Here is a 261,280-nt window from a genome sequence, read left to right on the forward strand (position 1 = left end):
ATCATTTACGAAAATACAAAATATATCCATGAAGTAGATAATTCTAATAAAAATAATAATAATCTGTTCAGTCATCTGTCATCTGCCTCACTCCAATCCAAGCACAATTCGACGAGTTATTTAATCTACAGTTACATGAATTGTGGTAAAGTCAAAACTGTCATGACTGTTTTTCAGTGAGTGTTTCTTCATACAGAAATTCAAGACTGGTCACAAAACCCATTTGTATGTGGTTCAAGTGTATGTAAATGTGTTTATTGCAAGAAGACTTGTGTACAGTGTCTTACTGATTTCTTTCCCAGAGTGCTGCAACAAGAACAGCAACTAAAATAAAAAAAGGATATCCAAACAATGCGCATTGACGATATGACGTTAATTAGTTATGAAATTAACATACAACTACTCTGAAAATATAATCGCATGTTAGATATTATTCCAACATCTGCGTCTGGTAGCACATCCCTTTGAAATATACAGAACAGTAACAACAGTGTTGTTGCGTTTGCAGCTTCGTATTCCATATTTCCTTTCGGCTCACCGCACCAACACAACACCACGACAAGTTTAGGATGTTTCCATCTTGCTGTTTATTTTTCAGTCACTCGACACAACATGTCTTCCCACAGCCAACATCCATAAAAGGCATTTCATCAAACGTAAAACGTCATCACGTAAACCACGCGAGATTTACGACAGTAACGAAAATATATGTGACATTCAACAAAATACACACATACCCAAATTTACATAATGACATATAATTAAATATATCATTACTTAAACTAAAGAATACCATGAGAGCATATAATTCAACAAGTGTGGTAAATACATTAAAACGAGTCACAGTTTCTTGAAAAAGCCATGCAAACTGAGCAGCATTTATATTGATTCTGGTACCAGAAAGGGGGGGGGGGGGGGGTGTCATTTCTGCTCGTTTTAACTTTGCAACAAAAAGTCCTTAGCCTGTCAGCAAAATTGCTCTTCTAAAAATCCTCGAGGCTAAGAATCAACGGCATCTCCCACGTGTGGCTTGAATACATGCTGAAAATAGCAATACTGTTGGGAAAAATATGATTCGGCTCATACATAAGCAGGAAAATGGCAACAAGCATTGTTCTATTCACAGCTCAAATGAAAGAAACGAGAATACAATATTTGGATCAGCCACGCACAATTAATAAGACGATAAAATGTTAGCGCCGTCAGTAACACATTCTGCATACGTGCTCGTTGCCATAAAAGATTTCCTTCTTAAACATAAACATCAAGTCATTTTCCAGATTCTATATTCGTTATACAGTGCATCATCATCATCACTTTCACGACAACCAAGGGCTGAATCTGGCCATGGACATGATCTTTGAATAAATTAATTCATAAATAAATTATGATCATGCCCTGCCAGTAAAACGTAAGCAATGCCGTTGGATTCTCTTCATGCTCTCAAAAACGTACGCACAAAGTCCAAAATCCCAAAATCCAAACCTCACACACACATACAAAAAAAATTGTGTTGGGACTTTTTTTTTTTTTTTAACAGTCTCGCCCAAAAGCTCCCCCACGTCGAGAGCATTTTTCACTCCAGTGCCTGCCAGTGACAGAATGACAACTAGCCAGTAAATAAAGTGTCAGTGCGAGATGCCACGTGCAGGCATGAACAAAAACACAATCTGAATTTGAACATTTGTACATATTTGGAAACTTCCCGTGTCAGTGCAAAGCGGGAGATGACAGCGTGCCATGTTGTCCGAAAAACACAAGAGGAAGGTTGAAACATTGCAGAGAGTTACAGTCGTGGCGAACCGAACCAGAATTCTGCGCTCATGTTAAAAATGTTCACCATTGGATCAGCTACAACCACTTTGAACGTATACAGAGAGAGGTGTTTGTTTTGTTTTTACAAAGTAATACTTCGATGACGTGGTTTTCTCCAAGGCTCGTTACGACGAACAATAAATAAATCCAGCTCAACGTCAAGTTCTATTTGACCGTCCGTCGGGCGGTTCCAGTAGCAGCTTCGCCAACCAAACATTTGACGCATTCAAAAGAAATTGGCAACAATCTCTGCGGCTGAGACCTTTTTGCAACTCGCCAGCGTCCTCTTTGGCTCGCATTGCACCAAAGATAAATCATTGATTGCGCAATCGTTCGCGCCCGGCTCGAAGTGAAGCCCCCTCGCTTCCCTTTGCCAGAGGAAAGGAAAAAGGACAAGCAAGGTCAGCGGATGTCCCGGCACATGGGGAGGTTGACAAAGATGAAGACGTTGAACTCGATGAGGATCGAGAAACAGAGGAAGATGGCGTACACGATGAGGCAGACCAAGCCCAATTTCCAGTCCAAAGTCCATTTGTTCAAATGGACCCCCAAGACCTGCACGTGACAAAGGCCAGGAATCAATCGACTCAATTGCAGAGCGCATCTTGAAAGAAATATCGATAAGATGCCCTCACTTTATTTGAATGTGTCGTAATCACGACATGACACAGGTCATGAACAGAAATGAATCCCAATGACACATGTCATTAATTTTAGAATTGATGTCACTTTTGATGCAAAGTTGACAATGTTGCAGATGTCTTTGTCATAAAATAGTCACATAAATTACAGAATGGCATTTAACGACATCTGTTATAAGGATGTCATGTCACGATTATGACAATCTAATGAATCCGCATTCAAATAAAAGTTATCAAACAATTTTCACATTTTCCTCTCGTACAATATTCCATAATCCAAAGCACATCAAGGAAAAAAAAAATAGTGCTGTCAAGCGATTAAATTTTTAAACTAATTAATCGCAAAAAATCCGTAATTAATTGCGATTAATCATTTTCAATGACAATCATTTTTGTGAAGCTTGTAACAGATATTTACTCGCATAATATCGTCAATATGAAGTATATTTTAATCCAAAGACTGCTCTAATCGCTTTCTTCTAAATGGAGTCATTTTTCTTCAAAACAATTCTCCAAACTTCCACAGAACATTTAGTTGCGCCCACAAGCTCGTCACTGCAGCCGAGTTGTTTTGCAAGACCCAGTTTTGATGTTTTGTTCTGAGATCAGCTAATATGGGACAGTATTTGAATTTGGCTTTGCAAAATATATAAATTATTTTTGAAGGAAACAAAACTGAGTTCACTGAGTAAAAATATTTAAAAAAATAAAATAAATCTTGACTTAACGCGATAATTTTCACGGCCCTAAAAAAATATATACATAAAATGACTTAAAAAAAAAAAAAAAAATTAATTTGCTTGATCTAAGATAAATCAACACAATTTCGCAGCATTTAATCTGAAATCAATACGCCCCACTCACCGTGAAGAAGACCGAGGCCAGTAAGAGTCCAACAGAGAATATGAGTCCTCTGCTGTTAAGATGGACCTGAAGAGACAAAAAGAAAACTGCCGTCATGCTCCTCAGATAACTGCAACATGCAAGGCTCTTCACATCATCCTAAATCCTCCAGGCTTTAAAATCCTGATGATAATATTCCCGAGCAATGCTCATAAAGAAAAAAACGGAATATTCTTGTAAAGCATAAACGTCACTGCTTTATAAACTTAGCTCGGTTCTATTCTGGTGTCAAGTCGGGCAGTCTCTCCTCTCGGTCTCGCAAGCACTCACAATGGAGCCGTAGTCGATGCAGAGTGTTTGCAGTGCCCACGGCAGGCCCAGGCCAACCAGGATGTCAAACACATTACTGCCGATGGAGTTGGAGATGGCCATATCGCCCAGACCTGTGGCAAGGACAACAACTCTGTCAAGTTCCGCCACCTTCTCAAGTCTTTTGCTTCCTTCTTACGTAGATGCACACGTAGATGGCGGTGAAATAAGATCAGTTCGTCATTTTCATTGACCTTGTCTGAAAAAGTATGAAGCTATTTCAAAGAAACATTTTTCATTGTTTGCAGTGTTGAAGACAGTCAAGACCTTCAAGTGCTTCTCTGCTGGCCTAACACAATCAAGAAATCATGATCATATTCTTCAATTTGATGTCATATTATATCCTAGTGATGTATTTATATCCAATCAGAATTCAGCTAGTTCGTGTTGCCGGGCAGATTCCATAAAACCAATCGCACGCAGGATTTGTCTGGGGCCTTCAGATACAATCGTGCGGGCGTCTGTTTTGTGTCTCTTGATAGACATTTGCAATAACCAATCAGATCACGAGTTGATGACAGTGAGGCCTTCTCGCTGGCCTTACGCTGAAGGTGAGGAACGCGTTGCGATTGGAAACGCACTCGTGAGGGGGCAGCGCTATGCGGAATCAACACCCCCGAAAGTCGTAACTGGCGACCATTCGAAAATCTAGTCAATTTTTGCTTTTTTAAACCACAATGGCCAAGGGAGAGAATTTCATTGCAGATTGACTTGCGAAGCCATTTTCAAGACGGACCTTTCAAGAAAAGCAAGATTGTCCAACACTCACTCTTCCTCTTTATTATCTGTCCAGCCGCGGTGTCAGAAATGACGCTATTATGAGTGGGATCGTTCAAGTAGGACGTCACCGAAGGCCTACGTGTGAAAGCGCGGCCCGCCACCGGTGCGTACATACCCTGCCTCGCAACGATAACACTGGCCATGCAGTCCGGAACGCTGGTGCCTGCCGCCAGAAAGGTGATTCCCATGATGACATCAGGGATGCCGAGCGTGAAGCCAATCACAGTCACCTGAGAACACGTTAGCAAATGCTGCACGCAGCCGTGTGCAAAGGTAGGGTGGGAAGAGAAGCGACACCAGACTGACCATCCAGACCATGATGTAGGAGAGGCCGGCGATCCAGACGGTAGCAGTGAAGAAAGTGACCATGAACCATTTCTCCCAACGCCGCTTGCCACAGTTGGGCACGGTGAAGAAGAGCAGCAAAGACAATGGCCACATGGTTAACCACTTGAGCTTGTTACACGCACCCGCTGCCAGAAGAGAGCAAGAGAGCTTCAGTCGAAGGATCACGATAAGCCATCAAACTAAATGAACGGCAAGCGTTTCGTTCCAAAACGTCACCTGGAGCTTTAAAAGGCACCGAGGGGCCGTCAGTGCCGTGGTCTCTCTCTCCTTCGCCGTCATTCTCGTTATTCTCATTATCCTCATTTTCATTCTCCATCGCAGACTCCGGCCGCTCGGGCGCGTAACTCCCGTTCTGGCCCTGCTCAACGACGCCGTTCTCCAAGCTCCGCCTTCCCTGGGCCCGGACTGCCGAATCAGAGTCGCCGTTGGTGATGCGGTTGACTCGAGTCTCGGTGGTGTTGATCATTCTTTGTCTCTGACGGTGGTGGGACATGACAATGAACCACCTTGAGCAGGAACGACGACCATATTTGGACTTCAAAGGTGCGTCGCTTTACAGAGCAGCCCATTTACAAACAAAAGTTTATTCATTTCTCAAACACGTATTCGTATGAAGTCAAATTAAAACCATTGTCAAGAGCGAAGCAATATCTTCTAGGGTGGGGTTCTTTCATGGATTTTTCTGCTTTGTTGGGATAAAATTGAAAAATGTTGCTGTGGAAAAATTTGTGAGTATTTGAATTTTCTTGTTAATAAAATGGTTTACAAAAAAAACAATAAAAGCTATAACTGTAATAATGCAAGGACACTAAAGAGGTTTTGTTCTTGCCGTCAAGCATAATTTTGTACTTGTGTAAATGTCTACATGAAAAAAAAATAATGTAAACTCCAAAATGTTTTATAATTTGTATTAATCTAAATGTTAAAGATTATATATATTTTTTTATTATATTGTCCCTTAAAAAAAAAATTAAAAAAAAGAAAGAATATTGGCTACGTTAGCGGTGGGAGATAACTTAGCTATGTGGGGTACAAAACGTTTCCAAGTCCAAAAAATGGTTTCCCGATTAGCGAGATGAGAGAAACTGGAACATGTACTCTCCAATTATCTAAAATTATCAATTGAACGGTGCATAAAGTGCAAAGAAAAAAATTATGAACGAAATCAATAAAAGACCTCATTGATAAGCATCCGAGAGGCCATTGTTAGGCGAGTTCTTGGGGAGAAATGACTGGTGATCATGATCCTCATGCCAGCTTCAGAGAAAGTCAGTTGGTGAGGGTATGCAGACAGCAACTCATCGACCATCAGGAGGCTCGCCGACGGTTTATATTGGAGCTTAGCTGGCAAGATAGGAAACAAAACCATTTGACAACTTGAGTCTTCAGCGGGAAATCCGGTACAAATCATTCATTTACGCTAATTATGCGTTTAAATATTACATGCGCCCAAGCAGTGATTCTCAAGTGTCCACAGGCGCCATCTAATGGTACGCAAAAGAATTACAGAATTTATAAACGCGATGCACACGTCCAGCATATTTATTTATGAAAGTAAATATTTTTGATGGCAACATTGACTCATTAAATTTACAGGCTTGTTTTAAAAAAATGATCGGTATTTTATTTTATTTTTTTTTAATTACTGTGGAAAAATTGGAATCACCGGCGGAGTTGGAAGGGGGGCCGCAGAGGCAATTCCTCCTCAACCGAAATATGATTCGACCCGCCAGGTGCCAGACCAGATAATTGACTTTTGGGTATTTTTATATTTTTTTTTCCGGGAATTTTTTTCCACATTTCCCCCGTCGCCTATGGGGAACATTTACTGAATTTTTTTATTAGCATTTCCAACAGAATATTTTGGGTTTTTAAACATCATTTTTGTTGTTGTGCAAGATATCTTTGCCATGGCGATACTGATACAAATTGTTACCTTTCTTGAGCAGGGCGGCGTAAGCGTCGCAATGAACATCTTCCAGATCGCTGCTTCCTGTTAACTCATTGACCAGATTTGCCGAGTTCTTCTTACGATGGATCAAGTAACTCTGGACCTTGTTATTAAACCTGATAGCGACAGACGGACAAAACACACTCGCATCGTACAGAACTTGACACCCTGGGCTCTTTGCACATAATCTGACGTCATTTGCATATTAAATAAAATTATTGCTATTTTATGTCATAGTGTCTGTAAAGTCCTTTGTTACAGCTCCAGCTTTTGTGCAACGCGTAATATCAATAAAGTTGTCGTTTGTGGTGCTATTTTGCTGAAGAAATTGGTGGTATGCTCTCTCTAAGAGACCTTTAAACTTGCATTCTATTAGTTCGCCACTAGATGGCACTAAACACGTTGTCCCTTAAACTCAAACCGCTTTTAATGTTGCACTTTTAATTACCATGAATACTTTGGAGGAGGAGTAGTTACAGATGGGATGGTCAATTTTGGGCAAGTTCTGTGTTGAATAAAATATATCATTCATTATTTTTTCCAAAGCGGAAAAGATAGAGCTGTATTTGTATTTCAGCAACACGGATACGTGCAAAGAGCCCCTTTTTCTATTCATTGGAAAGGTAACTCACTTCATGATGAGGATGTAGATTGCATACATCAGAACCAGGACAAGAGATTCCCACCTTGACATTCGCAAATACAACAAGTCAAATTATTCTCTCAGATGAACAACATGATTCAAAGTCAGTCAAATGTTTGTGTTGGTTTTTTTTTCCTCTCACCAGCACACCTTTTCATCATAGATGAACTAGAAAAGCACACAGAAAAATGTGACCTTTTATTTCATTATCGCTGACACAACAATGTGGGGTGTGATCATTTATGCTATAGTCAGAGATGTCTATTTTTTTGTACGCTTGGTTAGCAAAATCTATCAGGAATGAGTGGAGGATGGCGGGTGAAATTTCAAAAATTATTTGAACTTCTCAAGATTTACTTAATTTTCTCAACTTTTTAAAGTACATTTTCAATGGGTCAACATTTCTGTAATTTTTGCACACGTTGCTCTGATCTAGCAATAAGATGAACAGCAAAATTCACAAGTGTTGACTTGAAATGTCACCCCAAAAAACATATCAATACATTTTTTAGGGGGGGGTAGATTATGTAGCTTGCTTTGTTTGAAATGTTTTGCAAACATTTAGCCACCAGAGGGAAACGCAATTTGTTGAAACCAAATATTGATCATTCTGATGTTGCAGAGGTCTCGAAATCCAATGCATGAAATATGAAAGGCGCCAAAATGAGTCTCTTACCACAATAAGGGCTGTGATAGAAAAGGTATAGTAAACAGAATCTCGAAGGAGAGCCCAGTGAGAGAGTTTCACGGCCTGGAGGGTGACAGAGGAACACAATTGTATTGTAAAACGGACATTTTTTGATTTTTCTGTGTGAGTGAAACGTCATACCTGTCCCGCAAAAAAGCCACACACGCCGATAATGCAGAGTATGTTAAAGACGGCTGAGCCGACAATGGTGCCCACGCCCACGTCACCTTTGGTAACAAACACCCCTGGGGACAAAATGAGCCAAATTACACACAAAAAACACACACACGCATATTTACGGATAGACACCTCCAGTACTTTTGTGCCTTAGTGTATATAAATATATATATATATTATTTTATTTTATTTTTTTTCTGTAACTGATTGTCGTATGTCTTCATACCAATGACGGACGTGAAGAGCTCCGGAGCTGAGCTCCCCGCGGCCATGAAGGTTGCACCTGCCACGTCCTCACTGAGATGAAGATGCTGCAAAGCGCAGGATAAAAACCAAAAGATCCTTCTCATATCAGATTGAATCCAAGCAAAATTGAATACGTGTCTTCAAGGTCAAAGGTGATCATGTCAAGCCATGCGCAGACAAAGTTATGCAAGTTTCAGCAACAGTAAAGTAAGTCAACAGAAAGAGAATTGCTTCTCGGCCTATTTGTACCTCACATATCTTCTCCAGGGAGGGAACAAAGTAGTCATCGCAGACCACGGCGAGAGCACAAAACATGTAAATGGTCTGGGAAGAGAACGTGATACAATGAAACATTTGTGAGTGAAACGATGTTGTTAATTGGAATTTTGGTCTTCAGCGTCCAAGTTGAAAGATTTTGGCAGCGACCCAGTTCTTTGAGGTCACTGAACTGATATTTCCCATCTAAGTCTCCAAAAATCGAGCATATTGTCTGGTTGAAAATGCAAACGTGTTGAATTCTAAAGACGGACGCTTAACTTACACACAAGACATGCAAGGCCACCGCTCCTTCCGTTCTCTCTTTGTGTGTGAACAGGTCGGTGGGGAACTCGTGCAGAGCTGCAAAAGAAAGAAACATTCCACAGAGTGAAATGAAGGGGTGGCGTTTTTATATATATATTTTTTTTGAATGAACGTACTGCACAATCGCAAAAAGAGCCGCGACTTTGGGTCAGATTTTGTAATGGCCGTCCATGTGGTTGTCTAACTGAGCCCAGTGCGATTTGTCCTTTTGTGAACTTTTATTGCTCATGGTGGTGCTCTGCTGTGATTGGCTGGCAAGCGGCGCAAAGTACAGCCCACTTCTCAGCACTTCTGTGACATGAGGGGGGCAAATTCTGCCTCGGGTTTCCTCGTTGTAGCATCAGAGCTGTCTTACCGCCTCATCTCAATTTTGAAGGAGCCACCGCTTGGCACCAAGGGGCTCCGAATGGAAATGTTTGTCTTGTTTTGCCAGCGCCGGTGCGCCGTGGCACCTTTGCTTTGCCGTTCCGCTCTGCTGAACATGTTCAGGAGGACAAACTTGTCACGCGAGCTGATGTATTCGAGCGTTCGCGTCTTTGCTCCTCTTCCTTCCTCAAAGGTTTTTTCTGGGGCCTGCATCACAACAACAGGGCGAGAATAGCAACATCGCCGGCTCCGTCACTGAAAAAGCCACTTCAGGACACGAAGTGCAGCACTTCAGTGCCAAAAGCAGACTGGAGTGTGTTTTCTTTCCTTTCTGACAGCTACGCAAATGCAAGGAGCTGCAATTAGCATCAAGATGTAATGAGGATAGTTTCAATTGTTATTTTTTTTTCCATTTTGACAATGATTCTGAATCCAGTCCTTTAATTGGGGAAACAATTCCAATTTAACTCATTCACTAACAGCCAAGTTAAAAAAAAAAAAAAAAAAGGAACTTTGACGTCTTAAGCCGTCAATGGGAGTAAATGAGTTAAGTTGGCAGAACGTGTGGAGCTTTTCTTTTCATTGTCATTTTTGTGTCAGGGATACCTGCATCTTTGTTTTTTTAAAGAATGCACAAGGGAGACATTTTCAGTGTTTTAATTTTTTTTAACGCGACGTGCCAACTCTGTTCGACAAAATACAACAAAAACACACCAACTGTCATTTTTTTTCCTTTTCCTTCTGTCCACTTGACAAGGGCGCTGATCTATGATTGACAACTTCAAATCTGGATTCCAGACATCAGAACATGACATTAACAAAAGCAATTCACTTCAAGGACACAACTCCTCTTTTGTGTCATTCCTCCGTGAATCTTCCACCCTTCCAACATTCTCCGTAGTGATAAGGACATTGCGTAATTTGTATTCTCACCAAATTGTATGACACTGTACACTCGCTCAGTAGCATGCCGCACCCTTACGATGAAAAAATACCCCAAAAAATAACCCAAAACTAAACTATTGACTACAGACAATGGCGGGAAGTTAACAGAACTTGGCAGTGTTCCAAACAGAAGTCGAGGTTAAACCGTTAGCCGTTGAAAGAAGCCGCCGATGCTTTAATCATCTCAGGCCAACAACAGCAAGGAATAAGAACAATAACAGAAACAACTCAAGGGATGCTGGCATTCGGAGAAAAAAAAAAAGTTGATTAAAGTTGCATTGTTCACCCAAGGGAACGTGAACAAGCGCATCCCGTGTACATCTCATGCATAATGGGCGTGCACGTGGCGGGCTGGGGGGGCCTGTTCTGCACATGCTCAGTGGGCGATGATGATGCAGGCTGACACATCGCATGTCGCCAGTTTAGTTACCGTGCTGAGTAATGTGACATTTAAGGACTCTTGTCCCCCCCCCCCCACCCCCCCTTGCACAGTCCGTCGCACGCACACACCATGCCCAAAACAAACCGTATACAGAGAGATTAAAAAAAAAAAATCCGTTCACATGCACACTTTGCTGGGGAGAAATGCATCCTGAGAGACATCTTAAAAATGTTCACAACTCAAAAGTCTACAGCAGGCATGGCCAGCTGCGGGGCCTCGAGGGCCGCCGTCGCGCTTGTTTTCCATGTCGCCCTCCTGCAAACGCACCTGATTCAAATGATCAGCTCATTAGCAAGAAGCTGAAGAAGCCTGATTGAGACGCATAATTTGAATCAAGTGCGTTGGAGGAGGGAGACATGTAAAACAAGCAGAACAGCGGCCCTCAAGAACCGAGTATAAATAAGACAGAGTCAAATGGATCAAATTCACCCCTGAAAAGAGTGAAACGATTTAAGTTTTTGAAGCTCAGCTAGTTATGTTTTTTCCATCTTTGAATTTGAATTCTCTTACCCGGAGAAGTGCAATTTTTTTCTCTGCCCATTTCCACTCTGCTGCTGTTGTCATTTTCCTGCAGTAGCTTTCTTCCGTCCCATCGTTCTTGGTGATTGTTCCAGTGGTCGGGACCTGGGTGATGAAGAAAGAGATGTTTTAAGGTGCCAACAGCCTCGTGTCTACAAATGCATTCATAAAAATGAAACATTGTGAATAGACAATTGTATATTATATACAACAACGTAACAAATCAAAGAAATATGACACAATGTGGGATGGATTCAAAGTTTCTTTGGTCAGATTGCGAAGCAATAGTTTTCTTCCCCTATACAGCCAACGAAACAATTACATAGTTAGGAATAGCACGTTGGATTTGAATTATGGTTAGTTGGTTACAACAACCTCACACATACACACACACGCACACACACACGCACACATTGTACACACCAGGAGTGGAATGGTTTTTGAAAAACATTTACACAGCGCACTTCACGACTATTTCAGTTTGGTTTGCAAGTGTCCTGTCACTTCATATTACGTGCAACTCGTTTATCCCCCCCCCACAGCTGTGTAAAAATAATTCAAGTCCTGCACGGTTGTGCCGGCAACAGCTATACTCTTTCTGTAATATTTCATTTCATGTTTATGAACGGTGAACATTCTCCATGCCCGCAATTGCGTAAGTGCCAAGTGCTCAACGATTTGCCCCTTCCCTTTCTCCCGTCCTGTTTTGCTATCCTGCACACGGATAAAAGGAGTGTACAAATGATTCATGGGCCCCTGCGAGGCGGCACTGAGTGCCCTGCTTCCTGTTCCGCAACATCAAGCTCAATAAGGCTGAGACTCATTAAGCACATCATAAATAATCCATTTGAATTGATCTTGCAGAGAACTAATTAAGAGTTAACAAGAACACAATCGGGACAACAGAAACGCATTTAGCTGGTGCAACACCTCGTTTTACAGAAGCAGCAGGGGCATGCCAGGGATTTGGATGACACCACTTCAACGCTTCCGACTGAACTAAAGTTTTCCAAGACACCTTGTTGGCAATGGGCCGGTAGAATTGTCCTCATTTCTCTCATATTTTTAGAGTCCGGATCAGTTTTACAGCTTAAACTTGAAATTAACCATTGCACTTGCATGTACCAAGGTCGTGACAGTCAAGGTACAGAGATACATACTGAGGCTTTCAAATGTATTTAAGTTCAGCACTTGGTTTTGTGCTTACTGAAGGGGCTTGAAATTTGTTGTACAATTTTAATGTCATTTTTACAAGGTCAAATTTGACAATTTTCAGTTCTCCCCCGATTGTGAGGAAATGTACAATGTTGTATGTGAGGACTTCCGCGTTGGCTGTGTGTGTGTGTGTTTGTATACGGATGTGTGTATTCCGTCCCATGTCTCGTCAGTGACGGATGCCCATTTTGCGGACGACTGAAACACGTCCCTTCTATCCGAGGGGACTGTGATTGGAAAACGGGCCAGAAAGTCACTTTCCTTTGCTATGGCAACGCAAATCATTTGCATATAATTATTGCAATTATTTTTGCATATAAACCTTTATGGTGGTGGTTTTCTGATAAATCTTGGTGGAGTAAGATTTATTTACATGGGGCCCAAAATCCCTGTCAGAAACTGTTAACATGCATCAAGTTCGTGCGTCGATCGCGATTGTAGCGTGCATGTTCGTTACGTAACATTGCTCCTTTGAATCTTTGTTGCTTTGTAGTCAAGTTTGAAATCCCACAACGTCAAAGAGGCAGGTTGCGTGTAGTTATTTGTCCGTCAAGGCTGCAGTATTATCGGTTAGTTGATTTTGAAGAGTCCGACCCGATGCTGTCATATCACTCGATCTGCCAACAGAAACACTGCAGTAATCTAAATACAGTTTTAAGTTGCAATACAGTCATCTCGATCTGTACTTGTAGTCGATTACTAGGAGCGGATTCTGCCCGTGTTTTTAGTACAATTAAGAAAAGCCCATTCAATATTAATCAACTCCTCAAAGCTAATTTAGCATGTGAGCATCAGCATTTTTTAAATAATCCATTTTAGAATTGTCCACCCAATTCATCTTCTTTAAAAACATCATGCGAGTACAATGTGAATTATGGTTGACGGTGATAAAATCCATGGTCATGTGGCATCATAGGATTATACCTTGATGCCCAGTCGCAGCAGAAGAATAATTCTGATATGTAGACAACTTCTCTCGTTAGCCAACTGGCGTAGTTTATTTCAGCAACACACACGAACTGCTCTTCTCCAGAGCCAAAAGCAGAGAGAGAGAAATAAGGCTTGAACACCTGCCTAATATGGCATCGTCTGTTAGCGACAGCACCCCTTGTGGCAAATAAGCACATTACAGTAACAAACAGTCATACAATAACACTCAACACTCCCACTTATGAATGGCTTGTATACTGTACAACTTTCACGAAGACATAAAAAAAATAACATGACATTTGAATGTCAAATATTTACATGCCAAACAGGACCCCTGTAAATTTCTTCAATTTAGATTTGGTAACAGGCTTGGTCATAACATCTGCTGCCATGTCATTTGTGGGACAGTAAACAAGTATCATCTTCTCGTCTTTTATAATGGATCTAATAAAATGATATTTGATGTCCACATGTTTACACCTCTGCCTGTACACAGGGTTCCTCGCAAGTGCGATAGCCCCTTGATTGTCCTCATGAATGATAGTTTTCGTGTACACATAGTCATCAATACCTTTTAACAGTTGTTCCAAATAAATACACTCCTGTATTGTTAGGGCTAAAGCCATGTATTCTGCCTCACAGGTAGATAGTGCTACTGTTTGTTGTTTCTTGGTCCTCCAGGAGACCAGTGCACTGTCTTTACACATGCTCACACAATACCCTGTGGTACTGCGTCTGTCAGTGGCGTCCGACGCCCAATCTGCATCACTGTAAGCTCGAATACCAAGACCTTCGCTGCTCTTTCTAAAACAGAGCTGTCTGTCGGTTGTACCTCTGAGATAACGCAAGACATGTTTGACCGTGATCCAGTTCTTATCTGTGGGTTCAGAAAAATGCTGCGATAGTCGGCTCACCACAAAACATAAATCAGGGCGTGTGCAGGTGGCCAAATATATGAGACTGCCAACCGCTTCTCTGTACATTTTCACGTCAGTCATTCTAGGCGCATCTTCAGTGTAGTCTAGTTTTTGTTCGCAGGGTGTTTCCCTTGTTCTACACATTTGCATGTCAAATCGGGTAAGGATCTTTTCCACATACTTTGTTTGTGACATATATACACAGCCTTCCGACTGGCTGAAGACCATGCCAAGGAAATGTTTTAATCTGCCTAGATCCTTCATTTTAAACTTGATGGAGAGCATGCTCTTCACTTGTTCTAATCCACTTGTGTTATTGGCTGCAATAATAAGGTCATCCACCCAGATAACAATTATCACTTTCCCTTCTACTTTCGACTCCTTTGTGTATACACAGTGGTCTGCTGGGTTCTGGATGAATTTGTTCTCGGTTAGGTATTTGTGAAGTAATAAATTCCAATTACGTCCAGATTGCTTTAGGCCGTAAATGGACTTCTCCAGCTTACACACTAGCCCATCTCTTCCTTTCTCATAACCCTCAGGTTGTTCCATGTATATTTCTCTATCAATGGGGGCGTGCAAATATGCAGTTTTAACGTCCATTTGGTGTAAGATTAAGTCATCCTGGGCAGCCTTTTGCATTACTACCCGTACGCTAGTCAGATTCGCTGTCGGTGAGAATGTTTCACCATAGTCTATTCCTGCTCTCTGGCTATAGCCCTTAGCCACAAACCTGGCCTTGTACATCTCACGTCCATCACTGTTTTCCTTGATTGAATAGACCCACTTTCCTCCCACTGTCTCCCGGCCTTCTGGCAATTTAGTCAAAGTAAAAGTTTGAATGTCCTCTAAGGACTTCATCTCCTCATCCATTGCTTTCTTCCATCTTTCTGACTCAGTTGATGTCATGGCCTCTTTAAAGTTTTGGGGAATATTACACATTACTCTGTAGCAGTAGTCTATACTCACAAGTGTACTGTCCTCCTCCTCACTGCTGTCTTGACTATAATCTTTTAGATAACCCGGTGGTCTATGCTCTCGAGTAGGATATCTCCCACTGCTTGGGACCTGTGGTGTCCCTTTAGGGTGCTTGTCATCATCGTCCTTCTGTAGTTTTGAACCACCAGTTTGTATGTCTGTGCTCACACTTGATTGTGTGGTGTCTTTGACTTCACAACTCACTCTAGGTTCCAGTTCTAACTCATAAGTCTGCGTTTCGTCTTCACATGTTGTCCTGGTGACACACTTTACCAGTCTATGCTTTTGTACTTTTCTGTCGCTGGGATAATAAACTAGAAAGGCTGGACTGCCTTTGTCGTGCCCCACAAAATGTCCTTTTTCGCATCTAGAGTCTAGTTTACCCCTGTCTTGTTGATAGGCATAGCATATTGACCCGAATTTGTGCATCCTAGATAAGTTACACATTTTCCCTGTCAGTGCTGTGTATGGTGTGGTGCCAGTATGCTTATTAAAACACCTATTTCTTGTATATGCTGCCTCCTGAACAGCATAGTGCCAGAGGCTCTTTGGTAAGTTGCAGTCAATAAGCTTACATCTGGCCATCTCAAATAGAGTACGCCATTCCCTCTCTGCTACGCCATTCTGGTGTGGGGAATAAGGGCAGGAGGTTTCATGTCTAATCTTATTCTTTCGTAGCAGTGTCTTAAAGTCTCCATTTGTGAACTCTGTTCCATTGTCTGACCGTATGCACTTCACAGTGCCATAAGGTGCTACATCAGATAAGAACTTCTCTGTAGCTTGAAGAGCATCACTCTTTGCTTTCAAAAAATAAACAAATACAGCCCCTGTATACACATCTGTAAAAGATTGCACATACTTAAAACCATCAATGGATTTGTTGCTTATCGGACCAGCTAAATCTGTGTTCACCAGTTCTAGCGGTGTCTTTACCTTGTCAGTTGGAGTTCGGTTTCTCGTTTGGGTGAACTTCCCTTTTATGCATACATCACATTCTTTAACAGGCTTGTGTTTTGCACCACTAATGTGCATGCCAACTGTTACATTTTGCAATTTCAATATATCCTCATAGTTGCAGTGCCCCATTATCTCATGCCATGTTTGAATATCATGGCTGACTTTACACACATCGTTTTCATCACACGCTGTTTTCAAGTAGTACATTCTGTTATGCACATAAATGTCAAATGTTGTCCCATCAGGTGCCGTAAGAACGTCTTCACCTTCCTTGAAGAACACTTCGGCACCGTTAGCCGTAGCTGACTTCACAGAAAACAGTTCTTGAGGGAAGGATGGGATGTATAGGGCGTTCTTTAACGCGACTTTACACCGACGCCCCTTACTGTCGATTAAACATACCTGTGCATCTCCCTTGCCTCGTGCCAGCCCAAAAACACGTTTTCCATCTGCTAGTTCCATGCTGTGTTTCTCCGGCCTGAAATCACTCACAAAGTTCTTAAACCGTCTTTTGTCATTCATAATGTGGGACGATGCACCTGTGTCCACAATCAGTACCGTTCGTTGCAGTTGCTGTGTTGTCCAGCTGGTATCCTCAGTCTCCATCCTGAAGGAGTAATCCTCACCTCCAGTTGCTCTGCTGGCGTCATCATGTTGCATTTCATGGCTGCCACCGCCGTCATCATCTCCGCCATCTTGGACGCGTGCGTACCGGGCGCTCTGTCCCCGCTTCTTCCGGCATGCTTTGTCCGCGTGTCCCGTGTGTTTACAGAAACTACACCAAACAGTCTTTGAGCAGTCATCTTTACGGTGACCCCTTTCGCCGCATCGCCAACACGCCAGCCCCGTCGGCTGTCCGCTTTTCTTCTTTTGCGCCGCCCGTGCTTTCATCACTCTCTCTCCCGCCTCCTCGGCGAGCGATCCTGTGTCTTCCGCTGCCTCGAAGTTCCGTAATTTGGCCTTGAACTCCCCCAGCGAAACGTCCGTTGAGCCGTGCGTCACCATTAACGTGAACGGCTTATATTTTTCCGGTAGCCCTCTCATAATCATTGCCATCATCAACCCTTCGCTCGGCGCTTCACCCGCGCGTCTCAGCGCCGTGATAATCTGTTCAGCTCTGATGATATATTCAGTCACAGTCTCTGTGTCCGCTTTCTTCAGCGCCGTCATCGTAATGTATAGGGAGACGATGCGGGGCCTACCTTTGCCGATATAGTGTTCTCGCAACACTCTGAGACTTTCCCGGCCCTTGTCTTTTGTGTCTCTGAATATGAGTCCTAAACTTGTGTTGTCGAGGAGTGGTGCCAGCGCACAATATGCGTCGGCATTCAGCTTGTCGTCCTGGGCCCTGGCTTCCTCTGTCAGCGGGCCGGTCGGCTCTTTCAAAATCGTCTCTTTCAAACCCACTCCGTGCATACAGCACAACATCCTCTCTTCCCAGAGCTCGTACTCATCTGCTCTCCCATCGAAGGTGGGCCACTTGCTTTTGCTTCTGTTCGCCATGGCTGTGTGTTCGTAGCTCCGCTTTACTGTCCGTTAGCCTAGCTTTAGCTTCCCGCGGTACTCCCGCCGCTAAACTAGCTATACCTTGCAGCTAACTCGCTACCGTTGCTTCACCGTGCTAACGTGCACTTCGTTACTGCATTCAGAATCTATTCTCGCGACTCTGGGCCCATAACCTGATAAAATCCATGGTCATGTGGCATCATAGGATTATACCTTGATGCCCAGTCGCAGCAGAAGAATAATTCTGATATGTAGACAACTTCTCTCGTTAGCCAACTGGCGTAGTTTATTTCAGCAACACACACGAACTGCTCTTCTCCAGAGTAAAGGATTTTATAAGCTTGACTACAAGTGACATGTATTCAGTTTAATGCAATAAAGATATATACTGATTGGGCTTTAAATCAATGCATGAGAAAAGGTCAGGCCAGGCTGTGTGAAATGCATGGGTGGCAGATATTTTGTGCAGGATGAGCCGCACGTCGGAGAACGGAGTGTGCAGACGCGAAGGATACCGGACTTCGATCAAGGCCACCCGTCTGTTGTTGTGTGAGATGGTCACACGGTCGACCGTGAGAGCAGAATAACAGATCCAGTGGTTCATCGGCAGTGGAGCGCACAAACAACTGCCATGGCGCGCACCGTGGGAAGAGCCGACACGTCACCTTGCGGGCAGAAGACGTCCACTAAGAGAAAGCTAAAGTTAACTGCAGATGACACATAGCCAATAGGGGAAGAGTAGGAAGTCTTGGCTTTGTTTGCTGTAATGTATAAATGATCCTGGGCAACTTAGGGGGGCGTTGTCTTTTTTCCTGTTGGTTGCTGTAACCGGGCCTCTCAGACTTTGTATTAGATCTCCTGTTAAGAATAAATCCACTCCCGTGTGAAGTTGCCGGCATCCTGGTCATCTTTCTCTCAAAACGAGCGCGCATAATTGTTGGAAGAATGGAGGTTGTGTTTGGTTAACCATTAATGGAGTCAGATAATTAATTCGAACTATTTTGGTAAACTTTTGGTACATTTAAAGTTAAAAACTCCAACAATTTATGGTGACCCTGACGTGATCGGAGGGAGAGGACTACAAAAGAAATCCACAGACTTCGAATAAGAGAACCACAGGGTCTGGGACCCAGGGTCAGGGACCCGTATCCACACCAAGTGACGACTTGTTGAACGGAAAGGAAATCCCGACTTAGACCTGTTTTCCTCTGGTGGTACCACATCTAAAAGGTAAGCAGAATACCTGTTACTACATGTCTGAATTCTGCACAATTGGGGAAAAATAAATGTAACAGAGGAAAACGGGGATAATTGGGAAATTAAATATTAAAAGTGTGGATTGTGACACGGTGTAAAATCTGGGATTTACGTGTCACGGTGATACGGTGTAAAATCTGGGATTTACGTATCACGGTAATAAGGTGTAAAATCTGGGATTTACTTATTACTAAATTTGTGGTTCTGATACGGTGTAAAATCTGGGATTTACGTATCGCGAAGTCGTAATAAGGTGTAAAATCTGGGATTTACTTATTACAAAAATAGTCTGAGACTATATGTGGTATTGATACGGTGTAAAATCTGGGATTTACGTATCGCAAAGTCGTAATAAGGTGTAAAATCTGGGATTTACTTATTACAAAAATAGTCTGAGACTATATGTGGTATTGATACGGTGTAAAATCTGGGATTTACGTATCGCAATTTGTGTGCAAGTGTAAGCAGTGTGATTGGTGTGATATAATTTGGACTGTTTTGTTTGATATTTGGCTGGGACGCACGGGAGTGGATTGTTCAGGAGGAGTGGAGATAGAAGTGTGATATGGGGCTCGGTTGCGATGAACCGTATGAAAGTGATGGTGTGAGGCAAGAAATTGATGGACATTCTGTGAAGTTGGAGACGCAATTAACGAGTGGAATTGAGGAGAAAAAAGATAAACAAAAAAAAAAAGAGCAAAAGAGAGGTATCGGAAGGGGTTGTTGAAATTACAAATGGATGACCACATGGGATATGATTCAGTTGGCTAAGCAGTTGCAAAAGAAAGAGAGGAAAATACTGAAGGACCTCAAACAATTGAAAGAGGCAAAAGATAAAGCTATATGGATTCGGAATGGTAAAATGGAAAAAGAAAATGGCAAATGTTATTTCAGTTTTGTTATATCATTGATTGAGCTCACTTTGCTTTTGACTTGGTGCTCGGCTCGGCTGGTTAGCACGTGGCTGCGGCCATCCAGAGTGGAGTTGTTTTAGGAATACTGTTCGGAATATTACAGTTTGAAAACTGACAAGTTTAAAACTACTTATTTTGAGACTATTGTCATTGATATGGGCCTACTATTATTTTAGTAGTTTTCTAAATCTGGTCACGTAAAATGTTCCTGTTCTATTGGCAGATAATATTATTTATTTTACTTTTGATTTTTCCGAGTTAATATTTTTTCCCTTATGAATTCCAGACAAATAGGAGGGGAAAACACTGAGGCCCTGAGTGGCCCGCGGCCCCTATGTTTGTTTCCATACAACCCATCCCTTCACAGCCCAGTTTGTCTCTTTTCATGACACTCAGCTCCTCACTGTGTGTGTGGGGGGGTGTGTGTGTCTGTGTTCCCTTTGGCTGATAAACATAGCTGGTTGTTTGGTCTACGATAGTTTTGTTTACTTTCTTTACTGCCTACTCTCTGTAGGTTATTGTTAATTTGATTCTCCTTGCGATGTGGCATGAAGAAAATTTTTTAAGGATCCATTGGCATAAATAAAGAGGAATTTGTGTTCCCCATAAGAAAATATGAGCCTTGATAGGAGATTGGTTTACCAAATATAAAGTTGGATTAAAAAGTTCTGTAGATGATTTATTAACTGATGTGAATTAAATGTGACAAAGGTGGAAGACAGATGTTTTATGACTGTACGACGCGAACTCTGACATGACAACTTTTAAGGGACATGACAGCATTTCCATAAATGCCAGACTGCTAACATCCACATCTATGAGGTGTTTGACGTCACAGGTGCAGGATCGTCAGCCACGTCCGGGAGAAACAACATCACGGGGACTGAATGGTAAAATCAAGAGAACCACAGTTGTAAACTTCGGCATACGCTGGCTGAATTGAGGCAAAATTAAGGATCTGCCAGCACAAATCTTCGTGTAATCAAGGCGGACGCGCCAAGGGAGGGGTCTCGGTGTGGAATTGGAAAGTGGAAATTATCTTTTTGGGTAAGGAATTAGATACCTAGAGGGGAATGAAAGTGTGAAAGAAAAAGTGTTTGTATGTCTATGTGGTTTGAGTGAATGTTTAAGGGCGGCCTCAGGAAAGAAACCTGATTAAGTGCACCGACAAGCCCTTACAGCACGTAGGGTGCAATGGGCGGACAGGCCTGATCAACCTGAATCCCTATTGCACTCCCGAGTATTGATTTCCAAATTATTATTGGTGACAGATTGGAGTGTAATTAAATTCAAGCATCAAGTGAATGGTTGATTGACGTTATTACACAAAATGTATGCAAAACTGAAAGTTTCAGAATGGAGGTAATTTGGCCCTTCTCACTGGCAATTGCTACTCCTCCAGCTCTCTCCACAGGTTTGAAGTGACATGTGACCTGTGTGTCCAGAAGGCCGGAGAACGCTTCAAATAGCGCCTCATCACGCCCAGGTTCTCCTCAACAAAGAGGGAGAATAAGATAGTTGTTGATTTAGCCTGCTTTTGTGCCCAGCAGGTTTTATGATTCACATCGGGTGCACGACTAGATAACACACACCCAGTCCAGGATAGGGCAAAATTTTGTTGGATTGTTTAGACGTTTCCATGTAATATGGCACCACAGCAGTGATACTTGAAGTTAATGTCAGTTAAGTGGGGCAGTTGCGCTGTTTTCATGAAAAATTACTCACTTAATGCAAGTGTAGGTCCTCCGTAGGGGGATGCGAGAGTTACATTCGGGACAAAATTTACTTGTCAGGAACTGTCCTCACTTGAGGCCGAGGCCAGACTTACAGACCAGCATGATGGTCATCGGCTGAATGGGGACAGCTCAGGTGAGATTGGCCGTGCCGTGCATCAGAGTATTTCTGGCCCCGTTGGGGCCGATGTTGCTGTGTCTTTCAGATGGGGAGGGGAGGAGACAGGCCTGGTCTATGTGGCCAGGACGAGACGTGAATGGAGTGAGCCTTCCGGAAGTGACCCGTCCAATAATGTCGTCATGACACAGCTGTTCCAGTGGGCCGTCCTCATGGGCGTGCCCCTTCCGGGTGCAGACATCATGCGAAACAGTCCATCAATGAAAAAATGCTAAATCGGTCTAAGTAGAGCACATTTTGTACATAATTTTGCACAACATCAGAAAAGGAAAATATGGGAGTGGATTAAGGAGCGTTACTAAAAATTGTTGTACTTGCAGGTTAAGGAGGCCAAGAGAGATAAAAAAACAAAAAAAGGGGGAGCAGCGAAGGCAGCAGCCCATGGCTGCCATTGGAACTGCTCCTTCCACTTCTGCTGCTCGTAGGCAAGGTTCGGGTGACGCGGCGCCACAGCAGACCGGCTGTCCATAGCAGGGCGGTCAACGAGGTCGGGATTGCGGTAACAGAGGTAGGGGTGGTTATAGACAGGGGTTGTGAGTGGGGTGTGCTCGTGCTGCGGGGTGTGGGGTCACTGGGTGATGGGCTGTCCATGCTGAGCCACTTTCTGGAATGTGCCATCCTCTGGTCCGGTGCCATATCTATCGCAAGGAGCGCTCCACCAGCGCAGGGGGCGCCACCGTTACCCACTCCCAACGCACTATTGACACCAACCCGCTGGTACCCCATTCCATGACAGGGGGCCACGGAGCGTCAGCGTTCGAGGACTGGCAGGTCCCTGCATTCCGGGGACGGTGGATGGACAAGTTTTCGATGGTGCTGGATATTAGGGCGAGCTATGAGCTCCTTCCGCATCTCCCAGTGAGCCTTGTGGACTCTCGAGATTGCCTGAGTCACTGCCCTAGACTGAACGAACACTGGAATTCGAGTGGCATTTCTGGATGGGACTGAACTTGACTGTGCACATCCTTCGGAGGGAGCATATGTCGTGCTCTCTTCCTTCCCAGTGGCTGAACTAAACTGAAACATCTGAGGGCAGCTCTGAAACCTGGTTCTTCATCCTCCCGCGGTGGGTATGCCCTGTTCCTGCTCTGGTCTGAGTGGTGTAGCAACCTCCACCCATTCAATTCACCAATTGACATTACATTGTACATGTGGTCACACATGGTTTGGTTTATCAAAATGCATTCATCTAAATTTAGTCAGGAGTAGATCTTCCATTAGGATTATATATTTGTTATGTCTACCGGCGTTGCCTCGTACGCCTGCCTTGTCCCTGAGCAGCGGAAATGGTATGAATTGTTTACTTTCACCGAGCCACAAATCACATTGAATATCGATGCACATCATCATACAAAAGATCTAGGCCCCATAGTTGTTGAATACTCCGCGTCACTATCAGAATATCATATTTTAACACCCACTACAAATTCTTCGGTTTTGGCAACATCCAAAATTTCACAAGACGGGTCACTCGGAAGAGGTAATTCTGTGTGTGTATTGTTTTTACTGTCTCTACACCCTCCCCAGTTGACAGAAGCAGTGTGGGCACGGCCTGGAGGTGGATTGAAGCATTCGGGAGACAATGGGAGGTGAAGACTGCAGCGGTCTTGGAGCTGTCTATGTCTGGGAGAGCACCTATTCTTCCCGTTAAAAGAAAAAAAAAGGTTTAATTTGGTATCTGCGTTATTACAGTTTAAATGGTTACTATTTCATTTGGGTTGCTTTAAATATTTGTCAAAAAACAGTCAAAATTAGAGCGTTAGCTCGAGGCTTAAATTGTAATCTCTAAACACAATTAGATATTTGAACTCAGTGAACTAAATTTTATTTCATTCAGGAATGATTTGCCCATGTTGCGAAGCCAGATTCTAGTGTTGTGCCATATTAGCTGGATATCATTAGGACATTATTGCGAACCAACACTGCTTGTGGTGATTATCAGCAAAACTAAATTTATACGTTGGAGAATTGTTTCTGGGCTAATGCCTGTGAGGATGACACGGTCTAGATTATATTCGAAGAAAACTATTGCAACAGTCTGGGAATTGAAATAGATATAATATTTGGTGAGTTTACGTTAATTAAAATATATTATTCAAGTGACTGATACAAGCTTCACAAACAAATTGAAAAAGGTGATTGAATACAATTAATTAGGGTATTATTGCGATTATTTAGCATGCATTTTTTGAAGGATTGTATAACGATTGCTGGCATTATTGTAAACACGTACGGGACAGAAGGTCAAATATTTAATTTAGCAGGTTCATATTTACAAAATATGTTAAACATTAATTAAACAGAAAGCATTTATCAAATGAAAATACGGTGCAGTTAGATACAAAAGGTTGTAAGTGGTTCGAATAAACACAACTTCAACCCGCACCGGAGTTCTTTCCCCGATATGGTGAGCCTGAAGGTTGACCGCCCGGATGGGCAGGTCAAGAGAGGGGGAGATACTGACCAATTGAAACACATACAAATCAAACATAAAAATGGACACGGCTGTCCTTTTCCTTATTATTTCTGAATTATAGGCTTGCTTTCTACGCTTTTAGTATGTTTGCTTCTAATCTATGAGACTGTTTTTTAGACAGACGGAGGGGAGACAAAAATTGTGATGTTACAGTACCACTGCAACCAGACGGTCATGTACGAGGAACGGGAGGACAGCTCGGATAGGTTGACAGACGCACAGGTGATATTGTTTTATAAAATTTGTGACCAAGACCCCGAGGTTGGTATATATGCGAAATTATTCAATCACACAATTGATTTAGAGAATTTAAGTGATTGATAATAAGGTGGCCAAGCAAAATTTTACGTGTTTGAAGTTGAATGGAGCAGGACACACAATTGGACAAATACCGTGGGATTGGTGTGAAACGAATGTGTCTCGTCCAGCAGGACCCCCGCTTTCCCGTGCAGACGTCTGGTTGTGTTATGGTGGAAAATTGATACGACAGGCTGCCGACCAATGCCTCTGGCAGGTGTGCCCTGGTGACTTTAATTATGCCGGTGAGTGTGACACCTGTAGATTTGGACCAGTTAAATTGGGATCAATTAGAGGCGGTACATAAACAATTGTCAAAAACCTTATTAATAGTGTTTCAAAATAGGATTGCTTTAGATAGGTTATTGGCTGAGAAACAAGGAGGGTGCGGGATATTTCGGGATCAATGTTGTAGTATCATCCCAAACAACACGGCACCGGATGGGCGTCTCACCAAGGCATTGGAAGGTTTGCACACTTTGAACAAGGGGATGAAAGAACATTCAGGTGGAGATTCGGAAATGTGGTCAGGATGGTTGAATGTCTTTGCTAAATGGACAGGTCTGATTAGCTCTATATTAATCGTAGTGGCAGTATTTACAGCTATTATGGTGCTTTGCGGATGTTGTTGTATACCTGGTATCAGATCTCTTACAGTTAAAACCCTCGAGCGCACCTTGGGCCCGCTGCCACCGATTGGCAAGTGCATGATCCCCCTGTCGGACCCAGAGCGGTTCCTCTGGCAAACAGAAGGTCCATGGGGTCCAGAGGAGTAAGTGGTAATGGCCTCAGTTGTCTGAGGCCATGAGAGGGATTAAAATTTTATATATCATTCCACATCTTTTATTTTTTACTGTTATTATTTTTCTCTTATTATTTTGGCGGGGGTGATGGCCTCAGTTCGCTGAGGCCATGAGAGGGATTAAAGGATTTTATAAGCTTGACTACAAGTGACATGTATTCAGTTTAATGCAATAAAGATATATACTGATTGGGCTTTAAATCAATGCATGAGAAAAGGTCAGGCCAGGCTGTGTGAAATGCATGGGTGGCAGATATTTTGTGCAGGATGAGCCGCACGTCGGAGAACGGAGTGTGCAGACGCGAAGGATACCGGACTTCGATCAAGGCCACCCGTCTGTTGTTGTGTGAGATGGTCACACGGTCGACCGTGAGAGCAGAATAACAGATCCAGTGGTTCATCGGCAGTGGAGCGCACAAACAACTGCCATGGCGCGCACCGTGGGAAGAGCCGACACGTCACCTTGCGGGCAGAAGACGTCCACTAAGAGAAAGCTAAAGTTAACTGCAGATGACACATAGCCAATAGGGGAAGAGTAGGAAGTCTTGGCTTTGTTTGCTGTAATGTATAAATGATCCTGGGCAACTTAGGGGGGCGTTGTCTTTTTTCCTGTTGGTTGCTGTAACCGGGCCTCTCAGACTTTGTATTAGATCTCCTGTTAAGAATAAATCCACTCCCGTGTGAAGTTGCCGGCATCCTGGTCATCTTTCTCTCAAAACGAGCGCGCATAATTGTTGGAAGAATGGAGGTTGTGTTTGGTTAACCATTAATGGAGTCAGATAATTAATTCGAACTATTTTGGTAAACTTTTGGTACATTTAAAGTTAAAAACTCCAACAAGAGCCAAAAGCAGAGAGAGAGAAATAAGGCTTGAACACCTGCCTAATATGGCATCGTCTGTTAGCGACAGCACCCCTTGTGGCAAATAAGCACATTACAGTAACAAACAGTCATACAATAACACTCAACAGACGGGTCCGAACACACTTTCACACATGACACCAACTCAAGCACTTCTCTCATCACTCACTGCTCGAAAAAGAAACAGGAGGGGAAAGCCAACGATGCATTCTCACCTGAACCGTCAGCGAGGAAAGAGAATCCCTTCACGAGGAGAAGCAAACCTCCGAACAAACATATCTGGATGAGAAGCAACTCTTTCCGCTTTTTCCGCCTCGCTTTCGCCTTCTTCAGCTTGGCCATCACTTGCGCCGGACAATTCCGGAGTCGGATACCCGACGGGGACATCACTTCCTCGGCTGCGACGTCCATGCGTGTCACGAGGTGGGGGTCGGGGTCGGGGTGGAGCAGCCGCGACCCTCCTTCGCTTCCCGGCGGAACTGATTTCGCTCCTCGTGTCGTGAGCAGATAAAATGTTGCAGAAGACGAGCCTCGGGATCGCAAACAATCGTCAACTGCGACGTCGTGTTGCGTTGCGAGGGCTGCTCAGCGACAAAAGCACAACAAAGACGAGCGGTCGCTCGTTTCTTTCTTCTTGGCGTAATGTTCCACGCGGGCTGTTGGAGTCGGGTGGCACGGATGAGCGCGTGCATGCATGCATGCACCCTCCAAGGATGCTCCCCGTGGGAATATGAGCTCGCGAATTTGCCACGTGCAGTGGACGCACGCGCCATTCAGGAACCGCTATTAACATTTCAAGCCTGAAGTGGTTTGTATGTGTTTAAACAAAGATGAGGCAACCTCGGAATAACGACATGATTGACAAATGCAGCCTAAGCAAGTCTTTCGGAGTATTTACCCAATTATCTACTCGTATCAACTAGTCGACTAGACCGTCTACTAGTCGCTTTATCCAAATTAGCCATTTCAGCGCACTAGTAAGACGACTAAAGTGCAGCTGTCGTCAGTTATCTTTTTTCACTCTTGCCTTTCACTAGCTATAGTGTGACTTTTTCCGCTACTAGTGCTTACTCATGAGGGCAAAGAATGTACAAGTACAGTAGGAGGTTTTACAGGGTGGCAAGAGGGGGCAGCTGCCACCCTTAGCGTACTATTGAGGCACCCCTGGATGTTGGCAATGACTATCAATACTCAATTAAAAATGTTACCATATATTTTCCTTAGATTGTCTCCACAATGTGTATAAAAAGTGTTTACAATTTACTCCCCCTCTCCGTTCAAGAAAAAATGGTTGCGTCCTACGGCGCCACCAATTAACGCATTTACTGCTATGGATGGCTAAAGACGTCAAAGATCCATTTTTTTTTACACGGCTGGTCGTGAATGAGTAAAGGGGAAAAGGGTTTGTGCAAATGTGTGAAACCCTTTTTTAAGATAATCGTGGGCTTGTTGAGGTGCCGCGGCCGCTCGCTTACATTTTGTGCCTAGCTTTACAACATCTTCCAAAGTTCACGCGAGATGACAGTAAACTTGCATTTATTTTCAACACAGCACTCACGTGGAAAGTCTCAGCCCTCTAAATCCCCCCGCCCCCTCTCGCTCTGTCTCTATTTGCCACACATGCGAACGGTGGTGCGTATTTGTGACCAAGAAGACGGGCCAGGAAAGTACGAGATACGACATTCCGCATTTGAAAAAGATCAACCGGGTCACGAAAGACTCGCCGCGGAGACGACGCGTAAACTCCAGTGAGAATCCAAACAGATCTGCAGGCTTTCAACCTGCTGTGAACCTCGCAGAACTCAGACTGGTCATGGAAGTTCTGAAACAAGAGACTGTACGCAAACTCGCAGGCACAATGAAAGACAACAATGTAGGAGATGGGAGGAGGAGGAGGAGGGAGGGGCAACAAATTAAAGCCAGTTAAATTGTTTTTCCATAGCCAGCGGGCTTGGCAAACGACCCTCTTTCTCTCACAACATTTAAGAGAAGTCATCGAGACGCCAAACCAGACACAATGTAGCTTGGAAGCTTGGAATTTAACGCATGTGTACTGGACACTAACACTTTCTTACTGCACAAGAGAACATTTACCTTTTGTTTTTGACATATTTCACAATAGCATTTTAATAAATTCAAGGCCACACAATTTCATGTTGTTGTTTGACTTCATTCATGCCCGCTATTAGAATCATCGCGCAGTTACCGCAGTGGAAACTCTCCAGTTCCAACTCAATTCAAAGTGGTCCAACAAAGCCGAGATCACGACCAGACACATTTGGGTCATGTCGTCTTTTTCCGACAGTTCTAACGTCACGGCAAAAGCAACTTCGCTTCCTGTCCTCCTGCCGCTGCGGGAAAGCTCAGCTGAGCATCGCTTGGAAGTGAAAATGGGGGGGGAGGGTGTATCGAAGGTATAGTTGGGCAGGCGGATATAGCACACTCACCTAAAAAAAAAAAATAAAAAAATTTAAAAGGTAAAATGAGGACAATGCAGAAGGATTCGGTGATGTTGCTGTAATGACAAAGATCCACGTTGTGAAGCTCAATTAAAAAAAAAAAAAAAAAGACAACGGATGTGTATTCAGGTCCTTAAAATCTTTATTAAATAATAAAAACGTAAACCATTAAAACATTTTGGGAAATAATTGTGACAGCACTTCCGGGTCGACGATATTAAGCAAACTAGAGAAGTAAAACAAAACATTTTGTGTTAAGGTGAAATAAAAACAAAAATAAAAGTGATTAATGAAAGCGTTTATTTTAGTTTTCTTCAGCACAGTACATGTCCTTAAATTTATTGCTATGATTTCAGTCACGTCTACATAAAGAAAAAAAAAAAAAAATTGATGCCCAAGTAAAGCGGAATTTAACTTTTCTCTCTGCGTTCATCATCAGTCCATCAGTGACCGCCGTCCGCATTTCAGGCCGGCCCTCGTGGGCTTTTTTTTTTTTTTTTTAGCGTCCATTTTCGCACATAAAATAAAATCACAACTATCAAAACACAAGCATCACATATTTGACGAGGTTGTCGTCATGGTTACTGTGAGGAGACTGTGGGCGTCTCCGGATGTGACGGCGGACTAAACTTTGCTAAGTCGCGCTAATGCACCTTAAACCGATTATAAAACAGAACAAATCGCAAAGGAACAGCCGCCAATTGACGTTAGTGATAGAGCGATATGCTTTACCGATTGCGATTATTTGTAGACATGGAGGCCGATAACCGATATTTGAAGCCAATATTCATTTGTTGAGAGAAGAGTAAATAAAAACTCCAAAACTTGACTTGGTTCAAATGCCTTTGAGCACATGTTTATTCAACAATTTTCTTTTACATTTATTTTTTACATGATAGTTTTTTTTAGATCCGCAAATAGTTTTCTATTAGTTGTTTCGACAAACTCTGTTATAACTGCGGGGCAGATAGTGTCCGTACTACACCGGGCTGCCAGCAGTCCAGATCTGTCTCCGGTTGACATGACAACGGAAATCTTGCACCGTCGAACAACTGAAGCAAGAATGGGAAGGACTTCCGCCGACAAAGCTTTAACAATTCGCGTCATCAGTTTTAACTAGCTTAGTGTTGTGAAAAGCGAAGGTGATGTAACACAGCGGTAATGTTTCCCCTGGACCAGCTTTTTGAGAACGTAATACAGGCAACAATTGAAAATGAGTGAATATCTGCAACGCCCCCCCAAAAAAATATCAGTTTGAACATTAACTTTTGTTGTGTATTCAATTTAATATTGGTTGAAAAGGATGCAAACCGTTATGGTATATTTTTATTTGTGTCCCAACTTCATTGGAATTCGGATTTGTAAATGAATGTCTTGATGATGTCAGTGTTATAAATAGATATATAGAATGGCATGAAATTGTCACTGTCATGATGTAAGAATTAATCATTGTTTTGAATCAAAAGGGGAATCAGAAGCAAACGTTCAATGAAAATGTCTTTTATATCGCCATGCTACTAACAATGGCAACAATTGCCTAGCAGAACTGTCAATCAAACACATACTGGATTGATAAAAACAAAACAAGAATTATAAGAATTTTCCTTTTTGGGCCCGACAGTAACAATAAATTGATATTTGCCTACCACACTCCGTCAGGAGCTCTAGGGCTCCCTTTCTGAAGACACGTCACCCTCTGCTCCACTACTCGCATTCGCGTCCTGTCGGGAACGCAGGGCGCTCTTCTCCCGACTTGACTCAGAGGGTCCCTTGGAGCGTGTCTTTTCTTTCCTTTGTTGCTGCTTCTCTTGTTTGGACAACTGTGGGAAAACGTAAAAAAAAAAATAAAATAGGAGCGCTAAGTTTATTCATCTTTTAACTTTCCGCCACACTTTATTTTATTTTTTTTTAAATGTCTGTCTTATGGGTCAAACTTTGATCAAAGGCAAGAGAATCGTAAAGGAGCTAGAATTTGACTGAATGCAACGGGGCAGCCCAAAGAGCACAAAATTATTTGAGTGAACAATGATCATGAAACATTTGTTGAGTCAATTCAACAGCTAGAAGACAGCGTTATTGTGTCTGCAAAGTGTTTCAATCAAAGCGCATGACAATGAAGCGCAACATTGTTTTGTCTTTGTCTATAATTCTTCATCTGTAATTTCTTTGCCACAATGAGTCAAACGACACAGGATGCGTCCAGCTGTTTTCACAACAGTACTACGAAAATCAAGAAAGTGACAGCCATGTAAAAATGCATCAAAATGTTGTGACGTGTGAGACTGAAATGGATGAAATGATCTCTTAGCCATTGGATTTGTTTTTCCATCATGGCCAGAATCTTTCTGGCAAGATCATTTCATGGCAATTTCAACCGTGCCTTTTTTTAACAATGCATTAATGGCATTTACATTCATTCATGGGTAAGTTGATTTGAGATGAAAGCGTTTTGCGTGAACAACGTGTTTAAGGAAAAAGCCATCAGAGTTATTGCCGAGTGTTTTCCTTCTGAGCTATTCTTGGTTGTCGAAACATCACAATAATGGAGCGCATTGTTGTGACAGAGAGCATTGGTGCGACTCTGTGCATAGCGCTGACTCTTAACACTTTGCCGTTTGCGCACATTCAAGTTGAGGGATCTTCAATAGTCGTAAAAACAAACAAACAAAAACATTTTATTCAACACCATCGTTGTATGGCATCCCAGACTCACGGAAAGAAAGGCCAAAAACATGCAGAACAGCAAAACCTCAGATGTAATATGATAAGAGGGATGGCTTTTAGTTCCACTGCTCGATATTCCATGACACTAACTGCTCGGAGTTCCAACTTCATACATAAGTTCAGCAATTAAAAGATCCATGAAATGAGCAAAGTCCAATTTCACACCAATGCTACAATTGGTGCTCGGCGTTGGCAATTGTTTGTTCTTATTAGGTAGAGTGGCTTCAAAAAAAAAAAAAAAGTATCTATCACCACCTAGTGGTTCAAAGTGAGGAATGAAAAAGTGGTCGGCATGTTTATGTCAAGCAGGTAACTGCATCTTGGTCAGGTGTTTTGACCTATTAAAAAAAATAAAAAAGCAAATGTAAAACATTCCGTACCTGTCGGGGGTCTGAAGAAACAGGTGACGTCAGTTCAATGGTAACAGGACCATCATTTTCAATGTGCACGGCCATGGAAGCTCCAAACTTTCCATCTAAAACACAAGGCAAATACAGGATGCAAGCATGTGGGGGACATCAACATTAAAAAAAAAAGTAAGAAAACAAAATGCTATCTATAGGAATTTGCATGAGAAAGAAAATGTCGCAACAACCCATTTGAAATCTTCCTTATTTTGACAGCGGCTGTAACAATCTGGAAACAATCTGCAGCTGAATTCAAATGAGACCACTGCAACAAATTACTTTGCGTAACCCAAATGTTGACTTATCTTTCAAACTTAAGTCCAAATTGTAGAGCTCTGCGGGGGTTCAAACTTCAAGGTATCAGATAACGCTTTATAAAGATGTCATATAATAAATAGTAATAACAGTACAACATATCTATATGATAAGGTTGAGCCCGTTGGCATTTGGGGCAAGTAAGTATGCGGACAGCTATAAAGTGTGACGATAGCCAAAATGTTCTGCCAGTGGGTCAGAAAGATTAATGACCCTATCTGCTCACTTAGTCCATGCTAGAAGATTGCTTCATAATCATATTTCCTCTCTGGGGCTAATTAGAAGTCCTCACTCATATCTGGCTAGGCCAAAGTGTTCTCTCTGCTCCCAGGTGGTCAGACCCAGTTCAGTGTCACCATTAAAGTCCTTAACAATCCACACTTTGATTAGACTGTGTGCCGAATTTTGTGCCACTGAGCGCATTTGTAGATGTCCGGCAGTTAAAACTTTTGTGGCATAAATGATCTTTTACCATTTAGTATGTACGTAACGCCAAACTACATCAGAACATACCAGATGAAGGCGTCATTAGTCGACCCACCTTTAACCAGCTCATTTTGTGGTCAACACTTAAGCCAAAACCAATCTTTTTCCAAATATTATGTAATGTCAAAAACCGTATTAGAACATACCGTATGAAGGTGTCATTAGCTGACCCACCTTTAACCAGCTCAGGCTTGTAGGCACTCCTCATGTTCTCCAGGATGCTGGCAAAGAAAGGTTGCGCCAACTCTGCGGGCATCGCCGAGTGAAAGTCCGGCTTGTTGCCCTTCAGTATGCACTGTAGTGTAAACTGGCTCACGCACAGCACCTCAAAGTCCCGGTCCATGACACTTTTGCTCCATGTCCGACCATTCTCATCTTCAAACAGCCGCAGGTTCAGGATCTTGCGTACGCTGCAGGAAAAAGTCGGAAAAATTGATGAAATGCGCGCCACAAATGGACCCTGATCCGGTCCAGAAAATAATATCAACCAAGCTTGAAAGGACGCCACTGGACCACTAGAGTCGTCCATGGAAAATATGTTACCTCTAGATTTGATTTTACCTCCGCAGCAGTAAAATAAGAGCTTGAATGTGATGATTTTAGTCTGCCTCATAACAGCGTTTGTTTTCTTGGCTTTCTATTCTTTTCATTTATTTTTCACACATTCTGCTTCTTTTATCCAAAAAACATTGGTCACATGTCTTAGGTAAAAAAGTGTCAAATCAGGAATATTTTTGAGAGGCAAGGCTTGGCTTCGGAAAGAATCTGATGGGGACAACTGAGAACTTCGTGATGCTAGCTCATATTGTGTCATGTGACTTTTCCTCAGCGTTGCAACGTTTCATTGAAGTCAGAAAACATTGAAACTGCTCACTTGATGCGAAAGTTTGTTCTTTAAACAACTATCACGTCAAAGCTCCTGTCCCTCGTGCACTTACATGTACTCGGCATCTGTATGGGTGTCCTCCACCGATATACCGATCAGCACACACAAGCCCCGTCCTATTGAACTGATCTGCTCGCCTCCCACTGCAGGGAGAAAAAAAGCAGAAAAAGTTGATGAGAGGGTCAAGTGCAGCTTTCTGTGGACGAGCAAGCATGAAACGGGTTGCAGCCGTACAGCTTCTAAATGATTAATTCGTTCCGCAGTGATATTAGCATTTGGTGACCAAGCCCGAGGGTTGCTAACTTTAATTAGTAGAGATGACTTTTGCTTTATTTCAAGTACGGAAATGTGAGGTGGTTCCAATGCTAACCTAGCTACAGTTAGCTTAACGTGCATTCAAGACGCTATTGAATTGAATTGAATCGCTGTCACAGGCAAAGAATTAAGTAAAGCACACCGTCTTTCAAATGAAGGGAACTCGTTCACCTGTCACAGAAGCCTTGGAAACTCTTTGGATGATCGCTTTCATTGTTTCGGTTGTTTCTCAGCACACCGGCATATCTTGAGCAGACTCACACGGCATTAAGTGGAAGTGGAACTTTGTCGCCCTCTATCGGTTCCCCGTAGTTGCACTTTCACTCACGCCGCAGTAAAGCTGCACACAAAGCGACTGAACAAAAAGTCGTCTGGTGCCTTTTCAACCCTGGTATTCTTATACTGTGAATAGGCTACATCTTGACAATTTGTGCACTAAGAAAATACATTTTCACTTGTTGAATTTTATTTAATATCTTCTGTATAATAAACCTACTAAATATGGACCAACCTATTAGCCTGCGCGCCTGCTGATGACGTCATGCTTCATAATATATTTTTGTAATATATTTCTTCGCTTCCATGTTTATTAACCCTGTTTGTATATTCTGAGTTATTAATAATAATAAAGTACATTTACTGCTACTTTTGCAAAAATCATCCCGCGGTGGCCTGCGTGCCTGTCGAATACGTCACGTCAACGTTCCGTTGCTTCCGGAATCAGATCATAGTTAAAAAAATAAAATAAAAATAGAATCAGATCATGGTTAAGGGTCGGAGGGAGAACATGGAAATGTTTTATACAGACATTATATTCATACAATCAAGCAGCTCTTCATACAAACAGCCGTTTGAGCATGTTCAACATGAAAACATGCCCTTTTTAATTGATGCCAAGCACTGTACATTACTTACAATTATATTTGACAGCAATTTATTTTACAACTGTTGGTGCACAAGGATATGGAGAAAATATTCCTGCATGAGCCTAGCGTTTTTGTAATTATCATTATTTGCAGATGGTGTGACAACCCAAACGGAGATGGCAGCTTTCTTATAGTTGTACAGGACGCGCCATAGTTGATTTGAATTCATTCTCACACAAATATATTGATTCATACTGCATCATAGTGTGCCCCCCATACATGTCCACATTGCCCATTTTTCATTTCATCTGTCTCCAGGACCACCAGTGAATGACTGAAAGAAATTGTAGATCCTTGTTGTGTATGGGACAAAGTCTTCCTTCATGATGACGATGGTTTTGCTGTGAGCAGTCTGGTATACAAATTCATTTGGATTCTTCGGCACTTCTAATTGTTTCTCTTCATTTTGAGCCGAATCTGATGGGGGAGAAAGGTAGAGGAATTTAGCAATTGGAAAATAGGCTGACAGAGCCACAGAACATTTTAACAGAAAAATGCATTTTATTTTAATAGTCCAACAATCCATTTTAGCGTCACAGACCCTCAGATGTTTTGGGTAAAACCAGAAAATTACCCCTGCAAACTTTGAAGGCGCCCCATTAAACTAATAGCAATTTTAATTTGCAGCTATAAGAGGGAAAAAAAGCGTGAACTTTGTTAACCTACTCGCAGTTAAAACTGACTCCTCATCACGTTTACATACCTGTGCTGTTTTTCAAACGACCTGTGTAATATAAATATCCAAAGGAGCCGACCATAGTCCAGGCGCCCAGGGCGTAAACCGAAGACACAGCTCTGTTCCACTTTTTAATATCTTTCAAATTCATCCCTGTACTCGAAACAGCTGCGTTGTGGCGCTAGGGTTAGCAAACTATGCTTCGCTAGCTCGACCTAACGCGAACGCGAACTGGGCGCAGCCATGACAGTCCAGACCGGAAGTAAACACAGCCAACTACAGCAACGTCACGTGACGGCTAATCGTTTATAACATTTGAGATGTCGATTTTTTACGCTATGAAAATAAACAAACAGAACTCCCACTTTATGATATGTAGCTGAATATATATTTTTTTCATAATTTCCGCGGAAGGAGTGGCATCTCAAAGGTATGGGTGTGTGTCTACCAAACCAAGTGAATGGTGAATCAACACCATCTCACATGCACGTTAGTCATCAGTAGAATACTGGAATTGCTGTGCGGCACAATGAGGACAGGCAGACTCATCCTCATCCATCCAACAGGGAAGGGCAGGCCAGAGCCCCAACACACAGGACAACACCCATGCCAGCCCCACCAAAGCACCCCCGCCAGAATACAGAATACACGAGGATGCAGCCCCCCCCCCCCCCCACCGCATCAAAGCAAGAGGCCCCAAACACAGCGAGACAACAAAACACACCTGTCAGACACATTTGCAGATGTTTTTATGGTTCACATAACAAAAAATGATGTAATCAAACTGATGTTGTCGCCATCTAATTTGGGAATAGGCAATTTAAATGATAGAGGAGGCCACACACACTTCCCAACCTGATGTGTGAGAAAAATGTTTTAAATATGTCGGACAACTGATATGACTAAGCGTCACAGTAAAAATGGATACTGACCCTAAATATTGCCAAAGTAACTCAAGGTAAAGAAATGTAAATGTTTTATGACCTGCCAAGTCTCTTATACTGATTTTCAAAAACTTGATGTGATCTGATATTTAGTAATTATTTTTTAACAGCGGCTTTTTATGAGTCAGTAAAACATTTGCTCGCATTGTGGCTGTATCATTTTCTAGGAATCGATATATTCTTACAACTCCTTGAGGCCTTTTATCGAGAATGACAAGTTACTACAGAAGCATACGAGTTAAATCATCAAGACAACCTGTCATTTTTTTCCACTTGAGAATTTAAATAAAAAAATCTTCCCGCAAAAAAAAAAAAAAAAAGTTGAAAAGTCATAAATCCATGGACGGAGTGTTAAAGGGGATGTCACAGCACAGCAATTATTTAATTGTTTAAAATGCACCCGTTTCCACTGTTCAGCTAATAATCAATCATGGCTTGGCTTCCGAGAACAGTTGAGCCGTGATTGGTCGTTAACTGAACGCTGACCAAAATGGCCACCGCCTGCTGAGAGACCTCCAGCTCATTCTACGCATATTTGCGTCTGCTTTCATATCGACACACGCGCTATTTACTCTGGAGAATCAAACTGAATGTAATGGTTTAGCGATGCCATGTTCTGGCAACGATGAGTGACGACTCTGTTAATCTTTGTTTAAAGCACTGATCCTGATTTTGTAAAAGGTAAATAAGAAGTGCGGCCGTCTCTCTGCGGGGTGGCGCTGAGAGCCCAAGTCATGCCTCACTACCATTACAAGGCCCAAATAAACAAAACAAATCCCCCAATAGTGTAAGGTTTCACGAGGTGTAATATTTGGACGTGGCGCAAAATCCGCTTTGTGAACGGGATCGGTGAATCTTCTCCTCAGTTCATCGGAATGATGTAGCTGCATGATATAATATCCACTGCAAATCATTTAAATTTGAAACCTGTACGTGTAGTGTTGAATATGTAATCAGATGATCTTTACAACAGACACTCGAAAAGCCGAATTTTGTTAATTCCACACCTTTTTTTCCCCAGCTTTGCTTTTAAAGGCAGCATACTTTGAATTGTCCTGATTGACAAAGAATGCTCATCTATATTTGTTTTCAAAGCTCACATTTTTTTCTTTTTAAATGTTTACTCACTTTCACTATGTCTTGAAACGAGCATTTTAAGCTCAGTATTTCGGCCCGGGGCTATTTTTCCTGTGCTGTCAAAGTAAACGCCCCCTCTGCCCACTTTGTTCGAACTTGTCAGATGAAGGTATGAGTCACACAACTTATACATAAAATCACCAGACATTTGCAAGGAACAACACGGAATATTCTTTTAGCACCTGCACTTAATACCTGGGAGGAGATATCATTTGTTGGTAAAAAAATGATCTGAGAGGTAAGTGTAAGTCATTTCATTTTTTTTAATGGCTCAAGATTAAGTCTGATACATGTAAAGACATATTAGCACAATACGGTGTCTGCACTTCTGCTGCTGCAGCCAAAAATAAAATGAAAATGAATTTGACAAAACTGTCACTTGTATTTAAATCTACATTTCCAGAAGAGGTTTATCATACTGTATGAAGCGTGTCAGTTCAGATAATTGCCTGTTACACCTGTAATCTAAAAAAAGTGGCAAAAAAAGTATTTTCAGAATCACAATTTACGTTCCAAATGCAAGCAAATTCCTGAGCCTTTGCTACTATTTAAGTATTTTCTGATTTGTGTGCATTTGTGCATGGAAGTGACTTTGCTGTGGATTAAGTTGCTCTCCAACTGTTTTATAATTAACTCTTCAGAGAAATTTTGCAGCTTTTGCGTCATCGTATCACACATTTCATACTTTCTGGCAAATGTAAGCATGTTTAAATCAAAAAGAGGAAAAGAAGCCCTTGTGTGCTTATGTGTTTAAATGTTGCAAATGTTTCTGTTCCATTTAGTGCGTGTGCAATATTGCAGGTTTTGAGTTTTACTGGGATGTCACTGTAGCAAAAATAAAAATATTTAACACCGAAATATGAAGGGAAAACTAGTTTTGCTCTAAAAGCCTCTCATCAAATTAGCTTTAAAATGTAATAAAAAGCAATAACTTTTGAAAACAATCAAAACAAGGTGAAACAACGTAATGCATTGGCTCGTCGTGTTTTTTGCTCAGACAGAAACTTAAAACCTCAGACCTGTTTCAACAGTTTAGCTCATTAGAGTAGGATCGTGTTTAAAGTAAAAGACCTTTCTGAAGTGAACAAAAAAGCCGCACCCTTTTCCAGCTTGCGGTGAACACTTTTATTCAGTAGCATGTTAGGATCTGAAAAACCTTTGCCCTGCAGTCTCAAATATAAAAGAAGTATCGTGACACCTGTGTGGGAATTTTTCAAAACCTGAACGAGTTAAATGTTTGCCTCACATTATTCAGAGTTTAAAATTTGACATTTTTAGATTTACCGTATTTTGAATATAAAGGAACCATTTTTGGTTACAATCTGACTTGAAATGGGATGCCTGTCTTGATTTGTGCCCTGTCGAGTGGTCTAAAAGATGTTTCCAGGCATACTTGTGAAAAATGTTCATCGTGTTTGTGGTAGCACACAAAACAAGAGTGAACTGAATAATTCCCACAACAAAATCATGTCTGTGGAGAGGTTTTTCCATTTTACCTTCTTTTGCCTATTTTCGTTCTCGTATTTCACAAATTCACCCCACCCCCCATTACAAAAAATTTAAATCGTCAATGTATTTTGGCTCTCAATTGCTTCTTCACAGAGCCACGCATATTGCTCTTGCTCTCTCTCTCCCCTGAGAGCGAATATTTGAACCCACTTCTGGTTTTGCTGAGTCTTTTCCTTTTTTTAAAAAACTTCTTCTCCTCAAAATGGGATGGGAAATGCCCATCTCTGCTAGATTGTATCGTCATATCATATAAGGCATCAGATCTAGATGTAACTTTGTGTGTCTTTCGTTCCAGAACAAGTTGTCATCCGGATTTTGGGAATGAACGTTACACCATAATTGTAAATATTTGTCAATATTTAAGGGCGCTATGTAGCGTTTGCATGAAAACAACCTGGCAAAAGCAACGGCAATAGCAATAGCTCCTTTCTTCTCATCTTAAAAAAGGGAATGGCCGTATTTACGTGCACTTCACGCTGCCTACTTATGAGTCCCAAACATTTTGGGGTTCTGTTTCACCATGTCCGACAATACTGCGTCACCTCTTCATGACTTTTAGACTCAGACAATGCCAATAATGTCGGCGTCAATGTCATGAAAACTGAAGTGGATCCAAAAAAACTTTGAAAAAGGATTCAGGGTTTCACGCAGTCATTGGTGAAGCTTTTAGTGGTGCTCAAAGGAATTAGATTGATACTATATATAATTAACAAAGTGTTTCTTTTTTACTGTCCCGGTCCTTGTTAGAGAACAGCAAAATAATCTGATTTTGTTTGGGAATCAATTAATTAGCTCTTATTCTGGGCCGCAACCATGGTCGGTATTTTTGTGTTCGTACTCAAGCCTAAAATGGTGGAGACGTTAAATCCTTTCAACGAGCCAAACATGTTTCGGCACACCAGCCCGGAGAACCAAAAAAACAAAGAAAATGGTGTTGTTCTAAAACATGGCCATTAACTTTGTCAATGCTGGCTTGAACTTGAAATTGGCAAATAACTATATTATAAGTCATGCGAAGCCTTGGGCTATGTCTTGTCACTGGTGGAATTAAAGACTTAAAAATTATTAGAACATGATGGAACATTGGATATTCTTTCCCCTCTAGGTAATTGTTCGTCCTCTGCCAAAGCAAAACCAGTTCTGTTTGGATCAGCAAAGGCACCAGTGGCAAATTCATCCCCACTCAAGGACCGTTGTCGGCTGTCACACCAGGCGGAGGAAGTCCAGTCGCCTCAACCGCTACCATGAGTTCAGGGGCGGGGTTACGCTCTGGATTAGTGTCCTCTGGCATGTCGTCCGGTTTTGTGACTGTTGAGGATAAGAGAGAAGGGAGTCCAGGTACCGTCACCTTTACAAAGGTGACCAAAACCTACAGTGCCGATGCATTTGGACAACCAAGGAAAGGTTCGGCATCTGCACTTGCATCTTCTCCGATTTTGAAGGATCGGAAGCTCATGGCCACCCTGGCAACGACTCACTCTGATGTTTTTGACGGTTAGTCATATTTGGAGTTCTTTCCAAGATTTATTAGTTCTTACATCAGTTATTTAATTTAAGGAGAGATGATGAATGGACACAATTGATGTGTTGACATGTTACAGGGAGTTCAAGCACAGACTCGTCTCCGGAGTATTCCAGGAAGGAGTATGGTGAGTGAGTCACCGTGAATCACTTAATTAAAACTCGCAGGTTGATGCTCATGCACTGAAACAACCAATCTTTCTTTTTTTTAATCTCAGGTTCCTCAAAGACAACGTCAGGTTCCGCCACACGAGGGAGATCTCACAGTCGAGGTACACGTGCAGTTGTGAAAGCAGAAAAGTGGTAGACTGTGAAAAAAAAAACGCAATTGAAATCAACTGTTTGTATTTCATATGGAAAATTAAATACTGCGTGCCAACAGCGATGCTAAGCTATTTAGCGATGCTAACGTCCTCGCATTCCATTGCATTTGAAGGAACTCCCTTCATGTCCAACATTGCTTTTGGGAATGTTTCTTTTTTTTTTTGCCTGCGCTAGTCTACTGTACTGTGAGATGATGATAATATTCAAACAATTTTGGATGTTGTCATTTTTAGAGAGCGAGATTCGAGCCAGGCTTCAGAGCGCTTCCCCTTCAGCAAGTTGTGAGTACCGCTGTTTCCATGCGACGACGATAACCACCTTCACATTTGCTCTTCAAGTCTTTGTTTGCGCAACGCCAACTGTTAACGTGCACTTGACAGGGACTGAACTGGGTGACGTGAAGCGTCTGCTGAGAGGAAGTCAGTCTGAGAGCACCAGCACCATTCAGTCCCCGAACAACTCGTTGCCCATCCCCAAGAAGGCCAGTGTGGAAACCAGAACCATCTCTGAGAGCCGCAGCACCATTCAGTCCCAAAAAAATTCTTTGCCCATCCCCACGAAGGCCAGCGTGGAAACTCGAACCATGTCTGAGAGCACCAAGGTCATTCAGTCTCCTAACAACTCACTGATCATGCCCAAGAAGCCCAGTGTGGACACCAGGTTTGTGTCGGAGAGTACCGGCACTCTTCAGTCTCCTAACAACCCGCTGATGATCCCCAAGATCACCGGTGTGGAAACCAGGATCGGAACGCAGAACTTGAAACCAGGTTGAGTTTACTGTGACCAAGAAATTCTGCATTCCTTTCAGAATTATTTTTTTTTTCTGGGGTTGGGGAGAGGACAGTCAATGAGCTTGTCCACTTCCCCAGCTTGTTATCTTCTTGAACTAAAACAAAATATTGCCTTCGATAACAATTATGAGGCGTTCTCATGTGTCTCAACTCACATGTCCACGCTAGGTCTGTCCACTGCTCCAGATCACTATGGTGGTGTTTGGCCTGGGAGTGTTAACAGCAGCTACAGCTTCCACACAAACCCCAACAACCTGACTACGACATCGACCATTTACCACTCCGGTCAGTCAAATAACCGTACGGGATATCCTTACGGGCATCACGGTGCAGATCTTGTTAGCACCGCTGTCACACTCTAGAAATAGACTCAAACTTGTCTCGTTTTGAAATTTTGTTATCATTGTTATAAAAGGCTATATTTTTATGATTACTTTTTAGCAATAGAATTAACAAAAATAGTTACTGTACATTATATGGGCCTTCATTATAATCGCCAATTCCCATTGGATGCAATTTTTGTTATTAAAGGTGGGAAATGAAAATTTTGCTAGTCTATCATTCGTCATCCGTCCGTCATCGTCATTTTGTCAAGGTCAATCAAACTGTGGTCAGTCTGTTGGTTCGTCAACTTATTTCAACCGGGTTTTGTCACCCATCACTCTTTCAATCCTTTTGTGAGTTGTTCACAACGACCACCTCTGCAAGTTTTGCCTGTGAAAGGAAATTGTGATGATATTTTCACGCTGCTGTCGTTTGTATCACCTCAAATGAATATCCGTCATGTTTTTTTCTTACATATTTTGATCTGTGTTTGATGCTGCCACATAAAGGAGGAGCCCGAGGAGGAAGAGGAGGAGTAGTAGGAGGAGGAGGTGTTCAAAACAATATGGTTCTAAGCTCTCCCCCTGTGCACAGTGGACTATCCGTCAACAGCACCGGTGAGCCGTTCTTGTCAAAACTACGCCATGATTCGTCCTCCTCCGTCCAAGGACTGCAAATGATCAAGTGCAATTTCTTTTTGTCCATCAGTGCCAGTGTATGGTGTTCAGAATAATCTGATCAGTACCACTAGCCCTGCCATCGCTCCAGCTGGAACAAACACGGAAATAGGTAAAGTTAGCAAAACCGACTCACAGTTCAGAGATTTGCGGTTTGATTCCTGGCTCCGGCCTTCCTGTGCGGCGCTTGCGTGTTCCCCCCGTGCCAGCGTGGGTTTTCTCCGGGTACTCCGGTTTACTCCCACATTCCAAAAACATCGCATGGTAGGTTAATTGGCCACCCTAAATTGTCCCAACTTGTGATTGTGGGTGTGAATGATTGTTTTCCTGTGTGTGGCCTGCGATTGGCCCAAAGACGGTTGGGATAGGCTACAACACCCGCGCCATCCTTGTGAGGATAAGAGGCTGGGATAATGGATGGATATTATCAAGATGAATACCATGAAGCATGTGAAAAACATGATTAAGTTATATCTTCACTACTTCCCTTTTCCTACTGTTATTGTTTTGTTTTGTTCCCCTCAGTTTATGGCGTCCAGAAAAATGTCTCAACCCCTGCAATCAGCACAACCACAGGTAAAAAAAATCAATAAAAAAAATATATGTATATGTATATATATATATATATATATATATGTATATATATATATATATATGCATATATATATATATATACACACCCAAAAAAAGGTTTGCAATACCTGAACAAGACAACTTCTATTGTCAGTATCTTGGCAAGAAACGTGAAGTCAATTCCATAATTTTCTGTAGCACATAAAATGATGTGATGGACCACATCCGGCCCTCAGGCCTTGAGTTTGACACCGGTGGTCTAGAGTGTAACCTGGCTCTTGTCTAAAGTCAGCTTGGATGGGCTCTTGTTCATCTACGGCGCAAAATGAAGATAAGCAGTCTAGAAAATAGTGGTTGGGTTTTTATAAAGCCCTCTTCTTTCATGGATTTGTATCGTACCATTTATTGTCGTTTCTTCGTGGCGTCTTAGAACATATTGTAATTTTGCTTTGCATACCTATTTCATGCAGTGCGCCCAAGGAGTCCATCTATTGATGAGCCTTCGGGCAAAGAATACAAGTTCACAATGATAGAAAAGGACAACGCACCTGTCAAGAAGGAGACGGAGCGACTCGTCATGACCAAAGACACGGGCAAACAATTCATGACCGCTGCTCCGGCAACTTCGACAATGTCTTCCGGTACCTCTTGAGACGCACCGCAAGCATACTGTAGCGCTACAAAACAATCAACTATTTAGAAGAGAAACTCTCCGGACTGATGAGTTCTCTTTGGTGTCTTGCAGCTGCCTACTCTGACGATTCACTGATGAGAGAGAAACAGAAATTTGCAATGAGCACAATGAATGACGAAAGGGATGCGAAAGGTACACCAAACGTTGAGATGTGAAACTTTTGCATGACGGTATCTCATTGTTTGATTTCCCACAGCTGCACTCCTGAAATATGGCTCAAAAGATCAAGTTGGCTGCGCAGGTAAAGTAAATTGTCCCGTTACGTAATAATCTAATTTGGTTAAAAATTTCATATACATGTATACGTGCCCATGGATTACGACCCCTCGTTGATTGATCAATTAAAAAAATGGACTCCTTTCAATTTCTACTCATCAGACGTGTGCAATGACGGCTCGTGTTTCGGCTTGAGCCGCTGCTGCCGCTGCAGTTGGTGGAAGTGGCTGCTGGGCATCCTGCTCGGCCTGCTCCTTCTTCTCGGCCTCCTCTTCGGACTCATCGCTTTGAGTGAGAGAAGACTTGCGTCTTGATTTCATGGAAACGATGCCTGCATGTCTCACAAATGACTCTGGTCTCCCAGGTGAGGAAGTGAAACGTCTCAAGAAACGAGTTGAAGCCCTAGAAGCCATCACCGGCACTTCGTCAGCGAGGACAAGTCGTCTCTCTGGCGTCAACATTGTTGACCCGTTGGATTCCAAATATTCTGGTGGCACGTTGACTCACTCTGATAACGGAATTGGTGTTGGGACTGCAAGAGGATATGGATCGGGAGAGGACTTGCAGAAAACTGTCCAGCAGCTGGTCCGATCTGAACTGCGCTCTGATGCTTTTAGAGGTAAAAAAAAATAAAATAAATAAAAATGATGTGTTTATGCAGTGGCAGAGCTGGGCAGTGCGTCCCGGGGGCAGAACGGTCCGGTCCTTTGGCCCGGCCTGATGGCCGTTTTTGCCCGGGGGATGGGGGGGGGGGTGACAAATTTGGGCTGGGGATCGAGGCCCGACAATTTTTATGAATAAGGCCGGAGGGTCAAGGCTGGAAGGTTATCCAGATCGCGGGGGGACTGACGGGTAAAAAAGGGTCAAGTGCCCAGCTCTGTGCAGTGGATACTATTCATATATTCTGATCATTTGGTATGATGTGAATAAAACCTCATTCATTTGTAGACTCGCTGAAAGGAGCTAAAGGAGACACTGGGATGAAAGGTATGTTTGCAAAAATAAAGAAAAAAAAGAAATCCATCCAAAATTGTTCTTTTGATCATGAGTCACATTATTCCTTCACAGGTGATTCAGGTGTGCTTGGGCTTCAAGGTGAGACTTTAATCAGGCTAAAACATTTGTAGAGTCAATTTGGTTACAGAAAGAACCACATATATAAATATAAGGTATATGAATATAATTTATAATATATAAATGTCTAATTTCTTGTAGGTGATCCAGGATTTCCTGGCCTACCAGGTAAGAATTGGAGTCAGTTTCCTTCCCGAATTGAAATCACAGAATAAATAGGTCAGGCCTCTGCGTTCTCTGGTCCCCGAGTGGGCTTGTAAGAATATCAACATGCTGAAGTCGTCTGAATAAAGTGAACGGTGAGCGTGGATGTTCTTCCTCAGGTCCTCCTGGACGTGTGGGCAACCCAGGAACAGAAGGACCCAGGGGTCCAAAGGGAAGCACAGGTACATTTTTGGACATTCACAACTTGGTGTCCGCTTTTTAAATTTCCGGCGTTAAGAGAGAAAAAAACCCCACACTGTTGATACTTTGGATTTGAACGCAATTAACATACACCAATTAGGTTGACCGACAAAGTATATAAAATAACCTGTGTGAATAGGTGATCCAGGTCTGCAGGGACTACCGGGTCAGAAGGGCTTGGATGGGGCGATGGGCCCCCGTGGAGAGGCTGGACTACCTGGTTTTGCACAGAGAGGAGAGAAAGGTAAACAGGGGTGAAGTATCTTTTTTTATTTTTTTTTTAACATTTGTTCTTTAACATTGTAACCCAAATTGGACAGGATCTCGTGGCGACCCGGGACCAGTTGGTGCTCCTGGACAAGTGGGGCTGAAAGGTAAGTGTTACTGTAAATGTCTGGAGGTTGATTTGAAGTAATAAATAACCTAACTAATCTTGAAAAAAAAGTAAACACTTTTCTTTCCGAGTTGTAGCACACACCATCATTAAATTCGAGTACATAGGATGTTTGAACAGGAGGAGGAAAGACGGGCAGGAAGGCCTTCAGTTATCTGATGATAGTTTATTGATACTTCTGTTGAATATATAAAAAAAAAAAGTGTGATTCAGACAGAATATTTATGAGAATGATTGTCTGCAGGTGCTCTTGGTCCAAAGGGTTCCCAGGGTGGCAGTGGATATCCAGGACCAAAAGGTTCACTTTCAGAAATTATATTGCATTTGTATATTTCTTTTAGAACGGTACTTGATTACGGACTTACAGAAAATGTAGTTACTATCAACAATATTTGAGGAGCAAAGAGCAGTGTGTAGTGTAAAAAACAACGAAAGACAACTTTGTATTTTGTGAAATCACACATCAGGAACACCAGGCTCGCCAGGAACCAAAGGAGGCATGGGAGAGAGGGGACTTCGTGGCCCAGCAGGTATGTCTCTGAGAATCGTACGGAACTCAGTTTTTTTTTTTTTTTTTTTACGCTCAGTTTGAATGGCTTAGGGAGGTCTTGATGTCATTTTAGGCAAGGCCGTTTTATTGATATAGCACATTTCGTACCCAAGGCAACTCAACGTGCTTCACACGAGCAAAGACAGCACCGACAAGCATTTACAAACACAACAGTTCCAAATATTCACTTCTGTTGGCAACTTATTCTTTTTGTATGCAGCATGACGGCTAAGTGCGGCTTCACCAGGTTTACTTCATGTTTACTCCGCTAACTGAGCTGAACTTCATCAGGATCTAAAATCTTTTGAACGTGATTCAATATCTGACATTATGCTAATAACAATGATCACTCACATTTGGCTAAAGAAAACAACAACAAAAAAAAAACTTTTTTTTTGTTTGTTTGATAAAGGTGAACCTGGGAGAGATGGACAAAAGGGCTCCAAGGGAACTGCAGGTGAGCAAAAAAAAAAAAAAACAATCACTGTGCTATTTTCGATGAAGTCTTTTGTTAAACAGCCTCTGTATAAATTGCAGGCGATGTTGGTTCGACGGGAGCTCCGGGGGTGAGAGGATCGCCCGGTCGTAACGGAGATGACGGTCTTTCAGGTGCCCACACTGTCAAATCTAAAATAACCACATCTTGGCCCGTTGACCAAAATCACAATTTTATTCCATTGATTTGATTTTTTTTTCCAGGTCCTCCAGGAAATCAAGGGCCACCAGGTGTGAAAATGATCCGAATATGAATCTGTTAACTCCACTTTATAAATCCAATAAACATTATTTATTTGAATGATCCCTTTCCACAGGTATTCCTGGAATTCCAGGTCAGCCTGGTGCCAAAGGTAAAAGACAAAAGCGATCATTTCCTACGTCGTGTCGGTTAATTGTGACTGCGTTCGTTCTGTGACCAAAGAAAATACGGATACGGTTTTACTATAATTGTGTAATTCTACTTCTCATGTCCAATTGTACAAATGTCAAATATGCTCTGGATAAAAAAAATCACAATCTGTCCTTCAGGTGAAATGGGACCAGCTGGTCAAGTCATTTCTGCAGGTAAAACTTGACGACACTTCTTACGCTGCAAACAGTAAGAGAAATGAATTCTAAGAGTAAATATTGATTGCCTCTGGATTTGTTTCTAGCTGGCTCAGATACGGTGGCCATCCCGGGACCACCAGGACCGACTGGGCCTCCGGGTCCTGCTGGACTTCCTGGTTTGTCTGGTCCCAGTGGTCCAACTGGAAATCCTGGTAGGATATAATACGTCTTTGGAATATTTAGCCTGTCAAGTGGTTTTGAAAAATCACAGACGACGGGAAGATTGCGTTGTCACCCTTACAAAGCAGTATGATATAATCTTTAAGGTCTAAAAGGAGACAGAGGAGAAAAAGGGGACAGAGGCGAGAGAGGAGAAGCTGGCATCAGAGTCACAAGTTCAGAAACTGTCAGTGCAACACGAACTGGTAGTAAGTATTGCAACCGATTCCTTGGTTCTTGTACCACCCAAAACTTTAAACGAATATTCAATTGTTGCATTTATACGACTGAGCTTTGTGATTCTTTACAAACAGGTCTGTCTTCATCGGCTGGGATTGTGGGCCCACCAGGACCTCCTGGCGCTCCAGGTCTTCAAGGTCCACCTGGTATGTTCAGAAGCTCAAAGAAAGAACGCCTCAATAGTTGTAGCTGCAGTTTCAAGTTCGACAAACACATTTTGAATCCATCCATCTTTTTGGTTTGTCCATATTGGGGTCCTGGATTTTTTTTATTTTGTTTTCTTACTTATGTTTTGTAACTTCAGTTAGGATTGTGTTTATTTATTTTTGGAGCAGACTTATTATTGTTTTTATTTTTTTAAAAGGCTTTGTATTAGTGTAGCTTTTATTAGTTTTAGTATTTGTTTTATTTTTACATGGAATATTTGTCGAGTCCAAGATTTAAAAAAAAGTCTCTAAGTATGATATAATTTAAGTAAACTACAATTCAGATGCAATCAAATTTCTAATTTTGTTTTTATTGATTGATTGATTGAAATTATTTGGTGATAGCACAGAAGGCAGTAGAATAAAACATATTGTCACCATAGTATGTAAACTTCTATATTTACTTGTGAAATAATAGAAAGGTTCAATATTTTCTCACCTTCAACACCCCCCCCCCCCCTCCAAGTTATACGATGCAGACATTTTGAGCTCAATTAATTCAATTCTGCATTACTTTCTACCATCATGGTCAAACGCAGTCTGACTTTGGATGTTCTACTAAATCCAAAAGGATACTGTGAGTATTCACAAGCAATATAAAAGGAATACTGACGACGGTTCCTCTTTTTTGTTGTCACCACAGGTGAGGCAAGACAAGGTCTTCCTGGGCGTAGAGGCCCGCCTGGAGAGCCAGGTACAGAAACATGGACAATACTTTTATGTTGGATTAGTTGCTGACTTGAAATGGGCTGAACAGGTATTGGAGTACCTGGAGCCGCAGGGCCAAAGGGGGAGCCTGGTAACTTTGCACCTTCATCAGGTTGGTGAAGAATTTAAAAAAAAATGTATCGATTAAAAAAAAAAAAAAGAAACGTCACATTCAGATGTGATTGTTTAACACAACCCCACCTCCAACACAACCAATTTTTTTTCTTTGTCTCAGGAACTTTCTTTGCCGGACCACCGGGACCCCCGGGACCTCCTGGACCCCAGGGCCCACAGGGTACACTTGAAAAATTAAGCCATGTTCCTAACAAGCGGTACAGATTGGTTCCCGTTGTGTGTCTTGATGTAATACCTTGTCATTTTTAGGGATTCTTCCTATTTTAGTTCTGTTGTTACATATGAAGGAAAACTAACTGGCAACTGATTCGTGGACAGCATTGGAAACTAGCTCCATTCTGCCATCACTGTTTCCTGATGTATTTCAGTACTGCGCTTGGTAATCCAATGAATCGTTTCAAATCAATAGTTTTAACTCCTAAAACGCCCAAAAGTTGTCATTTAAAGTTTAAGATGGTTCACCTTCTCCAGTTTACTGCTCCGCGTTGTGGCCAGGGGTAAATAAAATCCAATCCAAGTATCACACTCCAACTTTTGCTTATATACGCTCCTGGCCCTTTTCTTGTCTTCTTCTTGGTTTATCGCAGGATTATAGCTCTTTAGTGCATATTGCCACCTAGTGTACGGGAAGCGCAAAGCGTTTCCATGTATCGTCAATCAACCCCGTGAGCAAACAAAAGAGACAGTGTTGTATAGAAATAATTTCCCTACGTTTAACATAAAACGACAAGCATAAAGGTTTATATGCAAATAAATACACGCACACGTAATACGAGACTTAAAAAAATAGTAGATTTTCGTTATCATAGTTAAGTGATGTGACGTCTTCTGGTTCCGCCTACTTTGCCAATCACAGGCGCCCTTTGCAGTCCCCGCAAAGATCGTATTGAACGTTAGAGGACTCACTATCACACGCACACAACTTTTAAATCCACACCAAACAGTACAACTTGTGGGAAATTAATTTTTGAGTCACCCGAATTGCTGACCAATAACATTTTCTCATTATGATTATTAGGTGAGCGAGGACTACGAGGTTACCAAGGTATGAAGATGAACGTGCCTTGTGTACCTACATATCAAGTTTACTTTGAAAATATGTTCCAATAACACAGCTTCCATTCCCTTGGACGTGTTACAGGAGAAGTGGGTCAGCCAGGTTTGGCAGGAATTCCAGGAGAACCAGGTACGAGCAGTTAGGTTTGTACAGTGATGCCTTGACATATGAGTGAGCCGACATTCGAGTTTTTCGGGATACGAGCATTCGGCAAATTATTTTTGCTATGACTTGAGATATGAGCGCTTTATGTTGTGCCGTAAACTCAGGTCAACTAACTTCACAACAAGGACAGTTTGACAGGTAGAGAACAATTCTTCAAAAAAATGTTGTGTATTTAAAACAAACACATATCTTAGAATTAAGCCCGCTCCCTAAAAGCAAACACATAATCTGAAACATATTTAATCATTAATAAACATCTAAACACCAATGGTGCAGCAACACATTGAGACATTTAATATTGCAGTACTCATTGTCGTATATTATTTAGGAGTTCTGTTCAATTCCATTTAATTATGTGATTATGTTTGTTTTTATAGAATATAATATTATTGCTGTATTTAACATTCAAAAAACATTTTTTGTTTGGAGGCTGTAGACAGATTAATGACGTTTCTATTTAGACACTGCACATGTCACAAAAATGCATTAATTAATAATGATAATAACAGCACATTTGTGAAGAACAATTCTGTTGCATTTTAATTTAAAATCAATACAGTTGCATTTCATACTAATTGATTTCCTATTTCGGTAGTAAGTGTTTTTTTTTGGGGGGGCTGGTAGTACCACTGCTATGTTGTATTATGTTTTCAAAGCACAACTAAAAGATCAAAACTAAAACATTTGTGCATTCTCACAGGTGATTCAGGATTCTCTGGAGTTTCTCTCGGTAAGATTATTTTAATTCATGTCCGATATGTCGACGCCGTAAACTAGCAATTAGTGCAATATGACAAAACACAAGTGTTGGATCTAAGATTGGCTGAGGAACGACTCCAACCTACCAGGAGCCTTTTTGGTCATTTGAGCCCAAATCGTTGTTTGTACAAGGTGGCACATCAAGGCGAGGACTGCCCGGACCTCCTGGACCACCCGGACCACCTGGAAGAGGATGGAGTGCGTCAAGTTCAAGTGAAATGGGCCAGTACTTTGCAGAGTACATTCAGAGTGAGACGTTTTCTTTTTGTTTCGAATGTTTCAGTGTCCATGATGACATTGTGCTTTATGTCTAATCAAACTGTTTTGACTTACAGGTGGAAACTTCAAGCAGTACCTGGTTGGGCCTCCAGGACCTCCAGGTCCTCCAGGGGCCTCAGCTTCTCAAAGTTCAGAGAAGGTGGAAGATGTAGCAAACCGAGTCATCGCCTACATGCAGAGTAAGGATGGGCCACTGCTGTCTTGGAATTTCTTGAAATATTTTTCTTGATGCGAAATAATACTTCGGAATCTTCTGAACTCTTGCTTCGTTGCGAGCACTGCGCTGAGCGATGCTCCTCAAAGGAGGTGCCATAGCAGAGGTTAACTTCTGTGGTACTCAATTTCCCAGAAGATGAAGAAGTGTTCTAACTAAAGATCACAAAGTAGTTGACAGCGTATCAACGACATTTTAAATTCAAGATGCTATTAATTGATTATCAGTTACACGCTATCGACAGAATTCAAAGCTGACCATGTGATGCGGCGGTAAACTGTTCAAACTAAAGTGTGTTCAATGTTCCGGGTCAAGGCAGAGGATACGGCGGAACTTCCGGTTCTCTTGGTCTGACTGCCCAAAGTGGTTCCATTTCTGTCGATGACCTCATCGCCGTTTTGCAGCGTAAGTCTTACCAAACTGTTCAGTAGAGTCAAAGTTTTGTCAGAGGCATGTGTGATATGCGTGTGAAATTGTTGGCTTGCAGGAGATGACATGAGAAGGTATGTTGTTGGCCCTCCTGGCCCACCAGGGCCCGCTGGAGCACCGGGTCATGGAAGCTATAGATTTGACATCCAGGAGGTGGCTGAACGTGCACTCAGCTTAATGAAAGGTACACTCCACTTCTTTTCAGCTGTCATTACGTCAGAACACAAACACATTTGAAAACACATCCGTAGTTTAAAAACAAGCAGAAACATAATGGCTCTTTTTTTCTTTCTTAAAGCTGGTATCAAATATAAATTTTCAGAGCTGTGAGATCAACATCATGTCTAACTGTGAGTCATTTGTGCCATTAGAAAGGGGCATGGTGGGTGCATCTGGACAAGGAAATAGCTTCACAAGTAAGCAAAAACATTTATTTACAGCATTTTTTCCCCTTCAATTTGATTTGAATTTATTTTTAATGCCCAATCAGGTGAGTATCACACTGCAGTTGGACCCCAGGGACCACCTGGTGTGCCCGGTCCACCTGGACCACCTGGAGCACCGGGAAGTGGAAACTACATGACTTCAGATGTTCGTGAATACTTGCAAAGTGAGTCCCTCTCTTGGATCGATCATTCTATCAAATACTTAACCAACATGCGTCATCCAACGATGTGCTTCCAAAGGTATTGCCGGTCGAGGTCCTCCAGGTCCACCAGGTCCTCCTGGACCCGTGGGTCCACCTGGCGCCACCACTGAACTTACCTACATTGGCGGTGCCAACGGTGAGACCATCAGATCGGATCGACGGGAATATGTCAGCAGTGAGTACAAGAAATTTCTCACCCCAAACGTGTTAGCGTCCTTAGGAAGCACTTGTTCTTCCATTTGAGATTTCGCATTCTTGAATCATGCATCTGTGAACGTGAAGCGATTTAACATTTGGGAACTGTCTTAAGGTGACAGAACGAGAGGAAGTATGTTTGGCCTTCCTGGTCCTCCTGGCCCTCCTGGACCTCCGGGAGAAAAGGGAGATTCTGGTGTATCTGGTGGTAGCAACTGGAACCTGGATACTGGGGGCTACTCCAATATGGCAGTCCGAGTAACAGATTATATCAAATGTAAGTAACAACCAAGAAAGACATCTTGTACCGTTTGATACAGTGGAATGATTTTGACGTTTTCTGATCTCGTCAACTCCATCCGCATGCAGCTCACGGCCTGCTCCGAGATGTTGTGAGGGAATCTGGTGGCGGTGCTGTCCAAGGGCCTCCAGGACCGCCGGGTCCTCCTGGAAACAGCCAGTGGTTTAGTTCTCAAGATAATCTTGTGGATGTGGTGGAGTACATCAAATGTAAGGAAAAATATGTTGTCAAAATGACAAGGCTATTAACTCTGGGATTTTCATCGGGCTTTACTGCAGTCATATCTCGTGAGTCGTTTTTATCCGTCAATGGGACAGAACAGAACGGATGTACTGATTCTCAAGTCAAATTGTGAGCATCAAACGCTTGGTGTAAAAATATTTGAAAGTTTATGTGCATATTTTTCCTCTTTACTCTCGTACTATTGTGCTTGATTTTATTGCTGCGGTATCAGACGGTTTTAGTTCTCAAATGACGGTATATTTTAGTCGGATGACAATATTCCTTCCCAACTGTTATCTTACAGTTCATCCTGTAGTATCCGATTTAAAGTGTTCGGTGGTATTGGCAATTTTCTACTTCAATATCGCTGACGTCGGGCCAAAACCTTGTACCTCCAAAATAGTCACTTTTTAGGAGACACCCAAAATGGCAAGTTTTTTTTTTCAATCATTAGCATGGCATCGTGAAAGAGAGAAAGCCATTCTCAACACTTTAGATTGGTCAAATAACGTATAAAAATAACACATTATAAGGACTTACGAGGTTTTGGCCCGACGTCAGAATATATTGTTGTTTTTAAGTTACGAACAGATGTGACCTCTTCATTTATCGTCATTGACATCTTATAGTATTGTGGAAAAAGTCGAGGAAGTGCAGCTATCCACTCACGGGGTGCTGTGTTAACCCTTCTGGACATGTCATCCTCAGCCCAAGGTCTGCTGTATGACTCCGGGAGAGATCAATATGGCCGTACTGGGCAAGGACTCAGAGGACCACCTGGTCCTCCAGGACCACCAGGGTCCACTCGTTGGTTTGGTTCTCAAGGAAACGCAACAGATATGGTGGAATACATAAGATGTAAGTGGATTCTCAACAATCAATGCTTTGTTCAAATTTGCTCCAGCAACATATTCAAGAATATCGCTTCACATGAATCTGATGTTGATTCTTGCTAACTACGTAATAAATTACAGTGGTACTCACCAATGTCGAGACGGAGCAAGTTTTATTCGACTCGATTTGATCCTCACTATGAACCAAACCACTTTGTGCAATTTACAGCTCACGGTGTGTTACGTGACATCATCAGGGAGTACAGCAGTCACATGTTCCAAGGTCCTCAAGGTCCACCTGGTCCTCCAGGCGCTCCGGGCCAAAGTCAAGGGTTTGGTTCCGATGGAAATTACTCCCATCTCGTGGAATACCTCCAATGTAAGCCATCACAAGACAGCCGATTGGAAATGAGGGAAAGCAAACATCGGCAATTTTAACCTGGCGATGGACTGTTTTTCTAGCACGCGGTCTGATCGGTGACAGAAGTTGGAGCAACTATGACCGCGCTGTTCAAGGGCCACCAGGACTACCCGGGCCTCCAGGAGCTCCCGGATACAGCCAAGTGTTTGGCTCCCAAGCAAATGTCACCGATTTAGTGGAATTCATCAGAAGTAAATGATGGCTTTTTCTTTGCCGCACTACATATCTTATTGCAACTAATCTAATAAGGAAACAAAAATGAAAGAGCTGAATGATATTTAAATTCATGACTTGAGGCAGCTAACAATTGCACATTTCTCCTATAGCACATGGTGCCATTGTCGGAGCACCGGGACAAAAAGGGGAAATGGGATTCCCGGGCCCAAAAGGAGACAGAGGTACACATGTGATTCACCAAATAATGATATCCTGCTTTCATATCAGTTGCCATGAACTCATTCACTACTAACCGAGTAAAAAAAGAAAAAAAATGGCGTCTTTAGCCGTCAATGGCAGTAAATGAGTTTTAGCACATTACCAAATCAAAAAACTACTGACAGGACAATTGTAGACGGAATGAAATTGCAGAAAATAGTCATGCAATCAGAAACAGCCCCTCGGGGAATGTTCCCAGTCTTCTCGAAAGTACTGAACTCCTTGATCAGGGTCTCTGAAAATCTTCATGGCCTATTGCAGTCCGTCTCAAAAAGTGGAGCACAATGCGTGTGACTGACTGTGACATGCGCTAAAATAAATTGTAATTGCACATCCACTACAGTAGGTGGCAGTGGCGCAAGGAGTTTTCTAGAGTCGACTCATTCTATTAATCTTAGTCGCAGTAGAGAGTTAAGAAAATAAGTGAGAATCACTGAAAGCGTTATTGGGACGCTTAATGATGACCGTTAACTAGTTGACAGTAATTTTCACCATACATTTTTGTATTTGTATGGATACAGGTGAACGTGGTTATCCAGGACCACAAGGACCAAAGGGAGAAACAGGTGAGGGGTGACTCGGCTGACTTGAGTGCACCTCATCAATAATATCATGCTACATATTGCACAACATATTACTGCTCCAGTACTTAAGTGTCAATTTACTGACTTTTTCCTTACTGTGTCGTCATCAATTTCATTTTTTTTTTAATTAAAAAAATATAGTGAAGTAAACTGTATACATTTATGATCGATGGGCTGTTTCTCACATTGTTGATTTTATTTATTAAAACTTGATTTGATGTAAATGAAACCAAGTCTTGCCTTTTCAGGTGACTACTCAGCAATTTCAAGGAGAGCAAGGAGGCACGCTGGTGTCTGAGCCGCATGACGATGTGGATGAACTCGCCTCGTGTTATGATGTGCATTGTTCGTTTTTGCATCGCTAAATAGATGCAATATTTTTTTTTCATTACTGCATCTGCTTCGCAGTTAGGGATCATTTTTTAAACCAATCGCCCATACTTTTAATATTACTTTACAAGTGTGAATTTAGAGGTAGAGATACAATCAAACCAACTGCTGTTATCATATTCTGGCTGTATATATATATATATATATATATTTTAGTACTTATGTGCAGTTTAATGTAGCTTGAAACTAATGTAGTGGACCAACTTCAACAAAGCTGCGGTTTACTTTTGGGTTTCAACAGTGGAATTCTAATATGCAAAAGAATCTGTGGGACGACTGATTGTCACATATATATTGTAGATCAAACTATATTGTCTGTCATTTTCAAAGACAAACTCAAAGCAAGACTTAGCGGAGCTGCAGTACAGAGGAAACTTTATTTACAGAAAAACGGAAATCTACATGACACCTGACATTTTAAATGCATTAGTTTTGATATGAATTGTTAACTTGACATCACAACACAACAATTTCACCTACTGAAGACTTCATTTCACAATGACACTTTTAAAATGTTCTGGACTACTCAGCAGCAGCAAAATGAGAGAAGGATTGTTTTTTTTCACGTTTTATTTAACAGAAATACGACTTGGTTGCTGTGCCTTACTATTAAATACCGTCAGTAACACTTCATTGAAAGACACCAAGAATTGAGTTGATAAATCAAGAAAGCCTAAACCAGTCAGGCCCACATTTTCTTGAACTTCACTAGCTATGATATTTATCCCAAAATAACCAAACATACAAAGAGCTCATCTTCTGCTTCTTATAAACCTGACACAATTTATGCATTTGGGACATATTAAAAAAAAATAAAAATACAAAGTCTAAGTCGATACATTATTGCTCATTTTAGCCTTTCAAATGCATCGCCTAATAATGAAATGTTTTATGTGGAGATTGATTAAGAAATGACAAACGCTAATTAAGCTCATTGTTGATAAACATGTACATGGTAATAAAATGATGTATCCCGTCTTTGTCCCTGAATAGCGGTCACTTTTACTCATAACTGAAAAATGGAAACACGCTTGACTGCCTTACGGAATAAATTCAGATTTCTTGCTTCTTACAAAGTGTTGCTATCATTTATGGGACATTTCACAACACATCTGCAGTAGAACGGTTGTTCTCTTGTTTAAAATGTGTGATTGTGGCTAGCTGAAGAACAATATCACCTTCCACTGTTTTGTATAACTGACAAGAATGGCATCTGCCATTTACTGCTCATTTCGCATTTATTGAGTCAGAAAGGCATTCAGAGAAAAAAAACAACGCAAAGGGCTCAACTGGTATCTAACGGCAGATGCATCTCTACCCAAGATTCTACAATAGGGATAGAGTATGTAATACTACTTAGAGTATCATCGTCAATACAAGACGACCACAAATCTTATTTGACCAATTAACGTTACAAGAATATGTTTGAGTGCTTTTCAAATTTCATTCGTGGGCTGGTACAAAATTGTGAACCAGAAAAAAACACGACATACCAGAACGCCTGCAACCTCCAATTTTACAGGCACTGGACTGTTTGGGGAAAATAATTTGTGCTTTAATGAATGTGAGGAGGCAGATGTGGGCAAATGAAACGCGATATAGCAAACAGGTGATCAGAGAGGGAAAACCTGCAACATCCTCTGCTGGCGGCCCAAGTCGGAGAGGAAGGCACAGGCTCAGCCGCATCGGTCCATCTGCCGAGGGTTGGCCTAGAAACCGGTGGACTGGACGCTGGGGATGGGGTAGAACTTGGAAATGCGACTCTGTGCCGAGGGGTTAAGGCACTCAGACTCTCCGCTCATCTTAAAAAACATTTCCTGTTCCTGCAACTTCCTGGCAAATTCTTCTTCCAGGGCCTGTGGGCCACCAGTGGAAAGGATAACATGCAGTGATTCTTGTACAGTGCACAAGTTGGGCAGATTATAATTCAGCAATATATTGATGTACCGGTGTATCACATTCCAATTTATATGACTGATTTTACATTCATTGTGAGAAGTCTTACCGTCTTTCTGGGTCGTAGCTTTTCTCGCCATTCTTTCAGCTCCACGCTATGCTCCTCATCAAGCTCCTTCAGCTTCTGCGTTTCATGTTCGATCAGCAGATGGCACTTCTCGTTCTGTGAATGCAGAGCACAAAAAGGTGTCAATGTCTGCCGCGTGGATATTTTGCACCGGAAATAGCCGTTTGCAAGACGTACTTGCAACTGCTGCAGCTCTCGGACGTTGGCGTCACATTGCAGCTGTAAGTCTCGCATCTGGTTTTCATGTTTCTGTTGTTGGTGGAGTCGCTCGTTCTTTTGTCTTTTTTCTTCTTGAATTGCAAACTGAAAAAGTGACGCTACATTTTAAAGGGTCATATGACGTGAAATTGGATTTACAATTGCTTGCTTCATTGTTCTGTGGAGGAGCAAAACTGCCAAAATTGAGAATAAATAAAAGTGAAAATAATCATCTAAAAATATAATAATTTTTGAATGACTAAAGAACTTTTTCCACCGCATCGTTGTTACCTGTTTGACCTTCTCTCGCTCCTGCTCTGGCGTGACAGCAGCCCCGGTGATGCGAAGACTTTTCTTGAACATGGCCATGCGGGTCTTGGCCTCGCTGCGCTGAATCTTCGGCAGTCTGGCTCTTTCCTGAGTCTGCTTGTTCTTCATCTCTTCAATCAGTCGCTGGTTGTAACGCTGCATTTGCTCCATCTCCTGCAGGGGAAGAAATAAAATGATGTCAGGTCCCATGCTCGGAAAAAAAAAAATTATTGAGACATAAATTGAAAAAAACAAGTGCAAGTGCGAGCGGGACGACGAGGCACACTTTTTCATGTCTTTTCAGCAGCTGGTGTCGTTGCATGAAGTATTGGTCTTTCAGCTGCTGCTTGAACAGCTGGTGTTTCTCCTGCAGATGACGCTCTTCCAGCTCCCACATGGCAGCCTCCCTTGCTATGTGGAGACAGACGCAAAGTGCAAAGGTTGGAGCAGCAGTCGATTGCAGTAAAGTAAAGGTGCCTATCACTATTGCCCGGTCAATGATTGCTGATCAGTCCAGAACCCCACCTCTTTTCCCCGAAATCGACTCCAGCTTGCCTGCGACTCGCACAGCATAAACGGTGCGGAAAATGAAGGAAGGCTTTCCTGTCGGTGCTTGTGCGCAGCCATCACCAAAGAAATTTGAAACTGCAAAGTCGTCTTTGCTCCCTGAGAAAACTTCATGTCGTAGTTCTTAATGTCTATTCCAGACTCCCGTGACTTAGTTCAGCAAGTATTTCTCAGAAGTGTTTTTCAGTGCATACTAAGTCGTCCAGCGCGTGCTTAATGTGCAATAATAAGATGCTGTTCACACATCGAAGAGGGAGGGAGGCAGGAATGTGGTCACAGTAGAGTGCGGGATTACTGCTTATCTAACGTGAAGAAAATGTAACGCAGAATGCCAGAAGTCACAGTGAATGGGCAAACGGAGCTTCTGCTGTTTGGGTGAATAAAATAAAAGCACTCACACAAAAAGTGGGCCAGCCACATATGTTCTCTATTTTGAGCACATTTGTTAAAACAAGTGTTTATGGATTCCAGTGATTTTATTCTAAATTTGCAAACTAATGACACGTAGTTCGAAAACGAATTACTACGGACTTTTTCTGATTGTTGGCACGCAGCAACAAAAACCACAGGCATGAAAACCATACGAGCACTTATCATTACCTCGAAGAAGCTGCTGCTTGTGGTTGAGGCAGTCTCGCTCGATGGTGGCCAGCTCATGTTTGTGCTGCTGGATAATTTTCTTCAGAGCGCTGTCAAGATCCTGCTGCTGCTTTTGAAGAAACTCTTGCTCCTATTTGAAGACATAAAAAGGAACTTAGTAAATCGTGTTCTTAATGCTGCCATTCCCGTGAAAAGGGAACCCTCCGAATGAGACAGATGTTTCTGTCAAAAATAAGACCAAACAAACCGGACTCAGCCCTGACCTCCTTTTTCCGGTTTTTCAGCAAGTTCTGATACTTGGACAACTCTTTGTCCTGCTCAGATTTGATGCGTTTGGCCTCATCCCTCAGTCGGTTGGTGTGTTCCTGTTCCAGCCTCTCGATGGTCTGCTTCTGCTGCCGCTCGAGGTTCTCGACCTCCTGGTCATACTGACGCTTTTTACTCTGGAAGCACACAAGACTTGTGTGAAAAACTAAATCGAATCATATAAAGAAAGCATGCAAAAAAACAGAGGGTATAAATAGTGCACGTGAGGGGTGGCACGGTCCCGGTCACCCACAGTAGGGTCTGTTCCTCCGTTTTTGAGACACAGTTCGGCACATTTTTGGTGCGTGTTTTTTTTCCCCCTCTCTTAAAAAAATGTCTTTATTAGAGATAACCATTCTTTAAACTAGGGCTGGGCAATTATGGAAATTGGGATTTTTTAATTTTTTAATTGTGATGGCATGATCTTGTTTATTTTTTTTGTTTAACAAACAAGCTATCAATTCCTTGTTAGAGCATGATTAATATGGATATTGTGAGGCTGAAAAAAAAAGATTAATCATGAATAAATATAATGGAACAAAAAAAACTTTTTTTTGCCCTTGGTTATCATACTGTTTATATAATCTGTAGGTGTGGATCGGAGGGGATGTGGGGTTCACCATAGATGGTAAAAATCCCCCCAAAAAAAGATCACCTACAAAACAAAACAAGTAATCTAACGTGGGTGTTGAAATTAATCCCAATACGACTACTGTGGTAACTCACTGTGGTCTCCTGTTCAAAGCGGCGGTAAATCTGCTCTTTCTGCTGGTGAAGCTTATTGCTGAGCTGCTGCTGGGCCCTCTGCTCCTCCTTCTGCAGAAGACGCAACTCCCTTAGTTCCTGGCGTCTGGCAAAGTAGAGCAAGATCGGCGAGAAGATCGTAAGAGAAAAAACAAACAAACATTTGCAAGTAAGGAATGGTTTGCTTTCTTTCAAGTAAATGTTATTTTTCCGATAAGTGAATAATAGCTGCCGGCAGATTTATACCTCAGGAATCTCATTTCCTCGTTCTTTGTGTCATTGTCGGTAATGATCTTTGATGTCGTCACACTAACTTCCACTCCATCCACAATGAATTTGCGTGTCTTTTTCAATGTCTTTTTCTGGCGCTTTGTCTCCTGGGAAAACACAACAGGAGACGTTGTTTACAACATTTTGACAACGTTTGATCATCCACGGGTTGTACAATATTATCGTAGAATTGCTGCGTGGTACCTGGATGGAAACGGATCCGGGCTCTTTTGTTTTGGACAGAAAGCTGGAGATAGACAGATTGAGGTCCACACTGCTATTATCTGTAGTTGAGCTCCGACCAGAGTCGGAATTGTTGTCTTTAGCCGTGTCTGGAATAATCTTCTCATCTCCCGCATTCATCTTTGCTAAAGGCTTCTCTTCATTTTCCTCTTTTGAGAGAAGGTCACCTTGACTCGGTTTGTGTGAGTCCTCTTGTGCTTTTGTGATGGATTCCTCGACAGTAATCATTCTTTTCTCCGGAGATGCCTCATCTTTTGAAATCTCGGAAGTCGGGTGCAGATTGGCTGGAACCTCAGCCGTGTCATCTTCCTTTTCGTTTTCAGAAGCTATCGCAAGCTGCTCCATTTCCTTTGCAGGTGGGATTGACAAGGCCTTGCCAGGTTGGACATCCTCCATTCTCCCGATATGACCTTGAATCTTTTCTGCATGCTCGGGGGCTGCAGGGATATTGGAATCCTCCACCAAGCTGGTGACCGGCACATGGTTGGCTCCCGGAATCTCATTGGGTGTAGCGACGGGCAGTCGTGGTTCACCCTTCTCAGGGACGGATTCCAAAATGGTGGGAGAGAGTGGAACCTTCTCATCTTCCGAACTTGCAACACTGACATCAGAGGGAGCACGTTTATGGCCCTGCAGCAAAGGTAGATAGGATGGTTTTTTTAGGACTCACTTGTTATGAAATGATCTGTTTGTTTGTTTTTTATCGCATAGAGGCACAATGTACCTTTTGAGCATATTTGCAATTGGTACACTGCACCCTTCAGCTCAAAATTTAGTGGAAAAAAAAAAGATGCATTTTACAGGTTAACACACCATGTTTGTTTCCATTTCTTCTTCTTCCTCTTCCTCTTTGTGCTCTTCAATCTCCTCGGTCACCTCAGCCTTGGCTTCAGCTATTATCTCCCTCAGAGGCTTGCTGCCTGTCACACTGGACACAAATGAATGCTGCAAACAAGACCAAGAGAAATGCAATTAATAGCAAACATGCACTGGCAACGTAAAAAAAACAAAAAAACATCTCTGCTATGTCTGCTAAAACACAAGTAAGACGTGTCTTTCAAACACAAACACGTGGACTGAACTGGACCTGAACATGGGCATGTAAACAGATGGCCTCTCCGGCTTATTACTTTTAATTGATTTGAATTTGGCAAAAAAAGAGAGAAGTGGTATCCATGTGCAAGGATCGCCATTTATTTTCTGCGATAAAGTTTTAACCGGTAGAAAGATTTTATTTCATTTCGTCACCTGCAAAAGTTGTGCTGCACTCCACCTGTTGTCCACATTTTTGTCCAGACAACGCTTTAAGAAATCACTGAATTCTGGGGACCTAAAAGAGTAAAAAAAACAAAAAAAAAAAAACACTGTTAGTCAAACTTAAAGCTCATTTGAAAAAAAAACCATTTTTTTAAAAAATGTTTTTACAATGTATACTGGAGGAAAAAAAAGACGTAGAAACGAGTACTTTAGCAGATCACGTAAGTAATCAAATCAATTGAACTTTGTCTTCATTGATTTTTGCTCATTAAAAGAAAAAAAAAACTCCTATTGTCAAATATGGTTGCTTAGGATTTAAGAACGTAACTTATATGAAATAATAAAATAAGGCATCCTGCCAGACATTTGGAGCTGAATGTTTTCTTAAAATTATCTAATGAGCCAAAGTGTTTTTACACTCTGTTTTGTTTGTCACGTTTGTTTATAAGGACCCTCACAATCATAATGATTTAAAAAAAAAATTAAAAAAAAGGAACAGTTTAACTCTCTTGTCCTTCTCAATCCTTTTCTCACTGACACTCCATATTGCCTTCAGGAAATAAGCATAGAGGACGGGAATGTTTGAAGCGGAGTAGTTTCACGCAGCTGTAGAAGAGCATCAAAAACAAATGAAGAAAAAAAGCCCCGAGCATAGACAGGCAATAACAATCACAGCTAAAAGACGGTAGAGCAGCCTGTTTAGTACAGCAATTAGACTACTAAATGTGATTAAAAAAAAAAGGGGGGGGGGAGTACAAATAAAGGAGAAAGTTAATGGAGCTGCTATGACAGGCTGCCGACTCTCAGTGCCTCTTTGATGAACTCAATAAGTTGGAAGTGATGCAATTGGAAATGTCAGAGGAAGTGAAACAATCACATTACAGCATTACAGAAAATAAAATTATTGCTCCTTTCATTTTCGGCAAGACACCAATCACATACAAGCCATGTTTTGTTTGATTTAACTCATGTTGGGTGCGTGACAATTGGATGTAGGTGATCATTGTGCCTCACATTGCGTTTCAAAGGTAGCATGCCTAAAAAAAATAAGTAAATAATAAACTCTGGAAGACAGCAGCACGAAATGTCACAGTGTGCTGAAATGGCCCAGATGTAAGAAGCACAGAGCCGAAAGGATTTTTGTCACAAGTAATAAGGCATTATTCTTTCTTGTGATTTTACACGAGTGGAAAAGAGCTCATTGTGTCTGCGCCACACTGGCCCCACTTTGCGGGAAGGTTTGTGCCTGCATTTCAGACGTGCTATTTCAAGATGCTAAATCAGTCATCGCGATGCGTCACAGGTTTGATCAACCACATGGCACATCTGTCTGCATATACTACCTCCTGAGCAGTTATTTACCGCTGAACGTGTTTTGTCCAGTGACTCACCAACGTGATGGCTGCATCAGCGTAGGGGGCTCCGACTTGGCAATTTTCAGAAGGACTCTCATGGGGTTCATTTCGTGATTGGGGGGCTCAATTTGTGCCAGCTCAATCAGGGTGACTCCGAGTGACCAGATATCGGCTTTGTAGTCGTATGGACGGTCCTTTGATGTCTCACACATGACCACTTCAGGGGCCATCCTGCAATGCAACAATTAGCATTAACAACAAAGTTGTGGAATTTATTTTTTGGGGGAGTAACACAATGATATTAGCACCTAAATTTGTTTTACAGAACTCTCCAAAAACATGTATGTATACATTTTCTTATTTTACACTCACCAATATGGCGTCCCAATGAATGAATCTCTCCTCTGAAGTGTTTTGGTGTTTCTAGCAGAAACTCCAAAGTCAGCTAGAATTCATGGAATTAAAAATATATGAATCAATCAAGTCATATTGTCGTCACAGGACAGCTATATTCACTATACAAACGTAACGCAGTCATATAACCAAAAGAAAATGCCAAAATGAAAAACTATGGTTCACCAGCATGCACGTGCACACACACTCGGGTGTTCACTCTTTTTCAGTGCCGCACATTCAATGCAAAGTGAATCGACGTGTGTATGAGTCACAAAGAGGAGAAGGTTCCCCCGGTTACTCCTTAAATTGTTTCATGGGATTAAGTTGACCATCTCGTGACAAATACAACAACTTTTTAGCTCAAGTTTGTATTGGTCAAAAGAAAATAAATGCAGAGATCTTTTTGTAGCAAGCCCTGAGGATCCGTCCAACAAAAAGAGGTGACTTGTATTTCTTTGGTAGATTCCAAGATATTATTACATTTTATTGCAATATTTATAAAATGTTAACAATCATGGCTACAAATATCTGGGAACCTTCTTTATTACGCCGTAGAAGAATAGCGACTTATGTAATGCACACGAGTTGTAAAACCACCGTAATAATATAATGAGCCCGGAGGAGTCATGTGAACGCATAATCCGCATAAAAGATCAGAAGCACACGTAACTCGGTACGATACCGAATGTGAGCATAGTGGTATCATTGTACTATTTCCGGAATGTAAATCTCAGACACTGAGAAAAATACCTGGAGATTATTGCCAAGCGTACACAAAACAAGCAGTTCAACAAATCGATATTGCGAGAATATCCAAGAATCCAATCCGAATTTTTACCTTACCTAATTTAACATCACCATCTAGAGTGAGCAGAATGTTGCCAGCCTTAAGGTCTCGGTGGATGATTTTAATGTCGTGGAGGTAGACGAGGGCCTGAAGGGTCTGCCGGCACACCACCTTAATCTGTGGTTCTGTCAGAGGTCTCTCCAGTTCTGCCAAAGTGAAAAATGACAGATAGCAACATTTATGGAAATTAAATAAATCATCGTTGCACAGATGTGGGTGTAATGCACGCTGCTTAGAAGTTCAATAAAAAAGAAAGATATATAACAAGACTCACCTAGCATCACAGCATCAACAGCCCCGCCTGCACAGAACTCAATGAGAATCTACCAACATTGGTGAGGGGGGAGAAGACATTGTTTTTAGTGATTGATGGCAGACTCGTTATCATTCCCATGCATAAACTAAGGCTGAGTTGTTAAAACATTTAAATAAGCAAAAAGCAATATGAAGCTGATCATTTATGATTTAAAATCTCTGCGTGATCACGCAAGATGAAACAATCAGTTCTGATATACGGCACTGGATGTTTCTCGTAGCAACACGTGGTGGGGCGGGGGGGGAGCTAATGAATGTAATTAATCATCATGTAAATGAATCATCTTGTCTCCGAGAATCTCAGCATCAACGCTGCCTACGTGAAGTCGCGAAGGACTGTGAGCTCTTAAAAGCCATTTCGAATCTTTCAATCGGGCTGTTGCTGTAAGAGGATTGGCCCAGTTGGGGTTACATTGTAGAAACAGTTTCACGTAGCTACTAGCACGACCTCTTATGATAGGCCTTCGGCCTTCTGCTGTAAATAGGATTACAGTTTCTATGGACACGGGCCCTAAAGTAGTGGGAATGTAGTGAGGTGGAGCAGATTTTCCACAACTTGTCTTTTTGCATGTTTTTAAAATCGATGGCCGTCTTTGAGGATGGTGCGCATTTGTTACTTTGCGCAAGAAATATTGAAAATCTACACAGATGACTGATAAAAAGAAGGGAAGTAAGTTTAACCACTGAATAAAAAATATTTAGTTTGATGTGTTCATTGAGGCACTTGTTTTAGTTATAGCCGCTCCGTATTCGAAATCAATTGTTTTAGCACATGTACGCCCAAACTTTTCAATGAGGTTTATTGGCATTCCAAGATCGAGAGGAGCTTTATTTTTATTTTTTTTTGAAGACTGATCCACTTATAGAAACAAAGCCTATACAAGAGTCACAATGACTCAAGACTGCACACAATCTTGGCTATTCAACATGCTCACTACTGTAGGCGAGCAGTTGTTTTAACGGCTGAATTGTTGGACAAAGCGTCCCACAGAGTAGCGGCATCGTTCATGGGCTGCGCTTGCCGTTTCCTCCCATACTTGAAAGCATTGTGCAAATCAGCAAGCATCCAGATATTTTGCCCTTACGGTTTAAGGCATCCAAGGAGGGTACGTCCAGTCAAATAATATAATAAATATAATATAATATTTCATAACACCAAAGGGTAGCAATTTAAATACAGTCCAGCTAAAAAAAAAAGGTGCAATATTGACAGCGCTATAGTAAACCTGTATGATGATTAACAGCTAAAAGCTATTTAATTCGTCCTGTGAACTTTAGCCGTGACAATTGATAAGCATACGGCATGTAAGAGGCTGTGGATGTCTTACATCATCTTACAAAATTCAAGCAGGGTGAACTGCTTTGTTGAAAACAAAACCAAACATGATAAGAGGTGCAGTGGTTGATCAATAAACACGTTTTGAAACATTTTGCAAAGCAGCTATAAACCGGTTGAGGTTTTATGTGTTGCACACTAATTGGGGTTCACTTTTGCATGCAGTTACTCACCCAGAGTTTGCCCTCAAAATAGAAAGCATCAAGCAGCTTGACAATATTTTGGTGATCACATGAGGCCAGGATGTCAATTTCTACCATGTAGTCCTCCAATTCTTCCTCAGTCTTTGTGTCAATGACTTTGGCAGCGGCGAGGACACCCGTCTGTTTGTTCTGAGCCTGGAGAATGCAAAGGGGCGATTATGAAAATGCATTCTTATGGATTTTGGTAAAAACTCCAGTGTGCATCGTTTGGTAAGGATCTAGAATGGGCGGACGACGGTTCGTGTGCGGATCGAGTCAAAGGCGCATGGAGTCGCAGCGTCAATTGCCGTTGGACAAAGAATTGTTAAAAATAAAAGCACAGACATCTTTTCTATTCTTCCGCAAGCTGGCTCAAAATGGTTGCGTCTTATATGCTGTTGCTTCAGAAAGCAAAAAGGTTATGCAACACTTTGAAATGAAATGTAAATATTTGGGGCATCCATTGAACATGATGGCACTAATTTACAACAAAATCAAGTTGAGAACTCAGCAGAGAACAGCAGCGCCTAAATGACTTGACAACTGAACAAAAAGAACAAAATGAATTTTCACCCCGGGGACTGTCGATTTGGGGGAAGTGTAAACGAGTGTTTAGCAACGCTTTGGTCGTAAAGGAATGTCAATGCACTTGCTGAGACATTTCTCACTTGAAATGTGCAAACGCTACCTGCTGTGATTTACTTGGAAGCTAGGCTTCGTTTGCCTGTGCAAGTGCGACCTTTAAATTTAGGCCTGAGATGCTTTACTTCTAATTGTTTGCTCGGAGAAGAATTTGTAATTTCAGTCTGTGTTCAATCAAGACACAGAGGCAGACAAGCATTTATAACCACATTCACGCCTTCAGTCACTGAGATGGACTTGATCGCATGAAAGTCACCCAATGTGTTTCACTACAGTCAGTGATGGCTTTTAATGTTCATGTTTTACAGTAAACGTAAATTTACGAGTTCACTTTAATACTGTACTGTGCTTTCGGTTGATCTGGTCTGAAGCAAGTTTAGCCACTTGTGCAACATGATTACGAGTTGTGTGGAAATGGCACAATGTGTAACGAGGTAAAAAAAAATCTTGGCTAAGAAAGACTATTTCTGGTGACACAGACTAATGGTTTGAAAGATTCTTGATTTCCTCAAAAACGCCCATGTTGCATAAATGTGCACGATACTTCAATTTACAGGATGAAAAAGACTCATGGGGACTGGTATTTATCTTGTGCGTAAACAAATCAAATCAAAACTGACAAGGTTAATTACAAATTCTTGCTGATTCTGTGAATTTTCTTCTTCAAAGTTTTCTTCTTTGTCTATCTCCACAGAAAAAAAAACAATCCCAAGTAACCACTCAGTACTTGCAAGGAAATATTGGACTCTGTCACTGTTCTTGCAACACACAAGTTCATTTCAACAGTTCTTTTCTACTTTGGCCATGCAAATTCTAGAACCAATTACTAACAGCTGGTGAATATACATATACAATATAATAAGAAAAAATCCCATGATTTACTGCTATTAGCTGTGTGAGAACAGCTCTCCATTGATGAGATTTAGCCAATCATGTGGAATAAGAAGCCATATTTGACAGAGTTCTATCACAAGGTTGTTTGTGTCTTTTATGGATGGTGGGTGGGTCTCAATAAAAAAAAAAAAAAAAAATTTTTTTTAAAAAAACAGGCTCAGCTGACACTTCTGGCGCTTGGTGCTAGAAGCCTTCTGGGTAGAGTTATACAGTTACACAAACTGATCTACATTTAAAAGAAGACCAACAGTTTGACTGAACTTACCTTGAAAACTTTCCCAAAGGCTCCATCTCCCAATTCACCGATAATGCTCCATATTTCCTCCGGGTTTTCATCTCTACGGACATGCTCATATTGTTTCTTCTTTTTCTCAGATCCCAATTTAAATATTTTACGTAAGTTAAAGAATGACATATTGAAGCATAGGGGATTCGCTTAGAAATGGCTGGAACGAGTGGAAATGTCAATCTCTTTCTTTTGTGGCACCATGTATAAAGAAGAGAAGAGTCGTAAAGTGTGATTACCACGGCAGCTTTGAGAACAGTCCAAAACCTAGCTTAGCCTCTGACACTCGAATGACCAGTCCACAGAATTGGGTACTCCTTTGTACATCGTGGATCACTTGGCTCGTCCAAACGCTGTTGATTCTCCGGGACTCGTCCTGACATCAGAAATCCACCCGAACAATGCCATTCATTCCCACCCCCCTTTTTTTTTGTAAAGGCGTACTAAGGGCTTGTACCTACTCTGGGCGACCAATGGCCCCGTGGGTTTCCTTCCTCAACCAAAATGGGAAAGAAGTAAAGCGAATGTCCTTCCAAGTAGTTCCGAGGAGCAAAAAAAATATTAAAAACTTTTAAAGTCGGATTATGTTGGAGATTGCACGTTCTTCTACATTAGCTAAAACATTCATCTAAAACATTCATCCTTCCTCGCTATGGGTTTGGTAATCTAGCGGATTTAGTATCAATGCGCGTCCACGCGTGCGCGCGACGTCGTGTTTCTCTTACTTCACGCTGTTGTTGATAGTTGGCGCGGACAAATGTCGTTTGTCGCCCTCTTCTACGAGGAAGACCAACTAAACCGAACGTTTTGGGGGAAATTAGTGTTTACATGATAACAGCTGCATTCGAGTGAGAGCTTCTGACACCGTTGGGTTCGGCATGTGGCATTGTTTCCTTTGTACTATTGTGTGCAGGTTTAACTACAAGTCCCAGGTTGCATCAGTATTCTTCGAAGGCGCGCTGTTTAAACGGTGGTTTTAAAATTAAACTATACGAATTTATACCACATATTAAAATATAACACTTCACATTCACACACATATACGACCACGTAACTAAAAAAAAAACCTTTTAAAAAACAACAATAACAAATGTGTCACGTGACCAATGTTTTGGTTCGAGTCGTAAAGCTCTAATCGTAGCTAGCTTACTTGCTCGCTAGTGCTCCACTGAGGAAATGCATCTAAAGTATAACCATCTGATGTCTAAATTAATTATGTCTGCCTAAATTAATTATCGGCATTAGGCAGGTTCAATGGATCCTGCAGAAGAGCTTCCATCCATGTTGTGGGGATTGGACCCGATCTTTTCTGCTTTCGCCAAGCTCCATATCGCAGATATCCTCCTCATGCGGGAATCCTCTCAAGTGGCAGGTACTGTTGCTTGCATGCCTTCTACTCTCCAAGAGCTTTGATTTAACAATGCACCAACACCACAACACTAATCTATCGTTGTTTTCTGTATCAGGTATTTATTTCTACAAGTCACATCCGATCCACAAGGTTGATGTTCTTGGGACGGTCGTTTATAAGAGGGAAAGAGACGACTTCTTCTGTTATGGAGGTAATTTTGCTCTATATGCGCAGTAACATCATGTACTTCCTAGTATCTACTGAATAGAAAACAAACAACCAAAAAACATGTTTTTAGTTATAATGTTAAACAAAATAAACTGAAACTGTCGTCCCCGCCCCCTCTTTATTTGCAGTGGACGATGGCACTGGTGTCATAAACTGCATGTGTTGGAAAAATGACCTGATGAAAGAAGAGTTGGAGTCTGGTAATGTGAAATTGTGTTTATTAAGTGCTATCATGATAAGGAAAAAGCAAGCACTAATTTACCCAATTTTCTAAGAAAGGTAAATAAAGCACAGCACATGTATTAATCACTAACATTAATGCATGGAATATGGATTTCTTTGTACTGTGTTTACATGTTTTCACCACACTTGCCCAGGTTGTCATTGCAGCTTGTTCCTAAAATCCTAAAAGCAGCATGCTTGATTAATAGGTTATAGGTACTACCTATAGGTCTACAGGTCAGTTTGAATGGTTGGTGATCAATCCAAGATGTCGTCCGCCTCTTATTCTATGCCAGTAGAAGGAATTGATTATTGCAAAGTTGATGTTTCAGTAATCATCAATACAACTGTACAATCTCTAATTTTTGTAACTCTAGACAGGGGAAACCCAAGGGATGACCTTGAGGGATGCTTTAATCTTGCTGTTGAGCTGAAAAAGCTGAAACGGGGCCAGCAGACCCACTGCCGCCTAGAGATCGGAGAGCTTCTGCGAGTCAGAGGACCAGTGAAGACGTCACGACAACAGAGAGAGATTATAGCCTCCACTTACTGTGAGTGAAGTCGGCAATGCTCGCATTGTTCCTTTACATTATCTGTTTTACGAATCAGTTACTTATTTTAGTAAAGACAAGAGTTGCAGTACTCATAAACCCTCTGTGGGCTTTTCTTTTATAAATGGAAGGCTACCAACAAGATTTTGTGTCCATTCTCAATATGTATAAAGCTACTCTGATGCATTACATTTCACTCCAGTGGTAATGTGTGCACGTTCATGTGAGAAAATGAACAACCCATCACAAATAACCTGCAATATGCGGTTGTAGAAACACTTGAGATGTTTTCCAATGATTAGTTGAAGAAAATGTGACGTAACTTTGGTCTGGCAACGCAGCTCGTAATGACCCTCCCAATCTGCTGCAATGGCCAAAGTCATTTGCTCACGCAACAAAAATACATAAAACTGCTGTGCTTCATTTAGGTCGTGCTGTCTCATGATAGGTCAACCGTAAACATGACGATCTTTCATGCGCTCATCGCCAACCACGCAGACACAGATTTTTACCCGATCTCCATCTTGTGGCCATCACTTTTGTGTTTCTCAGATAGAGTGAACGACCCAGTGATGGCCGTCCAGATTGAATGGATGATTGAGGTTTTACAGCTGTACAGAGAGTTCTATGACAAACCACTCCTTCTACAAACCAACTCCGCAAGGTAAAGATGCTGTCCAAAAACAATACCAAGCTTACAAATACATGCCAAACCAAATAATATATGGTGTGGTCAAAAACAGTGATGGAATCACATTCCCATATTTGTGTTTTTTCCCCCCTCTTTTTAAAAAATGTAATTCCATGGTTCTAACACAGGGTGGCGCATAAGGGCCAAAATGGTTAAATTAGAAGTTCCAAGTCATGAGTGACAGGTGTGTGAATCTGCAGAAGCATCTCGTTTGTTGACCGTGTTGCATGCAATCATGTTTGATTGGGGCAACATTTGGAAACGAGTGGAAAATGGAATTGCTTTACTGTACATTGAACGACGAACCTTTGGAATTTAAGTTACCGTTTTCGATCAGACATTTATTGGTGCCAGAATGACACACGTGTGAAGAGTTTCAGCCCATTCGCCCCCCTCAATTTTTTAATCCAAGCACTCTATAAGGGATCCAAAATGTTTTCATCTCCATTTTCCGCCCCGTCTGGTTTTCAGTGACTCTCAAATCAGTTCCCTCAGTAAGGCAACACGTATCATCAAAGATTTCCTGGAGCAGAGGTCTGTCAGCAAATTTAGACCTTACAATATTCAGGACCTCTTGCAGCCTCTCATCCCCAGCGGCACAGAAACAGAACCTGCAGACCGGGTACGCCTCACGGTTGACTGGCGCTGACACATTCACTGGATGGTGCTTACGAACATTAATATGATTCTATGCGACTGTTTTAGGAGTCTGTGGCGGGGCCGTCGGCATGCCAGCAACTCAGCATGCTCCTTAAAGAGGCCTTGCAAGTTTTACAGGATGGGGGCATTGTCTACCGCAGAGTCAATTGCCAGGATGAAGTCTTCTTTGTAGGAAACTGAAGAGATGACTTGGATTCATTCAAGGTCAGTGTGAAGAATGATGTTGCACAATTGTGACTCTCTTTTGTTCCTTGCTAGGTGACTTCACAGGATAAAGATCTACTCATGGCAGTTAAAGACATAATCAGAGAGGACACAAAACGAGAGAAGTGTACGTGTCACCGTTTTACGTCAACGGTACCACGTCCCGCTGGTAGAACACGGTGTCACCTGCGTTCTCACGGCAGTTTCCTTGTCTGTTTAGATAGAGAGAAGGGTTGCCACATCTTGCACATCCTGTCTGCAGTAAGACAGCGTCACAGCGTGAACGTGAGCAAAGCAGTGCTTGAGCTGGTTCTCAAATCACTGGAGTGCAACAGCGACATAATCAGCACCAGAGATAACTATTTTACCATGTTTTAGGTGGGGGTTAGTCATTAAACTGAGCCTGTTTATATTTTTAAAACACAATAAAGATTTGGGAAATCCTTCACTAGCTTTTTTCTTCCAAAGTTATATTTATTAAGTAATCATGTAATATGTATGCCATCATTTTTCATGAACATGCGGACTGTGTTTTTTGTATTTTTTTGTGGCAATTACTGTACCCTTTAAAGATTGAAGAGTGAATTCAGTGATTTCTTTCGAAATGCATAATAAATGTTTTTTCAACCAGAAAGTTTATTTTTTTTGTTCAAAATATGCCACTACGAAAAAAAAATCACATTTCTCAGCTTTTATTCACATTTGAACAAAAAAAAAGATATTTCACAGTAGAATATCTCAAAGGACACGACTGGACGCTAAAGGTGACTCATTTGTTAGCCAGGAGGAAAGCGAGAGTGGTGAAAAAGAATTCAAGGATGAAGGTTCACCACCAAGGCCATATCTGGCCTCTGTTGATGGCAACGTTTCAACGAAGTGAAAAAACGAAATAATAAGACGTCCTAACCTCTAAATGTATTCAATTTCGGTCCTCTTAAAATGTTTGTTCTGTTTATTTTAAATTGTAGTCAAATAAACAAACGCTCGTATGCATGTGCATGCGTTGCAAAGTGTACAGGGGGCAGCATAAAGTCAGCGAGTGTGCGCGTTCCCGTGGCAAATGCTCGCATCGGATTGGTCGCCGGTGGAACATCTGTCGCCACACTTGCAGCTGCTCATGTCTCCGGCCAGAAAGCAGCTCATGATTCAGTGCCTGCAGTGTTCAGCCGAACCGATCCGACGCGGCCTTGGAAACCATTCAATGAATCAGCACCGTCTTTGTGGACCTCCAATTACAAAACAATCTCCCGCAAAGCCTGGCAGAAAACTTCTTTACGATACTCCTCGGTTTCTGATATGCGGTTAATCTTTATTTGATTCCAAGTCGCTCCGTGGACGTATGAGAAGCACGTCCCACTGTTTCCGTGAAATCCCTGCGGCAACTGGAATATTGGTGGCGGGGTGGCGGTCGTTTGGCGCTGGACTATCTTGCATCCAACCAGACTGTGACGTCCAGGTATGCGGAGGATTTCGTGGCCACCGAGACAGACACAAAGGGACGCTCTTCAATTCCCCCCGAATTTCAAGTGATTGCCTTCTTCTTGTGTGCTCTGTGCGCAGCGGAGGAGTCAATATTCCCCCCTGACGGCGTATGTCACCGCACAGCTTTGTTTTAAACGGACTGTCGATAAATTTCTAATCGGATTGAGAAGACTCGCAAACTGGCCGACGAGGAGCTGACGTGTTTCTCCGAACTGTCTGGGAGTCGGCGATGAATGCGGGGATTTTTTCGGCGTGATTTGAACTGCAGCAGCTGTCTGCCAGGCCCGTTTATGTATAGCTTTTGCAGGGTCAAGATGCAAGTTCGGACTGTGCTGGACGTCAAAGTGGTGGACGTGGAAAAAAGGCGCAGTCCATCGAAACACTACGTGAGTTTGCTAGCTCATCTTTGTCTGTGCGATTTCATGCAGTAGCATCCGAACTACTAATGCAGCCGAGCTGTTGTGACAAAAGCATACACGAGGTGGGAAAAATCTTCTCATCAAAGAGAATTCATGCTCATGTCTGATAAACATGTCCCGTCAAATAGCAGCACACGTTGCAGCAATAACCTGCTCCGAATGGCATTCCTTTGATTGCATATTTACACCATGTTGGAAGTCAAAGATGCGTTTGTCTGGCAGGGTTTCATGCGCTGGGCGAGAAGGAAATACATCTTGCACGATATAGGCCGTTGTCATATAACGTAATATCGTTTTAGTAATTCTATAAAAATTATACAACACAGACTAAGAATGATGAGCTTTTCCTCACTTTTTTAAGTGAAATTTTTAAGATGTTGTTAATAAATAATTACAGGTTTATTAGCTGTTGTTAGTACAATTTTATAATCGTACAATTTGTTATTCGCGGTCAGCCACCTTATTAATTTTCATTGACTGCTAGATTTTCTTTTCGTACTTGAGATATTTTTTTTTGGACTTGAGGGTTGTTCTGTTTTTGTACTAGATATTTTTTCGTTCAATTTTTTGCTTGATGTAAAACTTCTTAACACTCTCGGGTCACCTTTGTTGTATTTTTACACTTCATAATGGCCCTCAGGCAGGTCAGTCTAGTAAGCACACTCTTTGACAACGACACCTCGCCGTTGTAACACATGATGCAGAATGTGATTTGTCAAGGTCTTGCTGAAGTAGGTAGGAGTATCCGTGTAAGACATGACTACGTTGGAAGCATATGTTGCTCGAAAACCTGCATGTACCTTTCAGCGCTAATTCACAGATGTGCAAGTTACCCTTGCCATGGCCACTCGCACACCCCCATACTGTACACCGATGCTGGTTTTTGTACTTTACGCTGATAACACTCTAGACTGGTACTCTTCCTCTTTGGCCCGGACGACACAAAAACCACAATTTGAAATGTGGACTCGTCAGACCACTGAATACACTTTTCCACTTCGCTCTCAGATGAGAATTTGGGCATGTGTTTTGTCTTTGCATGGTAGAGTTTTGGTTAGATGCAGCGACGGACTGTGTTAACTGAAAATGGTTTTCCGACGTGTTTAGAAACACGTGGCAATATCCTTCACATGATGCCGGTTTTGAATGCAGCGCCGCCTGTAGGATCGCAGTTCACGTGCATTCAATGTTGGTTTTTGGCCTTGCCGCTTACGTGAAGCAATTTCTCCAGAATATTTTCATGATTATACGTCGTACGGACCACAGATTGATGAAATTCCTAAAGTCCTTTCATTTATACATTGACAAATCTTGTTCTGAAACGTTTGCTCACACACTTGTTTATCAAGTGGTGACCCTCAACCCAATCTCGCTTTTTTAATAACCGAGCCTTTCAGGGATGTTTCTTTTCTAAATCGTTATGGCACTTAACCGTATCCAATTAACCTGTTCACGTGTGGAATGCTCCAAACAGCTGTTTGCATTCCTCAACTTTTACAGGCTTTTGTCGCCCCTGTCAACAGCTTTTTTTTTTTTTTTATTAGAAAATAAGAGAATATTTGCAAATAAATTAATAAATAAATAAGATTGAGGATCAAGTATACGAGTGAGTATCCAATCTTGAAACACGTTCATCACCTTCAGCGCAAGGCCAGCGAGAAGGCTCACTGTAACCAACTTGTGATCTGATTGGCTATCGCAACTGTCTAGCAACTGTAAAAGCTCTCTTGAGACACAGAACAGGCCTGCACGATTGTCTCGGAAGGCCTCGAACGAATAGAGCATGCTACTGGTATTATGAAACCTGCCTGGCAACACGAGCTAGCTGAATTCTGATTGGATAAAAATTCTCACTTAAAAATACAACACTATCGGATATAATGACATCAATGTGAAGAATATGATAATTTTTTCTTGATTCTGTTCGGCCAGCACAGAAGGCCTTGACCGCCTACCACTGATTTACACGGTATATGTATCCAATCGATCCACAACAATGTCTTGTAAATGAAACTTTAAAGTGACATTTTTTTATTTGTTCATTGCTTGGTAAACACTCAATTATTCCATCAGAAATTTTGCATCAGGCCCAAGTGATATTTGAACTTTTGTGTTTGTGATGTACAATACACATACCAGCAGATTATTTGCATCATAGTCGGAGCGTCGCTTGTGAGAGCTGAGCCTTTCCGAGTTATGCATTGGACTCCGAGCGTGTCGATCTGTGGCCTAGTTTCCCAGGCTACCATTTCTCCTGAGACAAGGATATCCACTATGCAAAAATAGAGAGATGGAAATAAGGAAAACCTGGCACAATCTGTGGTGGCCATTCAATCTCATTTGCAATGTTTGGGAAACCAGCTGGAAATGCTTATCCTGTGAAGAAGAGGGGGGGCTTTGTTCAGAGGGAAGCGTTTGTTGGACCATAACGATAAAGTTGCAAAACGCCCTCGCGCACTTTCTCCTTCTGTGAATGTTTTATGTGTGAGCCTTTTTTTTTTTTTTTGCAGCAGGCAAGCCAGGTGACGAAATAAGGTTTGCTCACAACAATGTTTAATCGCACTCTCTGGTTCCTTGACAATTCCCAGTCCCATTACATTTTCAAGAGTGCCACACACACACACAAAAAAAAAAGGCGTCGCTTGGAAAAGACTTGTAAGTTGGCACCATAAACATCTCTTCAGAGGGCTGTTCCCAACTAAAATATTTATTAGTCTATCAAAAAGTCAGCCGTATGGGAGTGAAAAGGTTGCCTGTTTTCAGACGCTTACCTCGATCGGCATATGCGAGGAATGTGCTTTTAATGAGAACTTTTCCCCGGTTGGTTGTTTTTGGGAGATGACTGTCGGGAAGTGCTCAAGAGCTTCAAGTCGATTTGTTCGGGCAAGAACGGGCAGAGGAGGATATCGCAGGCTTTGCTGACACTTGTTTTTTTTTTTAACAGAACTTGCAATGTTCGTACGGTGGCGTACGTCTTCTTTCTGAATTCAGCATGTTCTCCTTGTGCTTTCATGAGATTTCTACCGGTATTATTCATGCTTCCTCCCAACATTTTAGACACATTAGCACAGGGGTGTCAAACTCAAATACACAGTGGGCCGAAAAGTAAAACGTGAACAAAGCCGCGGGCCAGCATTCAATTTTACAAAAACAATAAATGCAGATTTTTTTGGAAATTTTTTTTTATAAGTGGTTTTATTGCAATAAAAAAATAATATCATTTTGAATGTTCCTATGGTCATATAGAACGTAAAATGGTATAGGAGTCATTTGGTATAGCAAACATAATGACAATGCAGGCCAAAGTGCGAATCAGAAAAGGCTTTGCAAACGTTCAGTCAGTCGCCATTGAGGAGCCCGAATTGACGGTCGATGTTGCCAGACAGGATGTTCAGCTGTGAATCTCCCAGAGGATGTTGGCCCCTCTGAGCTCAATCGGAAGTCATCCTGCTCTATTACTATTCTGGAAAGTTCAGTGGAAGTTGCTGTTATCTATTAATAATGTATAAATATATATATATACATTTTTTTTCCTCTGCAAATATACACAGTCTAATGGCTGGATTTCGGTGTGATGTGAGTCTTGGCCAGGCGTACTTTTTTAGTTGTTAAAAATCTTGGTGTTAACAGTTGGGTCTTCTTCACCCCCCCCCCAAATAAAATAAATAAATAATTTACAGTCTGTATATCATACAGTACTGGAGATTTCTTGGTTATTTGTGCCTTTTTGTTCCATTTAAAGACTATTTGCCAATTTCAGATGAGCTTTGTTTGCTACAAACACTGCCAACGTATCCGTCTCGGACAAGTGAAATGCCAAAATAAACGAGGCATCACAAATAGGGTAACGACTAAATTGAGTTACTGCAAAGTTCTTTATGATTATCATTTTTTAAAATCTTGACGTGCTGTAGTTCCATGAGAAAATGTTTCATTGAAATGCAGAATGAACATTTTCCAAATTGATTTTTTGTCTTAAAATGTGATGCTTTGGTAGCCAGAGAATATGAAGGCTCTCTGTTTTCTATGCTATTTTAAATCTAGCCGTTTAGGCGGGGTTCACCGCATTTAGTGGCGAGCTCACATTCTCTGCTCGACCAAGTCCGTGTCCGTTTGCCTTCTTCACTTGAAAACTGAATCTCGGCGACTTGCTTTTTCCTCTAAAACTGTAAGTTATGTCTCTTTTCCGTCTTAAATGTCTACATGCTTAATGGTACGCATTCTGGTCATTGTGCCTGTTGGCTTCTTGTGAGACACAAAATGGCTTCTTAGGTGACAGTAACAGTTCTTGATCAATGCTAAAAATGTTCCATTTAGTAGAATTGGTGTAAACTGCTGAAATTTAGATCACTGAAGAAAAAAGAATGCCCTGTTTTTGGGAGACATTCATTCCCTTTTTGAGCAATTGGTTTATATTTTCCCCCAGTTTGTGCTTTCGTCATTCAAGAAATACTTTCGACCCCTCAACTGAGAAATTCGACACCCACCTTTATGCCAAAGCAAGAGCCTTCGGTGCGAGTTAAAGATACATTAAACTTGTTAGACTCTAGTTACATCGGTGGCTACCAAAAGGTTTACAAAAAAAAAAAAAGATCTCTTCACAGATTTCAATTCTCAGCTCAGCTCCAGTTAAGTAATCAACTGTCAATGATAAACATTTAAATTAATCTCAATATTGCCGTCTTTGTTCAAAAGTTAAATGACGGTGCTTATTTGGTTTCATCTAAAAGGTTGGACGCGCTGTTTTGGGTGCTTACGGCGCACTTTGTAGTTTGTGTTCTTTTGCTCAAACATCGTCTTTATGGAACCCAACACATTTTCAAACAACAGATTTTCTTTTCGGAACAAGCACAACAGGAGCAACTTCAACTAACATCACTTCGTCTTCCGCCGTGTCAGCTGCTTCTTGATTTGAATCGCCAGCCACGACCGCGTCTTCTTGTGCAGATGGGTGGAGTCACGTGACTACACGCGCTGTTGCCGTCTTAAAGGGGCATGAACATAGCCGCAGACAGAAAAGACTTCTCATTTTTTTTTAACACCGAATTTACCGACATGGTCAAAATGATGTCGGTCATTGTAATAAATTTGGGTAACGGTAAATGTTCGGTTTATCACCCAGCCCTACTGCCAAATGTTATTTCTGGTCTGTATTTTGTGACTTAATTTTGACCCATTATGGCTCATTATTAGAAGAACAGCTGCGATTTAAATATGATCCGATTAGTCGACTAATCGCGACTGTTGTTGGTAATTAGTCGACTAGCAAAATAGTCGCTTTGTTGTCCTAACTGATGTGAAAATGTTGTACCTGAATTGATTTTATTTGACTTTTTTTTAATGTTGCCCTTCTCTTCTCCTTTCCTTGCTAGGTCTATCTCATCAATGTCACCTACTCTGACAATACCTCCCACATCATTTACAGAAGATACAGCAAGTTCTTTGACCTTCAGGTAATCCTCTATTACATGTAACACCAAATTGAAGCTGTCTTCAATTGACAAACCTCATTCTATCTTCACTCTTGTCCATTTTGGATATCTTAAGATGTCGGCTACTTTATGTCTGTTTTTGGTGTTCTCCACTGTGTTACTTTTAATGAATCAATGTGAGGGCAAGTAATTGGTCCGGGTCCAAGGGAGACATTGTTTGTATCCCTTACCCCTCGGGTCCCCAACCACTGCGCCATACAGAGCGACTAGAGAAGAAAAAAGTTGAATTGGTCATCGGCGTCTGAAAGAAGTTTTATTTCAAAAGTAAATAAATGAAAAAAAAATGAGGTGCATCCGCCTATGCCTTTGTCAAAACGCTTATTTTGTCATGTGCGATGGGGTGAAAAATAGAAGCCGACAAGTTAGCAAAATAGAATAGAATGTTTGGTGAGTTTCTTGAAAAAGGGAAACAGGCACAATAATGAGACCAAAGAAGAGCCTGCAACTTTTAAGAAAAAAAAAAAGATTCTGGTCGGTCCAAATGTGCTCATGAACGTCAACATTCTTTTGCTGTCCATATCTGGATCACCACACATTTCTAGTTCATCCTTTCTTCCATCTCATCTCGTGTTGCCTTGGCGGTGAGATGAAACAATCTTTTGCTGTTAGTAGCCAGAAATCGACATTAAACTAATTTGATATTTTATTCTTTTTTTGACGCTGTTGTTGTTCCATTGTCATACATGCCTTTTAAAATATCAATGACGGTCACGTTTGATTTGGCTCAGTCGTGTTTGAAACGTCTTGAGCAAGAGTCCCAGCACACTGGCTTTTGTTTCTTACGTTGACTATTTCATGCAGAGCGAATGATTGTGTGCTGGCATTTGTGTCCCGTGGCCCCCTGCAAGCTGATTCCGTATGTTTACAGCGCTGGAGGTCTCTGGGTTGCTCGTAAATACGAAAGAGCGTACAGAGCAAGTGACGGGGGCACGTCTCAGTAGCGCCTGTGTGCAAAGCCCAGCAGGAAATGATGTTTCAGTCTGTGGAGGGAAAGTTTTTGCTGAAAGCTGCTATTGATAAGTGGGGCAATGTGACTCCCCTCTGCCAAAAGAATAATCACGCTGTGGGCTCACATTCACAGGAAAAACAAAGAAGAGGCAATGAAGGTCACACTCCAAAGGCGGGTTGACAATGAGTTTTGCCCGTGTCGCACCAAATTATTTACGATGCATTACGTCAAGGCGGCACGGTGGACGACTGGTTAGCATGAGGACCTCACAGCTAAGAGGTGCAGGGATCGATTCTGACGCCGGCTTTTCTGTGTGAAGTTTGCATGTTCTCCCTGTGCCTGCGTGGCTTTTCTCCGGGTGCTCCGGTTTCCTCCCACATTGTAAAAACATGCATGGCAGGTTGATTGGAATTGCCCCTCGGTGTGAGTGTGAGCGTGATGATTGTTCATCTCTGTGTGCCCTGCGATTGGCTGGCGACCAGTCCAGGGTGTACCCCGCCCATTGCCTGAAGGCAGCTGGGAGAGACTCGAGCACACCCGCAACCCTCGTGAGGAGAAGCGGAGATTGGATTACACTATAAAAAAAAAAAATTCTCTTCGTAATGTATTCATGCCACATTCTATAATGAAATTCTTGATATGTAATTAACTTTGCTGCATTATGTAATAAGTTGCTAAATATTGCATCAGTGATTATGAAATTCGATAGTTGTCCTTTATCGGGGGATTTTTCCGTTGTTTGTGCCGAAGCACCAACAGCAGGAGTCCTCGAGAGCGTTAATTTTTAACATTACTCAAATGAGTCCGAGTCATCAAGTCTCACAAGGCCTCTCACAAATCAAACGTGCAAAAAAAAAAAAAAAGTTTCAAAGTCAGTCTATGGCCTGTTAATCTGATTTCAGATAATTCTGTGAAGACGTTTGGAGTTCACGAGTTCACGTCCCAAATGTAAAATGGCAACTGATTGTTGAAGAGATGTAACAAAAACACTTTGTGATAAACGAATATTTCTTCTCCGCTTGCTTGAGCCCCCCCCCCTTGTTTCTATTCAAGGTTTTCTCCAACGGAATGGAATGTGGAGGAGAGTCGGTAAACGCGAGATATCTTTGGCATCTCTGCCTCACACGGAGCCTTGATTAAAAAGTTTGTTGAAGGATACGTTCCTTACCTTTCTCACACGTGTCGCCTCATAAATCTTGATCAGAAAATATGCAGTGTTGTTTTCTCTTCCTGGATCTTGTCGACATAAAATAACGGAAGACAATGGGACCGTTTTACAGCTGCTTATACGAACGGGTGTCATTTGACCGTATTACTTTCAGCGCGTCTCGTTTTGTTTATTTGAAAGTTTTTTGTTTTTTTTTAATCAGACTTTTCTAAGCGATCATGAGCTTCCGAACAATTCAAATATTTCAAAAGACGGGAATAATTCACATAGATCTGTTATTGTGTTGCGTTACCTTGTAACAAACAGACGAAAACGTTTCGACGTATCACTTTCTGCTTATCTGCAGTATTTGTGGAAATTTGACGTCCGGTCTGAGCCACTGGCCCCAACTAACTAATCTGTAAGTTAATGGACAGCAATTGAGTCAACAACATCGGAGGCATGACATTGGGGTTGCTCAGGCCAAATATTTGAGTAGGACAAAGTCAAAAGCAGAGAGAGACAAAAGAAGGGAAATTCAAGTCTCCGTTTTTATTCTTCAGATTGCCTTCACCTCCTCTCATGCGTCATTCATCTCAACTCCGTCACACTTTGATTCATCTCATTCCGATTATTTCTCACTCTCAATCGCAATCTCTCCTTCTGTCGACTCTCTCTCTCTCCCTCGCTCTCTTTAGAAAGGTGACTTTTTATTCGGACCTTCAACAAAGCCAAATTGATGATAAGTACGCAGCAAAATTCGTTATAATGTAATTTTCTGAACGATTGTGCAGCTCTCACAAGTCAAAGTCCAAACTCAAACATAAACAAGCAACATAAAACATTGCTGATTGAAATATTTCTTCTATTATATTAAAATCCTTTGAACCTGATAGGCCGCTGCTCTCAGCTGACATGTATGCAGTGACGTACAAAGTCACTTTCAAATTTCAGATGTTTCTTGTGTGGATGTCATGGGCGGGATGGCCATCGGGAATTCCGGGAAAATAAGAACATATTCCTGATCGGCTGGTGTATTTCGCGCCGTTCCTGGAAAATTACGGCCACTAGCAGAATACCTCCTCCTCTCCTTTGTTTTGGCGCATGACCAAATGTCAACTTTTCAGCACATCAGAGCTCCAACCATCCCTCAGTATTTCCTGAACAGCGGAAAGCAGCGAGGATTGGTGGTCAACGTGGGCACACGTTTGTTGTTCCGAAAAATGGGTTGATATCATATCAAACACCACACTAGCCTGTTGGCCCATTAGGTCACCGTTAATGGCGGACCATGCAAGTGTGTTGCGCATGACATTATGTTAAGTTCGATGACAATATGGAGTCAACACATGTCACTGTCCAGACTTTGTTTTCTACGCCTTTGGATGAAATTCTGAACTGCCAACTGCGGAAAAGAACAAAAAAGAACCTTCTGCGCATCCTCAAAAGTCTGCCTTCTTTTACGTTTGCAAAAAGTTGCTGCAGATGTTCAACCAGTCTCTGGTGGCAAAAAAGGAGGATCCTGAATAAGCTCGTGTCAATCTTGTCCGGTCCACAACGACATCATATGAAGGCAGAGGAGCCGCTTCAGTGTCAGGCTAATCGCTGCCGTGGGGCAGACTTGAGGAAATTGTTCCTCTCTGAAGCCATGCAGCCTCTTAATTTGACCCTGAGAGGGAATCTCCAATATCACATACTCTCGTGGACTTAAGCACTTTTTCTCCAATGCACCCCTGAGACTGTTTTAAGGCCTACCGCTCCATGAAGGTGAAAAGTCACGCTGCACCTTTTGATTGTGGACGGCCCCAACGGCGCCAGTGAGAGCCGACTTGTGTTCCCGTTGTGGAAATTTCACAGATAGCTCAACAGCCGTATTGTGTCCCAGCCACATTACGCCTGCGTAACCGCTTTCACCTGCGCAGAGCGAACACGCCTATGGTCCGCGGCACGAGCTAGTTGCACGGCGGCCACGCCAATCGGCGATGACCGGCCCATCAAGCAATACCTTATCATTTCCTCTCAGATAAATCCATCAGATTTTTTTTTCTTTTCCAAAGCTGAATTTTATTCTAACATTTGTGTTGCACTTATGAATTGTTAAACTAACACCAGATGAGAAACAACGTCCAGCCGTTTTATATATTTAAAAGTACGACTGCGTGAGTATGGATGACAGAAACGGCTAAACTTTAGTGATAGACTGATTATCGGCACAGATATTTGGCTTTTTGCCGATAATCGGCATCGACCTTTTTAATAACTTTCCAGGCCAGTAAATGAAAAGATGGTTTATTTTGGCTCGCTGCAGTGTTTTGTTTTTGAAGTAAACTTTAAAGAGATGTTTGTTTTCATTGAACTATAATACATGTCTCTGAGCCTGGGAGCTCCGTCCACTTCGTTTTCTATTTTCTAAGATCTAAAAAAAAGCTTGAAATTGTTGGAAATCACTAAAGTTGTTTAATAAAACTGAGTCAAGTTTCGGATTATTTATTTATTTTTTTAAATTTCGACACCCTTTTCCCCTTTTTCAACCGACGAATATCGGCATCCATGACTACTAATAATCGATATCAGCCCGGAAAAAAGCACATCGGTCTATCACTACTTAGCTTTCAACTAGTCCACACAGACACACACCAAGTTTAACACAAACCCAATTCTGTACTGCTAGACAGACTGTAATACATCTTTAGAAAACGCGCTTTTCTTTTTTTTTTCGTTTTTCTGTTTTAAATAACCTTTCTACATTTGTATCCCTGTAAATGAAAGATTTCCTTCACTTAATATAAAGTCGTCTGTGATTAAAGGGCTCGCTATTGCGGGGAACAACTCTGGTTTATCATTAACTGTGTCCTGTATCCGCTCAGAGCCAGAGAAATAACTTCCTTCTGCCGCCACGCCCCGCCGAGCGAGCACGCGTGTGCGGTTGCACTCTTTTTGAATGACTGAAAATCACATGGCTGCCGTGTCATGCCGGTCATGAGTTGTTCAAGAGTTTGGACGTTATTTCCATTCGGTACCGCTGAGCCCGGGGTAAACCCTTGCAATCACATGACCACCAGGAGGAAGTCAAGGAATCAATTTGCCGCCCAAGGACTGAGCGCCATCCCCGAGTTGATGCCAACAGACTTTCGCAGCTCCTTATAAGGCTGCGCTATTCTTAGCGCATGTGCTTGGGACGAACAAGGGAGCTGCTGTTTGTCCCACACTGAGAGGCCAACACTTATGTTCTGCTCCACAGGGTTGAATTTCACCGCACGCCGCACCGTTGACTTAATATATGTTATATTTTTAGTTCTCGAATACGACAGGATACAGAAGCATTGTTTGATCAGATGAATGTTGAATGGTGTTTACTTTGATATTTGGGAGATGATTAGGACATTTTTTTGCCAATCTGTTTTGAAAGCAAATATGTGGTCCGATCGTTTAACGCGTCCGCACGCAGGGATTAAATGTCAGCAGCCTTCCGCACAGTCAACCTCAAAGTTGATGTGATGCCGTGCATGACATTAGTGTCAAGACCAATTCAAACGACGCTCTTGTTGGATTTGATCATTCCTGCAATTAAAACTTAATGACTGAGAGATTATCAGCAAACGCACACATATAAAAAAAGCTAACAAAAAAAAACATAAACATGACATTGCGCCAGTTAACTTGTGTAGTCTCTTTGAAAGGAGATGAGCCTTTTTTTTTTTTTTTTACACTTGATTTACAACATTTGTATCAGTGGTCCAGAGCTCTGCCGCATCATCCAATCACATCGCTTCATAAGTCTTCCTTACAACCTCACTCTGCTGGTTACCAAGGAGACAGTGAAGTTAGGTTCTTCAAAGTAGAGCAACGATTTGGCCAGCGTGTCTTTTTTTTTTTTTTTTGTGGTCAAATTTTGGATTCCTGCTAAGGATAATAAATCACCATCTGTGCTTTTCTTCATGAAACGTTCATGAATGTTATTTTTTTGTTCATTTCAAACGTGTGTGTGCGCATGTTGAAGGTCTGTCCTATCAATTTGTCACCTGATGGAAATAGTCCCACCTGTTCTTTTCCATGATCCCATAAATGCCTGGCGGGATGCAAGGATTCCTCTTCTTGCCAGAAATCTGTCGACTGTGACGGGATCATGTGTCGAGGACAAGCTTGAACTTGCTGGCCGCGACTATTTGGAATAATTTACTGGGAGACTTCAAGTAAGAGAGGAAGGAAGGAGGTAGTGTGCGAAATAAGAGGTCGCTTAAAGATGTAGTTGATGTCAAGCCGAATAACGAGTGAGAGCGTCACCAAAGCATTAAAGAGAAAATCAAAACGCCTGCCCGCCAGCATTCCCATCCAAACTTTATCGTACATGCCGGGGATGATTCAAATTAGCAGCTCATTTTGTCGTTTATTTGCTCAAGTGTCAAGGAGTTATTGTGCCTTTCTTGCTGGTCGTCTTCATGCAGTAATGTCATCAGCGCATAGTTAATGATATTTAGTTAATGATATTGTACCGCTTACACTTGTCGTAAAAAAAAAAAATCTCCTGTTTTCCATTTGATTTTTAAGTGATTTTAAAAAGTTTGCTCGTAGCAATTTGACCATAGTCAGTGCCTGCCCAACCCTCTCTCTCTCTCTCTCTCTCTCTCTCTCTCTCTCTCTCTCTCTCTCTCTCTCTCTCTCTCTCTCTCTCTCTCTCTCTCTCTCTCTCTCTCTCTCTCTCTTCTCGGTTTGAAGTCGACACGTCTGTGTCGTTTCACGTAATCCGAGCAGCACTGGCAAAAGGAGACGTGCCAGAAGTTTGTGGGAGTTAAACAAGCTGTCATTTCATCAAAATGCTCCGAGAAGCGAACATGTTGTGAAGCTCAAGTTGGAGGTTCAGTGAGAAAGACAGAAAATGGCAAGTGATGAGGAACAACCCCCAAAAAAAGAGGAGCAACAGAGAAGGAAAATAATGAGTACAATTAAAAATTTGTGGCAATAACATGCTTTTTAAAGCAATTGAGAGTCAAATGTGGAATTTGGTTGGAACAAGGCTGGACGTTCGTTGCAGTTGAACGCTTCAAACTTAAAACATGAAACTGCCGGCTTCCTCTTTTGGTGTGATGCTTTTTATTTTTCTTCCTTTACTCATGCCAGTTCACCCATAGAATCATCCGGAATATCTTGGGAATCCATCAATGAGCAGCAGGGCACGTATTCTTGTACGTTGTTCTTTCACCAAGTGAGGTCTGTGTGCCGATGATTACATGAAAGCGTGACGTATTTCACTCTTACACTCACTCACTCACTCTTTTTTTGGTTTTGGTTTGGTTTCGAAAGACGGTAACTCCAGGTGTTGAAAGCTTTTTCCTCTGTTTTGTTTTGTGATTTTCTATCCACAGATGAGCATTTAAGGAATCCCTTCGAGAACTTGATCAACGGTCACGGCCTATTTGCTCAAATGCCTCTTTTGTTTTCTTTTTCATAGATGCAAATACTTGACAAGTTTCCAATCGAGGGTGGACAAAAAGATCCAAAGAAGAGGATTATCCCTTTTCTGCCAGGTAATCGCCTGCTCTCTCTCTCTCAACATATTCATAATGTATGCGCAGTGCGTCCATGTGAGCCTGTTTGCTCTGCACCGATTCCCCAGCTGACAGGACGCTGTCCGTGACTTTGTAAAGATGTCCTTTATTAGTCCCACAATGGGGAAATTTGGAATTTGAAATTGTAATCTCAAATGCCTTCGTCGTCCTCCCCTATGTTGAGTATTCATCTTTTCGAGGCTTGCTTACCAAACATGAGCTTCTGCATGCACGGATCATTTAACCGCATGGATTAGTGTGTCTGTGTGCACATCCCTGCATCGATCCAAAGAATGCCACGCATGCTTGTCCCCCCGTATGTCACCGACTGATATTCAGGCTCATGCCAAGCCGCAGGAGAGTGGCAGTGATCAATCGTGGCGAACGGCTCGAGTGGCGAAAAGTTCACTGGCTCTGCTTATTACGCTGACGTATTGCGTTGGCTGCATTTTTTTTTTTTTTTTACTCTCAGTTCCTGCTCCCCTCAAGCTCACCTCCACCTTGAAGGGATTCTTTCTCTTTATCAATAAAACAAAACCTACTCGGACTCACTCGTGGCGGCAAATATGGCGGTACCACCGTTCCACTGTTGCCATAAATTGTTCCATTGCCCAAATTGGCGCCATCGTGAAATGTTGAGCGTAATGTTGTTTTCCCGTGGGAGTATAAATACGGGCTGAGAGCCAAACCTTGCTGACATCTCCTGGTGGGCCTGAGTTTTACATTTACTTCAAAGCGTCCACTCAGCCAAAGCGGATTTCATTTGCTCTCTTTGTTCTCACGCAGGCAAAATTCTCTTCCGAAGGAGTCATGTGCGAGACGTGGCCATGAAGCGACTGCGTTTCATTGACGACTACTGCAGGGTAAAGAAACCTTATTGGAGTAGCAACAGTCTATGTGAGGTCAAAGGTCATGGCCCTGTTGTCCTTTCACTCATGGGACTCTGACAATGTGCTGGGAATGTGCAACGGAACAATCATCGACATCCGTGCACATGTGGGCGGGATTTACACTGCTCAAATGCAATTTCATGCGCAGAACCCCTTTTTTGTTTTTTTTTTCAACCGTGTGCATTTCAAATGACACATAAGCGATATGGCTGCGTTTACACTCCTAGAACAATTGAATCCACTCCACAAGCATCAATAGTGGGCAGTGACAATAAAAAAAAAATGAACCAATAAAGCATGAATAACATGAATTTACAAACCATTTCGTTGGCCTTGGCTGACTTGCAAAAATAAATCAAACAAAAAAGCAAGCGGATGCATATGAAAGCGCTCACGTTTGTCTTTATCGCTCATATGCAAATACGCCGAAGCCCCGTCATTTTTACAGTCGCTATAGCGAGCCGGTTGTTTTCACTCTTGGCTTCTTACATCCTGTTGACGAGGCAAACTCCAGAGAGGAAGAGTAATGACCCAATGTTCTCAAAGCATCTGCTCTCCGGAGATTGTGGGATGCCGAGTCCATCCAGCCTTCGGTGCACGGCGAGATGCTCGCGCTCCCATCGAAAGCGCCGGGCTCTTTCAAGAACGTCAAGAATGGAGTTGGAAAGTTGCGCACAATTGAACACAAATTGTAAATTCTGCAGAACGGATTTGTTGCTTACGTTATAGCTATGACGTACAACACCACTTGCATGTCCGATATTGTTGTTGGGAAGCGCCAGAGCATTAAATATGGATGTTACGGGGGTGAAATATGATCTCCGATGGTGGTTTGGCTTTGCACTCATATCAGTGGCAAATGACTTAGTTGTTTGAGTATTCAGATTTTCTTTCTTTCAAAAACTTTCAAATAGCAGCTCTTAGCGCAGCAGTTCCCATGGCGATGCCAACGGGCACCAGGTGGCTCCCAAGGACCACATAAGTCGCCTGTGGGCCTGTTCTAAAAATAGCTCAGCTGTGATGAATGTTGCAGAGGCGATACCTGGACTGTCATGACTCAAGTGAATCATTGTCATCCTTCTCCTTTTTTAGGCGCTTGTGCGACTCCCGCCTCAAATTTCACAGAGTGAAGAGGTGCTCCGTTTCTTTGAGACCAAAGCTGAGGACCTCAACCCTCCTGTGGAGTGAGTATTTCATACCGTGCACGTACGGCAACATTGCACACACACACACACACACACACATTTTTATGTAAGAGCGAGATGTTGGTTGAAGTGTTTATGCCGTGGCGCAGCTGAACCGAGCAGCATGCCAACTGGACACGCCGCTTTTTTGGGGGGGGGGGAGGGGGGGGGGTGGGCGACGTTGAGGCTTAGCTTCGTCACGGTCACCTTTTTGGGCCGTTGACATGAAATAAATGTGGCCTCCTCTCTGTTATCACAGGCAGGTCAGGTGCAGAGATTTGTTTTTTTTCACCCAAATACAAAATTCTGATGACAGCATTTTTGTTTCTCATTATGCCGGTGAGGTTCTCCAGTGAAAAAAAATAAAAATTATTGTATTAAAACCGTGATAATGCAATCACATTTTTTCCCATGACTTTCTTTTTTTTTGTTGTTGTATACAGTTTTTATTATTTCCCATCAGATTGTGCAGCTTCACCTTGCGTGTCCTGACAAAAGTCTCACACCAGTAAAAATCTTTCATGTTCCTTTTTTTGTGCATTCAAGTGTGTCTGAAGGCACACACACGGCACGGATTGCACATTTGTGCGATTTACTCCCACTTCAAATGCTCAGCATCCCTCTAAGTTCAGCTGCTGGATTGTCTCGAGTCCGTTACCGTGTCAGCTTTTACTCCGCACATTTTCTTACAAGCTCATTGAATGATGTGCAAAGGGTGAGGAGGAAGAGTTGAGCGATAGGAAAGTCTAAGACATTTATAATAGCAGGAGACAGGCCCTTTGGGTACTTTTTAATTGGTCGCTCTCTCCTCTCCCAACGCCAATGCCAAGATCACACCGTTCGTTAATAAAATGTTCCGATACGCAGTCCAAGCTCGTCTTTTGTTCAACTTCAGCTCGGGTCCTTTCGGCCTTTTGATCCCCCCCCCCCTACTTTACACCCAAGTGTCATTCTCCCCTACACCCGCTCTCAGTCTCGGTAGGCAAAGTGATGAACACGTTTATTTGACTACCTATTAAAAAAAATGCGAGCGGCGGGGGATTCAAGGCCCCTTGTTAACTCATTTACTGCCATTGACAGCTAAAGACGTCAAAGCTCCATTTTTTTTTTAAACTCGGCTCATTTTATTTATTTATTTTTATTTTACTCGGCTGTTAAGGGCAATTGTGGAATAAATCTTACGTTGGGCAGTGGGCTCGTACATTTGTTGCAGTAAGAAATCGCAGTACCTCAGCTTCATGCTCAATTATTATTTCAATGATGTCACATTTGCAGCAAAGGCAATCACGCTTTGATCAACAGCTTCCTCTTCCTCACTGTCCACACATTTTATCTCGATTCTCTGTTCCTCTTTCATCTCGTTAATCCTTTTTATTCTCTACCCTCTAAAAATAAAATTCCCTCACTGCTGCTGAGGTGTCCTGTTTATGTGCGGAGTGTAATTTGGTGCGTATGGAAATTGCATTTTTCATGTCAGGAGTTGTGAGAGATGAAGCCTCATCAATAATGCGTCCGTGCGCTCGCCTCGCCGTGTCATTTGTGTGACGGACATCAACGTGCTCATTCAAGGCTGAGATGATTTTTATTTCGATGAAATGGCTTTTAGGATCTTTGTTGAGGATATTTGAGGGTCACTAAAGAGATTGTAGTTGTTCATGTAAATTGATTTTACGGCATTCCAGTCTTGTCGTCCACTTCTGCATACTTTGCGGTTGTGAGTGCTTGCGAGACCTGAATGATGATTATCTTTGAAGTTGCAGATATTGTTCAGTCGCTAAAGAATGAATGAAGACCTTTGAATGATGCGTCAATTGAGAAATGGGCCAAATTTGTACGTGTGATTGTTTTCACCTTTCTACCTTTCTCTTTTTTTATATTTTAAAGGAAAAAAAAGGTGCAAATGTGTAAATATGAGTATGGTTTCAATGTATAAAGAAATACACTGATACATTACAATAGAACTGTTGTAATATCTAAATCAGGCGTGGGCAAACTATGGCCCGGGGGCCACATGCGGCCCGTTAAACGTTTCAATCCGGCCCGCCGAACTTGAAAACAAATAAATGAATAAACCTCGTCAATGTCTGATTTTCTAAACATTGTGGTGTGTCAAAGCCATTTTGTCGCAATGCCTCTGTCACGTTGAGGTGGAGGTAGAGGACGACCCAAACGCAGGGAAGCGAGGCAGGGGAAACTTAAGAGGAACTGATTAAAAAAAAAAAGATCATAAAAGTACAAAACAACTGGAAGCAACAAAAACAACGACATGACGAGACCGGCAGGAAGGATGCGGACCTGGACACTGACAGAGATGACTGAACAGGACAACTGACACAGACAATGGACCAACAAGAAGTGAACGCACCAGGGAACTAAATACAAAGACAGTAACGAGACAACGAGGAGCACCAGGACGGAGCTGATTGGTTCACACTCGGGAGTGAGACCACAAGCACAGGTGAACACGATCAGCGGACGAGACAAACGCTAAACAAGGAAAAACATGAAACGAAATACGAAATCAAAAACAACAAATACACATCATGACAGCTTTTGTTCAATTTCCTTTCAAATTAAATGTATTTATTTTCTCTCACGAGGTGAGGTTACCAAAACACTTCATCCACTTTTGAACTCAAATTTACAAAGTGTTGTATGAGACAATGTAAAATGAATACAATTTTAACAAGTTGTACATATTATAATAGTGTATTTAATAATCATTATCTTAAATGGGACATATTTAGCGAGGACAAATGAAAGCGTCAGTCACATTTGTCTTCCATCCTCATCTTCTTCTTAGCGTTATGTCTCTGAAATCTCTCCTTGTCTCCTCCCTTCATCTTCCTCATTCTTCATCTGTCTGTTGCTCTCCATCTGCTGTAAGTAGCAGCGAGGCGACAGACCGACTCAACCTTAATGGATAAGCCGTTTCATCCCCCCTGCCGGGGAGGGATCAATGGCACTCGCTTGAGAGACTGTAGCACAACATACGAGGAGTGTCCAGCAACACTTGAAAGCGTGTGGTCAGCGGAGTTGGAGGCCAGTGGGAGGCGTTTGTGAGCGTATGTTTGTCTGCGAGTGCGCTCACCTGATTGACCCATCTAAAAAAAATGGGCCTATTTCGTTGCTGAATATCAATTAAAATAAAGGACATTAAAAATAAGCAATCAAAGCAATTAATCTTTTTTTTTTTTTACAGTATATTTTTATTAGTATACATAAAGTTTACCTGTAATTTGTGCCCTGCCTTGCAGATGCTTCTCAAAGCATACCATGTTAAAAACGAAAAGACAGTCACTCTGAATTTTCTTCCTTAGGCCAATCTTAAATTAAATTAATAATAATAATAAATACAAAAAAAAGATCTTGCACAGTTTCTTTGTGACGACAGTCCTTGTGCACATGCTTTCTATGCTGACTAGCTGTAGTAAAGATGCCAGACCAACCTGGCTGGTGGCGTGGTGCTACAATTTTAATGATGCATGACATCACAACACTTTGAAGTGTGCTGTGCACAACAGCAGATTACCGGACGAAAAAAAAAAAAAGTAGGCTTGATATCTTGAGAAACTGTCATCATATGCAGAGTATCATGTCAGTCGCAACAGAGCTTTCAAATCTACCTCAGTGTTGTGGTGGCCCACAAGGGGGCGACATTCACCAAGAATGTGGACAAAGACGGCAGGGGAGGAAGTTGAAAAGTCACTTTTGCGTGGGGAGTAAATCGGACATGGCTTGCCTTCATCTCCTCGTCTCATCTATTTCTGCGCACCTTGCAAAAGCTGTAGATGTCACTTCTCTTTTTTTTTTCCCATCAGTGAACCACTGTATCAGTTTGACATCACATGTCCGCTGTGGCTTGAGATGGATGGAGTGAGGCAAGGGGTCACGTCCTGATCCCTATTTGTCCCGCTTCTCTGACAATGGAGCATATTCTTGTTGCGAGCTCACAGCGATGGGAGGAGAGGTCACTAGAAAGGGGCTATTCTTCTGCTCCACACATACATTAAATCATCGGGTGATGTTTGGAGGCAGATGGCGATCAGGCAAAACCAGGGCGCGAATAGTCCAAAATAAACAGCATTACGCATGTTCACATTCACTTCGACTCGATTTTGATTCGTCAATGAATTGAACGTGGACTTTTTATGAGGTGTCAGGAAGCCAGCGTACCCGTAGGAAGCAAAAAAACTAAAACTAAAACTAAATCACATAATGCCAGTTTGAAGAGCAAAGTAAAGGTGGATGAACCCACAGAGTGCTGTTTTAGCGATTGGTTTGATATAACTGCGGAACGTCAGAACCAAATTTATCAGTACACAGACGTTTCGGACTTGGACTTTGGCATTTGAAGACAGCGGGCTCGCTTTTTGTGACCGTCACGGCACGCGGTGTAAAACAGTGCAGAGTCGTCGAACCATGCGGCTGATACAACGGTGCGGCTTTTCGGTGGATTTTTCTTTCACCACTAGGGGCGCTCTATAGTTCAGAAAATACGCCCAATTTTTTTTCTCTTGGATCTGTTCTGTTTTAATGAGCAAAGTCGTTGTCGTGTTAAAAGGCACTGCTTTAGCAATCTGTTTCGGCTTATATACAGATGCGTCTCATAGTCCGGAAAATCCGGTATACATAATATTGCATATACAATTTACTTACTTGCTGTACTTATGGATTGACTTAATCCATCTACTAAACGTTAGCTCATCACTTTAAAGTACGATTCACCCAAATTTCCCAAAAATGTTCAACCCTGTCGTCGGGCTGAATCCTTGCACCTTCAAAATTGTCTCTCTTCAGGAGATCCCAAAAACTGGATGTTTGTTCAACCATTAACTTTGCATTATCAAAGAGTGCAAATTATTTTCAACATTTCCCATTGGCCAATAATTTGCAAAAATAACACCTACACGTGACAAATTTTTGAAAAACGGATATTCACCAAATTGTGACTTAAGAGGTTTTGGCGATATAGAATTTGCGGCCGATGTCATCTGATGAACTCCCAGTATATGTGGAGTGACAAGACGGATCGCAGGGTCTTTACTTCTATAAATAGAAGCCGGCTTCCTCCATCTCTTAACTCAATTATGCTGCCCGAGTCCAAAAGTTAGCGTTGACGAAGCAGTAGGCAGGCAGCAAAAGGCACACATTTGCGTCTGTCGCTTCTCCATGTGCGCTAATCGCATTAACTGCCATTAAGCAAGGCATTTTAAAAGGATCTTCCTCCTTTCTTATGTGGAGGACGCTTGTCTTCTTTGACAGAAGAGAAGGAAGAAGCTGGCGGAGCCGCTGTGGCGTTGCATGACTAATTGTGGATGTTGCGAACAGTCCAGGCGGGTGGCGAAAGTGGTTCGTCCCTCCCTCCGTGTTCCCTCAACATTTGCGGGATCGAGACTTCATGCAAACTTAGTGACGGGTGTTTATCGGGATGTCACAATCAGGCGAGTGCTCGTCTTGTTGTTGAGCGAGCGGCGTCTAACCATGTCGCTTTTGTGTTGCTTCTCCATCAGGGACTATGGCTCCAAGCGCAAGTCGGGTAAGTCACCTGCTTTTCTTCACCATTCTCTTCCATGTCTCATTTTTGTTTTTACTTGGGATGAAAATTTCACCTTAAGATTTAAGAATCACTCATATGAATTCAATCTAGGAGGCCATTAGAGTTTTTTTTCCAATTATTATTATTTTTTTATTTAGGCTACCGTGAGATACTGGGTTTGTGTTTTTGTTTTTGGTCTACTTGATGTGCGTCAGGATTGTCTTCTGTTTCTGGTTCCATTCAGGTTCTAAATATCTTTTGATCGACCAACACTGCGTACCGCTCTTAGCTGATGAGATTGACACTAAAATCTGTGATGTACATTCTGAAGACTGCTGTGTCAAAAATGACCCAATTTTGGTGAAAAATTGGACCGAACTGCTACTTTACACAAATTATTATTATTATTATTATTATTATTATTATACAAGCAGTGATTCCTTTTTTTTTTTTTACACCAATTTAGTGGGGCAAAATATATGCTGTCTATTTTCACGATTAGACCTTTTTTCATCTGTTGCCACAGTGCAATCTGTTTTTTATATAATTTATACCGGAATCGGCATCACTTCCACAATGAATCATGTTAAATGGCATGTACGATTTCTGAATGTGCTTATTTAAAAATATGGGACATTTGCAACTCTTACCAAATTAAATTTCTTTTTTTTTTTTTCCTCACAGCATGACGCTAAGGCTAACAATTATTATATTCTGCCACTTGAGGACATTTTACTGGCCCGGTGATCTTGGCTGGTCGTGAGTCTGTGGGTCAAGATTTCGGGCTCTTATTTCCGTAGACGGCACATGCAGAAATGCTGTCGGAAATGTCCGTCCGTTTACGACATATCGCGCTTGCGTCTTATGCATCCCACAATTTGTTGGCTAACAGTCGGTCTAAACTAACGCATCGACAGCCCATGACTAACTTTCTTGTTCTTATTGCCATAATTATATTTTAGAAATGACACAGCTCTGAAGGGGGACGTTGGGTGTGTTGGGTTGAGACATGATTGGAAGCAATTTACATCGATGAGGTCAGCGGACATATTTATGCATGATATATATGTCGCCAAAAGTTATCAACAGCTGATTCTGTAACCGGCTTACGTTTTCGGCACACCAGTCCAAAATAGAGACGATTCTGTCGTTCCGCGCGGATCGCTGCAACCTTTTCCGCACACAAACATCTCCGTGCAAGACTGTCATTGAGTCCGATTTAAAGAGAATGAAAAGAGATACTTTGATCAGGAATGAATCAAGTCTGCTGCGTTTACACCCACAACGGCGCAAACTGCCCTTATTTAAACACAGCCGTTTGCATGCTCTAAGAACTGACCAAAACAAGATGTAACGTCACGTCACGCTGCTCAATGCACGAGACTTGCGCTTGTCATGAAAATGCAGCCCTTAGAGGAGTTTTTCGAGGGATACTTGAGTGGGTTGAACAAATGCACTCATATAATAGGCAAGTAAAAATGAGGTCAGCATGAAAAATCCCCGCCCCAGGCCAAAAAGAATCTGGATTCTGTTTTTTGTGACGACAAAAGCCACAGATTGGCCTGCCTGCTTTTGGAGCTTAAGCTGTTTTTTTTTTTGGTTTTTTTTTCCCCCAATCTCAGCCTCTTATCTGGGAGGTAAGCTTGGTTTGTCACGTTCTTTTGTCACCTCGTGTCTGAAGTGTTCTTGTTCTGAGATGATGTGCTAAGGATGCGCACCTAATATGGTACCGTCATTTTTAACAGTGTTAAAAAAAAATTGTTTTTTTAAATTTATTTATTTATGTGCGTGTGTGTGTATGTTTGAAGGACTTTAATTAAAAAAAAAAAACATCTCCCCAGTTTAATGGCATTCTCGCCCTAACTTGAAAAAAAAATAAAAAAATGAAGCTTGCATGCGTGTTCACCCGTATAATATGCGCTGTTGGTGAGCATCGAGGTCCAGATCGCAAAGTACTGTTCATATCAATCACATATTGCAAACCAATAAACATCCTTGGGCTTTATTGAGTGGGTGACCTGAGACCCGCTCGAAACCCCCCCCACTGGAGCCGACATGAAACGAAAGCTCTAGTCTAGAAGCTCCGCTAGATCGTGAGGAGGGAATCGGCAGAGCTTACTATTTTAGTCTCAGTCCACCGACAAATGAAAAACACGTTTTCAGCCAACCTGATTGCTGTAAATCCTCAAATAATGGACTCTGGTTTAATCCCTAAGTAGTAAATATAAGCAGAGATATTGATTCAATAGATTATTAGAGAGTTTGATTTTTTTCACAAATCAACACATGAGAATTGGTGAGCAAAAAAGAAAATGATCCGCCCCGCTTCCTGTGCAAATCTGAAAAGCTCCAGAGAGCTCCCGTCACATAAGTCGAAAGCCTTATAAAAACGTCTCGAGCAAACCCTGTGAGGTGATTGCTACATTGGAGAGCTAAATCTTGCTTAGCACCTGAGCTTGTTCTCTTGGTCTCAAGGATACGGCCAGATTTGGGGAAATGCACATTTAAAGGTTGAACTCTGATTGGATTAAAAAAAAAAAAGAAATTGTCCATGTCAACGTAACCTTTGAAAAGCAACCTTTAGGTATGCTGTACCAAATCTTTTGTCCATGGCATTTAAATTCCTGCATGGGGGCTTTAAAGTTATTTTCGGAAAAAAAAAGAAAAAGAAAAATGAGGCAGTGGAGAATTCCAGGGAATTACTTCAGAAGTGACTAACAGCTTGCTTAAAGTCCAAGAAAAGGGAAATAAATTGAAGATGAATCAAATTCATGAGCAGAGATGGAATTATATCATTTGAGCCTGAGCAACAATGGCTAAGAATGGGAGCGTTGTTCGTCAAGTTTTGGGTCACAATGTCAGCGTTCGCCGTCGTTATGTCGGCGATGCCCTCACAAGTTCATTTAAAGCAGTGGATGTAGGAACCGCTCCTTTTTTTGTTTTGATCGATATGCTTATCTTTTTCTTTACCATTCTGTCTGTGTCCATTTTCTTTCTGTCTGACTGAATAATGTTTCTCTGCTTTTTTTCCGTTCTCTTTTACATCTGCAGTATGGATGTACGGCATTACCGACAGCCCAAGGAAAGAGGCGTCAGGTAGCTTTTGTGTGTCTTTGTCGGATCAGTTCGTTTGCATGACATGACGCAAGTCGGCATTTAATGCGCATTTGATCCAAATGCATAAAACGTCCCCAGTCGGATTGAAATTGACAGATTTATTTATTTTATTTTTTTTGTAAAAAATACATCAACATTTTTGCAAATGTGATCTGAACACGCTTCGATTTTATTTTAGTTGCATGGTTTTCCTTGCATATTATCCAGTCTCAAGCGCAAGATCTTCCTTGAATGTTGAATACTATTACAAGTACAAGAAAAGAGGACTTACACTGCAAAATAGTGACATTTTTAGGAACATATAATTTCTTAAATTGAACCGAAATTTGCTCATTTTGCTTTGCTAAGTTATTTTTGCTTAAAATAAAATTTTCACACGAGATAATTCTGCTTGCATTTTAAGATGACTGACCAACAATGGAGGCTCAGGACTCAAATCCTTAAAAGTGCATGAATGGCAGAAAAAAAAGCATCTGTGACAACCGGAAAGTGTGGATACTTCCCCATCAAAGAATTTCAGTTACTGTCGTGTATTTGAAACGAATCCAGGAGCGAAATCGAATAAAAATTGAAGAATGAGACTACCTGCACTAATGTACGCATGTGAACGTACTGACTCTCGAACGCATGCTTGACTGTGTTTGTCAGTTTGCCCTGTCGGCTGCATCCCACTTTTAGATTTTGTTTTCTTTTTCTTTCACACTTCTCAAGACATCCGATCAACATGCGCTGTCATCAGCTTCTCCTTTCGACCATCTGCTAAAATTAAACACGCCTATGCAGTGAGTCCTCCAAAAATGTTGGCCACTCCTGCAAAAATTAAATTGCCAAAAGGGTCACATGAAAAACTGAAGTGCTCAAATCAGTGAACTCCGCCGCCACAAATGGTCCTCTATATGTCAGTGCTTCTCAATTATTTTATTTTACCCCCCAAGCAAGAAAAAAAATAAATTTGCGCCCACACCCGACCACCCATTCTCTGCCGCAATTATAAATAATAGCATTTTCATTGCAAAACAAACGCACACTGGAGAGTTAATACTCAAGAGGCAAGGAGAGCGCCACCGCCACCTACTGGAGAGGATGTGCAACTACACTTTATTGCAGTACGGCGGAAAAAAAGAATGTTCCCCAGGTCGCATCGCCCATCACAAAATATCAAACGTAACAAAATGTCAAGTGAATTTTGGTCTCTGTTGTGTTGGATTCCCCAGCGCTTGGAGCTCTTGTATTTCATCGTATACCCCCTCCATCTTTTTTTGTCTACTTGATGTTGATTAAGGACAGAAGGCCTTATTGGTATTCTCTGCCTGTTTCCTCCATTTTTATGGTCGACAGAATGAAAATCAGTCTTTATCGTTAATCATTGAAGCGCACGCTGAGTTGAACAGTTTGAAAAAACGAAGAAATGTCTGCAAGGAAAATGTGATTTTCTCATTTTCTTTGTCGCCGGCATGTCCAGGGACTTTTTTCTTAGGCTGCTCATACAATAGTGTACTGGACATATTTATTTCAGGTATAGTGCTTTCCATAACCGTGAAGATGTTTTTCTTTAGTTGAAATAAATTAAGATTTTTTTTCTAATATATATATATATATATATATATATATATATATATATAGTGAAAATGTAAAAAAATAAAACTGAGATGGAAGAAAAGTCTAAAACAGAAAAGAAGAAAGTTTTTCTTCTTTTTTTTCCCCGCAGTCCTCTCATGTGTTTCTATTTAAGGCCAACATGTCGACGAACACGATTGGTGTGTTTGCCCCCCTCCCTGTCCGGGACCGGCTCCCGATTGCCGGAGAGGGGAGGCCTTTCCTCTCAGCCACACTGTTGATTTTCTATTCCCTGGCCAGTGTTCCCCTCAAACCGTTTTGCGAGTCCCTTTCATTTGCTCTTTTTTATTTGAGTGTCCATCTTAAGTTGGTTTGAGGTCGTACTTCCACTTCAGGTGCCAGATGCAACTTTTAAAAATCACCTTGCTGGGTTTGCTCTTGTTGTTTTGATCGCGTTCTGATGCGCCTTCGCTCTTCGCAGTCGGCCGGAGGTCGCGTCAGCCATATGGCCGAATGTTTGCAACTATGCGGTCCGATCGACAACTCATTTTGCGCTCGGCCACGAGGGAAACGCGACGACAGCGTGCCGGGGTGGGCGGATGGCAGCGTACCGCGTGCGCAGAGGCAGGAATGCAGTCGGAAGCAGCGGGCGTTCGCGGACGGGCAAAGCAAGCAAGCGGTTGACGGCGTTTTTCTTCCACTCAGGAGTTGACAGCTTGGAGCCGATGGTTCTGGAGCAGTACGTGGCCGTGGCCAACTACGAGAGACAGGAGAACTCGGAGATCAACCTCAAGGCCGGTGAGACGGTGGACGTGATTGAGAAAAGCGAAAGTGGTGAGTACGCTGACTTCAACGTTACGTTGGTGCGTGTGCTGTTGCGTCTTTTAATGTTGAGGATGCTTGGAAGTAGTCGTATAGTTTGCGTCTTTGTTTGCGCCAGCTAGTTTGGCAGTACTTGGTCATTCATGTTGTCCATCCATCCATCCGTTATCTATCCGTGTTCGGGTCGCGTTCGGGGGCAGCCCGGACTTGCCGCTCCCCAGCCACGTCTTCCAGCTCTTCCGGAGGGATCCGCAGGCCTTCCCGGGCCCAACCGGGAGACTTTGTCTCTCCGGCGTATCCTGGGTCGTCCTCGGCGCCTCCTGCTGGTGGGACGTGCCCCAAACACCTCACAAGGGAGGCGTCCTAATCAGATCCCCGAGCCACCTCATGCGGCTCCTCCCAACGCGCAGGAGCAGCGGCTCGACTCGGATGGCCGAGCTCCTCACCCTATCTCTAAGGGAGGAGGAAAATCATTTTGGCCGCTTGTATCCGTGATGGTCGAAACATAGATCGACCGGTAAATCGAGATCGTCGCCTTTTGGCTCTGCTCTTTCACTCCAAAAGAGCGATAAACGGAGGGAGCCGTCGCATCTGGCTGTCGATTTCATGCTCCATCGTACCCTCACTCGTGAACAAGATACTTGAACCCTTCCACTTGAGGCGGGATCTCGTTCCCGACCCGCAGAGCGACTTCCACCCTTTTGCGACTGAGAGATTTAGCAGTGCCGATCTTCATCCAACATTGTCTAACTTCTTATACTGGTTGGCTTAGTTTTTTTTTCTAATGGTCGCCAAAGTTGGACGCGAAGAAGAAGCACTTAGCTTTCGCTTTAAACAATAACATCAAAAAGGATAAAAAGCAACGTGAGATTCAAACCTGAACAAACATTTTATTTGCTCGGTGAGGCTTCGATGATCCGTAACAAATCAGCTCACGGGATGAATCCACCCGTGCCTTGTTGGACGATCTTCCGCCGGGAACCAATCAGAAATATTGTTTACATTCATATGTACGTGTTTTGTGGTCAAGATCACGTGAGAGATGACGTAACGATTCTCTTTCATGTCTTTGTTGCTTTGGATTAAAGTTTTTTGTTCCTCCGGGTGTTGTTATTCCTCCGTCCTTGTCGTGATATATTATCGGCTTGTTGATCCTGAAATTATTCAGACGCAATACGGCTGCTGCGTCGTTTCACTCTGCCAACAGGTGAGAACTTTCAGCGTCTTTTGACAAAGCGTTAAAATGCGCATATATTACAATGAGGCGATGCTTCTTAAATCTTGTCCGTTTCGTTCTGATATTGTCAGGCTATGGTTAACACATTTTCAAAAAGTTATTTTTAGACATGTTCACATGAATTTTGGTGAAAAATGGGTTAATTGTTCAATGAGTGACTGAACGTTGCCACTCCACGAGGCAAATATGTGAATTAAAATAAAATATTGCGATTGTTTCCCTCGAGGGCCGGCGTCCTGCCTGTTTTAATAATAATAATAATAATAATATTGCCTTTATTAGTCCCACAATGGGGAAATTCGAGATTCGAACCCAGGCCTCCTGGGGAGACTGGGTCCTGAACGCGGCGCCTTAGACCACTCGGCCATCCTTTTGATCAGATAATCAGCAAGGTCTGCACAAGCAAGATAACGATCATTTGAAACAGGTGTGTTATGGCCGCGAGAGATGATGAACAGGACAGCGGTCCTCGAGGAACAACATCCAAGACTGGCGAGTTTCTGTCCTAGTTAGAAGCTGAAATCTTCCCTCGTGGGGCTTCCCTTCGGACATTTTCTGTCAACTGGCATATTTTTTTTTTCTGTGGGAGTGGCATGGGACGGGGGTGAAAATGGATTCCCGTGTCACCCTCTACCGGTAACCTGTTTCTGGATATGGATGGATGGACGGCATTCCTCCAATGGTGGCTCATACAGAAGAAAAAAAAACAACAAAATCACGCTTATGATGAATGATTTGTAATTAATGCTCCCTCCGTCCACAGTTTGATGCCAATATTTAGTTCTTCCGTCTCTTTCCAGGTTGGTGGTTTGTCAGCACAGCAGAGGAGCAGGGCTGGGTGCCCGCCACATACCTTGACTCCCAAAGCGGAACCCGAGACGATTTGGATTTAGGCACCTCCAGGACAGGAGAGGGTATGTGCAAAGAAACAAACGCAGCACGCTGAGTGAGCTTTGCATCGTGAGCCATGTGGGACATTATTTCACAATTTCACATTTTAACTCGCGGCTGAGAGCAAGATCACCAAATGCTAATGTGCAATCACAGCCGCGCCTCCGATTGCACATCAGGAAACTGGCAAACTACTCCAGTTGCATCAGAATGAAACGGCTCCAGATCTCCACCAAAATGATTTGCAAATGCTTTTCAACTCCCGGGAGGCAGAATTTTTTTGGGTGGAACCTTCTTCTTAATGTTTAGTCTGACTGCCGGGATGAAGTTTTCTCTGCGTCCTACGCGCCTTCTTGCTCTGAAACGAAGTTGTGACGGATGTGTTCCTATTTTGTCATTACATGATCTTGCAAACATTTTTGGTGTCCAAATCTACAATTATTCTGTTGTTATTCACAGAACGATTCTCGTCATAATTCTTCATGTAGCTGTAATAAGATAATCTGAAGCATCTTGGTGATTGGAAAATTGAGAAACAATCGTGACCCATGGAGCCGATAAAGAATTGTGCCGATTTGTGATTTTTGTGGCTTGGTACGTCACCGATCAACGCTTTGTATGGCTGATCGATCACGCTGAGTGGCAAATTATTTGTAGCCAATATGTCCTCTCACCAGTTACAACAATTATCCTGTCCAAAGCAGCCAAATTGAAGCTGTGAAAGGGATTTGAGTGGGAAACAAGGTGGGATGCGGCCTTTTCAATGAGAGGAGCCCCACCATGCTGAAATGGCATTGAACGGGGAAATGTCAACGGCACATTTCTGTTGCTGACCTCATGATTGGCTGGCGCTTGTTAATTTGCATTTGAAATACATCTGACTTGGATCAATTTGACCTCTACTAACAACACCTCTCTTGTTTTTTTTTTGTTTGTTTTTTCCTTACCCATCCTTTTTATTTGCTCATCATCATCCTCATCCTCATCAGTGACTAAAAGACGCAAGGCGCATCTGAAGAGGCTTGATCGTCGATGGACACTTGGGGGTATTGTGAACCGTCAACAGAGCAGAGGTGAATTTTCGGACCCGGCTGACCCGACACACGCAAATACTTTCCCCGCTACGTAATACTTTAAATACAAGACAGATTTCATTCCGCAACGAGGACAAGATATTTAAACCTTGACAACAAAACAAGAGCGCAGCTCCCACCTCATTTTCTTTGCCACACAGCGAGGGCAGAAAGCTGTGACTTTTATCGGCGTGTTGATTTGCAACTGATGTGCAAGTGACCTTGTTGTATGGTCAAGGTCCCAAGGTGCAATGAGAGCAACCCTTGTCTGCGTTTGGCAGGCCGCTTTGTTTTATCACGGCGCCGTTACTGACAGCAGGTCCCTAATCAGATTTATAGAATCCCTCCGAGCACCCGCTCGGCTTGTTTGTCGCTCAGTATGGACGACCACATTTGTGGCGTTTTGTCCGTATCTTCATCAAGTAGCAGATTACTTTTATATTCATGGTGATTGCTTTAAAGGGATATTTTGAGAAAAGAAAAGAAATTCACCCATAAAGTGACGCGGCAGTGTTTAATATATTTCTTGAGTGGCACATACTGCAAGGCTCGAATAATAATTTTATTTTATTTCTTTTTTTGCTGAGCAGTTTTGCTAATCACTTACTTCCTTTGAGGAACGAAATTCCAATTTTAAGGAGCATTTTTTGCAGGTTGATCTCATGGACTTGAAGCAAGAGTTTTTACAAAACAATACAAAGCAAACACTATAATCATCAGGGGTGCACATAAAAATGTTGGTGTAGTTCTCAGATGAGCACCCGTGCTCATTTTTTTCCCCCCAAACCACCGACCTCATGGAGGAACGTGAAGATTTACAACACATCTGGACAAAGAAGAGGCCGCAAGCCGCATCCGGCAAGCTGATCTTTTCTGGCGGCCCATTTCCAAAGTTCCAATGTAATAAATAAATAAATAAATGTCACAGCCAGCTCCCAATAGCTGCCGGGACAAACCGCCCCCCAAAAACAAAACATCAAAACAAAAATGACATAATGTTGAGTGCATTTTTGTTTAGCGCTGTTGAGCATTCACCCACGATAGCATTTAGCATGACACAAGCACCGGTCACCCGATTGACTAACGATTACATTTTTTAACTGAAAATCTGGTCACCCTATTCAGCAATTTTTGTCAGAAGTCGAGCTTACAGATGACGACTGATTTAGAAGTGACTCCGCTACATGGCTAGCCGTACCAGTAGCTAGCTGACGTTTGTTGCTAGCTAGGTGGTGCGGCGCAAGTCTCCGCCTGCTTTTGTGTTCAGTCCAATGAAGCTCTGTCATCATGTTTTGATGAGCCTCAAAATGCTCATTTGGTTTTGCGGAATCATTGCCTGTCAAGCTCACTATCGGAGGAGCAAATGAGGAACTGCCATGCGCTAAAACGCAACGACAGTGCATTCTCACTCCATAAAGCAAAATTGACTTTGAATGACTTTGAAGATTTGCGCAGCAGCTCTCATTTCTTATTGGACATCCACCTGCAGTTCCTCCCTCGCTCTGCATTATTCTCATCTGGTTGCTTTTCTTTGAGAACCCAGCTTCATGGCCAGAGTCTAATCTTCTCCACATTATTGAACTTGACTGCATGGAAGTAAACATAAAGGTGAGGAATTTCAAACGCTTCTATTTTACATTCCTTACCCAAGAAAAACACCCTTGAGACTTGACTCCTATTTCCTCGAGAAATCTCCTTCCATCAGCCATCTCAGAAAAAAAACAACAAAAAAAATATAAATATAAAGGCTCCTCTAACTCATTCGGTGCTTCATTTTTTACATCACTCTTTGCATTGCTGATATTTATCACTCAAGTCATCGCATCGCATATTCAACGGCTGTTTGCCCGCTGCCTACCATGTAATTCATTATCCACAGTAAAAATCCCAACGTGCCGTCCACCAATCATCTCGCTTCCTGGAAGTCCAATCTCTCCTACTCTTGCCTCTTCCTCTGCTGCCTGCTTTCACCATCAAGTACGAAATACAAATACGCAACATTCGACTGCTCGCCAATAAATGAAAAACGTGGTTAAAAATAAAAAAGGTACCAGATACACCAGTGATTACTGGGAAAGGGACTGTGGGATAAATCTTTGTTCACGACAAGTGAGAAGATTGCAACGTGTTATATAACATGATGTTGATTATAGAAAAAAAAAACAGGAATTTTAATTTTCCTTACCTAAGCGATGAATGACTGCTAAATACTAAATTTGATTTCACGTTCTCCTTTTCCTTTCTCCAACAACCTTCAACACCGGTTCGCCTTCAGAGGAGAAATATTTAACGATACAGCCGTACAGCAGTCAAGGGAAGGATGAAGTCAGCTTTGAGAAAGGGGTCACCGTCGAGGTCATTCAGAAGAATCTCGAAGGCTGGTGGTACATCAGGTGAGTGCCACCGTGCAAAGTATGTGGTCCTTTTTACTGACACTAAAGCTCGCCCTTTTATCCCTCAGATATTTAGGGAAAGAAGGATGGGCCCCCGCCTCCTACTTGAAAAAGTTAAAAGACGACTTCTCCCCTCGTAAAAAGACGCTTTCAGGTCCCGTGGAAATCATTGGCAACATCATGGAGATCAGCAGTCTTTTACAAAAGAAATCAGTCAGCGAAAAGGACATCCAGACCGACGGCGAGGGGAGCACCACGCCCGAGCGCCACATCTCCAAGAGCGAGATCAGCTTGCCCATGCCCTTTAGCTCAGAGATCAACGCTGAGACTGGCAGGAGGTTGAGTGCAGGCCGCGATACTAACAGTCCTTGTCTGGGAATCGCAGCAGCAAGCTCCGCCCGAAACGAAGCCAAAGTGAGAGGCGAACCAAGTTCCCCGGCCGTTGCCAGAGTCGCGCCTCACCGAGTTGAAATCGGTGAGGTTTTTTTCTTTTTTTTTATTGGGTGCTGTGTCTTTGCCGACAAAACGCGGAATTGGAGTCATTTTAATGATTTTCGCTTTTTTTTTTTTAAGGGTCTCCAAATCTGAGACAAAAACCTCCTCCAAGAAGAGACACCAATTTGGTAAGACATTTCACAAACTATTTTATTTTACACATTGGAATTTTAGCAAGTTTTTTTTGAGCTACCGCGTTTGTCTCACAGTCCGGGTTCCAATTTGGGTTTGGGCTTTTTGGTGTGCAATTTTCATAGACAAGATATGTGGTAGAAAATGAATGGACAGAAAGAGCTTGTCTTTTTTGGGGGTTTCTTTTATTCACTCTGAATGCATTATCATACAAGATCAAATGTGATTATCTCTGCCAATGACAAGTTTGCGTTCTTCTCTTTAAAGGGGTTGCCGTTGCCTAAGCCACCAGAGCCCCCTGCTGTCGAAGCAGAGTATTACACAATCGCAGATTTCCAGTCCTCCATTTCTGATGGCATCAGCTTCCGCGGAGGACAAAAGGCTGATGTGAGAAGCCCTCAACTCAACACACATCACCGAAATGATTCAGCCGGTGCTCACTGATTACGCATGACTGCTGAACGTTCCACCGCTGGAGCCGAATAGTTGAACCAATGGCAATGCCACCTTTGTGGTTTTTGTGTTCAGACAAAAATCGTGAGACTCATACAATACAATACAATTTTTTTTACAGGGCATTTCACAGCAGATGCCTTAAAAGATGATTACATAAATTGAGCCAAGCTGTCTTTGGCTGATAAATGCGTTCGTGTATAAGTCTCAAGTCTCGTTGACTGAAGTGATGCGATTCTTGGGACACGGTTTGGTACATTCTTGGTACGTGTAATGAAATAACTTTTTTTTTCACGTTAACTTATTGTTGTGTAGGTCATAGAGAAGAACCCCGGAGGTTGGTGGTATGTGCAGATTGGCGAGATGGAGGGTTGGGCACCATGCTCCTACATCGACAAACGCAAGAAGCCCAACCTCAATCGTCGAAGCAGCACCCTGACTCGGCCCAAAGTGCCGCCCCCGGCCCCACCTGTGAAAAAACACGATTCCGAGGAGGCTCCTCCCCCTCCGACCACATCCACTCCGAAAGTAACAAACTCAGTGAAACAATCTGCGTATGAGGAGCCAGAATATGATGTTCCCGCGGTGGGCTGCGAAGGGGAATCGGATCCAGATTCTCTCAAAGAGGAACATTCCCTGGACGTGAAGATCACTAATGTCAAGTATCACAGTTCCCCGCCCTCAAGTAAAGCTTCCCCTCCGGTCTGCAAAAAATCACCAGTTTTCACCCATCGAAGGGCCTCGTTTCGATCCGTGGAAGAAGTTGCTAAAGAGGAGTGCATCTATGAAAATGACGGCTTTCACTCTGGTGGTGCGACGGATGGAAAATCCGCAGAAGTGTCCAGCGAGCCCAACTCTCCAAGGATGTACCATTCGTCGACAGTTCCACGCAAACCCTCTGGATCGTCGCCGTTGCCGGGTCACCCCACAAAAACCGCGACCCCAGAGATGAATCGAAGGAGCCAGACTCTCGGTAGACACATCGACATCCACTTCCGGTCCCGCGAGAACAGTCCCCATTCGTCATCAGACGAACTGAATCGAGGCGCCAAGAAAAGTGCCGGCGTCAGCCAGGAAGTGCAGCGGCGAATAGGTCAGAGTCCGTCGACTAGACCGAAGCCTTCCGTCAGACCCAAACCTCTCCTGACCAAATCAGAGCCTCAGAGTCCAGAGAGGATGGACATCAGCTCCCTGAGACGCCAATTGAAGACCACAAGTCACGTACGACACGCACACAAGCCTTCTCGAGGAGAAGACTCGGAAACGGCCTCCGTCATATCGTCCGAGGAATCCATGTGTTCGCGCAGTACGTCCGATCTCTCATCCGTTTACTCCAAAGGTAGTTACGGCGACTCCGACGTCGAGGTATCCGCTCTCTACCGATCCGTGGATGCCTACAAGAAAGTCCAAGAATCTGAGATCAGCTTTCCGGCCGGGGTGGAGGTGGAGGTTCAGGAGAAGCAAGAGAGTGGCTGGTGGTACGTGCGCTGGGGTTCCGAGGAGGGTTGGGCGCCGTCGTACTTTCTGGAACCAGTCAAGCGGGCGGGTGACGCTGCGAGGCGACAATCAGATGGACACGGTAGTACTAAGTCCAATAGCCTGGAGAAAAGCCAAAAGCACGTCATGGATCTCAATAACGTCAATCTTCAGGGACTGAGCCAGCAGCATCAAGGCTTGAGAAGGAACACCCCGCCGATTCCGTCCAAGCCTCCCGGCGGCTTCACAAAGCCGTCCGGGATGGTAAACGGAAGCGTGCGCATGAGGAACGGCGTGCGCCAAGTGGCAGTCAGGCCGCAGTCCGTATTTGTGACGTCAACGCAGCCAGCCAAGGATACGCATTACATGACGGGATCGCTGAGACGAAATGACTCGCTTGGCCGGAGCGATCGCTACGGCTCCGGTTCGGCCACACTCGGCGTCCACCGCAACGCCTCCTTCAGCACGGTGCGGCCGCACGTGGTTGTGGAAAGTCAGACGAGACCCGCCGAGCGTTCGGTGAGCGCATTCAGCTCCAGTAACGTCCAGGATCCCCTCGGCAGATTTGGCCAACGCAACGGTCTGCCCGTGTCCACGGTCCGCCCCAAACCCATGGAGAAGAGCCAAGTGATCAAAAATAACCTCGGCAGGGACGTGTACGTGTCCATCGCCGATTACCGTGGCGACGAAGAGACCATGGGCTTCACGGAGGGCACCTGTCTGGAGGTGTTGGAGCGAAATCCAAATGGTTGGTGGTACTGCCAGGTCCAGGACAGCCTGCTTCCCCGCAAAGGCTGGGTCCCGTCCAACTACCTTGAGCGCAAGAAATAAAAGTCCCACTTGACAAACGCCTTTTCATTTCCATGTGTGGCTGGGTGACATCATCCCTTAAGAATGTCACCCGCAGTCTCCCGCAAGCAATACGTCCTTCAATTTGGCCTCTTTGAGAGAAGACTGCACAAAGTCAGACAGAGAGGAGTGTCCAGTATTTTTCCCCGGGAGAGAAAGCAAAGGCTTGGTCAAATTTACAAGGACCACCTTAAAACATTTAAAAGATGTTTAGAAAATGATTTTTCTATATTTGCATTGATAAGTGCCTTTTGAATTTTCAGCTGAATGAAAGTATTAAAATGGTGGATGGAAAACTGTTACACCAACCAAATATTTGAAATGTGCCATATATCTTTGAACACCACCGATTAGTTGAAATCGCACTTTTGGATTCGTTGAGGCTCATGTGGAAGACCGACACGTGATTGGCTGAGAATATCATTTCAAGTTCCGCTAATCAAGCTAAGAGAAATCTTTGTTTGTGTTATTTTTGTGTTTGTGTTTTCATGTTTTGGGTTGATGCCGTCTTCTTTAGATAATGATTTCGGCTCTCTTGTGACATCTCTTACCGGCCCAAAGTTTATGTTCTAAAAGGAAAAGCTCTTTGAACCTTTCGCCCAAAATGTGAGCATGGTACATTGTCGGTATTTATGGTTCGAGTAATCAAAAGTTATCCGCAAAGTACATGGAATAAAACATCTATTGTAAAAAAAAACAAAAAAAAACTGAAAACCTGGAACAGCTTGATAATAAAAGTAGAATGTGCAGTCGTCAGCGATAGAAGCAAATACCGCCAACCATAAACCGAGAGCGTCAACAAATCTATTTGACCGTTGACATGACTTTCCGAAAGTGCACACACTTTCATTTTCAGTGAGCTCTTGACATTTTACCTTCAGGAACAGGAAGGCGAAACTTCAAACACAATTCACAATTTTATACACAAATTGGAGTCTGCGAAGTCGGAAATGAATCAAGCATTCCACTAGCTTTTTTTTTCATCTTTTTTTTTTAACTCAGTTTTATTTATTTCAAAACTAATTTGCATCCTTTCCAAAGCCAAATTCAAATGCTGTACCATATTAGCTGTCCATCTTTACCACATCATCTCAGAACAAAACATTGTGCTCATCTTACCACTGGGCCTTGCAAACCAACACTTCCGGGAGAATGGTGCTTGAGTTTGGAAAATTCTTTCAAAGAAAAATGCCTGGAAAGAAGACTTTTTTTAGATCGTATTCAAGGATCAAAGAGTGCTATTAAAATATACTTCATTTTTGGTGATTTTGTGATTAACCGTAATTAAGAATTTTCTTTTTTTTGCGATGAGTTAAAAAATGTAATTGCTTGACAGCACTAATATATACATACATATTTAAATAATAGAAAACACAGGGAATCCGATGTTCAAACTCTTTACATTTAAGAGTTTTTACAGCTCAAATGGCTGATGTTCAAGACTGCTGAAATATTTTCTAATGAACAGTGCAAGCTTTATGATTATTTTTCTGCTGGACAGTATTTAAAAAAAAAAGAGGTACGTTATCTGCTCGATCACAATAATCTCTTTTGGCAGAACTTTATGTTGGATTTTAATTTAAATGTGACTGCACAATTACAAAAATGAGGAATGAAGTGGTTCTGTTTTGTTGATTAGTGCACTTTAAAACAAGTTTTTACTGGGCATTAATTCGAAGACGCAGTGAACACTCAGCCTAGTCGTAAGGATTTGTAATTATGTATTCTTATTTCTCTCCTCTAACACAAGATTCGCTTTGTGACAACAAATGTACTTTCCCAGATGCAGTACAATTGTGACACAGAGACCTCCTGTGGCTAAGAAAGGTTCTGCAAAGGCTTTTATTATTTATTTTGTCGACCAATTACCAGTCTACCTCAGTGCAATGAAAAATGCACTGCTGGTCAGTGAGTCCCAAAAAAACCCCCAAAAAACAACAACAAAAAACAACTAAACAAAACAGTACAATTGAATGTCAAATTATTATGATTATTATATTTTAAAGAATATTTTTTCAACCCTCATGCTGTGTACTGCAACTTCAACAAACCACGGGCACTTCCTTCACTTCTGTTGTATTTTACATAATGCCTGATTGAGGTCTCTATTTATTGTGAAGAGTTTCATACCTTAATCGGGTAGACAATCAACTTCATTATCCACATTGAAATAAGATGCATATGAATTGGGGAGGAAAAAAATAAACAAAAAGCTTCAAAATGTTTGCACAGCAACCCAAATGATTGTATTGCGGCATGGAAGCGTTACTAATAATGGACGGGGAAAAGAAGTCAGTCATGGACCAGCGATTCAAAACGGATCCTCTCTTGCCATAAGGCAGCAGAATAAGACCCAGGCATTATGTAAATGTGTGTCACGCTTTTAAACTTTTGCCCAAGCGAGTATTATACAATACATCATGTTTTTTTTCTTTTTTTTTTTTTAATTAAGCTGAATTTACTTGGCTGATTGCAAGGGAATTGTTTCATGCTATTGTAGTTTATCAGCCCGAGAGAAAATGTGCAATAGTAATGTGTCATGGCGGAGAATGACGGCAGGCCAAGAAAAAAAAGGATGAAAGCGATTTCATGTTACATATTGGGTGTATTCCCTGCCAATAACCTTTTATTTGCTTTTCCGATGATTTCAAGTATGTCATATCTGTACAGTTATTTGTCGACAGGAACGAACATAAAATTCTCATGAAACAGACAACAAAAAAAAATCCATGCTCATTGGACCAAAGCAATTGTTTGTGACATCTTATATTCTTGTACTTTGGTGGATTTGACATCAATATTTTTGCTTGTCCTTCCTGAGAACTAGCAATGGACCGAAAGGCGCCAGCTCATGTTTCCATCTGAGTCGTCTTCACAGATGGCGAGTCGTGGCACCGGAGTCTCGACTCTGAGATGTCACCTTTGTGCCTCAATGCAATTTCCATATTTGTCTCGTTCACGTTCACTCCCCCCGCTGTCCCTGAGCGCTTTTTCGCCACCTTCATGGATGGCTCCATTGACATTTACGGGTTTTGATGCCAAACCGTCCGAACGACATTAGATATTGTGAAAGAGCTGGCTGCAAAAACGGAACACACACACGCACACACACACAAAATCACCTTTTCGCCATTACAAGTTGAACATTTGAAATTTCTTTTTGTTGAGTGTGCCGAGGACAAATAAATCTTAATTTGTAAAATATTCCCAATTCCTGTCGGTGAATTCCACTTTGGGAGTAAAGTCTTGGTCCTAAAACATTTGGAATTTAAAATATTTTTCATGATCACCTTACCGCTACCTCTCACGTTATCTTTAACCGCATCATTTTCACACGATTTATCCAAGACACTTTTTGCTCAGACTGCCGCCTGATTTCAAACAGAAACTTTTTGGTCATGTTGCATTTCTACAAATCACACCAATGTTTCCGACCTCTGTGACATTTCATAGACTAAACGTGTTTACCCCAAAATATTCCCCGATATATTCCCTGATGGGCGTTACGCCCGTTTCCTCGTCTTTCGTTTTTATTCAAAATGGATGACACGCTCGGGGACGAAGCCCCAAAAAAGCAAACCGTTATCGGACGATGTGGTCGACTTGACAATTTGGCTCGCCACTCTCTGGTTTACCGGAATTTTGTATCGTTCTCTTTTGACGGTCAAAGCTTTTAAGCCTGGTGCCGAACGATGAAGACGCGGTTGGGAGAAGAATGTTTGTATGACGGAAGGTGTGACGTAAAGATTGGAAGATTGCAGTCAAGTGGAGCTTTAAGAGTAGGATTTAGGTCAACAAGGTGGTACAGAAAAGTGGTTTGTGAAAAAAAAAAAGAAATGGAGAGATGTAAATGTCAAATAATCAAGCATTTTACCGTTAAAAATACCTCCAGCTTGCCAAATTCATGTCAATGTGAAATCTTTTCGTCCCTGCGGCCATCAGCAAGAGATGTGCGGCAGGAAGCGCGCCGTGTCGAGAAATTAGCCTGGCTGCACATTTGCACTCTCCAGTTATAATAACGGTGTAATAAAGGTTGATGAGCAAAGCACAGCGTATTCTTGCATTTCAAGGAACCTGTGATGACCTTTGACCTCTATTTTGGTGCGAGAAGTGAGAAACTTAGTGATGACATGCAACTTGTTTATAAATTCGGATAAACCTGACCTACCATGCAAACGAACACATCGACGACCACCCACCAATTGTGTTGGACTCATTCGGTGCTTTTGTATTCTCGTTTTGTAGTCATAAACAATTACTTGGAAATGCCTTAAACTTTGGCTGAAGTCAAAATGTATTTGTAAATGTCAATGGATCATCCAGTCGTGAGTCATCAGGTGACAAAAAAAACAAAACGACGATCTGTCTTGTGAGAATCTTGGAACCCTTGTGACGAGGACTCAAAATAAAACGGTGGCTCCCTTGTGATTGGAAACATTCTGCACTAGAGCAATCCTTTTGGAAAGGCCATTTTCTTAATCTATCATTTCACTTGGACAAGTCCTTTGCCTTTTTTTGTATCTTGTACATGTTTACATTGTATCTTGCATTGCCCAAAAAAGATTAAATGTGTTATCTTGTGTTTTTGTTCCTTTATTTATTTGGGAAGCTCACGCCTGCAACCACTTGTGCGAACGCAGTGCTTCTTGACCTTTATTGGGTCAAGACACATATTGACCCAATAAAGGGGGGAAAACATGTGTATTTATTGTAGGGAGCTTGCGTGAGTTCTGTTTATGTGAAAGATGACAACAATGAAGCTGGATATATGTAGAATGGCCAACAACCTCTGATAGTACATAATTGAAGAGATGCGTGATTGTAACAATTTCGGCAATGCTGTGTAAGTGCAGATTCAATCCAAATTTATGTACACAGATTTATTATTTATTCAGAAGAATGAAGAAAAGGAGCACGCACACTTTGTGAGGATAAAGACGAATATACCTCAAGGCAAAAGTTCGGCAAAATAAAAGGTTCAATTGTTAGTAATAACTTATACGGAGAAATATTCAAAGTTTATGAATATTTAAGTTAATTTGTCAAAATATAATTACTTTTATATTTGCAGAATTATTTACACGTGTATATTCTCTTTGTGAGCTGAGTTAATGTGTTTAATCTCTTATTCTCATTCCCGTGCAGCTGTCTTAAGTTTGCGAGTTCCTGATTGGTTAGTTAAAGTCAGGTGTCAGGAAGTGTATGTTGGAAGCTGTTGTGTAGTAATGAGTAAAAAGTGTTGCTTAAGAAGAATTACGTGTCCATCCCTCTCTCCATGTTATGAAGTGTTGCATCAACAAACCCTCACGTTACACAACTTTTTAAAAATAAAAGAAAAAGAAAGCAAAATAATGAAAAAAAAATAGAAAAAAGAAAACGGCACATTAACCCACTTATTTATGGAATAAAATCTACATACAGTGGCAGAAGGAAAAAAACAGGAATGAAAAACACAAGCAGGGTACATGGACCTAACAGCATAATCAAGTATTGCAAGAAGTGAGCAAACAAAGCGCACGCATGGAAGCAAACAATACAACTCGCTGGCTGGCGGCAACGCACAGCAGCTGCCCCTAAATAGCAGCGTATTGTAACAAGTGACAGGTGTGTTGGCAAGGCCCCGCCCACCCGAGCTCACCATTCAGTGTGTACACTGCAATCAAGGGAGAATAAACATCCTTTAACCATCTCATATCTACAGAGCAGCAACGTGGGAGGAGGTAGAAATATTTGAGAAATAAAATCGTTAGATGTTTGTGTTGAGCTCTTGGAAAAACATTTTGTTGCGTCCAAGCCCATTACAAATAACCATGTCAACCGCTGTCCTGTAGATGTCTCTCTTGAACCAGTCTAGATTTCCCAAACCTCCCGCTGACATGGCCTGAGCCTTCCACAGGAGTAGATCTCTCGATTATAAATTTAACGCTTTAAAATGTGAATTTTGCAGGGCCCTTTTAGCACTCGTATGGATGATTCCTTTCACATTTTACCTAGTTCCCTCAGCGTAAGACTGTCAAAAATCACTTCCTCATATTGAGTGTGGTCAGTTGCACTCTGAAGCATAATAGTAGCTTCTTCCAAACCAATCACTTTGAAGCCAATCACAGCTGTGGCTGCGACCAAGCATACGGACTCACAACTTAGTATTGTGTAATTCCATCCATCCATCAGCTGAGCCGCTTTTCCTCACGAGGGTCACGCACATGCTGGACTTTTCCAGCTGTCTTTGAGCAGTACACCCTAGACGGGGTGCAACCATACACACTCACAATCCCACCTAGGGACAATTTGGAGTGTTCAGTTAAATTCTCATGCATGTCTTTGGAATGTGGGATGAAACCGGAGTACCCGGAGAAAACCCACACAGGAAGAGGGAGAACGTGCAAACTCCACAGAGGAAGGCCAGAGCTGGACTCGAACCCTGCACCGCTGAATTGTGTGGCGGACGTGCTAAGCAGCCGTACCGTCCAGTATTGGGGTAAAAAGGACTGTCAAAATTAAAGCGTTAACTCAAGATTAATCTGAAAATTTAACAGTTAAATCTTTGAACTCAGTGAACTCAGTTTTATTTACATAAAAAATAATTTGCATATTTTGCAAAGCCAAATTCAAATACTGTACCATACATAAAATACATCCGTAGCTCATCATCTAATAAAAATAAAAATAAAAAAATCAATCACTTGACAGCACTAATATATCTAATTCAATCCAATATCCCGACATAAGACATACAAAATCCAATTTTTCGCAAACACATAGAAAGTTTATTGAACACAATTTGACTCGCTGAATACCGCTAACAATATCTGAACTGAATTGAAAGAAAAAAAAAATTGAGATTTACCAAATGCTTCTTCATAAAGCTGCTGCGTCACAACTATGGCAAAACTGAACGGAGTAAAGATGCTCACTGACGAGTGCTCGTCTACAGTTGGTCCTGAACTTTACATGAGGTAAACAAAGCATCACACGACACACGACACAAAAAAAATCTATAGTGAAAATCTCTAATTGTGGTGTTGTAATACAAGCGTGCACACGCACACGCACGCTAACACACACATACGAGTCAAACAGTAGCAATGTAAATTACTGCAAACAACAAAAAGTGAAGCGCAAGTTCAGAGGATTTAGCCCTCCCCATCCGTGATGGATAACAACCACATTACAGGGTCAGGAACATTCAAGGAGCTGTTTGCAAAAGTAAATTGAGTAGCAACAATCAGCTAAATTGGTACCCAAAAGTATGAAATTGTTTCCCAAAAAAACCAAAACAACAAACACAAAAACCAATGCAATGCAACTTCCAAATGGGTAAAGTGTCGACTTGGTCAGAGTGCACAATAAAAACCATACCATGACAGAAACACGGGCCTGAATATTTCCAAATTTACAATCAATTGCTTAAAGTGACATTTATCACCACCAAACGAGTGATTACACAGTGAGGACTTTCAAACAATATCCGAAGAGATCGATGTGGGATGGTCTCAAATGTAGCGAGAGTTTGCACAATACATCAAAAAAAAAAAAAGAATTCTATCCTGCAACTCTGTACTCCAATGCTGCAATATACAACAAAGCATTTGTCATATTACATTTCAATTTTCAAGTTGAGCTCAAGAACAAACAAAACTATAGATGATCAAAACAATGCAAGGGAAAAAAACACCCAAAAATAACAGGCCATTTTTTTTTACAATAAAAAATAGAATAATTTATTCTAAATGCATAAATTCCAACGTGATTGAACACTTGAAGCAGTAGCATAATAAAAAGTGTGGAGGGCTGTATGGACCATGCTAACCATTGGTCAGCATTTAGCGGTAAAGGGCAGCTGGCAAAATGCAATCGCAGCAAAGCTTTTGAGTCCCATTTTGGATGATTTGACAGGAATGAAAATGTGGGCAAATAATTACATCTTTTTTCATACCACTGCCTGTTAACTTCCTTTCTATAAAGCTGCTGGTGAAAACCTGTCACAAAAGATTATTAGACACGCTTATATAACATGGGAACGTCTTGTGTATCTAGAAAAATAATGAAACATTTTGTGTGCTTTTTTCCCCCCTCACTCCAACTGAGTGAAACGTGACCGCGTTGTGTCACACAGAATTGTTTTGTTTTTTTTGGTAATTTTCCTTCTCGCAGTTACATCTGCTTTGTAACAAATGCTGGTTAAGGCCGCTGTGTCATAACTGTACCGCCTTCTGTTACCACGGCAACAATCCCCCTGAATTCACATGTTCTTCCAGAGCTATTTTTGAGATGTGAATGTCAAGATTACTCACAGTGCATCAGGCAACGTTTTGGGAAAAGAAGAAGTCTTTCCATCTTAAACATAAAACCCCCAAAAAATAAATAAATACTGGCCCTGAGTATCCACTCCCTGTTATTTATTTATTTTCATGAATTGTGAGCTGCTGAGTCTTCTTGATTATTTTAATCACCCGAGTGTCTCACGGTAACGGATCATTTTCACGACGCTGATTTCAGTGCAACATACCACATTGTAGCAAGCAGCTAGCTAGCTAGCTAGCTAGCACAACAACATACCTACCAGCAACATTTGAAGTAGATCTACCAGAAAAAGAGTACAAGAGGACTTAAGAGTCAGCACCGTTTCGAAAACACGTCACGACCACTTACCAGCACGATGGCAATGATTCATTGTTTCATCAGCGCGTTGCCGGAGTCCGACTCGCCAATTTCCAAGTAGCGCTCAACGATACATGAACACAAGTTGCAAGAGAGTCAGATGACTTACATGTGTACTTGTTTTCACTGGACCACTCAGACATGCTGTACACATCGGCGTCCTGAAAGAATTGCCCGGAGGCGACCGTTTCAGGACAGCCCCTGCATCGTAGCAGCGTTGCGCAACAAATGAAATTGAATCCAATCGTTTTCTTCTCGATTGCAAAGTCCTCGGAGTGCGGAGGACACACGTTGGTTTGTGTTTCACTTCCTCTGCACGAGACCACGTCGGAACAGTACGGTACCTGAATTTGTCAAGTTTCAGACTCAACTAAAGAAATAAAAAACGGTTCAAGATTTGCCCTCCCCTCCGGGAGTTTGCGGCCCCATCGTGTGCTCTTATGTACTTCGGTAGGTTTTGATAATGTCTTTAATTTGCCTTCTGCAGATGGGACAACACGCCTTGGACATTTTCTTGAGCTTCAGGCCGCAGTTGTAGCAAAGACACATGTGTCCACACGCGTAGATGACCGTGTCCACGGTGTTCTCGTAACAGATCGAGCACTCGTCAGAACGAGGCCCGCGATCTGATGGGAATGTTGGCGACTTGGGCAGGCTGACTGGGGAATTCGGAGTTGTTCCTGGAAAAGGTCAAAATATTTTGGTAAGCTGAGCTCAATTCCGTCCGATCCACGGTACTTGGAGACGTCAGTAGAGGGCCGGTTAGGACAGTTATATACATCTAAACAGTCTTTTAACTCATTCACTGCCATTGACGGCTAAAGACGTCGAAGATCCATTTTTTTTTTTTACTCGGCTGGTAGTTAACATTCACTATAAGCCCAGCTAAAACGTCGATACCCGTCAATGGCGGTGAATTAGTTAAGTATTTACTACTAAATGATTAAGTATTTACTACTAAATGACAGGAGTCTGGAGATTACCGTATATAATGAACATTTAAGCATTAAATGCGAAACACGAAATACAACAAACTGAGCCTGTGAAGTGCATGCCTTGACGTTTCTGGACGACAACAAGATATGATCCGCTGGCTATTTCAAAATGGATTCCGAGCCGATCTGTAGACGTACCCCCTGCTGAGCTGCAGTAAGCTGCCGAGCACAGGCCTCGGTTGAGGACGGGATCCGAGCAGCCGCTGCCCAGGGCACTCGGAGTGTGCGGTGATGAGGAGGGCGAACCGGGGTTGGACCCGGCCCGTGCGTCTCCAACATGAGTGGATCCTTCGGGAGATAAAAAAAGCGACAGGATGAGAAGGTGTCAATGTCAGCAAAGTGTCCAGTTCCTGGTTGAATTTCTCGAGGAAATGTGTCATGGCGCTTCCGTTTCAGCCTACGCGCTGACGTTCCTGTTGGCAAAACGCAATACAAAGGAGAGTCTCGGCGACTCAGGTAGGAGAAGCCGTCTCTTGTGTCAAAACCGTCCTTGAGCGAGGCACTAAACCTTGAGTCAACCCCTGACGGATCATTACTGCACTCCCACGCCTGTCAATGGATGAATGACAAGCAACTTTACGAGGCGACAAGAGACCAGCGAAGGTCAAAAAGCATGTCGACATTTAATAGTGCAATGGTCGGTTGAGAAAAAAAGACATTTTTCAGTAGAATGCCACTGCAACGATTATCCGCTTCATAAGACTGAAGCACTTAAGTCATCATTTACATGGACTTTTTATCATTCTGATTGCAATCAATCGGAATGAAGAAAACCCACGAAGGTACGGCGAGAACATGCAAACTCCACACCATAAGGCTGAAGCTGGAATTGAACCCACGACCTCTGCACTGTGAGGCCATCATGCTCATCTGTCAGACGCCGTACCAACCGAATTAGGAATATATGAACCTAATTTGGCCAGGTCGTAAGCCCTTTACATTGTCAACGTTCAAACTGTCGTAACTGCGACAACCCCAATTTTTCTATTGGATGTACAAACAACACACTGGAGACGTGACATGACTGGTCCCGACGGACACGGATGAGATTCAACAACAACAAAACCATCTTTGAGACAGGTGTCAACAGCAACAATTGCTAGCTCCCGTTTCACATCAACGGCGCCACGTTAAGGCCTTATATGGGACATGCAAGCCTCACGGAAGCCTCTCTTTATTTCGTCTGGAACAGCCCCGTTATTAATCGCCCTGGTCGGCAAGCACCGCCCCTCTACTGCAGATGAATCTGCTGTGTGCGATCCCCACCCTGCTAAGTGCCAAGATTAAATTGACCGGTGGAAACGGCTAAAAAGGATGGAAACGAACATTGCCTTGAAGTTGCGTGCGTTGCTTGTTAAGTGAGTTCATTTTTCTTCATTCTTGCGGGCAGCGTGCGCAAACATTGACAGCGCAAATATCGATAGCCTCTGATTCCCTGAAAAAGACGATTAAGTCTCAAAATAATGACATGCCCAGAGCAGTGCCATCTTGGCATGGTTTGGCTTTTCTGAATGAAAAAAAAAAAAAAGCCAGAAGCAGCATATATTGTGCTTATATGGTACATACAGAACATGCTTTTACTTGAAGTGTTTGTAATCAAGGCTTCATCTTGCCTTCGTATGCAGAAGCATGTCTAGCCACCCTCCGTTTTTGTGGCTTCTATTCTCACTTGATTGAAATTGTGATTGCTCTTCTGTCAACACAAGGCAATGCATGTTGCCATGTAAAAAATGTAAAAATGACACTTGAGGGTTTCCAGGGTGAAAGCTTCTCGGGAGAGCTTTTATATAAATCTTCTGTTTCGGAATTGGTGTTGTGCCAAGTTTTTTTTTTCTGGTTTTAATCAACGACTGAAATGCGCGCAGCAAAATCTGGCGTGCTGACAATTCAAATGTGGGAAAAAAATGAATTAAAAAAAAAGTACAGTACATGGATAGTGACTTTCCTGAATGCACCATTATTGAATTTTTGGGATCTTGCTGTTAAACTGTCTTTCGTTACCTTGACCTAATTTGCTATGAAAATTATTAGCTTGGGGTGAATTTATTTGAGTTGCAGCAACGAGCTTTCAAAGGTACCGTAAGCCATTTTAAACTTGAAATGAAAACTTGCTGGCGTTTTAGGATTTTTAGGAGTTCAATAGACTAGTAAATAAGTGATAATATGTCAACCCAACAAACTGACGGACCGACAAACTTCTGCTGGACATGAACAACCTGACGGCTGGGCCGCCTGATGAGTACAGGTTGGTTCGGCTTGAAAAAAATAATTACGTTTTCAAGCGGAAACCCTGAAATCGCAATTCAATTATTTTCCATAATCGTACGGCCCTAGAATGCATGCCCCGCCCACTATCTGCTCTGATTAAAATTTTTTGGGGGGGAACTATAAAACTAATCCAATACCGTTCAATTTGGCAAAATGTTGGCACCTTTCGATTATTTTGGCACTTTGGGACATTTAATTAATCCTCCAAAAATGTTTCACCTGGTACCGGATCATCTGAAAATCACATGATCGGCCCAGATTTCCGATCACTTTATTGGATCGGGACATCCCTACATTATATTCAAGGAGAAATTTAACTGAGTCTTGCAGGTGCAACATGCCGCAATTTACATCTGATTGGTCGACTAATCGAGACTACTGTTGTTAATTAGTCGACTACCAAAATAATGATTTTAGGCAGCCGTCGTTCACATCATTGTTCAACTCCTCAATTTAGCACACAGACCACTAAAATCCCAGGCCACCCGTGTTTGTGTTGAACATAATTGCAGGAGGTTCCTTCTAACCCAGAATTCTCAGTTGAGTGACAGCACCATGAAGACCAAAGAACATCCAGAGTGGGCGCGAGTTGTCCACACAGACTTGCATGCCAACATTGGCGCCGTTGTGGCTTAAGATGACCTCCCCTTCTTGGGTGACCAAGAAGCCGAGGATGTCGCTGCTTTGTAGCGGGGTGGGCACGCGACACACGGCCCAAAACTCCTTTCTGTCCACGAGAGCCTCCGGATTATACGGCAGGTCACTCGGGCGCAGCACGGCCGGGTCACATGACGTCACACCATAGGACAAGGAGCCGGAGCGGGCTGGACTGGACTTGGTCACTTTGATGTACACGCACTCTCCGGTTTGGAGGGGCCGGTTGGTAAAGACGAGAGTGCGCTCCTCCCGCGAATGCTCCGATCGGGCCACAGTCTGTTCATCGAGCGTCTTGATCTGGGCGCCGCGCAACTGGTGGAAGTGGAGATCACTCTCCAGGACGGGTGGCAACAAAGATGACTGCTGTGAGTTGAGCGAGTTCTGGGGGATGGGACAGCTGGAGGAGGCTGCCGCCAGGTGGAGCGTCTGATGGTGCGAGTGGGAGTTGCCTCCGTCCTCCTGCTGAAGGTTGAGGTCGCACAGGCTGACCGAGAGACGCGAGTCGTCTGCCTCGCGGCGGAGGGAGGAGGAGGAGGAGCGCACGGTTGTGAAAGAGCGTGGGCGCAGGCAGTCAGGAGGAACAATCTCGCTGTCTGAAAAGAGACGGGAAGGCAATTTAGATAACAGTCTTGTCATATTTTTGTTCCGCCATTGAGTTTGTGGTGAGCTAAAGCCGAGATAAAAAGAGCGCGACGACACCCGTCTCACAAGAAGTGGCTTAGAATTTGTAACTAAGCACCGACCGAGCATATTTTAGACATGAACAGCTTCACGACCTTCATACAAAGACATTCAGTTGAAAACAAACACCACGGAACAAATCTCCCGCACGATACGCCGTTCATATGCTGGCGCTCGTCCAGAATCCAAAGCCGAACATGAATCAAACGATGCGGCCAAGAACACACTGGCACTCCCCCAGCAGTGATAAAGTTGCTCATCCCAGAACGTGACACGATTGCTCAAAATAACAACTCTGCATGCGCTCTCCTCGACCTCCTGCCCTGCGGTGGGGTTAAAATTAGCCCGGTAAACAAAGTTCAGAAAACCAGGCAAGACGAGCTTCTGCGCCAGAAGGGGTGACCCCTAGCAAAAAAAAAAAAAAAGCGGAAGGTTAGGTCGTTCGGAGGAATCCTCCTCTTTGGCGAGCAAATGAGGCAAGAAACGAGGGCAGGAGGCCGACGCCCGGGTCTGGAGAGCCTCTCATTACTGCTCGAGTCTGGGTGCCTCTATCAGAACCCGGACCTAAGAGTCTTGACTCCAGATAAAACTCTTGGCTTCAATTAGCAGGGTTGTGGGGGCAGGCCACTGGGCTGGAAACCGCTGTGGGGTCAACACCAGCCAAATGGGACATTGCGCAGTTAAGTCCAATAATTGTCAGAACGATGCAAAATAATGTTGATTATTGATTGGGAAGCTTTTTGAGTCCTAAGCGGCAAAAGATAAAGATCGTGCACACATGCAATACAATCACAACAAGGATACTGCCAATAACCTTGAATATGTATGAATATTTTTGGATCCGTATTATTAGAACATGCGGCAAAAAAAAATAAAAAATTGAAACCTCATGAACAGGGAAGAAACAAGCGTTTTGTTTTATAATAATAATAATATTCCCTTTATTAGTCCCACAATGGGGAAATTCGAGATTCGAACCCAGGCCTCCTGGGGAGACTGGGTCCTGAAAGCGGCGCCTTAGACCACTCGGCCATCCTGGCATCCAGGTGAGCATAGCGAATGAGAATCTGTTCACACTTCCCTTACGTCGATGAATAAAGGGCGAATAAAAATAAATCAATCAATCAATCCCACTGTGACAAGAACCCTATTGGTTGTATTTCCTTCCCTCACGCAATGCTAATTGAATCAATACGGAAACTAATCAATAAGTAGTATGACTAATGGAACTGGGATGGTGAAATTGATTGACAAAATTCCCTACAGATGAGCTGTGCACACAAAATGGAGTCATCAACCGCAAAGGATAAACATCCGATTAGGACTTGACGAAATTCATCTCGTCTTCTTTATGTTAGTTGATTTTTTCTTCATTAAAAAAAAACCTCAGTTTGTCTGAAGAAATTAAAAAAAAAATATCAACATCCTATTATGACAACGTAATGATTGCACAGATAAATATTATTGAAGGCCTGCAAAAAGTACTCTGCGTGTCATGGCTGTAATTTGTGAATAATGGTGAGAGAAAAGGTAACAAAAAAAAAAAGTGACGTACAAAAACATCACAAAGCACCAGCAAATGTAAGCGCAAGTGTTGAATTTTCTTTTTTGTTGTTTTTTTTCTTTCTCAGCAGCTGCTGACCGTCAATGGTGGTGCACCTGCGTTTGTACGATCCTTTTGTCCTTTTGGCTCGTGGCCTTTTTTAAATTGCCCAATCTCAAGCCAGAATTGTGCAACCGTTCATTAACCAGTTCCATGTGATCCAAGACAAGATTGAACTGAACTAAATTATCAATCAACTCAATCAGGGGATATTTTTCAATATTTTTTTTGTGTTGGTGGTGGTGGGCAACAAGTAAACTCTTTCATTGGAATAAGAATTAAAACCCATTTGGCTTAATTTTTTTTCTCCCCCTCAGCGGAGCCTTTTTGATCGGAAGAATAAAGCACCTGGCAGGCTAATCCATTGTAAGCGCGAGACAGACACAGAAGGCCGCGAGGTTGACGGAGGAGAAATGCAGCATGCCTATTTTGGCCCAAACAGACTTTGGCTCACACAGAAAATGTTTTTGGATTAGTGAATGGCAAGCTAATGCAGGACACGAGGAGGTGGCGAGAGGGATGTTGGCTTAGTCGAGTGTGTGAGCTAGTCTCCGAGCTGGGTGGGAGACGGGATTTTCTCGGTCACGAGCGCACGTGCACAGTTGGGTTATCATTAGCCAAAGTCTCGGGAGGCTTTTATCAGATGGTGAAGACAGAGATGGAGGGCATAAAACGAAATGGGAGATTTCAAATGAGATAGTTCAGGTCATCAGTGGCGGGCCTTCAAGGCCTTTTTCTGCTGGCCGAACATAATCAAGAAAAAATGATCGTATTCTCCACATTGATGCCAAATTATATCCGAGCGTTGTATTTTTAGGTGAGAGTTTTTATCCAATCAGAATTCCGCTCGCTCGTGTTGCCAGGCAGGTTTCACAAGACCAGAAGTGCGCACTATTCGTCCGAGGCCTTCGCATATAATTGTGCGGGGGTATCTTGTGTCATCGTCAATGGGATTTCAGATTTTATAGACAGTCGCAATAGCCCATCGGATCACGAGTTGACGACAGTAAGGCCTCCTTGTTGGCCTTACGCAAAGGTGACCAATGCATTTCGTGATTGGATACTCACTTGCGAGGGGGCAGCGATATGCGGAATCTACACCCCCGAAAGTCGTCACTGGAGACCGTCCGAAAATCGAAAATATATTCTTGCTTTTTTAAACCACAATGGCCGAAGGAGGGAAAAGTTTGCATCAAGTTTTGGGCTCTTGGCAGTTATTGGGGAAGACAAAACAACATAAATGTTGAAGACCGCAACATTCGGGCAATGAGGTCATTGTGATGACTCGCCAACGGCTGAGAGAAAGTCAAATACAATGACAAGGGGACGACGGGTCGTCAGCGAGAGGGATACGATCAGAGGGGAATTTGTCCTAGATGCTTGCGATGTTCTTCATTGTTGGCAAAGGCCAAGTCGACATTCCCTCGTCCGCCCCGAAGGCTTTGAACCGTTGGCTTTTGGAGCGCCAGGCGTCTCTGACACGTGGCCAAAACAAAGAGCGAGGCAAAATGCTCGCCATTTGGAATGCTCATTCTTCTTCTTTGCCAACGCAATGCTTGGACTTTAGCGATAATAACCTCCATCATGCCATACTTAAAATAAAGCCCCCCCCCGCTTTATCTTTGTATGCAGGCACGATAAGCCAACGATTTGTCTTAGTTGCTTACCTAGTAGCTGCACTCCGCGGGTCAGACCATAAACATCAATCAAAGCCCAGAGGGGCTCGGCGGTTCGGACTCCGCTGAAAAACAGCAAGGGGCTGGACTCGTTGATGCGGTAGAAGACACGCCCCTTCTTGTCCACCCAGAAGGCGATCACGTTGCCCTCGTTAGCAAACTCTTCAGGTAGCGCCTTCGCCCAGAAGCCACTCTGAGACACCAAGTCCGGGCAGGCGTACTTTGGCAAGTTGTCTGGGTTGATCCTGCACGGATCTTTGGAGGTGAACCCCAGACGAAGAGCTCCACTCCAGCAACATTGCTTTTTAGTAATCTGCCGGGGGGAACAAAATTACTATTTTTTTTAACTTTGACTTTGTAAATTATTATTATTTTATCCTCCGGTGCATCTTGCGTCACTTTTATGGTCCAAGTTCACACTTGCATTTTTACAACTGAAGCAAAAATCTGATGATTTGACATTTTTATATACAATTTTATAAAAAAAAAAAAATGCTAAATTAGAATTGATGTTTTTAACTATTGTTTACAAGTGCCTTTACGGTTATGGAGCCATTTATGATAATTACATATTTATAAACCATTTTGTGGAGATCGATCAAATAAAGTTAGTTTAGTTGAAATGAGGTTTTAATGTGACAACATAGTTTCAAACAAAAAACAAAAAAACAAGGCACTTGAATTGACAAATTGCACATTTTCTCTGCAGTCATTTTGATCGCAGCCCATGCGCGGCTCTCATTTTATTCAGATGACCGGATCGAAATATAACCAAAGTTCAAACGATAACTTGACCAAACACTCCCCTTTGAGTTTATGGTATTTTACGTTTCTGTAAAACAACAAATGATTATCGATCCTACTGCAGACATTGTGGCGGAAACAACAGCGCGGTGAAATCTAACTCATCTGGCCACACATTGAATGAATCGGCCTACCTTGAGACGGACTTGCTCGTACAAAGCGATGGGCCTGTTGCTGAAAGTGATGGCATTGCAGAAACTCCCCTGCCTCTTGACTGTCTTCTGGGCCAGGTCCATGACAATTTGGGAGCCCTTCGCATTTGGGTGAAACAGAAGCGGGCTGGCTGGAAGGGGACCGGCCACACTCCCGCACTGGATGGGCAGACATCGCTTGGGTTTGTGGTGACAGCGGTGGGAGGTGGATGGGAAGGGGCCTCCGAGGGAGTCTGGAGGAAAAGATTTTTTGCAAACCCAATGACGCTTTAGTACTCAATACAAATTATTTCTTCAACAGATCGACCAAAGTTACTGTTGGTGCTTTGAACAGATCCTACAAAAAACGTGTGTTGACGGTTAAAACCGCTGAATGTGGCAGTGACAGATACAGTCATTGGATTTTACTTTGATTTCGAATTTTTCCTCCCATTTTTTTAAAAATTTTTTTATGAGGACCCTTGCTCTATTTCATCCAAGGCGGGCATCCGCTAAAAGCATTGATATGGCCTTTTGTCTTGGCACAGCCACAGGACAGCAATTGAATTTGGGCCACATGGTCCAAGGCAAATTGAGCTGAATGCATTACAGAGTTCTAAAGAGACGCAGCTGCTATGTGTGAATTCATGTTCCTTAGCAACCACCGTCTATGTGCGCCGTTGTCTTGCGCCGCATTCGGATCCGGTCAAAACGAGCCTTTTGTTTTACACGACACAACCAGCATACATTTTCAACCGCTACAAATGAAAAGAAACATCTTTAGTCAATCATTGTGCTATTCTACAAACAGCCCAACTTTATTTGTGCATTCAGACATCCTTGCATCAAAGATGACAACAGACAAAGTGGAGGCTTCATTCATGCTTCGATCTGTCATTTCATATTTGGCGAAAAAAATGACTGTATTTTCCGGACAATAAGTCGCTACTTTTTTTTCCTTAAATTTTAACCCGTGCGGCTAATACAACAGTGCGGCTTTTCTGTGGATTTTTCTTTCACCACTAGGGGCGCTCTATAGTTCAGAAAATACGTGAAATAAATCTCCATTTTTTTTGGGTCTGTTCTGTTTTAATGAGAAAAGTTGTTGCCGTGTTAAAAGGCACCGCTTTAACAATCTGTTTCTGAACTTTTATTTGCATTCACTGTACGAAATCGTTCTGTACATGCAGTAAACATCGAATATTTTTAACATAGAAAACTGCGGCTGGTGCTTTTTTCTTTTTTTTTTACATTTTTTAAAGCATTGCGTCGGCTTATACACAGGAGTGCCTTATAGTCCAGAAATTACAATATACAACATGCGTTACTCATATTTTTGTTTCTCCTTTTATACTTTAATGAAATAAACAAAGGAAATGAAATGAAATTAAATGTGTCAGGGTAAAGGAGAGTCCGTAGTGCTTTCGCTCTCCTGCCATTTCGGTATTCTCATCCCTACTTGGATTAGACAAGAGCAATCAATAATGAATGCGTCCTGTGCTCCACAATGACGCTTCTTTTGTGGTCGAGTAGAGGTGAGGTGCAATGCCAGTTTGATGTCTGTATCGACTGAGTGCAAGCAATATAGTGGCTGAGGGTAATTATGTGCGCTGCCTTAAATAAGACTTGAGGTTCAGAATGAAAGACAATTTTGCAACAATGTCTTAACTAAAAAAAAAAAAAAATAGAGTGCCTGTGCTATTTTTTGACTGCGCATCAGTGTAACGTGTATATCTTTGTCCTGCGAGGGGATCCTCGGTTACACATTGATAAAGCCGACATGCTGCCAAAAGTCACATTTACATGACGGTGACACTTGCTCTCCACGGTGCCATCTGACCTTGAGACTTGCGTTTCTGTCACACCCTTGCAACTGTCGCACGCTCATCTCATGATTGCGATTTTGGCTTCTTACGATCATAACAAAGAAAAACAATGTGATGAAGGGCTCAGTGTTTGTATGGAAGTTTCTATGTTGTTCAAACCCCATAAGTGGACCTGCGTTGTTTGCAGCAAGCATGTTGACATTCGTTATTTTGCTTTTCCTTAATGTACATTAGGCGGACGAATTAAAAAAAAATTGCATTATGTTCCAGATGTGATGTTCCTTCAAATAACAATCACAAACACACGCACACACCTGCACGTACACAAACACAGTAGTAACACATGAGGATAGGTCATATTACAATAGTCACAGGCATTTATTCTTAAAATGACGACAATAATAAATATTGCAAATGTTTATCTCCACACTGCCCCTAAGAGGCCAAGGTGCACACAACAGGAACAAGAAGTAGGCCGATTTATTTTTATTGTTATTATCATTTTAATAGATTATTTTACTTTTAACTTGTTTATTTTCTGGTTCTCTTTCATAATTAATTAGTTAAATTAAAGTTGAGTTTTTGCAATTAAATACTAAGTTTTAAAATCAAGAAATATTTGTGTTTATTAATCAATATTCCAATCAAAATATAATTGCGTTTCTTCTTTTTTTTTCATTTCAGTCAGCTTCTTACTCGGTACTTTCGGTATGTACTAAATGTAGTTGATTTCGAATGCAACCCAGACTTTCTCAGCAGCCTCAGACACAAGCCCACGTTCAGACAAATCGGGAGTACATGAGTGCCGCTCTCAGCCACAATTACGTAACCGACTCATCAAACATGGTTTGATTGTGTTCTGCTATCTTAAACAAGAGAACCACCAGCAGTGGTGAAATCTTGGAAAAAAACAAACAAACAAAAAAAAAAAAAACAACATACACAGCGATATTTTAAACTTGGAAGTACTGTACATACTAGGGTTGTGCAATTAATCGAAATTCAATTCCGAATTGTTACACTCAAAAAATACAATTATATAAAGTGGTTTTTAGTCTTCTTACCAGTCAAAAAAAAATAATAAAACAAAACTACAACTACATGAACATTATTAAATTGTTTTTGGATAGTTGAGGGCACAGTGGCGGAACTTCCCAGCACAAAGTCATCCCGCTAACAACAAGCGAGACAAGGAGAAAAAAATTACGTCATTAGCGTTGGGATCACACGAATACAATGCGCAGCACAGAACGACTCCGGATCGAATGAGATCATGTTTGCTGTCATGTCTACCAATGTCAATGATAGATCGTGCAAATTGTGACAATATGCGTGTGTGTTACATTCTGCTCTGAAACAAACTGAAAAATTGGATACCATAAACAAGGAAGTGTAATCAGTAACTCTGTACTTATACACTAAGACGCAGGATTTAACTCAGGTGCTTGACCTTGATTCCAGTGAGAAGGAGCTAAATCTTTTTGTCTTAGTCTGTCGTCCTTTAACTAATTGGATTCGCGTTGGGGCTTTAATTAGAATCATCAGGTGGTGTAAATGTATGCAAGCAGCAAGAGGAATTATCTAGGCGTGTTGCCTTTCTTAATTCATACTGCTTTTAATGATAGGGTTAAGGTGATAATTGGGAGGTTGTATTTTTTGAAAATTTCAAACTTGTATAAAATTAAAAAAAAAAACATTGTTAATATAAATAAAAAAAAACCCATGAAGGTAAAAAAAGAAAAGAACCATTCAACAGAAAAACGGTATCAATTAAAGCGAAACAAGACAATTATAGCAATCAATCCAAAGAGGGCCATTATGACAGTGAAACCAAATAAATGTATAATCATCTCATCATTGTATTATTACATACAACACACACAACAAATGGACTGATTGCACATCACACTGTTATTATTTACTACCCACGAGATTTTAAAATGTGTCAATTTTACAAGGCTCATAAATTGACACATTATTTGCCACATGAACGAATGTGGCGGGCCGGACCTGGCCCCCGAACCTTGAGGTTTTTTATTCAAACCAGTGTGGAGGTAAATAGGGTCACTCAGTGTATCGGCATATTTTCAATCGACACTCGGTTGGCATCAATCCATTATTCTGGTATTTATTTGCCTTGACTTGATGAGCAGCGCAACCAATCAGGTGTTAGGACATACCCATAAAATAAATTCATCAAACACTGCAACGTGGGACCATGACATTATTAATTTAATACAGAAATGATAAATACAGAAAAAAATATACGTATTTACAGAAAAAAACTATATAATTACATATACTAATAATGATCACACATTGATTTATTTAATTCCATATTTGATTAACAAATTACACATTGAATAACTGACACTTTTATTTCATGGTGCACGTATATTTATTCATCTGATTTAATTCCATATTTAATGAATGAATGAAACCATAAGTGAATAAATTACAGAAATATAATTATATATATTTTTTTACATATAATCATTGGTAATTTTATTAATTAATGCCACATAGATTTAATTAAATCCATATTTAATTAAAAATGAAAATTTTAATTAATGATACGTTTATTTAATTAATTAATGCTGCATTTATTTTTTCTTCTGGTTTATTTAATTCCATATTTAACGAATGAATGGAATAACAATTACAATTTTAATTCAACATTTCATGGTGAATTTATTATTTACTTTTGGCACTTTCAATTCCCCATACACAGATAAATGAATACATTATTTAAAAAAATAAATACTTCTGCTATTACACCCACCTCGAGTTTTGCAATAAGGCCAGCTCAGTTCATAGTCATCACATGCTAAAGATGGATGTTCCGACTTCTCTTATCTCTGGATAACGCCATATACTGTACACCTAATCCAAATATTGACATCTCAAAGCACAGCTGCCCTTTGTTTATTATTTTTGGGAGGGGGGGCGTGCACGACCCATTACAAGGCGAGGGGAACCACCACACACCACACCACAACTTCCCTGAGCTCGCACTCGACAACCACTTTCCACTTGAAATTGTAGCCATTAATAGACGACGTGAATCTCATCTGCACGAGCCTCATTTCCACACATTATCGTCACAGTGTCGTCTCGCTACCTGCCAACACCCCCTTCATATCGTTACACGTTATCGCCAAACCGGCATAAAACGGGCGATTCCTTACCGTACAAAGCATTTCGCGTTATCTGGCCACCCATTCCGGAGCCGCTTATCGCCGCCGTGTATTACGCTGATGCTCTCGTCGCAAGGCCGCCCGCTCGTGACATGATCGCATCCAAAAGGTAACCGACGATCGTCTCCGCCTCCCCTCACGTCAACAGATGCAAACGAAGGGGCGAGGGCGAGGGCGAGCGACCCACACCTCCTTGTTCCTCTTCTTCCGATTGTCGTTACACGTCCATGACGACAACCCCCCCCCCCCCCCGCCCCTCTCATTCAACGAGACCTCTCCCCGCCTTGAGTCGCATCTGTCACGCGTATTTACATAAAAGGTGGAGACTCCGGCATTTAACGCTGTCACTGCCGTAACCGTGACGTAACGCTTCGCAAAGCACGCGCCGTGAGACCTCGTCAGGGCAGGAGGTTCGTTTTTTTTTTTTGTGTGCGTCATAAAATGCATGTTTAGTCTTCATGACACGTTGGTCGACTTTCTATGCAATTCTTCTCTCATCAAAGGCATCATTTCACAAGTAGGAGACGAGGCAAACGTGGAAGAACTTTCCAGGGCAAAGCTCAAATGGATCCTAAAATAATTCCAGCAGATTTCAACCTTTGTGTTGAATATTTATTTTTAGAAAGTTGTCCATATTTTTTCGGGTGCCTTTTCGTAGCCCCGTTTGTGTGTGAGTCTTTTTTTTTTATTCCTCGTTTGTAGCTCCCTTTTTCTTCCATTTTCTCTCTCTCAAATCTATCCTTGTGTAGCTTAGCGTCTGTCTCCCTGTTTATTTGTCCCTTTCTAAACGTTTAGTTCATATTCCGTTTCTTGTTTTTTCCTATATTTTGTTTGTTTAAGCCACAAAGGAGCGCGAGTATCCCCGTGGGCCCGTTCCAAAAAGAGCAACACACAATTCAGCAAAGACTGGAGAAATTCTGCTCTTTATTTACCACAGCTGGGCAGTCCGTCCCCGGCGCGGAACGCTCCGGCCCTTCCACAGAGTTCAGCTCTGCTCACCGTCTAAGACAGCTAGCTTGCAAGTGCACACATAAACGCAAGGTCGTCAAACCGTTAACCCACTTTGGTTTGACAAAACACTGACCACCATAATAAGCTCATAATAAGATAAGTGGATTTAAATTGTAAATTCGCCACCTAGTAAACCTCTCTCGTTTGCATCGCGATGGCTTTTTTTTGGGGGGGTCGGGGTTCCACAATTTTTATGAATAAGGCCGCAGGGTCGAAGACCGGAACGGTACCTCGGTCGCGTTCGGAGGGCGGGTGACTGAATGTGGATTTAATTGCAGATGCACTTGCGAGGTCATTTTCAAGATGGGCCTTTCAAGAGAAGCAAAGTCATTTTTGTTTTTTTTCCTCCACGGAACTTTAATGACCGCAAGAGAAGCGGGCACTCGACAATTTTCCGGAAATGACATCATGGTCTGTTTACTGTTTGTCTTTGAGCCTTGCAGATGCACTCAGGAGAAAAAGCCTGCAAGCGTGTTTGCCGCTGTTGCCTGGCTTCATGTCCGTGTACGCCACAATAGTCACTTGAACAGCCTTCCTTTCTACTGTAGCATTTGCTTCCTGTTTTACAAAGTACGTCGCTGATTTCTTGGCCTTAACCTTTTAAGAGCCCTCTTTGTTGGCCTGCAGTCCTCCTTGCAATAGACTGAGACTCATCTCTCAGATATTCGACATACAATTGTGTTACGTAACACAAAGTGCTTCGCAGCTCATGGTTCGTTGGGCTTCAAATGAATGGAGCGGGACTTTCAGAACAGCACGACATGCGTCAAGGAAGACCACATTATGTTTTGAGGAGGAACGTATGCAAAGTCAAAAATGTTCAAAAAGTCTTGAATAAAGTAACGTCATTCATAGCTTATGATGCTCCCGTATCTTACAGATTGTGTTGAAGTATGGAAAAACAATTCTCAACGTTCCTTTATATTGCAGAAACGAGCAGGACAGATTATATATAAAGCGGCTCAATTTCCAAACAGCACCAATAAATGTTTATTCAATCAAATTTACTGAAGATTTGTGACCTTTGAAATATTATATCGAATGAACTCATTCAATCCATGAGTCATACCTATACATTTTCAAAAATGTACTACCCGCCTCCCAAAGACGTATTTATACGTTTTAGTCTTTTTTTTTTTTGCATCATAGCTCCATGTTTTTATAGCATGAGAACACAATATGCTGTTGGCCTCGCAAAAATCAGTCAAAATCCAGAAAAACGCCGGAATTGAGGTGAAAATGCCTGGGATTAAATGAGTTGATAGGATTTAAAATTTTGAACAAATCACTACCAATTAATAGACATCGTTTTTGGACTGAGCGAGAGTGCTAATGGTTTGGAAATTTTGCATGTGTTGCTTAACATGTTGGGATGTGACATTTCTATAACCTTGTTAGCATGTTTGTTGTTTACCATCTTGGTATAAAATGTATTACCATGGTTGGTATGCAATTATTGGGCCGTAAATGATGGATTTCTGATGTTGCTTGGCAACCCGGTCAAGCCTCAATTTGCAACCTTTCTGTTCTGCGCACGGTATTCTGATGAAATTGCCTTTATTGAATTGATTTCAAATGAACGCAATAACACAAGCGTCCCATTTCACAATCAAAGTGTGACATATTTTGCAAATAGATCTATGAGGCACACATGTCTCATGAAAACTCCACGATGTGGAATTTTGGGCCCCCGTCGGACGAATCACTCGTCTTTGGTGGTTGCGCTCATATCGCGCAATCCGCATGATGGCTACGTCAGAAGTCTAGACAGGAGAATCACAGCGTTGTGAAATTGACGCCAACAGAGGAAGATGTCTTCCTGTGAACCTTGGAAGCATTTACAACCTATTTGTGTTTTCAAGATCCCGTTGAGTAGGATGCCTTGATGCAAGATGGAAGGCGGTACTGCGAACGACTCCAATGAACCCGCAATTATCACAAAAGACTACAGCTAACTCCTCTTTGATCGAAATTGTCACACTTGACAGAACTTATTCAAACGTAGACTAGAGCAAAGGTCCCGAACACACAGAAGTGAGGATGGCCGAGTATTTGCAAAATGACGAGTGACGGTGGATTTATGACGCTCTAGGATTGGAGAAGGGACAAAAGTAGTCGACATCGGACATGGCTGACATAAAGATAAAAGGTGAGAAACTAAGAGAAAACTATGAATTATGTGCACGTTAAAATCCAAAATGAATGGTCATTATCGTTCAAGTTCAGTCCTAAAGTTGGCAGTGATATGCAACACAAATTTCTTTGGCTCCACTTTCCGTGGATCTGATTTTTCACAATGATGATAAAAATAATTAAAAAAAAGTTTGATCCATGGCCAATGGGATTAAAGTTCATGAAACACCATGAAGTCGTTTTTACCTCTTCTGAACTTAAAAAAAATATATAAAAAGCCAGGTTAAAACAGCACCTGCCTCAGCCATTGCACTTGGCCAGGGGAGGGGAAGGAGAACAAAGAAAAGGAGAAATAAAAAAGATCATCCCAAGTGGGGGGTATTTGCACAGCAAGTGTTGGAATAATGACCGTCTCCTCCTTTCATGAGTTGCGACTTAGCGAAAATCCCCTTCTGCTTATTCTCAGACATGCGCTCAGCAGGCCTCCCAGATAACTACGTCTTCACATATTCGCAAAGGTGAAAGTCATTTTGAGGGCAGAAGGTCCTTGGTGTAATGTTCTACTTTTCAGAAGAGTTGGTCAAGGAAAGGTGGAGAGCTCCTAATTATATCTTTCACCGTGCATTCATTCTTTGACCCGTCTAGCCTCGGCCTGGATGTTTCAAAGAAATGCCTCGTTGGCTCTGCGGGAACTGAAAATATCATTTTCATGGGCTGCTAAATGAGCTGGGGAGGAATGATCGGACTTGGCTTGGGAAAACGAGCATTTGTTTCTGGGAACGCCTCCGGGTCGCCGCCGGAAGAGTCGGACCGAGTGGCGGGGTAGTCGGGCCTCCCCTGCTTAAGATGCGACCCGCCACGAAAAAGCGGACGAATGGATCGACGGACCGCTTACATTGTATTTGTAATTCCCCTTCCGACATCGTTTGCATCTCTTACATAATTCATGCCGATCAATGGAAATGCAAATCGGAAGAGCACTTATCTGAAGATCATTTCTCTTGCTTCGTCCGTCTCGGATTTGTTTCACCAACAAATGAAAAGCATTCTTTTTGCTTTTTGCTTTCATTTCTCCCAGAACAGACCACTGCAATTCTAATTTATTTTTATTTTTTTAATTGGCTCCATTTATGAGGCAGCTGCAATATTGGGAGGGGGCGTCGGGGGCACCGCCAGTGACTTAAAAGGTTTTCAATCCCCGCCGTCTTGACGACCTCTGTCAAAGTTGACAAAAGGATACGTCGAGGCACTCGGACACGTGACCGGAGCTGAATTTATTCCGTCCGATTTCTTTCGATCCATTTTTCCCGAATGCATCACATGACAACATGAGGAGTCTCCTTCCGAGGTTCCACTGCAGTGACAGTGAAGTGTTCTCCCACAATGAAAAACGTCCTCGTCCTTTTTAAGTAACAATCACTTTGATTCGACACAAGAGCGGCCACCAAAGATATCTCGCCCGAGGCTAAACTTCTTCTCTTCCCATGTGGGATCGTAACACAGATGAACAGAGTGAGTTCATGTTTTTCAAATCAAAATTGGACGCTTGCCATTTTCCTTTCACTTGCAAGTTGCACGATACAAGTGCAGACCCGTAAGGACGAGGTGTGTGGTCCTTGAGACGGCATGGCTCATAGAATCTTCCAAGCCGTGGCAAATCTCATTTGCGGGTCCCGCATCGTGAAAAAAGGGGCGTTAACGAAATATTTTCGTCATCGTTGACAAAAACACGGCCTTGATGTCTATGCATGTTGGACACAACCGCTATTTAGCCCGGTGAGCTCAAAGAGAGGCAGTTGTGTTCGACAAAAAAAAGCTGAAGTATTTCACAATTATGAATTTTTCGCATCATGAAACAGTCGCCGTCAAAATCAAGTCATGCCTGCAGTTGAAGTGTTCGCTGTTCAAATTCTGTTGACTCACACTCAAGAATTCCCAAAAGAAATAGTGCACGCAACAAGCGTGCAGTAATTTAACGATCCGATTTATTGCACGTGCGTAACCAATAAAGCTTGACTTGCACTTGAAAGGTAGCCTACTCTGTCGGAAAATTAAAAAAACATCAATAAAAAGTTGGTGCGGCAGTCCATGAATGTCGTCAAGTAGCACAGGAATGTACTCTTTTACAAACGCATTTTTATTCCTTTACGGAAGAATATTTAACAACATAAAAATCAATCAATAAATAAATATGGCTGTTTAATTCGAACATGGGAAACTAATTTCTGCAGCAACATATGGATTATTTTCACATTTAACGGATTTCGGAAGTGGCCAGTGAAGTCAGCGCCGAGAATAAAAGTGATGTGATCAGTTTGGATGTGCAAAAAGGCCACTGCGGATATTTGGAATCTATTACCATGGGAACTGTTCCAGTTGTTGTTAAGGGTGGTCGTCAAGGAAACCTGACTGAATTCTGTCCCTTATTCTTTTTTTGCGTCAGACTCATTTGTCCTGCGATCTGAAAATCGGCGACTGTGTTCTACAAAAAGGAGGCAAGTGCAAACTGTACATTCTCGGTGGTGAGCTGGACTTGATTTATACTCAACATGCATTTTTGGAATTGTGATATTTCTGGGGGCAGCACGCGGACGACTGGTTAGCACAATGGCCTCACAGTTCAGAGGTCGTGGGTTCAAGTCCCGCTCTGGCCTTCCTGTGTGGAGTTTGCGTGTTCTCCCCGTGCCTGTGTGGCTTTTCTGTGGGTGCCCGGTTTCCTCCCACATGAACTGCCCCAAAGTGTGTTTGTGAGCGCGACCCTCGTGAGGCGAAGTGGCTCCGATAATGGATGGATGGAATATTATCGGCCCACCATTTTCTGTGCCACATGTCCTCATTTAGGTCACAGGTGAGCTGGAGATTATCCCAGCCGGTGGCAAAACATGTTTATGATCCTACTCAGAAATATGTCGACTGTTGAGGGGCAGATGGCAGATATTTTTGGATTAAATGCATTTGATGATGTCATTCTGCTGCCCATTGTGGGGTTTTTTTCGGGGTGGGCTTAGGCTTCCATTACCCCCCATTACGTACACAGTATACATGTCTCCGTGTTTGCTTGTGTGTGTGCGCGCCTTCCATCGCTTACGATTCAAGAAATTGCTCATTCGTTGCATAAGACTTTTAACATCTTTCATTTTCATTACAATCGACGGACGGGGTCGGATCCGCAATGAGCAGTTGTCAGGGAATGAGCGGACGGTAAACTCGTCGTTGCCCACGCAACTAGAGGAAAAGAACACCTTAGGCCCACGTGCGCGTGCACGTGCTTCCATGGACATGTTTTCTTTACCGTACTGCATGCCTGCAATGTATGTGTGTGTGTGTATACTAGCGCCAGGGAGATTCAGATGAGGAGGAATAACAGATCTGACACTCGGTTCACATCGCAGATGAAAGAAACATGCTATTCTCTCATCTCACGCGCTGAGAAAGGAGTGCTGGCAGCAAAAAAAAAAAACAACTTCAGTGAGCCAATTGCAGATTTTAGGGATGTGCCGCTTCTTCAGCCCTCAGCTCGACAGGAACTGAATGATATTCGACCTTTCCAGAAAAGTGAAGAGGCTTCTACTGTTATTCCTCTTGGGAGAAAATCCCAACACACCTCGATCAAAAGGCTTCTTGGGCAGACGGCAACACTGCTTGCAAAGTAACACGAGTATGAGATGATTGTGAAGCTTTTGGTTTGATGCTTTTTCTGCTTTTCCACATCTTTTATTGCAGCTGGAAATCATGCATGGCCAAAAACAACGCAATATTTTTTAAATGATTCATGATTTTGGGGTCGTCTACAATCCCTGCATGTCTTTCTTCTTGCACCATACATGTGTCCTTTTTTGCTTCTCTCTCAATTTTATCACGCTCACTTTGGATTAATAGTCTCCCGAGTCCCATTTTCACACAAAACATAATACCTACAATTGAAATAACACTATTTCCCCCCTCTATTGTTGAAAGGCTGAACTAAATCATTTGTCACGTTGTTCCGTGTACAACCACAAGGGGGCACTCTTTGGACACAGTTCATCACGTTTTTGATGTACTGTCGCGCTCAAACAGCCACCTCGGCTGAGATTTTTTTTTTTCCTTAACAAGACAGAGGCGAGTTGGGATTGTTTGTTTAACTTTGCATATCAAAAAGATGCATCCACGATTGGAAGGTTTAACGAGCAAAGAACAATTAGAAGAGGCCGTTAGGAAACACCGTTGATTTGATTTGGGTGGTTTCAAGACAGATATTTTTGATTTAACTTGAATGCAGGCCGACCTCCTATGGAATTGTGACCATTTCCTGTGAAATGAATGCAATTATTTATTTTTTTTCACGGGAGAGGGATGAGGGTGGGGGTAGAAAGGCCCTTGTCTTATAAATGAGCAGCATTAAATTACCAGCATGACCGAAAGCCAAAAAGAACTGTAGAGCTCATGTCGCCAACAAGACTTCATCTTTACCCCACTAACTCATCCATTATTTGACAGCGAGGGGGGAAATTTATTTATTTTTCATTCCGTATCTACTCAAACTAAAACCAGATGAATTTATTGGAAAACTGAACACGTCAAAGCTCATAATTGGTTCATTTAACGATTGAAGGCAGAGGTAAAATGTTGGATCCTTTTTTTCATTGGCTGGCTCTTTTTCATGCAGAGCATAAATCGACCACAATGCTCAGCAGTGTTGACAAAGCGTACAAAAATCTTTTCATTAAAATGAGTCAAATCAGTGTTTAGTCAAGTGGAAAATGGAAGCCCAGATTTAGCCAAAAAAAAAAAAAAAAAAGCATGGCATGCACTATTTGGAACATCTCAAATGTCTTTATAAATTGGTCCTAAAAGTTTTATAATAACTAAGCAATATATATATAATAATAACCTTCCTTTGGCAGTAATAACGTCAACCAAATGTTTCTTGTAGTTGCCGATCGGACGTGCAAAATGATCAGGATAAATTTGAGACCATTTAGTCTGAGATGAATGATCACACTTAAGATCCCAAAAACAAAGACAAACAGACACTTGTGCATTTCGGAACCTATTATCAAGACAAATGCACTTGCAACACACCTCAGACAGAAGGATAATCTCTTAGGACAATCAGATCGTCGGACGTTTGAAGGCTGGCAAAATCAGGACCCGTTTGTCTTTTTGTGTTCCTTTGCAGACTCATGCAGCTTTGGCGAGGCTCGCCGTTTGGTTTCGACCCTCACAATCAGCCCGTGATTCACCTTGATTGTGAACGGGTCAGCGTGTGCATTTTATGAGCTGGAAATTTTTTGTCAAAGTTGCATACAAATCAACGAGCAATATCCTTTCATCTCAGTCGCCGTCCGACAACGTGAACGAGTTTAATCAGATGGCGGCGTGACGCGTATACGACGAGCGAGCTACAGTGCGGCGTGGGGTGTCTCATGTTGTGATGGATGAGCCAAGAATACGCTGTCATGTTAGGATGTCTCCACGGGATGACGGATAGGAGGCCCTGGATTCATCTGGGAGGTCAATGGCCACGATCGACTGCGCCGTGAGCAAAGGGAGAACACGAAATAGCCATTTCTTATGACAACCTGGATGCGCATGCTTTTTGACGCACCGAGTTATTTCCGAGGTCTTCGGTGGTGGTGGTGTGTTTCTTTTTTTTTTTTTTTTAAATTTTGTCTTGGGCTTTCTTTCTCCTGTCTGCCCTTTCATTTTGGAGTTTTAAGTACTTTCTGTTTGTACACTTTCTCTTTTTTTGCATGAATCTCAGTTGTTAATCTGTAATTTACAGTGTGTGCGTCTTTGTTCAGTACCGCAAGGCTCGAAATAACTTTTTTTCTTGGAGTAATATGAGGCAGGGCTCGTTCTTGTCTTATACGTGGCGCGGTGTATAAAAATAACAAGCGTTCCTGTCAGACTTTTTGAGTTGAATGTTTTCTTAAAAGTATTTAATGAGCAAACGTGTTTTATAAAATGACTGACAACGTTTTATTTAGCTTCTTGTTTTTTCAAAGTGCAATTTAAGACACATTTCCTTCCTTTAAACATGGAGAGTGCATTACAAAGAAATCTAGGTCCGTAATTTAGAAAAAATACAAAAAAAAAAAGTAAGGTTTGGATAGCAGTGGAGCGGACCGTTTCTTTGGTCGAGAAACACAAATGTGAAGTAAAATGACTGATGGAATATGAATAATATTAATTTGGGAAATCCCTTTTTAAGCACTTATACCATAAATGTCGCACAACGCACGGTGGCGACAGTTGTTTGCGATGTGTCATAATCTAGGAATCGTATTTTATTATTGTTAATTGTTCGTTTCATTCCTCTCACACGCGTGAGGGAAAACTCGGATTGACTCTTATTCCAGTGTTGTCGCGTGTCACTCACTGCTGCGCCAAGTGGTAGAAATCGGCGCTACCGCTTGGTAATGAATTGGAAGTGTCAGTGAGCTTTCTAGGAGTTGATTGTCGTCACTGTTGACTGCCATCCACAAACAAAATGTGACTTTGCAAAGTAACGGTTGTCAAATTACCACGCTGAGTTGTTGCAAAATATGGATGCATTCAGGAAACGCTGACAGACGTCACTGTCCAGTCGTTATCCTTCGTCCTCACTTCAATTTCACAATTTCAATTTGCGCGACTTGCACTGCGGGGTTCATAAACATCACTGATGTTACTGAGACAAGACACAGCGACAAGTACGGGTAGAAATCACATCATTTCTCGCTAATTTCCTTGTCGCCGCCACAGGAAGATTATACATCTGAGTGAAACGGGAGCAAAACAACACTGGACCGGCTTTCATCAAAGCAACAGCCTGCAGAAAGGATTTGAACGTCACACGAGTACAACGACTCATTTCATCTCTGATGATGTCGTCCCAATGTGAAAGTCCATCCGGCCATTATGCGAGCCGTTTATGCATTTCAACTCTCGGTACGCTTACTTATTTCCTTATTTAGTGTATGATGCATTCCTCCAATCAATGTAAGACAAAGCAGCATCAAAGTATTTTCTCCAAATTGGATGCACTATATGGCGAGCGTTTGCGTTTCGCCTACAGCCACGTACGGCGATCAAGAAAACAAATGCGACTTTCATGAGAGCTTTTCAAGTTTTTCCAGAGACGAGCGATAAAGCGACATGCTTTGGCAGGAACTGCTAATAAAATCTTGGCAAGTCGTCTGCATTTGATTCTGGTCGGCAACATCCACACGCTGGAAGGCTTCTATTTCAAATGCTTCAAATCCGGAGTGACGGATGTATTTGACCTCATTTAGCTTCATGAAAGGGAGAAATTATGTGACAAGTGGCGACATTAGACGGAAGACGCCAACACCTTCCCGCCTTTCTCGATGAACATTGAGGATTATTATTGTACTGTGAAATAAGATCCATCTGATTTTGCAGGTATACCGAAACAAATGTCCGCATTACTAATTAATAGAAAAATAAAATTGATATTCCATTCAAATAAAATTTTATTGGTCTCATTATGTCCTTTCTCACACTATCGTGAGTCAGAGTAAAAAAATTAAAAAGAATTCCCTTGTAGCTTCAAAACGACAAACTCTACTGAAGAAAAATAGAAGATGGGGCAGAGAAAATTTTGCAGGCCCATCGTTTGTCATTCGCCAGCGGCCAGGCCACACGTTCGTCATTTTCAGCCTGACATTATTTGAAGTCCAATCAATACCGTTATCGTCACTCCGTCAGCGTCATTTCAACCTCGCTTGCGTCATTGTTATTTTAGAACCGTTAGCCAATCCGTTATCGTTATTTTAACCACGCTTCCGTCATCGCTAAATTGTGGAAAATCGTGGACCGATGTTTTTAGTCGTCAGAACGTACTTGGTCCGGTCCCTCACCAAAGTTCTGTTTGCAACGGGTGACCGTGCCAAGCGCATAAAGCCCAAGACAACTTTGCTCCTCGGATCTTTGGGACACACAAATCAACACGATAAGGTGACGGCCGGTCAAGAGACGGCAAAAAAGTCACACCATCAATGTAATTCGAATGTCAGGAAAAAGTTTCAATTTCAATTCAGATCCGATAAAACGGTTACAAGTTAAGGAAGCTTTCTCAAGTGATTCCCGTCAGCATTTAAAGTCATTCGACGAGATAAGTTATTTTGGTTCATTCATAACAACTTTTCATAATCAAAAATGAATGAAAATAAAATAAAATAGAATAAAATAAAAAAATAAATAAAAACAGCAAGGCGCTGTTCACGCCAAACTGCCACTGAAAAAAATGCTCGCCTTTAAAAAAAATTCTGTTGCCGATGCCTGATGTTACGTCTGAATTGGAGCTCTGGCACTCCGAAGGACTCTCGGCTGCCTTCGGTGAACGATAATTGTCATTCCCGATCTAACGGCTACGCCGGAGAAAAGGATAGCAACGGCTAAATACGACAAATATTCGAGATATGCCGTAATTGAGGGAAGACATACTGACGAGATATCACAACTGCTCCTTGCTTGGTCATCGACACAAATAAATAATCATCATGAATAATTGCATTGTGGCCTTTATTTTAAAAGGATTGAAGAAACCGTCTTCGGATCAGGATAGAAAACGACCAGTTAGCTCAGATGCACTCTGAACGCTGTTGCGAATCTTTTTCTCCAAATGAATCCCGTTTCAAAAATCTCAAATAAGAATCATTTTCCTGGCGATGAGGCCTCTCAACACATTTTCCTCGCCCTCTTTATCTCTCGTGCTTACGTTCTCCCGCTCCGGCACGTGCAGCAACAAACATTCCTTTGATGAGGCTGCACAAAACAAGATGGCATTCAAGCGCGGATAAAAAAAGGTCGCTGAGCTGGTGTGCGAACAACATCCATCGGTTTGGATTTCACGTTTTTTCGAAACCTCTCGAGCTAAAACTCGAACCGACCTGAACATTTTTCTTCATTTTCCTACTTTTTTCAAATTCCGTCAGGAAGATTGCAGGACTGTGCGTGTTTTTCTGTTCCTTCAAATAACAAATCACTCCCAGAAAGTGACGGAGACGTGACAAACTGATTTGTTAAAATTTTGGATGGCAGAGTGATTTGGCGCTCTCATTAAACACGGAGGCTGCCTCTCCCACAAGAAACCCAAGACCTTGGAGACTGCGATAACCCGGAACAAAGTATATGTCCAAACAATTTACAGCAAGCAGAATAGTCTGAGCTTAAGGTCAAACCGTCTCGACAGACTTGCCCATGACGCTACTTCCTTGTCGGTGCGGGACTTGTTGTAATGAGGTCTGCTTTGTCACACTTTGTTTGAGCGGCACACATTTCGAGGGTTTCCCATTTGGATTTTAGAAAGGGCGGCGCGGTGGGCAACGGTTTAGCATGTCCGCCTCACAGTAGAGAGGTGCAGGGTTCGATTCCTTCCTTCTTGGGAGGAGTTTGCATGTTCTCTCCTTGCCAAAGCGGGTTTTCTCCGGGTATTCCGATTTCCTCCCACATTCCAAAAACACGCATGCTAGGTTGAGTGGGATGCTCGAGAATTGACCCGAGGTGTGTTTGTGCGCGTGGATGGTTGTTAGTCTTTGTGTGCCCTGCGATTGGCTGGCGAATAGGTGAGGGTGTACCTCGCCTACGACCCGAAGTAAATACCTACACTTTGCTTTTTTTTTTTAACCCCGGTTGCCAAAGTCTAATTTATCTGCTCTGTAATGATTTGATTACTGTCGTGGCCGAGTGGTGCACTCGTGCATAAAGTCAGCGTGGACAAATTTCGTCCGTCTTGCTGATGAAAAGCAGCGTTCGTAATCAACAATGATGAAATATACCTTGAATATTTGTCAGAGCAGATCTGTATCATATTCAAAAATGTTCATAAAGTCAAACTCATCATATACTGCCCGTTCTGCTCCAGTCGCGACCGTCGAGTCGTAGAAGAGCACGATGTTGACTTTGCAATTGTGGCAGCGCTTTGATTCTAAGAGTCAGTCGGGATTCTGCCTTCCTTCCATCCGTCCGTCCGTCCATGAAGAGACGAGGCAGGAGGGATTCCCGCCTGCCTCTTTCTTATAGAATCGGATCTCATGCGCGCTGAAAAGAAACTACAGATAAACAGAATAGGGGCCAAGTGACTAATTGAAGGCGCTTGATTAATTCCAGAGGACAATCGGCAGCCTGTTCACGAAGAGCCGTAAAGTGGAAGAGAAGTCAGCAGATTAGCCAGTCAGCGAGCGACAAAAAGCAAACTCGAGTGGGCACGGACGTCTTGAATCCATCAAGAAGCGCAAGGCACGATTCATATCAGAGTCACATTTTTTATTGTTTGGCGATTCGACCCTAATCAATTGTTTTTTTGTAAATCTGTTGGTATCATTAATTGGTTTTCATTTACTGCTTACACCGTCTTTGGTGTTTATAAAGTTTATAGTTAGCTATGAAAATCGCTACGTTTATGAGTAAATGGTCGTTATCCACCTTGTCATACTTTCTAATCAGCATTGAAGTCAGGCGTGGGCAAACTACGGCCCGGGGGCCATAGGCGCCCCGTTAAACGTTTTAATCCGGCCAGCCAAATTTAAAAAAAATTAAATGAATAAACCTTGTTCATGTTTGATTTTCTTTTTCAAAGACATATATATATATATATATTGTTGTCATGCTTTTGTTCATTTACATTTCAAATGTATTTTTTTTTTCTCCGGTGAGATGAGGTTACCAAAACACTCCATCCATCCGCTCCTGTTCCGGCCCCTCTGTCATATTTTAGAACCCATTGTGGTCCACCAATCAAACGGTTTGCTCACTCCCGATTTAAGCAATGATGATAGAGCAAGAGAAACCTTAACTTCCGGTAGATTTCGTTCTCGTGTGGCCTGAAGCATTTTTTCTCACGCGACATTCTGTTTTACACTCTTCTTATTCGTCTTACTAGTCTATCATGTTTCGTGTGACTAGTTAATCCTTTTGCTTTGCCCTGTTCTCTTCTCCCGCAGATAGAGAAGTATCTGCCGACATTTATGGTCTTCTTTCTGTTACCTGTTCTTTGATTAATAGCGTTGCGCTCTCGTTTGACAGTTTCATTCTGTTTGTGTCGGTTTTGTTTAAATAACCTCTTTTGTACAGCCGCGCGCGTCGTGTGAAACTATTTTCTTCTTTTTACTGTCTCAGTGAGTAGAACGGAAACGACTTCTATTTTTATACAATAAAGATTAGTCGGGTTATTGTCCCTCATAACTTAAAATAACAAAACAAACAAACAAAATATTTTAAAATGACAAGACTTTTTATTAGATAATTCAGGGCCATTGAGTATTAATTTCTAGTGGCCATGGATAAACGACACTCCAAAAGGTTACGTTTTAAAGAGTTCTGTAAAAGTAAGCCAGAAAGACAGCGACTCTGTAAATTGACTAAATCCATAACTTTTTATATTGGATCTTTTTTTTTAATTATTAACACAACAAAATTGTGCCATCCAAGCCAAGACTTCCCTCCCCCCAGCCACTTCTTCCAAATCTTCCAGAGGGATCCTCAGGCGTTCCCGGGCCAGCCGGGAGAAAGCGTGTCCTGGGTCATCCCTCGAGGCCTCCCGTCGGTGGGACATGCCCGGAACACCTCACCAGAGAGCCGTCCTAATCAGATCCCCGAGCCACCTCTTGCGGCTCCTCTCAACGTGGAAGAGCAGCGGCTCATTTCTGAGACCCTCTCGGTTGACCGTGCTTCACACCTTATCTCTGGAGGAGAGCCCGGACATCAAATTTAGTGTTCTGGATCTTATTTTAGCTCGTGACCATTGGTGACGACCGTACATTGAGCGGTAAATCTTCATCTTTGGGTTTAGCTCCTTCTTCACCACGACTGACTGATACAGAGTCCGCATCACAGGAGATGCTGCACAGATCCAAAACCATGCAGGAACGCGGCCCTCGAGGACCGGAGTTTGTTTCTATAGGTTAGCAGGAATAAATGTCGTCTTTGGTTTGTGTCCCGTGTCTTTGGGATGCTTTCAGAGGCTGCTTCAGCATCTGCACAATCCTTGGCAGGGTGATAAGGAGCTTATGTAAGAGGTTGCACTCCGTTGGCATTTAGAAAACGAGACATCTCCTGAGACACAAATTGCGGCCAATTATCCAAGACGAGTTGGAGAGGAAATGCAAAGTGTACCAGAGGTAGCGGAGCCTCAAGCGCGTCAAAAAGCTTCTTACGTCAGGTTGTCTCCCCCCTTCTGCCGCCACTGACTCCATTTTAGCAAAACATTCTACCTCGGCGGCTGTTTACGTTTGCAAAATTCAACAAAGTTTGCACATCTGTCCGTGTTCACTGTTGACATGCTTGCTAATACATCGACACATGAGCAACTTAAATGCTGGAGGGGGGCCACAATTTTTCCATCTGCACTACTGGGGGGGACACCATGCACTTCTAATACAGATGTTTTGACAAAAATGTCATTTGAAATATGGACATTTAAGTTCTTTCATTTTTGATCATACGTTCCTAAATGCATGTATTAAAGCTCCAGCATCCTAACTCAACAGCAAAGGTTTGGAAGCAAACGCGTTTTTCTTCTCATTTCTTTTAGTCTCTTGGTCTTGCATTAAAACGACCATTCAAGGATGGCACAAAACTGCTGAACAGCAAACCATTTGTTTTTAATCACTTTACTCAATATATTAATATTTTTGAGGTACTCTCTCCTGCATATCATTACAAATTTTCCCCCCAAAAAGTAGTCCTATACTTATGTTGTAGTTTGGAGCATTTGAGACCCATTGTAAGCGCAACTAAGCCATATCATCCGTTTAGTGGGCAATGGTGGTATTGCAACGTAAAACAACGGTGAACACCTACATACTCGTGGTTCGAAACATGCAAATTTTTTACATTTTTATTTGTATTGAGGGAATTTGCTGATTTTCAAGAGAATTCAAGAAAAACTGAATAAGATGCTTGCAGAACGGTTTCATGTCGTGTGTTGACAAACAAAAAAACGAACAGAAAAGCTGAGCACAACAATGAATTCAAAATTGTCACATGCAAAAGTGACACTGAGGTGGGAGAAACATCAAGTGCAGAGATTGCATAATTTAACATGCATTATGCAGCTCGCTCTGTGTGTGTGTGTGTGTGTGCGTGTGTGCGTGTGCGCGTGTGTGTACACTGTTGCAGCTCCATTAAAAGATCACCATGACAATAGTTATGGCTCACATTATTGCTTGTCTGGTCGGCTACTCATAAAATTAAAATGACATTTTGCAGGTACGCTGAATAATACATTTTATAGCGTGTTGTTTGGTCACTCGGCCGATATTAATGTCAGTGTCAACGAGAATCTGCAAGACAGAGGTAGACGTCTCATGTCGGCCAACATTTTAGCCGCTCGCAAAACTAATGCGTCAACATGGCACTGACAAATTTGGTTCCATTAGATGAGTCATCTGTACAATAAAACCATTTGTCACAAGCTTATGAAGGCATTAAAGTTGGTGGACATTGACCGAAAATGTTGCTCAAAGTGGAGATAAAAAAGTGGAGAAAAAAAAAAAAAAAAAAAATGATAGTAGCTTGCTGTAAAGAAATGATGCACATTGTGAGTCATGAATTAGTTTTGTGTATATTGTCCTAAAAATAATAATCATTATTTCTTGTAAGATGTTCATCATCTATGAGGCTACCTTGAAAGGAAGCGGAACTTTTGGACATTTTGGACTAAATATATACTTTCAGATGCAAGTAATTCAAATAGTATGACCATAAAACCGTATAACAAATTCGAACCGCTACAACAATATGATTGGATTTTGTTTATTCACTTTGCAAAGCAGAGTTTCTGATCCTGGCCTGCTTGTGCCCTCACAATGAATCATCGGATAGTATTTCTTGAGACGGGCGGGATGGCATTACAGTGTCCACTTGAAGTAGGCAGGAGTACCTGCATGAAGTAAAAGGAAAGAAATAATATAAAGAAAGAAAAAAAAGGATAAATAAAGTACAAGTGGAACAATGCTACCGAACGCACCTGCAGTGAAAGATGCTCTGGAAGAAAGTTTTATTACGTATAATGGCAGAAAATAATTGAGACACTGACTCTTTTTGAAAGTTGACCATTATCTTGAGGTGTGTGTGTGTTTTTTTCCCCCAATAAAAACATGACATTCACAAAGCCTGTAGCCTTTTTTTGAACTCCCCGAGAGAGAGTGGAATCACGCGGCCCCATTGCGCTTGCAAGCAAAATATATATCCGTGCACATCCTCCACCCCACGCGAGCTGACCCATCGTATCGCTCTCTCAGCTCTGATCAGTGCCATTAGCGGAGTCAAGAGAGCCACGCACAACACACCATATGCTGCTCCCAGTAATGCTCTCATTAGATGGGAGCCCGCTTACTTCCTGCATGAATGGAAAAATGAAACATCACAGGCAGCCAGGTGCAGATGCCGTGCATTGTGTGCAACTCCATGTGGACACACACACACACACACACACACAGGCAGCCGGATACACAAAAGTCTGATCGGCTTGATGCATGCAGAAGCAACAATGCAAGTCAAAGCCATCAATCATTCGAGTGACAGAACATACAAACTTTTTACAGGGACGGCATTTTGGGAGTATACGATTGATTCATTACCTTATAAAGCGCCGGGTAGAACGAATAAAATATAAATAAAATAAATCATCACTCCCGCTAACAACTGGTTCCGAATGCAGCGAGCAGGCTTCTCACCAAGTAGAATAGCCTTCAATGCAATGATGACGACTTGGATGAATAAATTCCCCGCTGCCTCATTGGGATTTTTTTTTTCTCTCAACAGAGGATCCACACCAGGAAGTTGAAGGAGAACATTGAATCTCACCGAGAGGCAAATGCTTGTGAAGGGCGCCAATGTTGGATTCGACAACTTTTCTGATGACGAAAATCAGCAGTTTAGCGACATTTAGTGTCAATAAATCATTTACTACCATTGACGGCTAAACACGTCAAATGTTTTTTTTTTAACTCTGTTGGTAGTGAATGAGTTAAGCATTGCTTCTTAATTAAGGTGAAAATAAATTCAATTTTTTATTTTTCATATGATAAAAATCTTATCGTGACAGTTAGAGAGTCATGTTGGACTATGACTGAATTTGCACGTAAATATTTGTATTTTTGCTTTGATGGCAAAATGATCAGCATCCACAGCTACTCACGTGTTGCTCAGTATCTATGTCGAATTTTCAATGAATACTTATTGATTCGTACTCAAGTTAATTCATTTGTATTTATTTGAAGGACTATTTTTTTATGTTTCGTTGAATTTACGTTATTCTCACGTCACAGAACTCTCACATGCTATTTTTAGCTACTCGACCCACCAACGCGAGCGGCCCATTCACTTGTTTTTCAGGCAGGTCAGACACCTGCAACACATTGCTCTGTTGTTGCAAAGTCCACGCTTTTAAATGATACACGGACGGTGTCAAGGCAGCCATATGCAAAGCAATTGCGTTCCAAAGCAGAAGCATTGAACCCGGACCAACTTAGCAAAGTAATTCCACTGTTTCTTCTGCGAATAAATTAAGATAATGAACCTCATTATAGGAACAAAGACAAGGAAGTGGCTATCATCAGCAATTAGCATAATTCCATTAAGCGCGTCTTCGGACAAGCTACTGAATGGTGCTGTACCTCACCACCTGTTAAAATGACATAGCCGTTGGGATGAAGGAGATAGATCATGTCAGAAATTGGCTCAGGGTATACGCGCGTTCGTACGGCCGCTCGCTCTCATGCGACTGAAGATAAATTGTGTGACTTCTCCCTTGATGGCTGCCCATCATCCTGAGAATCATTTTCCTCTCCATTCAAGACATAATCATGCTTGTCCTACATTGTCCTTATTTGCTATTTCATGTCAAATAGCGACATTCGGATTTTAAATTAAAAAAAAAAAAAGTGACACATCCTGAAAGGTTTGGTCTATATAGTTTGTTGTGAATTATAGTTTGAAACATTCAAATTAAGTATCTTGAGATGCACGTTGCTGCATGAAAGGTTGAAAGAAGATCAACCTTTGGTGATTTCTTTTTCACTACGAAAGAAATAGAATTGAATTTCTGAAGGACAAAAGCTTGACAAACCGACACCGCCGAGTTAATACTCACTGTGCACAATCGGCAATGAGCGCGCCACTGCCACCTACAGGAGTGGATGTGCAATTACACTTAATTGTAGTACAGCGGGGAAAAAAGCATGTACCCAAGGGTGACACGCACCCCCCTCAGCATCGCACCGCGCCCCCCCGCTAGTTGAGAAGCACTGCATCACGCCAACATTTGCCATTACGGTTGCGACTATTTACTTTCATCACTGCCTCTAAATAATACAGAATGCTGCTACTCTCATGTGACCCGCACATTTTCAGGATTTAAATTGAAATCATTTCTCAGTGTGAAAGATCGCACATAAAAGACCTGATCCATTGCTTAGCACTCACTTTTAGGATTTTTGCGCTGCTCTGTCTTTCTGTACTTCATCTTCTTGTTAACCTTCTGGGTTTGCGCTGAACGGAGCAACTCTGTCACTCAGCAATGAAAAGATGAAAGCTTGTACACACAAACGCTATTTCTTTAATAGGCTCCATATTTTTTGCTGCTGCTTGCTCACATATTTTATGGGGAGGATTATATGTAAACGTGTCGTAAACCTGGATGTGCCCCCAGGACTGCTTCCTCATTTTTTTTGGGCAACTGCTTACATGCATCCTTGGCCACTCACCTGAAATGAGCAGCTGTCAGTCCAGTAGAAATTTTATACAAGAAGTGCCAATGCAACACAAAAGTTATGCAGAGACAAGCAAGGGAAAACTCATTTAAGGAAGAGACATTTACCCCAAACCACAAACAAAAAAAACCAAACAACAACAACAAAAAAACAACAAAAGATTGAATGCTCCATTTCCATGCAAGTCTTAAAAAAAAAAAAAAAAAAAAAATCCAAGTCGAGTACAAAACGCAGTCTAACTGTGCACATGTAAAATTCTCTTCCTTTTGGTACTTTGCAAGATTTTGCACGGAGAAAAATGCATGTAAGGTGGCTTTTGCACCGTTACACGCTTTTGTGCGTTGGAGTTTTGTTGATCCCGGCCAATCGTAGTGGATCCCCTCATTTGCATTAAAATTAGGGCAATCTTAGCGCATGCACGGAATTGCAGTAGAAAAAATAGACTTGCAGGGGTCAGAAAAAAAAAAAATATATATATATATGAATGTAAGTCAGAAAATGTAATGAACTATATGTAGTAATTTATCACACGGATGCAGGTTTCCCGATGTCGTTACGACGCTGTCATGTTCTTTATGCGCTGTAATTTGCCTATAAGAAATGCATATCAAGGGTGATTAACGTAGATGCAGTTCTGCGACACGACACTCCTCGATCGATCATGGCGGAAAATAATTAGACTGGATTGATTTAAAACCTCCTTGATAATGATCTCTCCTTGATATCTCACTTATCTCCAAAGGGGGTTAAAGCATCGATGCATGCACGCACACACACACACACACGCACGTGGCTCGGGAGGAGGGTATCTCCCTTGATTTATATCCCTCAGATGTTCTTTCCTGTAAACATTCGGGACCGAGTACCTTTGCAAACGAGCTAAACCCAATTATATTCATGGGGAAAATTTGTCATGTTAATTTGTGCCATGAAATATGCTCGTTCAGCATCGTCTTCCTCTAATTTATAGCAGGACAAATTGAGCCATTTTGACATATTGTTCAGTATCGAAGGAATTAACAAGATGGAAAGTTCAACCCGCTTATTTATGAGCATTTTCAAATGCATGGACAATTGTAATCCATTTTGTGGAATAAAAAAGAAAAAGTGATTTTGCAGGCTAATGGGTGAAAATAAGAAGGTTGCAAATCGTCCGTTGCATGATAAGACAGAAGAGTCCTGAAGTGCCAACATGAGTCCGATGTAGAGGTGTCAGCAATGAAAATGTTGATGTTCTCTAAAGGTGGATGAGATTAGAAAGGAGCTCAACCAAGGTGAGATGTTTTCCTGAAAAAATTAGAGAGACCGGACTTAAAGAGCTCGGACACGCCCGGAAGAGCAATTGTGAGAATATTACTCGAAGGATGACGAGGTTGGAGCTGCCGAGCAAGGGAAATGTTGGTCGATGCACCGAGGGAAGACACGAGGGCATTTGGCGTCAGAGATGTAGAAGAACGGCCAACGATATGCTTAGATGGAAAAGGATAATATGCTGTGATGCGCTAACAGGACGAGTTGAAGGGAAAAGAAAGCGAAGAGTATTTGAGGTATACTCCAAATGAAGCTCCAGCGAGATCATATCCAGGTCATGTGATCCCACCAGAGCCCACCCATCCATTCATCTCATTCCGAGGACCCCCTTGAGACTTTGCATGGATGATGAGCATAACAACCTGTATGAACTGGAAACAGTCTTTCGTTTCCATGGCAACGATAGTTGTCGCAGCTTCAAAGAGAAAACGTTACGATCCTGATTCCTATTAAAGCATGAAAAAAAGTTTACAGCAACAACGTACAGTCGCATGTTTAACCATTTTCTACTACTTTGTCGCAATAGATGAAATATCCTACTTGCCATGTACCGTACTTTTTAAGGCTGCAAGATGTTCTGGTTATAAGGTGCAGCCTCAATGAACAGGTTTATTTTTTGGAGGGAAATTTCAATATGCAGCGTTATAAGGTGCACCGTGCTATAAGGTACATTAAACTTCATTCCACTTCCATTTGACATCCATACATAAGGCGGTCATAAGACTCATTGCGTTGATTTTTGAGACAATTAAATCATTTGAAGTGCGCCTTATAGGCCGAAAAATACGTTTTACGCCATGTCCGTCCGTCAAGGGATTTTTATAAAATTCATGATTTAGGTCCGGCTTAATTTGTCATTCACGGGAAAACTCCGTAAGCTTTCAGCATCAAATCACATCTCTGAAATTCATACGGCTACTTGAACCTCGCTCGACTTCTTGGTATGTCTTAAAAAAACTTCATTTGCTATTCGAGCTGAATGATAAATTGCATTTGTAAAATCATCGCAATTTGATCAAATGCGATTTCCGAATGGCGAAAGCTGGTCACTGAGACGTGGCGAGCAGGCAGAGACGTCATCACTGTAAATCAGGCGTCTTCAATCCTGTTCCTCGAGGACCGGCCTCCTGGATGTTTGAAACAGGTGTGTTGCTTCGGGAAAGGATAGGAAACGCACCCTCGTGGAACAGGTTGAAAACCCCTGCTCTAAAAAAAAGCCTGTGCGGCAGATGCACATGATTTTTGGTGAGTGCTCCGTGAGACCAGGAAACAAGTATTTCAAATTCAATAATATCCTGTGCGAGGGGAGAACCGTGTGCGCGGCTGAGAAATCGGAATGTCTGCGCAACTGCAGCCGTCTGATATGTGCCGCAAAATTGGTCTGTGCACACATTGACAACGGTAAAGACCAGGAATGATCGGTAGAAAGTTGTTTTGCTTCAATTACCGTTCGTCAAAACGATCTCGCCTGGACGAGCAACAAAGATGACCTTTCCAAGAGCGCCAGTCTGAACAAAAAATGTTTACGTATAAAACACCAAACTGTCCATACTTTCACAACTTTGATTGTGACCGTGTTTTCAAAGAAACAAATTATTTTCCATAGAAGAAACTTTCAAAAAGAGAAAAATGTGGAGTGGACAGCCTAAAAAATAAATAAATAAAATAACACAAGAGGAAGGATGACGTGCTTCTATTTGGTATAGATTGCAAGAGTTGAAATTTCCGTTGGCGACTGCGGCAGTCTCTTTGTTGATAGCAGCTGTTGCCCGTTTTCGCCAGGAAATGAATCAGTTAAATGGCTTGCGAGCAGATCTATTGCCTGTCTTAAGTCCAACTGATGAAGCGCAGAGATGCAAGAATATGTTTTTTTTGTCGCACCATGAGACCTTCAGGTCTGGAGGGGAATTTGAAATGGCGCTTTTGTCCGAGAGGCCACCCGGTCAAGGGCAGCAACATTGCACGATTTGTTGTTACGATATTACATGTGCTATGATTAGTTGTGATGAGCAATTGTCGGGCGGCGTCTCACCCAAGGCAAACAGGTCGTTGGTGTATTTGTCACGACGACTCCCGGAGGACAAAACGCTGCGCTTTTCTCTGCACGGTCACACTCTGCCTCGTTAAACTCTTTCGATGCCGGCCGATTTAAAAAAAAAATTCAAACAAGAGAAACTCCAGCGTGCATTTTCACTGCTCATAGAATATTGTGTTTTAGGATACAGAAAGTACAACATGAAAAAATGAGACCGTCGTCTTTCACCACAGAAACGTTTCTAATTTATTAGATTTTTTTTTTTTTTGGTGAGCATTTTGGACCAAAACATGCAGAAAACAAGCGTTTTATAAACAGATACATTTCTGCTAACTTTGATATTTAACTTAATTGTTGCTTTAGTGGCGCCTCAAACATCCAAACAGTCCTTTTCTTTTACAAATGGCAATGGAAGTGTGATTTGGTTGGCAAGAAAAAAAAAATCACCAGTGCAAGAATCTAGTCCGAAAAGTAGTAGTAATTAGTAGCGTGTGCGTGTGCGTGTATGCATGATTGTGTCCGCGTGTGTGTGTGTTGTCTGTGCATGTGTGTGTGTGCGTGTATTTTTATCGAATAAATGATTGCTTCTTAATAGAAAGAAACCTCATCTTTTCTGTCTTTTGTGATGTTTGATGTGTTCAACTGTGTAGCAACAACAAGCAAGCATGAAAACAGAAAATCCATGATGCCGTTGCCGCAGCATTCTGGGGAGGATGCAGAGACCTTGGCAGCAAAGAAAGGACACCGGAGCCAGGATATTTTTAAACTATTCAGCAACTTCAACCAGATGCCCTCTCTGTCACGAAAAAGATCTGCAAGTTTGACACGAGACTCAGAGTGACTCCCATGACACAAGTATCAATCTTGGAGAAAAGGCCAGAAAGTATTTTACTTTTCAGACCTTTGAGGCGCTACCGTGCGCGAGTCATAAGGAGCCAGTTTTTGAGTGCCGGCCAACTGAGGTGACGGGATTGATGCAGGCGAGGCTTCACCTGGTGCCTGAACCAGATTGTTTGTTCCTTGGTCAAAGCAACGCAAGTACAAAAGAAGCACTCCCAAAGTGAAGCGCTGGCCTTTACTATCCTATTTATTTGCCGTGACAGTTTGGCTCTCCTTCGCCGCTGCCCCGCAGAAGAGAGGTCAACCGTGATGCCGAGCTCTGTGTCTTCCCTGTGAGCAAATAAAAAAAAAAAATCTTCTCATAATATTTGGTAAAGAGCCCCGATGCCTTTGCATAATTCATGTCACTGTTTAAAATTCAAAGTCATTTAATTTCTTTAAAAAGCTTCTGGTATCGATCAATTTGACTGTAATTGCCGCTTGGAGGGCTCAACGATTTCCTGCTGGGTGAGTACTGATGCAAATAAAGCGGTAAGGCGGCATCCAAACATCCTTTGTGAAACTCACAGCAGAAAAATCTGCTTTCAAGTCCGCGGTCAAGACTGGTCTGGTCTCGGATTATTATGAATTCCATCGCAACATGCTATGTTTTTTTTTTTCTCGTGGTCACTTTTTTCGAGTTTGCGCGTTTTATCTGGTTGTGCCTCTTGTCATTTGAATTCCTTGAAAACAGCCGGCGTCTTGGTAAATCAGCAAGAGCCACTTCCATGTTTTAGTGACCAAAATCTGTCAATTTTCACTTGTTGTGGACGCGACGGCCCAATCGCTCCACTTTGCCTTTCTTCGCGACAGTCCATTTTAGAAATGGGTTGAAAAGAGTCACACAAGGGTCAGGACACGAGGGGTGCGTTCACAAACTCACTCTGACATCTAACGTGACTGAGAGTGCTGTGTTCGGAGAAGCAGCGTGGGCCCGGTGAGTATTTTCGAAACCACCGAGAGCACGGCTTTGGGTCTGCTACCATCCCCTTATGAAATATATAATAGCGTTTTTTTTTTTTTTTCTTGTGCATGTGTATTCGTACTGCGTACTGCTGACGGACCGGGAAAAATTTGAACACGGGCCGCAACTGGCCCCCCGGCCGGACTTTGGACATAGCTTCTACATAAAGCTCTTCAACTGCCAAATTTAAATCCGAATCACCGGTGGGACAATTTGCATAATTTTACGGTTATATTTTTTGGTTTGTTTCCAAATATCTTGTCGAAGCTGTATGACTATGTTTTTTCTATTAGTTGTAAGATTATATACAATCTTTCACAAGTGTGTATAGGTTCTGTATAAGGTTCTTAATGTCTGGCCACATATGTGTCAAACGTAATCAAAATGGATGTCCAGCTTGCCAACAAGCTGAGAATCAACTTTGTTCCTGTGCCTGAACTCTTGATGGTCATTTGCTCGGCAGCGTCACCGATCAGACAGTCCCGCTGTCCGGTGACTGTCACGAAACCGTTCAGCATTCTCTTCGCATTCCACTCGTCCTTGGGTTCGCCAAGCTCCGACGTCACCGCCCCGACATTGATTGGCTGACTTGATTTTTTTCACGCTTGAAGTTCCGCGCCACCTCTGCACTCATCACCTCGCCATCGCAAGCCTTATATGAGAGGCGCCCTCCGACGATCATGACTTCGTGGAGGTGTTCGGCAAGGCCAAAGCCAATTATGACAACCTCATCGGCCCGGTGATTACATGATCGACCCCCGGGCCGCCAAGCGATGCACTCCGTTAGAGGTCCTGAAAGGAAGACCGTGGAGACGTCCGTGAGTGACTTGCCGCCTGCGCGCATCTTCTGCCTCTCCTCACCTCTTTGCTGATGCACGATTCTTTTTTTTTTGCACACCGTGCATTGATGACAGTGGCCTCAAACGACATATTTTGAATAGTTTGGTTGAATTTCTTCTAAGGACGACCTAGAAACCAGGAACACAAGCAGAATTTTTTTTTATATTAAATTTAGAGGCAAAAACAAACGGAAGAAGCAGTTGAACCTGATTCAAATGGCTGCTTCTGGATGTGGCAAGAGACGAGACCATCTGACAAAGAACAGGGACAGTCACGAGCTTTTTCCAAATTGACTCCGAAACCGACTTTGAATCAGAAATGTAGACTGAATCATTCAAATAGTTCTCTCAGCAATTATCAAATGAACATGAGCCCACGAGAAGGCGTGTCGTGGTGGAGGAGGTCAAGTGTTGCTTGATGGAAGGATGAGAGGCAAATAAGATAAGGCGATGACATTTTCACTTGGTTAGCATGAATAGAGAGACGACACACATCGAAATTATTGAACGGAGAATAGTTTATGGGAGTCCATCCCCAATTTTCCTTTTGAAAGCTGCCGAGACCTGCTTTGCATTTATCTGCCAAGTTAGATTTGGCAGACAGAAAATAAAGTGGGTGCAAACGTCTTGCCTCAAGGTCAATTATAAAGTCCGCACGGATCGGCAAATATTCATTATCTCTCTTCCTCCTCGACTCCCGTATTTATTTTTCTTCCTAATGTTGTCCCGATACTCAATCACCCAAAATTGGCCGATGTTAAATTGCCAGCAGAAAGCAAAGAACTCTGGAAAACAACGGTCGCAAACTCTGGTCCTCGAGGGCCGCTTTCCTGCGAGTTTCCCACGTGCAACGCACCAAATTCAAATGATGAATCATATAGCACCTTATTACATACACAACTGTCGACTTACTTTTTTACCGACAGCATCTATAAAAGGATATTAGCCGTGTTTATGTTGCACGGGGCAAACAAATGCAAGTAATTTGTAAAATCTTAAAATTTGGTGTCGCTGCCGTCATTCTCTCTTGCTGAGCTCTTAATTGTGTGAAAGTGGTAGGAGGAAGTGTTGGTAGGCTTATTATTTATTGAAGAGAACCGGCCTGAACTCACATCTCATCTGTGAGGGAACACATGATTAATGAGAGCCTGAAAAGCTCTCAGCAGGAGCGAGGACAGAGGTGAAAGGACAAGAAGACTGATGGACACGCTGAGATGGAAGCCAAAATGAGAAACCAAAGGCAACAATTCCATATTTTTGCACTGAGTAAAGTACGGCGAACTTAACATGCGCTGAAGGAATCGTAATAATTGGATGCAGTTAAGTCATAACATACAGAGCACAAAGTGTCAATGATAACAGATAAGTAAGCGGAATTGAGAGCACAAGCGAAAACCATAAAAAGAGGGAGGCATCTGTTCGGGTGGAACAAAAAAAAAAAAAAGAAAGGCTTCAACTTGTATTGCAAATGAAATGAAAACATTTTCTCCAGACAAACAATTTTGGGTTGACTTTGTTCTTCGATGATGAAATGTCCCATCTTTAGCCCCGCCCCAAAGATCCCGACAACTCTGAAGAGGAAGAAGACTTGAAAGCTAGACCTCAACAATTCAATACGGTCTTTGCATATGTTGTCAGCGCTCGTCTTTAAGCATTTTTTTTTTTTTTAGAAATAAATCCCAAAAATGACTTGACAGGCTCTTTCCAACATAACCGGACATTTTTTTTTCTTTCCAAAAAGACATCCCTTTCTTTCACATGAGCATACTAAATGAAAAAAAGTGCAAGGTGGCACACTGGTGTTGGTCTGCAGGCTTTGACCCCATCATGTGATAATGAGCTCCGTTGAGTCATTAAACTACACATTTAAATAATAATCAATATTCATAGTTTAATATAATCACCTAAAGTAATTACATATACAGTGAAGTGGACCAAAAGGACTGAAAGCTGGACTGCATGAAGGAATTTTTCTTTTGCTCTTTTTCGAGAAAGAGAGAGACGGAGAATGATTTGAATAACGATGGCGGGAAGATGACGGCATTGCGGACAGAGGATGGACTCGCAAAGTGGAGCCCATCTACGTATACGCTGTGGTATAAATCTGCCCTGGGTGTCGTTCAAGTGACCGATTTCACAACGGATGACAGTTGTGTCAGTCTTGTCTTAAAAAGACAACTTCCAGATCCCGAGTGCATAAATGCTTCATAAAAAGCCCAGTTGGTTCAGCTGACGAATGAGAGACGCCAAAGTCATAAATGCATAAAAGCGTCGCATCCATAAAAGTGCTCACACTCCACGAGTGCGACTCTGCAAGCCGTGGCATACCCGTTTATATCACTTCACGTGGAATGTGTGTGTGTGTGTGTGTGTGTGTGTGTGTGTGCGTCTCATTTTGTCTGGCGCCACTTTCATCCTCCAATGTACCGTTAAAGCGGCATCTGCCCTGCAGGAAACAAAAATACGATAGCAGGCCACTTGTGATTAGCGGACCCTGTAGATGACGGACAATGGGGGGATAATTGTGTGCTGACAAGAATTGGAAAATTTAAAAAACTTATTCTGCGATCAGAAGTAAAAAGATCATCAAAAGTTATTGTTTGCATGTTGTTTTCGACATCACAGAATCCGTAATGACGAAAATTTAATAGTTGCACTCAACTCAGTGAAGGAACTAAAACAAAAAAAAAAAACTCCGGCCTGCATTTTTATTCCGGATTAGAAATTTGTGCCGCGCCTCCACAATGTTTCAAGAAATTCAGTCAGGTCGTTGTTAGTCAAATCTTGCACACACCAAAAATACAAATCCAAAAATTACGATCAAAAATCACATTATTAGTGTTTCGATAAACCGAATCCTAAACTGTCATCATTTTCCAGAGCTGCTGAATGGTCTTTTAACACCACAGGACGGTATGGAAATTGCGCCGTATACGACAGAAATAAACGGCGCTTATTTCAACATCCCAGACAATCATTACGCAGCCCTCCCACTTGCACTCATCCTGCTTTTCTGCAAAGCTGGCAGCATCTGAAAAGTTGACACTCACCTCTCATCATCTCTTCTTACTGCTACCTTCGGAAAGGTGCTAAAGACTTTTTAAAACCTGCTCCTCCACGAGAGCCATCCCTGAATAAAACACAACGCACATCAAGTGCGTGACGAACGTGGTTTATTATGTACGCGCAAACATATTTTGCAAAAGGACCACTTTCCTGAACGCAGGCTGTGGTTTGTCGCTTGATCGTCATCCGACGCGTCTTCAACGCTCAGCTTGCGGTGCCATTTGACAGAGGAGTCTTTACGTTTAAGTTCATCTCCTGTGGATTGATCCAACGCCTCTCTCGCTATTTTCATCGCCGCACGTAAAATGAGGCCCTCGGAAAAAGTGCTACAGGAAGGCCGTTTTATTTATCTAATGCTTTCCGTACGCAAGGTAACTCAATGTGCTTCACAAAAGCAAAGAAATGACATGCAGGAGCAAAGTAGTTAAAAAAAAGCTTACAAAAAAATTAACCTGTGCGCACACCACCACCATTTAATTGCATTCACAGAAAACTTTACAAAATTAAAGTTTAAAAAAAAAAAGTTCTTAACTCATTTACTACCATTGACGGCTAAAGACGTCAAAGATCCTTTTTGGTTGTTTTTTTTTACTCGGCTGTGCCTAACTAATGTTTTGTATGTCAAGGGTCGTTAAATGTTTCACACAATTGCACACGCAGGCACTTGCAAACTGTTGCTCCTTTGTGGCGTTTACCGCACCTGAAAGCCAGTTTGTGCCGCATTTGACATTTTTCAGAATGGCTAAACTTCTTGATGTTGGCCCTTTTTGTGTATTCTTCGTTTAAATGTCGCTCCTCGGTAGATTTGCTTGAGTGGCAGTCAGGTCTCCCGTCGGCCGCTGGATTGGACGGCTGCCTTGTGTTGGACGAGCTTTGGCACCTTCCTCTGTGTGGAGCAGCGCTGGTGCCGCTTGGCAGGATGGCAACTCCCTCCCTCGCCAACCCCTTTCGCTTTGGTTTTTCCGTTTATCGGTGCCTTTTCTAACGTTCCAATTTGGAGGTGGATTTGTAGTGGTGCACGAGCAATGTGCAAGGGATGTCACTCGGGTCACAAACGCACAAAAGGCTTGGATGTGAAGTCTACTTTCCTAAGCAACACAACTCGAGCATGCGCCAATTCCTCCCTTTACATCTGGAGTTTGTTTTCGTGTCATCGTCGGCTTATCACATGTCGACTTCAAACACCTGCCATTCCATTAGTCAGGGAATCAATCAGTTTGGCTGTCACTTGGGAGCAGTGGCAAGCCGTGCACTTCACACGTAGGCCTTCAGAGAAGTCCTACTTAGTCCCACTTGAATCAATCCCCCTCATATTACCGTCATTTATGACACCACGGCTGGACGAATAATATACAGAAACACACGGACGACCTCGCTTCTCTTGAAAATTCTGTCTTGAAAATGGTGATGCAAGTGCATCTGCAATTAAATGCACATTTTTCCCTCCTTCGGCCATTGTGGTTTAAAAAAAGCCAGAATATATTTTACATTTGCGAACGGTCGCCAGTTCCGACTTTTGGGTGTGTTGATTCCGCGTAGCGCAGGCCCCTCACGAGTGAGTATCCAATCACAAAACGCGTTCATCACCTTCTGCGGAAGGCCAGTGAGAAGGCCTTGCTGTAACCAACTCGTGATCTGATTGGCTATCGCGACTGTCTATCAACTGCATGAGCCCCAACACTCACACAGAAAAGACCCCCGCACGATTGTATCGGAAGTCCTCGGACGAATAGTGCGCGCTGCTGGTATTGTGAAGTCTGCCTGGCAACACGAGCCAGCTGAATTCTGATTGGGTTAAATGGGAAGAATATAATCGTGATTTCATAATTATGCCAGCAGAGAAGGCCTTGACCGTCCGCCTCTGCTGAGATGAAGGATGAAGAAGGTCCCGGCCAATCACGAGTTGGGCGTCGCCACCGTAATCGAATGCTAATGACCCACATGGAAGTTGTGGTGGAAATGTGCAACACCAAGTTCGTGTAACTCAAATTTTCCGTTGACAAATGCCGAGTGACAGTTATCTGCTTTAGAAGAAGACTGCAGAAGGCTGGGCACATTTGGAATTGTCGTGGCGGAGTCGCGAATGGCTTTTTTTTTTTTTTCATCTGCTGTCACATCACACGGTCACGTGACAGAAAGATTTATGAGCCGTGACTGTATTGTCACTTATAAGCTGTGTGACTTATGAGGTATGTCATTGCTAAACTGTGATTTTTTTTTTTTTTTCAAAAGCGGTTCAGAAGGTTCCCGTGTAAATATACTGAGCCGAGCCAGCCGACTGTCACACATCATTTATAACGTGTTTAATCGCAATCGAGCAACAGTACATGTTGTTTGCTAATTAAATACAAATGAGATGATTTGGAATTGGCGTAATCTTATACGAAAACAGCATAGATTTGTTTTCTTCTTGCTGGGGGGGCGGAACAGAAAATAATTGAGAAGCAATGTTTGTCCCTCAAATCATTGATAGGCTGCAGGCTGAATCATTTGACCTTATTCCGATCCGATTTTTGTCACAGCCAGGCAGTATCCATCTTGATTTTATGAAATCTGTCCAGCAAAATAAAATAAAAAATCACACAAAATCTGATTTGAGCGAGCTAAATCCCAAACCACAAACGGCGTTTGTATGAAATTCAATAGAGATTGGATTTCTCCAAATGCTTCTTTCGAGCGCCCGTTGCTTTATTTGCTGTAGAACACGCTCATGCACGCAAACCAATATCACGGAGACGATCCAGCTTGTTACCCCCGTGCGGTGAGCATCATCTTCCTTCATATGCGCAACCACATTCTCATAATTAAATACAATTACGGGACAAGATTGTGCGGGGGAAGCTCGACCGTGTCAAGGCCTGTGCTTCTTTTCAAAACTTTTTACAGTTGGGTATACTCCTATTTAGCGTGCTCTATTTTCATGCCAATGACTTTTTCATTTCCGTGAAATGTGCCATACAAAAAAAAACGTGCCATGCCTTTTGCAGTTGCATGTTCTTGCCTATCATGTGGCACAAAAAAATTTCCATGTTGCGATTTCAATGAAATCCAAAATCCCGCTAGACGGTACCAATGCTCTTTTGGTGTTGGTTCTATATGAACCCCGAGCAAGTGAGTGGGCGCAGAAAAGCTCCACTCAAGTCGACGCAGCCAAGATGAAATGGGAGCGATAAGAGAGGATCTTTGAAGTGCAAAGAGTACAGAACATTTAGCGTGAAGACCCTCCATTCTGATCCAGACTCTAAGTGGGTCACACAATTTGCCTTTGGTCACAAATGTTTTTTATTGTTGTCCAGATAAACACTGCCATCCTTGTTGTTTGTGAATGTTTCTCCAATCTCGTTGTAGTTTGAGTACAATAACAAAAAAGGGCATTCTGATTCTGATTCTGATGTTGGTTGAATTATTAATACTGGATGTGAGACATTTTGCGGGGAGAAAAGCAAACTTTGTCCAAACTGTTATCATGTTCCAGGAAACAGCATTTCATCTGCTGTGGCACAAGTTGAAGCGCTGAATCGCAGTAACTGGACTTAAATGGTGAGAAAATAACAACAGTGAATTTGGGCCCGTCAAACAGACCATCACAATACCGACTTCCCAAAAAAAAAAAAAGAAAAGAAAAGAAAAGCACGGAAAATACGACCTTTGGACACTAAACACGATGGAGTATCTGAAGCGGAAAAAAAATCCAAAAACGCACATATGGGGAGAGCTCAAACCCGTTTTGCTGGACTGGTGATGAATATTGTGACGATGACGCGAGGTGACGCGTTAATCATGCGAGTGAGGAGCGGCTCCTGATTTACTTGGTGCCGGCGATGTCAACAATAATTGATCACACCGACGGATATTTCGGGTCTTCAATCAACCGAGCATGCATGCGTTTGGAATGTGGGAGAAAACCGGAGCACCCGGAGAAAACCCACGCCGGCACGGGGAGATCATACAAACAGTCGGCCACTGTGCCGCCTCTTAATATCCTAAAATTTAACAGAAATACAATATTGTTCATTATAATCAAGATGACAATTTTGAAAAAAATGCAATTCGATTATTGGCCATAATCGTTAAGTCCCCCCCCCCCCCACCGATAACAATTAGTTTCTGATTGGGAAGATTCTGTCCGAACAACCCTCCTCCGTTGACGACTGTTTTTTGATATGGAAATGTAACTCCGCCCCCCTGTTGATGATTACATTCCAAACCAAAGCACCCCACCACCCGCAACACTTCCTTTGACACGTAGTTGTCAGTGGGTATCACCAGCGTAGTTGGCCCCGGGCATCAACACACCGTCGCACGCCGATGATTTCTGCTCTCCTGTTCGAGGCTTGCCACGCTCGCTTCATCATTCGGGCTTCGTTGAGAAGAGCAACGTAGGCAACGCATTGGAGTGATCCAAGAACAACATTCACGCAATCAGAATCATATCTGGATTTCCCAAAAGTATTGTCCGCCTGCTTCCATCTACGCAAAAGCAACCGTATACACGTCTCGTTGTTCCACAATTCAACTGCCCGCATCTCACCTCCAAATTGTCGTGTTTGCCGTTAAAAGGCGCCTTTAAATGAAATGCATTATTCTTATTATTATTATTAACCTCATTGACTAAATTGAACAGCAGCCCTCCAGGAACAGCATTTGCCGCCAGCCTGCACTGGAGAACATTTGAAGGTGGCATTTATGGTGTCACATCTCACTGGGAGGGCGAGGGGGGGGGCGCACTGGGCCACAGCTGAGTGGTCCCGGGGATCGTCCGTCTGTGACTCTCTCAGTGACTTTGTAGAGGCCCCGCGGAGGACTTTTGACCCTGTTTGGTCAGATCGAGAGAAAAACGCGAGCATTGCGTGTGTCGCATCAGACAAGGCATTTTTTTAAGAGGAGTGAAAATTGTTTTGTTTCAAATCAAGCCATGTCAAAAAAAATGTCAACGAGTTGCAGGATGTTTCATTTAATGAAGCCAAACAAACATGAATGCAAGACATTTATCACACTTTTGATTGCTCAATAATTCGTAAAAAATAATGTGGGCTGACTAATAGAATAACGTTTTGAAAAACAAAAATGACCATATTGTGACTTCAATGCATTTTTTTCCCACACATTTTTGCCACACATGCCCATCTGTTGTCAAAAATGAAGTCGAGGGTAACCCCCAAGTCAGTTTGTCTAATGGCTCATGGTAAATTTAGATCTTTTGTCTTGCAATTAAAAAATAAAATTCCTTTTGTTCCATAGCTGCCGTACTTGTGTCTGTTTCCCAATTCCCAATTGCTGACCCCCCTCGAACCCCCCAACCCCCACAGCCTTTAATGCAAATGATCCTGGCTGATTCCCAGCATCGCTTGTGTCACTGTTGTCTCTCGGAGTGGCCATTGCTGCTTTTATTCATCCCCCAACTCTCATTGGACCTGTCGGCTATGATGACCATTACGATCGGCCAACAGTGCCAGTGGGCCGCCTTCTTCCCAACTTCCCCATTGCACCAAAGTGAGCTTTCCGGCTCGAAGCGGCCAACAAATGGACATGCTCGAATCCACCAAATCACCCACAGAGATTTACTCTTTCAATTATATTCACAATAAAAATGGCTACACTTGGCACGGGGAATCAAAGTGGTATTTCGTGGTGACGTCACATATCGTCAATGGCGACTTATGGTGTTGCCTTTATTTCTTTCATTTGTCCTCTTTTTCCTCATTCCACACGTTAAATCAACATCAATATCGAGATATTGATCTATCTGAGTGATTCACAAACTTTTTTGAGCTGAGAAACCCGTTTGAAGTTTCAAAAAAATCCACGGCACACCGCCCAACAAAAATGTCCCAAGATTGGAAACACAATCAACCAATTTTCTCTTTCTTTCTTCTTTCTATAAGTCGCTGAAAATAAATAATTTTGGGAGGCAAATCGACAAAATTTGACCATTTCCCATGGCACACATGAGCTCTCCTATTTTATTGATGAACGGAAAAAGATTACTTTTTGTGCTTGCGAATGTGACGCTTCATAATATTTTCATGGACAGACCTCATTTACAACGTGTCATGGATCATTGCGGGAATGGTCAACGTTGGGTACAGTCAAGGATATTTTTTTATTGCGCTACATTTCTGCTGAACAGACAGTTATACAACGAGGGATGCTCTTTAAAAAAAATAATATATATATATATATATATTGTTTTTTTTAAAAGCCTGCTTTGCTGCGACAATGCCCATGTGCTCTTTGGTAAGAAAACTAATAAAAAGATCGACTGCCATGTTGGGGAATAGGGACTCGGCTCCATAGATTTGTCTCCCCGTCTCCGTACGATGATTTCTCTTGGTGAGAGAACGGAAGCGTGAGTCATGTTGCGTCTTTCTTCATCGAATGAGCAGGACGTGTCTCAGGTGAAACGAACCCTTTTGCTCTCTTGCTGCACTCGTCGTCATGAGAGCCTCACATTCATCATATCGATCAAGAGGCTCATTTTCTCCCACAATTAAAAAAACGTTCGATTATCTAAACCGATGAATATTGAGATGGATTTCCCTCCCTGGAATGCAAATATCAGAAACGAAGAACTCCAAAGTATTTTTTGTGAACATGCATCTTTGGTATGGCACCGCCAGTCATTCCTTGCCTCCTCTTCTACTTTGCACATGAAATTTGAATCCTAAAACAACTGGCGGCCTGACACAGATGGATTTTTTTTTTGAGGCGGTTGCCAATCTCTTGCCAAAGCATCACTAAGAAAAACACGAGGAGGGAAGCACTCAAGTTGGACCGCAATGTATCATGAGTCGTTGAGCAAGCAAAGATTATCGTTAAATGCGAGGAAAATGGTGACACTTACTGAGTTCAATCAGGGTGCTGCGGTCGCCGCACAATTCCGAACGGTTTCGTCTACTCCTGGGTCAAAATACCATTTCAATATATGTTCTGAGGTAGCAAAGTGAGATTTTGTCAGATTGAGACGATTGCGATCAAAGATGAGTCTGTTTGGCTCCGCGCAAAGAGGATGGAAATCGTGTTTTTTGATCTCCGCCTTTAAAGTGGCGTTGCATGCAGACGAGCTTGCCGCACATAAACAAGCCGTTTAATTCCAAACCTTGTGAAGTTCAAATGACGTGTGGGACAACGGAGACCTCCGAATCGGCCGCTTGGCACGGCAAGTACATCGTTATGACACCTCCCCGTTACATTGTCGCTTGTTTGAAAATTGAGCACATGTTGTACATGAGCTGTTCCTTCAGTTATGCATTTTTTTCCCCCACAATCAAACTTGATTAACTTTTATTATTCAGTCGCTTGTTTTTATTCAAACTTATAATGAGCTTTTCTCGATCGGTGCAGTTTTAACTCCACGCAAGTGTAAAGATAAAATGAAATCCATCCAAAAATCGAATCTAGTTCAAATAATTTGATCATTGATTAGTTATTGATTAATTAATGTCATGTGGGAGGAAACCGGAATACCCAGAGAAAACCCACCCAGGCACGGATAGGATATATATATATATATATATATCATTTCGGGTTTTTTTCTTTCTATGCAAGCATCATCTGGTTGGAGGCATAATAAATTCTCTTCAATCGGATGCCAAAAGGTCCAATTCCTCAGGGGTTGCCATTCTGACAACAGAATAAGTCACGTCTCCCTGCACATTTATCAGCTGTGTACGACTGCACTAAGATTCATTTGATAAAGATAAAGATGTCCTTTAATAGTCCCGCAATGAAGAAATTTGACATGAGATCATTTCGTGTGCACGTTTTTTTTTTATGATATTTTTGTTTGGAGGTTTACCGTGAGGTTTTTCTAAGTGTAAAATAGCTCGATGCGCCCGTCACCTCTGAACTCTGAGGCCGACGTGCTAACGAGTCGGCCACCGTGCCGCCCTGTGTTTCGACAGGTGATTTTTAAAATTTTTTTTAATTAAAAAATGTCAAATATATATTTTCATTCTATAGCGACTTATATCCACCAATCCGTTCATACTTGATTGGAGCAGAGTTTTAACTCTTCCTCAAAAGTGTTGTGGCGAACTATCCAACACCTCAGGAGAGGGAAGCAGTGTCCTGTCCAAACCGCATTCAACCGTGTTCCTCGCGCCACTCCGAGGGGGATGCTCCAAGAATACGAGAACCACCACTGTGAGCCATTGAGCTCCGTTATAATCGGAGTCGGCAGTAAGTCGGCCTCGTTCTCTGCGGACGGTAATGAATGACGTGATGGACATTAGCGCCGGTCTAAAAATGAGCGACACGGCACCGGGGACAATTGAGGACACGTCTCGCACTTTCAAACAATAAGACTTTGGATTTCAAGGCGCGGTACGTCTCCCCTGCCAGCCGTTTGAAGTGAAGCAGTTTGAAGGCACTTGAACAACCGTTGCATCTGTCAGACCCCGCGGCTGTACTCCAAAGGTCCCTCGTCACACATTCCAAGTGCAAGGGAATATTTAATAATGGAAGAGTTTTACGACAACTCGGTCCGAGGCCTTGCCGTGCACCGCAAGCGATCCGGCTATTAGTCACTCGATAAGCATCAAGCGCATGTCCAAAAGCCGCTAATAAACCTTTTGATTTGTTCATCAATTCACCTCCAATGATTTTCCTTCCGCAAGAATGATAATCATGTCGTGCTCAGAAGTGATCAATCACGTCCGAATCACTTGCTGTTTTCTTGAGCTCATTTATGGACCAAGTTTAGGAATGTTTAGTTGCGAGGTTTTCTACTGCTTGTAATAAAACGGGAATGTGAAAGAGGGAAATGCCAACTTGTCAGAGTGGAAGATGAGCGTCAGAAAATGAATCGAAAGGAATGCTCAAAGTGCTCCGCATAAGAGAGTCGATCCTCTTGCTTTTTTTTTTCCTCCACTTTCTTTAATATGTCCATCCAAATCCTTGGCGATAATCCTTTCATTTAAGAGTAATCCTGAAAATTCCATCGATTTAAAAGGATGGATCCAACAAATTGCAATCCATCAGTAAACCCCCCCCACGGGAACCACAAATATAGTCCACACTGATGTCTCGTTCGCCGCCGACCCTGAAAATGATTTTTGGGATGAAGGAAATGAAAATAGTTGGACGGATGATTATTCAAGAAGGAGAATTTTTTTTTCATCTCAGACCAAACACACACAAGTTATTGCTGAACATTTTTATTGTCGTGCTCGCAATGATGATGGAACGTCATTCAGCTCATTTAAAAAGTAAAAACCCCAAATGGCGTTTATCCGGCAACCTCTCGTCCAAATCAAAGAGGTTTTTAGTCAAAATTAAGTTTGGGGAGTCCAACATGGGGCGGCATGTCTGCGTGGTCGATGGGTCATCTTCCAAGCCAGAACTTGTGGGTTTCTTCCCGTGTGACGTTTCAAGCAGGTGTGTTGGAGCACGGAGACATATATAACAGACGGAACAGTGACCCTCGAGGACCAGAGCTGGAGATGCCGGTTTCCAAACTCATTTATGAATGATTGCGTGTTCATGTGAACGGGTTTCATCCAAAAAATGTGCGCCCTGTTCGTCGCTTAAAACCACTTTTTTTCCCCCAACACTTCTGACTGTCCATGTCTCAATAATTGGCACGTCATTAAAATGATTTAAATGCTTAAATTCGCAGATTGTTGGTGTGACAGAGATAAGATGGCATCTCGGCCGTGCAGTTGAATTTCAAACAAAATATGAGATTGTAAGATAATGAGCACATTTCCCGTGGATGAAAAGTGAAATTTTGTCTTTTTGTCAAGTGTGACTCAGCATCCGAAAGACACAACTCCAAAACCCATCAAGTCAGATGCGGATAATTACTTCAAATGAGTATTTTTTTTTTTTCTTGTTGTTTTCTGACAACTTTATTGATCATTTCCTATCGCCATGAAGACGGCAATGCAACGGCAACTCATTTTTATTACTCTCCTCTTTTTTTTTTTCTTCCAGAAACGGTTTGTCTGCCTTTGCAGCCAGATTGAGCACTTTGCATTTAAAAACGGGGCCACCCTGGCAGCTTGACAAATGAAAGCAATCGCATATTTGGAGACACCTGCTTCAACAGTTATTGAAGTTGATCACATATCATTTGCATATAGATAAGGCATTCGGACCCAGAGTAAATCTCAGCATACAAAGTAGTTTTATTTGACATCAAAGAGTTTTAGACGGACCAAAACCGCCGTACAATTTCAACCTGGAAGGGGTTTAATGTTTTGGAAGCTTTTCTTAAGCTCAATTAGTGACGGCGAACTTATCGGCATGTATAAATAATATTCATTAGCCATCCAAACAGGTGCGGGAGATGAATATTTTCTCGTTTTAAAAGGATGCAGTTACTTCGGAAGAATTCACACTCCATTTTTTTTTCCCATCAGTACTGCGGCTACGAGCATAAATCACCAAAGTGTCATCCGATAAAAGTAACAAGCGCAAATTGATATGTTGGCGGCAGTGATGTGTGGCGAGTTTCCTGGCTGGTGAGGCGCTGAGATTAGAGTCAGATTTACAAATTTATGAGCCTTTCATAACTCTGGCCTCTATTGGTAACAAGCTGCACCTCAGCCTAATCACCATCAAACAACAGGTATACTTTAAAGTCAGAAATGATAGGAGTCACCCGAGAAGTGTGTCACGTTGACCGTTTCCTGGAATAATTGCACTCTGGGTGGAGTGATGCTAATATAGTGACAAATCTCTCCTAAGGCGCATTCTGACAAATACTTAAGCTTCTTAACTTTTAAGCACTCCAGAGGCTGCGAACACGAAACATAATATTACATATTACACGTTTGGAGTCAATTCACCTGCAACAACAACCAGTGAAAAATTTGGCAAATTGGACGAACGTCGCCGATTCCATTCAAACAGGTCGTTTGAATTCAAAGAGAACGAGTCCCGTCTTTACTAAATCCCCATTTTTGCCTTTACTGTTCAAGTAGATCACGTTCTCGTTCTCTGGTCATCTGCGTGTTCTTTAACATGCAGAGAGCAGGCCGAAAGCGGAACGTGGTTATATTGAAAGCTCTAATTGCTCTCCTTTACTGGAGTGGAGCCGACGACATGCACGCGGCTCGTGAACATTTGTCCCAAATTGTAAATATGGTTAAGTATTGTTGTAAAACGTAATGGACACGTATTGTGTAAACCGTATTTTTATAACTTGGTGGCAGAACGCTGAATCCGTCGGGCCACTCCGGATGCACTGAAGGAGGTTGCCTCCCAGAGCGTCTGCCGCACCTCACGCTTAATCTTAAACTTAATTATGTAAGACACAACATCGTTATCAAACTGCCTCGTATCCATGCGGCGGAGCGGTCATTCTACGATGAGTCCCAGCAACCCAACCAACTGAACTAGTTGAGCTCTGCTTTTTTTTCCCCCTCAGGGCCTGCCACTGAATTATCTTTTTTTTTTTTACTACCTCAGCAGCTTCGGTCCCAATGATTGGCATGTCTGTGTTCATGTCCTCAGCCTCTGTTTCCTTCAGGGAAGACATGTCGGTTGGATGGAGGAGACGTACAAGAGCCACACTGGACGACTTCCACCAGCCAAATACAAAGGACATCCTCCGTCGAAGTCAGCAAGCTCCTGCCCGCACTGGAAGCAGCGAGGACATTTATTGGATGCTTTTCCAGAAGCTCTTTGACTGAATATTGTGCTTAATGGCCTCACCAAACTCCCACACTCCCAACTGTGCTGAGGGCCACACGATTGTTTTGTGTCACTTTAATTAACTCCGGCAGCACAGTAATGGTTATGTGGTCCATACAGTTGCCGGAAGCAGACCGTGGGGATAAAAAAAAAAAAAAAACTTACATAACCTTGTACAATAAGATTCAAACAATATTAAACATTAATTTTCATTTCAGATTGCAATTTAAATGTTTGTATTCATATTTACAATTATTTAATCCGATCAATCAGGATGAAATATAAAACAATGAAGCTGTCATTTATGACGGCATAAAAAAAAAATCAAAAATAAATCAAAAAACATTTGAACATCTCTCACATTGTTTCTATTTCAGTCACTCAAAAACCGACCCGAAAGTAAAAAGGACGTCCATTTGCAAACGCAGCGATTGAAAGAGCAAGCAGAAAGAATTAATTGTGCTGGTCTGAAACGTCTTCCTTATCCAATCTGCTGATTGGCTGCTCCACACCCGCCAAACTAGAGGGAAAAAACGGAACACGCAGTCCAAAACCAGCGAGGTAATGAGGTGACCGGGGAATGCAGTTTTTCTTTCACCGCTAGTCTCCAAGACTTTGACCCGCACCAATTAATCCTGCTCGTTAAAAAGGTCAGCGCTCCGTGTAAAAGGGCTTGGGAAAATATATACAAAGACCGTTTACAGTGACCTCGTTACTTAAGTTTCCATTAGAAATGCATTGATATTGTCTAAAGATGACAAGGAAGATCCGATCGGAGGAGAAGGTGGAGAGACTGCTGTTAACTCGGGATGTTTTTCTTTTGCTGGAATGTCGTGACCTACTTTTATGTAAATCAAGAATAATACAGAAACTGTTTTGTAAAAAATAAAAAAATAATTTTTCTTTTTTAAAAAGTGCCTTTGAAATCATAATCAAAAAACTTAATGACTAAATAAATAATAAATACATTTTCACAGATGACGGCGACTCTTTGAAATTTAAACTAACAACTCTTAGACTAAATTTACCACATTTTATTCTGTCAGTCGAGTCAAAATACATCCTTGACACCAATTTCTGCTTCCCTTCTTGTTACATCTTAGAATGTTATCAAAAGAGCACAAAAGCAACAAATACATGAGTTGTTTCGCAAATAGTTGATGAGATTCCACAGAAAAAAAAAATGCAGAATCGGCGAATTTGTAATTAGGCTAGGGCAGCAGCAGATCGCATGCGAACCACAGATTGGGACCAACACTTTGCGGTTCATATTGGAACGCATTCCGCGCACACGTATTGGTCCACGCATTCCTGCTACGCACAGAAAAAAAAAGAGAAAAATCTCAATTCCGGCCTTGCAAAAGGCCACAAGAAACATCTCCTGCGTTTGTCGGAACGTTCCATTCAACTTGAATTCTAATGATGTGGATACTGCCGTATCCAATCACACAAACACGAGGCGAAGCAGATGCCATCCAGCTAAGAAACACACTTTGAGCAACGTTGAGTCACCGCATTGCTCGAGTGTGGCGGGATTACACGCCGCCTTCTATTTCACTCCACGAACGGCGCAACACAACACACTCTTTTTAGAACATATTTATATATATGTCATCTCACAACAAAGTCAACTGACAACAAAAGTCAATGATCCATCAAATTTGTGATTGAGTGATTGCGACACCTGTGATGACTTTTTTTAAAAAATGAACATTGATGTGACAGTGCATGAAATAAATGAATGAACTTTGAAAAATCAAAACATTCTAAAAACTTTAATGACTCGCTGAGCAATTTACAGACTTCTACCCGTGAATGAGGCTCATCCCCAAAAGAAGCGTTTGTCAATCAAAAATAATGCCCCATTATGAGCGGAAAAGGTCAATTAGAGTTGCATGTCCAAGGACGCGCGATCACAGCTTGACCTTTTAGCTTCATGAGTCTGGAAACTCACAAGAGGCTCATTCAACTGTCACTTTGTGACAAGGCCGCAGTCGCTGGATTCTGCTGGACTTTAATATATTGACTCCTTGGACGCATTGGATTGCAACGGGCGACTTCCGAACTTCCGTGCTAATTGCAAGTCCAATTAAATAAAGTGGAATCTCGAAAGACAAACTGAGATTGTAAAATGATTTTATTTTTAAATAAATAAACCAAAAAACGAAGCGCACGCAAAAGGATCAAAGTGACATCTTGGAAAGATGTCATGCGGGATGACAGCATGTGACCTCGGCAAGCCTCACCTTGCTCAAGGGCACCTTGGCAGTCGTCAGGAAGCTGACAAGCATCCAGTTCCAAAGCACACATCACGACAAATATTTCATATTTAAATGAATTGCGATGTAGGATTTTAGTTGATCAAAATAATTTTTGGGAAATGGAAGTATTATTAAATATATGAGGTTGACTTTTTGAATTTAATTGTACGCCAATTATCCATTGTACTGAACTCAACACCCGATTTATTTTTTTGATTAATTTATTTTTTCTGAAGATGGCCATCATTTTCAGACTTGAAATTCAGATTGAGTCTCCTGGGTTTTCCCTGATGGACATTTTGTTGACAGTCAAGTTGACAGACAAGGACACAACACATGAGTAACCCTCAAACACACTCTCTCTCTCTCTCTCTCTCTCTCTCTCGCTCTCTCGTCCAACTGCACTCACGGGCTTTTCACTTCTTGTCTTGCTCGCTCTCTCCCTCTTACCCGCACGCACACTTCTTGCTATTTATCACTTTATCGTGGCTCTGGCTCGTTCCCGCGCAATACATGACAATACATTCTAGCAGTTCCCTTTCCCGGCGTGCCTCCGGGGCACGGCCTTATGCCTCCCCCTGGGGATGCTGCAACTCCCTCCCAATTCTTCTCAATCCATCAGTGAGTGTTCTGCTCCCCTGAAGCACCGCAAGCAGTGCCCCCCCCCCCCCCCCCCCACTCGTATACTGTCAGACTGACCTCATCTCCTCCATTCTCATATACGGCCATGTTGTGTATGGGCCCATGAGACAAAGAGATCCGCATCATTAATATAGTTGACAAACAGAGATGGATCAATAGATAGATCATTTGAAATATGGATCCCACTTTATAATAACGAATACACACTAATAGCCACGAGCTAAGCATTTGTAAATATTGAAGTCATCATTTATAAAGCGGGATTCTGACATGAATAATCATTTGAATGTAGTTTATAAAGTGTTCGCCGTCATTATCTTGCAAGGGACCACCGGATACTTTCTTTTTTCGGTATGCAGTTGCACACTGAATGATTTTGCAGTTTTTAATGTGATGTGAATCACACCATTACTTTTGTTCAGTCCATACCATTTAACTAAACTTTGAATTATGTCATAGTAATAAGGTATTGATATGCAAATGATTAATCATGTCAGAAAGCTGCTTTGTAAATGTTGACTCCAGTATTCACAAACGCTTCGCTCATGCTTCTAAAATGTCACCGAAATATAAAACATTTTGCGTTTGCTTGTCTCTTTCGAATGAAATTAGTCATTTGTTAAATCCTGGATAGGATTTGAAGACGAGTTGAGTCAAACCTTTTCATGCTACTTTGCAAAAATAACAACAACGCAATGTTCTAATCTACACACCAAGCCTATTCATGTAATGTGTGCAAATGTAACATTTGGATTTATCCAAATCACCATGAGCGCATATGGCTGCATTGGTCTGATCTCTACGGGGGGAAAAGAAAAGAAAAAAAAGGAGAGAGAGAGAGAGAGAGACAGACGAGAGCCCAGTGCCATGGACAGTCGCTTCCTTCCCTCCCTTCGCGATCTCTCCCGGGCGCGCACGAGGCAGCTGGCTTGGTGACAGCTCCTCCCTCCAATGTGTGGCTTTCCCCACCAAACATCCTTGGACGTGAACAGTTTCGCTGAGGAGCACTTTCCTCTCTGAAGTAAGCAGACGGACAACCCAGACGTCGGCTTTTCTCGAACCGACCCGACAGAAAGGAGTTAAGGTGTTTGGATAAGGACTCCAGCGTTTTGTCATCCCTCAAATCTCTGTCAGCGATGAAGACTTGGACTGGCTTCTGCCCGAGCTTGCACTTCGCTGTGGCTGTGTGGCTCATGATAGCTGCTCACACCTTCCAAAATACTAAAGCGGAGATAAGTTGCGCATCTCGACGTTCTCTAGTTCAACTTCGCGCTAAACCAACAGATGGACTCGGCGCGGTTCAAAACACCCAAGTGGAGTTTAGGGTTAAAAATGGTGAAAAGGACAATGACCAAGAAGCTGCACCTGACTTGCAGAACGGCACACGAGAATCCACCGCTCAAAGTCACCGCGGCGCATCAAACGCAAAAGCGGATTTGGGTGATGGCGCAGCGCAACGGAGGACCAAAAGAAACAGCCCCGAGTTTGCAGAGTTGCGCAAGAGTGGGCTGACGGGGCAGGCTGCCCTCAATTCCGGTACCGTGGATGAACGGGGCGCGAGGATGGACGGGTTCGGGTCATCCGGACTGAGTAGATCGGAGTTAAGAAAGAACGGGGACGACGGGAGAGGAAATAAACAAACGGATGAGCCCAAGCTCACCAGCAGCACTTTCGCCCTTACTGGGGACTCCGCTCACAACCACGCTGTCGTCTACTGGTCAGGACAAAACAGCAGCGTAAGTCCAACTTAAATCAATGTCAACTTCCACCGCAAAGCCACAAATGAAATGAGCTGCACCTTTTTTATTGCCCGCTGTGATGTTGCCAATCGGATCGCACGCAATGAACTCATTCTTCAGAGTTGCGGGTTTGAAAGCGGTGCAAATGCGCACCACAGCATCTCAGCCCGCCACTATCAATTCAATTGGAGCTGGGTTAGACTCTCTCGCACGGCAGTTCCGCACGAAAAGCCCCCCCCCCCTTTTCTCTGCTGTGGTGGGCTACCCATTTGCGTGACATTTTCCGAATATAGCCATTTAAGTCCAGTTCAGTGGGCGACTCGGAGGCCAAGCGCTGTAAAATTTCAGATTTAGTTCCTCGTGAATTATAGCTGGAGTAGGGAGATATTGCTGTGATGTATTTGCGAGATGCTAATGCATGATTCATTCCCAATCCTGCCGAAGTGAGGTTTTTTTTTTTCTTCCAAATTAATTGATTTGGGGGAGGGACTCATAAATTATTGCTCAATCTACCATGAACCCTTTCGTTTGTGAGAGAAAGATTTTTTTTCCATTCCATATTTCAGCTAGAATGGCTTTGCTCCCTTGATTAGTTGTGTAGTAATTGCTCAAATGAGCAGTGGGGAATACTGAAATAATTTCTCGCTTTCACTCTTTACATAACTAAAAAAAAATATATATATATCTTTGGTTGATGGCGTTTAACCTGATCTGCAGTATAGCCAGACGGAGGTTCAATAATTCACTTACTTGCACCAAAATGTGAATGCCGGATGAGTCTTTGGACAAAATGTCTTTATTTATTATCTTTTTTTTTTTCATTTCACACGTAACATGAAAGTAGACGTTTATTTTTTCTGCATTACGTACGTCTCTTCAATCCTAAATATTTCCTTGAGACTGACCATGGGAGGGGGATGTAAACATTTGAGCCTGGAAACTGGCAGTCCGACGACATGACACGTAAAAAACAGCAAACAGTGAAAAGATGACAGCACAAATCCCCCGAACGCAGGAGAGCTCCCATAGGACAGAAAATGAAGCCACAAAATGAATGGAGCTTCATGGCGAAGGGCCCTTTGTCCTCTCGGTGCTTTCGCATTTTTAATGCCTTGTTGTGGTTTTCTTCTCTTGCTTTATTCCATTTGGAAAAAAAAATATGTCATATTCAGGCTTGTCTCAGCTGATTATGACATGCTGCCTGAACTTGTTTTTTTACCCGCAGTCAAGACTGAGGCGATGTGAGCGGAACACGTTGGTGTGCACATGGACATGTGTTGGAGTGAGTGTGTGCTACTTGCCGAGCTGCACTTGGTGCCAATGCCCGGAAGCTTAAGATCTTTAATTATTATCTTGACCACCGAGGCGATCATTTCAAAGTATTTCTCTCCCTTTCGTGGAAAATGATGCCCGGCGACAGGATTATCATCAAGAGAGCTAAGCTACTTCATCTTCATCACCATCTGCCTGTTATGTTGATGAACGGAGTTCCAAAGATGAGGAGATTAACCACGAAGTCCGCTGTCTTGTCTCCAGCTGTCGTTAAGTTAAGATAAGTGTCGGGCTAATAAGGAGGACTGCATGGCTGCAGCGAGGATCAGTCACTTTAACCCGGAGTGCTTTTTTTTTTTTCACTGCCTATTTGATTAGATTGTTTTGGGCTCCTAATTGCACTGCTGAGACTTTTGTCAACCGTATTGGTTATTTAATTACACACTTAAAGTGATTGGGGCGTTTGTTTCTGCCATAATTTAGCCGCCTGCGCGGTTCTGATGAGGGACTTGTTCAGCACATCATACACTGTGAACATTGCTTATCTCCAATTGAATATTCTCTCACTAGTGTGTGTGTGTGTGTGTGTGTGTGCTGGCCAAATGTTGTGCAGAGCGGGCTTTGTACCTGATATATTTTTTTTCTCTTTTAGCTAGCTTGTGGTTTAACTTTAGCGTAATGCGACGAAGACAATTAGCATTTTGACATGCACCTGCAAGTGTTTTTATCTTTTATCTGTGCAGCCCGGTCCAAACCGGTCCGCAGCACATTGGCCGGGGATTACCGATTGGCATAAGTGAATTCACAGTATTAATAAAGTACATCTTTCATATCAGTCTTTATACTTTGCAAAATCGTCATCCCTGGAAGGAATATTGTCTTGTATATTTCGGTCTTTCTTTTGACCCGACTGTCGTAGTTTGAGCAGATTCATTCGATCTCAAATGTTGAGATTGATTGAGTTACAGTAGATCGTCACGGTTCCTGTTTTAGGACTGACTCAAGCCAAGAAGAAAGTTATTTGAGTTAACGAAAAATAAAGAGAGCATTAAAACTAAGATTGAAAAACCCCCAAAACATTTTCCTTAATAAAACAAAAACCACAAACCACGTTGTAAAATGTCAACAAGGCATCCTAGCTTTATTTAATTCGTAAAAACCTTTAGAAGCAGTATCGTGCACTGCACTTATTGGCATTCAAAGTACGTGGACTGTTAAACTGTAACATGTGTTATAATTTTTTAAGTCATATTTCTGTTGAATTATAACTGTAGAAGGTGTTTTCCTAATCTTGCACGCAAGGAAAAAGTTTTCTTTAAAAACTAAAACTAACTAAATTTAAACTAAAAAACTAAAACTAATCAAAACTATGAATGTTGTCTTGGAAACAAATAAATGAAAAAAAAACTCAAAACAAAATAATAACTGACTATAATTAAAATTCCAAAACTATAACAACACTAGCCAAGAAAAAAAAGAAACTTTCAGTTCATCGGAACTGAAAATAAAAAAATAATTATTCACCTACTTACTTACTATTCTTGTATATTTCAGATTCTTTTCAAACAAAAAACTATCACTAACAATAAAAAAATGAACATTGCTTTGTTAGCATTCAATATGACACCGGATGCGCTTGTTGTCGTCTGCATTGTAATTGTTACTCCCCCCACTATGTGGCGCTGCTCGAACAAGGCAGGCGCAATCGCTTTAAAAAAATCTTTACGCGTGCAGCGTCACTTGTGTGAAACGTAGCTTGGATCTCGTTTCTCTTAATTGCAACGCTCCTGGCTGTTCGCTCTGCAATGCTTCAACTGCAACCCTGAAGTTGTTCTCATGGCGCTTCATTAAGGAGCATCCCAATTGTCTTAAATTTGCATCGAGGAAGGTCCACTCACTCACTCTCGGAGATGTGAAGCGGAATCGTGTTGACATTAGAGGTTTTTTTTATTTTTTTTTATTGCATTTTATACCAATACCATAAAGCGGATGTATTGTGACAGCCGACTGAGACTTTGATAAAATGACGTCACCGGCGGTCACTTTTTGTTCTCCGCGAGGGGTTTCTGGTGGGATGCGCAACAATTAAAACAGAAGATGAAGGACCAGTTATCATAGAACCACCGTTGCAGAATGACGAGGCTGCAATGCCGAGTGGGAAACATTGAACACGTAATGCGACCTTACACAATTTTAATGTTTCTACAAAGTGAACTAAGTTTTCTCTCGTGACAGTGTGGCTAGGCACTCGACAGAACAGGAATTGCGATCATTTGCTTTAAATAATGCGAAATTAATTCTTTGCAATGCAACTTTGGGTTTGAGTGACCCCAGACCGTCAGAAATCACGTTTTATTGCACGGTGAGCATCCCTTTCTGCCTCCGTTCCGTGTGATCTCTTGAAATGATTTTTTTTTTTTTAAATACCAAAACATTGTGAACAAGGTGAACAATGACATCACATTTCCACAACCCGATTTGAATTAACGTGTTGTGCCAATGGCACTCCCCTTTGCAAACAGACTCTGGATTTAAATGTAGTCATCTTTAAAGATACGGGAAGTCATGCAGAGGCAGGTCAGTCAGATCTGACAAGTCATCAGTCGAGCCAACTGTGTGTGATGGGTGTTCTCAAATCCCCCTTGAGAACACGAAGGGCACTAGTGAGTGGTATTTGAAAGCTGAAATGTCATGCAGGAAAAAAAAAAAGAAGCAGTGCATTGGGAAAACATGTACGTGTGTGGGTGTGTGCGTGCGTGTTCCCATTTATGACATAAAGCTGTCAAGTTATGTCGTGGAGGAGGACCCAAATGTACAGAAGAAAGTGTTTGTTAAAAAAAAAACTGTTTAATTTCCTACGAAAAGAAAAGTTGAACAACAACCTCATCAATCAAAAATACAAAATGAACAGCAAAAAAAAAAAGCCACACAACTAGGACCAACATAAGTCAACAAAAACTTGACAGCAGACAAAAAACGACAGCCCAACGTGGCACTGACGAAGGGCAGAGTGCAAGTACGGAAAGGAAACAGCTCACTAAATACAAACAAATTAACGAGACAACGAGGAACACCTGGTCAAGGCGCAAAGGTGTGGAGGCAGCTGATTGGCTAACACTCGGGAACGCGATGACAAACACAGGTGCATCCAATGAGCTAACTTGTTAAACATCGACAAAAGGAACACACGGAAAACATGAAACTAAATATGGAAACAAAATCGAGCAACACAAATCATGACAGAAGCTCTTGAGGAATTTATGAAAGTGCTTGCAGTTGTTGTGAGTATCATGGGTCGCTCCAAACGAAATGTTCCTTCAAGATTAAATTGCCCAAGATACCTTTGGGGTAGAGGATGTTCATTTTGTAGAACTGATTGAGGCAGAGGCAAAAAAAATAAACAAAAACAGTTGTACACTGCTGTTTGGTGTTCAAGGGAAGCTTGATCCACATTAACATTGGCATTTATCTAAAAAGTTGGCATGTAAAAATGACATCAGTACTAAAACGCTCACCCCCTAAAAGATTTTGTAGTAATTTGTGTGGCTTTTTTTTTGTGATGAGATTTACAACAAATTGGCACACCCCCCGTTGGAGCTCGGCTGTTTTTTTTTTTTTTCCTCAGCCTCGACATCACAGCAGGGAGGCAAGCAAGATAATAAGGCATCCCCATTAAGGAGCATTCTGCCCCATTTATAGAAAACATTTCCAAACGCGGCTTTGTCAGGGCGGTGATGATGATGAGGCTTGCAGTTAGGCAGCTTGTTACCACTCACTTTTTACCAACTCATCACACCCCTCCTCCTAAATGACTGATGCAAATACATTATGGAGTGGCTTCTATCCTCTCCTGCGGTCCTGGTGGCCCTCTGCTCTGAAAGAAGAGAGAGGAGGAAAAAATAGAATATAATGAATAATGCAGTCTTCCAGCGGACCTTATCTCCCTCATCGCTCAAGCTCTCCTTCCTCCCCTCTCTCTAATTAGTCTACAAATTTGTTTCACTTGTTCCTTTTTCTTTCTTTTTTTTTTGTCTGTGACCAGAAAGCAAGCACGAAGACTCCATTTACTGTTCAGCAGGCCCGCTATTGCTTTCTACCTTTGCCCATAACACACCAAAATTCCAAAGCGCAGATTCACCGATTGCCATCAACCTCGACAAAACCAAGTCAGCGCAAAATGATCTAACGCTTATAAATCTAGGTGACGGATCGCACTTAAAACGTCACATAATGTTAAAAATCTTCTTTGTGCGTTCAAAAAGCCATCTCATCAGGACCAAATGCACCTGCTTCAACACTGCACACAGGTTATTAATTTCCATAAAGCCACTCCAATCTTTGATGCCATGTGCATGTGCAGCGTGGAATTCCAGCATGCAAGACAAGTTATCGCCAAAGCTAACGTGCTCATTTTGCCGTATTTCTTGTAAGGTGCCGAGCATGGTGAGCACGGTAATAGAAGAAATCCTGTTTGGATTTAGAGGTTTGTGCATTGTGATGTTCTCGCGACACGTGCCTAGGTGCGGCTAGACAGCCAGTGAACTAATGAAGAAAACTCCGTAGACAAGGCGTACTTTTCTTGCTTTTATGAAGTTCTCTTGTCCTTACACACAACAATTGTAAGGTATATTTGTAAATATTTTATTATATAACTGCAACAAGAACAAACAAACATGGAGTAGACTAATACCGAGCAGGTCTGTACATGAGCAGTCAGGCTGATGAAACAACACATTTCCACATAACTGTGTTCAAAATAAAGTACACACTTGACCTGAAATAAATGTTTATGAATTTAGAAACACTCACAAAGACGAAAGTCTTCCAAGGCTCAAGTCTTTTGGAGTACGTTTACCACGTCATAAACTACGCTTTTGCAAATACGACAATATCTTCTCTCTCTTTTTCTTTGGAGGTGAAATACGTCAAAGATCCACTATTAAAAACAGATGCGCTAACGTCAACGAATTCGAAAACGATCCACAAAAAGAAGAGTTCTTACTCTAACACTTTTATCTGAGGAAATGTTCACGTTTTTGAAAAACACAAAATTGTGAAATATTAATGTCTCTTGAAGACATAACATGCATAATCATAAGCACTCATCAATTAAGTCAGCTACATTGCTTGACTTGTTTTTGTTTTTTGTTTTCCTTTTCCTCCGCACTCCTAGAGACGAGCATCACGTGACATTCTTTTGGATTGACTTCATGGAATGTTGAACTTTGAGACTTCTGAGGCTTTCTGTGCATCGTGACCTTTTCCACCTTTTTCCCCCCCAGAGCTAAGTGAGATGCCTTGTAATGTTGACGTCCCTTGGCAATCGAGGGAGAGCAGCCAGGCGATGAGAACATACTAATGTCAGACCAGAGTGATGCAATTTGACATGCTGTTTTCTCTCCTTTGTCTTCACCTCCGTCTCACTTTTTTTCCCGGCCTCTTCCTTGTTGTCATGTGTCAACAAGGTCCAATAATCCTCCTCCGTCATTGATATTCGCGCGGTCGCACGTGCAACCAGGGACAAAGCTGGTTTGCATAGATTCAGGAAATTGGGACATTCGCAATCGTTTCAAAAGATAACAGAGACAGAATCAATGCGTACGTTCATTCATAACTCCACAAGTTCTCTATCAGTGGCAATGTGAGTCGGCTCTTTCTTTTCTCCCTACAATTTGAATTCTGTGGGTTACTAATCTAACTACAATTGAAAAAAAAAATGAGAACACTTAACGGACACAAGAACACACTTCAAATGTCCTTTGGAACATCTCTTGATGGAGTTTGCAGCTTATTTAATTAAGTATTCATTTAAATGTTCCATCGGTATAAATGTCAGCATGATTTTTTTTTCTTTTCTATTTTTTTCACTATTTTTAGTCACTATCTTCCACATACAAACACAGTGAACACGCACGAGACGAGTGGCAGGTCGTGAAATGGGCGTCCGTGGCTACTTGAACCGATTCGGGTCGATTAAAGGAACGGACGAAAACTCCCTTCCATCCTTGCTTAGTGCGTCCTTTTTTTCAACCCTCTCGTCTCGCGTCACCTAAATGGGCCGGATGGATGCCTGGGCCGTTCCATCCCGGGGACGGACGGAATGCCCATCTCTGCAAATAATCCAGCTCTTCCAAAACCTCGCGCTTTAGAAGCATCATGATTTGGTGCATCATGTCCGGGATCAAGCACGGATATTTGCTGAGTTGCCTTTGCAAACAGGGCCACGCGCGGCTGCTCAAAAACGTGCAGTCATTCTTCGCATCACATCTCCGCGTTGGTGTGAGTGAATGGTGCCATGCCTGGAGGAGGCTGTCATTGACGACGTCTCATGTTGACGCATCACAGCCAAGGATGTGCAGTCAATTAACACGTCGGCTAATTAAAGTGATCTACCGAGATAGCGATGAGAGATTCAAACGAGTCCATGCCACATTAACTTTACAATCGGGGCCGCTTCTTTTCTTTCCATTTGGGTTTTAATGTTAATAACTTGCTTCGACATCTGCCGTTACCCGACACGTTATGTAAGAATCTTTCGCAGAGAGTAGGAGAAGAAAGACCATCGTGATTTTGCTCTTATATATTTTTTGGAATGCTCACCACGATGTGGACAATCTTTCAGCACAGTGCAAAACACAAATTTGAATTCTCCACAGTATTTTCCTTAGCTTGAGAAGTGTCCTTGGGACAAAAAAAAAAAAAAATCGTCTGGTTATTTTGCCCTTTCTCACTTTCTGATGTTTTAAGGTGTTGTGCTGAATGAGAACAGCAATATCCCGCCACCACAACCATCATTCTCTTTTATTTACCTTGCCTCTGCTTTTTAAATGGTTAGGAGCCTGAAAAAAATGGTTTAAACTGCTTGCCAAACACTAATCAAAGCTTTTCCCACAAAGGGGTCAAACATCACAAATTATTAATCTTGCAGCACTTTTATTTGTTTTTTTTTATGTGATACTGGGTACCCTTTTCAAGCCGAGAGTACAACGTTTTCTCAGTACTGTTGCGCAAGATACTCTAAACCAGGCGTGGGCAAACAACGGCCCGGGGGCCACATGCGGCCCATTAAACATTTTAATCCGGCCCGCCAAACTTGGAAAAAAAACAAAAAACGAATAAACCTTGCTCATGTTTTATTTTCTAAATACTGTGGTTTTTCAAAGACAAATTTTGTTGTAATGCTTTTGTTCACTTTCATTTACAATTTTAAGTATTTTTTTTTTCTCAGATGAGGTGAGGTCACCAAAACACATCTGCTCCTGGTCCGGCCCCTCTGTCAAATTTTAGAGCCCATTGTGGCCCGCCAATCAAAAAGTTTGCCCACCCCTGCTCTAAACCATGAGGAGGGAAGGCAAAGCCTCACACGATCGCTTCGACGACTCAATGAATTGAGGAGACATTTAACGCGGTAAACCTGGCAAACTTGGCGTTTCATTTCCACTGCGGCCCCATTAGAGAATAATTTAGTGAGATTGTTAGTGACTCCAGAGACCAAACTAAGTACCTGATGCATTGCAAAGCGCAATTTGTTGCTGTTCGGTGTCAGCTGAGAGTGTTTGTGCTGTCTTTTTCGATGGCGTAGCTCTTTTTTTATATTTTCCACCTCGCTTATACCGTGTGGCGTTGTAGGTCGCAGTTGTCCAACATCTGGCACGGGGCAAGAGGAAGTGTACAACCTGAACAGATTGCCGGTCAATTGGTGGAGATGATATAATAAATCCTAATTATTGACAAGCAGAAAATTGAATTAGCCTTGTGTGTGTGTGTGTGTGTGAGGGCTTGCTTGAAAAGGAGAAGATCATTTGGAGGCTGATGGGCTCAACATTGTCACATACGACCGGCCCAACAGATCAAGTCGGACTTTTACGAACCTTCAAAATCAGATCCGTGAGGGAGATGTGGAAAATTCGTCCTCAGACATTATCCATCCAAAGCTTGTATCTTAACCTTTGGCGCATCCAATTTGCAAACTTTGACGATCTTTCTCGTGAGTTTGCTGATTGGCTAGAATTACGAGGTTGCACCTATTCCATCCATCCGCCTCGGAAGGTGAAATCAAATAGTTGAAACAATAAAGTTACGTGCAAAACTGGTATTGCTGCTGACTTGGAGATTCTTCCCACTTGTGCTGTTGTTAATGCTTAAGCAAGCATTATGATTGTCCTGATTCAGCAAAAGTCTCCCAGACTTGTTCCATGCCAACATGAACAATAACTACTAAAAGGCTTCAGATTAATGACTGTGCAGGTACTCGTGCTGATGAAAATTGTGGCGCTCACAAGCTCCAGCGTCAAGCCAGTAATTGTCCTTGACAAACAAAAAGCAAGTTACCAACTGTTGTTTGATACGATCATGCACCACTTGGATTTGCTGTTAATTGTTTTCAGCTCACCTTCATTAAACGAGACCTACTGTGCGTTTTTTTTTTTTTTTTTACAAAACGTAAAAAATTCCAAGGTGCCCTTTACTTGAGGTCGACCAAGTAGCTGGAATGTGGGAGGAACCCGGAGTACCCGGAGGAAACCCACACAGGCACGGGGAGAACATGCGAACTCCACACAGGAAGCCCGGAGTTCGGGACTGAACCCGGCACCTCTGAAATGTGAGGCAGAACTGATAACTAGGCGAGCATCTATTATTATATTGTTGGAAATAAAATGTCCTAAATTCAGCTTTTTCCACATAAGGCCTTATTTTCAAGAGCAAAAAATAATAATATTAATCATCATATATATCAAAATCAGCTGAGAAACTTGCCAGGTAGTTAATATGTAAATAAACCTGCTGTTATGTATCTTAGTGACGGCTCACATTTTCAGAATTCAATACATAAAAGTTGTTTTTTGTGATTAATTAATTTCATATTTGATTGATGGGCAGGCACTTTATTTATGTACAGGAAGTCAATTTTCCACATTATGTCCCTTTTAAGAAATTCAATACACTCAAAGGTTAACGCTTTAATTACAGTAAGTAACCATTTTTCCCCAAGTTGAAAAGTGTGGTGTCGATTTCTGGAGCATTCATTTATTTAAGTGGAAAACCTAACTACCATCGAGTACGGGCCACGACTTGAATTTGAAAGAGGGCACATAGATTTGCGTGAAAAGACTCCGGATTTCCCCAATCATTGGAATCAAATAAGATATTTAATTACATTTTTAAATGCTGTCTACTTACACTGGCCTCGTCTTAATGTGTACCGGCAGCGTGGGATCCGTTCCCACTCAGTGACGGTGTGTGTGTGTGTCCTGCGAATGGCTGGCGACCAGTTCATAGTGTAGTGCGCCTTTTGCCCGTAGTCGGCTGGGATTGGCTGCAGCAGATTTCTGACATGAATAAAATCCAGGGATGGGCATTACGACCCAGGGACGGGACGATCCTTCGGTCCATCCAGAACGGACATCCATGTTTTGGACGAAGGACGAGAAGTTTTAAAACAAGACCGCTTAAGCAAAATCGGAAGTGGGTTTTCATCCATCCCTTAAATCATCCTGAACCGGGTCAAGTACTGCCCGTATATAAGGCTAATTATTTGCACTCGGAGCAGAATAAAATCTTGTAATGTTGTTGTGTGTATTGGTTGCTGTCGTTACGTTTAATTTGAGCAAAGGGATGAAGCGCAATAAATTCCGCCATTTGTACAGTGCGACCCCGGTCCGAGCTCATCTGGGAATTTGCCTCATGTGACAACAAGAGTTTGAACTGAAATGCAAGGATGCAAGCGCTTTCAAAGGACAAAAATGGACGGGGACACTGATCAAACAATGACGGACGGGTGCCTAGATCATAGATGGACGGCAAAATACGGTCAAATGCCTATCTCTGCAAACACGGAACGTCTGCAATTGGCGTTTTGTCACACATACGAGACATTGTCATAATATATGAACTCTTTTTGCTCGTTTCCAACCCGTTTGCGCAATTATGTGAAGCAGTATTTTTTTTTTAATATTCCGTACTACGGCCGCAACCAGTTAGCATTTCCTTCATAAAATGCGCTCAATCCATAATGGTTGTCATCTCTGCGTAATGCTTTTAGTCACCCCCAGACTTGGCGCTACCATTCAGGCGGCAAAATAAACCTCAATAATTCTTGAGCGCGGTAGCCCAGCTGCCCCAGTCCTGTCATAAAGAAACTAATAGCGGACCTTTCCAATCAATGGAGGCTCAGGATCATCCCTCAGGTGTCTGTACCTTGAGGAATCGGTGAAAATAAGCCATGAAACATTTCAGGCTCGGCGAGACCTCTTGGATTCTAAAATATTGCGGTTTTGAGAACGGAGTCACATTTATCCCAAAACTCAGTAACTCCAACGACTCTATTTTTAACGCAGAATTATTATTTGCAGCAACCAAAGACAGAAGGTCAACGTTCACACAGATGGCATGATGCCAAACATGTCAATGTCGTTCTCATCCCCGCAAGACGCCGCCGTTTCTGCGCTTCAGTTCCTTCCACAATGCTTTTCTCGATTCATCTTTTGTGGTGTGATCGCCAACACAACAAGGTCAAGAGTCACACCAGCACAATTTTCTGTGAAGTGAATGAAACAAATCCAAAATGAAGAACAGTTGCCATCAAAGGCTTTTCCTTGCTTACAACTTCCCTCAATCATTGATTACATCCTTTGTCATCACACCTTTTTAAGTTTCAACTTCAGTACTCCATTCAGCATGACAGGAATTTCAGATCTGGCATGTTTCTGTGATGTGCGGTCCCCAAGACGGAATACCAGCCTGCCTCTTCGGCTTGTACTGTATGTGATCAGCAGACATGCCAACCCGCCTGATCTCGCTGCACGGCTTTGTAAAATTAATTCGGCTGTGATGTCTCTATAGCCCTTGGACGTTCAGTCATCTGAATTTGTTGATCTGTGAGGCTGATTTGTTCTATAGTTAATATTCATACTTTTTTAAAGACCTTCTACTGGTAGGCCCCCCTCCTGTGAGCTCAGATCACCACTCATCACTTCACACGTCGGCCTTCAGTGAAGTCCGACTTGAATAAATCCCCTTCATAATACGATCATTTATGACACCACAGCTGGACAAATAATATCCAGAAACACACTGACACAGTACTGAGTGAAAGTTGGACAACCTAGCTTCTCTTGAAAATGGCCTCGCAAGTGTATCTGCAATTAAATCCACACTATTGAGGTAACTAAAGGTCCAGGTGCTATCCCGTTCGGACTACATCGAGTCCGTTCCGCGTCCGCCTTCCCTACACTGAATTTTAAAGCAAATGAAGGGGCCCGTGGTGTTTAGCAAGCTCAACTCTACTAGCGCTTACACAAACTTATGTAGTTTGAACGTCATTTGTGATGTCAGTCTGTCAACTTTTATCTGGTTTCTTGCTATTTTCCCTTTTCTTGACTGGCTGCACGTCTCCTCGCACGTTATGTTCCTGAAACGGACCATAAGTTGAAGCCTTCCTAATGATCTCACAGCAGCAGTTAGCGCTACTGTGTCACAATGAGATGGCAGCGGCCATCTTTCATCTTGACCTTTGTAAATGGGCGAATAAGAGTGTACGAGGAGAAAAGTCAAATATGCCATCGTCGTTCACAACGAAGCACGCTGTCACCATCCAGTAATTTGGCAACGCACTGCATCTTGGAACTTTCACGGGAAATGTCCATGCAGCTTGTCGCAAAATCATGTTTCATATTTGACATCACCAGTGTGCTCTCATTCTTTGTATTCGATTTTATGGCTTGTTGTTTGTGGCTTGTTGGACCATCTGGGATGTAGAAACTTCACTTTCAAGTCTTGGTGCTCGGTTTCCACGGCAATGGTCTTGGCCAACCACCAGTGGCCGTCATACACTTCTGCAAGCGAGTCTTCATCATCAAGTCTGCCAACCGTGGTTCCCTTCAGAGTACCGTCGGGACCGTTCAGAGACTCATCAGCCAGCTCCCACTCCATCACGTCCTGCGTCTCCGATTTCGTGTTTTTGGCATAGTCATGTCTTGCGATCGGAGGCCGAGAGCAGAGCACAGAATGCAGAGTAGCTCAGCTTCATGGTCGGGTTTCTAGTGAGGATGTCGGTGTGGAGGTCGATCACGGAGTCGGTTAGGATCATTCTCTGGTGATTCGTCTTCTTCCTACTTTTTGTGTCCAGCTCATCAGTTGATGAGGAAATCTTGAACAGTTTCTTGCAATCATGAATTGGCAAGTGAACCCGAAGAATCCGAATCCCGCCTGACAAACTGAGATCATGGCGCTTGTTTGGTTTTCTTCGACTCAGTTCTGAGAACATTGTGGAAGGCGAGGACTTTCTTGATTTCTGGAATTTGAAGTTTGAGTAAACAACTGTTGTAACAAGTTGCTGACTCCGAGGCACCGCTTTCAAGTTTTTACACTTCAAGCTTTGCATCTAAACACCATCAGTGCCACATAAATGTTGATCATTTTTCAGGTTTGCAGTTCAGAGGTGATATTCATATTACATAATCACAGTCTGATGGATTCCAACCTTTTTTTCTGGAAAAGATTGAGATATTTATTTATTTTGATATCTATTATTAAAGTAAGAACTCACAGCCACCTTCTTCACCATCTTAAAATCATTCAACAAGAATGCTGGTTCTGCCGAGAAGTACACAGAAACATATAATGGCGGTCACTCCGGTAGGGCCACGATAAAGACTTCACAACAAGTGAAATATGGGAGGAGTATAAGAGCCGAGGGAAGAAAAGAAAAAAAAAAGACCTTGCTGGGAAACCACGCAGGAGCTGCAGCTCTGAGGCAACACTTCCCAGGTAATTATCCTTGCATGTCACTTCAACACAAAGGAAGTACTTATTTTGCAAAGAGGAGAGCTGTTTAATAAAGCCGGTTTGTGTGCTTTGCTGTATGCTTTCACGTCTGCTTTGGCTTTTTTTTGGCAGCTTTATTTTGCGTTGCGCATTTTGTGAAATAAATTAGCGGAATTTTAATGAGCATTATGCGTGTGGAATACAGCATGTGTTTTCTTTGGGTCCGATTCCTGGATTCCGACTAGCAGTCTGACTACGGTGAAGCTGAATCTCAGTCGTTCTCCGTAGCGTCTCGCCATCACCTTGCTTGTTGGCTGCTGCCTGGGCAGTGTCTACGTCCATCACTAGCGGGAATGGGGTTGCTTTAAAAAAAAAATGGTATTCATGTGATACAATTTACAGTCTATGCATTATAGTCGTACAATAGCCGCAGGATAGCAGAAGGGAGAAAGAGTAAGAGGCCACGGATTATTTATTACGAGTAGGACAGAACATCGATGACTCTTATGCAGCTTCACTGCAGTTAAATAATGAAATGTTGCCAAATGGGTTGGGGAAAAAGTAGTATTTGGGTAACAGCAAAAAAAAAATAAAAGATACAGCCCCTCTTGGAATCTCACAAAGTAGCTATTCATTCTCGTACGATTTGTTACTGGCCAATTTCGGCACTGCAAACCTGTCCCATCCTCCATCCTTTAGCAGATTCGGGTCTAACTCTTCTCTCCTAACTGCTGCCTGAGCCCGATTGCTGCCCTTTCACAGCTCACTTGCTACACATGAAAATGTTTATGTGAGCCTAATTGAATTAGAGCTACTTGGTTTACCAGACAGAAAGGCAATTGTACAGCAGGCTGCTACAAGAGCAATAATCCAGTTAAGATGATTTGACTCTCCGACTTCTCTCTCTCTCCCTCTTTGTCAGAAGCTTAAATTTCAACGGAGCAAGAAAACGGGTGAACGCGGTGGTCTTAGTTGGAGCTAAGACAGGGCCACTGTTTCGCAGTCAAATATTTTGTGTTCCTTGCAGTGGTCGATGGTCGAGGCCTGAAAGGCCTTCTCTGCTGGAATGCATTGCAAACGACGAGTTGGTAAAGGAAGCATCAAAACCTCTGAGGAAATGTATGTTTCTAAACATCCTGTATGTTGGTTTCGCTCGCCTGCAGCATTTTTCAGTGTTATGCGAGTGACATGCATGTGGGTGGAAAACGTCTTCGACCGTATCTGCTCGTGTGCGGGGAAAACAATATAGATGAAGCATTTTTCCACTTCTCTTGACCAGACTGTCTGTGTTGAAGAAAACCAAGCTTCACCACCCTGTTTGGAGCATGCAGTAGCTGACAGTTACAAATTGGAGTGGCTGGAGAGTGTCTTTCGATCACCGTTTTTGGACGTTATAAGCAATGAAAGGAAAATAATTTCCAATAGAGCGTTTGTGATCGGTCCCTTTCGTGACTCCCACTGAGACACGGGGAGAAAAAAGGGGGTGTGGCCATATTCTTCATTAAAGGCAGGTGTTTTTTTTCCAAATCGTCACTTATTTCCTAATTTCTTCAAAAGGAAAGGATGAAAATGAAAATGCTAAGTAATTGCAGCATCCTGATCAAGAAACAAAATAAACTCAGCGTGTTGGTGAAAAATGGTCCATCTTGGCCGGCCAGTTCCTTTAATACTTCAAGATGATTTCGGCATGGCCTCGGTGTATGATCAGCAATGGATCTTGCTGCTATTTTGGTTTTGTGAGTGGTGACTGCACTCGTAGCTTTGGGAAAGGGAAAGCATCGAGTCCGTAGCACTGTGACGATGACTGTTCCATGCCTGAAGGGCAACTCCTCCATCCAACCACATAAAACAACAAATCATTATTTTATTTTCCACTGCTTTTTGACTCAGCATGAGACTTGTTATTTTTTGGGGCTGTGACTGTTTTGGTGCGTTTTACTGTCTTCCTTTTTACTTTGTTATATTATTTGTAGTTGTTATATGTCTTAATTTCGCTCCATGGAATGTACTTTGTATGCAGCGGCGGCGGGTGTTGCTAAATGCAGATGAGTTGAGTAAATGACTTCTAGAAAGTGTTATGATTGTTTTCACCATAGAAAATATGGGAGAGCAGCGCAAGACAAAATAACGCGTTTGCGGAAGGGGCAAACCAACATTGAGTTACGTAAGATGAATTCATTTCTAATCGTTTTGGGGAATGCGGCAAGTGGCTGATGTTTGCTTTAATTCTCCCCGAGGTACGTGACCATCCTGTGTCATTTCGCCTTTAAAGGAGGGCGCACACGCTGTAGTTCAACTTTAGTTTGAAGCCTACAATTCATTGACACGCAAACACTCGCTCTCAGCCTTGACGAGACGGGCGTTTAGCAGACGTCATCATGGTTGTGCCCCGTTTTATTCGATCACAATCAAGTTTGAGCCTCTTTACCGAACGCGCGCACCTTTAGAAAATCAGGCCTGTGTTACTCTCTTCTCTTCATTCAACCAAGAACCCTGGGGATTAGAACATTTTACCTTTGTTAGCATCAAGGGGGGCTTGAGGCCGCCAAATCCAAAAGAAACCGAGCCAAAAAGAAACCAGAATGCATGAAAATAGTCTTTAAAAAAAAAAAGCAGGTTCACTTTATGGTGGATTGATTTCAGAGCCACGCTTCAAGAAATAAAAAAAAAAAACAAACAAACAAACATTTCCCTTGGTCTAAAATAAAACCTTGCGAGGAAAGCCATGATGTGTACTGTCTTCAAGCCTGTGGGATGCAATTAGAGAAGCCCTGCTAGACATTCATGGCCATCCACATGCAAACGAAAGGGATTTATTGATATTAAAAAAAAAGAGAGGAATAAATAAATAAAAATACTTTTTTTTTCTCCCACAAAGCCTGATGGAAGGAACCCCAAGAATGCAAATGGGAGATGGCAGAACCCCTCAAATCATTTCTGTGCAGCCCTGTGGTGCAGCGTCTACGAGAGATGAATGCGGCTCCATTACAGTAAACTGAAATAAAAAGTGATGGCTGCCGTGCTTTCCTTGCACAGAAATGGAAACTGTTGCATGAGATCTGCGATTATTTTCCCGCTTTTTCCTTCCCACGGAAATAATGATCAATGCGACAAAACCTTATTTTTATTTTTCCTGTTTCTAAGCAAACCGGGGACCTGCTAGTCACGATTCCGCAGCGCTGTGATTATGAAGAAGAAAAAGAGCCAAAACAAGTGTGATAAAAAGCAAATGGGTAAAAGATTGTCATACTGATTTGAATTCACATGGCACCAACTTTTCTGGCAAACATCAAGTCATCATTTACTTAAAATCCACGCCTGTATACGAGTTGTTTTCTTGCGGTAAACCGAGGACTCGGAAACTCGGCCGACTCAGCCGTCATTGCGTGGACCCGTTCACCATTTGGATGACAATACCACAATTATGCACACCCACACGCTGTCAGACTCGCCATGAACTTGATCTTATTGATTGGTGTCACTTGCCTGTCAATACCCGATTGATTTGCTAATCTTGCGTTCCGCCCAAACGGCGGGTTGGTGGCATATTCTGTTGAATTCCATTCTTTCTTTTTCCAATGTAGAATAGAGAAGATGTTAGCATAACAAATCACAATGGATGTTAATGGGAAAATGATAATAAAGATTTGGGAAATGAGCCCAGATTTGAAATATAATGAAGGAACTTCCCGCCAAAATGAATACCGTAACGTTTCAGCTGTGGCTTACCTCAATAATCGTCACTGTGCATACATGTTTCCCCACGCTTCACTGGGGCGGGGTTGGCGTTGGTTCAGTGTCACTTCCAATTTGCCATCATCTCTCACTTTGACCCATTTCTGCCTCTTTTCACACACTGCTCTGGCCGCTAGCATGGAACTGACCTAGTAACCTCCTCCAACACCTGGCCAGTGGCCCTCCGGGAGCTGGACAAAGGGTGAGGGTTCAAACTAATATTAGAAAATGACAGGGGGCTGGCTTGGAATGTTAAATATCATTTCTTAAGAAAAACAACGTCTTTTTACAGACATTTTATAATTTTTGTTCTTCATTGGTCAAACTGGAGCCTATCCCCGCTGACTTTGGGTGAGATTTGGTTGCCAGCCAATCGCAGGCCAAGTAATAAAGAAATGAATAACCAGCGACCACAACAAGCATGCGCCTTCCTTCCTCACAACCTTCTGTGCGGCAATATCAACACTTGGCAAGACTTTGCTGACCGCGGCTACACGGCGGCAAGGCCACGGTGATAATGAGCCTCCCGTGGCGTCAGAAGGCATGTTATGTCACCAGTTTAATTGATGAGAATAATTGATGAAATAACATCACAAAGGCTGTCTTGGACCGCCACTTTATCTCCTCTGGGTTGCTCGAGGTGCAGAGAGGAGGCGCTATACTTTTGTGAAGAGTTTGTCACTCCTTAGCAATTGTTTGATGTTTCTCTTCCACATTTTGTTTCGTGCATCCATTATTGAATAAATCCTCTGACGCTGTCAGTCACAGCAAATTATCCAGCGTATTAAGGCAAATGAAAGCCAAAAAGAAATGTATGCTAATTGTTCATTCCAAACAATACCCTCTGTTCAGCACTATGAGCTTTGCCTCTGGGCTTCTTTTTGTCTGTTAATATCATTAAAATTTCCAACATTCACTCACAATATTCCCTTCCTGTGCTTAATTTTTCTCTCTCAATGTCATAAATGTCAGGCTTTGGGAGGTCTGAGCTTGAGCTTTTAATTTCTCTCATTGTTATGTTCCACCAACAGAATGAACGCTCCCTGGGGAGTCTGGGCGGAGATGATGTGAGACCTCAGGCCGGATAGGATTCTTAAAGACTTGGAAATAACCCTTCATTAACTGTACCAAAGCTCCCACTGTGCTTCCTCACACAGCTGAGCTCACATCCAGTCTTTCCCGACTTCGGGCCTGATTTGAATTGTAAGTTCGCGTCTGTGCAAATGCGGCATACACCTCGACGCATACGTTACGTTCTCGACCCAAATTTATCGAACAAATTCCATTTTACATTTCAACCATTCTTTTAACGCCAGCCGATCACGTCACGCAAGGCTCAACATCATTATTTTTCTTTGCTGAGTAGCTTTGCGAATTAACAGTTTTTGTTCCTTAACCTCACATTGCATAAAGCAGCAGACTTTAGTTTCTTCGAAAGAAATAAAACTGAAAAAAAAGAAGTAATTTGGAGAACATTTATTTTGTCAAAACTAAGAACTCGGTTGTGAAAACAAACAAATAACATATCTGCTAAATGAAACGATATTAAGATCATTTTACCATTAGACCAGTGCTTGTGGCGGGCACCGCTGGGGGGGGGGGGGCACGGTGCGATGCTGAGCGGGGAGCGTGTGTGACCGTGGGGAACATGCGCAAATTGTTTTCTTCTTGCTGGAGGGGGCGTAACAGAAAATAATTGAGAAGCACTGGTCTAAGTCAAGCCGTTCAAAATAAAAGCAATTTATAAGTTCAGGAAAATTATGAAACGACTTATTTTGAATGGTACATCGAAACCAAGCGGGTCGCCAAAGATAACGAGCGCGACGAGATCTTCAGCGTCAAATTTTGCGACGGGGAAGAGAAAGGAAGTGAGGGAAATGTTTTTTCAGGGCTGGAGGATTCCGGGAGTGGCAGTGAGGAGGACGATGGTGGCTCATACAAGGATGAAGGCAATCAGGTGGAGCAGAACGACATCTAGAACTACGTAGGCGGCAAAAAAGAAGCAAGAGTATGACCATGACTCATCAGAAGACGAAGAGGACATCTCGAACGCAGCGGGGAATTCGGATTACATTCCATTGCTTGCCATGGCAACAGAAATCGCCAATCTTTGGATGAGTCTAATATTTGAAAAATAAAGACTATGGAATAGTTTTGTTTTCTTCACGGTGTTTCATAATCAGTGCGAGGTTTGGTTCTTTGCCGCAAATACGTGTGATGTGCGAAGTAGTACGTTCTTGATGCTGATTGGCTGTCGCCGCCGCGTTGCTGCATGGATGCGTGGTTCAAATAACGATGACGGAGTGTCCTTGGAGTTTTGGTTTGGCTTGAAAAAAAAAAAAGAGACGCATTGAGAATGACGAACGGGCGGCCCGGCCGCTGGCAAATGACGGATCGGTGAAAATTACTGACATGCCCACCTGCAAACAAATGCTTCTGCCACCTAGTGTTTATGAACTGCTTCTTTTTTATGAGTTTATGTAAACAAAAACGAGTTAAGTTGAGAAGCGACATATTAAACAATTATTTACTGAATTAAAAGAACGCAAACATGTTGCGCTTCCTCACTCATGACCAATGAAGCTGGGGCGACTGATTTTGCAAACATTTTCTCCACATGAAGAGCCTTGTTGACTTTTCGGGTCACGTTTCTGAATTCAAGTAATACTCTTCTCCTGCATGCCAGAGCACGTGCACACTGAGGAGAAAATATGACCTTAATGAGTCCCAAGGTTGGAATTTCTGAAATTGAATCCCCACGATATCATGAGTCGCTCCCCATTTGCTTGAATTGTCTCATTTGTCTTCTTAAACGCTCATTAACTTTCTCTTATATATTATTTTTACGACCATACTTCAAAGTGTAACCGTTTCTCTCGGAACGCTGTAAAACAAGAGTTTAGCAGTTGTTCATGACACTTTTTGTTCCAGCCAAGTGAGCACAAAATGCAGTCTGATGTTTGTTTTGATAGGTAAAATTGGGCGTGACGGAGCGTTTGCGCTGCGGTGGGACGAAAGTAGCCTTTTGACCGCTAATTGTAGTGGCATCCCTCATTTGTATTCAAATCAGGGCAGTCGGTGCACAGTGCATGATATCGGACGTGCATGCGACCTGCAGCTGTCAGGAGAAAGCACGTCACTTCAACTCCAAGTCTGGCTTCCCTTCGTTGGCTCTCCGAACACTTTTGAGTTCATTTCATTTGTCTTGAAATGATCTCACCTGACCTGACTTCTCTGAGCTCGTACATCGCTCCACGCCCCGACCATTGCCTCGGTCGTGATGGGCACGACACTCAATCATTAGAATCAATTCAATTCAAAGGCCCGTTGGAAATGTTTCGTTCACCGAATCGTTAATTTCCGACAGGGGTCTTTATTCCACCGTGGAGGACGGCATCACGTCACGCTCAACGTCATTTTGATTTGTGGATTTTTCTGTTTCCGCTTCCAGCCGACAGCGAGCGGTTGAGCGGAGATGAACCGAGAGAAGAAGGAATCGCTTAAGAAAGTGTTGAGTAACGTTCACTCAAAAGATTTGTATTTTCGAACGACGCGACTATGCCTCAGGTACTGCGGACTCAGCCCCGGTTCAGACGAGATCGAGCCTTTTCTATTTGATGAGAAAGATGATGCAGAAAAAGGGCCAGATGGCTTTTGACAGTGGTGGAAGTTAACGGCAGCTTGGTCCGTTTAGTACTAGGGAGAACCATTTGCAATATACGGCATGTATTCAAAATAAATGACCGCATCAAATGAAGCATTTTCTTTTCCAAAATCAAACATTCTATAAGCCTTCTTTTGAAAGTCGTTTTGAATATTCTTTGTATTTAGAGATCATCGTTGGTCGTATATTCAAATATTAGATCATTATCATCATTATTAATTTCATGCAGCTTATATCAGTTCCAACAAAACGGTGGAGACGACATTGGACTAAAAACGATTCTGCTTCTTTAAACTCCTTTTTGAAAACGTTGGGTTGTATTTTTGTTTGCTTCTTTGTCTTTGGATGCTAATTTGATATCTATTTTCACATTACATGTTTGAGGGGGGAACAAAAAGCATTCAGTCACTCCTTTATTCATTCATCCTTTCATTGATGTACCTCGCTTAGCTTGTTACAAGCGTGGCAACATTGCCAAGCTGCATGCCATTCAGGCCTCTGCTATTAATTGCTTTTCACAAAGTTGATGACTCAATGACTGATCTTGTTAAGAGGCTTTTAGAGGATGAAGATGGTCCAAGATTCTGAGCACAGATTTTTATCGGTGAACACTGTCCAGTTTGGCCACCCCGGGATGCTTCATGACTTAAAAATAATGGGCTCCATCCTTCTCGGTTAAGATGAGAGCGTTTGAGTGCATAAAATGGTTTCAAAGAGAGAAAAGATCTATGAAATGTGTTTAAATAAATTGGAGTGCTGATGGCAAGGTATACATACATACATGCAATATGTACATATAATCGTGTCCAGTGGAAACGTCGTATGACCAAATTTCAATTTATTTATTTATTTTTTACAAACCGATACTAATTGTCAGTCCGCATTTAATTTGATCTGTATTTTAGCCAATGTAAAGCCGTGAAAATAGCAACTACACAAATACACTGCCGATCTTGAACGCAACTTATGTTTGAAAAGTTTGCACAAGTGTGGCAGCACGACTTTTACAATTTCCTCAGTCTGTCAAAACTGCGTGGCGTAATTGTTACGTACTTATTTTATTTTTATTTTAGCCAATAACGAATGAAAATAGGAAGTTTCGCTGGATCAAGTTGGCTTGTTCGTTCAAAATCAATCTCTGTGCTGCTTCAACGCAGAAAAATCATCGTGTGTCACGGAGGTAATTAAGTCTCCGTTTCATATGATCCGTCCTTTGCCCGATCCGCTTATCCTCACTTAATGACGGGGTTAGTTGGCTCATTCTTTTATTTATTGCATCACTCATAAGAATGTGCTAGTGGAGATTTTCTGCGGTGACATTTTCACTCTTTTTGCAGGGAGGGGTCTTCGCAAGATTGCAAACTTTTAATTGTTTAATCACATTTTCCACCCCCCCTCCTTTATATAAACAACAGAATTGGCACTGCAGTACATTAGGCCAGTCTCAGAAAAGAAATTCTGAAGTCAAATTCCATTTATTACCGTAAGTCAATCAGACTTCCTTTGAAATGGATTCAGTAAAACGAAGGCAGCATCATTGCAGTACTCGTTCCTTACCCTGCATTTGATTACGTAGCGCATCTTCGGGTGCATAAAAAGCCTCGTCCAAAATAGCCAATATAAGAAAATTGAATGAGCGATAAGAGCTGTGATGAAAATGAGCCATTTGGAATTGTTACTAAAAAGAAATGAAACACAAAAGAAGGAAGAGAGAGAGAAAGGGAAACGCTGTTTTTCTTCTGTGTGTGTGTGAGAGCGTATACTCAAACTATTCCCTTTAGTGGTTTCAATTGTTGTCCATTAACTGCATGACGACAATTGGACAGAAGCTGAGTGATTTAGATTTCGAGAAAGAAACGCTGTGATCGCCGCATGGCACTCAAGGGAAGGGAGGAAGCACAGCTCCGGCAGATGATGGATCATGTTGCGCCTCAGGCAGGGAACTTTAGAAATAAGTAATAGAAAAAAAAGAGAGCAGAGGTAGAAGGATATTTATATCAGGGGGGTTGGGGGGGGGTGCTACGCCATCCCATTCGTTTATTCAAAGAAGTGATGGAGCTTGTTATGTTGTTGATGGTGCAATGTTTTGTAGAAACTCAACTGCCTTCTGGCTCCGGGAGGCGTTTTAGTGGAATGGACTTGAATTATCCATTTAGAATTAGATGGGCAGTTCATGACCTCTTCCTCCTCCACTCCCCGCTTCTCCATCAGCCACCCACCACGGCAGCTACGGTCAAGGTTAGGGCTACCTATTGCACACAGGTTGTGTACGAACCGAGCCGCGAGAAAGTGTCAGACCATTTGTCGAAATATATTCTGGTATAGCACTGGTTTCTGACAATATTTTCAACACGATTTTTCCCCTTTTTTCTCCATGCAGTATTGACATTAATAACGGTCGCCCCAAAAAATCGTTGGGGGAGCAGTTTGATTTCAAAAGTGAAAGTCTAATAATTAATGAATTTCCTCCAGTCCGATGATACAGATATTAACTGATAGCTCAAACTTGATTGATGCTCATAATTTGGTTGCTCACAGAACTATGAAATACTAAATCTATTAGGGAAGCTGATAATTGATTTTCTTTGTTCTATTTTAATACAATAGTTATATTTCTCATCTTGTAAGACAGTCTTACTCACGGGCATTACTTTATGATTCTGACATGTGTGTATGCAATAATCGTGCATGATAAAACACGTTTATTCATCGCTTCTGAGTGCAGTTGCAAATCTTGTGTTCTATGTTCAACGCCTGGATTCTTCTTCTTGATGCAATAGTTGATAATTATTGGATTAAAAAGAAAATCACGATAAAACAGGGACCATGGAGCTAAAATGGAACGGAATTAAATGTCATCATTATACGTTTGTTTTTCTTTTTTTTTTTAACTCTTCTAATGCAGAGATTAGCCAACAGGGGGCGGCAATGCCTCACTTGCCTATGTTGACTGCAAATCCCTGAGTTTGACATACTGTACATTAAGCGACATGAAATAGATAGGAACGATGAAGAAAATGCATCCATAAACTCTAGCACCCCCTTTTTGGTGAAAAGCAACAAATCCCCACTGCAAAAACTTCACTTCACCTCTGACGTTGTCCGTCCATTTATTTGTGCCTCAAAGCATCACATCGAACACTTGATGGCAAAGACGGTAGCGGGGGGACAAGGGCTTATTTTTTTGGAAAAGGAATAAATGATTTTCAATTTTTTTATTTTTTTTTCCTGAATAAATGTGTGTCGGTACCATTTATACAAAAGTGTATCCACAGAAAAAATGCCAAATGCAGTCTTAAAAAAAGGCTTTTGTTTGGTCCTAGTCCTTAAAAAGTAAATTCTGATTCCAATTGACTAAAACACTGCAGCATTGTATCTTTGTTATACACTGCTTAAGGCGCTAATCAAAAATAATCCCATGACAATCTACTACATTTGAAGTCCTCAACCCTGCTGCCCAACGACAGCTGGGATTGGCTCAAGCACGCCCGCGACCCGTGTGCGCTCACGCGGTTCCGATAATGGTTGGATGGACTGCTTATCCCTTTTTTAGACAACTACAAGCATTGCAAACACAGCACACATTGTTCATGATTTGTAACTCTTGACAAGACTGACAAGCACTTCAGTGTCTACAATGTTCTGACCCATTTTTATGGGCGTTCTGAATATGTCATCCGTTTAGTAAGCCCCGTCACCATCTCCATTAAAGTGACGAAGCGTCGTTCCTTGAAGTCTGTCCGTTTAGAGTCGGCGATTCAGCTCTGCATTATTTTCAAGACAAAAAACCTCTTTGAAATGACTCAGACAAATAATCCTTTCATGTAAAAAAAATAAAAATAAAAACATAATGGTGACTTTCCCGTTCTTATCAGATGATCATTAGTCTGACAATCAAGGTGGACCAGCAGTCAGGATGTGCGTCAAAGTTTTCAAAGTACTGTCCTGTTCATCATTCACATGACCAATAATGAACCGCCCCCCCCCCCCCCCCCCCAAATAACACATTTTATAATATTACATGCAGCCCGCTAAAATATTCTGACACATATAAAGACACATTAAAAGGTTCAATGTTCCATTCCGGACACACTTTTTGTGGCATACACACATATTTGACTTGATTTTGTGAGTGCAGCATTCTGCAAGTTTTACTCGGCATTCCATGAGTCAAATGGCCGTCCACCTCTTTCAATCTGGTCTGGTGCTGTGACAAAGGAGGACAAAATCACACCATAATTGCACCATAATTGGTTCCCTTATTCCCAATTGCCGGAAATTGTATAATGCAAGTTATAAAAGTGGCCATGCAAATTTCACTTGTATTCAGCCTGGACACGACCTTTTACAATTCCTTCCCTCTGGCACTATTTAACAACACACACAAAAAACAGCAGGCGTTCAACCGCTTCTATTTGCTGCGCTATTATTATTCTTGTTAACAAAGTTAACTGTGAAAGTATGCATAATTTTGCACACTTATGTTGATGATCACCATTACAGCACATTTTGATTTCTCCTCGGGACATGAAATGAAACAATTACGATTGAATTGCTTGCGTTGAAAATGTTTTGTGGAGTAATATATGTGAAATGACAATTCCACGTTCCAGTTTGTTCAATCGGAGGTTTTTTTCAAATGACAGAAACTTATGCAAGTGTTGATCATCCGTGCGTTGATGATCAAACAAACTTAGCATACTTTTCAAATTATAAAGCGCAGTCTTAATGAACAGGTCATACTATAGAAAGCAACTCACTATCGATTTTAGAGAAAATTAAACGATTTTTCATTGAGCCTGTGCTGTCCTTGCGACACGTTCCAATGTGCAGCTAGACAGCCAGCTAACTAATGATTGGTTAGTCGTACTTTTCTTGCTTTTATGAAGTTCTCTTGTCCTTACACAATTGTAAGGTATATTAATAAATATAGTAACTGGAACAAGTAGAAATAAACAAAGAGTAGATTAATATCGAGCAGGTCTGTACATGAGCAGTTAGCTTGATGAAACAACACATTTCCATAAACCTACGTTCAAAATAAAGTACACACTTGACCTAAAATAAATGTTTATGAAATTAAAAACACTCACAGAGACGAAAATCTTCCAAGATTCAAGTGTTTTGGAGTACGTTTATCATGTCATGAGCCGCTCTTATGCAAATACGAGGATATCTTCTGTCTTTTTCTTTGGAAGTGAAATAAGTCAAAGATCCACTATTGAGACAGATGCGCTAACGTCAACGAATTTGAAAACGTTCCACAAAAAGAAGAGTTCTTACTCTCACACTTTTATCAGTAGTTTAAACCGCTTGCACTTAACAATCGAGAAAAATTAACTTATGAGGAAATATGAACGTATTCAAAATATCTGACTAACACAAACTTGTGAAATATGAATGTCTCTTCAAGACATGACAGTGCCTTATATTCCGTAAAATACAGTAACTCATTGTAAATTCATTCATTCGAGTATTCTCAAAAAACTCCAAACAATGATTTAGAACACAATGTACATCTCGTAGTGTTTTTGTTTCTATACATGCATGCCTATATAGGGCATGAAGAAAAAAAACCTCACCTCGTCCAGCTCTTCCACGGGGATCTCAAGTCATTCCGAGGCCAGCCGGGAGATATGGCCTCTCCCAAAGGTGGAGGGAAGCCATGCTCTTGACGACCAAGGCGAAGCCGCATATTTAGACATCAAGCCAAGGGGCAATAAGTATGCCCAAACCTGCTCAGCGTTTCTCACCGTGGATAACTCCACAGGGGTAGAGAGTCCAATCCCTCTCAAGAGGACTGCTACCAAAGCTCAAACTGTGTGTTGAGGCAAGCCAGACTATATCTCGTTGGAACTTCTCGACCTCTCACATCATCTTGTTTGATTTTTTTTTTCTCCTGAGAGAGAGGTGACATTTTACGGCCCTCGCGTCAGCTTCTGTAGCCTGGGATCGGACCTTTGTGTGCCGCCGAGCACATATGCACCCACAGGTGGTGAGCCCATTATCATTTTCAGTACACAGTATGAAACATAATGCCATTCCCGCTGCATTATGTTTTCTACTTTATATTCACTGAAGGAAAAGAATAGAGGCGACGGAACAGCTGGCAAAGTGTGACAGCACCATTGACGGCAGATCATCAGTTCACGTACGTTTAAAAACTACTGCCAGGTTACATTTTTGGCCAGTGAGCCATTTTTCTAGTTAACATTTTGCTCACAAACTTCCCAGCTGTCGTGAGCGACAACAAGGGAACAGACAAAGCAACATTCAAGCCAGAGATGATATGGAGACTTTGTTTTTCGTCATTTTGATGGAAATCATTTGGAATGAAGATCTCTGCTCACCGGTATACATGTGACGTGGTATTTTTCCGATCATGCTCAATCACGTGGAGATCGATTGAAGTCATTTATCAAGATGGCGTTCATTCGTCTATTTATCACATAAGTCACGCTTGTTTTATCACTTTCATTAAAAGCAGCAGCTTGATAAAAACAAGTTGACTTTAAAACAAGTCTTAGCGTCGCAGACGAGTTCTGGTAAGACGCTGCCGTTCTCAAGTGCATAAACGACAACGTCACTTTGTATTTACGTAAAAAAAGAGCATGCGCAGACCGGACGCAGCCTGGCTATTCCGATCAAACTGCTTACATGACGCTTGTTCGGATTGGCAAAAGGAATATAGCACCGCTATGAATCTGATTCAAATTCCAGAGAGGTTTATATGGATCATTTTCATTCCGTTTCGTTTTATGGATTCTTTCTGATTGGAATACATCCTTCCATGTAAACCCGGCTGCTGATGTAACTGTATAAAGTTGAGGCCCGACAACAGCACTTTCAAAATTCCGTAATTCCCAACTCCGAGCATGTCATTGGCTGGTGTTTTGGGTTGGCAGAGTTGACTTGAACAACACAATTCTTTTTTTCCCCCTCCAACCTCGCCCGCTCGTGCTCTAGCTTGACTGAAACATTACAGTATTGGGTGCAATTTGATGGACTGCTGAACTGTGAATATGCTTCAGTCCCAGCCAGCTGTCTTGCCCAGAGTGAAATTTGATGAATGAGTAGCGGATCAAGGGGAACAAAAGCAAATGACCAGGCATGAAAGAGTCCCGCGCCATTGTTTCATTTTTCGATCAACAGTTAGGACTCAAACTGCAAACTGCTGTTTTATTCATCATCGGTGTGCGACCAAACCAACTTCATCGAAATTCCGAGCAAAAACCATTTCTCCCTCCAGCTCCTTCTTATTGATATAAATAAGCTGTTCTTGTTGAACCCAGAACTAATGTATCATACCCGTCATCGCATCTGCTTTGTCTCCAGAAGAAATTTCAGGTCACAACAACACGCTGGGAGGTATTTCGGTGACGGCTATTGATCACTTTGACAAAGTGCATCTCGATCTATGATAACGTAGCAACTGGATGTACGTTGTCAAATATTATCCATATTTAGTCAGATCACAATCATCGGGGGTCCTGTTGGAGGAGGAAGAGTTCAGTCATGTTCATGAATGAAAAGAAAAAACAACGGTTCGGTGCAAACAGCATGAAAAGGAAAATATCCGTTATTTGACAAGTGACGCATCCCAAGTACTGTTTCAATTGAACTTTCTCTTCCGATAAAACAAAAATCAAGAAGGCAAGTAGAAAAGTATATCATGGGAAACCCAAAAAAAAAAAAAAAAAAAAAAACACTCTCGGACCTTCCTGCTAATGCCCCTCGAGGCTAGGCTGCTTCTGAATTGTTTGGCTTCCGTTTTTCACAGTTTTGTTGTGTAATTTCGTGTCTGCTTACGACACAACCTGTACGCAGCTCATCGTGATGACATAGCGGATATCGTGCGTTCCCATTTCCGAGCGGCGATAGTTTTTCCACCCTTCTAGTCATTGGTGTTTGAAAATTCGTTTTGTTTCTTGGCTCTGTCAAAGGGCTGAAGCATGCTTGTGACCTTTCAGATGCTCTGCGCACACACGGCACCCTCTCGTCCCCTCTTTTCGCCTTGACTTGGCATGTGAAGACGTCGCTGAAGGCTCCGGCAAACTCACCTCAAGCATATCTTTGAATGTGACTGTCAAGAAAGCGTAGAATGGACCTTCGGATTTGCTCGGTTGTGTACATCACACACGATACACACATTATCACTGGATCGGCAGCTCTTTTTCTCACCGTTTCATTTTCTGAACATAGCAGGTCGGTACAAAGGCATTAAGAACATAGAGTATTGTAAGTTGTCATTGTCCGAAAAAAAAAAAAAAAATCTGTATCTCCACTTAAAGGCAGTATAATGACTGTAGTGTACATTTTGATGCTGACAGCCTGAGACATTTTCTGTTCCTACTGATCACTTATTAAACAAAGCAAGCTTACTCAAATAAAACACGGAAAAACCTTAAATATAGCAATATTTGAATTTTTACATGACCTTCTTTGACTTCTTTAATGAAAGACTAAAATCGTTATTCACGTAGCCGTCACTATGGTAGTCCCTTGCAATATCTCTCTTTTTTTATGCGGCTCACAGACAATTTCATCCATGTCCACTTCCGCCCGCCACCTTGCGACGAACTTGCCCACAGCCCAAGTGGTAGCTCGGACAAACCTGACGTTTCCTGGTGCTGGCGCTGACGATGGCCTGCCTCAGTGACTCGCACCATCGCTAACCTTGCACATGCTTCGCCAGCTGTCGCTGTCGATGACATCATCTAAGTAGGCGGCAGCATACGTAGCGTGACTGACTGCCCGAGTGGGTGATGCTTTGCCAAAAGGTCCAGGATGAACTGAACTGAACTTTGTCTTCATGCTCCAACTTTGTTCTCATAGTTCATAAACTCAAGTGGTTTTGAGCCGAACGGGAGGAGAACGTCTCGTACCTTGATCGGAATGGGCTCGTTCAAGTCAGATTATTTCGAATGGTGTGTCAAGCATTTTTAAGACAATCAGATTTTTAATCGGAATAAACGTGCCCATGCAAACGGCGCCACTTTATATTAAGAAGGTGCGATGCGGAATTCTTTCTGCAAATAACTGGATGAGCTTCATAGCAATACGCTCAGAGTGGTCCTCAATGAGTGATAACGAACGCAACAGCGCTCCTGCAATGGCCGATTGGTTCACCAACTGGCATTCGGCGCAAGACGCATACCAGCGGCATACTTCTTAACGAATGCCGGGCCAATAGATTATGTTTAAGTTTTCCCGTAAACCATCTGCTGAGCAATAACGGTACAACGCGCCACCTGCTAAACTGTTGGCAACTTTTTGGAACCCACAACTGGGCAATTTCCTCCCCTGTCAGAAAGTCACAACTCCCTCTAACTCATACTCATGAAAAGTCTCAATGTTTTGCACTGAATCGCAGTCGTAACATTTTTAAGACTTGATCATAAGCAAAGAGGAACGTATCATTACGAGACGGCTCAAGTGCAACACAGGAACCTGCGAAGCGTCCTGCAAAAGTGATGCCTCCCCGCTCCCTGTCTGCACCACGGATAACTTCAGGTCAAGAGGTGAAGAACTCCCTGAGCCTGTAGAAACTGGAGGGGTGAGGAGAGAACCGAGGGAGAATTAGCACGAGGGATTGGAGGTGTTGAATTTGGCCCGGTGGATGATTGCGGCCGAACGGCGAGATGATAATCCGTGAGGACGATGGTTGACAGCTCGATTTTCGAGGTAGTGACTTTCATCCATGAAATGATAGAAATAGAATAGAAATCCCTTTATTGTCATTGTACTCAAGTGTGCAACGAGATTAGAGGGCTCCCCTCTCCAGTGCAATACAACAATAATACAGACAAATATATAAATTAGATAAATAAAGAAGGCAGTGCAGTGGAATTCAGTACTGAATAGGGCATATAGAAACACATCACAATGCTGTTTTGCGAGGTTAGGGTGGTCTCGTGTGTGTGTGAGAGTTCAGTATGGAGATGGCTCTCGGAAAGAAACTGTTTCTCAGTCTATTGGTCCTTGATTTGATGCATCTGTAGCGCCTGCCAGAGGGCAACAGGTCGAACAGGTGTGAGTTTGGGTGGGTATTGTCATTGACGATGTTGAGAGCCCTTCTGAGGCACCGGGCGGTGTAGATGTCCGACAGTGGGGGGAGAGGGCAGCCAATAATCCTTTGCGCTGTTTTGACTGTCCTCTGGAGCCTCACTCTGTCCGCCTCAGTGCAGCCGCTGTACCAGGTGGAGACACAGTACGTCAGCAGGCTCTCGATGGACGAGTGGTAGAAGGCCAGCAGCAGCTTCCTGTCCAGGTTGAATTTCCTGAGGACTCTCAGGAAGTGCAGACGTTGGCGGACCTTCTTTACCACTGCTGTGGTGTTGTGACTCCAAGAAAGGTCATCGGAGATCTGTACTCCCAGGAACTTGAACGTGTGGACCCTCTCCACACACACGCCTTCGATGCAGAGGGGGGGCGGCAGCGTCTTGTTCCTCCTGAAGTCGACGACAATCTCCTTTGTTTTAGCAGAGTTAAGGTGCAGTCTGTTGTCCTTGCACCAAGTTGTCAGTCTCTTTACCTCCTCTCTGTAGGCTGTCTCGTCACCTTTCGAGATCAGACCGACCACTGTCGTGTCGTCAGCAAACTTGACGATGGTGTTGTTGCCGTGGGCCGGGCTGCAGTCGTAGGTGTAGAGGGCGTACAGGAGAGGGCTCAGCACGCATCCTTGGGGGGAACCGGTGCTCAGCATGAGGGTGGAGGACGTGTAGGGGCCGAGCAACACAGTCTGGGGTCTGTTGGTCAGAAAGTCCTTAATCCAGATGCGTGTGAGGGCAGGGAGGCCGAGAGTGTCCAGTTTGGCGACGAGGATGTCTGGGATGATCGTGTTGAATGCCGAGCTGTAGTCCACAAAGAGCATCCTTGCATAGCTCTGCTGTCGTTCCAGGTGGCCCAGCACAACATGCAGAGCAGTGTCGATGGCGTCCTCAGTGGATCTGTTAGCCCGGTATGCAAACTGGTAGGGGTCCAGAGTGGGAGGAAGGCAGTCCCTGATGTGCTGGAGAACCAGCCTCTCGAAGCACTTCATAATGACTGGTGTGAGAGCAACAGGACGGTAGTCATTCAGGTGGACGGCTGGTGACTTTTTGGGGACAGGAATAATGGTGGAAGTTTTCAAGCAGGAGGGGATGACTGCCTGAGCCAGGGAGCGGTTGAAGATCCTGCAGAAAACATGTGACAGTTGGTGGGCACATGCTCTGAGGACCTTGCCTGGTATTCCGTCGGGTCCAGTAGCTTTCCTGGGGTTGACCGCCAGGAGCGCGCGCCTCTACGATGAGTGGGGGGGAGTTGGAGCTTGAAGTGCGGGGGTGTGACGGTTGGGGCGAGTCAAAGCGAGCGAAGAAGCAGTTAAGCTCCTCTGCCAGCGATGCACTCGGGTCTACAGAGGTCGTGCTGCTGCCACGGAAGTTGGTGATGCTCCGTAGACCCTGCCACACCTCCCGTGGCCTGTTACTGGCAAGGTGGGCCTCCAGCCTCCCCTTGTAGGTTGCCTTGGCTAGCTTGATGCCTTTGCTCAGGTCAGCACGAGCCACCCTGTACTGGGCTTTGTCGCCTGACCTGAAGGCAGCGTCACGGGCCTTGAGGAGAGAGCGAACCCTGCTGGACATCCAGGGCTTCGCATTTGGAAAGGTCCGTATAGTCTTATGTTGGGACACAGTTTCCATGCAGAACTTGATGTAGTCCAGTACACAATGCGTGTAGACATCAAGGTCCTGATGATCAAAGAGGTCCCAGTTTGTGTCATGAAAGCAGTCCTGTAATTCACTCATGGCGTCGTCACGCCAGGTTTTCACAGTCTTTGTGGTAGGCCTGAATCTGCGCCTGAGAGGGGTGTACGCAGGTGCGAGCTGCAAGGACAGGTGGTCTGACTGGCCGAGAGGGGCGAGTGGGAGGGCTCTGTATGCGTGCTTGATGTTCGAGTACACATGGTCGAGAGTGTTGTCTCCCCTCGTTGGGCACTTGACATGCTGGTGAAACTCTGGGAGTACAGTCTTTAAATTGGCCTTATTAAAGTCTCCCGCTACTACGTGAACGCCATCAGGGTGGGCCCGCTGATGTTTATTGATGACGCACGCGAGTAGCGAGAGCGCCGTGCTAGTGCTAGCGTCGGGAGGGATGTAAACAGCTGTGACAATCACTACCGTTAGCTCCCTCGGGAGAAAATAAGGCCGGCATTTAACGGACAATGATGCAGCGGTGTTAGCTCCAGCATCCGTCCCTCACCCATGGTCTCCTCCGGCTTCAGCCAACTTGTCAACGTCCCTCTTCATCATCTTATGAAAGCGATGATGAAGAGTGAGGGAGTTACAGCCCCATACCAGGAAAGCGAGGTCTGCCTCTCTGTCTGGGCCTGGAGTGCTTCCAACTGACATGCATTCACTGCTCTTTCCCGGCGCATTGCAGCAAGCTCACCAAGCACAGCTGTGGAGCTCTCGTCAGATGTACTTATACAAGTACGGACGCAAAGAGACATTGGATGGATACAGCAAAGAATAAAAAAGACGGCGACTGAAACATTATGAACCCTATAAAGAAGGCCCCTGGATGACTTTTTGCAGTACGAGCGCAAACCTTTTTTGTGGATTTTTCTTTCTTTCACCAGTAGGGGCGCTCTATAGTTAAGAAAATACGCTCAATAAATCTTGATTTTTTTTTTCTCTTGGGTCTGCTCTGTTTTAATGAGCAAAGTTGTTGCCGTGTTAAAAGGGACTGTTTTAATCTGTTTTTGTACCTTTATATGCATTCACAGTACAAAATTGTTCTGTACATGCGGTAAACAATTCATTTTTGAAAACACAGAAAACTGCAGCTTATAACCTGGTGCGGCTGGTATATATATATATATATATATATATATATTTTTTTTTTTTTTTTAAAGATTTGCAACGGCTTGTACATGAGTGCATCTTATATTCTGGAAAATACGCTCATTGAAAATGAACAGATAAATGTTCACTTTATAAATCAAGTGGGTTATAAAAGCAGGACTTTACAAATGTGCTTTGCAATATTTCAGTGGAGTGATTCAAGCAAACAGAAGGACGGTTTTAGGCAAAAATGCGGCTTTGTCTTTGTTCATGTTTGAAACAAAACACATTTTCAAACATGTGCCGAGTCCCAAAATCTTGAGATCTTTGTTTAGATGGTTTGCAAATCTGCCATAAAAAAAAACCACACAAATAACTTCTTCAAATGAACTGCAAATGGGTTTCTGTGGGGAATTACAACTTGCACTCTAAATAACAGCAAGTAGCCTGCAACTGTTGACTAAATGATTCATTGAGTTCACCATCAAATACTGAAAGGGGTAATTGAGATGAGATGTCAACTTTCGGATTGGTGAATTCATCTTTCCTTTCCCCAAGCGTTCGGAAAAACTCAGCAATTTTAATGAAAGCCCTTCAACTTGGAGAAACAGTATGAAAGAAATGAAGTCTGGCCATGGAGATGGCCGGGGGTGAAGAAGGCTGCGGTAAAAAAGGTGGGGGGAAAAAAAGGCGGCGGTTAAGAGTACAGGCGAAAGGTGGCTGGAGACAATTTGAGAGAATCGAAATGTCCTGCCACGACTGCCACTAAGTCTTTGCAGCGCTTCGTTTGAGAAGTGCTGAATCTCCTCACGGAGATTTGGGGCCCGTAATCCTTCGAGTTGATAATGAGAGATCAACCGAAAGGATATATCAGTCAAATGGGGGAAAGTTACGTTCACAGCAAAGGCATCAGTCTTCATTCCAAAATCCTGACATTTTTATTACCTTTTCTGCGCGACTATTTATAGTAAAGAAGTGCTAGCATTGCTATAAAAAGAGAGTCATCTTCCAGTGGCAATAGAAGTTTTCTCGACATATAAATATGTGGCCGTGCAAGCGTTTGGGCTAATGGAATGAATTTGGTGTCGTTTTCAGTCATGTTTGCTCAGATGTTGCCGGATCATCAAGATGCTCAAGAGGCAACGAGGTAGATCGTCATGAAGACGACTCTCCTGACAACACTTTTGGATCAAAAGAGTGAGAGGGAGATAAAGCGCTGATGGGTGATAAAAGTAAAGAAATGAAAACGTGCAAGCAGTATAGCTCGACACTTCCGCATTATTTTCTCCCACGCGCTTTTAAACCAGGGGTGGGGGGGGGGCCTTCTTGATGTATAGCAGAAATAAATGTCACACGATACAAAGGGTCAGCTTGTTACACAAGCACTTTGAATTGCGAATGAAAAGCTCTAAAGTGTTTTTCAATCTTCATGTTGCCTAACAAGAGGAGAGCAAAATTAAGGACTATTACGAAAAGATGGATTTTTTTGTTTTTTTTAATAGAAGCCTGTGACGCTTTGACGTAGGGATTTAATATCATCAAATATGATAAATTTGCTGTTGTCCATGGCAACCATTTATTGATTCACTGAAACGAGCACAACGTAACCGTGACACAATAAAATTAAGGCTTTTATCTCTTTGATTCGCTGGATTTGTGTGACCTTTTTTTGCTTTAATTGTATGACAGAGACTGTCATAGCTGCACCCAAGCTTGACAAGTTAAGTGTTTCTAAAAGTCTTCTTCATACTGTCATGTGAGAACTGAACTTGCAGCAATGTCATGCACGTCAACAAAAATAGCCATTTTCCCGAGAAAGGCAAATCCTTTAAAGTCCACTGAAGCTAATTAATTACTCAGCATTACAAAAGAAATTAAAATCAGCTGTCTGGTCCAATAATTCCTAGACTTAATTTGTGAAGTCATGGGCTGAACAAGGTCGAGATACTGTGCGCTTTGGACATGACAAGGTTGATGATGCAGCGTAACGTGATTAAGCGTGGCAAAACAAGACGAGGCAAACACAGTAAAAAGAGAACTTTGACATGCAGGGCAGCACATACAGTAAATAGATTGCACGGTGACCTAAGCAGATACTTATTAAGAAAACTATTCATTAAAAATTGTACCACAATCTAAATTACTTTACTCAATGGGAAAATTATGCAAAGCAGTTGAGAGTATTGCTCTTTGTAGCGATCTTCGTAGCATATTGCCAGCAGTGAACATGGCTGAGAAGTCATTTTTTGTGACACCAATGACTGTCATGGTTTCATAAAATAAAATGCAAAACACAAGCAGGAACAAATCTAAGTAAAACGCAGCGAAGAAACCGCCAAGGAATGAGAGTCACTGTGCTTTTTAATGAAATTCTGTGCCTTCAATTGCAATCTATAAACACAGTGATTGCTGTTAGCGATCCAAATGCTGATCGTTTGCCCTGAGGCCGAACACGCCGAGACGTCCGTGGCTGATGACGTCACATTACGGCAAGTCCGATGGGACAAACTAGAAACACGCCCCATTAAAATCGAGTCTCAAGCACTTGGTTATTAAATCCGTTGATTTTGTTCAATTCACCTCAAACTTTTGTTTGCATGAAGTAAAGCAAATAAAACTTCCTTAACTTTGTATTATTTAGTTTTTTTATTATTAACCATGTAAAGTACAGCGTTTAGTGAATTCAAATAGTTGCAACAGCTAAATCCTTAATTCTATTTATGTAGAGTGGGATTGTGCTTTGTCTACCATGACAATTGCATTGTAGTATGCAAAGTTCTTATTATTAGTTTTTTAATACCATGGCAGGAAAGCATTAGTTGCAAACGCCACACATTTTGCTGAGACAATTCTGGGCTCTTTAAATGCAACTACCATCACTCGTCATTATTCCAGCCCAAAACATCATTCCTTCCGTTCCGTGCTATATTTACAGCCTTAGTAGGATATGGAGGCCATTCAGAACTATCGTTTTGGACCTTGTGAAAGAGCTTGGTATTCATCAATGCCCACTCTCCAACCTACCACTTGTATCCAAAATCCTTCAAAATAATAAAAAAAAAACATCAACCCGATAAGTTCCACATTCACCTTTTCACCATCAGTCTATTTAAAGCTCTTGAGTCTGCTTTCTATGCACTCGCAATACTGAGACAGCCCGGCTTAAAATGACTAAGGACCCGTTGAAGTCAGCCAATTCTTGATTTTTAGCGATTCTCATCCTCCCTGAGCTCAATGCGACTGTTGACCTTTTATTTTTAACCATCCAACTCGACACATGTAACTCCCATTGGTTTTCAGCCACAACTTTCTCCTTGCTCAAATCAAATAACATAACTCAACTCTTTTTCACATCCATTGTCAACTCCATTGTTCTTCCCGCCTCCCAAGTGGAGAATGTGAGTATCTTCAACACTCGTGCACGTTATTCTTCGAAGCACATTTCAAGAGCATTACACAGGCAGCAGACTTTTACTGTAACATGAACCACTTGTGTTCCCTTTTTCACACCCAAATTAAACACCATCCATTGAAGCTGTTTGATAAACCAGAACTCTGTTGGATGTCTACATCCTTTCGAGAACTCCTTCCTGAAGAACGGGCACACGGGCTGCTAGTCAAAGCGAGCAGTGATTACAACAGCATTCCCGCGAGCTTAATGTGACACCGCTGCTTCTTCCTGCTCTCATCCATCGTGACGTTCCATCATCCTTGTCACTGTTCTTCTTCGTCCATGCTCATCACCAAAGTTTCTAAATGTCAATTCTTTATTTGCAGGTTATCCTGACACTAACCAAGCTGTACGACTTTCATATTGGCAGCGTCACTGAGAGCACTCTGTGGAGGTGAGTCAAAAGTTGCTTTTCATTTTGGAATTTTCCATCCTTCCATTATCTGAGCTGCGGGTGTGTTGCAGCCCATCCAAGCCATCTTTGGCTTTGAAATCTTGCTTATAAACCCCTAATCCTAATTCAAAGCCCTACGTCTAAACCCTAACCCAAGTTTAAAACTTCAACCCAAGTGTGAAACCTGAATTCTAAACCCTAATCCTATGATTTCAAATTACAATTAGGGTTTAGAAGTAGGGTGAGGGTTTCAAACTAAGATTAGGGTTAAGAAATCGTTTTTTTATATCAACATTGGTCTTTGAACAGGCTGATTTAAATCGAATAAGTCAATGCCAGAAGAGCAAGGAGAGAAAAAGAGCTCAATGCTTACTTGCGTTTTTTTTTCTTTTTTAAATGTTGTGCGTGTGTGTGGCGATTTATGAGATGCAGAAAACATTAGCCTCAGCTGCTCTTTGTGTCCACTACCTTCAACGCGGTCTTCTTTGCTCTCGGACAGTCCGCTCAATGTGGGAGTACTGCTACTTTATTCTGCCTCGCCGTCACGTGTCAAATATCCAGACATATGGGGAATTTATTTGAATGTATTCAAGTCGGACGACGTAGGAAGGCGTACGTGTGAAATGCACGGCCCGAAACGGGACGACGAGAAGAGAAGGATCTCGCCGTGTGTTACCGCTCCACGACCGCTACTCGGCTATGCCGTGCGAACGGGGTCACTTGCAGGTGAAGAGGAACATCCTCTAAAATTGCATCATTTTGCTGGGCTTGCTCGCAGGCGATGTGGTATTTTACAGGTCAGTGACCAATAAGTGTCCAACTCGGAGAGAAACCCACCTGATCTCTGTGACCCTCGGCAATTGGACTTGCTATTTCCCGCCATAGCTCACCATCATGACCTCAACTCAACAAAACATCTTCTAAAAAGAGCCGCGCTTAAGAGACCTGCTCATTGATCGATGGCGTTTGAAACCCTTAAACGTGTTTTTCAAGGAAGCTCTTCCCTGCGACCTGAAAACCCATTCCTTTAAATAACACCCTCGTTTGAGCAACTTTTCTCGCCTTTCTTGCCACCATTTTTCGAAATCGTGACAAGCAACAAATGTGCGAGTTCAAAACATGACTTGCTGTGGTGACCGCTGATGGAAAAAGCCAAGAAGGAAGACTTTTGGGAATGTCAAATTCCTACTTCCCATTAGTGATAAGCGGAGTTCTAAATGAACTTTTTTTAACACCAGCCAGTCTAGCTCGTGACTCTTGAAAGTTATAAGCCGTTCAGAATTTCCACTCGGCAATTTCTTTTTGGAAGATTTTAGCTCCGCTGTTTTTCGCTATCTTTCCAGTGGTGGCGTTGCAAAATGCCAGTTGAAATTTCCGCTCAGAGTCAGGGTCAGATCTGCTAAGATAGACAAACAGAGTCTTGTGAAAAGGAAAAAAAAAAAGTTTGAGCAAAGCTCTGAGAAAACTTTGCTTTTTATTTACACCTTTTCTTGCTCTCCGGTGGAACTTCACGTTCACGTCTGAGTTTTAAGTTACACAAGAGTGGCTCTAGAGCCGCTTATCAGAAAGAAAAAAAGGTAGCAGATAAAAGGTACATCCGAGTCGCTTCGGATGGCTCCCACTCACCTTCCGGGAGAGCACTTTTATTCCTCTTGAAAAAGTGACAAGCGAGTATATTTACCCGTGCGCTGCCACAAATGAATGCGCTCTGTTAAATGAGCAATGCGATCAAACAAAAAGTGTTGAGAGCGTGCGCAGACTTCTTACATTTCCTGTGTGGCTTTTACTATTCTTACTTCGGCAAGTCAAGAGCCGGTGTTGTGCAAAATGTTTGTGACTTGCATGTCCCCAGTAAGCAACGACTGCGGCGACAGGAAAAGGAAGGAATCATTTGAATATCGACTCTGCTTACACAACTCACAGTGAGCAAAACATCAAGCGACTGTGGCAAACTTGAAGAAAAAGTTGACTCCATTAAGACCCGATGCGGGAAAAAGCGGTGAGGCTTCAGAGAAGTTTTTATTGTCAGGTATGATGCGTGAATGGAAAAAAAAAAAAAAAGTTTTGTGTCAATTCACAAATCTTCGTGTCCAGGTTTAGTGTTGTAGAGTTTGCGATGGTTGTGACCTTTCTCGAGCCCACCCTAGAAAAAAAAAGTCATATTTTCAAAAAGTAATGGATGATTTCACATCTTAGGCTATAATCGTAATGGTTCAATAAATCAAAATCCGCCCCGACAGCTTCTGCCTCCGCATGCTCCGCTGTCATCTTGTGCTGAGTCGACTCCTCCCTCGGCCGCAGCTTCTCGCCGTTTTAGCGCGCTGAGGCTTGTAAACACTTCAGAGCCGTCGCAGCTACAAAGACAAAGTCGCTTGGATGGTCCTAATTCCAGGCAAGTGCTGGCCATCATGTGCTGATTTGCAATGGATATTATTTGAATTATTTTGGGCCAAATATTTGTGACTATCATGAGTCCGAGCAGCCGACGAAGGCGCCGGCATCTAGCAAAAGAGAATGAAATTTGGAATGAAATTTGCAATTTATGCTGCAGGTTTCATTTCACCGAGTTTATTTGAATTTTATACCACAGACAGAGAGAACAGAAGGGAAGTCACAGCTTTCATCCACTCCGGTTTGATGTAACACTTACCACCATAATAAGGTAAGCGGATTTGAATAGTCAATTTTCCAGCTAATGATTATTATAGGCATTGAGGTATTGCCCCCCCCCCTCTTGTAATGGGTTCGCCGGAACCATTCGCGGGTTACGTGATGTCAGAATAAGGAAATTCAGGCACCGATTTTTATGAATTATGTTGGAGGGTCGAGGTCGAAAGGCGAGCCAGATTGTGGCTGGAGGGTGGGGGACTGACTGGCAAAAAAAGGGTCAAGTGCCCAGCTCTGCTCTCTATCCGGCCGGCCTTATTGGATTTAGTTGGATAATGTTGTCCTCGCTTGAATTTCCCTTCTGCTTGAGATGCAAATTAACCACTTGTTCTGGACTTTAAATGGCCGCCTTTCTTGCCTCTGTCTCTGCACTTAATGAAAATGATGCTAGCTAACAAGTTTGCTCCTCTTTTGGTTTTTATATGGAAAAAAAAAACAGTACACAGTAAAACTGGGTTTAAGTTTCAGCCAAATGAAGTACAAGTCGTTTTCATCTAGCTAGCTAGCTAGCTAGCTGTCCATCCGTTTTGGATTTAGTTGGATATTGTTGTCCTGTCATAAATTTCCCTTCTTCTTGCGATGCAAATTAACCACTTGTTCTGGACTTAAAGTAGCCGCTTGTGGATGCTGCCACATGCGTGTGTGCAGCAGCTGCTTCGTCTCGAATGCGGTGGTCACTTTCCATATTTCATTTGTTCACATGAGAGGGCAAACCCTCTCCAGCTACTCCCGAACTCTGCAGCGTGACCAAGAAAAAAGATCATGAGTGGTCCGCATCTGCGTGTGACTGCGAGAGGATGCCGCTTGTTCAAATCGGAGAAAAGGAGCAGTAGGGAGGGTAGACGTTCACGCCACGGTTTTATAAGTTTCAGGCCACTGGCGGAGGATCACAGTGGGAAGAAGATGAATGTCAAAGAAGATTTTTAAACATAAAGCGTCTTCTTGGACTTCATGAAAAAGTTATTCTGTCTAGAAGCAATATTTAAAGTTTTATACTTGATTTAAAAAATTCATTTATGAAAAAGCATGTGGCTACCTGGCGAGCAGTTCAAGCAAGATACTTTCCAACTGGCTGTCAAGGTTGACTGGAGAACAGGAGCAGCGAGTGGAAACATGACAAACGTTGACACTGAGAAAAAGCCTTGAATGGGGGCCCTTTTTGTGCCTGGAGGGCATTTCCCGCCAATACATTTATTTTCGAAGCACATTGTTATGGTGTTCAGGCAAAAGTCGTGGTGGCGCTGAGGGACACCCAGGGAATGTTTTATTTATTTTTTATTCCTTTATTTTTTAAATTTTTTATCCCACCTGCCGTCCTCTTTTCACTTACCTGTGGTCCACTCCATATGTGTTTATGTTGAATCTTTTGTTTTACATTCCAAGATCAACTCCCAGAGCTTTAGCAGCATGGGTAGCTGTCTTTGTCTGTTTCACACATGACTTGCTTCAACATTTGCCTTTCACTATCTCTTGCTAACACAGACAAATACAACAAAACAACACAGGCGCACGCAGGCATACACACACGCACGCACGCACAAACACATTTCTTAATCTTTTGAGAGACAGACTTTGGCATGCAGTGCTCAGTCTTTGGAGGTTCCATTATATTTTCCTTGCTTCAGCAACCGCAACTCTCATGTGCCTTCCTGACGCCATACTTACCAATTGCAACCTGCAAATGCTGCCGCCCGGAAATTTTCCAAAGTCACGTCAATTATGATTAAGTCAACTTTTCATTAGCGCATTCAACGGCAGTTACTTTTGGGACCGATAGATACAAACATGAGCAGTAGCCGATACCGAGACCGAGAGATGCTGGCATCTCAACCGGGGTTATTATCGTAAACGAAAACGAACGAAATTACGAAAAGTAATGAAAAAAAAATTGTTAACCAAATAAAATAAAAACGAGAATGTTTTGTGTCTGCTCACAAAATTAGCTAAAACGAACGATAATCAATATTCTTTGTTTTGGTCTTTATGCGATTTTTGCGCTAATTTCTCACTGCCGGATTGACGACACTTGTACAGCCGTACGGCACCACGGCGTCCAAAATGACGTGATGCGTTCGCAATGAGCTGTCATTGGGTAGAAAAGAAAAATAAAACAACAATGGCCAAAGTTGGGAGAAAACGGCAGAGGATTATTTTGATTATGATTGCGACTCCGACAAAAGCGTCGTCACGGAGACAGGCCTCATGTGCGGTCGGTCTCTCTCTCTCTCTCAGCACGCCAGCGATACTCGCGGCTCAGCTAATGGGTGGATGGAAAGTATTATGACTCTTTGAGCAGTATTGCTTAAATTTCATTATTTTTCAGTGTGTAGGCTTTTGTCGAGGACCAAAATTGGTTTTGTCATCCCAGAGAGTCTTTTCCCAGGACAAAAGACTGGATCAATTTCGACAATTGTAGTGGAAATGTCTGCAATGTAATCAAGCATTCCTACTGCTGACCTTTTAGCGCTATAATGTAAGTGTTCGGTTCAGTGGTGCCGAGAATGTGTTTCAAGCGAATCAGTCAGCGAATGTTCAGAGTCCTCCGGCTTGATTTTGCCTGAGGGGTGTCTGCTTGGGAAACATTGCGCACTCTGTCTGTCTTCTTTCCGGAGACTTTCAGGAGAGACATTTTGACGAGCTGTTGTGTTTGGTTCAACAAACATATAATGTGTTTTTTCCTCTCTTGGATGCTGATGAATATGGATTGAATGATTGGGTTTTATCGGATTGTTTTGCGTCTGTTCTGCTTCAAACGCAATATCCATATTGTGCTCAAATTAAGCACAATTTGAAGATCGTTTCATTTTTGATACGCATGGCTCTTAATGCTAGTCCTTTTGGAACATGGACGCAAATATTATAAATATTCAACAGATGGAATTTTCCTCATTTAATCTAATTGATCATGTTTTGCTAATAATTTATCTTAAAGGAAAGGATATAAACAGATATTGATGTTCTTAATCCTATGTGTTTTATGGCAGCGGTCCCCAATGCAGTACACGCTTGTCACAATTTTGTCACATACGTACTTATTCAAATTTATTATTGTTATTATATTATTCCATTAAATCGCAAGAGGTGGGCACGCAAATTGATTGTGGTTGGAAGAAGATTTCATCGCATAGCCTGTCACTTTTTGTCGTCAGCACAGTTAAAGAGATGCAAAGATGCATTATTTGTCCGTGGGTAGTAAATTCCAAATCTCTGACCAATTAAGTGTTTCATTTCCTGTGGCTCACCTGACGATATCATGAAGCATGTGTGTGCTTTGGCACAGTGGTTGAGAATCGGCGCTGTTGAAGGAGCCGGCCAGCGAACCAGCTCATTCTCTCTACTACATTATTCAAATCTTTGGATGCCGGAATGCCCACATGTTTTCATTTGATTTTATTACACTTGTCCGATTTTATTTCACATCCAGCTATTTGGAGGGAATTAATTATTCACAATGCTGCTCCCTAAACACTTTTGAAGGGTTACTTTCTGTTGGCTGCCTCATATTTTTGGTAAATTCCCTCCAGCTCGCAGCTTTTCTATTAGCAGATGTTTCACTCCTGTGCAGGAGTTTGTTCGACTTTACAGTGAACCCTCGCTACTTCACGGTTCACCTTTCGCGGGTTCAGTGCTTCGCGGGTCTAAAAAATATTCGGGGGCATTGTAGTTTCGCCAAGCGGCACGACGGGGCGCTGGAGCGGTTAGACGGCCGGCGTGCGCCGAAGAAGAGCGTGGGCGAAGAGGAGAGTGGACGAAGAAGAGCACGTTCCCCCGGACACGATTGGTGGCGACCAGAGCTCCGGCCGGCGTGCGTGGCAGTTAAGCCGTAGAGGAGCACCTTCCCCGGGCACGGGCGGTGCCAAGCGGCCCCTAAGTTTAACCGAATGGAAGCTCCGGAGGAGGAGGGCATGCTCGCGTCACAGTAAGCCGAATTGGAGCACCTCTTCCGCCCGGGCAGGAGCGGAGTGTGAGGCTGTCAGTTATGAATGAATAAATAAATAAATAAATAAAGAATGCCACCTTTCATTTCACAGGGCACACCGGACGACGTACCAGCAGGTAAAAGTCGGAGTAATTAAATAAATACAAAAAGAATGGCTGGGGAATAAAAAAATTATATGTTTTAATAATAATTTGGTTTTTTTGTTATAACATGAATTTCACTCTCTCTCTCTCTCTCTCTACCCGTATATATATATATATTTATTATATATATTGTATATTTTTTTAAGCATTTTTGAAGGTGCGCCGCTACTTCGCGGATCTTCAGTTTTTGCGGGTGGTCTTGGTCCCCATTAACCGCGATAACCGAGGGTTCACTGTATTCGGTTTCACCCTTCTATCATCTGAGCCGCTTCTTCCCACGAGGGTCGCTAGCGTGCGGGAGCCTATCCCAGCTGTCTTCGGGCAGTAGGTAGGGGAAAACCCCGGACTGGTTTCCAGCCAATCACAGGGCAAACAAAGACGAGTACCATCTACGCTCACAAAAAAAAAAATCTCGGGGCGATTCAAGGTGTCCAATCAACCTGCCATGCATGTTTTTGAAATGTGGGAAGAAACCGGATTACCCGGACAAAAGCCACATAGGCATGGGGAGAACAACTTCACACAGAAAGGCCGGAACCGAACGCCAAATCCCGCAACTCTGAACCGTGAGGCGGACGTTCTAAACAGTCATCCACCGTGTCGCACTTGGGTTAGATTCTTACAAAAATACATGAAACGTTTCTTTTTGTATGTTGTTCAGATCTTCGGACTCTGGCTCCACTTACGAGAAAATGAATGAGAAAGTTGGATCCAAGACTGTTTTGAGTTATCTCTACGTCTGTCCAACCAACAAGAGAAAGGTAAGACGCTGCATGTTTTTTTTAACGCTTTATTATTTCAAGACTTTATGTGGAAACAAAAATGAATGTTTGAAACGTCGTTATTGATTCACTTGACAAGCTGTCTGAAAGCGCTTTGAATTAACAATCCAAATCATGATATTCGAAAAGTTCACATATTCAAAATTTATCATACCATCTGTCATTCCTCAAATGGCAGCTTGCAACTTTTGGAATAGTCTCGGATCGAGTTACTTGTGGGTCTCAGTCCTCCTCGTTGAGGCCAGCTTCAACGGCGTGATGGCGTTAAAAGGCGACGCGGAAACAAGTAACCATGCGTACGTGTTGTTAGCCTCAACGTGTTGGAGGATGGAGTAAAGTGCCAGTGTGACCGCGACGACCACATCTCGTCGGGCGGTCGCCAAACGGAGAGGCATCAGGAAACGCAGAGTCGATGTGGCTTTCCAGACACATGGTAGCAGAAGCTGCGAGTGCCTCGCTTATAAGGTCATCATCCGTTGTTGTTGTTATTTTCGTGGGGACCGGCACTATCACGGAGGACTTACAGGTATCCCAGTGAGAGGCCTTCAAGACGCTTGCCGACACCCGATCAGGTCCCAAAGCCAGACTCATCCACCACGAATGTCACTTCTGTGAAGAAGATGTATGCGGAAGGTTTTGATCCACAGTACTTGGAGCGGTACCAGTTGAAACTTCATTTTAACGAATGGAATCGATACGAGTGGAGTAAGGAGGACTTCTTCGGGGTCGATGAAAATTTGCCGAAGATCTCGTATCCCGTTACGGTGAATTATTTAGTGAACACTAGACGTGTAAACACATTGCAAGACATGAAAGCTGACAAATCGCTGCAATCTTACAACTATTTTTGTGTGTGTGGGTGGCTGAAAAAGGTCCAACATCTCGCCGCCAGAGATTGAATACAAAGGAAATGATGACGCGATCAAGACTCGCAAAACAAACTCAAAGTTTCACTGAACGAAATCATCAAGCGTCCACAAGTTGCTTTCGCTTCTTTTCTATTTCTCTTATCTTTGCTTCATCAAAGTACAACATGAAACGCTAATGCCACCAAAAATGAGATGCAATACAAATCAATGGCAAATCAATATTTTTCAGTCTTTTAAATTTTAAAATTATCAATCTATCTTTTTCACTTCAAATAGTGACAAAAATTGAGACCCCAGTTGAAAAAAATGCATTCCGTAAATCATGTAAAGCAACTATGACCAAGATGTACATTTTCAACTGATTACAAATGGAATGTTGAACTTCATGCCATCATCTGGAAAAAAAAAGAAAAAGACGTCTGAAAATGTAATTGAGGGAGCGAGACAGTCAAAACGTAATGGCTAAATGTGGGCGATTAAAAACTTGATCCATGCTTAATGACCAGATTGCGACGACAACTGTGCGAAGTCTTCCATCAGACACATTCGAAGCTCAATTAATCCGCTGTGATGTGATTCATCCTCAACGTTTCTTTTGCCCAATGATTTGTGATCGTGACATAGCCAGTTTGGAATGAGGTTTGTGACGGGTTGGCCTTAGCGCTGCTTTTAAATATATTTGCAGTTTCGAGCCGTGAACATTTATTTTGCGATATAAGCAGAGATGGGCACTTGACGCCGTCCTCCATCCGCAACCTGGGCTCCCTTCCATCGTCATCCCTCCGTACTGATTCACAAAATAATCGTCCCGCTTCCCCGTCCGTCCTGCGTCCTGATAAAGCACTTTCACCTGTCGGTCCCCTCTGCCCAAGGAAAAAAAAAAATCTCTGTCATGTGCATACTTGGACGTGCGCTGTATACCGAATGACAGATGGCGCAATGATTGACCGTGGAAAACGCTACGTTCCATAACACAACGGCGCAAACGTCCCATTTCACGCCATTTTAGTCGAGCAAAACACTGAAAGAAAGAAAACTCAGTTACACGGCACTTTGCTCTCGACTCGCATCCGGAACGAAAATAGGGCTCATCTCAATAAGCCGTTCCAGAGTCTTGCTTGCTCAATGAACTTGAAAGTGTGGTGAAAAACGTTCGCCTGGTGTGACGCCTTTTTGTTTCTGCAACAATCTATTTGCCTTCTCACCCCACGTTTTACGTTCTACCGCTTTGCTTATACTTTCTCTTCAAACGTGTGTTTGTCCCCTTCACACACGAAATAACAGAAAGGCAAACAGAAATCATTTTTGACTCTCGCCCCCCCCTCCCCCACCCGCTCTTTCAGATTATGGTGTTGACTGATCCTGAGTTTGAGAGCAGTGTGCTAATCAGCTCTGATGAAGGAGCCAGCTTCCAGAAGTACCGCCTCACTTTCTACATCCTCAGTTTATTATTCCACCCCAGCGAGGAGGACTGGGCCTTAGCTTACAGTCACGATCAGAAGGTAAGACGGACTGTCATTATTTATTCAAATATTCTGTAATATCTTCTCCCCCACTTGTTTTCTGTTGCACCATGCGGCTTCTGTTTTGTTTATTTGATTTTTTTTCACAGAACTAGAATGCAATTCAATTGTGATTACTTTGGCAATATCCTCTATGATGTTTTGGTTTCCTCCATCAACTCATATTCCTTCTTAACATACAGCACATGACGTCAAAAAAGTGAATGATTGATTGCTAGCTCATTTTAATTCCATCTGATGCACCGGGAAATAGGATTTGATTTGCAAGATCGAAGCGAAGAGCATGCGTATTCTGTTTTGTGGGATGAGCAATGAGCATGCATTGAATGCATCCAGTCGCTCTTTAAATTGTCCTCTGTTGAAGAAATGACATGGTCCGTGGGCATTCCTTCCGCGTATTTGTCCTATAAAGCAGAACAGCGAACTCAGATAAAGCTACTCTGCACCGAAAGAAGAATTGCTCACATCAATGAACGCATTCACTACCAGCCCAGGTAAAATGAATGTACCGTAATCTCCGGACTATAAGCGCCACTCTTTTCCTCAATTTTAAACCATGCGGCTAATGCGACGGTGCGGCTGTTCTGTGGATTTTTCTTTCACCCGTAGGGGCGCTCTATAGTTCAGAAAATACGCTAAATAAATCTTGATTTTTCTTTTGGGTCGGTTCTGTTTTAATGAGCAAAGTTGTTGCTGAGTTAAAAGGCCCTGTTTTAACAATCTGTTGACGTACTTTTATGTCCAAAATCGTTCTGTACGTGCTGTAAACTGCAACTTATAGCCTGGTGCGGCTTGTATGTCGTCGCTCGTTGCTCCTCATTTGGCTGATGTAGCAAATATCTTCATCCAAACCTTATTGATACATGTTTCACTATGATTTCCTATCACTAAAAAGGTTCTCCGCTTACATTTTGCGTTGCATTGTAGACCGAAATATGAGGCGCATCTGGTGTGCGATCAATCGGCTAAGATCAAGAGCAGCCTCATGGATTGAGCTCACTGATTAAATACACTTCAGTAATGAAGACCAGTTACAAATCAAGCCGACGCAGTTCAATAAGGCCCCTGCATTTGGCAACTCAAACGGAAGAAGACAGTTGGGTCCAACCCATGCAGTCAGAGGCATTCGCTTGCATCCTTTCGACACGGGCACCAGAAGAGAAAAAAAAGCAGCCGATGACTACTTCGGCTCAACTTGTTTTCATGAATGTGTCATCTGCAGACATCCCGGGGCTGGTTTAAAAAAAAAAAAAGATATGTTTTTCGTCTAATAAGTCAAGAGTTTCCACAGATGCTAGTGGTCTCTTCACAGCCTCTCTCTCCCCTTCATTCAAGCCAGCAGCGAGCACTTTTTAAACGGTCATTTTCAGCTTGTAACGAGCTAATGCTTTCCAGAGCGTGTCACTCTGAATTTAATGTTAGGCTTTGGGAGAGCCGGCCTTTTAGGACTCGCATGCAGGAGTGAAATTCGATTCTGTACAACATGAAATACATGACGGGACAAATGGGAAGACGCAAGGTGTTTTGTTGGAATTCTTGATTCGCTTTGGAAAAAAAATAAATAAATCAGGTCAGTTTCTTCCTTGAGCATAATTATGTAATTTTAGATTATATTAAACTCATATTGACCTTTTCAAAACTCTTATCTTCTCTCAGTGAGCACTTTTTAATTTTTTGGGGGAGACAACTACTGATTGATCTCATCTTTCGTTGGCAGAAAACAAATTCTGTATTGTAGCCGCCAAATGAAGGAATTATGTAAACAAGATTTTGTGAAAGAAACAAACGCAAATGCTGTCTCGCCGGGTGTGTGTTCCAAAATTAATTTGCACATCTGTTTTACTTTTTGAGGGAAACCTTGTCTATTTAGCTCACTGACACAAATCTCAGACAGGTGTGATTATTAATTCCCCAGTTGAGGCCAATGTGACTATGTGAAATAATCCCATGTTTTCCGGAATGAAGTAAAACAATGGACAGTTCCAAAAATATTCATCCTACTGTGGAATAATGTGTGTGTGACTCAAAAGAGGCAAATTTGTTAATTCCCATAAATTGATATTAGGGAATAATCTTGTCAGGAAAATGCATCGTATTAAGGGAGGGTCTGTTAAAAAAATAAAAATAAATAAAAAAAAGCCACTGATTAACAGCATTTATTTGAAGCCACCGGTGTCTCAGGAGTCCCAATAAATTCTCCATGCAGGATCGTCCAAAGGCTTGCAGTTAAGCGTAATACTTTATTTCAGCGACTACAAGCCAATCTCACGAGGAGAAATTTTTCATTGCGTTCAGAAAAACTTTATGACTAATGTTCAAAGAAAAAGTTTCTTTCCACTGGTCCAGTTGGATTCAATTCTGGGTTGTTGGTGGACGGCCAAACCAAGCCAAGCCAATTTTTTTTTTGCACCTAAAAAATAATAATAATAATAATACATAAAAGTCCATTTAAAAAGTTGAAAATCCACGTGCGATTACCAAGCCCAAGCAAATCACAATAGAATGTTGAAACATTTACAAGAGCGAGTTCAACAGAACTAAAATCAGCTGTAAATATCTGAGTTAGCTTTGTTGGACTTCTGAAGTGATATAATAGCGACACGGCAACTTGCTGCGCACACAGCAGATGGACCAAGCGCTCTTACGGCACATGTAGAATTTTGCTAATCCATTGTCAAAACAGCAGATGGACGTGTCCGTGGCATGTATCAATATAAATGAGAACAAGTAATGCTTGACAAACCAAAGAATGTGGCAGCGAGTGTACAAGTGCTGGTAAAGAGGGGGAAAAAATGAAATATGATTCATCTGTGATGCACAAATACGGCAATATTGAAACCGGGCTGTTACTCTACTCGACGATCGTCAACGAGCGGCCCGTGGGCTGAATGGCTCCTTGATGATTCCAAACAGCGAACCATTATTTAAGCCGCTTAGATTTCGTCCCACGTTTCAAAAACATGGCTAGTAGATTGATTGGACGCTCTGAATTGTCCCAAGGTGAGTTTAGTGAGTGCGTATGGTTGTTTGTCTTTGTGTGCCCTACGATTGGACGCCAACCAGCCATCGATGCTTTATGACGTCCAAATATCACCTACAAAGCCATTACGTCGGCATTTAATAAAAAAGAAAAAATCTCTTCTTTCCTCATTCTTGGCCAATCTGAAAAGTGGTATTAAGTTGAATCCAAATGGGCCATCCAGCTGCTGCAGTGCATTTCTCAGCTCACTGGCTCTCCAGATGGCGCGTACCTTTAGTGCTCAGCATCGCTGTCTCTGGCTGCGAGATCGCTGCTGCGCTCCACTGAACTGAAGCAGACGCGCTTTCTCGCTCTACTTTTAATGGATTTAATTTGAAACACACGATCAGGAAAGCACCGACAGCGGCTTTGCCCTCACAATGGAGACATAATGACACTTTTGCTCTTTATGCGATGATCGTCTCGCGGTATAATTAGCTCGATTGGGGAAAAATGCTAACGACATATACGTCGGCACGGAGAGATGCAAACTCGTCACAGCAAGGCACGATCTCGGATTCGAAGCCACGACATCCGAACTGTGATGCGGATGTGCATTTTAGTCAAAGGTTCGGTGCTGGTGGAGGGTCACCGGAATTAATCATGGCTTCACTTTGGCTGAAAATGCAACGGCTGATTCAAGTCACGGTAAAAAAGCTTTAAGACAAACTTGAACATTTTATTTTCCAATGTTTTGTCTCGCTGAGCCAGTCGAAGGACTGAGCGCTGTCCGCTCGCAATTTCTGAACACAGTTGTTGGCTCAACGTCACATTTGAATACCGTCATGAGTGTACGAACAGAACGTTGTTCGGAAGTGACAAAACATTCATGCCGTACATTTTCAACGTCCACTTGGACCAGTGCACGCTGTAGCTCACTTTTTAGCATGGAAGTAAACCCTGCTGACATGGGAAACATTTGAGCATTTGACCTTTCTCATTTGCAATTAATGCAACAGACGATGAAACAGATGCGGGAGTCCTGACGTTTTTTTACCTCCCTATTTTTTGCACAATCACGTACCGTGATGTCTTGTTATTGCAAAATAGAGCATATCGACTGCCGTGAGAGAACAGCATGTCGGGAAGACTTCCACATGGCACCCGAGGATCCCACCAATAAATAAATAAAAAGTCCCGTCGAAACACCCGTGTCACAAATTGCTTGCTTTTTTTTTTGTTTGTTTTTTGTTTGTTTGTTTGTGAGAGAGATTGTCGCTTTCTGTGTTTACACTTTAGGTTGTAGAACTTTCACTAATGATGTGAGCTCAAGAAATATATGATTTGGATTCAGAGCCAGCGCTTTTTGTGGCAGTTGTTATATTTAGAAGATGGAGCTTTATTTTTGCAGTAAAAAAAAATACAACAAAATAGCCTTTATATGTTTGTCGCGGCGGCGTATGTGGAAGCGGGTTGTGCTTTCTCTGAATCGTGTCTCGTTGAATTCAAAAGGCGCAGTGCTGCAGAAAAGTCGTTTCATCACATCAACTTTATTTGAAAAATAAAAAATGCTCACACAAAAAATGATTTGAAGTCGTTTGGTTGCAGCAGCAAATACGTTAACGTGCATTCCAAACATTTTCTGAAAAGTAATTTAAGATCAAATCAAATCATTCGTCTTTAGGGTTTGCAAATGAGATTTTATTTGATATCTTGCATCAAATGAATATGTATTAGAATTGTATTTTATTTTGAAGGCGCCTTATATTCTGTTCTGTAAAAGCATGAATAAAGAATTGAATATGATTTATAAAGTAATTACCGTCATTTACGGACTAGACGCGCCCGTATATAAGCCGCAGCAGCTCAAAAAACAAAACGACGTACAAGCGACACCAGGCTATAATCCGCAGTTTTCTGTTTTCAAAAATGAGTTGTTTACTAACGATTTTGTACTGTGAATGCACAAAAAAGGTACATCAACAGATTGTTCAAACAGTGCCTTTTAGCACGGCAACAACTTTGATCATTAAAAAAAGAACAGCCCTAAGAGAAAAAAAAATTAGATTTATTTAGTGTATTTTCTGAACTATAGAGCGCCCCCTACCGGTGAAAGAAAGAAAAATCCACAGAAAAGCCACATCGTTGTATTAGCCACATGGTTTAAAATCGAGGAAAAATGTAGCGGCTTATAGTCCGGAAAATACATATTGAAAAAAAAAAATAGGGCACTTTGAACCATAATGGACTCATACGTTGGTAATCCCAAGTAAGTCACTTGTTACTCAGATCACTAATAATCCTGATAATAATCACGATAATAACAATCATACCTAAATGTCACAATGATATCAGACCAACAACAAGAAACATGTTGCCTGCTCTTCCATTTCCAATTAAGTCCGTCACGAATCCCCGGGCTGGCGTGGCAGCTGAGTGACCACGCATTTGATTTATCCGTGCGACTGGGAAACGATGAAGCATGCCGTGCGACAGCTCAGAGGTTTGAAAATCCAAGATGTCAATGAAGTGATGAATAGAGAAGCGAGAGGCTCTGCCTGCTGGTCCATATGTCACTGTCCAAAGAGATGAGGTGTCCTGCTTGCCTCAATGTTACATCAACCCGAATGCTCCAGCGGGGCCTTTTTGATGTTTTTTATACAGAAGCTTGACGAATCAGAGCGCCAATTGAGGGCAAACCGGATGCCCATGGGTTGCCGTGTATTCTACTGGCACTTCACAAAGATCTTGACAAATGTGTGCTTCCAGCGAACACAGAATCCATTCATGAACCTCAGGGACAAATGTGAAGAAAGCAGCAGTCTCTTCACACGTCGCCAAAACACCTCAAGTCGTTCGCTGTCGATTTGACGCCAACAAATCATAAACGCCATTCCCGATACTGAATGACCGCTTGTGGGCTTTAATGGGACAGAAAGGTCAGAGAGGCTGCGACTGTAATTAGGATTTTGAAGGAGGAAAAAAAAATCCAATTAGGTATAATGGAAACGCGACTGAGGTGTGCTTTTTTTCCCCATGAACATAATAAAGAAGAAGATTGATAACAAAGAAGATAAAAATGGGGCCATCTCGCGTCTGTGCCGAGGCCCCAATGAAACCAGTGTCAAGCTCTCGCTGTCATAAAATCTTGTGTAATAAAATCACTACGAACTGAAAATTGCATGGAAGTTACACCACAGGTGTCATTGTCAGCGAGCAACAATAAATACAGAGTAACGACAGTGGCGGGCATTTCTCACCTGGGCCTTCAGTGAAGTCTGACTTGAATCAATCCCCCTCATAATAGCGTCATTTATGACACCACGGCTGGACAAATAATATACAGAAAGACACTTGCACAGTATTGAGCGAGTGTTGGACGACCTAGCTTCTCTTGAAAGGTCCGTCTTGAAAATGGCCTCGCAAGTGTATCTGCAATTAAATCCACACTTTTCCCTCCTGGGTTGAAAAAAAAGCCAAAATATATTTTAAATTTTCGAACGGTCGCCACTTACGACTGACGGTGTGTTGATTCCGCACAGCGCTGCCCCCTCACAAGTGAGTATCCGATCACAAAATGCGTTCATCACATTCAGCGTAAGGCCAGCGAGAAGGCCTAACTGGCATCAACTCGTGATGTGATTGGCTATCGCAACTGTCTAGGAACTGTATGAGCCCCAACACTCACACAGAAGAGACACCCGCACGATTGTATCTGAAGGCCTCGGACGAACAGTGCGTGCGACTGGTATTGTGAATTCTGCCTGGCAACACGAGCTAGCTGAATTCTGATTGGATAAAAACTCTCACCTACATATACAACACTCGGATATAATATGACATCAATTTGAAGAATATGATCATGATTTCTTGATTTTATGTTAGGCCAGCAGAGAAGGACATGACGGCCTGCCACTGAGTAACGATATTCAATGTACGGTTTTGTTCGGTCTGAACAGCCCTTCCAAATGTAGATTGAAATCAAGCTAATCTCGGCATTACTCCAGTAGTCATTATCAGGAATCAGTGTCCTTTTTTTACTGTACGATTGTTGACCTTATTTGAAAAAAACTTTATTCTCTTGATGAGAGGCTAATAACAGGTTTTATAATTCATAAATGTTATTTAAAGCTCCTGAGCTGGCTATTTTCCTATTCACAAAGACTTATCGTAATTTCCAGACAATAAAACACACCTTATTAAAATCCACAATAGCTAAATTTAGCCATAAAAACAGATTTGTGCAACCATGAGCTGCTTTAGACGAATATTATCTATATTAAAAACACCGGAAGACTGAACGCAGCTCTAGTTACAGAGCGTACCGGAACCTTTCTCTGACCCGTTATCACACGAGGCAAATTCACAGATGAGCTTGGACCCGGGTCGCACTGTACAGAAGGCTGTATTAATTGCACTTTATCTCTTTGCTCAAATGAAATGCAACTTAAGATGCTTATTTTGGCTCTCAACCGCTTCTTCACACCGCCGCATGTATGCCTTCTGTGTTTCTCTCTCTCTCTCTCTTTCTCAATTGGATTGCAAAGATTTGAATTCTATACATTATATACTTGACCCAGTTTGGGAATTTTAAAGGGACAGACAAAAACCCACTTCCGTCCTTGCTAAGTTTGTCCTTTTCTTGAAGAGTTCTGGTCCTCGTCTGTCCTTCATCAGAATTTACACAAATCTGTACTTCATTAGTTATACTTCCGGCAAGTATCGTCTTCACAAACTTTATTTTCTAAAGGAAATGTATGAAATGTGCATTTTCTTGCTCAGAACATTCACTGATGTGAATTCTACGGAATGATGTATAAGTGGCTGAATTTGAGTTCTTAATTACCATTAAAATAATGTGCTCCTCTCCCTCTAATTGGTGAGGGGGAGCAAGATACAATATCTTTGACAATTTGCATGCTTGAATGGGCCGTTGTTAATGACGATGGCAATTCCGTGATATCCGCCTCGTAATGGTTTGTCACCCCAGACTAACCTCCATCGTGGAATCACCTGGCCATGACTCAAGGTTGTTTCCAATTTGAAATGAGCTTCTCCATTTTCACGGCGACCCATACATTAACTTTTTTGATCTCGTATCCACAGCTGTACAGCTCGTTAGACTTTGGGAGGAAATGGCAGCTCGTCCATGAGCACGTTACCCCGACTAGATTCTATTGGTGAGTCAACTTGAACGCATTTCGACGTCGCTTTCTTCTTTTCCATTCCTCTCTAAGTTTATGCGTGTAATAGTTATTATTGTTCACTGCCCAGAAGTGGCCAACGCAGTTGACACGCTGCCAACGCGGTGACGGCGCCAACTTCAAAATTAAATCTTACCTTACCACACAATATATGGACATCAATGTCGATAGATTCGCTTGTATTTTGAAGTTGTTTGTTTTAATAATGGTGAGTTCAGTCGCAATCAAATTCATCGGCATTATTATTTTTTGTATTTCCCGTGGCACACCTGATGATCTCTCACTGCACGCTGGTTGGAAATCAATGCTGTTGCTGTTTACTGAAAGCAAGCAAGCAAAGAAATTTATTCGGATATGATATTTTCACTCTGATTAAATGTCGTCTCCATTCCGCCGAAAATAAATTTTTACTCATTTATGACCGTTTCTTCATTTGCGTCTTGTGTCAAATTGTGCTGTGATCTGTCATCTTCTCCCAGGTCGGTGTCAGGTCTAGACAAGGAGTCCGATCTTGTCCACATGGAGGCCCACACGCCAGATGGAAGTGAGTTGATGCTTCACACGTATGAATAAGAAAAAATTGGCGTCGCCGTGGAAACAACGATATGGCGTGCAAATAAGCCCAATTCTATTTAGTCAATATTGTCTTCTGCACTCGCTGAAAACCAGCCACTAAACTCCGACTGGGCTGGATTTGTTGATGCAGGCGAGTGACATTGCACGCGTGTAGCGGAATGTCAGCATTGTTGCGCGACTCGGTAACAGACAGGCTGTGATTTCGTTTGGGGCATTTTCTCACTATGGAATTCGAGTGCTTATTGGAACCCTCCGCAAGGCGAGGGAATGACACAAAGAAAAAGTCCAAATGCATCAAAGAGTCAATCGCAATCTTGCAGGAATGTCCATTTTCACTCATTGAATGAAGCCCTGAAAGACTGGATTCGATTTTAGCATCACAATCAAACTTTCTACGTTATCCTCGAATGTGCTTTGATTCACTTGCAGTCTTCGATGCCCCTCACCCTCCTCCCAGACCTCCCTTCACAAAATGTATACTTTGGTGTCATTACAAACGGTCTCCCACTTCTTACATTTCCACAATACAGGTGTGCAATATATCACGTGCCGAGCGCAGATGTGTACCGAAACCAAAAGGAACTACCCGTTCCCTGGATACATCGACATCAGTTCATTGGTGGTTCAGGATGACTACATATTCATACAGGTGGGTCTTAAAATACATTTTTGGGGGGTCTATTTGTATCATTGAGGGCCAAAAGACATAAAAAAGCATTTTTTGCTTATAAGGCATTAATAACCGTTTTTGTCAGAACAATACAGAGAGATGAGTACAATTGCGTTTTTCTTTCCTGGCAAACTATTCAATAGGTGCATAATAATAGAAGAAGAAAAATTCAATTAAGAAATGGTGCAAAAGGGATAATAGACATTTGTCACTTAAATGACACGTTCACACGCATGGGCACTTTAAGTCTTAAATATTTTATTTATTTATATTTTTTTTGAATGGGCGAGCAAAACGGAGTCGCTGGAGGAAACCATGCGCGTACTTAATGAGGTCAGAGCTGAAATTTAAACCCAAAAGCTGCACACGTATCCAAGTGTAATACTTTTCCACCCCCTCCAAATCAATATTTCTATTCAATAGTTGCTGGGCCTTATGGGGAATATGTTAATTTGGCGTTAGTTTTAAAAAGAAAACTTAACCGAACATTGTGCTAAGACACAAGTATTTGAATATTCATGCATTTTGACGGCCTGGTTTGTTTATTTAATTATGATTAGTGTGACGGACACGTTTGAAATGGTGATGTTGGAAACTCAACGCACTATCGATGCAATTTCTAGTCTGTATTTTAATTTCCACGACACGGTGATTATCGCGTATTATGAAAATGGGAAATGCCGGTCTAATTACGAAGGCACTTTAGTTCCGTCTAACTTTCTACGGTTCTCTTGGTGTTTGTTAAAGAGAGGCTCATACTGTATTATCGTACTCCGAGCGGTGGGGAATCAATCATCCCAATTCCTTTTAAAGTTCAAACTGCCTCTGGCTATCTTCCGATCGATCTCTTGCTCTTTTCCCTTGATTGCGTGTAGGACTGTTTCTGTTTGTGCCGTGTTCACCAAACGCCCCGATTGTATGTTTCTGCTCGGTCCTGGCGGCTCGAAGCTCGCTTTTCGTGTCTTTCTATCCAAATTTGTTCATTTACGACACCAAAAGAATAAGTTGCATACATTACTGCGGATGTCGCTTCCGAGATGAGTTTTGTTTGATGGTTTCCTGCCAAAACGCATTTTTCAAAAGTGAAAAATTAAACCGACAAGCTAGCAAAATTAAGTAAAAAACAAAATAGTTTGGAGCGCTTTGAGAAAAGGGAAAACAAAGAAGAGCCGACTATAACGTTGAGGAAAAGAGACAATGTCAGCAGTCCTACGTAAAATACTCGTTTATCGGTAAGAGCGATGTCACGTGACAAGCCCACTCGGCATAACGTGAGCTGACAGGTGATCAAAACCAAATGACGGCTTGGGCTTGACACGGACTACGTAACACTTTTGGGCTGTCATTGTCTCCTATTCCTCCAAGATACGATTGTTGTTGTTGAAGAGAAACAAGAGCAAATAACTCATTCAATGCGATCAAAGGTAGAATAATTGTATTTTTTGGCATCTTTATCCATCAATGGCAGTGAATGAGTAGACACATTCAAACTTATTTTTGTCCAGTCCAGGTTGTAAAAGCGATTGTGGGATTAAATGTGGGACATTTCCCAGACATCACACGAGGCCTCATTGCGGAACTTAAATATTTCCCTCAACAAAGAATAATTGGACTATTGATTGTCCCAAGGCTTATTTAGCAGTCCACTTTGGAATCCTCCAAGTGCTTTGCGAGGACAACATCCTTTGAATGCTAGTCTGGGCTTTGCTACAAATGGCCATTGTCGAAAATAAAAGTCCACTTGACACCCACCAAATCTTGGAAATAAAAGAATATCGCTCAGAGAAACAAAGCAAATGCATCAGGGTTGCGATTTGCTCGTTCTCTGATGAAAAAAAAAATAATCACATGGTCGGCACAAAGCGTGATGCAAATCATCAAGGGTTGTGAAAAAACACCTTTTTCAACTTTTTGACTATTAATAACATAATTATACGGTGGAAAGTGCTTCCACCTAAGCCGGCAAACATCGGCCGATGGTCGAAAATGTGTTTGGTATTATTTCAAAGGGCATTTTGGAAGCTTATTTGTGAAGATCTTCATCGGCTATATAGATCACTCCAGATCTTCAAATCATCAAAACCATATTTTTTTCTTACAATTTTCTCCAAAATTCATTCATGTCCTTCATCGTAAGGCATGAGTTCAGAGCAGGAAGATTTTGACCTCAAGATGTTTGCTGGTCATCAACGTTTTTGCAGCATTCCGGTTACCTGGTCTGAGTGATATTTTGCGGACCGGCAGCTATCCGTTGACGGCATGGTGAAATTGGTTTTGGGGTGCTGACATTTTCTGACAAACTATCCTTTCCAAAAGTATTACAATGGCAAGGTCAACTCCCCCTTTTTGTATTTTTGGTTTTCAGATCAAACGATTAATATGAGACAAAAGTTGGGCATCCCAGCTTTTAATTATATAGTACAAAACAACTCTTTCACCACGACTACAGCAGTACCAAATGTCTCAACAAAGAGCACAAGATAAAATAGAAATGGGGACTCCCTTTTTAACTTCGCCAGCTGGCCACCGCGTTTGCCGCCGCAATGCCTCCGCCGTGGTTTGGAGAGCGTAGACACGGAAGAGGTCCGCTTGGATGCCAGCAGGCAACGTCTTCTACTGACCGTGTTTTTATACATATTTAAATCTAAAGCCTTCTTCCTTCATTTATTTCTTTAACGAGTCTGGGAAGCTCATGCTGAAACCTGTCGTTTGTGTCCATTTCTGCACGGTCAATTTGAAATCATATTCTCTTTTGGAATAACGGGATGGATTTTTAACTGATTTGTTGATTCATCGAAAAAATAATTGACAGATAAATCAATTATTGCCAGAATCGTTAGTTGCAGCCCTAATATTCAGAAAAATGACGAATGAAAAAAATATGCCCAGTTTAAATGACTGAGAATAATGTCTTGTAGGTACCAACGTCGGGAAGAGCTACTTATTATGTTTCCTACAAGAGAGACCTATTCATCCAAATCAAACTTCCAAAATATTCCTTGCCAAAGGTAGGTTGGAACACATTTTGCTTTTTGGAAACTTCAATCAAGTTCATTGTGTCTATCAATGTATATGTACAGTTGCTTGAAAAAAGTTTGAGAACAGTTTGTGATATCTTGGATTTCTGCATGAATTGTTCATAAAATTTGAGCTGATCATCATCGACGTCACAACAAGACGCAAAGTGCATGTTTAAACTAAACATCAATACGTGCGATTCGAGCGCGCTTCAGATGCATCACCTCTAGATGGCGACATACACGCCACCATTTCAATGATTATCAGTCCACGTTCTGAAAGAATTTCTAGGAAAGGAGAAAGTTCAACACTGTCGCGACTCTACAAGGAGTGGCCGCGAGAGCACAGTGCGGAATGCTGAATGAGGTGAAGAAAAATCCAAAAGTGTCTTCCAAGGCTTTCGAGAACTCTCTGGCACCTGCCACAACATCTCTGTTGGCTGGCTATGATGAGTAAAACATGAAACAAGAATAGATACCATTGGAGTACGCTAGAGAGCATGCCAATGCCCCAAAAAAAAAACAAACAAACACTGCTACAGGTTGCAAAAGCAAACCTGGATGTTCTCAGCTCAATTTTATGTACAGAGCGCTTAAAAACTACCACAGCCTCATACAAAATGCTTTCCATAAAGTCAAAATCAGACACGTCAAGTCAAAGACTGTTAAAATGAATCAAATAAATTCATCTCAGTAATCACGATAAAAAGTCAAGAAGTTAAACTTCTTCTTGTATCCCAAGCCGCTCTGCCAAGTATACGGCGCAGTTTGTCGTTAACTGTCGTTATTCACAGCACATCATGCTCTAATCTCACCCTTCTGACCCTCCGCTCATAACTCCTTTTAATCTCTCGCCGCTCCTTGTTAGGATTTACACATTGTCAGCACAGATGAGAAGCAAGTATTTGCCGCAGTGCAAGAGTGGAACCAGAATGACACCTATAACCTCTACCTGTCCGACACGAGAGGCATCTACTTCACCTTGGCCATGGAAAATGTCAAGACCACTAAAGGCATAGGAGGGAACCAGATGCTGGATTTGTATGAGGTACGCTCCGAGTGAAATTGGCCACAACTGTACGGAAGGAAACTTCCAAGTCACAAGGGACTATAATTTTCTGACTTCAATTTGGAAGCGGCCGTAACCCATCTGCACCGTGACTATTAAAATCAGCGGAAAGGGTGCACGACTGCAGTTTGTAACAACTTAAATAGTTGGGGGAGGCCATTTTGTCACTTTCCCTCGACTGAAAATAAACAATCACCGCACTTTTCTGAAGCTGAGGCATGAGCAACTGAAGATGTCATTTTCAGACAAAATGGACGCCTCCTGAGAAGGCTAAAAACGGCTTAACTCATGTTCCACAAACGCAAGATGAATCAGTATGCCGTGTATCGACTTGTGGGCCTGCATAGAACATATTCTTGTCAAGAAAATTTTGCGGTGGACTTCCCCTTTAATATCAAGTTTTACCTCGATTGAAGACGGATATGAAAGAGCGTTTAGAAGGGAAATCACCCATTTTCATACTTTCTTCATTAAAATTTTTTTTCTTAGATTTTGAACCATTCCGCAAATACAACGGTGCAGCTTTTCTGTGGATTTTTCTTTCACTGATAGGGGGCGCTCTATAGTTCAGAAAATATGCTAAACAAATCTTGAAATGGTTTTTTTGTTTCTCTTGGGTCTGTCCTGTTTTAATGAGCAAAGTTGAAAAAAAAAAAAGGCCCGTTAAAAGCTTTGTTGCACAACTTTCTGATATTTTGGGAGGCGAGTTGACATTAATGACAAAAGAAAAGGCCATGTGACGCCACTTGAATGTTGACCCTCATCTTCATATTGTTTTCTCCAAATGTATTGGATTTATTTCCGTTTTTTTTTGGGGGTGGGCTGAAAATATCCTGGTTTGGCTCTCTGACATGTCGTACTTTTGTTTTTATTCAGCACCTGACTGAATTGAGGCGTTCTCTCCAGCACCGTACAATCACGGGACTTTATAAGGGCATTGTCAACGCCACCGACGGATTATTTGACCTTTCTCACTAATGTTGGACCAAGTGTTAGTTTTTCTACACTCCGTAGTTGCGTTTATAGGCCTCTTGTCGCAGTGTTAAGCATTTCTTCCCGTCGCTTTGTTTTTCCCGGTTCTCGCTCGATTTTGCGCATGATGATCTCCTTGCTTCCTTTTTTTTTTAAGTCATTCATGCTTGCTTATTGCAAGCTTTTAGTGTTCATTTCCTTTTATCCTGTCACTTTTCTCTAAGAAATCTCTTTTTGTTCACTTATCCTCGTTAACGTTTTTGGGATGCGTTTTTTATCCGGTTTCACAAGAACCTGAGAGAAACCATCTTACTGTTGCAATCTTTCCTCAGAGGTTTCCTTTGCAAGATGTGGCCGTGGTTCTGCCTCATGGGGTCCCCATCTGCCGCGTGTGCAGGATTTTGCCGCGCCACTGCACTGGGGCACCATGTTGGCGACCTGTGACCCTAACTTGTGGTCGAGTCCTGGTACAGATCCGTGCCCGCCTGCCGGCCGCGTCTGCCCCCTCTTGAGAGTTAACATAACTTTAGCGTCGCTAAATGTCAGAAATACAACCAGTCGGGGCTTGCGTACGCGTTCTCGCTCTTGTCCGCTTCAGCTTGTGTAAGTGGAGAATCGATCGGCACGGTATTTTGGATTTTGTGGAAGTGATCACATGAATTCACATTTGATGTCAACGGTGCGGCTTTTCTGTAGATTCTTCTTTCACGGGTAGGGGGGGCTCTATAGTTAAAAAAATACTCGATTTTTTTTTTGTCTTGGGTCTGTTCCGTTTTAATGAGCAAAGTTGTTGCCGTGTTTTAACAATCTGTTTATGTACCTTTATGTGCATTCACAGTACAAAATTGATCTGTATATGCAGTTTTTTTTTCAATATATGTGTCTTATAGCCTGGTGCGGCTTGTATATTTTTATTTATTTATTTTTAAAGATGAGTTACTGCGGCTTATATGCGGGCGCGTTTTATAGCCCGGAAAATGCTTTGTTGTAAAAGTGTCGATGTTAACATACAAGAAATGTCCCTTAATGAAGCCAGTGTGCTCCTGCATATGATTTATTGTTGCTTTTCTCTGTTCTGTAGCGATGTTCCTCCCCCCCTTGCCAAATCTAAACATGCAGTATAAAAGATTACGCTTAATGAGGCTCCCTCCCATGGCCTCTGGGCTTGTAATGACCTTGTTAGTCTGCAGAATATCTTGTACGTCTTCTTACTATTATATATTCCCATCTTTTTCACCACCGAAAGTTCAACTCGTTTATCACTTGATGCTGGCTCGCACGACAGAGAAAGTAAGGCGAGATATTGACCAGCATGGTTGTTAGCGGCGTGCTCATTAAAAAGGCCATCACTTCTCCTAATCACGACGTGCGTTTGTGTGCAGAGCTCAAGTTGGAGTGAAGCAATCCATTGAGAAGAAGTAGATGCATGCCATGAAACACATCCATCTGACATTTATGGTTGCCCGGCCACACTCAAGACTCAGCGACACTTCCGTTTCCTCAACATCCCAACAAGTCATGACTCTTTTTTTAAGAACCCAGATTTGCTTTTTTCGGGCTGAAAAAAAAAATCGTTAAGTACCAAGTAAACACAATAATTTTATAACAAATCCAATTTAGACTTTATTGTCATATATATTGTAATATTTGTAATATTGTCTCAACTCATATTTGCAAGATGAACATCTTCTGGGCTTGTGGCCAAGATGCCAAGATGTGTCTTGACAACCTGCAAGGAGAGTACGTTGTGTCACCAGAGCCAGAACGCCGTCATTATAGTTGAGGCGAGAGAGGAAGTGCATTGTACTGATGCGGAAAGTTGACCCAGGACAGGATTGAAGGTTCAGGAAAGCCCGATCAACTCGGAAGATTTCGAGACAGCAAGCGGTCCGCTTTCTCTAATCGTGACAGGTCAAACCAGCGCAAAAAAAGGAACAACTTGAGTGTGTTGGACATGAGTTGTGTTGCCCAAAGTGGGGCGCAGAAATCGCAACCTCATGGTCATGTCCGGGCCTTCGACCTTGTGAGGACGCAATGTCCTCACGAGCTGTCACTTTTCCATGAACGTGACGTTCGGTGTTTGAATGATTCAGAACGACGTCATTATTGATAACGCTTAGCTGAATCAGAAAGATTGCTGGCGGACCGTGTCTGTTATTCTGTCAAGTACAAAAGTAAAAGAGAAACAGGTCATTTGCATTTAACTGTGCGATAAATAAAGAAATAAATGCCTTTTATGATGAATTTATTACCGCATGCTTTGTGTCTTGTGGCTGTTAGTCTGAACGCAATCAGCATTCTTGTGGCGAGTTGAAATAAAGGTGATCACCGATTTGATCACAAGATGGCGCAAATATGTATGTGATACCGCCAACGTAAATGTCAATGCATTTCACACTGAAGTCATTTGAGGCGCTAGATTTGCACAAAGGGAAGAAGGAAAGCTATCAATCAGCAAACTCAAGAAGAAAAAAATAAATAAAGTTAACGTAATACGACTGTTGCATAGTGATAGCTTGCTCCAAAATCTGTTTCAATTTGCAGAAACCATCAATGACATGTCGAATTACGCTTTTACAACCGCTGAGCCGATCACATCAAGTGACAATAAATTCTTAGAAAGTCATCTGACGAGCACGAACACTTCCCAACAGAGGATGCCGCTCAAATGAAACGCGTGACTTGTGTGTGGCCATTAGGTGGCGGGCATTCGAGGCATGTTGATTGCCAACAAACGGCAAGACAACCAAGTAAAGACGTTCATCACCTACAACAAAGGCCGAGATTGGCGGCTCCTGCAAGCCCCGGCAACGGACCTGGATGGAAATGAAATTCACTGCATTCTGGTAAGACTCAGAGACCCCCCTCCCCATGCTTGAGTTTAAGAAAATCGATGGAAAGAATGAAAAACCACAAAGTGCAAATGTTTTTTTGTTTTTATTTTTTGGAATTACAGTTTAAAACTTCACGCAGCAGGCTGTGCATTCCAAAGTTAATCATTCATTGGTTTTCTTCATTTTAAGCAAATTCATGAAACTGTCAGAGCACCGTCACTTAAGACATTCATTTGTACGATCATTTATATCACACCTGGCGAGTGTCATATCTGCCGTTGAACACATCCGACTCTCGGCTGTAATCTCGTCTCGTTGCGTCTTGTCACCGTTTCAAATTTGTAATCCTTTTTTTGGCCTTCTTTTCTAGCCTTTTTGCTCACTTCATCTTCAACTCCAAACTTCAGAGAACCCCTACTTGTCAGGCGCCATCTCCACAAAGAGTTCTGCACCGGGGATTATTGTTGCCACAGGTAGGACAGAAGACAACGTGGATTATCGTCTTGTTGCGTTCAAGGCGGCAAAGATGATCGGCAGACGTTCTCAAACTGTTTTTCTTGCCGGCGAGATTTTTTAAAAAAAATTTCAAAATAGTCAAAACTAGATTTTGGAACGCTGCAAGTCGGCTTCCTGACTGCTGTCAAGGTGTCCTTAAGCAACCCAAGCTTCAGAGTTTCTCCTTGCATGCCTCTCATGTGTGTCATCTGGTTCTTTGTCTGGCGTGCAACACAAAATATTTGCAAATTGCAAGTTGACTTTTCCCTTGAGGGGTTCTGATATGCATGATTAAAATTTTGACTCATTCACTGCCTGCTTGGATAAAATGAATGCACTTTTGGGACGTCTATATCCGTCAATGGCAGTGAATGAGTTTAATTCCACGATACATCGAATCGCCTTTTCGGGTAGCCGAGCCTTTTGCTTTTTGTGATCGATTTGTGATTTACTTTGCTCGCTGCGCCTTTTAAGACTTGAGCGAGTGCAAAGATTGCATTATGTTGTCGGCAAGCTGCGGGCATCCATAGGGGAGAACTTGCAGTCTTGTATTATTTACATGAACTGAAAAAGAGTTTTACAGCTCTGAGAGTGGAGCGTGAGGAGCAGAATAATCACATTGGTGGCGGGATTGAAAGCTTGCGTATGTTGGCTTTGCAGGCACTCAAAAACGATCAAAGTCAGCACCGTTTTAAAACAATTTGTTCAACAGTCAGAATGACCCAGATCTTGTGATTTAATTGTTAGCTTTTTAGGTTGGTGGTTATTTTTCTGGCAGCAACCAAACTGGCTCCTTGTTAAAAGTTCTGGGTTTGAATCTGGCCTTTGACCTTTCTGTGCCGAGTTTGCAAGTGCGAATGGATGTCTATCTACTCTAAATGCGTCTCATGGTTGACTGGAAGCTGTTTTGTTTTTTTTTTCCACGCGGCTCATTGTTGGAAAGCAAAGTGAACAATAATTAGCGATTGACTGCTCACCGTCAAACTCGCTTGAGATGCTTTCAAGTGAATAACAGTTGCAAGCTATCATGCAAGTTGCTGTGTGGGCTTGGCTCCAGGATTTATCTTGATATTTTAACAATTCTGAGAGAGCGAGCGAGAGAGAGAGAGAGAGGCTTTGTTTTCATGAGTTTCTTGATTTATTTATTTATTTCAACTTGCATGATTAGTGGCTACTCTCCGAAGCTTTGATACATTTCTCCACTCCAGGCCCAGCGTGGCAGCAAAATGCAGCGTTGCCTACTTTTCAGCCCGCTCCTGGAATGCAGCCAATCTGAAGGGAATGTTGCTATGCAGGGGAGAGCGCTCGCTTTTATATGTCGTCCGGAGGGATGAATGAAAGGCCGTTGTGCATGAAATGATGATTTCACCCAAACTTGAACCGTGCGACGCTTTTTCTCGTGGAGTTAAAAAAAAAACATAAAACGGGTAAATCAAAGGTGATAGTTTTGTTTTAAATGTAGACCCTCCTCCCCACATGTTATCAATTATCTGTTTATTGTTCTGCCGTATATTCTGCTGACTGCAGGGAATATTGGAGCCGAGCTGTCCTACAACAATGTTGGCATGTATATATCGTCGGATGCCGGAAATAGCTGGAGGCAGGTGAGAGCGTCATTAAATTGCAAATTATTAGATTTGTTGTTGTCGTTCAAAATGTTATTAAAAAGCAAAATTTCAATTATATATATATATATATATATATATATATATATATATATATATATATTTTTTTTTTTTTTTTTTTTTAACCACTCAATGCTGTTCTATTTCCAATCATAAATGTTCAGATTTTTGAAGAGGAGCACAATGTTTGGTTTCTGGACAAAGGAGGGGCCCTTGTCGCAGTAAAACAACCTTCTGTGCCAACCCGACACTTATGGTATGTTGCTTTGATTTTTTTTTTCTCACTTTCCATGATTATTGTCTAATGATTCGATGGCGCCAAATGCTGGACGAGTGCTTGGCCCATTTCCTTCACAGTTCGGACTTTTGGGATTCCATGCCCGTGGCCGCCGTGTGTGGCGTTTGCAAGTCCTCACCGTGCGTGCATGCGTTTGTGTTTTTTTTTTGTTGCTTTTTTTCGGGCAACGTAAGCTTCCCTAATCGTCCAATTGGGAGCGCTGGGTCAGTTTTCGTCTCCCAAAAAACAAATCGAACTAAAGTTTTCCTGTTTTTCATCATGACAACAGCTCTAAAATAACTCTGATGCTTTTGTTTATCGAGCAAGCGACTTCTTGGCCAGAAAGAAAAAGGAAAACGGCTCCCTTCATGCATATTGCCGCAGCGCATTTCACTCTCACTGTTGGGCACTCAATGAAGACTTTGGACTGTCGCTGGACTCTCTCTCTCTCTTTCTCTTCCCTCTCTTTCACTCTCCCTCCCCAATTTGCATGTCCCACTTGGGTACTCCAACTTGTTCTCACTTGAGCTCCAGTGTGGAGATGCTGTCAAAATCAAGAGCTGATGTAAGCTCCCCTTCCACAGTCGCAGTTGCACATGAAAGTGTTCTACTTTTGTCATGTTTTTGGATCTCCTGATAATCCTTCGATGGATGTGTTCTTCGTATTGTGCGGGGGCAAATCTTGACTTCAATAAGCAGACATTTAGTGACATTTTCTCCAGCTAATTACACAAAGACCGAGAGTCTTGTCTGTTTATTGTGATGTGCACCTTCAAGCCCCCCCCCACCTCCCTGTGAGCGAACTCCAATAGAGAGTGCCTGTTTTCCATTGCCGTTGCTGAGTTTGTGATGGGAATGCATTTTGACACACATGTACAGGGTCAGCTTTGACGAAGGGAGGCAATGGACCCAGCACAGCTTTTCCTCTGTGCCTCTGTTCGTGGATGGCGTTTTGGTCGAAGCTGGGGCAGAGAACCAAATTATGACGTGAGTGGAACAAATTCCCTAACTGCAAATGTTATCTTTTGTTTTGTTTTGTTTTTTTTCCGGGTGTGTTGTGATGTTGTCAGTTTTCAAATCTTTTTGCATGTGAGGTCATCTCGGCTCGTTTTTTTGCAGAGCGTGCGAAACAGAATGAGGGGCAATAAAATGTCATTTTAGGCAACATTTTCAATTGTCAGTAAAAGGATCGTTTATGAAATTTGTTACACTTTTAATGACATGAAAAAAAATCTGGCTTTGTTTTTTGTTTTTCCACTTTTCCAATTCCACATTTTGGATTTTTCAATATATATAAAAAATAATGTGGTACATGTAAAAGATTTTTGGGTTTGAATAGCACTGTAACTTGACTTTCATAGCCAGACTTTTTACTCTTTGACCCACTCATCCAATAATTACATGTCAAGTGTTTTTAAAGTGTTTTTCAAAAATGTTTTATGCCGCACCGCTAGTGTAAACATGGCATTCGGATTGTTCATTGATTCATTGATTCATCAGCAAACTCCACCCGTTTTTGGCCATCTCAGGGGGCGGCCATTTTGGCTCGGCTTCATAGAATAGGTGAGACGTGATTGGTCGTTATCTCAGCCCAGCGCAACTGTGATGTCATTTTCAGTCGGCATAAGTGACAAAATGGCCGCCCCTGAGATGTCTAAAAATGTGTGGATTTTGCTGCTTATTCTAAAAATGCAATACTAATCAAAAATGCCAAAATGTTTAGACTTCTCCTTTTTTTTTTGCAAAGAATTCTTTTGAGTTGACGACCTCTTTAAAGTAGCTCTATTTTTATGCATTGTTCTTCAGATTTTTTGGACACTTCAGCCACCGCTCTGAGTGGCAGCTCATCAAGATAGACTATAAGTCCATTTTCAGTAAGAAATGTACAGAGGAGGATTACCAAACATGGCACTTGCACAATCAGGTAATTCCTCTCCATGTTTCTGGACATGCAATGACAATATCGCCATTTAAACGTTTTTTTTTTTTTTGTCTCCCTGCAGGGTGAGCCATGTGTTATGGGACAAAAACAGATTTACATGAAACGCAGGCCAGGGAACTACTGCATGCTAGGAAAAGATTACTCAAGAATCCTGTCGGCTGAGTCGTGTATTTGCCGAGCCCATGATTTCGAATGGTAAGACGAACCTTAAAAATCAACACAGCTCCCATTTAGGAATTGGAGCTCTTGCCCGGTTTAAGACTTGCTCAAGGGCGGACTAGACTAAGTTTGGGTATTTTCAAAGACCCATGCGAGCTGTTGCAGCGTGGCGCATCAAAAAAAAAAATGAAGGAATACAGAAAAAAATTTTTGGGGGGGAAATTGCACTTGATTGAAATCTCAGTTTTGTATTACCAATTTTTAGGTTTAAAAAAGTATCAATCAATAGAAACAGAATTTGATGAGCATTAATTAGTCGACTGTAATGTTCTTGTGTTATGGCATTTGTGTGTGCACTTCTGGAAATTCTGCCACGATGACTACAAGATGAAGCAAGAAATCTGTTTTAATTGAAAATGATTCACTGGAATCTGCTTGAGCTAGACTAACGTACAAAGTGGGTATTTAATTTCCATCCTTATTTCTCCACATTTACAGGGATGTCTGACCCAGTTTCATCAGAAAAAAAAAAAAAGCATTTTTGCATGGCACCGTAAGCCATCGTTGATTTTCCTAATTTATTCTTTTACATGCTAGAGCGTTTCCAATGACATGATGAGTTTTGAATCGTTTTAAACAACATGCTTATAATGTCTGACTCCAGCGTCTGAGAGTAAAATATGTTTTTGTTATTGTTCCAATTAAAAGATGGCAAAGTCATTTGGATGGTAATAATTTCAATTTGTATGCAAATCTTTAATGGTTTGCCTTTTTATTTCATAACAACAGAGACTACAGTGCGATGTAAATAGTTTTTGGGGAGCAGTCCACAATGTATGCACTCATTAATTTCTATCAAACTAGCATAAAGTTGCTTCTATTATTTTACTCTGTCTCACTTCTGTTTTTTTTTTTGTTTTTTTTGGGGGGGTCATTATTGTCGTATTTATTTATTTTTTTTGCTTTCTTCTTATTCTGAAGATGCCTAAATCTATTTTCTCATTGTCTGACATTTAATCTACGGAACAAACATAATAATAATTAGACCATTTGCTCCCTCTTCTTAATGATTGTGATCATCTCATCCCATAACTAGACGGTACTTGTTCATTTCATGATCCAGTCTACGACTTACCCCGGACGCGTTCACCGGGGGGGCCTCTCCCGATGGACTTGGCGCTTTCACACAAGAAACCTTTTGGATGGATTGAATCGAACTCTGGTTTGATTTCCCTTGCTGCGATTAACTGCTGGGGTCTCCTTTGTTGTATTTTGCGCTTCATCATGCAGGACACATTTTCAACGAGAGACAGGTCTTGTATTCGCCTTGCTTGGACTACAAAGCCACATTGTTGAGATTGTCTTGCTGAAATAAGCACGGATGTCCGTGATCCTGATGAAGACGTTGAATGGCTGCAAAAACCGAGACGCTAACTTTCATCGCTCCTCCACAAACGTGCACCATCTCATGCGCACTAAAAGACCCTTATATCATCACAGATGCTGGCTTTTCAATTTTGTGCGAAGCTGATAACGTATGCGATGATCCTTTTCCTCTTTGGCCCAGAGGACACGACGTCCATGATTCACTAAGACAATTTCAAACGTGGACTCGTCAGACCACGTGATACTTTTCCACTGGGCGTCGAGCCCATCTCATTTGAAGTCGCTGTCCAGAGAAGCCGTCAGCGTTTCTCGGTGTTGTCATGGTAGCGTTTGCTTACATTTGTCCATGTTGTGACAGACTGTTTTTTTCTCAAGTCTTCCTGAACCCACGTGACAAAATCCTTTCTACAAAGTTTCTGTTTTTTTTTTTTTTTTTTTGAGTGATTGTAGCTCAAAAATCCACAGAAAAGCTGCCCCGTTGTATTAACCGCATGGTTCAAAATCTCGGAAAAAGTAGCGGCTTATCGTCTGGAAAATATGCTATTTCTTTGGGGAATGCTCTTTTTTTTTTTTTTACACAATTTGACAAGTGAAAAAAAAAAGTTCCAATAAGTGAGGACAAACACACGGGCCTGCTTTCCTAAAGAATTCTCGAGCTTAATGGCACCGTGTGATGCAATTCTTAAAGGCCAGATTAAAGATAGATTCCGGGGGGGCGGGGCACACGTATAATTCTGAGTTGATCCTCGATAAAAGCTATTCGTAAATCATTTTAGCCTTGAAAGTCCCTCCTCATCTTAAAACGTTCCAGAGTGGAGAGGTTGACTTTAAAGAGGCTTACGCGCACACAGCGTAACGCTCCAAAGACTCCAAAGATTTCACACCTTGCTGGCTCAAGGAACATTCCTCAGTATTGTTTTGCAACGGTAATGACGTTGATGACTTTTGGATTAGTCTTGTTCCTAATTGATTCCGATAACATTTTCCAAATTGCTTTTGTGTTTGCGAGTGTGTGTTGGATTGAGTAGCCCTGTTCTGGAATGTTGAATGTTTCAGCTCGAGCAACTCGTCGTTCTCATGCTAAAGTCGCTCCAATGCGGACCAGGCACGATACAAAATATTCCACATATCGGGCCGACGTATTTGTCAAGAGTAGATCAAATCAATATTTGCTAATCGCGTAAATCATGTGATTGATTGCTCGTCTCCTTTGTTGTCTGACAGTGACTATGGATATGAGGCCCGCGGCAACGGGAACTGCAGGCCCTCCTTTTGGTTTAATCCCTCGTCAACCTCCAAAAGCTGCAGCCTTGGTCAGAACTATCTCAACAGCACAGGGTGAGAATGGTCCGACGACCTGATCGGCATATTCTTCGCTTTATGTAGAACCTAAATATCCACGTCAAGAATCATGAAAAACAACCACAAGAACAATGCAGGTCGTCCATCCGAACAACAGCCATGAGAATTAAAATGCATTTACCGACATTTACAATCCGCTTATTTAAAACATGTTACTTTCGATTTGAAAATGTCTTTTTTTTTTTTGCCACCGATAACAATGAGAGCTCAAATTTAACTGAAGGGATTATTTTGAATAATGAGCTGACCAAATATAGTCGTGACAGTCAGGGGGCTTGTCATCATCTCCAAGAATGATTTTTTTTTTTTTTTAATGACTGCAAAACGCAATTTAAACGTCCACTTGTGTGTCTTTGTGAAGATACCGTAAAGTGGTGTTAAATAACTGCACCAAGGGAGTAAAAGAAATGTACACCGCTCGAAAGCAACAATGCCCCAAGAAGGCGCCAAAGGGACTTTTGCTGACCACCAAAGATGGCAAATTGTCTGCCAACCTGGGCACGAACGTTACCTTCCTGGTTCATCTGGATCAGGTGAGAACACATACAGACACGACACGACATGACACAACGCAAACGTTTTGCTGCACTTGAAGTTGAATCGCAAGACCAGAGCATCTCTGACCTCGACATGTTGACAAATGAAGCTATTTATCCGATTGTATCAATGTAATTAACGTTTAATGAGATCATGCTGGCAAGGAAGAAGCAATGCGTTTGCTTCGGTAGAAACACTTTGGATTTTGCAAGCAATAAGACCGTCTTGACACGTATAACTTGCTCAAACGACGAGTGAAATATAACGGGAACATTGGTCCAGTCCGTCACTGACCGACACCCGTTTTGCTGACATTCGATGATTTTTACGGGAAACTAAAAAAAAAAAAAAAAAACCCAGCTGGACTATGTAAGGACCAAAGTGGATTTTCGTCCGTCCGTGTAATCGTCACTAACCGAGTCACGTCGGCCTGCTCTGACCCATTTCAATTCGTCCTACTACAAGTGTAACCACGTGCTTAACAGTGCTGCTGTTGGATTCATATAACCTCATCCATGTTGGATTTTATCGTGGTGATACGCTATTACAGACCCCATTTCATTTCGAATTACAGTTGTGACTAACATCCTTCAACCTTTTTTTTTTCCCCCCGCATTTGCATTATCTGACCTTTTGGCTCCCTTTTTTCATCGTGCCAATTTAGATGAAATCACATAAGCCTAAACGATATCATTTGTACACACGACAAAGCTTCGTCTTGTCTTCAATTATGTCCAATTACAAGCATGACTGCATGATGACTCCGATTTTATCACCAAGAAGAGAATTATATTTTTCGCTCCCCGAAAAGAACAGCCGAACGAGCGCATTTATTTTTATACTACAGCAGATACTTATTTGATTTTTGCTGCTGTTTGTGATTCTTCGGGGAAAAAAAAAAATCACTTGTGTGTAGGAATTCGCCGTCCTCCAAAATGACCTCCGGTTGTCTTGTTCTGGGTGTGCGCATGTCAAAATATATGACTTGTCAAATATGTCTGAATCATTCAGTTTATCCCATTTCAATTTCAACGTCCTTTTGCCTCTGTGAATTTCATTTCCTCGCGTCTGCCTTCTTTTGAAATCTCTTGGCCGTAAAGTGTGCATGTACGGTCGCGGGGCTCACCAACGACCACGCAAGTTGCCCGCGGGACTCTTCCAAAAATAGCTCACCAGGGATGATGGGACATTGTGATTTTCTAGGATTCTTGCATAAATTATTCTTTGAAATGTATACACTGTAAGTGATTTATAGAAATGAAGTGTTGAGTCTCAATATTGATCTGTGCTGTCTTTCAGGGTGATTCTATACGGACAAACATCCAACTTGACTTTGGCGATGGCATAGCTGTGTCGTATTCGAACCTCAGCTGGGCTGAAGAGGGCATCAAACACGTCTACAAGTCTGCGGGGATATTTAGTGTCACGGCTTTGGCCGAAAACTCCCTCGGCTATGACACAACAACACTCTATCTGCATGTCATGTGTGAGTGTCCACGTTGTTGAAAAGTACATTTTTGCTGTTGCATTTGTTATGCTCAATGAAATGATTACTTTTAGCGATCGTATCATTAAGGAGCGTTCAATTAAAATTCTGCGGAGGGATTAGGATTGAGTTAGCATTTTTAAAATGAATTGTGATATGCTAGAATGAAACGCTCGCTATTAGGATGAAAATTAAAAATAAAGGGAAAAAAAAATCTTAAAAGTATGTCCAATTATTTTAAGATTAAAATATTCTTGAACTTGTTATTACGTGCCCTAACAGTAACAAATCGATTATTTGGATTATTTTATGCAAGTCATTTCTGCAAAAATGTTTGTGTTCTTTGGATGACTGAACACTAACCAAGACATTTTTTTTATCGTTTTTGACTGAATGTTCAAAGCACCACAAAAAAAAAAATATGAGTACAGAAAATCTAACATGCAGGGGCTTCAGATATATATTTTTATTTTTCTATTCAGATATAAAATTGTGTCCGTAATTCATATTCACAATAATAATCCCAATTAACTCGTTTCATTTTGCATAAAGATGCCATATTGCATATATTTATATATTTTCATGTTTCCAAATGCATAAATATTTCCATGATCCATAATTCACAAAATAAAGAAATTTGCAACACTTGGAACATTTCAGGTAAAGTGTAGGTTGTAATATTTCTTGTTGAACAGAAATGGCTAAATATTTTATGGATGCTCATTTCGACACATGGTGCAATGGTTATCTTTTTCTAATCCCCCAAAATATGTTTTAGGCCAGATTTCATTTTTCTTTTGCTCTCTTGCATTCTTCTTTTCTTAGGTCCTGTGGAGCATGTCCAGCTTCTCGCTCCCTTTGTGGTCATCCGAAACAAGGAAGTGAACTTCTCAGCAGTCGTCCTCCCCACTCATCCACGCACCGTCACCTATTTCTGGTGGCTCGGCAACACCACCGAGGTAACTCTATGAACGTTGTCCGCGGTGCTTGTGTATACAGAGACGATTTACAGCAGGGGTCTTCATTCCTGTTCCTCGAGGGCCGATGTCCTGCCGGTTTTCCATCTTTCCGTGCTACAGCACACCCGATTCAAATGATCAAGATCGTTCTCGAGCTACCTCGCTGATTATCTGATCATTTGAATCAGGTGTGTTCCAAGCAGGGACAGTCGGAAAACAAGCAGGACGGCGGCCATCGAGGAACAGGATTGAGGACTCCTGATTTAAATTCCAAGCACGCTTGTTCAAATGCCAGCTTTTAGTGGTATGTAAAATGAGACCAAGACTTTCGTTTTATTCATATATTAAAAAAAAAATGTTCCTGCTGTGCGTTTACAGCAAAGCCCAAGTTATGTGAGCAAACAAGCCAAAAGTGTCCTCTGTGGTTTGTCCGCTTTTTGATAGACGTTCAACAGCGTTAAAAAACAAACTCTCGGTAACTTTATAGCCGAGAACGTCCACAGGGAAAATCGACGTCTATGTGATATAACGTCTGACGGAGCTTTCTCTATTTGTGCGAAGCCGCTGGTCACGCTGGACGGGAGCGTCTCCTCCACTTTTCCCAACGAGGGGACGTATTCGCTCACAGTTCAAGTGGCCGCCGCCAACCTCATATTCCAAGATAGCAAAACCATCGCCGTTCGTGGTAAGTCAATCGTTTTTCTTCAAACTCATCAATGAAAAGCAGCCATCGGAGTCACACTGATAACCTTTTCAGACTCTAATTTTGGATGTCATTATCTGGAATGAAGCCAATTTCTGGGAAAGATTATTATTATTTTTTAATCAGCAGGCAGTAATGATATAGAGATGACTGTCGGTAAGTAATCGCTGTGCATTTAGCCCAAAAGTCGAGCATACGGTGGTTCAGAAAGGTCGCAACAATTGCAACAACATTCAACGACAGCGCGATTGCAAAAGCCACAACGGAAGTGAATGCGAAACTGCCGCCAGACGGAAAAAGTCGCAAAATCCGGAATAGGAATAAAAACAAAATTGTTGTTTTCTTGTTGGAGCTTGTGTCGCTGTAGCAAGGACCGAAATTATTTCTTCGTGGTATTCTCGTTTCTCCGCGTGTACGACGGGTTCCAAGGTGCACCGTTGTCACTTGCCAGCCACGTATTAGACGTCGCAAATGTCGAGGTCATGTCAAGATAAAACAAGGCTGAGGCGCTAAATTGCGCTTTTGATAAGACAAGTTGCAAAAATAAGTTGAAGTCAAACTGTCATGTTGCGCTTTTCAAAGTATTGTAGCGTCTTCAAAAGACACAACGGCAGACGGTCATTTATTTATTATTGTTACAACTCGGCGACACCAACGCCCATCAACCCGTTCCGTCATCGTTACACACGGATCTCCCTCTCTTCTAGCACACCCCTCCTCCCATCCAATTCGTCGCAGTTTTCTTAGTATTCCGTGGATAATGATATCATATGGACGTACGGTTTAAAATGACGATTCCAGCTTTGCGTCCTTTCAGATACTTTGGTTGTGGCTTTTGCAATTGTTGAGAACTTTTCTTGGCCACCATAAGTGCAGGAACCTCATGACGTGCTCGGACGGCGAGTGAATTAAACGTTTGCTCTCCTTGACAGAATTCTTCAAATCTCTTCTTTTATCGTTCTCCCCAAATCTGGATGAGTTCAACCCCGATTTATCCGAGTGGAGGCAGGATGTGGGGAGAGTAATTAAGAAGGCCGTTCTCCAAGTGAGTGATTTTCATTTGCTCACCGATGCTCCGTCTCCTTTCCCTTTCCCACCTCTCCCCGTCGCTCCGTCTTTCATGTGCTTCCCTTTCTGTCTTCGTATCGGCTATATGACTCCCCGTCTGGGTTTTTCTCAATTATTTCCCATATCCCCATTAACCGTGCTGTCCAATACTCTGAAGTCGTTGGTGCGGCAAGAGAACACCCTCGGGCCACCCGGCGATTCATCATCAGACAGGTGTGAAGACGACGACTTCCCTCAGGAAATTGCCTCATAGCTCTAATTCGTTAATTTTAAAAGTCACACCGAGCGCACACGCGCTGTATGAAATGATCTGCTAACTTCTGAAGAGGCTTCGTGGAAGGGATCTATTGATATTTTGCTGCGCGTGCGCGCGTACGTGCATGTGTGCGTATACATTTAGCAGACTGAAATGTTTCCGTAACGATTCCGGCAAATTGCAAGCGTGATTAGGTTTGAAGGTTTTGTATTTTTATTACGTGTTGACTCGGGATTACATTAACCATAATTATCTTGAGAAAATGCGGCTGTCCTATGTTCATTTCCAACAATTTACATTTGGGTTTTGTCAAACAAAAAAAAAAAAAAAGACGGGAAATCATAAGGGCAATGATGACACCGTTGCTTCAGCGAACGTGTCTCCCTTTCTTAAGCGCGCATTCTTTCTTGTTGCCGTCTTGTCCACAGGTGGCCGAGTTCCCCGAAGAACAGCTTTTGGTGGCCGTCTTCCCCGGAGTTCCGACTGCTGCTGAGCTTTTCCTCTTACCGCACAAAAACCAGTCGCGGGACAAGAAAAAGACTGAGGAGGAACTAGACCAAGTAGGAGTCGTAACAATTTTTTTTTATAAGTTGTTCAATTAGATATAATCATGTTGTTGTTAAAAAAAAACAAATAAAAGCCTGCTCTATTTCTGAACAGGTTTCAAACATTATTGTAAGTGCACTGAACCAGAACCTGGTGGAGTTCGAGTTGAAGCCTGGCGTGAGGGTCATTGTATATAACACGCAGCTCACGCTGGGTAAGAGTTTTTTATTATTCTTTCTTTTTTTTTTGGTTTGAATAAATTTCGTTTTCACCGTCTTCATGTTTTTGTTTTTGCTTCCCTTGTGTAATTGTCACACCAAAAAGTCATCAGCAATGCTAATAATTCATTGGTGCGCTTTGAAAACACAGTTTCTTGAAATTCTGAACACCGCGTTCCTTCCTCATTAAAATCAAGTTGTTGTTTTTTTATGAGAATAATAATAACAACACTAACTCATTTGATCAAAAGGTGCCTTTCTACAAATTATAAAACCACAATATAAAGTGAAATGAAAGAAGAACGGCAACGTAACCGACCGGTTAGCACTTTCGCCTCACAGTGCGGAGGTCGTGGGTTCGATTCCGGCACCGGCCATCCGGTGTGGAGTTTGCATGTTCTCCCCGTGCCTGCGCGGCTTTTCTCCGGGTACTCCAGTTTCCTCCCACATTCCAAAAACATTTTTTAATTGTAATACTTTTCTGTTGCGTTCTGAGGACTCACAAATCATTTGTAGGACAAATTTGATGGAACAATCCAAATTGTCTCTAGGTGTGTTTGTGAGCGCGGACGGTTGTTCGTCTACGTGTGCCCTGCGATTGGCTGGCAACCAGTCCAGAGTGCCCCCCGCCTACGGCCCGAAGGTATCTGGGCAAGGCTCCAGCACGCCCCCTTGTGGGGAAAAGAAGCTCATGGATGGAAATAATTTAAAACTAGAAATGTAGTCCTGAGGACAAAGGCAGCGTTCTGTCTCGCATAACATGATAGTGAAGAAAGAACGAAATTAGTGAGGCCTCCAACTGCAACTAAGAATAAAAAACACAACTACGAAGTGTTCTGTGAAGAATCCGGGCAAACAAACATCTGCCCTCCTTCAAATAGGTTTCCTACGTCTGTCATTTGAGTCATGCTGCCTCTGGGCCTTGTTCTTGTTCGAGCAGAATGTGACCGGACAAGTTTTGTTGCGGACCCTCGCAGCAAAGAACATTTTTCCAGACATCTATATAAAAAAATGTAATTCAGCACCAAGCATACCTTACACACTCACATTTAATCTTGAAATGAACGCACACATCCATCCATAAAATGTAATTATACAATCCAACTTTATTTCTATAGCGTATTTCACAACAGCTGGAGCCGTAACAAAGCACGTTCCATATGGTGGAATGTAAATTGGCAGGAAATCAGAACACAAATTGAAAGACATTTACAATAGGTACCAGCAGAACAGCGACAGTCTCATGTGGAATTGAAAGCTAAAGAATTCAAATGTCTTCAAATGAAAGGTGGACAAGGAGTGGGCGGGGCTTGCCTAACAATAATGGAAGCTCATTCCATCGGGAAGGACCGGCAACAGAAAAGGCATGATCCCCCTCGAGGTTTCGCTTTGTCCTCCAGCCTCATTTGGTCCGCAGTTCTGAGGCAGCGGGCAGGTGCGTAGAGGTGGAGGAGCTCGGAGAGGCCATTGAAAGATTTAAAGACATACAGAAGTATCTTAATATGAACACTAAAGTGCAGTGGGAGCCAGTGAGGAGAAGCCAAGATTGGGGTGATGTGCTCTCTTCTTCCGAGCTCCAGTTAGAAGGTGAGCAGCAGTATTGTGGAGCAACTGGAGACGCTTGAGGGAGGGCTGGCTGACTCCAAAATAAAGTACATGTAGCCTAAATGTAACGATGGCATGGATTACTCTTTAGAAGTGCTGCCGAGAAAGAAAAGTGCTTCACCTTAGCAAGTTGTCTACGATGAAAGAATCAGAATCAGAATGAAGCTGGAACGAACATCCTGAGCATCAATTAAAACGCTGCGAGTTTATTTGACTCAGGAGGCGAGGAGGAGGATGACTGCATCCGTATTACGACATCCGACAGCAGCAAATGACAGTGTTCGCATTTCTGCAGCAACTTTAACGCAAAGTTGTTCTTCTACAGGACTGTTGTACATTGAGGCGGCATTCATCATTTAACCGTCACATTTATTATTAACATTTGAATTTGCTAATACATAAAGACAATTCCATTTGGTAAAATTGTAAAATGACTCCATGTTCCTGCAGCACCCTTGGTGGACTCCAATCCTCGACATCGGAGCTCCGCCATGCTGATGCTCTTATCGGTGGTTTTCCTCGGCCTTGCCGTCTTTCTCATCTACAAATTCAAGAGGTACGAACCTTTTGTGATGACTTTCACCTTCTCGCGTAGAAAGCTGCAATAATCCATTATTGATGATCCCATCAATTCTCATCATTTACGGTCATGTCTGGAAACTGGATTTTGACGTCTCCCATCATTCCGGTATGTTGCCGCTTATGAGGAGAACGTCATCAGTAATGCGCTGATGCGCAAAAAAATCATTATCCCACGGAGAAAAAAAAATGTCATTATTATTCATGAGGATGGAATGACTACCACTCGTCTTAAGAGAAATATTTCTGAAATTGACAAGTAATAACTGAATCAATGTGAACTGGAAATGATTGGACTTGATGTGAACGGCCAACGTTTGCTTAGAGTTTTTTTTTTAACTCCACACATGCCACATTTTTTGTCCGATTTAAGCTCTAATGTCTGCTTTTGCTTGTTTTTAGAAAAATACCTTGGATAAACATATACGCGGAGGTGAACCAGGAGAAGGAGCAAGAGATGATTAGTTCGGTGGGCCAAGGTGACAACATGCCAAAAATAACACTGAATGACTTCTCCTCCTCCAAAGAACTCACGGAGAAAGAACTGGATTTAAGAGTCAAAAGTAAGTTATGGACCACGGAAAAGATTCAGTCACCGGGATAGCGGGCTTCAAACCAGCATTTCACTCAATCCATTAAATAGCGCCTTTGAATAAAATGCACTTGAGTTGTTTTTTTTTTTTTAAATATTCATTAAAAAAAAAGAACGAAAAAGAGCTAATTCCATGCGCATTTTGCATCAACACAGACCTCAAATATTAAATAACATGCCACTTTTCTTTAACCAATTTGAGTGCATCACGATTTACCAATCACAGAGTCGGTGTCCCAACGATCATCATTTCTTCTGCTTTGTATTTCTTTTTTGTGTCTCCTCAGGGGGAGTCGCCAACGCCCGTGAGAGCACAAGGGAGATTCCAAACTGTACTAGCGTGTAGAGCGTGCGACCGTGCAGCCAGCTCGTGTCAAGCGGTCTCTTGTTCCGTTTTGTAATCCTCAACGCAACTGCTGTGAATAGTTTTCTAAGAGGCCTCATTTCTACAGCCGTACATGGACGTCCCGTTCAACATCCGCGCAGCAAATCAAATGTATCCAATGAGATTATTTTATTGTCTGAAGACCAAACATGACTCCCGTTTTGTGCGCATTTCAGCTAGGTGACGCATCATTAAGGTGGCAAAAACATACTTGATCTCCGCTTATGTAAAAACCACAAAGTATTTAACGAAATTGCTTCGACATACACGATCACTTGTCATGTAAATACCATCAAGCTTTTTTTTTTTAAAAAGTGTGTCATGGCAAAAGATCAGACAAATTGTGTCATGTGCTGTGAAAAATGAAGTTTTGTTTTCCGAAGGTCATTGACCAGTGCCTGTTGCAACATTTGTGTAAATAATGATTGTAAATAGTTGTTTTTCAGTCATTTAAAAAAAAAAAAAAAATGACATTGACTTATTTTAAGAGTAGAGCTCTTCTTGACATATCTTGAGAGAAAGTATATCTCTTTCTACGCATTTTCATACCCTGAATTTTCTGGAAATGAAATGTACATTTGAAAAATTGCCATGTTCAATGTTAATACTTTCATTTTGTATTGTGTATAAAAATGTATACTGAAAAAAAATTTATCTGAATTCTTGCATTTGCCTCCGTCAGTAAAGAAATTGGTGTCGGAGGAAACGTACGTTATGAGAGGAAACAGTCGTCAAAGTATTTTGCCTTATCATTTGTTACATGGTTATGCCGTCTCTTTAGAACATTTTGTAAAAATGCATATTTTGACTTCATCTCTCAATGTGCTGAAGCTTTGTGCAACGCTAGCCGCTTATTCATGATAAAATCATAAAATAAAAAGTACAGTATTTGACTGTATATCGCAGCAGCAAGCCGTCACAAATTCTCGCACGGTAGCGCGCTAGGCTAATTATGGAAAAGTATTTTCATCGTGCTGAAAGAGACAAATGTAGCTTTGTTTTTGTATATTCTGGAATTATGAACCAGGAAAAAAAAGGTTTTACGTAGATTGTTAAATCGATCCAGGTAAAATATGAATTCTGAATGAGAGGAAAGCTTGGACAGTGATGTGAAAAATCAATACATTTTTTTTACAAACGTTTTTGCTCATCAATGACATCTTTTAAAGATCAAAAATCAAAACATTAAAGTGAATGATTATTTTTGTATCCGAGGATCCTACTCATATTTCTATTGAATAATCAAATATTCATACATTTTACTTGTTTGAAGAGCAATTCTAAATAGAATAACGAACATCCATTTTTCAATCCACAGCGCATATTTCCTAATTTCACATTGTGCCCAGCTGCAAATTATTACTATTTTATTTTTTTTGGTGTCGCTATATGTCATAAAATCATTCTGTGCCTTCTTGGACCAGGCGAGTGGCCACAGTGCAAATCTGGCGCTGGCCAGAACCCGCCCATCATCGCATGCTCTCATACACAGTGGTTGCCAAACATTTTTTCCGCCGCCGACGGGGTCACACAAGTCCGAAATGTTTGCGGGCGGGTTTTGTGTTGGTGAAGCGGGTTGTTGACTGACTATTAAAACGCTCCAACAACAAACTTATATCCACTTGTGTATTTTTATGGATCTTGATATGGTCACTATGGTAACGTAACAGACACAACAGAACAACTATACGATCCAAACAAAAACCATTTTTTTGGGTAGATATTACAATGAAGGTGAAGCATCATTTTTTTGCACCAGCGCCACACAATAAGTGTATTAACATGTATAACTCGTCATAACGCTTTATGAAGATCCGTTCGTCGCTAATTGTGCCGTGTGGGCTTCGTACGTGGTCTTTTTTTTTAACTCATTTTGCGAGTTTGTGGGTTTAATATTAGCGTCATGCAGCCGAGAGCATTAGCATCTTGGCGGATGTAAGACAGAGACGTCGGCCATTTTTCAAAATCAAATATTTTTTAGCCTTGAATAATAAATAAGCCAGAATGAATGCAAGGTTGGCTTTTGGTGGCCCACGGTCC

The 261,280-nt window shown here is 42.2% G+C and overlaps 9 protein-coding genes and 2 long non-coding RNA genes across 17 annotated transcripts; 4 read left to right on the top strand and 7 right to left on the bottom strand.

Moving 5' to 3' along the window:
- Window positions 1–917: 917 nt before the first annotated feature.
- On the bottom strand, window positions 918–27,386 carry LOC148332798 (sodium/potassium/calcium exchanger 3-like). The gene is made up of 17 exons (XM_088302726.1): window positions 26,592–27,386; window positions 11,347–11,460; window positions 9,043–9,119; window positions 8,751–8,825; window positions 8,482–8,566; window positions 8,220–8,323; window positions 8,067–8,141; window positions 7,533–7,558; window positions 7,380–7,433; window positions 6,733–6,863; window positions 5,974–6,140; window positions 5,013–5,271; window positions 4,755–4,921; window positions 4,564–4,678; window positions 3,630–3,742; window positions 3,321–3,386; window positions 918–2,370 (listed from the first exon to the last, which is right to left on the bottom strand). Exons 1-17 carry the CDS (start codon window positions 26,785–26,787, stop codon window positions 2,218–2,220), a joined length of 1,977 nt encoding a protein of 658 aa, XP_088158852.1. The 5' UTR covers window positions 26,788–27,386; the 3' UTR covers window positions 918–2,217.
- A 1,374-nt stretch (window positions 27,387–28,760) lies between these two features.
- Window positions 28,761–34,595, bottom strand: dtd1 (D-aminoacyl-tRNA deacylase 1). Of its 2 annotated transcripts, XM_088302732.1 has the most exons (6): window positions 34,140–34,595; window positions 33,706–33,796; window positions 32,942–33,177; window positions 31,940–32,034; window positions 30,482–30,655; window positions 28,761–28,823 (listed from the first exon to the last, which is right to left on the bottom strand). In XM_088302732.1, the coding sequence occupies exons 1-5, from the start codon at window positions 34,180–34,182 to the stop codon at window positions 30,500–30,502; spliced, it is 621 nt and encodes a 206-aa protein (XP_088158858.1). In that variant the 5' UTR covers window positions 34,183–34,595; the 3' UTR covers window positions 28,761–28,823; window positions 30,482–30,499. The 2 variants fall into 2 exon arrangements, with proteins under 2 accessions (XP_088158858.1, XP_088158857.1); XM_088302731.1 differs by lacking the exon at window positions 28,761–28,823 and having other exon boundaries at window positions 30,320–30,655.
- A 229-nt stretch (window positions 34,596–34,824) lies between these two features.
- On the bottom strand, window positions 34,825–35,746 carry smim26 (small integral membrane protein 26). The gene is made up of 2 exons (XM_088302733.1): window positions 35,598–35,746; window positions 34,825–35,311 (listed from the first exon to the last, which is right to left on the bottom strand). Exons 1-2 carry the CDS (start codon window positions 35,719–35,721, stop codon window positions 35,139–35,141), a joined length of 297 nt encoding a protein of 98 aa, XP_088158859.1. The 5' UTR covers window positions 35,722–35,746; the 3' UTR covers window positions 34,825–35,138.
- Window positions 35,747–37,754: 2,008 nt separating this feature from the next.
- LOC148332801 (uncharacterized) lies at window positions 37,755–57,267 on the top strand. The gene is made up of 52 exons (XM_088302725.1): window positions 37,755–37,889; window positions 40,266–40,654; window positions 40,762–40,809; window positions 40,900–40,953; window positions 41,239–41,286; window positions 41,386–41,772; window positions 41,965–42,081; window positions 42,630–42,737; window positions 42,829–42,909; window positions 43,323–43,373; window positions 43,841–44,011; window positions 44,116–44,196; window positions 44,261–44,305; window positions 44,443–44,571; window positions 44,645–44,899; window positions 45,229–45,267; window positions 45,349–45,375; window positions 45,496–45,522; window positions 45,678–45,740; window positions 45,899–46,003; window positions 46,080–46,133; window positions 46,398–46,451; window positions 46,621–46,683; window positions 47,116–47,160; window positions 47,241–47,312; window positions 47,403–47,429; window positions 47,516–47,551; window positions 47,730–47,765; window positions 47,855–47,962; window positions 48,077–48,178; window positions 48,284–48,355; window positions 49,059–49,109; window positions 49,173–49,235; window positions 49,359–49,418; window positions 50,277–50,303; window positions 50,400–50,444; window positions 51,181–51,210; window positions 51,372–51,488; window positions 51,575–51,697; window positions 52,048–52,137; window positions 52,220–52,345; window positions 52,533–52,577; window positions 52,652–52,771; window positions 52,848–52,985; window positions 53,121–53,282; window positions 53,375–53,515; window positions 54,237–54,386; window positions 54,591–54,740; window positions 54,824–54,973; window positions 55,109–55,180; window positions 55,739–55,783; window positions 56,050–57,267. The coding sequence occupies exons 2-52, from the start codon at window positions 40,405–40,407 to the stop codon at window positions 56,097–56,099; spliced, it is 4,710 nt and encodes a 1,569-aa protein (XP_088158851.1). The 5' UTR covers window positions 37,755–37,889; window positions 40,266–40,404; the 3' UTR covers window positions 56,100–57,267.
- On the bottom strand, window positions 43,920–49,814 carry LOC148332802 (uncharacterized). The gene is made up of 3 exons (XR_015844647.1): window positions 49,721–49,814; window positions 45,887–45,976; window positions 43,920–44,135 (listed from the first exon to the last, which is right to left on the bottom strand). It is a non-coding gene; the product is annotated as an uncharacterized LOC148332802 (long non-coding RNA).
- Window positions 47,252–49,235, bottom strand: LOC148332803 (uncharacterized). The gene is made up of 3 exons (XR_015844648.1): window positions 49,185–49,235; window positions 48,992–49,097; window positions 47,252–48,352 (listed from the first exon to the last, which is right to left on the bottom strand). It is a non-coding gene; the product is annotated as an uncharacterized LOC148332803 (long non-coding RNA).
- A 106-nt stretch (window positions 57,268–57,373) lies between the features above and the next one.
- Window positions 57,374–69,584, bottom strand: LOC148332804 (STE20-like serine/threonine-protein kinase). Its single transcript, XM_088302734.1, has 18 exons — window positions 68,941–69,584; window positions 67,131–67,295; window positions 65,581–65,629; window positions 65,303–65,452; window positions 64,436–64,508; window positions 64,100–64,294; window positions 62,700–62,781; window positions 62,265–62,396; window positions 61,413–62,081; window positions 61,185–61,315; window positions 60,921–61,044; window positions 60,152–60,331; window positions 59,889–60,018; window positions 59,008–59,132; window positions 58,704–58,895; window positions 58,392–58,517; window positions 58,197–58,310; window positions 57,374–58,047 (listed from the first exon to the last, which is right to left on the bottom strand). The coding sequence occupies exons 1-18, from the start codon at window positions 69,088–69,090 to the stop codon at window positions 57,901–57,903; spliced, it is 2,934 nt and encodes a 977-aa protein (XP_088158860.1). The 5' UTR covers window positions 69,091–69,584; the 3' UTR covers window positions 57,374–57,900.
- An 81-nt stretch (window positions 69,585–69,665) lies between these two features.
- Window positions 69,666–73,314, top strand: stn1 (STN1 subunit of CST complex). 3 transcript variants are annotated; one of them, XM_088302728.1, is made up of 10 exons: window positions 69,666–69,809; window positions 70,207–70,333; window positions 70,428–70,523; window positions 70,669–70,740; window positions 71,140–71,313; window positions 71,866–71,977; window positions 72,476–72,626; window positions 72,710–72,832; window positions 72,923–72,995; window positions 73,089–73,314. In XM_088302728.1, the coding sequence occupies exons 2-10, from the start codon at window positions 70,216–70,218 to the stop codon at window positions 73,244–73,246; spliced, it is 1,077 nt and encodes a 358-aa protein (XP_088158854.1). In that variant the 5' UTR covers window positions 69,666–69,809; window positions 70,207–70,215; the 3' UTR covers window positions 73,247–73,314. The 3 variants fall into 3 exon arrangements, with proteins under 3 accessions (XP_088158854.1, XP_088158853.1, XP_088158856.1); XM_088302727.1 differs by having other exon boundaries at window positions 69,799–69,931; XM_088302730.1 differs by lacking the exon at window positions 69,666–69,809 and having other exon boundaries at window positions 70,049–70,333; window positions 73,072–73,180.
- Window positions 73,315–74,003: 689 nt separating this feature from the next.
- sh3pxd2aa (SH3 and PX domains 2Aa) lies at window positions 74,004–110,843 on the top strand. 4 transcript variants are annotated; one of them, XM_088302585.1, is made up of 15 exons: window positions 74,004–74,736; window positions 80,142–80,222; window positions 87,807–87,882; window positions 88,690–88,766; window positions 89,886–89,977; window positions 95,491–95,516; window positions 98,568–98,612; window positions 100,896–101,024; window positions 103,050–103,163; window positions 104,130–104,213; window positions 106,489–106,606; window positions 106,675–107,081; window positions 107,180–107,229; window positions 107,501–107,620; window positions 108,002–110,843. In XM_088302585.1, exons 1-15 carry the CDS (start codon window positions 74,584–74,586, stop codon window positions 109,991–109,993), a joined length of 3,564 nt encoding a protein of 1,187 aa, XP_088158711.1. In that variant the 5' UTR covers window positions 74,004–74,583; the 3' UTR covers window positions 109,994–110,843. The 4 variants fall into 4 exon arrangements, with proteins under 4 accessions (XP_088158711.1, XP_088158713.1, XP_088158712.1 ...); XM_088302587.1 differs by lacking the exon at window positions 104,130–104,213; XM_088302586.1 differs by lacking the exon at window positions 98,568–98,612.
- A 5,912-nt stretch (window positions 110,844–116,755) lies between these two features.
- On the bottom strand, window positions 116,756–132,746 carry neurl1aa (neuralized E3 ubiquitin protein ligase 1Aa). Its single transcript, XM_088302748.1, has 6 exons — window positions 132,502–132,746; window positions 127,491–127,741; window positions 126,544–126,865; window positions 122,463–123,185; window positions 119,806–119,955; window positions 116,756–119,352 (listed from the first exon to the last, which is right to left on the bottom strand). The coding sequence occupies exons 1-6, from the start codon at window positions 132,533–132,535 to the stop codon at window positions 119,111–119,113; spliced, it is 1,722 nt and encodes a 573-aa protein (XP_088158874.1). The 5' UTR covers window positions 132,536–132,746; the 3' UTR covers window positions 116,756–119,110.
- Window positions 132,747–176,872: 44,126 nt separating this feature from the next.
- On the top strand, window positions 176,873–260,855 carry sorcs3a (sortilin related VPS10 domain containing receptor 3a). The gene is made up of 27 exons (XM_088302479.1): window positions 176,873–177,730; window positions 215,768–215,835; window positions 223,247–223,346; window positions 225,580–225,738; window positions 233,825–233,898; window positions 234,402–234,466; window positions 235,029–235,147; window positions 238,087–238,176; window positions 239,054–239,233; window positions 242,926–243,072; window positions 243,431–243,533; window positions 245,083–245,159; window positions 245,345–245,436; window positions 246,337–246,444; window positions 247,264–247,381; window positions 247,461–247,594; window positions 250,169–250,282; window positions 250,668–250,839; window positions 252,143–252,329; window positions 253,155–253,288; window positions 253,850–253,973; window positions 254,924–255,036; window positions 255,744–255,875; window positions 255,976–256,075; window positions 258,135–258,240; window positions 258,666–258,826; window positions 259,143–260,855. The coding sequence occupies exons 1-27, from the start codon at window positions 177,131–177,133 to the stop codon at window positions 259,199–259,201; spliced, it is 3,636 nt and encodes a 1,211-aa protein (XP_088158605.1). The 5' UTR covers window positions 176,873–177,130; the 3' UTR covers window positions 259,202–260,855.
- The last annotated feature ends 425 nt before the right edge of the window (window positions 260,856–261,280 follow it).

The sequence above is a fragment of the Idiotropiscis lumnitzeri genome, chromosome 8 (assembly GCF_059441095.1).
Source record: "Idiotropiscis lumnitzeri isolate Australia: NSW breed Sydney's pygmy pipehorse chromosome 8, RoL_Ilum_1.0, whole genome shotgun sequence".
In the NCBI taxonomy this organism is placed as follows: domain Eukaryota; kingdom Metazoa; phylum Chordata; class Actinopteri; order Syngnathiformes; family Syngnathidae; genus Idiotropiscis; species Idiotropiscis lumnitzeri.

Bases quoted from the DNA above. Each gene is read 5' to 3' on its own strand.
- LOC148332798 (XM_088302726.1), bottom strand. From the start codon at position 26,787: ATGGACGTCGCAGCCGAGGAAGTGATGTCCCCGTCGGGTATCCGACTC. The intron at 11,461-26,591 runs GTGAGAATGCAT...TTCATCACCCAG, and splicing joins TTTCCTCGCTGACGGTTCAG to GTCCCGACCACTGGAACAAT. The intron at 8,567-8,750 runs GTACAAATAGGC...TGCGCTTTGCAG, and splicing joins CCCTGGAGAAGATATGTGAG to CATCTTCATCTCAGTGAGGA.
- dtd1 (XM_088302732.1), bottom strand. From the start codon at position 34,182: ATGAAAGCGATCATCCAAAGAGTTTCCAAGGCTTCTGTGACAG. The intron at 33,797-34,139 runs GTGAACGAGTTC...TTCTCCCTGCAG, and splicing joins TTCCAAGGCTTCTGTGACAG to TGGGAGGCGAGCAGATCAGT. The intron at 30,656-31,939 runs GTACGGAATGTT...GTTTTCCCACAG, and splicing joins TTTCTTCAGACCCCCGACAG to TTGTCCAAACAAGAGAAGCA.
- smim26 (XM_088302733.1), bottom strand. From the start codon at position 35,721: ATGAATTTGAAAGATATTAAAAAGTGGAACAGAGCTGTGTCTTCGGTT. The intron at 35,312-35,597 runs GTATGTAAACGT...CTCCCCCATCAG, and splicing joins TCGTTTGAAAAACAGCACAG to ATTCGGCTCAAAATGAAGAG.
- LOC148332801 (XM_088302725.1), top strand. From the start codon at position 40,405: ATGAGTTCAGGGGCGGGGTTACGCTCTGGATTAGTGTCCTCTGGCATG. The intron at 52,346-52,532 runs GTACACTCCACT...TTGTGCCATTAG, and splicing joins TGCACTCAGCTTAATGAAAG to AAAGGGGCATGGTGGGTGCA. The intron at 52,578-52,651 runs GTAAGCAAAAAC...ATGCCCAATCAG, and splicing joins ACAAGGAAATAGCTTCACAA to GTGAGTATCACACTGCAGTT.
- LOC148332804 (XM_088302734.1), bottom strand. From the start codon at position 69,090: ATGTCATTCTTTAACTTACGTAAAATATTTAAATTGGGATCTGAGAAA. The intron at 67,296-68,940 runs GTAAGTTCAGTC...TGCATTCTCCAG, and splicing joins CCTTTGGGAAAGTTTTCAAG to GCTCAGAACAAACAGACGGG. The intron at 58,048-58,196 runs GTAAGACTTCTC...GGTGGCCCACAG, and splicing joins AGCTACGACCCAGAAAGACG to GCCCTGGAAGAAGAATTTGC.
- stn1 (XM_088302728.1), top strand. From the start codon at position 70,216: ATGGATCCTGCAGAAGAGCTTCCATCCATGTTGTGGGGATTGGACCCG. The intron at 70,524-70,668 runs GTAATTTTGCTC...CTTTATTTGCAG, and splicing joins CGACTTCTTCTGTTATGGAG to TGGACGATGGCACTGGTGTC. The intron at 72,833-72,922 runs GTAGGAAACTGA...GTTCCTTGCTAG, and splicing joins GCCAGGATGAAGTCTTCTTT to GTGACTTCACAGGATAAAGA.
- sh3pxd2aa (XM_088302585.1), top strand. From the start codon at position 74,584: ATGCGGGGATTTTTTCGGCGTGATTTGAACTGCAGCAGCTGTCTGCCA. The intron at 89,978-95,490 runs GTGAGTATTTCA...CTTCTCCATCAG, and splicing joins GACCTCAACCCTCCTGTGGA to GGACTATGGCTCCAAGCGCA. The intron at 101,025-103,049 runs GTGAGTACGCTG...GTCTCTTTCCAG, and splicing joins GATTGAGAAAAGCGAAAGTG to GTTGGTGGTTTGTCAGCACA.
- neurl1aa (XM_088302748.1), bottom strand. From the start codon at position 132,535: ATGGGTGGCCAGATAACGCGAAATGCTTTGTACG. The intron at 126,866-127,490 runs GTAGGCCGATTC...TCCCCCCGGCAG, and splicing joins ACGAGCAAGTCCGTCTCAAG to ATTACTAAAAAGCAATGTTG. The intron at 123,186-126,543 runs GTAAGCAACTAA...GTCTCTTTTCAG, and splicing joins CCGCGGAGTGCAGCTACTAG to ACAGCGAGATTGTTCCTCCT.
- sorcs3a (XM_088302479.1), top strand. From the start codon at position 177,131: ATGAAGACTTGGACTGGCTTCTGCCCGAGCTTGCACTTCGCTGTGGCT. The intron at 239,234-242,925 runs GTACGCTCCGAG...TGTGGCCATTAG, and splicing joins AGATGCTGGATTTGTATGAG to GTGGCGGGCATTCGAGGCAT. The intron at 243,534-245,082 runs GTAGGACAGAAG...TGCTGACTGCAG, and splicing joins GGGGATTATTGTTGCCACAG to GGAATATTGGAGCCGAGCTG.